At 51.0% G+C, this 271,986-nt stretch overlaps 3 protein-coding genes, 1 long non-coding RNA gene, 1 other non-coding gene and 1 pseudogene across 16 annotated transcripts; 3 read left to right on the top strand and 3 right to left on the bottom strand.

Moving 5' to 3' along the window:
• Positions 1-4,168: 4,168 nt before the first annotated feature.
• On the bottom strand, positions 4,169-4,873 carry LOC103242470 (actin, cytoplasmic 2-like; annotated as a pseudogene).
• Positions 4,874-9,339: 4,466 nt separating this feature from the next.
• FLCN (folliculin) lies at positions 9,340-35,717 on the top strand. Of its 7 annotated transcripts, XM_008010510.3 has the most exons (14): positions 9,340-9,787; positions 13,849-13,962; positions 14,869-14,959; positions 18,507-18,779; positions 20,342-20,488; positions 22,820-23,041; positions 24,299-24,459; positions 25,342-25,433; positions 27,723-27,913; positions 30,724-30,837; positions 31,403-31,526; positions 32,594-32,725; positions 32,820-32,925; positions 34,079-35,717. In XM_008010510.3, the coding sequence occupies exons 4-14, from the start codon at positions 18,531-18,533 to the stop codon at positions 34,278-34,280; spliced, it is 1,740 nt and encodes a 579-aa protein (XP_008008701.1). In that variant the 5' UTR covers positions 9,340-9,787; positions 13,849-13,962; positions 14,869-14,959; positions 18,507-18,530; the 3' UTR covers positions 34,281-35,717. The 7 variants fall into 7 exon arrangements, with proteins under 7 accessions (XP_008008701.1, XP_008008704.1, XP_008008702.1 ...); XM_008010513.3 differs by lacking the exon at positions 14,869-14,959 and having other exon boundaries at positions 9,340-9,552; XM_008010511.3 differs by lacking the exon at positions 14,869-14,959 and having other exon boundaries at positions 9,340-9,757.
• A 4,735-nt stretch (positions 35,718-40,452) lies between these two features.
• On the top strand, positions 40,453-44,383 carry PLD6 (phospholipase D family member 6). The gene is made up of 2 exons (XM_008010508.3): positions 40,453-41,093; positions 43,842-44,383. The coding sequence occupies exons 1-2, from the start codon at positions 40,520-40,522 to the stop codon at positions 44,087-44,089; spliced, it is 822 nt and encodes a 273-aa protein (XP_008008699.3). The 5' UTR covers positions 40,453-40,519; the 3' UTR covers positions 44,090-44,383.
• An 11,346-nt stretch (positions 44,384-55,729) lies between these two features.
• On the bottom strand, positions 55,730-206,692 carry MPRIP (myosin phosphatase Rho interacting protein). Of its 6 annotated transcripts, XM_008010502.3 has the most exons (25): positions 206,178-206,653; positions 173,133-173,210; positions 170,769-170,834; positions 122,009-122,160; positions 117,129-117,213; positions 112,521-112,761; positions 110,907-111,066; positions 106,246-106,384; positions 105,338-105,451; positions 102,951-103,007; positions 101,658-101,726; positions 98,566-98,655; positions 94,138-94,247; positions 89,548-90,118; positions 87,201-87,317; positions 80,650-84,456; positions 76,117-76,264; positions 75,172-75,289; positions 73,901-74,060; positions 72,530-72,649; positions 71,430-71,516; positions 70,529-70,691; positions 68,001-68,086; positions 67,423-67,485; positions 55,730-63,562 (listed from the first exon to the last, which is right to left on the bottom strand). In XM_008010502.3, exons 1-24 carry the CDS (start codon positions 206,298-206,300, stop codon positions 67,453-67,455), a joined length of 6,894 nt encoding a protein of 2,297 aa, XP_008008693.3. In that variant the 5' UTR covers positions 206,301-206,653; the 3' UTR covers positions 55,730-63,562; positions 67,423-67,452. The 6 variants fall into 6 exon arrangements, with proteins under 6 accessions (XP_008008693.3, XP_037843214.2, XP_008008697.2 ...); XM_037987286.2 differs by lacking the exon at positions 67,423-67,485 and having other exon boundaries at positions 110,553-111,066; positions 206,178-206,692; XM_008010506.3 differs by lacking the exon at positions 80,650-84,456 and having other exon boundaries at positions 206,178-206,692.
• On the bottom strand, positions 78,073-78,179 carry LOC119620400 (U6 spliceosomal RNA). Its single transcript, XR_005236928.1, has one exon. It is a non-coding gene; the product is annotated as a U6 spliceosomal RNA (small nuclear RNA).
• Positions 206,693-234,636: 27,944 nt separating the features above from the next.
• Positions 234,637-237,296, top strand: LOC119620234 (uncharacterized). The gene is made up of 2 exons (XR_005236706.2): positions 234,637-234,725; positions 235,659-237,296. It is a non-coding gene; the product is annotated as an uncharacterized lncRNA (long non-coding RNA).
• The last annotated feature ends 34,690 nt before the right edge of the window (positions 237,297-271,986 follow it).

Genomic DNA, 271,986 nt, shown 5'->3' with positions numbered 1-271,986 from the left:
CCACCTTGGTGAACATAGTGAGACCCTGTCTCTATTTACGGAAAAAAAAAAGAGGATAGCGTCCCTGAGGCATAAGTTAATTTTTAAAATTAAAATTAACATGCATATTAGTAAGAGTATGAGTTGTGGATTATGAGATGCCATTGGTGCTTCACTTTTTTTTTTTTTTTTTTTTGGAGACAGGGTCTCTTGTCACTGAGGCTGCAGTGCAATGGTGCCATCACGGCTTACCTCAACTTCCCAGGCTTAGGTGATTCTGCCACTTCAGCTTCCAAAGTAGCTGGGACTACAGGCAAGCACCACCACAGCCAGCTAATTTTTTTTTTTTGTAGAGATGGGGTTTTGCCATGTTGCCCAGGTGGTATCAAAGGTGCTTTCCAACCTTTAGTGTGCACTATGATTTTGTAGTCTTGAAAATGGCTTTTTTCCCCCTCGTGACTTAGAGTTTTTAAGAGACAAATGGCAGGCTTTCCTACTTTTTCTTCTCGAAGCATTTCAGGTAAACTGATCGTTTCATTTTGATTATATTCAGGGCCTCTCCTATAACAGGAATTTGGACTAGGATTTACTGATTTAGCCCTGGAATCGTGTGGAGCAGAATAGAATGTGGTCAGGTTAAAACACATCAAATTTGGTCCTTAAAAAACATTTCTCTCAGCTGGGCGCGGTGGCTCACGCCTGTAATCCCAGCACTTTGGGAGGCCGAGGCAGGTGGAACATGAGGTCAGGAGATCAAGACCATCCTGGCTAACACGGTGAAACCCTGTCTCTACTAAAAAATACAAAAAATTAGCCAGGTGTGGTGGTGGGCGCCTGTAGTCCAGCTACTCTGCTCTGGAGGCTGAGGCAGGAGAATGGCGCAAACCCAGGAGGCGGAGCTTGCAGTGAGCCGAGATTGTGTGACTGCCCTCCAGCCTAGGCGACACAGCAAGACTCCGTCTCAAAAAAAAAAAAATTACTACAAACATTCAATTCTTAAATGTTTCAAGTTGTCTGGTAAGGCACATTTTCATTATTTAAAAAAGAAACCTCAGCTGGGTGTGGTGGAATGCCTGTAATCCCGGCACTTTGGGAGGCTGAGGCAGGTGATCACCTGAGGTCAGTAGTTTGAGACCAGCATGGGCAACGTGGTGAAACCCTGTCTACTAAAAATACAAAAAAATTAGCCAGGCATGGTGGTGGGTGCCTGTAATTTCAGCTACTCAGGAGGCTGAGACAGGAGAATCGCTTGAACCCAGAAAGCGGAGGTTGCAGTGAGCCAAGATTGTGCCATTGCATTCCAGCCTGGGTGACAAGAACAAGACTCTGTATTTAAAAAAAAAAAAAAAAAAAAGAAACCTCATGAGTCACAAAACGTTACCCTAGAAGAGTCCACACTTAGGCTTTGGAGGTCATATGGCCTATTGTAACTCCTGTGTTGCTGCAGGGAAGTGTAAAGCTGTACATGAGCGACTGTGGCTATGTTACTAGTAAAACTATAAAGAGTAGGCAGTGGCCGAGTATGGTGGCTCACGCCTGTAATCCCAGCACTTTGGGAGGCCAAGGTGGGCAGATCATCTGAGGTCAAGAGTTCGAGACCAGCCTGACCGACTAAAAATACAAAAATTAGCTGGGCGTGGTGGCAAGCACCTGTAATCCCAGCTACCCAGGAGGCTGAGGCAGGAGAATTGCTTGAACCCGGGAGATGGAGGTTGCAGTGAGCCAAGATCACGCCATTGCACTCTAGCAAGGGCGACGAGCAAAACTCCCTCTCAAAAAAAAAAAAAAAAAAAAAAAAACCAAAGTAGGCAGCATGCTAGGTCTGACCTGAAGCCTGTAGTTTTCTGACCCATCAACTAAACTGTCAAATTCTCCAGCACTTGAATTAGGACTATTTGTGGGTTGCATCACTTTCACTTGTTTACATATACCTGCACTTAGGAAACAAAATATTTAATGGCAAATGATCTTTTACCTGTGTAATGAATTACAGACCCTGTTTTTTAAAAAAACGAAATTAGCTTCTCATCTGAATCTGAAATCAAAATCACTTAAAATGTGTCTGCCAACTGCTAGTACTTGTCAGTCGTGACTATGTAAATGAAAAGTAACTCTCTTGTGAGCTGCTAATGATGTGGACGCTATTATAATTTTTTTCCCAAGGTAGATTCATTAAAATACTGCATTTTTTTTTTTTTTTTTTGGAAACTTTGAACTGAAAAGGGAGATATTATTTAGAACCTTGTCCTAGTACCTGCAAACCCTGAGTCAGTGTTTGAGGGGAGTGCTGGTCACAATCGTCTCAGCTTTGAATCCCCTGTTCTGTGTTCTGCTTTGTGATTCTTGGGCTAGACTTCTGCAAACCAGCAGGAGGGGGATTACAGCTTGGAGGAGAAAGCGACAGGCTCCCTGCATCTGCCTCTGTTGAGCAGTATTGTCCAGGCAAGTCTGCTTCCATTGTGCAGTTTCCCCCATGCTCCTAGAATCAGCCTCAGCACAGTCCCTTAGAGATACAGGGGCCGGAGGCAGGCCTCCCCCATCTTCCCACTGTGCCCTCCTTCAGAATTCTAAATTCTATTCATCCCAATCTTTTCCCTTTGTTCCCCAACCCCTAAGGGATGGTATCTGCTCACTGTAGCTACTACCTCAGTGAGACTCCTGATTTTTTTTTTTTTTTGAGATGGGAGTCTTGCTCTGTTGCCCAGGGTAGAGTGAAGTGGTGTGATCTCAGCTCACTGCAACCTCCACCTCCTGGGTTCAAGCAATTCTCCCACCTCAGCCTCCCTAGTAGCTGGGATTACAGGCACCTGCCACCACACCTATCTAACCTTTGCATTTTACTAGAGACAGGGTTTCACCATGTTGGCCAGGCTAGGCTGAAACTCCTGACTTCAAGCAATCCACCCACCTTGGCCTCCCAAAGTGCTGGGATTACAGGCGTGAGCCACCGTGCCCAGCCAATTTTTTTGTTTCTTTTATAGCAGCACTTTCATTTTTCCTTACACAATGACATGTTGCCGGGGACTGATGTTCTCACATAACAGTAAAAAAACAAAATGTGTTGTCATCTCAAAGAATCGAGAATTGCGTACAAGAAAACCTTACATAAATTAAAAGGATGAATACATTTACAGGTGGAAATGCAAACTCCTTCCAACTCAAGACAAGTAGCAGCTCATGGTGTTCTGGCAGGAAAACATCAGCTAAGAAAGAAAACTGGGTCCTACAGCTTGGACTTTTCTAACCCAGATAGACCGGCAAGATAGAAACAATTGGTTCAGGAGCCCTTACCAGGCTCTACAGAAATCCCAGAACACTCAGCCCTGACACATTAATACACTGCACAGATCGGAGACTGCTGGCCACACAGACTCACCAAGCCACCGACCTGTCCTCCACAAGCCAGTTCTTACCTCGGCCACGAAGTCACCAAGCCACATGTACTAAGGGTTGAAATCAAAGATATGTATAGGGTATTAAACAAATACCAAGGAGAACAGTTAACTTGAATACAAGGTCAAAATCAGCAATAAGTTTTACAATCCAGTGCTAATATTGGATACAAACCTTAAGGACAAATTTCTTTTCGAAGGCTTATTCCAGTTTCGTGAGGCTAGTATGAGGTGTGTGCATTTGCCAGGGACACGTTTTTGTTTTTGTTTTTCTTTTGAGATGGAGTTTCGCTCTGTTGCCCAGGCTGGAGTGCAGTGGCACGATCTTGGCTCACTGCAAGCTCCACCTCTTGGGTTCACACCATTCTTCTGCCTTAGCCTCCCAAGTAGCTGGGACTACAGGCGCCCACCACCATGCCCGGCTAATTTTTTTGTATTTTTAGTAGAGAGGGGGTTTCACCATGCTAGCCAGGATGGTCTTGATCTCCTGACCTTGTGATCCGCCCACCTCAGCCTCCGAAAGTGCAGGGATTACAGGCCTGAGCCACTGCGCCCGGCCTCAGGGGCAAATTTATACTTCAGAATTAACCTATGCAGCAAAGGCTACGCATTGGCTCACAGTCCGTTTAGAAGCATTTGTGGTAGACGATGGAGGGGCCCGACTCGTCTTACTCCTGCTTGCTGATCCACATCTGCTGGAAGGTAGACAGGCCAGGATGGAACTGCCGATCCAACCGAGTACTTGCGCTTGGGGCGGGGCACAATGATCTTGATCTTCATGGGTGCTGCGTGCCAGGGCAGTGATCTTCTGCATCCTGTGGGGATGCCCTGGTATATGGTGATGCTGCCAGACAGCACGTGTTGGCATACTGGTCTTTGCAGATGTCCACGTCACATTTCATGATGAGTTCAAGGTGGTCTTGTGGATGCTGCAAGATTCCATGCCCAGGAAGGAAGGCTGGAACAGTGCCTCCAGACACTGGAACTGCTCGTTGCCAATGGCGATGACCTGGCCATGGGGCACCTCACAGCTATTCTCCAGGGAGGAGGAGGATGTGGTGGTGGCCATCTCCTGCTCAAAGGGCAACACAACTTCTCCTTTTCACGCACGATCTCTTGCTCGCCCGTGGTGATGAAGCTGTAGCCGAGCTCGGTGAGGATCTTCGTGAGGTAGTCAGGTCCTGGCCAGCCAGGTCCAGACACAGGATGCCATGGGGGAGGGCATAGCCCTTGTAGATGGGCACCATGTGGGTGACCCCATCTCCAGAGTCCAGGACGTCAGTGGTGTGCCCAGAGGTGCAGAGGGACAGCATGGCCTGGATGGCCACATACATGGCCCGGGTGTTAAAGGTCTCAAACGTGATCCGAGTCATCTTCTCTCCGTTGGCCTGGGAGTTCAGGGGGGCCTTGGTCAGCAGCACTGGGTGCTCACCAAGTGAGGCCACATGCAGCTCACTGCAGAAGGTGTGATGCCAGATCTTCTCCATGTCATCTGTATTAGTCTAGTTTTGTGCTGCTGATAAAGACATACCTGAGACTGGACAATTTACAAAAGAGGCTTAATGGACTTACAGTTCCTGGTGGTTGGGGAGGCCTCATAGTCATGGTAGGAGGCAAGTCACGTCTTACATGAATGGCAGCAGGCAAACAGAGAGCTTGTGCAGGGAAACTCCCATTTTAAAAACCATCAGATCGGCCAGGCACAGTGGCTCACGCCTGTAATCCCAGCACTTTGTTTGGGAGGCCAAGGTGGGCAGATCATGAGGTCAGGAGATCGAGACCATCCTGGCTAACATGGTAAAACCCCATCTCTACTAAAAATATGAAAACTTAGCCGGGCGTGGTGGCATGTGCCTGTAGTCCCAGCTACTCAGGAGGCTGAGGCAGAAGAATCGCTTGAATCCGGGAGGCAGAGGTTGCAGTGAGCCGAGATCACACCACTGCACTCCAGCCTGGGCAACAGAGCAAGACTCCGTCTCAAAAAACACAAAAATCACAAAACAAAAATGAAGTTTTGAGTTTGTAAGTCCTAAGTTTCTGGGTTCCAACCTGAATTAGTACCCACTTTGTGGAAGGTGATGTTATTTGCACCAAAGTCTGAGCAGTTGCAAAGGGGCCAGAGAAAATGACTAGGTAAATCAGGTATCTGTGAATAAGAAAATGTGATGGCTTTTTAAGTAAATTGAATTACTTAACGATAGTGAACAAAGACAAAATCCTATCTGTATCCTTTCCTGACATCAAAGGCTGAAATCAGAGAACTTTAATTGCAAAAACATTTATTAAGTCTGAATCCATAGACTGGCTCTATAGTTGACTGTTAAACTTTCTACACTTGGTATTTAATAGGAACCTAGCAGTAGATTAAAACACAAAAGGCATAGCAGATGAAATCTAATTGGTGGAGAGAGGTTAATTTTTAAAAGCTTACAGAAATTGCTATGGTAAGAAATATTAAATTAATACTAATCGCCTTTATTGGACCACTAATAATTCATACCTCGCAACTGACCGGATGCCTTATGTGCAGAGTTGATTGTCTAATTACCTAAAACCTGAATTTAGAAATTGTGCATGGGCTGGGTGCAGTGGCTCACGCCTGTTATCCTAGCACTTTGGGAGGGCAGATTATGAGGTCAGGAGTTCGAGACCAGTCTGACCAACATGGTGAAACCCCCATCTCTACTAAAAATACAAAAATTAGCTGAGCCTGGTGGCATGTGCCTGTAGTCCCAGCTATCTGGGAGGCTGAGGAAGGAGAACTGCTTGAACCCAGGAGGCGGAGGTTGCAGTGAGTTGAGATCATGCCACTGCACTCCAGCCTGGCAACAGAGCAAGACTCCGTCTCAAAAATATATATATATAAAAAAGAAATTGTGGCCGGGCGCGGTGGCTCACGCCTGTAATCCCAGCACTTTGGGAGCCCGAGGCGGGCGAATCACGAGGTCAGGCGATCCAGACCATCCTGGCTAACATAGCGAAACCCCATCTCTACTAAAAATACAAAAAGAAATTAGCCGGGCGCGGTGGCGGGCGCCTGTAGTCCCAGCTACTCGGGAGGCGGAGGCAGGAGAATGGCTTGAACCCGGGAGGTGGAGCTTGCAGTGAGTGGAGATGGCGCCACTGCACTCCAGCATGGGTGACAGAGCGAGACTCCCATCGCAAAAAAAAAAAAAAAAAAAAAAAAAAAATTGTGCATGAATCTCACCTTCTGAGATGTTACTCATTGCTTGCTTCTTTTCAGCAGCTGGCCAGACTCCTAAACTGTTCAAAACATCTAAAAACGGAATGTTTTCTCAGTCGCTGGAAGAAACAAAAGCTTAGATCACAATTTTTGTAACAGGGAATCAATTATAGTCACTTTAAAATGATGAGATGTCATTAAAAATATTAAATTGAAATGCTTATAAATGAAATACACTCTTTCTTTCTGAAACTGGAAACTAAGAGTCATTGACATGTGGTTTGACTGAAAGATAAAGCCCAGGTCTATCCTACAGCTACATCAGAGCTACTGTGGCTAAGGGTACATATAAAAAACTCTAGAAGAAATTTCTGAATGAGATGTGACTTTTTCCCACCACTTGGCTCTGTGGTACTGGCAACTGATGGCTTGGAAGTGATTGATCAGTTTGGATACTTAGCTGTAATGAAGCCTCTTGGTTTAGCAGTAGTAAGAAGACAGAAAAGCATCAAGAAATCTTAATTCTGATTGAGCCTACTTCAGTGGTGGAAAAAACACGTTCTGGATTCTATGTATGCCAGGCAGTAACATATCCAGAGCTTCTGGAATCATTTCATACAATTTCCACTATGGGATAGAAGCTTTGAGATTAGCATTGCATTTCATTTGGTTGTGAATGGTTGAACATTATTGATATCTGTGCTTTCTGACCATTACTGCTGAGTTTCGATTCTTTCCCATGAGAATGGGTACATTTTCCTAATTCTAAGATGTCCCTTTTGTTGCATGTCCTTGAAAGTTTATACCCCATGAGAGCCCAATTTAACTAACCTTTGGTGCAATTCACTGAGGCAAAGATTTGGCAGTTGTTAATTGTTTTTTAAGATTTATAGGTTTGAGAAAGTACCTCCAAAAGAGGTAGGTGGCTGAAGCCAGTGGTGTTGGGAAAGATGTTAATGGCCTAAATTGAGCCCAGCTGTGGTGAATGCACATTGCCTTTTACTGAAAATGCAGTGGTTGAATAAACTTACTCCAGTAGCCTATCACCATGGAAATAAGGATAATCTGAGCAAGGTGGTGACCTCCACTAACAAACTGAAAATAAAATTAAAAAAAAAATACAATACAATACAATAAAGTAAAATAAAATAAAATAAAATCACCCTGTAGTAACTTACTACCTCCACACAAATTAAGTTTACGCTGTCCAACAACGGGAGGAATTCACTTGGTAAGAATAATTAAACACATAAAGGCAATGCCTAACCTCGTAACGCCACCCCATATTCCTTAATCTTTACCAGGCTACTATAAGACGGCAGAAAACACAAACTGTAATTTCGTTCTTTTCTCGTGTCCCTTTTTCAACAGAACATGGAATTTTTTTTTTTTTTTTTTTTTTTTTTTTTTTTTTTTTTGACGGAGTCTCGCTCTGTACCAGGCTGGAGTGCAGAGACGTGATCTCGGCTCACTGCAACCTCTGCCTCCCGGGTTCAACCAATTCTCCTAACTCAGCCACCCGAGCAGCTGCGACTACAAGCGTGCGCCACCACGCCCAGGTAATTTTTTTTGTATTCTTAGCAGAGACGGAGTTTCACCTGTTGGCCAGGACGGTCTCGATTTCTTGACCTCGTGTTGACCGCGTGACCCGCACACCTCGGCCTCCCAAAGTGTTGGGATTACAGGCGTGAGTCACCGCGCCCGGCCAAAACAAGGAAATTTAAAAGGAAAAAAAAAGTGACTTCTGTGATTTCAAAAACACAACCACCATTTTTCTATTGTATTCCTGGTGAGCACATTCTGGAGACCTTGCGACAACCACAGCCTCTGCCGCGGCGGAAGGCTCCCAGGGGGCCGCACCCCAGGGGGCAGCGCGCGCAGGCGGGTCAGGCTCCGATTCCCATCTCCCTCCGGTCTTCGCTGGAACGACCCACACTACATCACGAACTAATGTCTTTCCAATTAACTTCTAAGTAGATAAATTTAGTAATAGGCGCTCAAGTTTTAAAAAATATTATTCAGGCCGGGCGTGGTGGCTCAAGCCAGCAATCCCAGCACTTTGGGAGGCCGAGGCGGGTAGATCACCTGAGGTGAGGGGTTCAAGACCAGCCTGGCCAAAAGGGTGAAACCTCGTCTCTGCAAAAAATACAAAAAAATTAGCTGGGCGTGGTGGCGGACGCCTGTAACGCCAGCTACTCGGGAGGCTGAGGCAGGAGAATCGCTTGAACCCGGGAGGCGGAGGTTGCAGTGAGACGAGGTCGCCCCGCTGCACTCCAGCCTAGGCAACAAGAGCGAAACTCCGTCTCAAAAGAAGAATATTATTCAATAACTGATTTTCACATTTTTAAGAAAGACGTACTGAGGGAGGAAGACCGAATACCAAACATGCGCGCGCACACCGATCCCGAGTTCCGTAACCAACCTCCCCCGGGCGCCGCGCCTTCCCCGCATCACGTGACGGCTGTCGCCCGCACCTTCCATACTCTCAATATAGGGAGAGGACGGGTTCCATCAGCAATGTAATAAAAACCATTGGTGAAGCAAAAAAAAAAAAAAAAAGCCTGACAACCCCTTATAACGTTTTTTCTTTATTTTTCTCTTTTATGTGGACAGGGAGCCTTACGTTGATTATATTTACCCTCAAATCTCTTTTCGAAATGCTTTTTAAGTTTCAGCATACTCCCGCGCTTAATGAAATGGTTTCCCCCAGCATCCACAGCCGGTGCGGTCTGAACCATTGGGAACTTCCCCGAGGGGGGCACCAGAATAGGGGCGGCGGAAAAGGGTAGTTGTCGGGCAGCGGCCCCTGCTTCCCCGTCAGACCTCGGAGTTGCGGTACTCGGACTGTGTTTCTGGACTTGCGAAGCTGGCGAGGCTCCGCTCTCCTCGCGGTGCAGGACGCGCTCGGACGGCGCCTGCACCCCCACCGCAGGGCTGGGTGGTGTTACGGCCCAGAGAGTCACGCGCCTGGGTCTCGGCGGGGATGTGGGGCCGCGAGTGAGTGTGGTAACTCCTGGTTCTGCCAGCTCCCCGAGAGCCCGAACTGGGGCTTGAGAGCCTCGCCACCCCGGCTGACGTTCCGGCCGTGGGCTCGGGGGCTCTGTGTGTGATCCCGCCTGTCCGGGACCCGCAGCGACCACCTACCCAGCGCAGTCAGGGGCGGGGCTGAGACCCGGAGCGGGACCCCGGCTGCCGATTCCAGGTGTCCCGCGGGCCTCGATTCGGGGAGCAGGTCGGCGGGGGTCTGAGGGTTTGGCGGAGGGGCATGTCCGAGTTTGCGTTGGTCCCAGGTGGACCAGTAATGGGGGAGAGTTTAGGGCCAGAGTCCAGGGCGTCGCCGAGACCCTGAGATTTGAAGATAGGTTGGGGGCACGCCCATTAACCAAGTCTCTGGGGATGAGGACTGTGACCTGGGTTCAAACCCCGGGTTAGGGTCGTTGATTTAGTCTCATTTGATCTTGCCATGAAACGGGACTGTTTCCCTTTCCTTCTCCCAGGTTTTGTCTTCGTTCTGGAGGAGAGGGTGTGTGTCATCCTCTTCTCTCAGTTTGGCGTTCAGGAGGGTCCTCTGATGAGCCAATAGGGTAGCACCGTGTCCTCCAGGGAGGGTGGAAGACCGCGCTTCTCTCCAGTGGAGAGTACTGTCAGACGCGTCCTTGTCACCTGGAAAGAATGGATTGGCTTGTGGATTGAGGTCCAAGGTGTGGTCAGCAGCAGTCTCTTCAAATGGGGACACAGGGCAAGGAGGAACTTGCTGGAAGTAGGTTCTGGCTCTCCAGGCTTTGGCCACAACCAGTTTAGTGCCAGATTATCACCGTGGTCATCAAGTAATTGAGTAATAGTGGCAGGTGACACTGTGTTTGCCCTTCTAGTGTCCTATGTCAGGGAACTCTGTGAATGGAAATCCAGGGAAACGGTGGAAATAGAGCCACAGTGAGAGTGGGTCTGAGCTGGCAGTCATCCCCTGCAGAACTTTTCACCCTGGGCTTGTTGGGATCCCAGCTGCTGACTTAATGAGGCTCCCCAGTGGGAGACTAGTTCTAGAAGCTGTGTGTCCACTGCTGGTTAAGATCCGTTATAGTGCCTTGTTTATCTACAGTGCCCTTACTTAGTGGCCTCTAATTCTCCGCAGTGCTATGAGAAGAGCATAGGAAGTAGGGGTGAAATGGGCCAGGGTCAGGGCGCACCACGAGTGGTGGTGAGGTCACTGTCCAGGTCTGGGACTCAGCTATTGTGGGAGGAGGACATGGACAGACACTCTACCACATCAGGGAACTTGAATACTGTCTTTGGGTGTGATGATGAAGAGACTGTCACCCAGGGGATTTCGGCTTCCTCTGTGGGTTCTGGAAAGCTTGCTGGAAACAGACTCGTGAGACATATTCAAATCAGTTTGTTTTCTTAAGCAAACACCTCCTAGAGATTGGGATTGACCAGTGAGTAAAGAATGACCTCACACTGCCCAGAATTCTGAGTCCATGTGTAATGCGAATCTTGAGAGGCGTCTGTTTCTCAGCTCTTGGGTGGTATTCAGAGAGGTCTAGTAACATTTGGTGTCACCTGGCTGGTGAGGGCAGGCTCCAGTGACCGCAAAGCTAAATGTTCTCTAGGGCACCTCCCTGTCTTTCAGGGGCTCCCTAGGTCTCTGGCGTGCATGATCCATGGAGTCAGAGTCGGAGCTCTTGTCTGACAAGTGCTTTTTTCTTTCTTTCTTTCTTTTTTTGAGACAGAATCTCACTCTGTCACGCAGGCTGGAGTGCAGTGGTGCGATCTTGGCTCACTGCCACCTCTGCTTCCAAGTTCAAGCGATTCTCCTGCCTCAGCCTCCTGAGTAACTGGCACTATAGGCACGCGCCACAAGGCCTGGCTAATTTTTATATTTTGTATTTTTGTATTTTTTGAAATGGAGTTTTGCTCTTGTTGCCCAGGCTGGAGTGCAATGGTGCGATCTTGGCTCACTACAACCTCCATCTCCCAGGTTCAAGCAGTTCTCCTACCTCAGCCTCCCAAGTAGCTGGGATTACAGGCACCCACCACCATGCCTGGCAAATTTCTGTATTTCTAGTAGAGATGGGGTTTCAGCATGTTGGCCAGGCTGGTCTCGAACTCCTGACCTCATGGTCTGCCTGCCTTGGCCTCCCAAAATGCTGGGTTTAGAAGCATGAGCCGCCGCGCCCGGCAATTTTTGTGTTTTTAGTAGATACAGGGTTTCACCATGTTGACCTGGCTGGTCACAAACTCCTGACCTCAGGTGATCCCCCCCTCGGCCTCCCAAAGTGCTGGAATTACAGGCTTAAACCACCGAGCCTAGTGAGTACTTTTCATTAAAAGGAAAAATGAATAAGAGTAGCCCATGTTTTGACCTGACATGGTGGCTCCCACCTGTAATCCCAGCACTTTGGGAGGCTGAGGCGGGAGAATTACCTGAGGTCAGGAGTTCAAGACCAGCCTGGCCAACATGGCGAAACCCCATCTCTACTAAAAATACAAAAATTGGCTGGGCCTGGTGGCGCGTGGCTCCAATTCCAGCTACTCGGGAAGCTGAGGCAGGAGAATCGCTTGAACCTGGGAGGCGGAGGTGGCAGTGATCCGAGATTACAGCACTGCACTGTAGCCTGGGCAACAGAATGAGACCCTGCCACAAAAATAAAAAAGAATAGCCCATGTTGGTGCTGAATGCTGGGAAGTGGCTTGTCATCATTGCCTCTGGTTTCCCTCTCCTGCTTGAGAAGGAAACTGACAGGCCTATGGCCTGAAAGGTAAGTTGGTGTGATATAGATGCTGCCAGAGCACACCCTTATAACCAAGAGTAAGAAAGATGGGGGCCGGGCGCGGTGGCTCACACCTGTAATCCCAGCACTTTGGGAGGCCGAGATGGGCGGATCACGAGGTGAGGAGATCGAGACCATCCTGACTAACACGGTGAAACCCCGTCTCTACTAAAAATACAAAAATTAGCCGGGCGCGGTGGCGGGCGTCTGTAGTCCCAGCCACACGGGAGGCTGAGGCAGGAGAATGGCGTGAACCCGGGAGGCGGAGCTTGCAGTGAGTGGAGATTGCGCCACCGCACTCCAGCCTGGGCGACAGAGCGAGACTCCGTCTCAAAAAAAAAAAAAAAAAAAAAGAAAGATGGGGACTTGGCTGGGTGCAATGGCTCACACCTGTAATCCTAGCACTTAGGAAGGCCAAGGTGGGTGGATCACCTGAAGTCGGGAGTTTGAGACCAGCCTGGCCAACATGGTGAAACCCTGTCTCTACTAAAATACAAAATTAGCTAGGCATGGTGGCAGGCACCTGTAATCTCACCTATTCGGGACGCTGAGACAGGAGAATCACTTAAACCCAGGAGGCAGAGGTTGCAGTGAGCTGAGATCGCGCCATTGCACTCCAGCCTGGGCGACAAGAGTGAAACTTGGTCTTGAAAAAGAGAAAAAAAAGAAAGATGGGGACTTGCTCGGTCATCCAGGCTGGAGTGATAAAAGTCACGGCTCACTGCAGCCTTGACCTCCCAGGCTCAAGTGACCCTCCCAACTTAGTCCCCCAAGTAGCTTGGACTAGAGGCATGCCCGGCTAATTTTTTTTTTTTTTTTTTTTTTTTTTTGAGATGGAGTCTTGCTCTGTAGCCTGGGCTGGAGTGCAGTGGCCGGATCTCAGCTCACTGCAAGCTCCGCCTCCCGGGTTCACGCCATTCTCCTGCCTCAGCCTCCGGAGTAGCTGGGACTACAGGCGCCCGCCACCTCGCCCGGCTAGTTTTTTGTATTTTTAGTAGAGACGGGGTTTCACCATGTTAGCCAGGATGGTCTCGATCTCCTGACCTCGTGATCCGCCCGTCTCGGCCTCCCTAAGTGCTGGGATTACAGGCTTGAGCCACCGCGCCCGGCCCGGCTAATTTTTTAAAAAATTTTTTTGCAGAGACAGGGTCTCACTTTGTTACCCAGGCTGATCTCAAACTCATGGGCTGAAGCAATCCTCCTGCCTTGGCCTCCCAAAGTATTGGGATTACAAGCATGAGCCACTGAGCTGGCCTCAAGACCCTATCTCTGAAAAAATAAATACAGAGATCCTTGATCAAATACTGGGTTAGAGTGCTTCAGAGGTGCAAGAGTCATCTAAAATATCAGCTCCTGCTCAGAAGGTGAGAGGCCTGCTAAGCCATTCAGAACCCTGGGGAGTGTCTACATCCTCATCGGAGATATACTTATTTGAGACTGGCTGTAAACTACTCTCGTTATTTTTCATGCTACGAAGGCCTCTAATCTTAGAATTAGCTCTATTTTTTTTTCTCTTACCTAGAAAACGCCAGGTCTTCAAGGATGTCTGCCGCCACCATGCCTGACCCATTTGGCAGCAGCCTCGTGTGTGCGGGTCTGGTGTGGACAGTGGAAGTGTGATTCTGCTGAATGTCAGGTTAGTGTGGGTGCTCTGCAGGTGGGCTGAGACTTGGCCCAGGCTTGCTGTCCTGTGCATGTCTTGCTAGAAGGAACCTTGTTTCTCTTCCCCGATGCCTCTCAGAGGAAGGCGTGGCCTCCTTTTTCGGGATTTAATGCCTTTACCTTTCCTTTGGGTCCTGCTACCCCTTATTCCATCAGTGGTCGCCCCATCTCCTCTTGAGCAGTAGATTGTTAAGCCACTCACCATAGTGAGCCCCGTGGGCCCTTTATTGAAACTCTGTCTGTTTGGTTCCTGTGCCACTAGACTCGGGCTCCGGCCTACCCCACAACTGTGGCTTCTGAACCTCTGCCGCCTCTAGATTCTGTCCCTTTCTTGGCAACAGCTCTCATCTTTCCGAGGGCAACTTCTCAGTCCTCTCATTTAACATGTGAATTTGGTGCCTCCTGTGTGTCAGGAAGGTACTTTGGAGGCGCAGTTCTGCGATGAGGAGCACTACGACTCAAAGCAGGGCCGGGGAGGGTGGAGGGGTAGAGGGGAACTCTTCTGGTGAGCTGGCAGGGGGTCCTCTGAGCAGGGGACCTGCAAGTGGAGGCCGAGTGGTGAGGAGTGAGCCAGGTGAAGGTGTGTGGAGCGTTCCTGACCTTTGTCCCCAGCCCTGCCCTCTCCTGTCCTGCAGCCTGCATCTTTGCTGAGTCCTCAGGGCCTTCCAGCTAGAAGTTCTGCTGTCTGTTGAATGCTGTACATCTCCTCTCCCGCTGCCTGCCTGCCTCCCTCTCAGAGTGCACCTACAGAGCACCAGCCCTCCATTCCCTGCCAGCCATACCCAGGGTCTCTCTCTCTGACTCCCACACCTGCCTCACTGCCAGCCCAGCTAAGGTTCTCTTCAAATGTCTGTTTTCTGTCTGCCTCTGCCGTTCCCAGTGTGACTGCTCGTGCTCAGCTGTAGCTCAGGGAGGAGGACAGGTGCTGGAGCAGCTCGTGCCAGCTGAGCAGCCAACTGCAGAAACGCCAGGTGGGTGGCAGCATTCATGGGCACGCTGGAGAAACAGTTCCAGGCATGGGCCACTGGCAGGGAGGCTGATTGCAGAGCCCCCCTGCCCCCCACACCGTGCACATTCTGACTTTGCTTCTTCCTAGAGTTAGCAGTTTTGGCAGGCCATGTCTTGTTTGTGTCCACAGCCTGCCTGTCACGAGTGAAGACAGAACATCTGACTTTTGGATCCGTAATGGGGGTGGGGGCTCCCCGGAAGAGAAGAGGCTTTGAGTCCTGGCCAGTGTCCACTACTCAGTCAAACATTCAGAAACTTACATGATTCTTCATCATCCCAAGCAAGTCTGACTGACCAATGGGGCTTTCTGTGAAGGCAGAAATATTCTGTGACCTGGGCTGTTCAGAGGGGTGACATGAGTTGCGTGTGCCTAGCAAACACTCAGGACATGGCCAGTGAGACAGAAGGGCTGAACTTTTGTCCTATGAATGTATTTATTTATTTTATTTTATTTATTTATTTATTTTGAGATGGAGTCTCGCTGTCGCCCAGGCTGGAGTGCAGTTGCACAGTCTTGTCTCACTGCAACCTTCACCCCCTGGGTTCAAGCAATTCACCTGCCTCAGCCTCTTGAGTAGCTGGGACTACAGGTGTGCGCTACCATGCCTGGCTACTTTTTTTGTACTTTTAGTAGAAATGGGGTTTTGCCATGTTGGCCAGGCTGGTCTCGAACTCCTGACCTCAAGTGATCTGCCCACCTCGGCCTCCCAAAGTGTGGGATTACAGGCGTGAACAACCACACCCGGCCTATTTATTTAATTTTTTTGAGATGAAGTCTCATTCGCTCTGTTACCCAGACTGGAGTGTAGTAGTACAATCTCAGCTCACTGCAACCTCCACCTCCCAGGTTCAAGCGATTCTCCTGCCTTGGCCTCCCGAGTAGTTGGGACTACAAGCGTGTGCCTCCACTCCAGGCTACATTTTTTTTTTTTTTTTTTTTTTTGAGACGGAGTCTCGCTCTGTCATAAAGCCTGGAGTGCAGTGATGTGATCTTGGCTCACTGCAACCTCCACCTCCCAGGTTGGAGCAATTCTCCTCCCTCAGCCTCCCAAGTAGCTGGGTTTATAGGTGCCCGCCAACATGCCCAGCTAAGTTTTTTGTTTTAATTTGTTTTGTTTTTGTTGTTTTGGGGGTTTTTTTGAGACCGAGTCTCAGTTTGTTGCCCAGGCTCCAGTTCAGTGATGCGATCTCGGCTCACTGCAACTTTGCCTCCTGGGTTCAAGTGATTCTCGTGCCTCAGCCTCCTGAATAGCTGGGACTACCAGTGCACACCACCACGCCTGGCTAATTTTTGTATTCTTAGTAGAGACAGGGTTTCACCGCGTCGGCCAGGCTGGTCTCAAACTCCTGACCTCAAGTGATCCACCCGCCTCGGCCTCCCAAAGTGCTGGGATTACAGGCGTGAGCCACTGTGCCGGCCTCTCCTAGCTAATTTACATTTTAAATTTAAGTTGTCACACATGGCTGTGGCCACCATATGGACAGTGTGGGTCTGGCTGCATGTGTCAGGCTGTGTCACGTGTTAGGCTGTTGGCTGTGGCTGTCCCCACTGTGCACCTTTGCTTCTGCGGTCTCGTTTCCCGAACTTCTCTGCCTGTCAGAACCCCATGACACACCCCCATTGTAAAGCCTTCTCTGGCTTTCCTGCATCCATTAGGAAGGTATATGGATGCCGCTGCGGCCAGCCCTCTGCAGTGTGTGTGTGGTGCCCCTCAGACTTTGTGCCTGTAGCTGCCCTTGGCCTTTGCATGGCTCCGCCGGCATCCCAGCCATACTGTGGCCAAGCTTGGGGCTTCCCTTGACTCCATGTCCGCACCAGGTGTCCCGTTGCTGGCTCTGCCACAGAAACTCTCCAAAGGGCTCTTTCTACCCACTCCCGTGAGCTTTTTCTCCACCGGAAACTGTGTTAAGGTCACCTTTGACCTCATCATTGTTCTGCAGGTTACCATTCCCCCTTTTTAAAAGATTGTGGTGAAATAATACATGACCTAAAATGTGCCATTTGAACCACTGTTGGGCGTGCAGTGCCGTGGCATGAAGTATGTTCACAGTGCTGTGCAGCCATCGCCACCTTCCATCTCCAGAACTGAGCCCCGCTCTTCCCTCTCCACCCCTGGCAGCCGCCATTCCCCTCTCTGTCTCTGTGGCTTTGAGTGCTCTAGGTACCTGATATTTAAGTGGAATCCTACAGTGTTTATCTGTTTGTGACCAGTGTAGATCACTTGGCGTAATGTCCTCCAGGTTCAACCGTGCCGTAGCTGTGGCAGGGTTTCCTTCCTTTTTAAGGCCATGTGACATTCTAGTCCCACCTTGCTAAAGTAGTTTGTTCACCTGGTCACTGGGGTGACCCTGGAGCTCCCCTCTGGCCTCACTGCCTGTGCTTGGTCACCTTGGCTAGCTGTCCTCCCTTCTTCACCTCTGAGCCTGCAAGAGCTGCACTCCACAGAGGTCCCACGTGCGATCCCTGATCGCAGCGCTTGGCTCTGCTGCAGTGGCCCATCCCCACGAAGGCTTGGCAGGCACTCACTGAGTCTCCTCCCCTGCTCACTCCTCCTCTGCACTCTGCACCCCCACCCGCACTGTGCCGCTTCACCATCTGCCACCCTGGCCCGGGCCACTGTCCCTTCCTGTTCAGATCAGTCAGCAAGGTGCCTCAGCTTGTTCCCCACCTCCACCTTGGCCCCCTGCCATCTTTTCTGCACGTGGGCATGACTGAACCTTTTCAAGTGAAATTCACATTCTCTCTTGTCTCATCAGAACCCCCAAAGCCTCCCCAGTCTCTGATAACATATCCAGGGTCTTTCGGTGGCCTGGAGAAGCTGTAAGATCTGCTTCCTAAAGCCTCCACCCTGTCTGCTGCTCCTCTCCAAACACCGGACCCTACACACCCCTCCAGCAGTACAGCACCCACCCTGCCCTTCATCTCTTGCTTGGCCCATAAGCCAGTCCTTCCAGGCTCCTGCCTCCTCTGGTCATTCCCCACGCGGGCCTCTCACAGGAAGCAGTTTTCCTGTGTCCGCCCCCCACCCCCTGCAGGAGGTAAGCTGCGGAGGGAAGCATTGTGTCACCTAGCGCCTCGCCTCACACGGAGCAGGTGCCCAGCAGATATGTATTGTGTGGAGGACCCTCTCCCTGTGGCCTTTTATCTGTTTGTTCCCACGGGGTTTGCCATGTTTGGCTGCAGTTCATGTCACTCGAGGACATTCCTTCCCTGTGCCATTGGCTTTTCGGCTCTGGCTCTGTCACAACTCCAGCTGTGCTATCACTGGTCCACATCGTCCCCTCCCCTGTTTCCTGTGACTCCGGTGGGAAGATCCTGTCTCTCTTCCTCTCCTCTCTCCTGCGTCCAGTGCAGCACTGGGGCAAAGCAAGGGGATGGGGAACTGGCGGGTGGCCTCTCCTGGGCAGGCAACCATGGCACCCAGGTGCTCCCTGTGCTCCAGAGGGGCTGGGGAGGTTTCATGGGGTGAATAGGCATTGGTGAGCTGACATGTCCCCTGTCCTCCGCAGGCCTCTTGCAGTCTCTAAGGCACCATGAATGCCATCGTGGCTCTCTGCCACTTCTGTGAGCTCCACGGCCCCCGCACTCTCTTCTGCACGGAGGTCCTGCACGCCCCACTTCCCCAAGGGGCTGGGAATGAGGACAGTCCTGGCCAGGGCGAGCAGGCGGAGGAAGAGGAAGGCGGCATTCAGATGAGCAGTCGGATGCGTGCACACAGCCCCGCAGAGGGGGCCAGTGTTGAGTCCAGCAGCCCAGGGCCCAAAAAGTCGGACATGTGCGAGGCAAGTGTCTTTGGGGTCTTCGTTTTGCGATCCTTGCAGTAGGTGTGGGATGGACAGGAGGACCTGAGAGCAGTGGATGGAGCCTCCCGGGGTGACACAGACTGCCTCTCAGGGGCCCTTCAGTTCCTTCTGCTCGTCCTGACTGTAGCTTTTTTTTTTTTTTGAGACAGAATGTTGCTCTTGTTGCCCAGGCTGGAGTGCCATGGTGTGATCATGGCTCACTGCAACCTCTGCCTCCCAGGTTCAAGTGATTCTCCTGCCTCAGCCTCCTGAGTACTGGGATTACACGTGGCTGCCACCGTGCCCGGCTAATTTTGTGTTTTTAGTAGAGATGGGGTTTCACCATGTTGGGCAGGCTGGTCTTGAACTCCTGACCTCAGGTGATCCACCTGCCTTGGCCTCCCAAAGTGCTGGGATTACAGGCGTGAGCCATCACGCCCAGCCTGTGTTAACTTCTTTAACCCACTCTGCCTCCCTGCCGTGGCCTTCATGTTTGTATTCACACACTCCAGCCTGTCCTGGAGGCAGGTCCCCAAAGACCCCTGCTCCCAGCAGAGTTTCCTGCTCCCGGGACCCCCAGTGTTCTTGGCGGGTCACTCCATCAGCTCTTGAGCTCTTGGGAATGAGTGTGAGTTTTCCCCAGTGGGCCACTTGTCTGTGTGGAGGACCTGGGTCAGGGCCCGAAATCAGGGCTGGGTGTAGGACCTGTCACTGCAGTGCAAACAGGAACCCAAGCTTGTTCTTTTGGTTCCGCTGCAGAAGCAGAGGACGTGTGAGAGCTGCATCCATTGCTGGAAACGCCTGTGAGGAATGGGGGGTGGGGAGCACCTCAGACCTGGGAAGGAGGGCACTGCCAGGCCGCTGGGGTGTCCTTGAGCTGGTGTTGGGGTTGCCCTTGGCGGAATCCTGCGACATTGTGGGGAGGGGCTTACCTGACGCACTGCCGCGCAGTCTTGGGTCGGGGCAGCTCCAGGGCGTGCAGCCTCAGCACCGGAGTGACGGTGGCTGCAGCGGGGCAGCGAGGCAGTGGGGCTGCCGGGGTGAGCTGCCACACCAACGTTCTGGAGCTTGGTGCCCGGCCTGTTCTTTATTAGGCCTCTCGCCTGTGCTGAGGCCCCTTCCAGGTGTTATTTCAGAGCCAATGACAGAGGCTGGGGGGCAGTGGGTAATGCTACCACCACAGAGCCCCTCACCCTCCGGCCAGCTGCTTCTCACCTCAGCCTCAGTTTTGTCTTCTGTAGAATGGGGCTTCTCACAGACGTTATCTCAGAGGGTGGCACTTGGGATTGAATGAGATGGAGCATGCAGGGCCCTTTTCATGTTGTCTGCTTCGTAAGCGCTCAGCAAATATCTGTTGGGAACAGCCTCTGGCAATCTCTGTGATCTCTGTGTTCTGTTTTCCTCTTTAGGAAACATTTAAATCTTCAGATAAGTATAAATCTGGAAGCCAATTATTTTTATACAAAAATAGCTTGAGTTTTCCGAGCTCAGATTTGCATAAACCTAAGAGTTTGTTGCCCTGCTTTCCAACTAACAGATTTACTTTTCCTTTTCATGGACAGGGCTGCCGGTCACTTGCTGCAGGGCACCCGGGGTATATCAGCCACGATAAAGAGACCTCCATTAAATATGTCAGCCACCAGCACCCCAGCCACCCCCAGCTCTTCAGCATTGTCCGCCAGGCCTGTGTCCGGAGCCTGAGCTGTGAGGTGAGCCTCGCGATCACAGAACCTGTCTCTGTGGGAGCCCACATGCTCCCAGGTGCTCTGGATGGGCTCGGAGTCAGCACTGCACAGGGAGGCAGGCACTGGTCCTCTCTAAGGGCAGACCCGCAGATCAGCACAGCACAGGGTACAGGATGCCTCCGTTGTCCAAAATTGCAGAAGAAGTCATGTTGGACTTGCCGAGCATTTTCTGAATGGGTGCTAGGTTTTGCACTTTAAGCACCAAACTTTTATTATTTGTCCTTTTATTATTATTGTTTTCTTTTTTCCTTCTTTTGTGGCAGGGTCTCGCCCTGTCGTCCAGGCTGGAGTGCAGTGGTGCTGTCATGGTTCACTGCAACCTCAAACTCCTGGGTTCAAGCGATCCTCCAGCCTTAGCCTCCCAGGTGGCTGGAACCACTGGTGTTTTCCACCCATGCTCAGCTGGGGTTTTTTTGTTGTTTCTGTTAAGACAGAGTCTCACTCTGTCGCCCAGGCTGGAGTGCAGTGGTGCAATCTCACTGCAACCTCCACTCCAGGTTCAAGCGATTCTTCTGCCTCAGCCTCCTGAATAGCTGGGACTACAGGCGTGCGCCACTATGCCCGGCTAATTTTTTGTATTTTTGGTAGAGACGAGGTTTCACCGTATTGGCCAAGCTGGTCTCGAACTCCTGACCTTGTGATTCGCCTGCCTCGGCCTCCCAAAATGCTGGGATTACAGATGGGAGCCACTGTGCCCAGCCTTTTAAAAATTTTTTTGTAGAGATGAGGTCTCACTATGTTGCCCAGTTTGGTCGCAAACTCAAGCAATCCTCTGGCTCATCCTCCCAAAACACTGGGATTACAGGTGTGAGCCGCCACGCCGAGCCCTGTGTGTCCATTCTCGATGGATGTATTCCTAAGATAGGAAGCATTTTTGGTTAGGTGGTTCATTGCATCAACATCACCTTTTTTTATTATCTCAGTCCTCATTCCAAGTCTCGGTGATCGTCCCCTGCTGCTCTCAGCCTGCTGAGGTGTAGATGATTTGTTCCTAAATTACATCACTGCTGCTGTTGCTCTTGACCCTTAGCTCTTAGATCTTTGTCTGTTACAAAGAATTCATCGGCCGGGTGTGGTGGCTCACTCCTGTAACCTCAGCACTTTGGGAGGCCGAGGCGGGCGGATCACAAGGTCAGGAGATCAAGACCATCCTGGCTAACATGGTGAAACCCCGTCTCTACTAAAAATACAAAAAATCAGCTGGGCGTGGTGGCAGGCACCTGTAGTCCCAGCTACTCTGAAGACTGAGGCAGAAGAATGGTGTGAACCCAGGACGTGGGGCTTGCAGTGAGCCGAGATTGCGCCACTGCACTGCAGCCTGGGCAACAGAGCAAAACTCCATCTCAAAAAAAAAAAAAGAATTCGTCGTTCAGTTACTAAACTTCCTTGTTATCGGTGTCCACCCAGTCAGACACACCGAGCTCCCTTGCTGTTCTCATTCAGTGTGGCTATGTGCCTGCCCTCAGCTGTCCTCTCCTTTTAATTTGCTACCTCTGGTCTGCTAGCAGGCAGCTCAGCATGTCTTAGAATTGTGTGTTAAGGAAGAGTAAGTATGTTGTGAGGAGGGACCGAAGTCCTCTTAGAAGAAGAAAGTATGTGGGGCCGGGCGTGGTGGCCCACTCCTGTAATCCCAGCACTTTGGGAGACTGAGGTGGGCAGATCGCCTGAGGTCAGGAGTTCAAGACCAGCCTGGCCAACATGGTGAAACCCCCTGTCTCATAAAAATACCAAAAAATTAGCCAGGCGTGGTGGCACACACTTGGAATCCCAGCTACTCTTGAAGCTGAGGCAGGAGAATTACTTGAACCCAGGAGACGGAGGTTGCAATGGGCCGAGATCACACCACTGCACTCTAGCCTAGGCGACAAGCGAGACTCCATACTGCCTCCCTCCCCCACAAAAAAAAGAATAAAATGTGCAGATTTCAGTGCAGGGAGAGTGCAGTGGCTGCTTTGACCTGCTGGTTCTTCTGCATGCTCCGGGTGAGTAAGCTGGTACATTTGAGTCTGGGAGAGGTGTGACATATGCATGGGAGTTATTTATGGCTCAAGGTGGAAAAAAAACAGTGAACCTTGTTGCTGGCCCTTGCAGTCCACGATGACAAGTGGTGTTGGCAGCCTGACCACAGGAGCAGAAGAGGACAGTCTTTAGCTCTCATGGTCCCCACCGTGCCACTCTCCCCTGTTATTAATGCTGGCTGATTTGTGCCAGCTGACTGAAAAGTCTGAAGAAGAGGCTTTGATTTGGTACAACTAAGCGAGGAAAGGGCTATCTGAGTCGCTGGTGTCCCTCCAGGTCTGCCCTGGCCGCGAAGGCCCCATCTTCTTCGGAGATGAGCAGCACGGTTTTGTGTTCAGCCACACCTTTTTCATCAAGGACAGCCTGGCCAGGGGCTTCCAGCGCTGGTACAGCATCATCACCATCATGATGGACCGGATCTACCTCATCAACTCCTGGCCCTTCCTGCTGGGGAAGGTCCGGGGAATCATCGATGAGCTCCAGGGCAAGGCGCTCAAGGTGAATGCAGAGGCGAGATGCCAGGGGGGCAGGGGCCCCTGCACTGCAGGAGTCGCTCTGTGCTGAGGTTAAAGCCTGGAGCCCGGGTGGCGTCTTCCCCTCTGCTTGCAGCCGCTGCACTGTGTGAATTGTAGTCTCTTGGCTTCAGGGCTGGAGGTCGTGGTGGAGAGCCTCCCAGGCCATCCTGCCTGCTTTACTGGTCTCTCCTGCCCCCGCTGTCCTGGTTCTAGCTGAGCTCTGGTTTCTTTGCTGCAGTCAGACCTCTGGTATCTTTGTTTCCTCTGGCCTTTGTCTCAGGGATGTCTGTTAATCCCATTGAGTTGCACCACCGAATGTAGGCCTCCAGCTGTGGAGCTGTGGCTCAGGCCAGGCCAGGTCATGCTCTGGTAACAAACAGCCTCCGGATCTCAGCACCTTCAAGCCACAGGGCCCGTTTCTTGCTCATGCTGTGTGCTTTGCAGGAGAGCAGGGCTCTGCTTCCTGTGATTGTCCTGGCAGGCAGAGTGGTAGCTGTATGAAAATGTCACCCCTATGCTGGGCGCGGTGGCTTACGCCTGTAATCCCAGCACTTTGGGAGGCTGAGGTGGGCAGATCACCTGAGGTCAGGAGTTTGAGACCAGCTTGACCAACATAGAGAAACCCCTCTCTTCTAAAAATACAAAATTAGCCGGGCATGGTGGCAACATGCCTGTAATCCCAGCTACTTGGGCGGCTGAGGCAGGAGAAACGCTTGAACCCGAGAGGCGGAGGTTGCAGTGAGCTGAGATCGCACCACTGCACTCCAGCCTGGGTGACAGAGTGAGACTCCATCTCAAAAAAAAAAAAAGAAAAAAGAAAAACAAAAAATGTTTCTCCTTCTGCCCTCCAGAAGCATGGACAGTGCTAGGAGCCTTCTTTCTCTCAGCTTGTTGGCCAGAGCCAGTCACGTGTGCGTTAGCCAAGTAGTGCACCCAGAAGGGGAGGCGGAGACAGGTGGGGAGCAGCGCAGATGGCCACTCACGAGAATCCCCCCGGGTGCTTTGGGTCGCTCATTAGGAAGGGGACAGGAGAAGCTCAACCGATTCCTGTGCTCAGGTGGCTCCTGATCTAGCCGGGGGTGGAGCTATGCTCTTGGGAACGATTGGACTGGTGGCTGGAGAGAGTGCAGTGGGACTGAGCCTCCAGGAGTCAGGTCCTGGAGGTGGCTGTGAACGAGTGGGGATCCGGGCTGCCGGCAGCTTTGGCTAAAAGAGGCCGTCCCTTCCCTTTGCATTTCAGGTGTTTGAGGCAGAGCAGTTTGGATGCCCACAGCGTGCTCAGAGGATGAACACAGCCTTCACGCCATTCCTACACCAGAGGAACGGCAATGCCGCCCGCTCGCTGACATCGCTGACAAGTGATGACAACTTGTGGGCGTGCCTGCACACCTCCTTTGCCTGGTAACGGGCGCCTCCGCTTTTGGCATATCCGTTAGTGTAGAGCAGTCACGAGACGTTGGTTGGCTTGTATCTGTTCTGCCACAGATTTGGGAGAACAGTGCTTAGCCGAGTTTTCTTGCTGCCTCTGCGAGGAGCGCTGGCCTGTGGGCACTTGTCAGTGAGCACAGATCTGGGCCGAGAGTCCTTGTTCTCTGGGCCTCTTCCCCTGAGTGTGCAGAAAACTTATTGAGGTGGAACTCGCTTCTTCTTGGGTTCAAGTTATTCTCCTGCCTCAGCCTCCCAAGTAGGTGGGACTACAGGCGCCTGCCACCACATCCAGCTAATTTTTGTATTTTTGGTAGAGACGGGGTTTTACCATGTTGGCCAGGCTGGTTGCAAACTCCTGATCTCATGTGATCCATCCGCCTCAGCCTTCCAGAGTGCTGAGATTACAGGCGTGAGCCACCGCGCCTGGCCCACTTTTTTTTTTCTTTTTAAAGCAAATCTGAGTTGTATCGTTCCAGCCATAAATACGATCATAATACCATGATCCTGTCCAAGAAAATGGACAGACTCCTGAGTGTTCTCCAGGCTGCAGGCCCTTGTGCAGTTTCCCTTTTGTCTCACAAGTGACTGTGCATCAGAGCAGCACCCCTAGTCTCTCTGGTTTAGAACAGCTCCCCCTTGCATCCCCTCCTGTCCAAGTTCCTCCCATCCGTCTATCGAAACACTTTGGTCATTGGCTTATGGAACTGCCTGCATGCGGGATCTGGCTGCTTGTGCCCTGGTGGTGTTCTTTTATACCCATGTTTTCCTTAAACTGGTAGGATCAGGGGCTGGGTGAGCGTCAGGTTTGCTTTGTCCTTTGGCGAGAAGGCTCATAGCTGGTGCTGTGTTCTCCAGGCTCCTGAAGGCGTGTGGCAGCCGGCTGACTGAGAAGCTCCTGGAAGGTGCTCCGACCGAGGACACCTTGGTCCAGATGGAGAAGCTCGCTGGTGAGGCGGGGTGCTGTTGCTGGGGCCTTGGCCCAGATGGCCGTGGGGCGGTACCAGCTCTCTGCTCTCCTGGCAGGAAGAGCTGAGGGAGGGAAATGCGGCTCTGAATCAGCCCAGGAGGAGCCTTCGGGAAGCTCACCCTCTGATCTCGGTGTGATGGTTGTGATTTCCTGTCTCATTTGCCTTGACCGCCGTGTGAAAGAATCTGTTCCCCAGCTAGGTGGGGAAAATTCACAGGTGGGCTGTCCCTAGAGAGAACTGGCTGATTGAAGGCTTCTCGTCCCAATTTTGTGATAGCCAGGTGCTTGGCCTGGTTGACAGTCTTTGTTCCTTTACAAATAAAGTGTTCTGTTTCAGTTGGACCCAAGTTTTCCATGAAGGGCAGTGGTTCCCTGACCTCCCAGGTGCCTGGGCTTCCCCAGGTTCCTGATCTGGGGCTCGGGGCCCTGTGTCTGGGGATCCTGGCACTGTGTCGCCAGCCCAGAGGCACTGGGCCAGTCTTGGCCAAGCTTTCCATCAGGGATGATTTGATCTTGGTGCTACAGGTCTGTGGTTATGACCATTGTTCCACACCGTGAGTCATTAATAATGCTTCCCATGCTTCTGCTTGCAAATGACCAGCCTTCCAAACAGCTGGAGCTGTTTCGAGGTGTTTCTGCAGGCAAGTGCAGGCGTGCCCTCAAATAAGCTTTGCCAGTGGACTCTTAGCAAGAGTGGAACATGGTCAGGAAAGACAAAGCCTGGGAATCCACCCCCATGCCCTGTGGGTTGGCTGGCCCTGGAGCCATTTATTATACTGCCAATCATGTTTCTAGGCAGGTGCAGATGGCAAGGGCAGTGTCTTAGTGAGCTTTTTAGCACCAAGAGCTGGGTCTGTTGAAGCCTTTGTGAGAGCTGGAAACGCAGGTGTGCTGGGCATGAGAAGTGTGGGGTTTCGGGCTCAGGGCTTGCTCTTTGGCCTCAGACAGACCTGGCTTCACATCCTGGCTCTGCTTCTCACATGCACCCTTCCCTTTGGGTCTCGTGATATGAAATGGAGATGTCGTCATTTGTGAGGGCTCCATGAAGATTCATTGAAATGACAAATACTCATTTCTTCATCTGCGAAGTGGAGATAATAGTGCTGACATCAGAACAGCTGAGAGGATTAAATGAAATGATGTTGGATATAGCCATAAAGAAGAGTGAAGTCGGGCACTGGTGCATGCCTGGAATCCCAGCGCTTGGGAGATCGAGACAGGCGGATTGCTTGAGCTCAGGAGTTTGAGACCAGCCTGAGCAACACAAGGAGGCCCAGCTTCCACAAAAAATATGAAAAGTAGCTGGGCGTGGTGGCGCATGCCTGTAGTCCCAGCTACTTGGAAGGCTTCGTTGGGAGGATCACTTGATCCCAGAAGATTGAGGCTGCAGTGAGCCGCGATCGTGCCACTGCATTCCAGCCTGGGCAACAGAGCCAGACCCTGTCTCAAATAAAGAAGATGGGAATAGTAGACACCGGGGACTCCAGAAGGAGGGAGGGAGGGAGGTAGGGAGGGGAGCAAGGGCTGAAATACTTTCTATTGGATACTATCTGGGCATATTGCTTCCTGTGGTTCACGGTCTGGGTGACAGGAGTCATAGAAGCCCAAACTTTAGCACCACGCAGCATACCCTTGTAACAGCCGCACACGTACGCCCTCAATCTAAAAGAAAAGTAGATTGGGAGGCCGAGGCGGGCGGATCATGAGGTCAGGAGTTCGAGACCAGCCTGGCAGATATGGTGAAACCCTGTCTCTACTAAAAATACAAAAATTAGCTAGTTGTGGTGGCAAGCATCTATAGTCCCAGCTACTCAGGAGGCTGAGGCAGAAGAATCACTTGAACCCAGAGGTCGCAGTGAGCCGAGATGGTGCCATTGCATTCCAGCCTGGGCGACAGAGCAAGATTCTGTCTCAAAAAAAAAAAAAGTGGAAAAAAAAGAAACAATGTGTAGATCCTCAAGAACTGTGGCCGACTGGGTGTGCTCCGTAAACACACTGTTGGCGTTTTTCTCACTGGTTTGAGTTTTCTCACCAGCAAAGAACAGCTGACGGTCTTTCTGTAGGTGCTTCTAAGAGAGGTGTGTAGTGCCCTGGGCTAAGTAGACAGCATCTGAGCCCTCCCTCCCACCCCAGGGCTCCCAGAGCAATAGGGAGCATGGGACCTGGCTGCAGCCAGGCATCTACACTGACTGGCTCAGCCCACGATGTGCCTTGGGCTGAAGTCAGGGGACAAGACTGTTTGTAACTGTCCGTGTTGTCTGTCTTGCAGATTTAGAAGAGGAATCAGAAAGCTGGGACAACTCTGAGGCTGAAGAGGAAGAGAAAGCCCCTGTGTTGACGGAGGGTGTAGAAGGGCGGGAGCTGACCCAGGGCCCAGCAGAGTCCTCCTCTCTCTCAGGCTGTGGGAGCTGGCAGCCCCGGAAGCTGCCAGTCTTCAAGTCTCTCCGGCACATGAGGCAGGTAGGCAGCAGGGGCAAAGCACATCAGGAACTCGAGAGGAGAGCCCAGCCGTCCCTGCCCACCGGCCTTGCCTCTGGACCCTGCGTCTTCAAAACCCTGCGGGAAGTGACTGACAGCCTCCTCGGTGGGTGGCTGGGGGCACGGGGCGTCGGCGGTATTAGCCCTAGGATCAGTGCTCACCTTTCAGTGATGACCTAAGTATCTTCAAAGAAAAGCCCACATAGTTGGCATCCCATGGTCCTCTAATCCTCTTAAGAACCTCCTAAAGGCATTGAACAGCACCATAATTGGTTTGGATGCAGCCTGGACCCTGCCCATTGAAAGTAATGGTCATTCTTGGCTAGGTGCGGTGGCTCACGCTTGTAATCCCAGCACTTTGTGAGGCCGAGAGGGGCGGATCACGAGGTCAGGAGATTGAGACCAGCCTGGCCAACATGGTGAAACCCCATCTCTACTAAAATATAAAAATTAGCTGGCCATGGTGGCGTGCACCTGTAGTCCCAGCTACTCGGGAGGCTGAGGCAGGAGAATCACTTGAACCTGGGAGGCAAAGGTTGCAGTGAGCCGAGATTGCGCCACTGTACTCCAGCCTGGGTGACAGAGTGAGATTCCATCTCAAAAAAAAAAAAAGAGAACCTGCATACAAACCATAGTAGTAAACAGCAGCCAAACCATGGAATATGATTAATTAGAAGAAATAGGCAGTGTGTGTTTAGGGTGATGTATGTACATGTGTGCCTGCCAGACATGACAAAATCTAACAGCGTTGCCTCCAGGTATATCGAGTCAGATGCCGGGAGAGAGGGGTGTGGGTTGCTGGATTACAAGGGCAGGCTGCCTTCTTATAAGATTCTTCTGTATGTGTTTTTCCAATGAGCACTGATTCATCAGAAGAGAGTTACTTGTTTTGGAAAATGGAGTGAGACTGATTTCATGGCAGATGTCCTTGGGGCTTCTGGATGAAAACACTCATTCCATCAAAATCCTGTATTCGGCTGAAACCTTCCTTGTCCATTGCTTATGTTGATGAAGGTTGGAAGGGGTCTGGAATTCCTCTGGAGGTGGGATTGCGTTGAGGCTGTTGGGGTTTGGTGAAACGTGGTATTGTGGTGTCTCTCTTATACTGTGTTTCAAAGCTGTGTTTGTCTTCTTAGAAGCCATGAGACAGCAGGCTGGACTTTCCTCAGGTGTCAGTGTCACGGAAGTTAATAATGGGGTATGGGGAGAGGCTGTTCTAGGTTAAAGAGTAAGCACAGGCCGGGTGTGGTGGCTCATGCCTGTAAGCCCAGCACTTTGGGAGGCTGAGGCGGGTGGATCATGAGGTCAGGAGGTCGAGACTATTCTGGCTAACACGGTGAAACCCCATCTATACTAAAAATACAAAAATTTATCTGGGTGTGGTGGCAGGTGCCTGTAGTCCCAGTTACTCTGGAGATTGAGGCAGGAGAATGGCGTAAACCCGGGAGGTGGAGCTTGCAGTGAGCTGAGATCACACCACTGCACTCCAGCCTGGGTGACAGAGCAAGACTCCATCTCAAAAAAACAGAAAGAAAAAGAGGCTGGGCGTGGTGGCTCACTCCTGTAATCCCAGCACTTTGGGAGGCCGAGGCGGGCGGATCACAAGGTCAGGAGATGGAGACTATCCTGGCTAACACAGTGAAACTCTGTCTCTACTAAAAATACAAAAACAAAATTAGCTGGGCATGGTGGCGGGTGCCTGTAGTCCCAGCTACTCGGGAGGCTGAGGCCAGAGAATGACGTGAACCCAGGAGGCAGAGCTTGCAGTGAGCGGAGATTGCACCACTGCACTCCAGCCTGGGCGACAGAGCGAGACTCCGTCTCAAAAAAAATAAAAAGAAGGAAGGAAGGAGAGAGAAAGAACAGGAAGGAAGGAAAGGAAAAGGAAGGAAAGAGAAAGAAAAAGAAAGAAAAAGGACATGGCAAAGAAAAGCAATCATGGTCCTGGAGTAGCTCCTGGATCCAAAGAACAGCAGCCGTCAAGCAGGCAGGTGCCCCGGGCTTGAGCACGTGGCTGGATATCAGATGCATCCGTCCGGGCACTCCTGGCTGCAGTCATGGTCTCAGCTGTGGAGATGCCCTTGTTCTCCTGGGTGCTGCCATGTCGAGGGCCCTATGGCTTGCTTTCAAATGGTTCAGCAGAAAGTGTCTGTAGAGAGAAGGTGAATATTGCAGAAGATTAACATTTTTTTGCTGCAAATTTTTAAAAACAAAATTGGGAGAAAGATCTTGGAGCCAGAGCTTTGAAATCGAGTTTCAGTGCAAACCTGGAGCTTCTGTCTCTGCCCCTTTAACCCTGGGCTGGGCATCCTGGGCTGGGGATCCTGGCACTGTGTCACCACCCCGGAAGCACTGGGCCAGTCTTGGCCAAGCTTTCCATCAAGGATGATTTGATCTTGGTGCTACAGGTCTGTGGTTATGACCATTGTTCCACACCGTGAGTCATTAATAATGCTTCCCATGCTTCTGCTTGCAAATGACCAGCCTTCCAAACAGCTGGAGCTGTTTCGAGGTGTTTCTGCAGGCAAGTGCAGGCGTGCCCTCAAATAAGCTTTGCCGGTGGACTCTTAGCAAGAGTGGAACGTGGTCAGGAAAGACAAAGCCTGGGAATCCACCCCCATGCCCTGTGGGTTGGCTGGGCACTTGCCTCCCTGAGAAGATGAGTGGCTTTTTCCCGAGCCCTGTCTTTGCTCTACAAAGTTTTATGAACACACAAATAAATAACTTAATGGGAAGGGAGAGAAAAACCATTTCTGCTAGTCACGCCGAAAGCCCTGCACTCTCTTGTTTAGGTCCTGGGTGCCCCGTCTTTCCGCATGCTGGCCTGGCACGTTCTCATGGGGAACCAGGTGATCTGGAAAAGCGGAGACGTGGACCTCGTCCAGTCAGCTTTTGAAGTGCTTCGGGTGAGAACGTCTTTTCCTTAGGTGTGCGGTGCAGGGCAGTACTGGCCTGGTGCCTGGTATCGGGTGGGGATGCTAAGCTGCACCGACCGTCCAGCGCAGAACCACGTGCACCACGCTGTCTCCACCTGGAGCGCAGTGGGCGTGGAGACCCGGGTCTGGTCTGATGAAGTTTAAATCATCAGAAGGATGAGTGTGCCTGCTGACTGCCTAGGCCTGAGAGGGAACAAAAATGCACATGACACAGTCTTGGAAAAAGCTTCTTTGTGGGATGTAGTAAGAGACAAACATCCGTGCAGGCAAAGATTAATATAAGAGTTAACACCACAGAGCCAGGGGCGGTGCAAGCTGGTGTGTGACTGGCGGTCCAGACAAGAGTTAGGGACCTGGTGGTGGAGGACCACCCCCCTCCGCCCTCTAGTGGGCTGAGAGTCTGGGGACTCCTCTGGCAGGAGGGAGGGCTTGAACCGGGCTGCAGGAGGCGTGTGGGGTTTGGGTAACGGAGCATGGACGGCTGGGGTTGAGGGCTTCCTCGCATCCTTGGTCTGAGTCCTGTTGTCCTCCTCAGACTATGCTGCCCGTGGGCTGCGTCCGCATCATCCCGTACAGCAGCCAGTACGAGGAGGCCTATCGGTGCAACTTCCTGGGGCTCAGCCCGCACGTGCAGATCCCCCCCCACGTGCTCTCCTCAGGTGCGTGCCACCGCGGGCTGTGGGGCCATGCCCTGCGCTGAGGGTCCCCATGCCTCAGGCCCAGAGTGGAACCAGATCTCTGTCATGGGTTGTGGAGAGGAGGCCTCATTGCAGGGCCAGCTTCCCCCATGGCTCTGGGCCTCCGTGTTTTGTCTTCACACAGGCAGCAGTGGGTGAGTGGACCTGATGGGAAGGGTGGCTGGCAGGGACTGTCGTCAGTGGGCTGCAGGTCACCATCCTGGGGTGGGAGGATGTGTCCCTGGCTGGAGGATCCTGGTCGTCCTGGTGAATGGGTGCCCATGAGACAGAGGCCTGCTGAACGCTGGGCGTGAGCCACCTGCTTCTGTGGGCCCCACCGTCCTCTCCTTACTCTTCTACTGTTCCCCTGTCCAGCCTTCTGCTCTCTTCCAGCCTTTTTCTTCCTCTATGTGCCCGAAGTCTTCCCGGCCTTCACTGGTGCGGCCAGGGCTCAGCAAACCCCTGGTCTTTTGGTTTGGGGATATCCAGGGGTCAGCCCCCAGGGGCTCATCAGTGACTTCCTCCAGCACAGCTGTGCGCAGCAACTGCTGACTCACGCGTGGTCTGAGTGGAGCTGCCCTGAGCCCCCGATCAGCACCCAGGCTGGGTCCTGACTCCCTGCAAGACAATGTCTTTTTTCCGGGTAGCATTAGAAACACAGGCTCTGGTTTCAAACAGACTTGAAATTCTTACCACTACCAGTAGGTTATTTAACATCTCCAGGCCTGTTTCCCCATCTGTAGAATAGGGTCATGGTGAGACCACCCTCGTAGGGCTGCCTAGTAAGAGGTAAATTGATGTATATAAAGTACTTTGTGATTATTGTAATATAATAAATTATTAGTTTAACTGAGGCAAACGTTAACCCTTAACTATTCACAAGTAACCTGAAAGGTTTTAAATACCAAAGTGTTGATCTGGGCCAGCCTTTTCACCGGCAGCCTTTCCCACCGACCTGAGATGAGCCGAGTGGGGCCCGTGGTGGGCGAGCGCAGGGGAGGTGAGGAGCGCGGGGGAGGTGAGGAGCCATGGACCTTGTGTTGTTACAGAGTTTGCCGTCATCGTGGAGGTCCATGCAGCCGCACGTTCCACCCTCCACCCTGTGGGGTGTGAGGATGACCAGTCTCTCAGCAAGTACGAGTTTGTGGTGACCAGCGGGAGCCCTGTAGCTGCAGACCGAGGTGGGTGCCCCCAGGCAGAGTGTCCTTTTCGTGAGAAGATGCTCCCGCCCCGCGCTGACGCTTGCCCTTGCTCTGTCCCTGTCCTTCTCCCCAGTCGGCCCCACCATCCTGAATAAGATTGAAGCGGCTCTGACCAACCAAAACCTGTCTGTGGATGTGGTGGACCAGTGCCTCGTGTGCCTCAAGGAGGAGTGGATGAAGTAAGCGACAGTGTGGGTGAGGCCCCTTTGCTTGTGACCCTGGAGAAAACCTGGAGCTGTTTCCAAAAGAGGAGCTGGGCCATGGCCACTGAGGGAGGAGCTGAGAGAAGAGGTTGGGGGCGGGGTTCCAACTCCAGGTCCGCCCGCCACTTCACGGTGGCCTCGGGAAGTGGTGGCCTCGGGAAGTGGTTGTCATCTCTGCCCCTGGCTCCTGAATGGGGAGGCGGGGGTGTCGCCTGCCTCAGAGAGCGGTTGAGTCTTGGGCAAGGGCTCCGAGCTCACAGGAGGGTTCGTAATGGAAGCTGTCATCTGCTGTGCAATTAACTTCAAAACCCGAAAGCCCAGTAACCCATGCCCCGCTGGGTTTTTTTGGGGTTTTTTTTTGTTTTTTTTTTTGAGTCAGAGTTTCACTCTTATTGCCCAGGCTAGAGTGCAATGGCATGATCTTGGCTCATCACAATCTCTGCCTCCCAGGTTCAAGCGATCAAGCGATTCTCCTGCCTCAGCCTCCTGAGTAGCTGGGATTACAGGCATCCACCACCACGCCTGGCTAATTTTTGTATTTTTAGTAGAGACAGGGTTTCAGCATGTTGACCAGGCTGGTCTTGAACTCCTGACTTTGTGATCTGCCCACCTTGGCCTCCCAAAGTGCTGGGATTACAGGCGTGAGCCACTGCACCTGGCCCCACCGCTTCTTTTTTTTTTTTTTTTTTTTTTAAAGCAAATTTATTTCCTCCTGCCTCGATTCTTGGTAATTTTTTTGGTCAAATTTATTAATCAAACATTGTCTTGATTTAAAATCAGGCAGTGAAGCTTAGGAGCAACCAGTGTCTTCCTTGAGTTTAAGGAAGGTTTTTCTTTCTTTCTTGGCATCTTGACAACAGCTTGAGGGAGGGTGTGGGAAGCGCACAGACCCCATACCCGACAGAGGGCCAAGGGCCGAGCCCAGCCCCGACAGCTTCCCTTCCTTGCTGGGACACAGCTCCTTTCAGCAGTTCAGGGGCCGAGCCCACTGCCCCAAGTGTGTAGATTCCAGCTCTGCCTGCACAGCTCCTGCTGGTGCCGAAGCCGCGTCGCCCCCAGTGGGCCCCCGTGACCAGGGCTCGGGGGATTGGGCTGTGGCATCTGAGTGTTTTGTTTTCGTTCTCTTCAGCAAAGTGAAGGTGCTTTTTAAGTTCACCAAGGTGGACAGTCGACCCAAAGAGGACACACAGAAACTGCTGAGCATCCTGGGTGCGTCCGAGGAGGACAACGTCAAGCTGCTGAAGTTCTGGATGACTGGCCTGAGCAAGACCTACAAGTCACACCTCATGTCCACGGTCCGCAGCCCTACGGCTTCGGAGTCTCGGAACTGACCCGCCCCACACACCTGCCCGAAGACGGGGATGGCTGTCCACAGACTCCTCCAGCCCCGTGAGAGGAACTGTCCCTTGAGTTTCTGAACTGCTGGGAGGAGCTGTGTCCCAGCAAGGAAGGGAAACTGTCGGGGCTTGGCTCGGCCCTCTGTCAGGTTTGGGGCCTGTGTGCTTCGCACACCCTCCCTCAAGCCGTTGGAATCGCTGAAGATGGCAGTGAAAGGCGGAGGGATGGTGGACTCTGTGTTCAAACCCCTTGGAGAGATGCTTAGGAGGACAGCTTGTGTCTCAGGCCCCTTGTGGACTTAGATCTCAAAACCCACAGGAGAAACAGGTCCAACTCGGCATGCAGTCGCAATAACATATCCCCTCCCGAGGTTAACATTCAAGCGTTTCTATTTTGAAATTCAGCAAGAGTTTCTGGGCCTCATGTTTGGGTGTACATTTTGCTGCATTGTGAATATTCAATACATTGCCAGCTCTTGGTCACTGAGTGATTGAGTTAGGGCTCCGCGGGAGACTTTGGGGAGTGAAGTGGACCTGTTCCGCATCTTCCGGTCCTCTGAAATGTGTGTTCTGAAGCCATGGGCTCATCTTCTGGGGTGTTCCCCTGCAGGTACTGGTGAAGGTAACCTGGGGCTTAACAGTGGAGCCCCTGATGGTTTATTTTGCTCAACATAGGTTGCTGAGGGGTCAGAGCAAGCATCTGACTTGCCCAGTCCCCTGGATATGGTGAGGCCCACCATGCTTTTATTCTGTATCGCTTTTGTCTTTATTGTGGCTTTCAGCATTTACATTTGGCTACCAATAACTATTTTCAGAGGGTGGTGATTGAAAACAATTTCATCATCCCACTGTACTTTTTTGTTTTTGAGATGGAGTTTCACTCTTATTGCCCAGGCTGGAGTGCAATGGCGCAATCTTGGCTCACTGCAACCTCCACCTCCTGGGTTCAAGCGATTCTCCTGCCTCTGCCTACAGAGTAGCTGGGATTACAGGTACCCACCAACACGCCCAGCTAATTTTTATATTTTTAGTAGAGACAGGGTTTCACCATGTTGGCCGGGCCGGTTTCAAACTCCTGACCTCAAGTGATCCACCCACCTCAGCCTCCCAAAGTGCTGGGATTATAGGCGTGAGCCCCTGTGCCTGGCCCTTTTTTTTTTTTTTTTTAAAGAGATGGTATCTTGCTGTATCATCCAGGCTGGTCTTGAACTCCTGAGTTCAAGCAGTCCTGCTTTAACCTACAGCTACAGGTACCCCAACTATACATTTTTAATGAGGATTCATGGCTCAGAGGGATTTTCTGGTGGTTTTCCTGATTTGTTTCTAGTTTTTTGTGTTTAATTTATATTTAACATGAAGACCAAGTTTATATAACTAGGTATCTGTATAACGCAACAACATTGGAACACAATAAAGATGTATTTTTGTAAATTGTTGACTACATGGTTTATTGGTTTGATGCCTAATATTTATTTATTTATTTGTGCTCAGGCACAGGAAATACTATGGTTAAAAAATACCAGTGAGTGGACCGGGCACAATGGCTCACACCTGTAATCCCAGCACTTTGGGAGGCCGAGGCAGGCGGATCACGAGGTCAGGAAGTTTAGACCATTCTGGCTAATACGGTGAAACCCTGTCTCTACTAAAAATACAAAAAATTAGCTGGCCATGGTGGCGGGTGCCTGTTATCCCAGCTACTCAGGAAGCTGAGGCAGGAGAATCACTTGAACCTGGGAAGCAGAAGTTGCAGTGAGCCAAGATTGTACCACTGCACTCCAGCCTGGGCGACAGAGCAAGACTCCGTCTCAAAAAACAGAACAAAACAAAATACCAGTGAGTGGCCAATTCACACGTTTAAGCTGCTATAATGATCATAGACAATCTTTTCCAAGTTAGTCGTTAGAGTTGGTGTTGGAGAGAAGCAAACACTCATTTATCCCAAGGGCCTCTGTGGAGCGTCCATGCCCATGTGCTTGGCATTTTGTTCAGCTTTAGGAAATGGCTCATCCCTTAATAATGATATTTAAAGACATGTCCATCTGAGAGGAAGATGGCTGGAATCACCCTGGGTGACCATGACAATCCCTAAGACTGCAGGGTTCCCTATGGTTTAGTCATCTACCCGAGTGGGAGGGGACCCCCTGGCCTGTGGGGGTCAAGGGAAAACTAAGGGAGAGATGACCACCCACTGTCCTCCCCAACTTCGGGTACAGATTCCTCTTGTTTCTCATGTGCATGGCATTCCTGGGAACGCGGTTCTGTGCTCAGTCTTTGCCAGTTGTCTGCCAGTCTAGTGGCTGAATCCACTTGGCAAGTAGGAGCCCAGTGTAAGTTAGCTCTGCATTCATGTCAGGGGCGTGTATGACCTGGATTCTCCATGTCTAATAAAGCTCGCTGGCGAGGGGGCAAGCAGGGCCCTACGCCGACTGGTATTTCTAGGCAGCTGTGGGCTTTTTCTCCCCACAAGCATGCAGTTCTGGAAGATTTTTCCTATTGGTCATGAGTGCAGAAGAGCAGGAGGCTAAGCGGAATCTATGCCAGCCCAAGACCAGGCCAGACTCGGCTGCCCTTGTGAAGGAATAGGGGTTCCTGATTTTGTAGCTTCTCACACCAAGTGGAAGAGACAAAACAAATTCCAGATCCTGAACCTTCCCCGTGTGTTTGAAGGCAGTCAAGGGTTTCCTGATTTTACATTCAAGATACTTAACACTCAGGGCTGGGCACTGTGGCTCACGCCTGTAATCCCAGCACTTTGGGAGGCTGAGGCAGGAGGATCACCTGAGGCCAGGAGTTTGATACCAGCCTAGCCAACATGCTGAAACCCCATCTCTACTAAAAATACAAAAAAATATTGGTCAGGCTGGTGGTGTACACCTGTAGTCCCAGCTACTCAGTAGACTGAGGCAGGAGAATCACTTGAGCTCTTATATATTTTGGAAATTAACCCCTTATCTGATAATATACTTTGTATAACCTTTTAACCTTTTAAAAAATAAATTGTATTGTGTATATTTAAGGTACACAACATGATGTTATGAGTTACATACACACACATATATTAAAATGGTTATTATAGCGGGTACGGTGGCTCACATCTGTGATCCCAGCACTCTGGGAGGCCGAGGTGGGTGGATCACCTGAGGTCAGGTGTTCGAGACCAGCCTGGCCAACATGGTGAAACCCCATCTCTACTAAAAGTACAAAAGTTAGCTGGGCGTGGGGGCAGGCACCTGTAATCCCAGCTGCTCGGGAGGCTGAGGCAGGAGAATTGCTTAAACCAGGGAGGTGGAGGTTGCAGTGAGCTGAGATGGCACCACTGTACTCCTGTCTGGGCAGCAAAGTGAGACTCCGTCTCAAAAAATAAAAAATAAACACAAACGGCCAGGCACGGTGGCTCATACCTGTAATCCCAACACTCTGGGAGGCCGAGGTGGGTGGATCACCTGAGGCCAGGAGTTTGAGACCAGCCTGGCCAACATGGTGAAACCCCATCTCCACTAAACATACAAAAATTAGCCGGGCATGGTGGTGGGTGCCTGTAATCCCAGCTATTCTGGAGGCTGAGGCAGAAGAATCGCTTGAATCCGGGAGATGGAGGTTGCAGTGAGCCGAGATCATGCCACTGCACTCCAACCTGGGTGACAGAGCAAGACTACATCTGAAAAAAAATAAATAAATAAAAAAATAAAAAACTAGTAACTAAATGTTGCAACACAAAGAAAGGATAAATGCTTAAGGGGATGGATATCCCATTTACCCTTATGTGATTATTACAAATTCCATGTCTGTACCAAAATATCTCATGTACCCAATAAATACATATAACTTCTATATACCCACAAAATTAAAAATAGAAACTGAAAGACAAAAAATAAATAAAAATCAAATAAAGCTTCTCATGTTGTTGTCTGCCTTTGGTAGATTTCCAGCCATGAAGTGGCTGTTTTTGACCATTTCCCCCCGTTTTATTTTTGCTTATCCCGCTTTGGAGGGATTTGAGTCCCTCTTTATACTTCCATAACTACAAGTCCCTCCTCTCATTATCGTTTTAGATGAGGAAAGTGAAGTTCAAAGAGATGAATCAACTTGCCCTAGACCATGCAACTAGGAAGCCTGGGAGCCAGCACTAAACTCAAGTGCTCGTTTGCTTTGTTAAGAATTTTATTGGCAGGGCGCGGTGGCTCACGCCTGTAATCCCAGCATTTTGGGAGGCCGTGGCGGGCGGATCACGAAGTCAGGAGATTGAGACCAGCCTGGCTAACACAATGAAACCCCGTCTCTACTAAAAATACAAAAAAAAAATTTAGCCGGGTGTGATAGTGTGCATTTGTAGTCCCAGCTACTCCGGAGGCTGAGGCAGGAGAATTGCTTGAACCCGGGAGGTGAAGGTTACAGTGAGCCGAGATTGTGCCACTGCACTCCAGCCTGGGCAACAGAGTGAGACTTCACCTCAAAAAAAAAAAAAAAAAAAAATTTATTGACGTAATCACTGACATACATTTTACTTATTTAAACCATACAATTTGACACATGTGTACACCCGTGAAACCACCACAGTCACACACATCCATCAGTCCACTTCCTTGTGGCTTTGTTGGCCCCTCCAGGCTACACTGGTCTGCTTTCCCTCTGTCTAGTTTGCGTTTTCTAGAATGTTATGTAAATGGAATAACACAGTATGTACTCTTTTTGTCTGGCTTTTCCCACTCAGTATTAATGAAATTCATCCACGTTGTAGCATATATGAGTACTTTTTTTTTTTTTGAGGGGGGGGACAGGGTCTTGCTGTGTCACCCAGGCTAGAGTGCAATAATGGCATGATCTTGGCTCACTGCAAGCGATTCTCCCACCTCAGCCTCCTGAGCAGCTGGGATTACAGGCACATGCCCCCGCACCCAGCTAATTTTTGTATTTTTTGGTAGAGACAGTGTTTCACCATGTTGGCCAGGCTGGTTTCAAATTCCTGAACTCAAGCTATCCTCCCGCCTCAGACTCCCAAAGTTCTGGGATTACAGGTGTGAGCCACTGTGCCAGGCCACTTCATTCTATTTTACTGCTAAATAGCATTCCCTTGTATAGATATACAAAAGCTTATTTACCTATTTACCTGCTGATGCGCGTTTGGGTTGTTCTAGGCACATAAGCCTGCCAGGAACACTGGTGGACATGTGCTTGTGTTAATGGATCCCATCCTTTCTCCTAGGAGTGGGATAGCTGGATTATATATGAAAGGTGCAAGTTGAATATTTTAATAAACTTTTAATTTAGAGTAACTTGATTTACAGAAAAGTTTCGTAGAACAGACAGTTCCATTTACCCCCACCCAGCTTCCTTTGTTAGCCTTTTACATTCCTTTCATATATTTGTCAAAGCTAAGAAACTGACATTGGTACAATGCGATTAAGCTCCAGACTTTATTTGGCTCTCACCAGTTTTTCCGTGAATGCCTTCTTTCTGTTCCAGGATCCAGCCCAGAACAACACATTGCCCATTTCCCTATGCCCCCGGGCCAGTGCCGTCGGCCGCCTTTGTCTCTTCCTCTGTTTATGCTTAAAGCAGGGCAGGCCTTCCAACAACGTCGGAGATCCCGTTGGGCTGGGAAAAAACCTTTAGGGGCCTAGCTCTGCCCTTGGGCATCCCCACTCTGCCACGGCCTCCAGTACGCTGGGTTCCAATGCTGCCTCCAGCCGTGCTGATTCCCTGATATCTGTGTTCCCAGGTCCTTCCCCAGCCTAGCCTAACTGCTTGGGAGAAGACAGTGAAGGTGTGACCCCACATTTCCGGAGCAGCTCTGCTGTGCTCCAAGCGAGGAGAGCCGGGGTTGCTCAGGTTTATAGGGCGGAGGGCAGTCTCTGGCCTGGGCAGGTGACGGGTGCGCTAGGGCCCGTGGCCCGCAGGTGTGCAGGTGCTGCCTGGTGGCGCGGGCTTGGGGGCGCGGCTTGGCACGTGGTGGCAGGTGGGACCAGGTGGGCAGGGACGGGCGCCAGGCTGGAAGGAAAATGGAGGTCGCGGCCTGGCTTTAGGGGCCTGTGGCGGGGGGCGTGGCCTGGTGCGTGGAGGGAGGCGTGGTCACCCGTTGAGGGCTGGGGGCGGGCTAGTGGGAGGGGTGGGTTCAGCTTGGTGAGTGGCAGTTGTGGGGGCATGGCGTGGCCTAGCGCGTGGCCCTCGGGGACTGGGGGCGTGACTTTGCCCGTGGCCGTTGGCGGGGTGTGACGGGGGCGTGGCATGGCATGTGGCCATGGAGGGCTGGGAGTGGCCTGGCACGTGGCCGTTGGCGGCGCGTGACGGGGGCGTGGCCTGGCGCGTGGCGGTCCGGGGCTGGGGGCGCGCAGACTCGGGTGCGGCGGCGTGCCCCTGGGGCCCCGGTCAGCAGCGGCATGGGGCGGTTGCGGTGGCAGGTGGCGGCCGCGGCGGCTATGGGCCTGGCTCTGGCCCTGGAGGCGCTGCCCGGGGTGCTGCGCTGGCTGCGGTCCAGGCGGCGGCGGCCGCGGCGCGAGGTGCTGTTCTTCCCGTCGCAGGTGACCTGTACCGAGGCTCTGCTGCGGGCTCCGGGCGCGGCGCTGGCCGGGCTCCCCGAGGGCTGCCCGTGCGGCCTCCCCCACGGCGAGAGCGCGCTGAGCCGCCTGCTGCGTGCCCTGTTGGCCGCCCGCGCCAGCCTGGAGCTTTGCCTGTTCGCCTTCTCCAGTCCGCAGCTGGGCCGCGCTGTGCAGTTGCTGCACCAGCGCGGGGTGCGAGTGCGGGTAGTCACCGACTGCGACTACATGGCCCTCAACGGCTCGCAAATCGGCCTGCTGCGCAAGGCAGGTAGGCCCGGCGGGGTCCAGGGGGAGAAGGCCGGCCTGAGCCACGCGGGGTCCTAGGCAAAGGTGGACGCTTAGGGGAGGGGGTTTGGGAACGGGCTAAGGCCTCATTTACTTTCCTCGTGGCGTTGTGGAGTAGGGGTGGTGTAACGCGGAGAGAGCAGAGCCCCCACGAAAGGTCTAGCAGGCTGCGCGGGCATAAGCGAGCCGGGCCCTCGGTGCCTCCGCGGTGGGGGCAGTTTTCTAAGTGACCTGTCCTGGCATGCTGGAAGCGGCTGGGCCTGCGTGTGCCGGGTTAGAGGCAGAGCAGCCTCCCCTAGCAACTCCCCGGGCGCCGCCAGCGAAAAACTTTTTCGGGACTGCTGCAGCCCGGGCCCGCCCTCCTGCCGGCTGCCGGAGACCCCCGGACGGCCTGTGGTGACCTGGATCCTGCTGGCCGGGGACCTGGACGCCAGGGTTGTGTTTGGACTTCCAGACTGAAGGGCTCTGGGGAGAGGCGGCCACCTGCTGCCGAGTGAACTTCAGGCCACCGGGCTCTGGGAGACCTAAACATATGTTCCAGAAAGCAGCGCCAGGACGTTCGTTTTCCCAGCTGCAAAAGGAGTGGAACACATATCTCTCTGGCGGGGGCACCTCTCTCATGGGGTGGGGACAGAAGGGACCAGGAAGTGTGAATATTTGGGGTCCTTGTCCCGCCTGAGGATTCTCAGTCCATCCTGGCCCAGTTCCGCGGCCCAGCCGGCTCTTGCCTTTTGTGCACCCACAGACTCTTGGGCCTCTCTCTGTCTCCATCACTCAGGCACCCAGAGAGTCACGCCTGCGTGTGCTCCCGCTGGAGCTGATCATTCTGGTGGTCACAGTGACTGAGAGATGTGTGGAGCCTGGCAACTATCCAAGCTGGGCAGTGGTCACTGCCGCCCGTTCCTTCTGCACAGCCATGGCCTCTCGTTGACTTGGGCCGCAGAGCAGCCTCTCCAGAGTCAGCCAGGGTCCCTCCCTGCCCTGGGTGGTGTGGGGCATGTTGCACGCCACGTGGAAGCAGAGTGGGGCACGTGGTTTTTGTGTTGAGGATGTCTCCTCCTCTTTGGGGCAGCCTCAAGAGCTGTCGTCCAATGCGTTGGTGATTTTAACGGGAGGGTTTGGGACCTCCAGGCGTGCACAGTACAGTTCTGTTTGAGTTACTTTTCGAGTCGTAGAAGCTGAGGTTGGTGAAGACCCTTCAAGGGCCCCTAGACCAAGGTCCCATCGGATTCCCTCTGGGATGGCCTCCCAGCATCCTCGCTGACTTCGAGGCTGTCCGGTGGCATTCATCTGTTCAAGGAATGTCCCCTGCGTGCCAGTATTTGTGAGGAGCTGGAACATCCTAGGGCACAAGGCCAGGTTCCCACGGAAATGCCAACTAAGTCGCGAATATTTCATTTAGGGCACTAAGAAGGGTCAAGAAAATTTCATAAAGCAGGGTAAGGAGGCAGTGGTGTGGGAGGAAGTGGCGTGGGCCAGGTCAGCTGCCCAGGGGCAGTGACACTCAGGGCAGGGGCCTTGCAGACACGCGTGGGCTGTCCGGAGGGAGAGGCATGCAACTGGAAGGGGTAGCAGCACAGACGCCTTGGGTCACATACTGACTTCCTTGTGAGGAACGGCAGGGAGTCCTCTGTGGCCAGAGGTGGTGGGCTGCGGGGAGGGGACGGGGAGGTGGGCAGTGGATCCCAGCGGAGGCAGGAGGTGTCGGCAATGGTGGGGCTTCAGATTGCCTACCATGTAGAGGAATGTGTTTGGAGGGCCGTGCCGACAAGACGTGCGGGCGGAGTGGCCAGAGTGTAAGAAGGACTGGATCCCCGAGGTCAGGAAGCCACCGCGTCCCCATCCTGCCAGGCCCAATTCGGGAGGCACAATTAAATGTGAGTTCCATGCACAGGGAGTGATTTTTAAGTTATGTTCCCAGTACTCCGTGGGACACGCTTCCCTTCAAAGATGACTCTCTATCTGAAGTTCCATTTAACTTGGATGTCCTGTATTTTGATTTGGAAAATCTGGCAGCTGTGTTCCATGGCAGCCTGTTTAAAACTTCTTCTAACCCCCATTTCTGACGGCCTCATTCCTTGAGCAGGTCATGAGTGAGGCAGGTCGTGAGTGATTCCAGGGGAGACAGACACAGGCCCTTCCCAGGAGGAGTTTGAAAGCTGGGAAGAGCAGAGGCGGGGATGCCTGGTTCTTTGGTGAAGGAAACGGGGGTGCAAAAGAGGAGAATTCATTTGTGCGTTGTTAGTTAGGGCCCTTCCTGCCTTGGTGGCTGAGGTTGTGCCAGCAAATTGGGCTCTGTTGCCAGACACCGGGGCCTCTCTGGGCAGAGTGGGCACGGCTCTCAGCCTTAGCTGTGGAAGAGTCAGAACCTGAAGGCTCACACTCTGTCTTTGCCCTGGTCACTTCTGACCGGGTTAGTGACAGCTTCGACAGCAAGCAGTAACCCCGGAGGGACATACTGGCTGCCATAGACTCGGAGGTGTGGTCTCACCCAGACCACGGCCCGCCCAGTCCCCCATGGCCTGTGTGTGATGCTCTGGCCCCATGTGTGATGTCCTGTCTGTGGTTCTCAAGTGTCCCTCCTGGGAGCTTAGCTGCCACCACTCTGTGAAAGCGTGGCGGGCTTTCCTGACCCACCAAACTGGAAGCATAAAGCCAGTAGCCCCCAGGAACAGTCCACACTGGAGGCGGGACTCCTGCGTGGAATGAAATCACCTTGTCCTTTCTGCAGGGATCCAGGTCCGGCACGATCAGGACCTGGGCTACATGCATCACAAGTTTGCCATCGTGGACAAGCGGGTGCTCATCACTGGCTCGCTCAACTGGACCACGCAAGCCATCCAGAACAACAGGGAGAACGTTCTCATCATGGAGGACGATGAGTACGTGCGACTTTTTCTGGAAGAATTTGAGCGCATCTGGGAAGAGTTTAACCCTACAAAGTACACCTTTTTCCCACAAAAAAAGAAGAGTCACTGAAGCTGTGCCCCACCTGTCTCCAGAGCTGGAGGGAAATCGCTTCCATGGCACAGAACTTGCGGCACCTCCAGCCAAAACCAAACCTAACCAAGAATGGGGCTGAGCCCTCCCTGCGGGCTGCTGTGCCTTCTGAGGGAGGGAGGCCTCACGTTAAACCAAATTCTCATCTATTGGAATACTAAGTTGAACGAAAGAAGGTTAGGAAAGGGAAATTTCTGTTATTTCAGGTCAGTTATTTTGGGCCAGACCTTTTCTTTGGCCCTTTGCCAAAATAACTTCCGTCACGACCTGCCATGGGTGCTTTCAGGAGTGTGGTCCGTATCTCGGTTTGGAATCGAAGCTTCTGCCACAGCACAGAAAAGGCACAGTGCCTTTTCCGGGTCGGTCCCATTCCCTTTCCTGATTCTAGAAAAGCCCCTTCTGCTTTGGCTGACGTGGTCCCTTTCAGCATCTTCCTGAGAGTTCTTCCCTCTCTCCATGTGGCACGACTGGAGTTGGTTGGGGCCAACAGTCTCCTTGTCCCTCACAGTCTGTCCCTGTCAGGGCTCGATCCTCAGAGCAGGGAGAGGAAATGGAAGTCAGGAGGAAGGGAAGATGTGAGTGTGCGGTGCGGGTGGCAGAAGCAGCCTTCTGGGCAACCCCGTGAGCGCCATTGCCACCAAAGGCTGGCTGTTCCCTTGCTTCCTTGCATAATTCCTCTTTAAAACCAGTGTGCACGCCAGTGCCAAGGTCTGAAGCAGCCTGTCCGTGGGTAGTAAGTGCCGTGGTCTGTCAGGACTGATGGCCAGCAGCTGTTTCTTTTTTTTTGAGATGGAGTCTCACTCTGTGGCCCAGGCTGGAGTGTAGTGGCGCAACCTCGGGTCACTGCAACCTCTGCCTCCTAGGTTCAAACGATTCTCCTGCCTAAGCCTTCTGAGTAGCTGGGATTACAGGCGCCTGCCACAACATCTGGCTAATTTTTTTTTTTTTTTTTTTTTTTTTTGGTATTTTTAGTGGAGACAGGATTTCACCATGTTGATCAGGCTGGTCTCGAACTCCTGACCTCAAGTGATCCACTCACCTCAGCCTCCCAAAGTGCTGGGATTATAGGTGTGAGCCACCACGCCTGGCTGGGGTTTTAACTTTTAACGTCCTAATGTTTAAGGTAATTTTGTTGTATGTTTAGAAGTGACCTTACCTTTAACACCTGTGGAGTTAGTGCATGCACATTGCTGGCTCAGCGTAACCCATCACGGGACTGGAGGAGAGGAGAGGAGGGAAGGAGGAGAGCAACTTCAGGCTGTGGTGTCTCCCACATCTGTGTTCTTATTTTCAGCTCAGGGTTTGCATTCCCAGGTAGAACAGGTGTCATATGTTGTGAAATGTTCCAGGTTATTTGTTTATAATGTGTGTGTCATATATAGATAACTCCAATGACATCTGAAGTTGTGACTTCACTATCTTGTCATATGTCTGTATGATGAGCCCCAGGGCCCGTCCTGCGGTCTGCTGGCCATGTGCTTGGTCTCACCTCCCCAGCCCACGCTGACATTACCACCCAGAGACCCTTCAGTGCTGTGTGTCTTTGCTTTTTAGGGTTACTTTTGACTCACAGTGTGAGGCAGGCCAGCTTGGAAGTTAAGTTTTAAAAAAATTCAATTGAAGCTATAAAGCATAATGTACAGATGGGAAGTCACCAGAAATTTGTTTTAGTTTGTGAATTCCCACAGTGTATGTTCTGAAAAGAAAATGGAAGAGTGTGTAAAGCATCTCCTGCAGGCGAAGCCGCGTGACCCTGGACTTCTGGCTCATCTGGATAAATGTGTTCTTATTCTGGAATGTGAGCACTGTGTGTCTTTGCCTTAGCTTGCTGCTAAATCATTCAAATAGGGGCTGCTCCTTGTTAAATACAACTTTTTTGGGGGGCAGTATACAGCTATTTAGAAACTGTTGGTCAAAGAACAGGTGACTCAAAGTAAAACTTTAAGCTGTTACTTGGGTGAAGGAAATAAGGTATACAGTGGTTCATTTTTAAGACAAAGTGCCTTGAATTGGCTTAGGTCAGCAAACTACGGAAGAAACGGGATGTGTTAGGCCCTTCAGGCTAGCCGATGCCTTCTTGTCGGCTCCCCCCTCTGCCCCCTCCCCACTTTCTTAGTTGCCCTCACCCGAACCAAAAACGTTGAGTCTAAAAGGAAAGTTTACTGGCCTGCAAAATAGCTTACTTTGTCTGTTCCTACCAGCCAGCCTAGCTACTTAGGTCATAAGTCAAATACTTGAAGAGCTCCTAAGTGGACTAAGATTGCAATGCACTGTAGGCTGTAACAAAATGCAGCAAGACAATCCTAAAGAAAATGCCTAAAGCCCCCAGCTAACAACCAGTAAGCACCATCTGGGAAGATTGTGACCCCATGGTACTCAGCCTGTAAGGAAGGAGGAGCCTGCACACTAGGGGATACATTGCTTGTTGAACTCTGCCGGGTATGCCTGCTCATTAGACACGCGATCTTATTAAAAGCCTCTTTCACTGTTCTCCGTGTCTCTGAGTCCATTCTTTGGGTCTGGACGGGTGAGTTTGTTCCTCACATTGGGTGCCTCCTAGATTAAAATATGTTCCAAATGTCCAGACTTTGGGGTGGTCTCTCTAGACCAAAAGTTGGAGCGAAGCTCAGTCCCCGCTGTTGTCCTGACTTGGGTGGCATGCACCCTGCCACCTGGGGACCTGCGCCACTCCCAGCACAGGTGGAAGGCATTCCAGTGCCATCCGTGGTTGGATGCATAAAAGTAACCTGGCCAAGCTGCCTACAGGAATATTTTAAGAAATGTGAAATTATTTTGTTTCGTATATGTAATACTTTCTTATTTTTATCTTAGCAGCAGAAGGAAATTGAATCTCACAAAAAGTTTCAGATGCCAGTTAGCCTTTCTTTTTTCCTGAGACTGGGTCTCACTCTGTTGCCTAAGCTGGAGTGGGGATGCACGATCATGGCTCACTGCAGCCTCAACCTCCCCGGGTCAAGGGATTCTCCTGCTTCAGCCTCCTAAGCAGCTGAGACTATAGGTGCAAGCCACCACACCTGACTAATTTTTTAATTTTTTTGTAGAGACAGGGGTCTCATGCCCAGTCTGATCTTGAATCCCTGGGCTCAAGTGATCTTCCTGCCTCAGCCTCCCAAAGTATCGGGATTACAGGCCAGTCCCTGCACCCAGCCCAGTGGGCCTTTCTGAAAAGAACTGAAGTGAGATGTCCCTTGAGGGAACGGGGTCTGAGGACACGCAGTGCTAAAATCTCCCTCAAAAGTGGAGGCTGTTTTCTGCCCTGCTGCCCCAGCCATGGGTATAGAAGATCCTTGGGCCACACACAAAGATTGCTGTGCCAGTAACAGGCAGGCATGCCCAGGAGACCCTAGAACTGCAGGCCCGCCTCTGCTCCAACACCTGAGGCGAGTGATGCTGGAAGGCAGGGGTTCACTGAAGGTGAGGGCTGGGCAGGGGGTTGTGCAATGTCTGTGTGTCACCTGAAGCCTCTTTTTGCCTGTAAGATTATCTTGGCTCCTCCCAGAGGGAAACTTCAAAAGAAGCAATACATTCCCGAAGTAGGCTCAACAGTCACAAAAGAGGCTCTAGGAAGATTCCCCTCTAACTGCCTTATTCTCCTGGGATGGCCTCTCATGAGTTAGTGGTTTGGATTCAATGTTGTTAACTATGTGGGCAGTGATACAGCTTGAGAACAAAACATGATGTACATGTTAAATATTAGCACAATTAAATTTAAAATACTTTAAACTCTTGCCACACTTGTGATTTTAAAAATGGTGATAGTAGCTGGCCAGGCGCAGCATCTCACGCCTGTAATCCCAGCACTTTGGGAGGTCGAGGTGGGTGTCAGGAGTTCAAGATCAGCCTGGGAAACATGGCAAAACTTCATCTCTACTAAAAATACAAAAATTAGCTGGGTGTGGTGGTGCATACCTGTAATCCCAGCTACTCGGGAGGCTGAGAAAGGAGAATTGCTTGAACCCTGGGAGGTGGAGGCTGCAGTGAGCCAAGCTCATGCCACTGCACTCCAGCCTGGGTGACAGAGCGAGACTCTGTCTCAAAACAAACAAAAAATTGTGATAGTACCATATGCCCTTAACAGTCTGCCCACACTGTTGAATATACCTAGGTTGTTGGAATGAACTAGTGCAATGATGCCATATTTTAAAGCACTACGTTGGTTCTATAGGGTTTTTGTTTGTTTGTTTGTTTTTGAGACGGAGTTTTGCTCTTGTCCCCCAGGCTGGAGTGCAATGGTACAATCTTGGCTCACTGCAACCTCCGCCTCCTGGGTTCAAGCGATTCTCCTGCCTCGGCCTCCTGCTTACAGGCATGTGCCACCACCAAGCCCAGCTAATTTATTTTTTTTATTTTTATTTTTAGTAGAGACGGGGTTTCGCCATGTTGGCCAGGCTCGTCTCGAACTCCTGACCTCAGGTGATCCACCAGCCTCGGTCTCCCAAAGTGCTGGGATTACAGGGGTGAGCCACCACACCCAGCCAGTTCTATAGGTTTTTAAAGCAACCCACAATTTTTTTTTTTTTTTTTTTCTGAGACAGTTTCTCTGTCGCCCAGGCTGGAGTGCAGTGGCACGATCTCGGCTCATGGCAACCTCTGCCTCCTGGGTTCAAGTGATTATCCTGCCTCAGCCTCCTGAGTAGCCGGGATTACAGGCGCCTGCCACCACGCCTGGCTAATTTTTTGTATTCTTAATAGAGATGGGGTTTCACCAGGTTGGCCAGGCTGGTCTCGAACTCCTAACCTCATAATCTGCCCGCCTCGGCCTCCCAAAGTGCTGGAATTGCAGGTGTGAACCATCGCACCCGGCCCAATTTTTTTTTTTTTTTTTTAGTCTGATCTAACAGAGTATATTCATGTCCATTTCAGTTTACCATCCTTGTAGTCCCCTCAGTTTGCGAGATGATGCTCAGGTCATCCACACTGGAGGTCTGAAAATGTTCTTAGTTGTACTCTAGTTTCGCTAGCTGCAAGGTTTTCTGGGATAGTCTCAGTCACTTGAATCCTTTAAAGATGAAGCCCAAAGAACCGTGGAAATGACTTTTGAGGCATTAATAATGAGCAGCAGAGGCAGCCCCGTGCGGATCCCCTCTGGCGTCGCTGGGAGCGACATGCATGAGAGACATCCTGCTTTGGGTCCAAGTGGAGGTCCTGACTCAGGGCAGCTGCTACAATGTGGCTTCTAGAGGATCCTCCTCCAGCCTCAGGAACTGAAGCTGAGACTGAACCATTTTCAGAAATTTCATTGTGAAGATCCTTACACTCAAAATCTTAAGGTGTTGGGTTTCCATATGACTCTTTTCAAGACCACAGCCAACGCCTTTAAAATCATAGCTGGTTTACGTGTCGACATGTGTTCTCACACTCGAATTTCAGAATAAGGCATGAGGTGGAAGTATGTGATGGCACCAACTCCGCTTTCTCTTTTCTGGTGACCACTCAGGACCTGCCTGCACCCATTCTTACTCATTTTAGGGCTCCGTCCATTACTCTGAGCCTTCAGCCTGCAGCTCTGCTTTTTGCTGTCTGCAGTTGCTAAAGAAAGGTGTCACTAAAGGCCTCGGGCTGCTGGCTGCGCTCAGCACCAATGGGAGCCGCCATAATCCAATCCAGTTTTTAAAAACACACTTGATCAAGATTCACATACCATAAAATCCACACATTAAAAGCATATGAGGCCGGGCGCGGTGGCTCATGCCTGTAATCCCAGCACTTTGAGAGGCCGAGACGGGCGGATCACGAGGTCAGGAGATCAAGACCATCCTGGCTAACACGGTGAAACGCCGTCTCTACTAAAAAATACAAAAAACTAGCTGGGCGAGGTGGCGGGCATTTGTAGTCCCAGCTACTCGGGAGGCTGAGACAGGAGAATGGCGTAAACCCGGAAGGCGGAGCTTGCAGTGAGCTGAGATCCGGCCACTGCACTCCAGCCTGGGCTACAGAGCGAGACTCCGTCTCCAAAAAAAAAAAAGTACAAAAACAAAAATAGCCGGGTGTGGTGGCGGATGCCTGTAGTCCCAGCTACTCAGGAGGCTGAGGCAGGAGAATGGCATGAACCCGGGAGGCGGAGCTTGCAGTGAGCCGAGATACTGCCACTGCACTCCAGCCTGGGCGACAGAGTGAGACTCTGTCTCAAAAAAAAAAAAAAAAAAAAAAGCATATGATTCAGTAGTGGGTTTTAGTGGTTTTAATACAAAGTTGTGTAACCATCACCTCAAAAAGAAACACTGTCCCAGTAGCAGTCACTCCCCATTCCCTACTACCCTCCAGCTCCTGGCAATCACTGGTCTACTCTGTCTTATAGATTTGCCTACTCTGGGCATTTCATAGAAATGGAATCCTCTGTGCAGACTTTTGTCTCTGCCTTCTTCACCTCGTGTCATGCTTCAAGGGAATCTCTGCTGCAGCATGTGTCAGCACCTCATTTCTTAGTTTGTCTGAATAACATTCCACTGTATGGATAACACATTTTGTCTGCCCATTCATTCGTTGGTGGGAATTTGGATTATTTCCACCTTTTGGCTGTTATGAATAATGCTGCTATAAACATTTGTGTACAAGTGTTTGCACAGACATGTTTTCATTTCTTTAGTATACACCTAGCAGTGAAATTATTGGGTCATATAACACTGTTTAACCATTTGAGAAACTGCTAGACTTTTTCCAAAATTGAAGTATCATTTTATATTCCCACCAGCAGGGAATGAGGGTTCCTTTTCCTCCACATCCTTGCCAACATGTGGCATGATCTAACTTTCTGATCAGAGCCCTTCTAGTGGGTGTGGTGTCTCATTGTGGTTTTGACTAACATTTCTTTCATTCCTTTTTTTTTTTTTGAGATGGAGGCTCGCTCTGTTGCCCAGGCTGGAGTGCAGTGGTGCGATCTTGGCTCACTGCAACCTCCGCCTTCCTGGTTCACGCCATTCTCCCGCCTCAGCCTCCCAAGTAGCTGGGACTACAGGTGTCTGCCACCACACCTGGCTAATTTTTTGTATTTTTAGTAGAGACAGGGTTTCACTGTGTTAGCCAGGATGGTCTCAGTCTCCTGACCTTGTGATCTGCCCGCCTCGGCCTCCCAAAGTGCTGGGATTACAGGCATGAGCCACCGCGCCCAGCCTTGACTTGCATTTCTAAAGACTAAAGATGATGAATGTCTTGCTTTGTCGGCCAGGCTGGAGTGCAGTGGCTGGATCTCAGCTCACTGCAAGCTCCGCCTACCAGGTTTACGCCATTCTCCTGCCTCAGCCTCCCGAGTAGCTGGGACTACAGGTGTCCACCACCTTGCCCGGCTAGTTTTTTGTATTTTTAGTAGAGACGGGGTTTCACTGTATTAGCCAGGATGGTCTTGATATCCTGACCTCGTGATCCGCCCGTCTTGGCCTCCCAAAGTGCTGGGATTACAGGCTTGAGCCACCGCGCCCAGCCTATTGTTGAGTTTTAAGAGTTCTTTGTATATGTTCTGGATATAAGAATCCCTTAACAGATACATGATTTGCAAGCTGGGGACAGTGGCCAACGCCTGTAATCCCAACACTTTGGGAGGTCGAGGCAGGAGGATTGCTTGACCTCAGGAGTTCGAGACTAGCTTGGACAACATAGCAAGATCTTGTCTCTACCAAAAATAAAAATAAAAAAATAAAATGTGCTGGGCATAGTGGCACACTCCTGTAGTCTGAGTTACTCAGGAGGCTGAGGTGGGAGGATCACTTGAGCCTGGGAAATTGAGGCTGCACTCCAGCCTGGGCAACAGAGCAAGACCCTATCTCAAAGAAAAAAAGAAGTGATTTGCAAATGTTTCCCTTCTTTGGGTAATAGGCCTTGATGGAGTTGTTTGCAGCATGTAGGTTTTTGCTTTTGGTATAGTTTAATCTATTAATATTTTTACAGTTGTTGCTTGTGCTTTGGTGTCATATCTAAGAAACCATTGCCCAACCCCAGGTCACAGAGATTTGCTCCTATGTTTTTTTCTGTCATATACATATATATATACACACACACACATACACACATATATATATACACACATATATATACATACATATATATATATATTTTTTTTTTTTTTTTTTTTGAGACAGTCTCACTCTGTTGCCCAGGCTGGAGTGTAGTGGTATGATCTCAACCCTCTGCAACCTCCGCCTTCCAGGTTCAAGCGATTCTCCTGCCTCAACCTCCTGAGTTACTGGGACTACAGGCACCCACCACCACGCCCAGCTAATTTTTGTATTTTTAGTACAGATGGGGTTTTGCTATGTTGGCCAGCCTTGGTTTTGAACTCCTGACCTCAAGTAATCTGCCTGCCTTGGCCTCCCAAAGTGCTGGGATTACAGGTGTGAGCCACCGCACCCGGCCATTCTTGTATATTATATTCCTGTCACTCACACTTAGGTCTGTGATCCTTTTTGAGTTAATTTTTGTGTATGGTGCAAGGTAGGAGGCTCAATTTCATTTTCTTTGGCATGTGGATATCTAGTTGTCCCAGTACCATTTGTTGAAAAGGTTATTGTTTCCTCACTGAATGGTTTGGCCATTATTGTTGAAAATCAATTGACCATAAATGTAAGAACCCTTTTTCTGAACTCTCAGTTCTGTTCCACTGATTTATCAATGTCTATCCTTATGCCAAGACCACACTGTTTTTTGTTTTTGTTTTGAGACAGAGTCCAGCTCTATAGCCCAGGCTAGAGTGCATTAACGAAATCTTGGTTCACTGGAACCTCTGCCTACTGGGTTCAAGAGATTCTTGTGCCTCAGCCTCCAGTAGCTGGGACTACAGGCATGTGCCACCACTCCTGGCTAATTTTTGTATTTTATTAGCGGGGGCAGAGACGAGGTTTTGCCATGTTGGCCAGGCTGGTCTCGAGCTCCTGGCCATCTCGGCTTCCCAAAGCACTCACAGCTGTGAGCCACTGCACCTAGCCTACCACACTGTCTTAATTACTGAAGCTTTGTAATAAATTTTGAAACCTGGTGATGTGAGTCCTCTTTATTCTTCTTTTCCAACATTGTTTTGGATATTATGGGTCCTTTATATCTCCATATGAATCTTAGGTCTAGACAATTTCTGAGGGAAAAAAAAAATCCCAGCTAGGATTTTGATAGGGATTGTGTTGAATCTGTCATGAAGTTGGGGAATATTGCCATTTTAACAATATTAAATGTTCCAATCCATGAACATGGGATGCCTTTCCATTTTATTCAATTTCTTTCAACAAGGTTTGTAGCTTTCAGTGTACAAGTCTTACACACAGCATTTTTTAGATGTTACTGTAAATGTAATTGCCTTCTTAATTTGTTTATACTTAAGAGTATAGAAGAAATACAACTGACTTTTGTAAACTGATCTTGTATCCTGCAAACTGCTGAACTCAGTTCTAACAGCTTTTCTGCTAGATTCCTTAGGATTTCCCATGTACAAGATCATTTCATTTGCAGAGACAGTTGTAACTTTTTCAATCTGGATGCCGTTTCGTTTTCTTGCCTAATTGCTCTGGGTAGACCCTTCAGTAAAATGCTGAATAGAAGTGGTGAGAGCAGACGCTGGGCGCGGTGGCTCACACCTGTAATCCCAGCACTTTGGAAGGCCAAGGAGGGTGGATCACCTGTGGTTGGGAGTTCAAAACCAGCCTGACCAACATGGAGAAACCCCGTCTCTACTACAAACACAAAATTAGCTGGGCGTGGTGGCGCATGCCTGTAGTTCTAGCTACTCGGGAGGCTGAGGCAGGAGAATCGCTTGAACCCGGGAGGTAGAGGTTGTGGTGAACCGAGATCATGCAATTGCACTCCAGCCTGGACAACAAGAGTGAAACTCCATCTCAAAAAAAAAAAAAAAAAAAAAAAAAAAAGTGGTGAGAGCAGATATCCTTGTCTTGCTACTGATGTGAGGGGGGAAAGTGTTCAGTCTTTTACTATTGTGTATGATGTTGTCTGTGGGTTTTTTATGTATAGTCTTTATCATCATATTGAGAAGTTCTCTTCTATGCAAAGCTGTTAAGGTGTTTTTTTTGTTTTTTTTTTAAGATTGAGTCTTGCTCTGTCGCTCAGGCTGGAGTGCAGTGGCACGATCTCGGCTCACTGCAACATCCACCTCCTGAGTTCAAGTGATTCTTCTGCCTCAGCCTCCCAAGTAGCTGGGACTATAGGCGCATACCACCAAGCCTGCTTAATTTTTGTAGTTTTTGTAAAGACAGGGTTTCACCATATTGGCCAGGCTGGTCTCAAATTCCTGACCTCGTGATCTGCCTGCCTCAGCCTCCCAAAGTGCTAAGATTACAGGCGTGAACCACTGTGCCCAGCCATCTTTTTTTTCTTTTTTGAGACAGATTCTCGCTCTGTCACCAGGCTGTCATGAATCAGTGCTGGATTTTCAAATGCCAACTGTTTTTAAAAACTGCATTTACGGCCGGGCGCAGTGGCTCAAGCCTGTAATCCCAGCACTTTGGGAGGCCGAGACGGGTGGATCACGAGGTCAGGAGATCGAGACCATCCTGGCTAACACGGTGAAACCCCATCTCTACTAAAAAATACAAAAAAAAAAAAAAAAAAAAAAAAAAAAAAAACTAGCCAGGCGAGGTGGCAGGCGCCCGTAGTCCCAGCTGCTCGGGAGGCTGAGGCAGGAGAATGGCATAAACCCAGGAGGTGGAGCTTGCAGTGAGCTGAGATCCGGCCACTGCACTCCAGCCTGGGCGACAGAGCGAGACTCCGTCTCAAAAAAAAAGAAAAAAAAATTGCATTTACATAGCTTTACAAAAATAGCATATGTTAAAACCAGAGGAGGCCGGGAGCAGTGGTGCGTGTGTGTAATCTCAGCACTTTGGGAGGGCGAGGCGGGTAGATCACTTGAAATCAGGAGTTTGAGACTAGCTTGACCAACATGGTGAAACCTCATCTCTACTAAAAATAGAAAAAATTTAGCCGGGTATAGTAGCGTGCTCCTGTAGCCCCAGCTACTCAGGAGGTTGAGGTGGGAGAATCACTTAAACCCAGGGGGTGGGTGGTGGCAGAGATTGCGGTGAGCTGAGATCGCACCACTGCACTCCAGCCTGGGGGACAGAGCAAGACTCTCTCTCTCGCAAACAAACAAACAAAACAAAAAACCAACCAAACAGAAACCATAGGACACGATCTGACTACAATAATATTTTTAAATGGGCAAAAAATTATTGAAAAATCATTAAATGGCCTGGTGCAGTGGCTCACACCTGTAATCCCAGCACTTTGGGAGGCCGAGGCGGGCAGCATGAGGTCAGGAGATTGAGACCATCCTGGTTAACACAGTACCCCGTCTCTACTAAAAAAATACAAAAAATTAGCCGGGCACGGTGGTGGGCGCCTGTAGTCCCAGCTACTCGGGAGGCTGAGGCAGGAGAATTGCTTGAACTCCGGAGGCGGAGGTTGCAGTGAGCCAAGATTGCGCCAGTGCACTCCAGCCTGGGCCACAGAGCGAGACTGTCTCAAAAAAAAAAAAAAAAAAAAAAAAGGAAGTAATGAACTGAAATCAACCCACTCTAGAACTGGAGGCTACTTCTCAGTTTGACTTTTGACCTGCATGCTTATTTTGCAGATGTCTCTCAACTAAACAAAATCTCATTACACAGCATGCAAAGGGTGATGCAAAAATAGTTTATTATGATATAGTTTATGTAAAGTTAGGTAATATTTACAAAATAAAAATGATCAGCTACATCCAGGGAATCTAGCATGTCACACAAAGGAATAAATATTCTGACAAAGTAACACTTCAATTGTAGTGAATAGTTGATCACAAACTTTGTAAAAAAAAAAAAAAAAAGCCTCAAAAGTCCCCCCCCCCCCAAAAAAAAAGAGAGCAGCAGCTCAGCTAGTCAGGCTTTCTTGAGACACTGGCCTGACAGTGGATGGCTCACCCGACTCCAGGCCTCTACTTCTCAGAGCCGAGCGCTGCGCTAGAACCTGGGGAGGCGGTACTCATTCAGCCCTTTCTTCTGCACATGGCTTTTAGTCTGTTAAGCGTTACCATTTAGCATTAGGACAGAAATGAAATGCCAGTTGGAATTATACGAGCTGCTTCTTTTTATCATGTGATAGAACGTTTATCAGAACTGCTGGAATCACAAGCTGCGGCAGAGGTGACTGAAGCATTTCCACTCCGTTCACATACAGTGCCCCAGCTTGGCACAGTATGTTTTGTCTTTGATAATGAATTGAGACATTGACCCTGACAGAAGGGCACAGTTGTGAGAAAAATCATTAAGAATTGTAATTACTGAGGAGCCACTTGGATGCTTTCTACCTTTTATAAATATCACCCTAGGAAAACCACATGAAGTAATTCTTACACTTAACTGGTTTTGAATCCTAACAGTATGTCAGTAGATAAGTTGTTAATACTAAAAGTAAATCCTAAAATCCTCTAAAATCCATTTTAATTGAAGCTTGTGATATAAACATAACACAGTAGTGAACTGAGTGTTCTTCACAATCTATTCCTAGCTGTCTATAAAACTAAGTATGTGACACCACTAACTTCTCAAGGGGGGTGGGGGGCGGGGAGTGACGGGCGTGACTGTGAGGCTGCAAGCGCCGTGTGTGTGTGTGTGTGTGTGTGTGGCTGCGCCTCCGAAACACCCTTTCCTCAGGTGACCAAGCTGTGCCTGGGGAAGGCCCCCACTGAGGCCGTGCCCGAGGAACATGCCGTGTCCACCCCTTGGGACTTGGGCATCCTCCCAGGCCATCCTACAGTACTGGAGTCTCCAATTCTTAAGTATTCTGTGACTCAGTGTTTCCTTACCAATCTGACAAAAATACGTGTTGTAAAAAACAGCTGCATCGAAGTTCCGCAGCCTCCATGGAATTCTAGGATATGACCAAAGGGCTGGGGAATCCAAACAGCTCCGGTGCTCCACACAGAGCCCTGCCCAGTGAGTGGTCTTGAAGGTTCTCAGAAACTTCACATTTAGGCCCCGATCCCAGAACTGTGCCTTGAACCAAGTCTCCCTATGATAGCCTTAAATTACTGTGCAGAAGTCTGGTCAAGATGGCGCCATCATTTTCTTCATTTTCCTGATTTTCCTTGAGGACTCTGGCTCTACCAAGAACAGGCAATATAGAATTATTTCAATGAAACAATGTATGGATACAGGGCTATCGTTATTTTAGATATTATATACTTTAAAACCATCTGTTAGATGACCAAACGTTTACAAAGATGCAGCAGTCATTAAAAACATTTCCTTATAATGCTGGGCGGGGTTCAACGGTGCAGTCAACCCTGTTCTCCCCATCTTAAAAAGGGGTGTCTAAGATTTTTTTAAAAACCCATACAAACTTTGTCACAAAAATCCCTGCAGTAACTTCTTAGTAATATTTACATTGCTTGCTCTGAATAATATACAGGTTATTTTGAAGAAAATAAACACAGTGCTTTTAAATACAGAGAAATTGCAAGCTACACCAAGCATGCAGTAGCTTCAGTATTCACAAAGTATTGCATCCAAACACCTAAGGACTTGGACCCAAGACGTGTTCAGACGGAAACTTGTCCCATCTCTAGGGACGTCTAGTGTTGAGCTACTGACTCCCCTACCCTGCCAAGAGTCTTTTCTTTTGTTGAAGGATTTCAGAGAAGGGAGATGTCTTCTCTTTACAGAGAAGCAAGAATACTTGAAGCTCACAGTTCTGAAAAGAGCAAGAGAATGAACGGGTCAACATTTGAGAGAACTGGTAATGTTCCTTTCCATACTGGGTTTATGCCAGGCTTTCCTTTTAAAGAGCCTACAGCACCATGTTACTAGCCTTCAGCTCAGGGTGGTTCTTACTGCCATCGGTTGTGGACACACGCCCTTGCTGAAAATTGTTCGGCCCAAGTGTGTGAACATAAGAACTGTACAAGGGTACAATGAACAGCCCCCTCTAAGGGGTGGCTGCAGAACCACCTGCCATAGCTGCTGTACAAGGAAGAACGCCCATCTCAGAACGCTGTTCCTTGGCATTGAGAACAGTGGTGGCCTTCACCTTTCGATGTGAAGATGACCTTTCATGGGATGAGAAATCTACTGAGTTTATATCTTTAAAGCGGGTGGTGGCATGGAGAGGCCCGGGGAGGGAAGGAGTGTGCTTGTACATGGCCAACCTCCAAGCCTGAAGTGCGTGGAAAACCCACGTTCAGCTGCTGAGTACCACTGAAGACGCTTGCGCTGAGTGGGTTAGGAACCTCTCTTCAGAAGAATGCTGGAGGGCAGGAAAGCCCAGGAAGGTGAAAGGTGGGAAAACAGTGTGTAGATGCCTTAATTCTAAGGAACTTTTTAATAAGCAAGTTACCAGCAGCTTTCCTCCCAAATCCTTTCAGAAATGGGGCTGTTTTGCCCGCACTGAGAACCTTCGCTCATTTCAGCTGAAAGGAGAAAACACAGGGCTGATGCCAGCTTACAGGAAAGGGGAAACGAAATGTCTCTGGCCTGTGTCACCTCTTAGTGCTCCAACATGGACCTTCGGGCAAGTTACAACCTGTTTAGAACGCAAATTCCTTGTACATCAGACCTGTGACTCGCCTAGCCAGGATTTTCATCTCACACTCTAAAATGAATGACGCTCCCAGGAAAGTGAAGCTTTCTCATCAACATGACAAATTTTCTTTAAAATTTCAACATCAAATTCCTTCGAAGTATAATATCATACGTTTCCATTCTTTGTAAAACTTTGGCAATACTTGATTTCTTTCTCCCTTAGTGACAATGGGGTCACAGGTTTTTTTAAAAACACTCTTATCTTATACGCCAGGCACAGTGGCTCACACCTGCAATCCCAGCAGCACTTTGGGAGGCTGAGGCGGGCAGATCACGAGGTCAGGAGATCGAGCCCATCCTGGCCAACATGGTGAAACCCCATCTCTATTAAAAATACAAAAAAAATTAGCCAGGCGTGGTGGTGGGCGCCTGTAGTCCCAGCTACTCGGGAGGCTGAGGCAGGAGAATGGCGTGAACCCAGGAGGCAGAGGTTGCAGTGAGCCGAGATTGCGCCACCACACTCCAGCCTGGGCAACAGAGCAAGACTCTGTCTCAAAACAAAAAACAAACCAACCAAAAAAAAAGCAAAAAACAAACAACAACTCCCCAAAAAACACTGTATTTTATAAAGGAAGGTCTTATAAATTCCAAGCTTCTTTAGGACCATGTTGAGCAAACTCTTTTTTTTCAGGAACAGTAAATGTTGATATGTCGCATTCTTTTCTAAGTGTGACTGTCTTAGAACTTAGGCAAGTCCATGAATGAGTAGCTGGGAGAAAGGGGTATGTGGCCAGCCATTAAAGTCACCCAACATACAAAGGAGCAGGGGACAGCAGAGCTTCCCCTACACCCCAAATTAGGGTGTAGGTCATGTTCAAAGCCAAGTAGGCCGAACAGGATTACTTGTTTGTGTGGGGACCTGGCTGCTGACAGGGACCCCACGCAGAGTGGCCTTGGCCTCCAGGGCCCTGCAAACACCTAGTGGGCTCTGGTGTGTTCCAGCTCCGTGGCACCCGGCAGCCTCCCAGGAGACGGCCAGGCAGGAGTGATGATCAAGATTGTGTTTAATTCTCAGCATGTTTCCATGTACCCAAAAGTTAAGAGTCCCATCTACCTCTGTAGTAAAACAAATGGTAGTAAACACATTCGATAAAAATGTTTTTCAAGCCATCAGTTTTGTTTCCGGCCTTATCTGTCAGTACTCCTTTCAGGCACATTCTGAGATTCACAACTGTGTTCTTTAAACAGCCAAAATTCCCTCTTCTCCCTGTATGGCTGCATGAGCTGGAGGGTCAGAGAGTGACGGAAGCTGGTGGCTGCTGCAGAAACAGGTTTTTGCTGGGCCTTCCACATCACTAAGCAGGCTGTGGGGCCTTGGTCTCCATGCTCTTCTGCCTTCATACTTGCTGAATCTGAAGGCAAGATCCTTTCTGATGTTACCTCTTGTTCAATAAACCCACAAGTTCGCGATGTTGCTCTCCCTAATCACCCTGGGATGTTCACCGCATCACCCACTTAGCACAGGCCCATTATGACTCCCTGAAGCACAGGCCTCCAGCTCACAGGGCAGCGCACTGTCCGCCTCCACCCCTGCCCCACGATCCACTCGGACCCAGGAGGCTGTGGACAGTGTGTCCTCTGAAACGCTGGTCTCCACACCTGCTTGGGGCTGGGGCACCATGTGTGGATAAAGAAACTGACCAGCAGAAAGTGACTATTCTGCACGTGCAGGTGTGCACACAAGGTAATTACGCACATGCCCACAAAAACTCACACAAGCCTCACTTTCCCGTTCATATGTGGGGCACAGCTTACCGGCTGGTGCTAGCATACTACACATAAATACATGTATCGGAAAATAATTAAAATGCTGAAGTCTTATCTATTTGAACATCTTCCTCATTGGTAAAGCTGGGAAAGCTCACTATTGTGTGGGTGGTGCCAAGGAGCAGCCTGAGACCCCGCCCGCAGCTGCCCCTAAGACTTTCCTCTCCCCACACAGAAACCAGTTCTACTTCTTCACTGTTCTTCTTTCTTCTCTCTGGAATTCTGGGGCTAAATCCTTTCCAGGGTATTTGGATGCCTGCAGGAAGGAAACTGGAGAGAGGGCCCAGCCCTGTGCAGCACAGTGCTCCCTGCTCAGTGTGGCACCAGTTGGGCAGCCGTCAACATCTGTGCCAGTGTTGCCATCTGGGCAAGTCTCTGTTCCTGGGGCATGTCTAGGTGGAACACGAAGAACATCGTCATCCTTTCTCGCCTGGTTCACTCCATCGCAGGATGGAGCCCACCAGCAGGGAACCCAGACTTCCTTGACCCACATGGTGGCTGTCCCTTGTGAGGGCTCTTCAGAAATGCCAGGGCAGGCCCAGGGCATTTTCAGGAGCTCTTAGCAAAGCAGCCTCAGTCCGTTTCCTGGCAATACCCTACACTAAATCAGCCCTGGGGAAGAGGCCTGTGGCAGGGAGGAATACAGATGCCCAGCTGCCCAGCTGGCCTGTCTCTGACCCCTTACATGCTGCACTCATATTAATTTTCTAGGATTCCTGAAGTCCAGCCTCAAGGGATACGTGATGGAAAAAAGTGAATCAAACGCTCTTTTGACCTATGGGCAAACTTGCTTTAATTTAAAGCACTGTGAGGGCTGAAGGCAGAGAGATCCTGTCTCCAAGCATGGACTCTGCCCAGAACCCCCTGGAGGGCAGAAGGCAGGAAGCTGTCTGCAGAAGGGCCAGTGGGTCTGTCCCCAGGGGCAGCAGGGATGATCACGAAGGAAACCACGCCATGTAAGGCAGGTGGTGGACCTCAGAGAATGGCACAAAATCGTAGCACCCAGGTAACAGGCAAAAACTCCTGTCTGGTCAGATCCTGACGCACACCAGGTCCCTGTCTGTCCTGGAGTATTCGTGTGTCCCAGCAGTGTGCTGGAGACAACAATGGGGCTGTGGGGGACAGTGGGGTCCCAAACGTTCCTTCTGTATATTCCCATTGACACAGAAAGGTCATAGTGCATTTCTCAAAGCACTGCTAATCTAAATGGTCAGGAGGGTCTGATAAGTGTATCTGTATTTGATATGGGGCCTTGCTCTGTTGCCCAGGCTGGAGTGCAGTGACATGATCATGGCTAACTGCAGCTTCAACCTTCTGGACTGAAGCGATCCTCCTACCTCAGCCTCCTGAGTAGCTGGGACTACAGCTGCGCAACTGTGCCACCTCAGAGAAGTAGATTTTAAAACAAACCCAATTTTCTCTTGCTGTTAACAACACTGAAGACTAGTAGCAGAGGAGTGCAAGTGTGGGTTAAGAGCCTTAAAAACTTGTGGAAAGGGCTCGATGCCAGTGGAGAGCACTTAGCTATTCCAGTGAGAAGAGAGCACCTAAACCTGGGTCTTAAAACACATGAAAACTCCAGGCCTTTCTCCCACCCTTTCTGCACATTGGGGGCGGGGCCAGAGCTCCACAGATGGCCATGCTCATGACTTCGTCTAGAAACTGAGCAACAGGATTTCTAGATTTCTACTCCCAAAGCATCCGCGCACCCACAGAGACCATCACACCAACTCAAGCATGAATACAAAGTGAAAGCACGTTCTTGACATGAAAACCATCTGCTCACACCCCACCTTGCTCCTAAAGTAGCAGAACCTATTCCACCAGCCAGGGGTTTATACTCCTTATCTTAATGGAATTAATGCTTTTCATGGGGCCATAATAGAGACTCCAATTTAGGAGATTTTCAAGAATTGTTGTAGAATGTTTTGTGGTAGTTAAAAAGGTCTTCCTCAAACTGTCAGAAAAAGCAAAACTGGTAGTATAGGTTTACTTTAACCAGGCTCTTTTAAAAGTAAATGTTGCAAGATAGGTTTCCAGAGCGCAGATTAATTAAATGAGAGTTAAGATCAGAGTCTGAATACACACTAATGTGCTGTTCTCATCAGATTCTGACATCCTCTGTACTTTCTTCTTGACTTAACAGGGGTCTCCTCTCAACCTTTTCCAAAGCAATGTGACGGTTTCTTCTCCAAAAGGTTAAAAAAACCCAAACCCCCCAAACCTTCCCCCGCTTTGAATGATTCCTGGAGGGAATTCACTTTTTGCAATCAGAGTCTGAAACCTGGGCTGCAGGTCAACAATCTTGAGTAGTTATGAAAAGACCAGGGTTACTGGAGACCAAGAAAGGAACGAGCAGAGGAAGGAAGGAAGGAAGGAGAGGGGCCGGGGGTTTTGTGCAAGATTTAATAAAAAACAAACAAAAATAGGAATGGTTGCTTTCAACATTTTCCAGGTTGTGAAAGGTTTGCCACGATTCTCAGGGGTGTGGTTCTAAGCTGCATCAGTGGAACAGATACAAAATGCTGTCTTCCTCCCAGGCCGGAAGGCAGCGCACCTTCTCCTCTTAACAGCCAGACTAGCGGGTGAGGAGTCAGTGCTGTGACCCAGGCCAAAAGCTGGAGTGTCCGCATGGCTTTTTCTCTGACCAGTGGGGATTCCATCTACCTTGAGGCGTGCTGGCTGGGCCCTGTTTCCACACCAGCGCGTGGTGAGACAGGGTAGCTTATCAACAGGCTGCTGGGCCTTAATACTGACAGTGAGTGCAGCGGGTCACAGCCAGGAAGGGACTAACACAGATGCCCTCCCAGCCCCCACTGCTGGCCTAATTTTAGAATACCACGGAAAAGAGCTTTGATGAAGACAATAGGAAGTCAACACAGCAGAGTGGTGTGGACAACCCAGAAGCCAGCCTCACACATTCCATGCCCACAGTTAACGATGACAACAACAGCAATAATAATAATAAAACAAAGGTACAGGTGAAAAGCAGCGCTTGGGGTGTGCTGCTGCAAGCTGGGGAAGGCGCGTGCTCAACTTGGATGGGACACAGCTAGTCTTTCTTCAAGTCCCTGGATTCAAAGAGCTTCAACCGTTCTTGCACCGTCAGGCCTTCCTTCAGACTCTGGGTAGAGACAAAGCAGGAGGAGAAAATAAACACACCGTTAGACCCCCTGCACTGGACCGGACCGGACCGGACCAGACCAGACCGCTGGTGGAGCCGGCATCAGTCAGAGAGCCGGGTGCAGGTGCGGTTAGTGGGCATGCCAGGAGGAGAGGCCCCGGGAAATGCTGTTATTGGTGGAGGATGTTTTCCCCTTCAGAAAATTACTTGGATGAAAAAGGAAAAAAAAAAATCAGAGAGACAAGACCATGTGTTTAAGCAGCTAAATTCTGAGCTGAGGGCTCTTTAGACAAGCAGTGATCAGACGAATCCAGCCAGGGAAAACAGTGCAATGAGCGAGGAGACTGCCCATCCCCGTGTCTTGTCTTGTGTGTGGATTTGTCCGCATCCAGCTCCGGAGAGACTCTTCACCTGACAGCCTCCGCTGAGGAGGGCCAGAGGCTCCAGGGCATCCCCAGCAGGATGGGTGTGCCGGGACAGGGCCTCGCTCCCACAGCACCTCTGCAGCGCCCGCTGCGCTCAGACCCATTTCTGGCATTCCCTGATCAGAGGCCTGTGTTATGGGGATTTGGGAACACGCCAACATAGATAGTAAGATTTTCAAAACGTAAAACCAATACTCTGTTCACATGGGATCTTGCTAAAGCTTAAATCTGTATGTCCAGAGATGAATGAGATCTTACTAACTGGGGGACAGAATATTTTCCATCTCATTCTTACAGACTTTTCTCAATGATTCAATTTCTGAGTAAGAAAAGGAAGAGCACTTTTCAGAGAATGACTGGAAATGAAGGGCATTCCAGTACTGACTGGAAAGTGCCGTGGCTCCTCACTCATCTCCCTCTTCACACTAAGTGTCGCCGTCAGACAGCCCTGCCGACTCCCCATGGCTTACCCTTGCCAGAGCTGGTGCAGGTACAGGCTTTACTGAGAAATCAGAAGCTGAAGGGATGGCCTCTAGCTCAGGGTCTGCATGATTCCACCAGTTTCAACCAAAAACCTGAGCAACGTGAAACTGCAGGCTATACCCCCATCTACTGGGGAGTCTCTAGCTTAGGCTCAGGCACACTCTGACACCGTCCTGGAGGCCCTGGTGTGATGGACTGGGGACTGAGCATGGGCTGGCCAGCTTGAGGCTCCCTCCAAAGCTCAAGGGAAGGGGGAGCTCCAGGGTCCCCCACCCCACCCAGCTCTACCCAGAACAGACCTGCTTGCTTGTTATATTCTGGAGCTGTGTGTCTGTGTAAATAATGTTATTTTTAAATAAAGGGTTCTGCTGCTAAGCATTTTAAAACTCACTGGTCCAGGTGAGCCTCACCTCAAGCAATTGTTACAGCTTGATAATTGTGTGTGTCTGAGAGGGTTTCTTTGGAAGCTTGCCACAGAGAGTGGGTAGGGGAATGGGGAGAAAATCCATCTCCCATTCTGAGCCCAGATGTGCTTCAACACCCATGGCTGCTCCTAGGTGCCCTTGGGGTCCCTCCCCACAGGGTGCAGGGTTCTCACAGCAGTCAGTCTTGCAGAGGACCTGCGTAGACATCTGGTCATCACTAAAGGGGCTGGGGCCAAGCCAGGCAGCCAGCCCGAAGCCTAAGTGCTACTCAGAGGCATGCCCCGGAGCATGGCTGGGGGATGTCACTGTCATATCCCGGTTCCTGCTTGCTGGGGACTTTCTGTCAGGACTGTAGTGAGTTTGGACACTCCTAAGGCCTTGGTTTGCTCCTTGCAGGCACTGCATGAGAAGCCCCAGAATTCTGCTACAGCAGGCCCAGGGGAGGGGAGCGCCCTGACAGCCATAGCACCCAGCATGCTCGCTGCTGGCTCCTGCCCCAGTGACAAGGGCAGAGCTCAGGCTCGGGTGATGCTGGGTTTGCTACAATTCCAAGGGTGGGAAGTAAGCGAAACCCCTTACGCTATTCCCAAACTGGCTCCGGGAGGCTTTCTCTCTCTACGTCCTCTGGATTCTCTCCTGGTGGCTGCTCAGCCCAAGGACCCCTGCACAGGTTCGGCTGCTGTGCCTGGCCCTCGGGGCTCAGTCAGCTCCCTCTGGGGTTCATCTCCCCTAGGCTGGTCTCTCCACTGAGTGCCTCCTGCAGCCCCGCATACTGAGCTGAACACTAACACGGGGGCCCCTTAAGAACCCCGAGGGAAGCAGTCTCTGGTCTCAAACCCAGAAGAGGCTATGCTGCTCTTAAGCAACTTGCTGGCTTTGATTTTTTAGTAGCTGAAACTTGTGGTCCTTTTCAGTGAGACAGGACAGAACAACAGAATAGAACGAAAGACACAGATCAGTGCACATCAGATGCCATATCAAAAACACCAATGAGAAGTACGGTTTCTGGGCAACTTCATTCCTGTCTTCTTAAAGGGTTGGGTGGAGTTTTCAGATACAGTTGAGGAAAAGGATGATACCCACCCATGCCTGTGCCTCCTAATGTCTCCTGGGAGCGCCAACACGGCCCCATCCTGCCCCGTTGCACCGCAGACATCTGTGAAGTCCTTGGACTGGCCCTGCACTCCAAGGACTTTATTACAGAAACCCAGCCAAGCCAAACATCAACTTAAAAACACATCAGGAGGACCCCATCCTGGGGTTTCTCTCTATCCTTTTCAGTCCTCCCTGGGGCCCAGACAGTCTGCTCCCTCATCCCTGCTCTGGCTGGTTCCCAGCCACAGTGAGAGGCCCCCACCCACTCACTGCACAGAGTTACTATCAGGGGCCCGTGGGTGTCACACAGCCTCCCTGGAAGGGTCCTGTCAGTGACAGCTGGTCCCTTCCCCTGACTGTCACTTATAGGCATGGTCCAAAAGCCCAAATCACTAATAGTAAACTTCAAACTCCTTCAAGAAAAGCTCAAAGATACTAGCTAGAGTTTAGCCTCAAATAAGTAGTAGAATCTTCAGTAAGAAAACCATGAACCAAAAAACAAGTTTCCTTTTGCTAAACAAAATATTCTTTATGTTTAAAGAAAAACGCCCAAGCTCAGTTTTCAATCAACCCTAAACCATATTTGGGTATAGGTGACTTAGGACTGTAGAAAAATAAAACCAAACTGACCAGGCTTAAAACCCTCAACTCTTTAGCCAAGCCTCAGGCTGAAGTCCCTCGGCCGGCAGGGTGCTGTGGGTACGCTTGAGAAAGGGCCAGCATGAGGAGGAAGACGTGGTTCTTGCTTTCCTCCACGTTCTCATTCCGAATGTATGAGATCAAGCCACTGAGCCAGCAACTACTCATTCTCAGGGTATCTCCCACCATGGGTCCGCCCCCACCTCCTCTCTGGGATAGAGCCTTTAGAGGCACCTAGTGAGAAGCTTTTGTTTTATTAAAAAAGAAAAAAAACAAAACAAAACTGGTAAATATTTTGCCCTTATTGCTTATAGTTATCATGCTCTTCTGAACCATCTTCACCAAGCTCTAGTCCTGGTTTATCCATTCCTAGAACCAGCCTGTTAGCCTTGACAGAGGCCACTAAGTGGGTCACTAGGTGGGCGAGCCCCTTGGTGATGGCAGACTTCCCTTGCCAGTGTGGACATCTGCAAACTACCTCGTGACAGAGGGCAAGACAGGTGTCCCCTGAGAGGGTGGAGTGAGTTCAGCCGTTGTGCACAGATTATCCAACATGCATATGCTGATGGGCGCCTGGCTCTCTGCCTGCCCACCAGGCTACAGGAGTGCCTCACCGCCAGGGTCATCTCTATTAAGAGGTTAGAGTGCCAATTAACTCCCCAGAGCAGGTTAAAGAAACCTCACTTGGATTTGGTATGTTGGAGCAGGATGAATTGAAATAAAGTAACCATGACGCAGGCGTTTGCCATGGGGGTGTGAGCAGTGCATGCAGGCAGTGGGAGAGGCGGTTTACCTCCTGCATGGGCCGGGAAGCGGGTGCATTTCAGGTATCCCACGAGACCTGCTCAATTACGGACTGTCAGAGGAGAGAGCAGACATGAGACACACAACCAATCCCTCACACACGCGGTGCCGCTCCCACCTCTGCCCGCCCTCCTGTGCATGACTGGCTCTGGACAGCACACAGAAGATATGCTGCTTCCTGGCTGGGGAAGAAGAGCAGGCAGCATCGTCTCCTGGAGGCGGCACCAGTGTCACAACAGTGACATGCAAGGAACACCACAGGCATGGCTGACAGCAGGCCAACACGAGTGGGGCTGGGTGAAACCTGGCCTCGAGGCAGGAGCCGATCATGCCAAGCACTGCTCTTCACAGCCCTGGCCTCTCAATGTCACTGCCAGGAGGTGGCTCTAAGACAGACAGAACTCAAAGCCACCAGAACCAGCCCAGCAGGGTGAGCTTGGCCTGGCTGAGTGCTGGGCCCTGGGCTTTCGCAGCTGCGGCCCACAGGAGCACCCTTACTTCAGTTTGGGCTCCTCTCCCCAGTGTCCCTCAAGCCCTTCCCACCAGGGGGCTGGACCCCAGTCTCACCTTGGACCTGATATTTCTGAGTTGCCGGGTGACACAGGATCTGTCTTTCTTCAAGAAGTCAGGGTTGCTTTTAGATTTCATTATATCTGAAGTATATAATGAAAACAAACAGACCTGTTATCTTTGCTTTCTAAAACCCTATGGAACCAGACTGAATCCTGAAACATTTCCCAAGCTTCCTACTGCAGCATACTTAGGACACTTCCTTAAACAACTCTAAGGGAATTAAAAGCCAATAACCATAAAACATGCTAGATCTTTTCAGACCACCACAAAACACCAGCACAATGGGAGAATGTGTATGTGGGGCCCTGCCAGGGCTTCCTGCACTGTGACTGTAGCACAGAACAGCATTCCCTCCAAAGCGACTTGGTCCTCTCACTCCACTGTGGGACCTCAATGCTGAGCAAACCCCTACCCCCATTATCCATGATTCTCCACCTTCCTCCTGGTAGCACAGGACTGTCTAAAGCACGATGGTAAGGCCAAGGCCTTATCATCATCCACCCACCCAGACAACAGTTCTTTAGGCTTCTTACAAATGTCTACTTAAATACCTGTAACACAAACATATATTGAGTCATATCACACATCCTGTGCGTGTGTGAGGTTTTTTGTTTTGTTTTCTTTTTTTTTTTTGATTCGGAGTCTCTATCGCCAGGCTGCAGTGTAGTGGTGCGATTTCAGCTCACTGCAACCTTTACCTCCAGGGTTCAAGCGATTCTCCTGCCTCAGCCTCCTGAGTAGCTGGGACTACAGGTACGTGCCACCGTGGAGAGCTAATTTTTGCATTTTTGGTAGAGATAGGGTTTCACCATGTTGGCCAGGCTGGTCTCGAACTCCTGACTTCGCGATCCACCCACCTCGACCCCCCAAAGAGCTGGGATTACAGGCGTGAGCCACCGCGCCCGGCCCTCTTATTTCTTTTAAGAGACAGATTATTGCTGTGTTGCCCAGGCTAGAATGTAGTGCCTATTCACACGTGTGATTCCACTACAACTCACCACAGGCTTTTTTTTTTTTTTTCTTTTTTTTGAGGCAGGGTCTCATTCTGTCACCCAGGCTGGAGTGCAGCAGTGCAATCATGGCTTACTGCCACTTCCACCTGCTGGGCTCAAGTGACCCTCCCACCTCAGCCTCCTAAGTAGCGCTGGGACTACAGGTGTATAAATGCCAGCAGTCCCAGCTAGTTTTTTTGTACTTTTTGTACAGACAGGGTTTTGTCATGTTGCCCAGGCTGGTCTTGAACTCTTGAGATCAAGTGATTTGCCCACCTCAGCTTTCCAAAGTGCTGGGATTACAGGTGTGAGCCACTGTGCCTGGCCAGCACAGGAGTTTTGACCTGTTTCATTTTGACCTGAGCCAGTTCACCCCTTCTTAGGCAACCTGGTGATCCCCTACTCCCAAGAGGTCACCATATTGATACCAAACTTAGTGTGGACACCTGATTGACTTAGCTTTGTGCGTGACTGCCCAGAACTCCTGAGCTCAAGTGATCCTCCCACCTCAGCTTCCTGGGTAGCCAGGCCTACCACCAAGTCTGACTACTCAAGGTATTTATGGAAAAATGGAGTCTTCCTCCCAGCATCTGTCAGTACCACCATAATCACTATTCCTTGCCTAACAGAAAAAAAGTTGATTTTTTTTGGGGGGGTATTAGTGAGCTAGCACATCTTTTCCTGTTTGTGGGTCTTTATCAAGATGAAGGTCAAATGAAATTATGTATAATCTGGCCAGGTGCAGTGACTCACACCTGTAATCTCAGCACTTTGGGAGGTCAAGGTGGCTGGATCGCCTGAGCCCAGGAGTTTGAGATCAGTCTGGGCAACATGGTAAAATCCTGTCTCTACTAAAAATATAAAAATTAGCCAGGTGTTGTGGTACACGCCTGTAGTCCCAGCTACTGGGGAGGCTAAGGTGAAAGAATCCTTGAGCCCAGGAGGCAGAGGCTGCAGTGAAATCACGCCATTGCATTCCAACCTGGGCAACAGAGGAAGACCCAGTCTCAAAAAAAAAATTACGTATGAGCTGAAAGTGCTTGATAAAATGTTAACTCTTTCATCCTCCCTGCCATCTACTTTTCACAGGGTACCTAAATGTTTTTAGCCAAGAAAAAAAGTCAGTCCTGCTGTTCATTTCAGAAAGCAGGGGGCTCCCTCCCATTCTCCACTCTATGGCCTTTTACAGATATTATAGTCAAATCCTAGGATCAAGCAGCTAGTGAGAGCTACTTCGGCCCAGTGGTTGAATTCTTTAGAAAAACAAGACTTGTTATTACTTCGAAAATATTATGCTGATATTATGGGTTCTCCCTAGAGCAATCAGCACAGCATCCACTGCTGCGCTGGGGAGAGCAAGGCCTGTCTGGGGCAGCTGTGTGAGGCTGGTGCTCCTGCTCCACTGGGATGCCTGGGTCTACAAGCATCACTGGGACTCTTCTGCTTCGAGTCAAGCACCGGGAAACCTCTATGACCAAACCCCCAGAAGCCCCCCAGCAATAGCCCAGAGGGCATGACCCAAGGACACACCGTATCCGGACACCGTGGCACTGTCAGGGGACTTTTCCCCCAGCGCTTCCGTTGCAGCCTTGAGCTGCTCCTTCAACCTGCTGATGTCACAGTCAGCCTTAGCCTTCGCGATGCTGAGCTCTGTGTAGATGTCTTTGTACTTGTCACTTGCGTACTTCTTGTCCTTGGGAGTGAAATGACAGAGAATGGTAGTTACATCCAGGAAAGAGGAGCACGCACAACGTGGCCTGTCTCCCTGGGGACTGAATATGGTGGGGAGGCTTGCTTTGGGCGGGAGAGGAGGCTTGTTCACTTCTGTCTTCTAGAGGCAGAAAGTGGACAGAGAGGAAAAACCACGGGGCCTGAGGACACGGGCACAGCCATCAGGACGTGGAAGGATAATCTCCAGGCCCCGTGAGTGCAGGAGGCAGTTCCGGGATTACTCAACCAGCCTGGTGTGGCTCTGAGTGCCCAGGCCCCTCCCTTGTGGGCTTTAGCCCAGAAAACCCTCTCTGTGTCCTCGATTCCCTAGGTGACTGAGTGACCACCAATGATTCTGTCGTCTCCCCTGATTCCAGGTGTCCCTGGAGGAGGCTGGTGAAAGCCAGGAGGTGGCTCAAATGGAAGTCAAGCCTTGCCTCACTTCACGGGCCTTTTCTCTGGAACATTCCTCCCAAAGGACACAAAAAGCACATACACACAGATGCTGGAGCCAGGCCAGGCAGGTTGCTCATGTCCACGTACCCATAGCACCTGCCTGCAGGCTGGACTTTCAAGAGAACTTGATTTTGGAAAGTGCCTTCCTCACAAGAGTAAAAGCTGCTTCAGAAGAACCCACGCTGAGCCCCAGCCTGAGTTCAGGAGGCGCATGTCACCTAGAGCCTGTTCCTGTACCCGCCCTCCTGCGGTGCGGTGGCCTTACCCGTAGTGCCGTCTGCAGCTCATCCTTGAGGGAGCTAATTTCCTGTTTCAGGTACTGTATTTCCGATTCCTTTACCCGCAATAAGACCTAAAATGACAGAGAGATTAGGGACCAATATTCACGAGTAAATGAACCACCAGAGTCTCCAGAGCAGACTGAAGCGTGCAGAGGGCTCTCCAATCACCAGTGAGCAGGGCAGCCCCGCAGTGCCCAATGCGGGGAAGCATCGTTTAAACACCGCTCACAGCTTCAGCCTCACATACAGAAACAGGAAGAGGAAAGAAACGGCCGTGATTCCTCCCAGTGCCAAGGACTCCCTCCTCAGCCTGGGGTGCTGTGAGCTAGACCTGCTTGTCTCCGGGGACCAAGCCCGCGAGAATCAGGAAATGTTACCACTGACACTTGTGTCAGATTCACTCAGCCTCTCCTGCCCGCCTTTTTGGTAAAGCACTCATTTAGTACAAGGCACAGGCACAGCAGACAGAGGCCCCACACCTGGACTTGTGGCAGGAGCTGATCACACCAAGCACTGCTCCCTCCCAGCCTTGGCCTCTCAGTGTCGCTGCCAGGAGGTGGCTCCACTACAGAGACGAAGCTCGAAGCCACCAGAACCGGCCCAGCCGGATGAGCTCTGACTGGCTGAGTGCTGAAATTTTAGCACATTTTAGGGTGAAATTTTAACTGAACGTGGAGAAATCTAAGTGCCTTCCTAAAAGGACACCCTATACTCCAGAATCTATCATTCTGACATAAAGCGAGCCTCCCTGACCTGAGCTGCAGCAGCCACATGGCTACAGAACGTGTCCTCTGGAGTGGTCAGTGTTGGCGGCATGGCAGAAATGGAGAGGAGTGGGCGGGGAGAGTGAGATGGGGTCAGGATCCCCACAGCCTCTCGAGGGCCCCACTCGGCTAGTGGCTCTCACGCCACTTGGCAGCTCACTGCTCCTCACCACCTCCAGGTGACTTGGATCTTCTTGGACCCCGCGACTCCTGCTGTCTCAGGTCTGTCCCTCCCACAACCCTGTAAGGGGCCATGCCGCACTCCCCTGGGGCTCCTGGGTGCAGAGCTAAGTCAGACAGAGCCTGGCTCCTGATGGTACCTCTAGTTCATAGGCATCCTTGCCCTGTGCAAGGGGTGACCCAGTGGCCTCCCCACCGCCGTCCCCAGTCAGCAGCGTCCGTAACCGTGTGATCTCTGCAGCCAGGCGGTTGTTCAGCTCCTGGGGGACAGCAACACAACAGTGACACTCCAGAGCTGCCTGGGGCCAAGTCGCATGACACAACCCGGGAAGGCCATTTCCCTGGGTTGTTTGTGTATCTGTGGAACTGTGTAGGTGTGATCCAATCGATAATCCTTAATTCCTTTCTGTCACAATAACTAGTGTCAATCTGTTCCATGGCTGGTCCCATCTGAGCTCCTGTGGGGTCATCTTTAAGCCACAGCAGTAATGAGTGGACCCAGTCCTGCCTGAGTAGCCTCATACACAGCCTTGTGCAGCAGCCATACCCCTTGGGAAGGCCTCAGGTGAGGACGAGACTATGTGCCCAGTCCCAGGGGCTGTTTGTGCAGGGCGGGGTCATAGAGGGCTGTTTAGTTTGGTGCCCACAGAAAAGCCAATATTGAACGAATCCTGACTCGAACCTTTCAATTAGCCAGGATTTAAATGCGCCCCAATTAACTAAGGAGCAAGCAAATTTTAATTTTTATTATTTTTTTTGAGACAGAGTCTCACTCTGTCGCCTAGGCTGGAGTGCAGTGGCACAATCTTGGCTCACTGCAAGCTCCGCCTCCCGAGTTCACGCCATTCTCCTGCCTCAGCCTCCCGAGTAGCTGGGACTACAGGAGCCTGCTACCACGCCCGGCTAATTTTTTGTATTTTTAGTAGAGACAGGGTTTCACCGTATTAGCCAGGATGGTCTTGATCTCCTGACCTCGTGATCTGCCTGCCTTGGCCTCCCAAAGTGCTGGGATTACAGGCGTGGGCCACCACACCCAGCCAGAGCAAGCAAATCTTAAGAAAAAAATCTGACAAAAATAAATGTGAGCAGTAAGCCTGACCCTGAACAGTGTCAGCTCAGTCCCTGAGGGACAGGATCCTGGAGGACTGGGATGACCCTGCCAGGCCCTGCCCAGAAACAGTGAGCCAGAGGTTCAGAGGAGCAGAGAGAAGACACCAAGACACCAGAGAGTCTCGGAAAGGGTCAAAGCAAGAGTGACGTCATGTGTATGCAGGTGGTGCACGTGGCAGTACAGCCTTGCTCTAGCTATCCGCAGTAACGATTCTGACAACACAGATGGCCACGCTGGATGGCGGGGAGAAGCCTTGGGGCAGGTGACCACTCTGTGGCTCAGGGACCTTCATGCCACTTTGAGGGTGAGGCCTGGCTCTAGCACTGGCTCACCTAACTATGGGTCTACCTGACCTTGAGTGCCCGTGACTAACCTTGGGCTCACCTGGCTGCAGACTCACCTGGTTGTGGGCATTGAGCTCTTGGTTCTCACGCTGGCACTGCCGCAGGGCCTGCCGCTCGGCCTCCAGCGCCTGGGCCAGGTGGGCATTCTCCAGGCACTTCTGCGAGTACTGCTCCGAGAGGACCTCCAGTTCCCGCTGTACCGACTGCAGCTCCTCCCTGGGGAGAGGGCAGCACTCACTCCTCTGCCTGCTTCAGGAACAGGCCTCTCAGAGGCCGGTGTCCCTCCTTGACACCAGACACAGCCAAGCACAGGTCAAGCCTGCACAGCCTGTTGTCTTAATCAGCCTGGGTCATATAGAGCAAGGGATCCCTTACAGAGATGACCTCACCCTCACACCCCTCCCTGGTCCCTTCTCACAGTCTGACAGTCCTACAGCTAGCACTTCTCTGGAATGCCAGTCAGGACAGAATCCAGTCTGCGGCCACACAGACCTCCCATTTCTAGACTCTCTTCTGACTCAGAATTTGTTTTCAGTAAACCCACTTTCGAAGCCATCTGTGTCTGACAGCCAGGACCAGGATCTACACAAGACTCAAAAAACCAAGCTTCCTGAGGTCGTTCTGCCACCCTGGATCCAGGAGGGCCATCTCTCATGCAGGTGAACCAGGGATGAGGGGCTTCCAGGTGAGCCACCCTGCTCTGACCGAGGTCAGCGCGAGCCTCTACAGGGTGCCACTGACCGCTGCCAGCTCCTGAGGCAGGACCCCTAGCTTCAGCTATACTATAAAGGCTCCTGGTAGAGCCTGAGTGCCGTGACGTTCTTGGTGGCCAATCTGTGGGCTCTTGGCTGTGTCAATTCTACCAAGTGAAAAAAGTCTACAGCAGTTACTCTGGTATTGTTCTATCCTTCTGCCTGTGCAGAGGGAATCAGCACATGTGTGGTTTTAAACCACAGTGCTAGTTCTCACTTCTGCCCGGTACGACTCAGTCCAGCTGCCTGGCTCCTGGTGGGCTAGCGGGGCAGCTGTTGAGGAACTTATCTGGGTGGTCGCTGGGATCAGCCCTGGACAAGAGGGGAGTTTAAAATTTCGTTTGTTGCATCTCGTTCTTGGCATTTCAAGAAACAGTCTCTCTGAATAGAGGCGGCCCCACTTGGGCCACATCCTGCACTGGACAGGAGGGCATCTGAGTTGCTCTCAGCACCCATGGGCCCAGGCCCCAACTTTTGGAGGCCTCTGCAAAGACACAGGAAGGGCCCAGCTGTGGCCTGGCCAGCCACCTTCCAGAGGCCCTCCCAAAGGCAGATGGGCAGGCCCAGCCACTTACAGGTACTGGCGCCGCAGGGCCTCAACGTCTGAGTTGACGCTGCTGATCTGGGACCGCTGGCTCTTCTCCAGCTCCCGCTCCATCTCCTCCCGGTGGGCATTCTTCATGGCTTCGATGGCTGCAGGCAAGGACATGGCCTCAGCACCAAGGGGTCATGCCCTTCCTGCTGGCAGGGGTGGGGGTGGGGAGCTCCATACAATGGAGTGGCACTTGCCACTGCTGATGCTTGCTTACTCAATCAGCAGTCGGATTTTGCATGACAGTTGGCCCCTCATGAACCAATTCTCTGAGGTGGGCGCGGGCTGGGAGAATTCTCCATGAACTCCCCCTGGAAGGAATGCACGTTTGGCTTTTTTTTTTTTGGTGTTAGAAGAAAACCAAACTGATTAAATAAATGTCAATATTAAATGCCAATGTGAGTTTATAAAACAAGCAAGCTTTTGTGCTAGTGTATTTTATTCCTTGGAACTAAATTAACAAACCACTGAGGTGGCGATTACATAAAGAGAAGGCAGCGCAAGGCACAGGGGACGTGCTTGTTTAGGGCCACCTGCCGGTGAGGCTACATATCCTCACGCTGAGGGCAGGGGCACTCTGGCCAGAGGTGGTCCCACATTGACAGGAGTCTGTCAGGGGGAAAGTCACTGGCTGGACTGACACTAGTCAGTCTACTTGTTGGGATGGGAAAGTCACAGGTTGGGACAGCTCCTTGTGTGCAGCTGGCCACGACGGGGCTGTCGGGTTGAAGTGTGCGCTCTCAGCTCACAAACTCTCAAAAGGGACCTAAAATTGGCCTTTGCCTCAGAGTAAATAGTCAAAGAACCCTTCAACAATGAAGCTTACATCTCAGCCAAAAGGCAATTCAAAAGCGGCCATTCCTCTGAGTTGTGTGTCTGGCTCAAGAAAAGCTGGTCACCCTGCCCTCAGAGTTACCCCACCCCCCACCTGAGATGGTGGCCGCTGTCTCCTCGGCCAGGAGGCGGTCTTTCTCCTCCCGAAGTTTCTCTAGCTCCCGCTGGTGCTGCCTCTGCAGATCTTCAATCTTCTTCTGGTGCGTTTCTTCCATTGCTGCAAACCCCCGCTCGCACGTGGCCTGCAAAATGCAAAAGGGGCTTCATTGACTTCTTTACCTCTAAGTTGGGGCCCTTTTTAGTAAATGAGCCAGGAATCCCACCCCGTCCAGGCCCAGCTGTGACTGGGCACTCACTGAGTGTGCTTCACCATGGGCCTCCTGAGCAGGATCCCTGGGGCTGTCTGGGGATTCTCAGTGATGCCATCAGAGCCTTCAAAAAAGGGTGTTTCTAGTCAACTCTACATCTTATTTCTGTGATTGTGCTGTGCCCCATTTCTTCCTGGAAGAAGCTGGTATGGTGGGTTGGGAGAGGCTGCTATGAAATGGAAACCAGCCAATCCCGGACCTTCCTGCGTTGCTGCCAGGTGGGTCCCATAGGAAGGAGGGACAAGAGCGCACGTGTGCAGGGGCTGGCTGCGTCTGGTATGGAGGGACACAGTGAAAGGCCCGTAAAACGGGGATGAGGGACTTGTCTGCTGGAGGGAACCAAGGCCATTCCACATATAGGGAGTGGCCTGGTGGGCACCAGGCTGGGAACCTCTCAACCCACAGTGGGTTGGGGGCACACACAGTCCACTTCTGGGAGCTGGGGGTTGGGCTCTGCCACTAGCCAGCTGACAACCTCCAGCTGGTCACTTAATGCTCAGGTGTTGACTGAGGGAATAAGATGAGGCTACAGGATCTCCTTCCTTCTAGCCTGTGTCTTCTTTCTTACTTTTTTTTTTTTTTGAGACGGAGTCTCGCTCTATCGCCCAGGCTGGAGTGCAGTGGCGCAATCTCGGCTCACTGCAAACTCCGCCTCCCAGGTTCACACCATTCTCCTGCCTCAGCCTCCAGAGTAGCTGGGACCAGGCGTCTGCTAAAAAACCACGTCTGGCTAATTTTTTGTATTTTTAGTACAGACAGGGTTTCAACGTGTTCGACAGGATGGTCTCGATCTGCCTCGTGATCTGCCCACCTCGGCCTCCCAAAGTGCTGGGATTACAGGCGTGAGCCACTGCACCCAGCCCTTTCTTACTCTTTTCTTAAAGGAGAAGGGCACCAATGACTTAGTACCTCTGCTAACTCCAACAAGACAGGAGACCTGCTTTCCAAGCTCTCCTGTACTTCACTAGAGCGACACATGCATGCCCCAGGATGGGAGCAAGTCACACTAGGAAGCCCAGGCCTGGTTATCAGAGCTGCGCTCACTAACAAAGCAGGTGAGCGTGCTGCACAGCTGCTGGGAGGTGTGCGTGTGCAGCTATTTTGAGCACGGAGGCACAAACTTTCTGTCTAAATCCTTCACATGGTCTGCTTCAGAGAAAGGACTGGGCCTCTCGCTGAGTTTTAAAAACTGGAAGAATGTGGCCACATTCCATTCGAAATTCAAGTGTGGGGGCTTCCCCACTCTGGGCTCACAGCCTGCATCACTTGGTTAATCTTCTTGCATGTGGATTCAAGAAAGGATACCAAGAGATCCTATCAGCATGCCTGGGCATCTTTCTCTGGGCCCACTTTTAGCGATGGCCATCTCTGAGAGCCTCAGGCAGTATTTCCAAACTCGTGGTCAGTCTGGACTTGACTGTAACCTATGTGCTGCTCTGGGCGAACAGCTCAGCTACTGCCACTATAACTGGGCATCCCACCCCCTCTCCCACTGGCTCCACCTGGAAGCAGCCGTCTCTTCCTGCCACCCTCACACCTCAGGACGGCTGCAGGAGCTCGGAGCTCTGGAGCTCCTGGTCTTCAGACCCCACGTTTGAGCTCTTCTTTCTCCCTCCCACTTGCTTTGGTTCGTATGTGGCTTCTCAGTTAACACATTTAACTAATAGGTCTTTTTTAATTAAAAAAATATGGAATACTTCACGAATGTGTGTGTCATCCTTGTGCAGCGGCCATGCTAATCTTCTGTGTATCATTCCAATTTTAGTAGAGGTGCTGCTAAAGCGAGCACAACTAGTATTAATAGATCTTTTAGGTCTTTTTTTTTTTTGAGTGTACTTGCTGGGAAAAGCCTTATTTTGATCTGAGTGCTTTGGAATACTAAGCAGGTAAGAGTCAAAAATCTAACAGAAGCACTGGGACATCTTTAAAGACCCAGTTGCTTCTTTGGAGAGAAACTATATGCTAAAAAATAACTGATCTTGCAAACAAATGTTAATTTAAGCCAATCATTCCTGGGACCAGAAGTTGTTCCTCGATGACTACAATTGTGGTGTGGTGGAAGCCTGTGGACGTTAGAGGACGGCTGTTAGGCCAAGACCCTGTCCCCAACGACCCAAGTAGAAATCTGCATAAAGTGATGAAATCTCAAGGTGCTGTCTATTTACAAGTTCTGTATGTCTGCAGGGGTGGGTGAGAACCCCACACCTGGGCTAGAAGCTCCCAGGCACAGGAGGGGACACTATGCAATGGCAGCTAAGGCAGCAGGGAGTGGACAGTGTCCAAGTCCTTGGGAGGGGCCTCATCCTGACCTGCATCATCTGTTTCTCCCTGCTGGTGACACTGGCCCAGCACAATCTCTGGTCAGTTCTCAACATGAGGCAGTCCTCTCCCTTCTGATTTCTTGCTCACTGGTGGTATAATGGCACCTCCATGGGGCCTCGCCTGCACCTGGTTGGCAAACCTAAAGCAGCCTCGGTGTGGAGGGGGCTCTTACAGATGCAGACAGGAAGCAGGGCATTGCTGTGCCCAGGCCCTGCCCCTGTGGACCCTGCTGATTGTCTGGGATGCTGCAGGGAAGGACACTAGCAAGTATGTTTGGGGTCAAAGCAAAGGTTTGTGCAATTAACTTTTCAAGGTACACCTGGCCCCATCTGGGTGCTGCTTTTGGTGAACTGACCACAGTGTCATCACATATACACACTTTCAAAAGATAGCTGTTGAAACCTTCTCACAACTCATAATGGTTTTTAAAAGGTTTTGACTGATTTGGGGAAAGAATGGTGAAAAAGAGCTTCTCTGGCTAACACCTGTAATCCCTGTACTTTGGGAGACCGAGGCGGGTGGATCACCTGTGGTCAGGAGTTCGAGACCAGTCTGATTAACACGATGAAACCCCGTCTCTAGTAAAAATACAAAAAAAATTAGCCGGGTGTAGCGGTGAGTGCCTGTAATCCCAGCTACTTGGGAGGCTGAGGCAGAAGAATCGCTTGAACCTGGGAGGTGGAGGTTGCTATGAGTTGAGATCACGCCATTGCACTCCAATTTGGGCAAGAGAGCCAGACTGTATCAAAAAAAAAAAAAAAAAAAAAAAAAAAAAAAAAAAAAAAGAAGCTTCTCAGCTCTCCAGAGATGCTTGCTGACAACCTGTGTGTCTTGGTGGGGCCGAGTCCGTCACACAGACGTGACGTGTGAGCTGCTGTTTCTATTCAGAGCTACAGGAGTTAGGGGCTGGGAAAAACAGGTGTCCTGCTGGACAGTGGCCATGGGAATGTGCGGATAAGAGCAGTGGCAGCTGCATGGGAGTCAGAAGCTTGCTGCACAATGGTGCTGGTTGTGTGTGCACCCGGCTCTGCCACATGAGCGTGGGAGGCGCCACCTGAACATGGCTTTTGAGGGGCCTAGTCATCCTAGTCATTTACTGGGGCAGCTTCCTGAGTGGGAGGAACATAAGGGCACAGGTATCATGGTAAACTTTTGAGTCTAAGGGATGACGCTTGGCAGCCACACATGGTGACTGTGGTCTGTAGCTACAAAGAGTGGGGCCAGAGAGTTGGACCTCCACTCAGCCCACCCCCACCCCCAGGGCCTGGCATGTCGCCTTTGTGCTCCAGGACCTCAGGGGCGGGGGTGCAGGGCAGTTCTGGGGAAAAGCTACTTGTAAAGGTCCTGGGGAAGGGGACAGGAATGGCAGGAGGCTGTGCTCAGTGGGAAAGCTCTTCTCACCAGAGCACACATCAAATGCCAGTTCCAGAGAGGGACCCTCTGCCCAACCGTGCTCTCCTAGGGCAATCGGGGGAGATTGCCCTCCAACCGGGCCCTGGCTCTCCAGGGTGTTGTTGTGACTGCAAGGCTGTCCTCAGGCAGCTGCTTCAGATTTGGGCTGGGACTGGGCCAGGTGAGGTTCTGGGGGCGGGGGCAGGAAGGAGGCAAGGCTGGCAAGGGGATTGGGGACTACTCTCAGGAATACGGAGAGGCCACATTAGGAAGGCAGAGAAATGCTGGGAAGACTACATGCTCCTCTCCCACCAGGGACCCTGGCGGCCCTCCTGCTAGTTCTCCTGGTGGAGGACGCCGGGGGATGCCAAACAAGAGGCTAAGCCCACGGCCCAGGCCCTGCTGAGACCACACCATGGTCAGCAAGCAGAGGGACAGCAGCACATCCCCTCAATTCTGCTTGCACAGTAGCTGAGCCAGACATCCCCACACCCACCCCGTTATCAAGGAGGATCTGCTTTGCAAACTGAATGGGGCGTTAAGACCTTAAGGCTCTCCAAGTCCCTCTGGTACTTCTCGCGCAGTGTGGCCGCATCGCCCTCCAGGTCCTTGTGTCCCAGCTCCTCCCGCATGACGTCCATCTGGGCCTCCAGCTCCTGGATGCGCTCTCTCAGCCCAGTCATGGAGTCAGCCTCTCCCTGGGTGGCCTGCCAGTCGGGGGCAGGGGCCGGCAGGGCCTTGGGGTGCGGCCCCTGGTGGAGGCAGAGGGTGTCCTGAAGGCACCTCAGGCTCTGCGAGTAGTGCTCCTGCAGGGTCCTCAGCTCCTCCTCATGGATTGTCTGCAGCTCCCGGACCTTGAGCTGGAACCTGTCCTCCAGGGTCTGTATCTGCTCGCCATGATGCCTCTCCATGTCCTGCCTATCTCTGACCGAGGCATCCAGCTGGCTCAGGACCCGGCTGCGCTCAGCCTGCAGTGTGCTCTCAGTCCTGGTCAGCTGCTCCACCACGCACCGGATCTCCTCCTCATACCTGCCCCGCAGGGTGAACATGCTCATGCTGTGCTTGCTCTCCGCATCCTCCAGACACTGCTGCTGATGGTCTAGCTGGGCGGCCTTGGCCTTGAGCTCTGCATTCTCCCTTTCAACGATGGCGATCACATCCAGGTACTCGCTCTTCTGCTTGCGGAGAAGCTCCTCGTACTCCTCCCTCAGGGCCTGGGCTGCCTGTGCCTGCTCTGAGCAGGAGGACTCCCGGGTCTGCCAGGACTCCTTGCAGAGCTGGAGCTCCTTCTCATATTCTAGCCGGATTCTGCAGGCCGCATAGCACACCTGGGCCTGGATAATGGCATCCTGAACCAACAATGAAGAATACTGACCGAGGCCTCCAAAACAAGTGCTATACGAGAGAGACTGTGATGCCTGGAGAAGCTTCTGGCAATCTCTCAGCGATTCCACAGGTGGCAGAGATGGTAAGGCAGCAGCTATCTCCTCTAAGAGGCTGGCCTTTTCCTTCAGCTGCTGGGCAAGCTCCTCCTGAATAGCAACAAAGGCCCCAGGGCTCTGGTCAGACACATGGAAGGGCTCCTGAGAGCCGTCTGAGTCTCGGCCCAGGACTTCTCCTAAGGGTCTCAGGTCCCAGGACAGCTGCACACCATCTTCATGGCCCGCTGGAAGCCTGAGGGCTTCCAAGACCTGCTGCATCACTCTCTCAAAGTCTGGGGTTTGGTAGGCTCCCAAGATTTCCCCCAGCAGGCACTTGTGCTGCCGCAGGGCTGTCTGAGTGCCCTGCAGGGTCTCCTGGATGCTCTGCAGCCTGCGGTGGAATGACTCCCTCACTGACTGGGTGGCAAAGCTGAGCTCTGCCCTGACCCACGTGGCACTGGCCAGGATGGGGGCCAGGCCCTGTGGGATGCTCTGCTGCCCGTCTCCTGAGGCACCGACTGCCTCTCCTCCCAGCGTCCCCAAGTGCTTCCTCAGAGACTCAACCTGGCTCCAGAACTCACCGTCCACCAGCACCTTCTGGGCCCAGGTGTCTACAGGGGCCCCAGCAGATTCCATCAGTGGCTGTCCTGACCAAGAAATCTCATGGAGCATTCTGGAGACATCTGATGTTGTGTTCTTTAGGGAGTCTGCTATCTGGCTGATCAGCGAGGCCTCCAGAGCAATCTGGTCAGAAAGAAGCCTCACCCGCTCCTGCTCTGTTAGCTCAGGCTGGGGGCACTGCTGCAGGGAGGCAGGCTTCCCGTTCTCCTCGGTGCCACCTGTCTCCAGTTGTGCATGGGCCCCGCCAACGGCTGGGGCCGGCCAGTGCCGTAGGGCTTGGATGGCGCTGACTAGCGCACTCTCCACACTGGCCAGGGAGGCAGCACGTGCATCCTGCTCATCCTCCTGGCTGGCCCTAGGCAGAGATCTCAGTTGTTCTCGGCAATTTTCCAGGCACATCAGGGCCTGACTGTTCTTGACCTGGAAGTCCCCAAGCTCTCCAACATGCCCTTCAACCCTCCTGGCCCTCTCCTGCCTCTCCTGCTCCAGCTGGGAGGCCAGCGCACCAACCTGGAGCAGGCTGGCACGGAGCTGCTCACGCAGCTGGGCCTCGGTGCCTGCCCACTGATGGTGCAGTGCGAGCAGTGCCTCACGGCTCTGACCCTGCTGGCTCTCCAGCCTCACGGTCACGTCTTTGAGCTTTTCCTCTGTGACGTAGAGCTTGGTCTCCAGGGAGTGGATGATAGAGAGGTACGTGTCAGAGTCGCCAGGTGCAGGCAGTACACTGGGTGCAGGCTCTGAGGACATGCTTTCTTCTGAGGGTGACCGGTCCTGGCTGGTGTCAGAAGATGTGCTGCTGGTCCAGGTCTTCTCGGACCCTTCGGGGTGAATGTATCTTTGGCACTGGATTGTGGAGAACCGGATTCTTTGCCTTTTAACACCAGGTGCCCCCTGGTCAAGTTTGGCTGTGCCCTGCTGATGGCCCTCCCTGTCAAGAACTTCCACTGACTTTGGGGGCACCATGCTCTCTTCCCTACTGGGGCTGCCGTCACCGTACTCCTCCCCCGGTGGAGCCCCCAGGTCCTCGTCCTCATCCTCGAGCCTTGTGTGTGGGAGGCCCAGAGGGGCCCTAGTGACTTGGACTGGTTGGCCTGGGAGCAAAGTGCCATCCCTTTCTGTCTCTTCAGGGGTACTCTGTGGCTCTTCCATGTCCTTTGGAGATTCACTTGCAAATTTCCTTAAAATCTCTTCTTTTGCCTGGAGCTTAATTTCTGTTTCCTCTAAGCTGCTCCCCAAGGCAACCATTTTAACCAAAGCCTCATTGAGGTCCTGCTCCTTCTTCTCCAGAACCTTCTCATGTGCTTCCTTAATGCGCTCCAGCTCTTCCTCCTTCTCTCTCAGCAGAGTGTGCATGCTCTGCAGCTGGCTGGAGACCCTCTGGTAGGAGTGCTCCAGGCTCTGGTTGTCGGCCTCTCTTCTCCTCAGCTTTTCCCGGAGCTCAGCCACATCCCCATCGGATGTGGCCACGCGCTCTGTCAGCTCCTGGAACCGCTGCCTGAGGAGGTCCCGCTCATCGCAGAGGCTCTGCACGTGCTCTGCGAGCCTGCGCACACTGGCCTCTCGCGCCTCCAGCTGCTCCTCCAGCTGGTGCACCTGCTCACTGCCCTCGAAAGTGGCGCTCAGCTTCTCCTTCTGCAGGGTCTCCACCTGCTGTGCCTGGCCCTGCAGCTGGTCCTCATAGGCGCTGGCCTTGTCTTCCACCTCCTTCAGGTTCTGCAGCAATGCCTGCTTCTCCTTCTCACAGCTCTCCAGCAGCAGCTCGTAGTTTCTCTGCAGCTTCTCCTCCATCAGCCGCTGGGCCTGCTCACTGGCGCCCAGTTGCTGGCTGAGGTCAGCAATGCGCTCCTGCAGCCTCTGGACCTCCTTTTGCCGGTCCCGCTGCAGCGCCTGCTGTGTCTCCAGGCCCCGTAGCTCCTGCGTCTTCTCCAGGAGCAGGGCCTCAGCACTCTTAAGCTTCTGCTCGCTAGCCCTCAGCTGGCTGCTCAGCGCTGCCTCGCTGTGTTGCCGCTCCTCCAGCTGCTCGCGGACCCGGCCCTGCTCCCGCTTCAGGTCGCCCTTGAGCTTGGCCAGCGCCTGCTCCTTGATGGCTAGCTCGGCGGCTGCATTGCTGAGCCGTGCCTGGAGGCTCCGGATCTCAGCCTCGTGGTGCCGGATCGTGTCCTTGGCCTCCCCATAGCTACGCTTCAGGGTCTGAATCTGGTGTGTAATCAGCTCCTGGCGCTGGCACTGGGCTTCAAGCTCACTTTGAAGGTCTTGGTTGACTCTATGGAGCCTCTGCCAGGCACCCGATGGGGAGGCGGCCACTTCAGTCTTAAAAAAACCGATTAAATACTGGTTAGTAACACTCGGGCCTCCCAGTTCTGAGTGTCACACCTCTGGCCAGGAACAACCACAGAAAGCTCCTTGATGGCTTTGGCTTTTATCCTTTGCACAACTTTATCTTTTTTCCCATTAAAAAAATCCAACAAATTATCTTTTTTCTTTTTTTTTTTTTAGTAAGTAGCTGCTTCCAGGTAAACAGAAAACATGGACAACAACATCAGAAAACAGCTTTAACCAAACAGCTTCTAGGAGAAATAAACCAAACAAAACTGAATAATGGAACACACTGAGAAGCAAAACAAAGACTAAAGGATAAGAGAGCGCCAGGAAGAGGGACAGGCGGGAGGAGCAGAGCACCTGCAGCTGTTGTTTCACAAAACAAAAAGTATGCAGTCTTGACAACAAATCCTAAACAAGCGCAGGACGTAAGGTGTAGGTAAATGATGCCACTTCCTTCTAAGACAGGAGGAGAAGGAAGGAAGGTAACGCTCGGGAGATGTCAGCAAGGTGACATCCAAACATTATCCTGTGGAAAGTGTAGTCAGTCCTCTAGAGTAACAGGAAGAACTAATCTCTACCTGTAAGAAGACAAAACGAGGGGGGAACGGAAACCATGGAGTAAAATACAATAATCAACAAAACAAACAAACCTTTGTGGAGTTCAAAATGAAAAAAAGTGAAGCATGCAAAAACAAAACACAACGTAAATGAAACAAAACTCCCCACACTGAAAGGCATGCAGAGACAGAACTCATTAATGTAGGGAAAAACAACACAAACAAGAGTGAGTTGAGCCCAGCCTAAGAATCTGGCCTGCCTGTGGCTCCCTCTCGGTCTGCTGGCCGGGGAAGCCACAGATGTGACACTCAGTTATGTTAAGTTCAAGTTACACTTCACGCTCAATGTCCAAACCATGCAAGCTCCTCCCAGCAGTTAGTGTAGCACCCACCCCAGCAGCTGGCTCCTGACCCTTAACCCCACAGACCCCCTGTGCATTCTGAATCGTGATTAAAAGCATTTCCAAAGCATAAAGGGTGGTGAAAAGTCACAGGTTATTAGACTTAGGGAAAAGGTATTAAAGACCAGCTTTGCCCAGTGCTGACCAACAGGGGCTTCAGTGTAGGCTCATGCAATTATCCAAGTTAGACAAAGAGGCAGGTTCCTAGGTTAGCAATGTGCAACGTCCACTGCTAGTACAAGCTGAGTATCCCTTATCCAAAATACTTGGGACAAGAACTATTTTGGATTTTAAAATATTTGCATTCTACTTACTGGTTGAGCATCCCCAATCCAAAAATCCAAAACCTGAAATGCTCCAGTAAACGCTTCCTTTGAGCATAATGTCAGCGTTCAGTTTTGGATTTTGGAGCATTTCAGATTTTCGAATTTGGCATGCTGAACTTGTATCTTTACCACCTGATTTGAAGTCAATTCTTACAGGTTGAGGCCCAATCAAGAATTAAAAAGATGCTCCTCAAACCTGGAGGGCAAGTGCAAATGACCTTGGCGGGGAGGCCCACCGTCACCAGGTCTGAACTGGGCATGGCAATGACTATGGCGGAAGAGGCTGGAGAGGAGAGTCTAGGGAACGTGGGGCAGAGAGGAACAGAAGGCCCAAGGAGCACGCATGAGAAGAAACTGCAGAGTCTGCAAAGAGGCAGACTATGGTCAGAGGCCAGTCGAGTGCCCGTTTCACCTGCTGCCTGGGACGACTCAGACCAAGGTCAGCACACTACGGTCTGGAAATGTAGATACTCAATACATGACAGAGACTCGGGGTCTAAGAGCTGGAAGGGCCCTCAGGGATCCCTGGGTCTAAGTCTACACAGGCAGCAGGCTGCCGCTGTAGAGGAGGGGACACATGCACTTGCTTTGGGGGTCAGTAGCAGGGCCAAGTCTTGAACCGAGGACCCTGATTCTAATGTTATACCCTCAGCCATTGCTGAGAACTCAGGCTCCCTGTTCTGGTACTCCATTTCACTTCTCCTGCAGTATTTATGTATCAATCTTCCTATCACAATCTCCCCTACCGCTCAATGGGGACAGGAGTATATCTGTTTCATGCCCGATACTTGGCACAGGGCCTGGCACGCTGCAAGAAAGTCAGCAGACACAGGCCTGCCCTTGGACCAGGTTAGCTCCAGCCTTGTGACACCCCTATACCAGGGCTCTGTGGTACAGGATCTCAGAGGAGGTATCCCGGGGTTAGACTAGTAGTAGTAAGAGCCCCAGGTCTGCCTGCAGATGTGGTATAAACACAGATGGGAATGGGGTCCAGTGCTAGCTTTGTCACTGACTTGCTGTTGGTTGTAAGCAGGCACCGGACTTGCTGTGTGATTCAATGTCTTCAATCTGTACAACAGGCCCAATATTACTATAGTGAAAACCATGAGAAATCACATGCAAATGTATGGTATTCATAATAAATGTACATTGGCTACTTTCAGAGTCAAAGGGAAAGGGCACCACAATGATTTTATTACCAAAAAAAGTCCTTAGATACAGAGGTTTCAGGGAGATTCCCCAAAATGTCATACCAGGAGGGAAAACCACCCCCCGGGCCCCAGCACATTGAGAGTCCAGCCCTGTGGCAGAAGAGCCCAGGGGTGTGAGCTCCCAGGAGGCGGCCCCTGCTGAGCCAAGTTTTGCACACTCCTAGCCTGCCTGAGCATGAACCCTTCACACTGAAGCTCCTGAGCGCACCATGGGCCACAGCAGCCCCTCCACCCTACCTGCAGCACGTAGCCCTCACGGGCGCTCTGCTCCCGGCCCAGGGCCACCCTCAGCTGGTCCTGCAGGAGCCGGTTCTGCTCCAGAAGGTCTGAGGTCTCCTTCTGGCTCTGCTCCAGCTGTTGGCAAAAAGACATACACTTTTATGCAAAATGACAACGATAAACAAAGCAGCTGCCCAGCACAGACTCTTTCACTGGTCTTCCATGTGGCCCAAGAGTTTTGGAGTCTCCACATTTCAGCAGATGTGCTGATATGGCCTTTACCAGCAGCATTTGGAAGTGAAGGTTCCAATGCAAGCCATCAGTAACAATGGCAGACTTGGTACCCTCTGGGGACCAAGGAACTACCTTATCCTTCTTACTCCAGGCAGCCCTGGGTGTCCACATAATTCCCACATCTGCTCAAGGTTCCAACGTGCACGCCCTATACAGGCACCAAGGCCCATAGGGGGTGTTCATTTCTGAGAAGGGGGCTGTGTCCACTGGGGAACAAGGGTTTTGCATCTGCATCTAGAGGAAGACCACCCCATGGGGTCCTTTTGAGTGTCCTCAGCTGGTCACATAGGCCAGGTTAGGCTCTACATGGACCACTGCGAGTGGTGGCCTCAAGCAGGCCTCACTCCAGGGCCCACAATGGTCTCAACAGAAACCACTCCATTTGACCAGTTTTACATGATGGATTCCACAAAGTTCTGTTTGCAAAAACGGTTCCCGCCGTTCTCTCAAACAAGGTGTGGACACCCATGAGTAAGCTATTTTATACTCTTCTTGCTTTCAACAGCTTCAGCTACTCATTTATCCGTCCACCTCTTCCCCACACACCTCCCAGGTGCCTCCTGATGCCTGGCTGTGTGCAGGGCTACCCATCCTGCTTCCAGAGCTCGTGCTGAGTGGAGCTATGTGTGTAGTGGGCAGTCACGCCAGTGCCGCCCAGGTTGTTGCCAGGCTGTGCTGTGAGAGGCGGGGAGACCTCCTTTATTTTTTTGAGACGGACTCCCGCTCTGTTGCCAGGCTGGAGTGCGATGGCACAAATCTCAGGTCACTGCAACCTCTGCCTCCTGGGTTCAAGTGATTCTCCTGCCTCAGCCTTCCAAGTAGCTGGGACTACAGGCACATGCCACCACGCCCAGCTAATTTTTGTATTTTTAGTAGAGACGGGGTTTCACATGTTGGCCAGGATGGTCTTGATCTCCTGACCTCGTGATTCACCCACCTCAGCCTCCCAAAGTACCAGGATTACAGGCATGAGCCACCACGCCCAGCTGACCCCTGACTTTCAAACAGTGAAGACTGACCCCCTCAGATTGTTGAACCAGTGTGTCACCTGCTGGCTGGTCCATTTTGGTAGCTTGAAGTAATGTGAGTTTCAACTGTTACTTTATTTCATCTTGCCTTTGTTATTTGTTAATGGATGAGGAAAATGAAAAAGTACAAGTATTAGTGCTGGTGATAACTCAGCCTCATACAGTTAATAAAATACAAAAAAGATCAGAAGTATAAGGCATACCCAAGTGGCAAATCTTTAACAAACTACTTACTTAAGAGAACATATTTGAAACACAGTGTTGAAAACTGTCCCTAAATTGAGAGTGAAACAGGGAGTTCCACAAAAACCGTAATGCTATACGTCCCTGGTTACGAGACTCCCTGTCCAGACATGTAAATCCACCGCTGTAGTTCTGCAGACTGCATTTCTGGATACATTTCAATGAAATAACATCTTATTTTATAGTTTGGGGGCCGGCTTGTTCATCTCTGTACCCAGGTGCACTGAGGGCCTCATGGAGGAGTGACAGTCACAGGGCAGCCTTCATCCACGGCCTACCCCACCTCACCACTGCCTTCTGCTTCACATGACCTCATGACCTGGGACCCAGCTGTCATCTCCTGCTGGATGCCCCTGGCTTCAGATGTGATCAGCCATCCCCAAGCCACTGTAAGAGCACCTGGGGTTGATCTCTGCCTCCAGCTTTGACCTGTCCAAGCCAGGGCTGCCTAACGCAAAAGCCTCACCTTGCTTACGCCCCTCCTGCCATCGGGAGTCAGAGCGAGGAAACCACTGGGGACCTGCAACGCCGCCTGCCTCTCAATGGCAGTGGCCCGCACCATGGGATGAATTCCTCTGTGCCTGGAAGGCCCCCTTCACTGTCCTGCATGCACTGGCACGCTCCCACAGCTCTCAGGTCTGCCTCAACTATGAGGACTCATCTGTGCGTCTGTCTCCCCTAGGGGTCTGCAAGTCCCTCGAGGTTAGGACTGTGTAGATGAACCCCTAAGGCCACAGCTTACAGCTGATGCTCAAAAAGGCTGCTGGGAGCAGGGGGAGGATCTGGCCCCAGGCTATTACCTCCTTCTCCAGCAGAGAGGTCAGCTCATGTGTGGAGAGCCGGTCACCCCCATCTTCAGAAGACAGGTGGACGGGAGCGATGGGCACCTGCTTCTCTTCCCGGAGAGGCGTGGTCTCCACCTGATGCCACCGCTGCTCGATCTCCACATGGACGTTATGCGTCTTGAGGTCACTCACAGGCAGCCCTGGGCTCCGGTCCACCTCCATGCGCAGGGCTACATCCTCAGTGCCTGGCCCGTCTGTGGCGTCGAGCATCCCAAAGCGCTTGCGGCGCTCCTCCCGCCTCCGTGCACGCTCCCGCTCCAGCTCCCCAGGCTCCACCTCAGGGCGCAGGGGCTCATGGGTGTCAGTGGGCCCTGCGCCACCCACCCGCTCCTGAGCCAGGGCCTGCTGGATGGGACGGAACTCAGCCCAGTCAAAGGTCTTGGAGCGGCCCTCTCGCCTCCGCTCCCGTGCGCGGCTCCTCTTCTGCTCAGGGTCCGGCTCCCCCGGCTCTGCCTCTTGCTTCTCAGTAGGCCTCGGGCATGTCTCAAAAGAGGAGCTGCTCTTGTTTTTTTCCTCTGGCAACGAGCTGTGGAGCAGGAGGATGGACATAAGACTGTCAGGGGCGACTCTGGTGTGGCCTGCCAGGCAGAAGCTGGCAATGCTGAGCCACGACCCAGCTCCTGTGGGCACCACATCCTTTTCTATCCTAATCCCTGAAGAGGTGCTGTGAGGGGCTCACTGGGGTGGCTCCTTTGCCAGGGTATGGAACCAGGGGAGTCCCAGGACTCCCACAGCCTCACAGGCAGGACGGGCTAGCCCTGCCTTGCTCAGGGTCAAGAACTGCATCAGGCTGCACCTGGGCACAGCCACTGTACTCGCCTGGTGAGGCCTGGCCTCTGTGCATCCCTGGACTAGACAGTGGTAACAAAATGAGGGAAAACCAGCACTTCTCTAGAAGGGCTTACCTTTTAATAAGCAGGTAACGTGATCAGTTTTTTTTTTTTTGTTTTTTTTTTTGAGATGGAGTTTCACTCTTGTTGCCCAGGCTGGAGTGCAATGGCACGATCTAGCCTCACCACAACCTCTGCCTCCTGGGTTCAAGCGATTCTCCTGCCTCAGCCTCCCGAATAGCTGGGATTTCAGGCGTGCGCCACCATGCCTGGCTAATTTTATATTTTTAGTAGAAACGGAGTTTCTCCATGCTGGCCAGGCTGGTCTCAAACTCCCGACCTCAGGCGATCCGCCCGCCTTGGCTTCCCAAAGTGTTGGGATTACAGGCATGAGCCACTGTGCCCGGCCTAAATCTATGTTTTAAAAGCCCAATCCAGCTGCTGGTTACCTGCCACCTTGAGGAGGCAAGCAGCAGCCAGCAATGGGACATAAGCTGCACAGGTCGTGCTCATGGCAAAGCCAGGTCTGCCGAAGGAATCCACCATGCCTAGTCCCCATCTGCTAGAAGCAGAGATTCCTGGGGAGGCCTCGTCTGCAGCAGCGGAGGAACAGGGACATTGCCGATGGCAATTTGTCAAGGAGGCTGGGAGTGTCTGAGACAGAGGTTTGTAGACTCTAGGGATAGGCCCTAGAGACTGCCAGCTGGTCTGAGGCTGACTGAGTGGCCCTTAATCTCACCCAGGCCCTCAGAAGGCAGTTGCAAGCCCACCTGGGAACAGTGAGGGCCCAAGGAGGAGCTCCAGGGAGCACATGTGTTTTAATCAGGTCCAAAAGGAAAGGAGTCTTTAAAGAGAGAACCAACAAAAAGAGGAAATGGCTGCCATCACCACCTGGAGCAAGGGTCACCTGTCCAGGCAGCAATCGGGTGAGAGGCAAAGTGCTTCAGAGTAGGGGGATCTGCAGGTGTCCACTGTAAGAGTATGCTAACATCTGGAGGAAAATGACACAGGGCAGATCTCTGGCCATGGAGAGTGTCAGGATGACACACAGGGCAGGTTGTGCACGGAGGCCCCCAGCCGGGCCCTGACAGCTGCCAAAGTCACAGCCACACCAGAACCGGCCGCACTCCCCAGGAGAAACCTCCCCACAAGGCTCCTCCAGCACTAAAGGCAGGAAGCGCCCTGCAACTTCCCCACTCCCACATTTCAAGAAGGCGACGAGAGCAGGATGAGGACAGCAGCTTCTGAAACTGCAGTGTCTGTTTTCATGCCTCCTTGTGATTTTGCCTGGCAGCACTAAAAAACTCACATTTTTCCTCAAATAATAAAAGCCTACACAGAGGAAGAAGAAACACTGAAAACAAACTGGTAGAGGGTAAGCACTCTACCAGACTACACAGATATGCTAGATTATGAAGTAGTTATTAGGAGGCCAACTGCCAGGTCAGCTTTCATAGGAGAGCAAAACCCTTGTCTCCTCATTCATTTCCCTGGGCCCAAAGCCCTTGCATACAGGCAAGCAGGCACTCAAGTGTGGAGGCACCTCTCCTGAGCCGTGTGCAGGCACAGGCATGTGCACAGGTGCATTCCTGACACCTGCCCTGGGACATCCCAAAGCTGACTTCTTCCAGCCAGGATGGCCTATCTACAGCACCAAGACCAGGCCTGGCGGGGAAGAGGGGCAGCAGAGGACCTCAGGCCAGCCACCCACATGCACGCCCACCACTCCCCGTCCTGGACCCCTGTGATAAGCTCTGTTTGCTGCCAACAGCCTGGGCAAAGAAGCTGGGGCCTTTCTCACTTTGCTCTGGGGGCTTCCTAAAGGTGCTTGGAAAAGAGTTCTTAGCTTGCCAAGCTTGGGTGTCTGCTCCTGATGGGAGAACCATGGAGGCAGTAGCTGAGGCCACCACAGGATGTGGCCACTGGAGGGCGGGGGAAAGCCTGCGGCAGCCCTGGGTGCCTCCTACTGGCTGTGCATGCACAGGACTTGTCCCTAACCAACAAGCCAGCTCTCTGAACAGGATCCTGAGAGACAGAGGGCAACCTGTCCTGGCCACGGCCTCTTGGCCTTACTAGACAGTGTTTGTTTAATAAATGAAGTCATGAGGCCGGGCGCGGTGGCTCAAGCCTGTAATCCCAGCACTTTGGGAGGCCGAGACGGGTGGATCACGAGGTCAGGAGATCGAGACCATCCTGGCTAACACGGTGAAACCCCGTCTCTACTAAAAAAATACAAAAAATAGCCGGGCGAGGTGGCGGGCGCCTGTAGTCCCAGCTACTCGGGAGGCCGAGGCAGGAGAATGGCGTGAACCCGGGAGGCAGAGCTTGCAGTGAGCTGAGATCCGGCCACTGCACTCCAGCCTGGGCGACAGAGCGAGACTCCGTCTCAAAAAAAAAAAAAAAAAAAAACTAATAATAATAAATAAATAAATAAATGAATAAATGAAGTCATGAACAAATGACAGACACAGAAAAGAGGACTAAAAAGAAAATAATCAATTTAGGTGTTCTTTTCTTCTTAGGCAAAGAGGTATGGAGTCGGCAAGAAGAAGGCAAAGGTTTGGATACAGAACGTGTCTTTAGGCCAGCCACAGTGGCTCATGCCTGTAATTCCAGCACTTTGGGAGGCCAAGGCGAGTGGATCACCCGAGGTCACAAGTTCAAGACCAGCCTGGCCAACATGATGAAATTCCGTCTCTACTAAAAACACAAAACTTAGCTGGGCATGGTGGTGGGCGCCCGTAATTCCAGCTACTTGGGAGGCTGAGGCAGGAGAATTGCTTGAACCCAGGAGGTGGAGGTTGCAGTGAGCCGAGATCACATTACTGCACTCCAGACTGGGTGACAGAACAAGACTCCATCTCAAAAAAAAAGAACGTGCCTTTAGGTCAAAGCTTCCAAGGACAGCCCCTGCTGTGACACTGTCATACCCAAGCAGCCTAACCCACAGCACAAGAAATACATTTGAGATGTAATCTACATCACATGCCCTGAGAAATGGCACCAGAGGTGCTCAGATGCATGGAGGCTCTGAAGCCTTGAGGTGGGGACAGCAGAGTTCTGGCCCTCAAAGGACCAGCCCCCACTCTGGAATCTTCCCTGCTTTTTTTTTTGGAGACGTCTGAGTCTTCTGATTCTCCACTTTCTTTTAAAATGAGAGCTAGGTCTTTAACCTTCAGGGCAGAAGAAAGAAAGTCCAAAGCAAAATCTGAGGCGCATGAACCACAGAATGCTAACACAGGAGAGAGTTTTTCAACTTGGCTGCACAGAAATCAAATAGATGTAGGAGTGAGGTGAGAAGAAGGCCAAGGCAAAGAAGTGCTGGGTGGCCTATGGATGCTGCACACAGGGCCATCCTCATGCCAGCAGAGCTCAAGACCTGAGAGCACCGACTGTGGGGCTCAGGCTGGTTTGGCTAAGTGCCTGCTGACACAGATGGAAGATTCTCCACCAAAGCCCAGTTCTAATGACCAGCACACACACTACCTGCAAGATGAAAACGCCTGGGCTTAAAAGAGGAAAAGAACCAGAAATGTTTGTTCTGATGTGCTTGGGACAGGAACCTGAGCAACAGAAGGACACAGGAAGGAAGGAGCAGCAGACTGGGATGCACTGAGCTCAGGTCTCAGACTTCAGACCTGAGTCTGATACTGCCATGGAGGGAGTGGCACCCACAGGATGCACAAGGGGCTCCCTGGCATCTTCACCATCCTACCTTGTGACATCCGGGGCAGTGGTCGGGTGCACGTGTTTCATGATGGTCTGGATCCAGTTCCGCCGAATCCCGGACGTCATGGCCGACAGGGTAAACTCGCCCTCCTTTGTCTATAGAGAAAAGATGAGGCACCATCAGTGACTGTCCCCTAGGGTACCTGCTGCCCTCCATCTCCAAAGAAGCTTCCTGCACTGGATACAAAGTCCCACAGGGAGAAAGCCTGTGACTTTCTAGGAGCTCCTTCTAGGAGCGCCACATGTGCCCACTACTGGGACAAGAGGGAGCTGGAGAGCAGGAGACGGCAAAGCCCTGGGAGGGACGTGCATCTGTGGCAATGGTAAATCGGGTATCTTCTCTCAGTAAGGTCAGCTCACAGTTACCGAGCACCCACTACGCACCAGCAGCCTGCCCATCCAGATAGAGGAGGATGCTGCACACCTCTCTCTCTTTTTTTTTCTTGGAGACAGAGTCTTGCTCTGTCGCCCAGGCTAGAGTGTAGTGGCGCAATCTCAGCTCACTGCAAGCTCCGCCTCCTTCACGCCATTCTCCTGCCTCAGCCTCCCAAGTACTGGGACTACAGGTGCCCACCACCACGCTCAGCTAATTTTTTGTATTTTTAGAGGAGCCAGGATGGTCTCGATCTCCTGACCTCGTGATCCACCCGCCTCGGCCTCCCAAAGTGCTGGGATTATAGGCGTGAGCCACCGTGCCCAGCCACTGCACCCCTCTTTAAGGAGTTCCCAGCCTTGGGGGAAGGGCAGAATCAGCAAGTGCTGAGCAGCAGTGGAGGTGGGGAATGGGGAAGGGCGTGCTTCTTAGGTGTCGGGAGTGGCGCCTGCAGTCTGAACCCACACAGGCACATGGCATGATGGGGCCCAGGGAGTGGTTAAGAACAAGGGGTATCAGGGTCTTGTTGGTGACACTGAGAAAAGGCAGGGATACCTGCTGGATGGTTACTGCAGCTGTCCAAGTGATGAGAATTAAGGTGATGGCAGGGGATAGGGCAGCTCAGAAGTAACAAAAGGGGTATGGACAGTGTCTGGCTGGCTGGGTTGGGGAGCACCTAGGACAAGCCCTAGACTCCTGCTTGGATGAGGTGGAGTCTAGGGCTTGTCCTAGGTGCTTGTCCAAGGCAGCAGGGGAGGAGCCTGTTTTAGGTGGGGAACGGGGCAGCAGGTAGGACAAAGAAGCAAAGAGCACATGGCTCTGGGACATGACTGCTGCGCCCCTGAACAGACCTGCCTGGGTACCTTTGGAAAGGGGAGGGCCAGTGGCCTGCATGGAGCTGGAGGCCTGCTTCTGCACCTACAGGCACCTGCCCAATAGAAGCGAGGGCTGCAGCCCTGAACTGAGAGCTGCTCACAAGCAGACTCAGCAGCCAGGTCAGTAGTGAAGCTGACGGCAGGATGCAATCATGAGGATGGTTTTCAGATGGGCACTAGTGGCCTGGCCAGAAGTCAAAACAGGAGATCATGCGCCGGCCTGATGTGTCACAAAGCACACTGGGGAGGGACCTGACCTGCCCCTCCACCTGCCCGATCAAGACACCGCCACTGCTCAGCTAGGTCCTCCTTCATCAGTTCTCACGTCCACATGAGCTGAGTTGGGGGCCCCACCTTCTCCACCCCCATGTGAGGGCATTGCTGGAGTTTGGCCTCAGTGCTCCACATAGAGCCGTTTTCTCCAGCTGAATTTTCTTTCCCAGCGGCTACCTAATGTTCTCTGAGAGCCCATCATGCCTCAAATGGATCACAGCTGGAATTCCAGGGGATTCCCCTGCTTTTGTGACGTCAGCTCTTCTGCTGGCTTCTAAGCGGGCGGGGCCTTGCCATGCTCTGGGTCCTGGCCCTGCCCTCAACTCTTACTCCCGGGTGCCGCTCCTACCTTTCTTGCCCAGCCTTACTGTGCCAGCCTGTTTGGCTCCTTTCTAATGGACCTGCATATCCTGCCAGACATGTATCATGAACGCATAACTGTCTGGCATCTTCTAACACCCTTCAGTGCGCTCCACAAAAACTGGACCAGTGCCAACCTGACCCTCCACCCAGCACTCTAGCCCCAGACTGGCTCTGTGCTCTCTGTGCCACCAGGTCTGGAGTCCAGTCTGGGACATGTTTTCACACTCAGCCCTCCTGCTGAGCCTCGAGGGATTCTCCTCCAGGAAGCCTCCCCCAGGAAGCCTTCTCCACACTGGAAGGACCTCCTCATTCCTTAGAACTCTCAGTAGTTCAGGTTCACAGAAAGTTATCAGGATAAGCCCTACCAGGGTGAAGTGAGGAGGGGTTGATCAGTGGGTGAGATTGGTTGGTGCCCTCATTTGTCACTAGGAGAGTGGGGTGAGTTCTCAGACTTCAGGTGTGCCCTGCCTGGAGGAAGCTGCTCATGAAGATGTGAGGTGGATGGCAGGAGAGGAGGCACCCCTCCCACAGGGGCTGAGGACAGAGGAGCCTCGAAACTTGGGCAGTGCAGGCCACTAAGAGCAGGCAACTCACACCTAGCCCTGGTGCCAGGCTGTCAGTGCAGCCTCCAACTGTGACTCAGCTCCTTTCGCAGATGCCGGCATGCAGGAAGCCACAGCCAGCAGCCCAGTGGGCTGGCAGCCAGGATTTTCTTAGTAAATGAACACACTGGCCTTTGGGTCTATACTTCAGTCTCCCCTAAGTTGGGTCAATCTGAGTCAGCCCCAAATACTGGATCAACTCTCAAAACAGCAATACAATTGAGTTTCTGGGCCCCAAAATGTGAAGGTATGACCCTGCTACAGGTGAGCCCACCAGAGTCTAGCCTTCTGTGAGAAACCAAGTCCCAGTGCCAGGGTCTGGCCCCACAGGGGCAGCTCTCTACTCATCACACTCTCCACCCATCTTAAAGCTCTTGCAAGTGACGAACTAACTTTACCCAAAGAGAGGCCTGGCTTCTGTCCTGGCTCCTGGGAGGGAACTTCCAAACCTTGCAATTTCCTAGATGACTAGAGTCTTTATTACTCATGGTGGTCCCCTGGGACCCCACCTAACACTTCATGCTGACAAGACAACTCAGGGTGGAGGCTGGCCTGGCCAGAAGCAGGAAATCAGAGGAAACCCATTAAATCAGAGGATTGGGGTTTGGGCCATGTGAAAGCAGCCGACCATGGCGGGAAGGGCTTTAGGTGGAGTTCAACCATGAGGACAATAACTCCATCAACCACAGCAGCTACAGAGCCTCCTAAAGCTCAACACCAGGGCTCAGGTGGGCTTCCTGGCAATGCTCTGCATGCTGCCCCACATCAGGGCTAAGAGGACACTGTGTCCCCAAGGATGCAGAAACTTTTGGCATCTGCGACTCCCCCAGTCCCAGATCTACTCCACATGGCTCTCCTTTGGCTGGTTCTGACTTGTATACTTTTTCTACAATAAAACTCATTGTAAAGATACTATTTTCCTGAATTCTGTGAGTCATTCTAGTGAATTTTTGAAACTGAAGGTGGTTCTGGAAACCTCCAGACTCACAACTGGTGTCAGAAGTGGGGGCAGGACTGGGCATAGTGATTCATGCCTATAATCCCAGCACTTTGAGAAGCCAACGCAAGTGGATCGCTGGAGCCCAGCGGTTCAAAATCAGCCTGGGCAACATGGTGAAACCCTGTCTCTCCAAAAACCAAATAATAATAATAAAAATTAGCTGGGCATGGTGGCATGCACCTGGTCCCAGTTACTCTGGAGGCTGAAGTAGGAGGATCGTTTGAGTCTAGGATTTCGAGGCTGCAGTGAGCCATGAGTGTGCCACTACACTCCAGCCTGGACAGCAGAGTGAGACCCTGTCTTGGGGGAAAAAAAAAAGAAACGGGGGCAGATGTGGCAGTCTGGAGGATTGTGCCCTTAACCTGGAGTCTGGCTGACTGCAGGCAGCCCTTAATCCACATAGTTTTGAAGAAACAGCCAATGAGAACCATTTTGTCCTACCAATAAGATTTTTTTCTTTTTTTGAGAACAGGGCAATGCCTTGTTCATCTGAGTACCTCACAAGATTTTGGGAAAAAATAGCCTTGTAAGTAAATGAATGAACAACCACATGAATAAGTGAGTAAAAAACCGATGTAAATAATTGACTGACACTTTCATTCTTATTCTCCATACCCTACATCCTTCCAACTGCCCCAACTCTAGCATTACAAAAAACAAAAGAAAAAAAGAACCTTCAGAAACAAAAAATCTTTAAGCAGTCTTCAGAAAAAAGATACTAACATCTAACGTACTGTTCAGATCATGAACTGGGGAAGAGGGTCAGGTGCCACAGGACAGAGGTGTCAAGGGTAGTGGGAAACACTAAGTGCTGACCACACACACTGCATCAGGCCTGTCCAGAAATGCCCCCAGCCCAGATATCAGGCACTCTGACACGTGTCCCTGCCTGTCAAGCCTGTGGCCCCACGTCCATCCCTGGGCTCACATGGATCTGGAAGCCATAGTTTCTCTGAACTGGATACTCCGTGACATCGTAACATGTAGACAAGTCAATTTCCCCATCCAAGTCAGCTGCCTGCAGAGAGAAATAAGAATGTCTTAAGATTTTTAGGAAGCAGAATCAACGCCTAGGTGAGCAAATTTCCGTAAGTGATTTCCTACACTGACTTTATTTTTAATAGTATACATATTGACAAGTGAGGATACTGTCTATCCAGGCCCCTCCCTGGGTGCAACCACACCACCATTTGTCCCCGTATCCAGCCAAAGATAGTCCACGCCAGTGGTCCTCAAACATGCTGCTGTTGAAATCCTTTCACACTCTTAAAAACTGGGGACCCTAGAAGAGTTTCTGTTACGTGGATTTCATCTATTGATGGTATTTACCATGTTAGAAATTAAAATGTAAATATCTTACTATTCTTAAATTAAAAATATTTAAATATATTTTTAATGTATTTAAATATATAAAATGCATATTTTATATATTTAATGTATTTAATGTATTTTAATGTACTTTTTATATCCTCTGGACTGCCACATCTGCCCCCATTTCTTTTTTTTTTCCCCCAAGACAGGGTCTCACTCTGCTGTCCAGGCTGGAGTGTAGTGGCACACTCATGGCTCACTGCAGCCTCGAAATCCTAGACTCAAAGGTATATATTTAATGTATTTAAATATATAAAATATGTATTTAAATACATATGAAAAAATATACTAATAGAAATGAAAAATTCAAATATATTTGTTCATTTGAGAATAAACTCATTTTAAAGTAAAAATTTGATTAATCAGTGATTAAGAGTCACACGGCTTTGAACTTTTGCAAATCTCTCTAACATCTGTCTTCAGAAAGGACAGCTGGATTCTTATTTCTTCATTCCATCTGTTCAATACAGGAAGGTTTTTTCTTTTTTGAGATGGGGTCTTGCTCTGTCACTCAGGCTGAAGTGCAGTGACATGATTTCGGCTCACTGCAACCTCTGCCTCCTGGGTTCAAGTGATTCTCTTGCCTCAGTCTCCCAAGTAGCTGGGACTACAGATGACCACCACCACGCCTGGCTAATTTTTGTATTTTTAGTAGAGACAGGGTTTCACCATGTTGGCTAGGCTGGTCTCAAACATCTGACCTCAGGTGATCCGCCTGCCTCAGCCTCCAAAGTGCTGGGATTACAGGTGTGAGCCACTGTAAGAAGGTGAAGGAGCAGCAGAAGTTACTAATTTTATGAAGCCTCAATCTTTAAATGCCCTTCACCAGACAATAAAGGAAGTATTTTAATAGCTTTCTCAAGTAGTTGTGGCTGTTCTTTGACTAGTAGGCTCTTAACGGTTAACTGCAATGTGGTATCTGAGTTCATGCCAATGAACTCTCTGTTCTGTGTTACATTAAAACCCATGCATGCTTTTGTAACATGTGGTATTGGTCACATGGAAAATATTAAGTTATGCATAGCTTCCAATTGTCTACACATTTCATTATGCAAGATCAAAATATCGCCTTTGCTAATACCACCACCTATTTCATCAGGAGAGTGTAAGTAAAGGGAAGTTCACGATGGTGAATACAAATTTCCCAAGTTCTAATTTTTGGTTAGAAGCTCAAATTATATCACCAGCAACAAACTCTGTCAGTTGTTCTCCTTAGAGGAACGAGCTAACTTGGTTCATTTTCATGAAAATATATGCCAAACACACAAAATGAATGACTACAGTTTTGCCTACTAGTTGTTTTTCAAGTAAACATGGTGCTCCACAAAGAAGCTGCTAGTTCAGCTGGCAACTCAAACAATCACGAGTCCTTTCCATGAGAAAGCCTGCATACTCTGGTATGCAGCCAGGTGGTGCTTACTTTCCATTTCAAATCACAGAATATTAAAAAGATGGGCATTTAAAGATTGCGGCTTCATAAAATTAGTAACTTCTGCTGCTCCTTCAAGGACCTTTATTTATTTTAAAACCATTATTTATTTAAAATGTATGGCAGTGAAGAATCCAGTGACCACTGGTCCAGCCTGTTGTTGCAGCTGGGGCTGTGCCAAGTACTAGTGGCTTTACCTCCCGTTGCTTTTGCACTATCAGTGCAGATGGCCACATGCAAAAAAAAAGTCAATGATATCTTAATATTATAAATTATTTTAACCATCACTGCTCTCCTGAAAGGGCCTCAGGGACCCCCAGAGGTCTACAGATCACACTCAGAAGTGCTCTTCTATGCACACACAACCAAACACTTACACAGGCTCCTTACTTCCCCAACGCTGGACACCACCAGAGGCCCACCGCCCACACTCTCCTACCCCTACTTCTTATCACTACCGCTTTTCCCCTTCAGTCTGTAAAGACTGGCTCAGAGTATTTAATACATACTCTAGCCCTTAATGATGGGTATTTAGGCTCTTTCCAATCATCTGGCTATTAAAAACGTGTAGGAATGACTAACCTGAAACACAGATGTTTTTCCACATGTGTGAGTATATCTGAGGGCTTCCTGGAGTGGAACTACTGGGGAAAAGGCGAAAGAGACTTGCCAAACTGTTTAGAAGAGGTTATTTTTATTTGTAGGTGAAGCCTCTTCTAGTTGGTCTTTGACTACAGAATCAGGACTGTCAAGGGGCCCAACAAAGCTCATCTATCATATCCTGTCTTTGTCCAGAAGGCCGGGCACAAGACGTAGTTCAATTCTTCCAACTCCATTTACCATGAAACCTCTTCGTGGAAAAAACAAAAGTTTTCATCCTGAGTTTTCAAATTTCAGTGTTTTTCAAAGAACAGAGAAAACAAAAGCTGCCTGAATCTACTCACTGGGCGCTTAATTCAGGGCCTTGACGAAGCCTGGCATCACAGCCAGAAAAATGATCACAAGGACAAAGGCTGGTCTTGTGCTCACCTTCCCACCAGGTCAGGACTGGGAAACCCAAGAGGGCAACATGGATACACCTACGGCAAGGGAACACTACCGAAGGGCGTTGTCCTTAGAAGTGGGGACATTAGCCCGAGGGGAAGCAGATCTACTAGCCCCAGATGCCGCCTGGACCCCTACAGCTGTCTCCACAGCAGAGGCAAAGCCCAGACACTCACCTCCTCAGCCACCGAATCCCTGTAGTATCTCAGGCTTTGATCGGCCAGGACAAACCAGTGTTTCTTCCACTAAGGGGGAAGAAAAGAAAAATGACTCAATTACCAACTCCTATAACAGCACACTTGCCACTCCATGGCAATGCGCAGCCAGAGCCTGTGGGACCCACCCAGAGCACAGGGAAAGCAGGGGACAGGCTGGCGCCTCCCTGACAGCACATAGAGGACTCCGCTGGGACTGCAGGCAGCCATGCGCTCACTCCCTCAGGATGCTCACTAAGCTGCGACCCTCCAGTGAAGAGGCAGCACAGATAGCTGAGCAGGCCTTGGCTGTGGGCTCTACGACCAGTGGTGTGGCTGGTGGCCAGGCTGTGAGGTCCTCAATAACTACAGAGGCTGCAGACAACAGGCTGGGCCCATCAGAACAGAAAGGTGGCTGTGAAATGGCATCTCCACCTGCAGGTGGCAACCCACAAGCCAAGGCCATGTGGCCCCCTAACCAGCAGGGGTAACTAACCAGCTAGAGACCAAGTCTTCACTGTGAGCAGTAAGGAGGGGAACTTGAGTCCTCATGCCAGGCCAAGGGTATTTGATATGGAGAAGAAAGAAAGACAATGTCTTGGGATAGCAGCTCAGGAAGCAGGAAGGGAGTGCGGATGGGCTGGGCATCAGGGCCTCTTAGGTAAGGACCCAGCAGACTTCATGCCTCCTTGGGAGGCCTGGCCTTCCAGCCCATGGCACAGGGTCAAGGTAGGCTGGGAGGTCAAGCCTCAGATGGCTCTTCCTGCTTGAGTCTGATGGCAAGAATGTACCATGTTTGCTCCTTCCAGGGCTAACACTGCCACTGCAGCTGAGGGGTCTCGGGCATGAGAGTCCTGCAGTGCTAGGCTATTGTCTACTTGGGTGGCTTGCATGGAAACACAAGCCAATCTCACAGCCAGAGACTTTCTTTGCCCCTGGGGAAGCCAGGCCTCTGAAGAACTTTCAGGAAAGATTACCAGGTAGGGGCTAGTGTTACAAGGCATCCCTAAGGCCTGAGGCCAAGATTCCCTTGCCGTCAGCAGACAGGCCTACCGAGTGCCCCCTCCACAGCACCTCCGACTGCAGAACTGAAGGCTGCGTGCCTGCACTTCTAGGAGCAGATGGGAGTCTCAGCCACAGCCCTGGTCCGTGAGACAAGGGGCATGGAGGAGGAAGGCATGGAGCCAGCACTCGCGGACTGGCTGGGGACAAGGCCAGCTCCCCCTCACCCTGCCCCCAGACCCCTCAGGGGCCACGGCAACTCTGTACACTCACCTGGCCGTCCTCATACTGCTTAGTCAGCCAGCCTTTCTTGAAGTTCAGCAGGTCGGGCTGAGAAAGGGAGAAAAAAGAACAGCTCAGAGGAAACTCCTCTAGTGTCATGAGTGTCTGATGGGGCCAGTATTTCTGTCCAGATGAGGCGGGTACCAGGAAAGGGGTTTCTCCACCTGCCAGACAAGCCTGTGCAGCCCCCTCACCCTGGTAGGTGCTGCCCGCAACCCGCCTTCTGTAGGTGCGCGCGACCTTGAGGAAGGAGATGCTGGGCTTGGCAGGCTGGCAGGAGAGAAGGTATGGTCTCATTGCCCTGTGAGCGGTGTGGGCTCCGGCCTGTACAGGGCCCACTGCACAGGGCCTTATCTGGGGGGCAGAAAACAAGCCCAGATGAAGAGTTACAGAACATTTTATTTGAAGGGAAACATCTGCAGGGAAGGCTGAAAGGAGAATTGATTCAAAAGTTCTTGCAGAAGCCACAGGAAGCCTGGGAAACAGAGATGTGCGGTGTTGAGGAAGCAGCAGCTGCAGCCCCGCTGAGACCCTCAGGCCATTTCTCCACCAGGAACAGGCTTGACCTGTATTCCCCACAAGAAGCAGGATGGCAGACGGGGACAGCGCCCAGGCACAGGGCTCTGTCCTTCCTCCACCTGTGCCACCCAGACACACCTGGGCCCTGAGGAACAGTCTGAGAGAGCCCTGCCACCTACAGCCCACCTGGCTGGCCCCACAGAGACATCGGTCACTCCACCTCTGGTCCCAGGTGCTGTCTTTTCTACAGCCATCTGAGCGGAAACCAGCTTTGGTGTCTTTTTGTATTATTCCAAGGAGTGACAGTGAGAATAGGCAAGAATTGTCACAACAGCTACCAGGACAAAGTATTCTGGGAGCCTCTGCTCAGAACCCTGTCTCTGAGGAGTGAGGGAGGAACCACAGTTGGCTGCTGCCTAGGTCTGGCTAAGGCTGACCCAGATAGATAAGAAGTTCCTCTACAGAGCCCTGTTTCAACCCCAACGTCCTGCCAAGCTGTGCAACTGTCCTTGCCGCCAGAGTCAGTTGGGGTACCCAATCAAAAGCAACACTATGAAATTAGGACACCCTACCCCAAGTGACCCTTAAATAGGGAGGTCCTCTCCTGCATGTTTGTAGTTGCCACTGTGGCACAAGACCTGAGACGTGGGACTGCCACCTGCCCCTCTCTGACAGCCTGCTTAACTTGAAGATCTTTCTTTTTTTTGAGATGAAGCCTGGCTCTGTTGCCAGGCTGGAGTGCAGTGGCGCGATCTTGGCTCACTGCAACCTCCGCCTCCCAGGTTCAAGCGATTCTCCTGCCTCAGCCTCTCGAATAGCTGGGACTACAGGCACACGACACCATGCCCAGCTAATTTTTGTATTTTTAGTAGAGACAGGGTTACACCACGTTGGCCAGGATGGTCTCGATCTCCTGACCTCATGATCTGACCGCCTTGGCCTCCCGAAGTACTGGGATTACAGGTGTGAGCCACCGCACTTGGCCTAGCTTGCGGATCTTTAACAAAAACTTGTAACTTCCATATCATGGTTGTGCCATTGAAGTCAAGTCTGCAATCTGACCCCGATGGCAAGGCCTATGCAGGTGAGTTCCCTGGTGGTGCTTTCTCCTGGGGACAGGAACTCCCAGATAAGTTAACAGAGAAATAACGGGTTTTGTTTGAGACACCTGAAGCAAAACCTAGACTGAAGGAGAAACCCAAACCTTACTCCTCTTCACACTCCATGTTACACATCAATCTGCGGTTGGGAGCCCCCAAGCCCTGGGGCAGGCAGCAAGGAGACAAGAGGCAGTGAGCAGGCCCCAGGCTCCCCTGGAGGCTGAAGACAGAACGGGGAAGAGCTGGGTCAGCATGCTGAGCTGGCCTTGCTCCTGTACCCTGACCACTCCTTCCACACCTCTGCTGTCACAGCTCTGAGGCCCATGGAAGACCCGGTGCAAGGTCTGCTCTTCCACTTGAGGCATGACGCAGAGAACGAGACAAGCTCCAGCAAGACGTAGCCTCTGCCTCCGAAGTGCCACAGAAAGCAATGCCCAATGCCAGAGGAGCAGAGGGTCCCCATTGCAGCCCTGCCTCCTAGAGTCAGGAGTCTGCCTGGCCAAGGTGGCCTCCTCCGCAGGGCCTCCTCCCAGAGCTCAGGATGCCATGGAGCTCTTGGTTCTGCTGGGACCAGAAAAGGGAAGAAACACAGAATCTGCGTTCGACGGCCTGTGGGTTGGTGGGTGGGGGTGCTCACGGACACGAGGGCCTATGCACAGAGGGACAGCTGGCGTGGACGCATAGACAGAAACAGACAGTGCCTCAGAGTGACAGAAGCAGAGGAGCACGGCCTCCGGAGGACATGGCGCCTGGGCTCACCGTCACGGAGGGCTCCGTGGACCTCCTGTCCAGTGACTTGGCTCTTCGGTGTGGAGACAGGGGGGAAGCCGAGGCGTCTGGGAGAGGAGCTGGGGGGGCTTCATTGGTGAAGTCCTGTGGCAGAGAGCAGCCGCCAGTCAGCGCAGCCCAGGGCAACACGGGCAGGTGAGGGACAAGCTGGTGCTGTCCACCCCTCCAAGAGCCGCCAGGGCCTTGCTCCTGGCAAGGGGCAGTGATCTGCCTAGCCCCCACAGCAAGTCTGCAGCAGGGCCAGGACAGGACCCGGGTCCTGAGATGTCCTCATTGACTGAGCAGCCTTTTCTTTTGGATTCCCAGTCACTGTCACTTTCCTGGCCCCACCCCGTCCCCCAGCTTCTCTGAGCCACAGAAGGAAGAGCCCTGGGCTCTGTGGCAGCAGGTGGCAAGCCATGGGCCAGGCAGTGGGCACTAGGCACCTTGTGAACAAGAGAGAAGCCAGGAGATGATGAGCTTGGACTTGGCCGGCTACAAAAGCAGCAGGCGGGTGCCCAGGAGGATTTCAGAAGCCGAGTCTACCTTGGGCTGAGTAGAGAAACGAGGGGTGCAGCTGTACTGAAAGAAAGAGTTAGGAAGGTATGACATTCAGCCTTGTTGCTGGGCTGCCTCAGAGAGGAAGACAGTGATCCTAATTAAATCTGGGATCTAAAACGTGTGAGAATATCCTTCAGCAGAGACGGAGAACGCTCTGATATGAAGCTGCAGGAGACAGGCCTGCCCTCGAGAAGGTCACTATGCAGAGGAGGCAGTCAGAGAGCAGAAGCCTGGCAGGAGCACAACCCAGGCCTGTGTGGAGGGGACTCGGCGCATGGGGTGCATGCTGACCCGCCTCCGAGCCACCCCTGAGGTGCTGCCTGGCCCCAGGAACTCACCCGCTTCCTAGGGAACGCCCTCTTCTCGCTGCGGCCCTGGCGTGTGTCGCTGGATGGCGAGGGCCCCACTGCATTGGTCTCCATGTGCTCTGCCTTCTCAATGTCCAAGGCCTCAAACTTTTCAATCACCTGGGACCTCCTGCAAGAGAAGACACAAGGCCCTGAGGTGGCAGTGAGGTGAGTTGTGAGGTGGCAGGCAGTGAGCCGACTCCTCCCATGCCCAGCCTGGCCTGGGCCTGATTTCGCTCAGGCTTGCACAGCACCGAGGTTGTCTAGACACGTGCTCAGCCAACCCAAGCTCCGCCTGCGCCCCTCCACGGCCCTCCCTCCCACCAGGCCTGCGCTTGCCCCTGCCCTCTGCCCCCGCGCTGGAGGCCCCGCAGGCTCTGTGGTGTTGACCCACTCGGCATTCACACAGCTTGGCACCCAGCAGCCTCTCCTGAGCCACAGACATGATCAAAAGGCAACCACCACCTCCGAGGGCGGCCTCCATTCTCATTGCATCCCTCATGATCACAGTGCAGCCCCCACCCCAAAATTTAGCAAGAAAGAGGCCCAGGAATTAACATTGTTTCTGCCAACAGTAAAAGGAATCAAAGACCAAATTAAAACAAAAAGAAAGCAGGCTGATTTCATGTGAGAGGGCTGGCGGCCTCCTCAGGCTGTCTACGGCCGGAGACGGAGCTGAGATGGGGGCGAAGCGGGTGGAGGAGGCGCAGCGCCACCCAGCGGCACAGCAGGAGAGCGCAGAGGCAAGACCTGAAAGAAAACAAGGCTGGGAAATGAATACACGGAAAAGCACTGCTTTTTCAAATCAAATAATGGTGAACCAAAATTATTCAAAGAATTAAAGAAGCAAAAACCCAACGTAATCACTGAAGAGGGAGAGAGACCATGATTGTCTTCCAGCTGCAAGAAGTCACCCTGGTGGGGTCAGAGGTGGGGGACATGCCCGCTGAGGCTCAGCTCACGGCGCCGGGCCTGTTCTCCCAGGGACACCTAAGTTACCTGGCGGGGAGGGTGTCACTAGTGCTCTGGACAAGAGGATAAGAACCCAGAGGAAGTGGGTGAAGGGCTTCCAAGCCTGGAAGCCTAATTATCTCCACAAGGAAGAGAGGAAACTAGATCAATTCCTGAGACCCCCCCTCCCCCAAGAGGCCAGGTGCTTCTCAGGGAGGACGAGGGAAAACCAGCTGCCTAAGATGTCTTCACGTCGGAGAGGAGGACCCAGGGCTGGACTCTGAGGGCCCCAGGCTCCGCTTCCTCCCTGTGCTTAGACACAAAGTGTCCTCCTCAGGAAAGACGCCTGTGCCGTGCCAGCCTGCCAGAACCGGCAGCAGAGGCAGGCGCTGGGGTAGGGGAGCAGGAGAGGCCACGGCATTGTGAGAGCAGGAAGCTAAGGAAGCTGCTGGAGTTCCCGGGCACCCAGGGAAAGCTTGGTAAGTGCAGGCCAGGCGTCCACCACACTTGAGCCATTGTGGTGGGATGTTGGTGAGATTCAAGGCTCACCAACAGGTTTCAGTGCCGCCACTTCCAGGATGAGGGCTCTTCTGCCCAACACTGGGGCCTAAGAAAGCCCCAGGAAAGCAGTGAGGAGCTGCTGGGCTTGAACCCCATGCAAATCACATGCCGTGGTATTGTGGGGATCCAGACAGAGGAGTCATGGTGGAGAAGAGGAAAGGCACTTGCTACAGTTGCACTCCATGGGGGCCTGGGGAGATCCTGTAAGACCACAGGCTCAGGCACCGGCTGCCTTGATCTACTGGGTGAGGCGGAAAGTTATTACTTGGTGCCCTAGAAGCACTGGAGGTGGGACAGCAAGCACCTTACTGGTCAGCAGAGAAAACGGGGCCTGCACCCTGCAGCTCCAGGATTCCCAGGACACTATGTGCTGTGCTGAGGGTAGAGGGGTTAGGGCTGCATGGGGAGCTGGCCTTGCTGCCAGTCACCAGCAGGCCAACCAGGACCACAGCTTCCCCCACTCAGCAGCCAGAGGTGACGATCCAAGAAACACTCTGGAAGTCTGAGGAATAGACACATCGAAGCCCAGAGCCAGTCAGGTTCAGATAGGCCTGCCTAGATGACTGTGGCTTGTCAAAAAACCAACCCCATAGTCCCAGCAGTCTGGCTCCTGGGCACACCTGTTGTGGCTGCCATTCCAGGAAGGTGTGGCCAATCTCTTGCCAATTTGGAGATTCTGCTCTAATCAACTAGGGGACAGGAATCCAACCAAGCACAGGGTGGGCTACTAGGGATCTAGTGAGCAGGCCTCGGAAAGCGACAGCAGCCAATCAGATGTCACCAGGGTCAGGAGAAAGGGATGCTGCAGTATTAGTATGCAGAACTGGCGGAGGGTGGGGCCAGCACCAGGTGAAAACCCATCCGTGTGGCAGTGCATGCAGAGTACAAAGCCCCCAAGAGTGCACCTGTCCCAGGCGACAGGAGACAAGAACGAGTTCAAAAGGAGTCTCTCTGAGAAGAAGCCAAGCCAAGCAGGTGTGCTGAATGCTAATTCTGTGGTCTGGCGCTAAACCAGGACGTGGCCGATCCTGCTCTGGAGCCACCACGACACACAGCCTGCTTGCCAGCCAGCATGAAGCCTCCCCTGCCCACCCACTGGCCTCCTCCTCTCTCTAGCAAAACCCTTTACTTATATATTTTCTTAATTGCTTAGAAGCGCACCCTTGGCATCAGTCCTGGGTCACAGGATGGGAACAGGGACTTCCCGGCTAAGGCCCCACTGGGATCTGCACCAGCTATCCACTGTGAGAAGATACCTACTCCCGAGCCTCAGTTTTCACGTCTATAACCAGGGGTGGTAGTAACAGGTCCTCATCAGGCTACTATGAAATGTTAAGGCAGCCAAGTGCTTAGCAGAGCACCCCAGGGCACTAGGCAGGGGCTGGGAACCACTTGGCTGCCCTTCCTTTCCCTAGAAAGTCAACGTGTCATTTTCCTCTCAAGAGCAGCATCTCTGGGAGACACTTCCTTATCCTGGAGACTAACCTGTAGGCTCACAGGTCCTTTTCATCTGGGACGTTTGGAAGAGTGGGTGGGCTGTCAGCAATGGTGGGTGTTCGGAAGAAAAGGGGGCAGAAGGTAAAAAACACTTCCCTCCACCTGCCCTTCAAGGCACGGGAGCTCATGGCTGCCTTCACCTGTCCCTTCCAGTAGTGTCTCTAACTCTGAGCTCGAGGTTGTGGTTCGGGAAGGGAGGACACTCTGAGAAGACTTCCAGAACTATGGTTTGAACCTCTTTTCTGGACAGTGAACCTTGGGAACCTAATGAAAACTACGGGTTTTCTTCCCAGAAGAGTGCCTAACCTTAACCCTCTTCTGGGAAGAATACTCTGAAAATGTTTTATTGAGAGGGCAGGTCATCATGGACCTCCAGAAGTCTATCCATAAACCAGGCTGAGGAACCCTGGTGTCAAGGCAAAGCCTCAGTTTATAGATGCAGCGGTGCAAGCCTGATTGAAGGCGTGCTTGGGCACTTGGGTCTGGATCTGGGCTTCGAGGCCTCAAATGGCATCCAGCTCTTTCTCTAGTTCTCCAGGAAACTCTGGAGAAGAAGGGCAGGGCAGGGCATGGGCCCGCCTCTTCTTAGGCAGCAGTCAAGTTCTGTACCTGTGCCCCTTGGTCCCTGCCCTAGGTCCAGATGTCCAAACTCTGTCTCTCTCCAGCCAATCAGTCTTACAGGACAAAAAGCAATGCTCCCCTGGAGGGCAAAAGCAATGCTGTTGGGTGCTCGGCTGCTTCACAGGTTGCCTCAGGCTTCCTGGGTGAGCAGGAAGCTCCCCAGGGAGCATGTCCTTGAGAGATGAACCAGTGCTGCCCCCATCTTCCTGGGCACAACTGTCTGCATCTGAACCTCTCTCAATGCCCTTTGCCCACCCTGGGACCGACAGGGTGAGGAGTGCCTCTGTCACCACATGTAGCTAGAGTCTCCCTGCCTCCATGCCACTTCAGAGAACAGAAATGGCCCAGGAGGATAAGATCCAGCCCTACAAGAACCAGGCAGCTGAGAACCCACCAGGGAACCTTAAGGCCCCAGTCCTAGGAGGCACTGATGTGAAAACTGCTATTCTTGGCCTCGACCTCTGATGGTCAGAAATTCTGCATTTGGCTACAAGAGCTGAGTTCTGGGCCCAGAGGGAAAATCCCCCTATGCTCTGAGCAGAAAGCACGCTCCCCCCCAAGGGAGGCTTGGGGACTGTATGTGAGAGAAACAGAGTGTGAGTGTATGTGCGTGGGTGGAGGTGCATGTGTGTGGGCCTGGGTGTTCAGCCCTCTAACCTGCTCCTTACCTCCGCTCGTTGCCAAACAGACGGGCCACCTCCTCCCTGCCAGGGCTCCGGGCCCGAGTTCTACGCTCCAGCCGCCTTCTCTCCACCTGGAAGGCTTCTCGGTGGCTGATCCTGATGGCCTTAGGGACGTCGGCCAGGGTGGCATACTGCCTGCTGGCTTTAAAGGCAAAGGTGCTCCCCAGTCTCTCTGTCCCCCGCCCCCTAGTGCTGCCAGAGTCCACGTAGGCAGGTGGCTGGCTGGCCACATCCAGGGAGCTGAGGGAGATGCTGCAGACCATTCGGTGGGGGAGTCGAGGACCTGGGGAAGGAAGAGGACCACCGAGTTCCCGGGAGGGCGACTCGGGGCAACTGTACCTGTGGTTGGGGGTGCTGGGGCTGGGAGGGGAGAGCGGCGGGGGCAGCTGTTGCTCCTCGGCCTTCAAGTCCTGTTTGGTCTTCTCCAGGGAGAAGTAGCCGCTCTCCACCCGGACTTTGCGGCCACAGTCCATGCGGTCACTACTCATGGCGCTCTCCTCTGGAAGACAGTGGGAGGGAGGGGACGCACTCAGCCTGCTGGCAGCTTTGCTTTGAGGACTTTTTTAAAAAGTCCATGTAGGATCCAAGCAGGGGCCTTCTCTACTTTCTATCTCTAACGTCCAGCACAGCCCACTCAAGGGCACAGTCAGATGGAAAGAACCATGGATGGGAATGAAATATTCCGTGAATGCTTTTTTCTCTCATCCATCTCTCCCCTGCAGCTGGCTGCCTCTCAGCCAGACTGGCAGGCAGGCCCTGCACTTCTGGTCTGGAGGCTTAGTTGGAAGAGCAAAACTGTACCTCAGGACACAAGACAACCACCACCAACTGCTTCTCACCAACATCAAGGGGAAAGCTGACAGTCAACAAGCCCTTTAGTCTTTTTTTTTTTTTTGAGACGGAATCTCGCTCTGTCGCCAGACTGGAGTGCAGTGGTGCGATCTCAGCTCACTGTAATCTCTGCCTCCTGGGCTCAAGTGATTCTCCTGCCTTAGCCTCCCAAGTAGCTAAGACTACAAGCATGCACCACCACGCCTGGCTAATTTTTGTATTTTTAGCAGAGATGGGATTTCAATATGTTGGCCAGGCTGGTCTCAAACTCCTGACCTCAGGTGGTCCACCTGCCTCAGCCTCCCAAAGTGCTGGGATTACAGGCGTGAGCCACCACGCCCAACCCCTTCAGTCTTTTAGTGTATTCTGGGGGTGAGAAGGGGCAGGGGACTTCTACAGAAGTGAGACAGAGTGAACAGATTTTTGACATGGATGGGCCTGAGAGGAAGACTGAGACACCTTCTACCCAGAGTGCATGTAAAACATGCAGCCAGAGTGAGCTGGGCTGGCCCCAGCTGCTCACTTACTTTTAACAATCTAGACAAAATACAGATGGGAAAACCCAGCCTGTGTCTTACAAAGCCCTCTAGAGCCTGGGAACCAGAGAGGCAAAGATGGAAGCCCTACTCCTGCTCAGGCAATTCCAAAGTGCTAAAAGATAGGGCACGAGGATGCCAACTGCTGCCTCCCCAGCACCCCTTCCCCTCCTTCCGCCAGGGGCCCAGGCAGAATGCGGATGGTGAGGGATGAAACTGACTGCTGCTTCCTGGGGCAGGATGCACACAGAAACACGATGGTGCAGTGACAGAGGCCTTCCCATCCACAGACCCTGCTGCAAAACGTTTTTGATTCTCCTGACAAGCAACTGGGGCTGAGAGAACAGGAGCTGTCTTCCTCCTTTAAAGATGGGATTTAAGAGCTAGAAGGGGCAAGGCCAAGACTGGAGCCCAGGAATCTCAGTCCATACCAGGCTAGATGCTCCCCACAGGGCTGATGGACAAAGGGAATGGAGGTCCAGGGCTTGTGACTGGGCGCTACAGGCCTTGGCTGAATCCCCAGGGCCAGCTCTGATGGGAGGAAGGGCCATTCCAGTGCATACAGGCCAGCCTGGCCCCCGCTCACCTTCTTTGCTCTCCAGCCCAGGTTCCCGCAGGGAGCTGGCAGCAGTAGGCTGGCTCTGGCTGGGACTCTGAGCTGGACTCAGGCTGCTGCCATCTGGCTGGTCCTTAGCCCTCATTTCTTCCTGCCAGAGTGTGGACTTGGTGGTGGGGACTTTCTCAGCACTGGGGATGCTGCTGCTGCTGCTGCTGTTGCTGCTGCTGCTGCTGCTGCTGGTGACAGCCACCTTGGCAGGCCCAGGCTCCTAGAGGAGGAGAAAGTGGTGTCTGTGCAGGTGCAGGAGCACACAGCTCAGGATGGGTCACATGTCCTGGCTGCCCAGCTATAGGGAACACCAGGACCAACTAACTATACAATGTCAGGGGCCTGGAATCTTCAGACAGTGCCCCGTAACAGTGGGTCAGGCATTAACAGTGAGACCACAGTAGTAGATATGGAGTCTGTCATTCCTAGACATTCAAGACTTGAATAAGGCGAGACAGAACAGAGTGTGGAAAGAGAGCACGCCCTTAAGACAGGTCCAGCATCATCTGTAGCTCCTTACGGTGAACGCAAGAACAAGTTCACAGCACCCAAGTCTGGGCCAGCCCTGAGGCCTTACCCACCATCTGCTTTTTGCTCCTAAGAGGCTAAAATGGAGTGTCCAGATGCTACGTGAAGGAAAGAGTTGTCAGATGCAAACTAAATGCTACGGTTTCCATATATGTGTCTCCCCACAACTCATGTGTTGAAATCCTAACCCCCAAGGTGATGGTATCAGGAGGTGGGGCCTTTAGGAGGTGATTAGGTCATGAGAATGGAGCCCTCATGTACAGGTTTAGTGCCTTCATAGAAGAGGCCTCAGAGAGCTGCCTTGCCCCTTCTAACATGTGAGGACCAGCAAGGGGGCCCTCACCAGACACCCAAAGTACTAGCACTTGGACTAACCAGCCTGCTGTGAGAAAAATTTCTATTATTTATAAGCTGACGAGTCTGTGGTATTTTATTATAGCAGACAGAACACACAAAGACACCAAATACCCCACTTGAATCTGCATACAGGCACACACTCACAAATGCATATACACATTCATGTGCACATGCTCGCTCTCTCACACTCACAAGCTCACACATGCACAAGCCAGTAGCCCAGATGGAAAAGGTGTCAAACCCCAATCTCTCCAGGTTGTGAAAGTGGTATTGCTCCGAGGGAGAAGTATCTGTGGGGTAGGCATTTAGGCAGATGCAGAGTCCAGTCCCTGGGCAGAGAACCTTAACTCGACTCTGCAAACATAGAATCCAGACAACAGCAGGGCTGTGATCCCCAGCTGCTCTGCAGTGCCAAGTCACATCCTGAGCCCCAACAACCCTGCCCAGAGGGCTGCCAACAGGATGGCTTTGGCCCCTCTCCAAAAGTGAAGCACATCTCAGCTCTCTCGCAAAAGAGCATGATATACAAGTGCCCATCTCCCACTCCCATCCTGATGGCCAAGCCTCATTTTTAGAAACCCACCTTAGTCCCTCTCTGGCTTAGGCCCTTGGAGAGGGTTGCAGATGACACAGGTTCTTTATTGCATGTGTGCACACTTGCAGATGCAGCATCACCACCAGACTATTAATAGCCTGGCTGGGCTCCATACATCCAGTCTCACCCACTGGTGGGGCACTGTCTTGGGTGGGGCTCTGGGTCCAAAGCTGTTGGTACTTTTGCAAGGATTCCAGGCCTCACAGACAGGATAAAGGCAGGGAGGCTGTTCCCACAGACCCAGGACGCACACCTGACCACCTACTCAGCTTAGGGCTGCCAGCAGACAGACTCCCAGGCTGAAGGCTCCCCTCAGAAGAAGCCAGCTTCTCGGAAGCAAATAGTGAAGGTTTCTCCTGAGAAGTTTCCCAGTGGCTCCAATGACCCAAGGGTATGCCACCCCAGGACCGCCTGTCCCTGTAGCAAGCACCGCGCCCTGGGATGCTTACCCATGGGAAACCAGCAGCTGTACTGGATGCAGAACCACCCTAACTGCCCACCATGGCAGTAGCGCTTCCCCAAAACAAAGTTGCTCTACAGTCTTGCTTGCCAAGCAGGGCCTCTCTCTGCAGGGGTTTCAGAAGGCTCCCCACTTCCCTAGCAGGAACACGGAGCACGGCTACCAACACGAAGGAAGAATTCTAACTTGGAGTGGTGGTGGTGGCAGTAGACACCCCAGTAAAAAACAGGATTCTTAAAGAAGGAGACACACATGTGGGCCCGGTGGTGCTGGCTGGGCTCACACTGAACTCAGAAGAAAGCTGGAGAAAAGCAGAACCTTGTGGGCTGGGAGATGGAGCAGCGGGCCTCCTTCAGCTCCACCAGAGGAGTGGAGACCCGGGGCCTGCAGACCTGGCTGGAAACATAGCTCTGGGCTTCCCATCCATCTCCATCCTTCCTGCCCTTCACACTTACATGGGTCATCACTTCCTTCTGCTCCAGGCTTTCTCCTTTATTGCCTGGAGCCCATGCCTCTCAGACTGCAGGCTTTGGAAACACTGGTCAGGGCCAAGCCCTTCTCCTCCCCCAGCCCTAGACTCTGTTGAGACTCCCACCCTCAGCTGAAAGGCTGTCTGCTGCTCCCGCAGTGTGATCCTTGGCCCCAACTTCTGCAAGCAGAACCTTCCAGAAGGTCCCACCTGAGTTCCTCAAGGGCAGAAGCTGATTCTTATTGGGCACAATGGACAGCCACCACTTCAAGCCCTCCACTGGTCCAATGTGAAACTCTCCTGGACCTACACTGGGCCATGGAGAAAGAAGTATAGAGTCTCGGGCTTTCGCCTCTCCAGGTGCTCTGCAGGTGTGAGGTTTACCCCTAGCCCCACCCTAGGCCATGAGAATGCCTTTAGCATCAGGCTGCATGCAGAGGGGAGGCCTGCCCAAAGACCCCATCTCAACCATGGTCCCTGCTGCTCCGCTGCAGGGTCCCTACGTCACCCCACAAGACTGACTTGACAAAGAGATGGCCCTTGATTAAAGTTCAAAGCTTCTGGAAACAAGCAGCCTCAAATGGGATGCTCTAGGGACCAAGGGGTACAAAGGAGAGACCCCACAAGGTTGTCCCAGGAGGGGGCTGAGTGCAGGCTAGGAACCCTGTGCTCCAGACTCTAAGAGACCCTCAGGGAACCTACCTGAGGGTAACCTACCCACCCTGGGATCATGTGGCTCCTTCTACCAACAAAAAAGTTGACACTTGGTCATGGGTAGCTGTTTTGGGGAGCTGGGTGTCATGAGGGAGGGAGAGCAAGCAAGTTCCCTGGCCTGGGCTGATAGTGGCCTCTGCACTTGGAGTTACCTTATTGAAGGCAGGAGCTCTGCTTCTGTACTGTTTCCAAGGCATCACCATGGAAACGCGGCGTAACCCTAAACGCTGTTATTCTGCCTGTGATTTTTTTGTTTCTCTCAAACCGGGTAGCTTTGGGGGATTTACGTATCAACTACTGTTCCCCAGCAGGAAGCTCCATTTTCAGTCCCAGGAACCACTCTGTATTTTTTGCCAGCTTCTTGCTAGCGACATCTCCTTTCCAGCGGACGTTGGCTTGGGTGTCCCCCACCCTCAACCCCAGAATGGAGGGTGGATGACCATGGGCTGAGAGTGGCCCAGGCTGACTCCATCAGCAGGAGGGCCAATACAGCAGCCCAGGGCAGGTACATCCAAGGGCAGCCCAAGGGGCTGAGGGGAGAAAGGGACCCAGGCTAGTGCATGCCCCCTGACCTCTGCAGCCTGTGGGCTGGTTCTCTTAACTTCTGTGGGCCTCTGGCCTTGTAATGCCCAAGGGACTCCCATCCCCACCCTGCTCCCTCTCAGGGTGACTAGGAGGCTCAGGACAAGGCAAAGTACTTGGGAACAGTAGCATATGGTACAGAGGCAAAGGAATTACATTTACTGAGAACCCATAATAGGTCCAAAACTTCCTTTCATGCTCACAACAATCTTGGCGATTAGGCAGCAACAGGCCCGCTTTGCAAGTTGATTAACTGAGGCTCAAAAAGGTTACCCCATTCCCCCATGGACCCAGGAACGTGGGGAGTGTGGTAAGGCAATGTAGGACCCTTCTATGCCCTGAGCCTTGCACACTGGCCAGGGAGAAAAGGAGGATCATGGACTGTGGGGAAGGACTGGGCCTTGAGGGACCACCCCAGCCTGCCACACCCTGCTCAGGTCACATGGGAACTGGAGCAAGGGCCCCTGTGAGCTCCTCAGGGGCCATGCCACTCCAGGACTCTCCTCCCCATCCGGCTGCCTGCAGGGCCATCTGTGGGTGCAGAGTCCTTTTGCCTGTGGCTGCAGGCTGCCCGTGCTGCCCCTCCCCAGCTGCCAGCAGGATAGCGAGGGGAGGTGTCACAGCTGTGTACTGCAGGCTGACTGGAAACTTCCCTTGGGCAGCCCCAGAGCACACTAGCAGGCCATCCTGTCCCTGTTGTGGTTCCCCTGTGGCTCAGTGAGGATCTTGCAGACTGCAGCCCACAGCAAGGATGTGCAGAGGTGGTGACCGCCTCAGCCCTGGCCTGACTGCGTCCTCACCCTCTAACCTCCAGAGAGCCCTCACTTCTTCCCAAGCCCTGGCTCCACTGAGGGGATGTCACCTGGCAAACCCACTGCCTACCTGTGGTGTGGGGGGCTCCACTTTCCGTTTCTTCTTCTGGTTCTGCTTGTTGGTCCGGGGATAGACCATGAGCATCTCCAGCCACCTGGGAAGGGAAAAGGAGATAAGTACCAGGTAAGATCCTGGCACTCGGGAACTAGGAGCCTCGGCCCTTGATGGGGTGGTCCAGGTCTCTGGGCACCAAGGAGAGCAGGGCATCGTCCCCAGAGACAGACTGCTATGCTGGGGCTAGAAGCGCCCACAGAGCAAGTCTGGACGATGACCCTGCCACAACCACAGCAGGCTCAGGACATGACACAGACTCCATGCTGGCAGAGAGGCCAGGCCTGGCCATGGCCTCAGAGCACAGGACATGTAACTTCCATTACTGACCCTGTTTCCAGGGCCTGGACTTGCCCTAACACTGCTCTCCCAGAGTGGGCTTGGCGAGAACACAGATGAGCTGTGACTGGGAGCCATTTAGGGCAACAGAGGCAGGTGCTGGCCCTGAGGCGAGAATCTAGGAGCTATGCTGGCCAAGTTCCCACAACGGGTCCTCTTGAGGGACTAGAGTGGGGGGAGAGCTGAACTCCCACAGTCCCTGCAGAGGGAGGGTGCTGGGCACCCTGGCTTTGAGGAAGGCTGGGCAGAGCTGCCCAGGGACCCCGTCAGGGCTTATATGTGGGAAGTTCACTCTGGACAGACACCAGGGGTACAGCAAGAGCAGGCACTGCCAGCAGGAGGACTCTGGATCTGGCTCTGCCTCCATCCCACCATAATCTTGGGTAGCTCCTGGCCCCTTAGGAGCTTTAATCTTCTCATGTCTGAAATCAGAAGCTAGATCGGATAATGGCACGACGACTACTTCCACCATATAGAATTTTACAACAGACAAAGGAACTAACAGCAGTCGCCTTGCCAGAGCTGCCTGCGAGTCCTGTGGGGGCTGGAGGACGGGGGTGGGAGGAGCGGAAGGCAGTGTAGGTCCTGCCTCTGAAGCCCCAGCTCCAGCCCTGGGCCTGGTTGTGCAAGGATAGCCCTAGTGTCCTCTCCAGAGTGGAAGGAGCCTCAGAAGACACTGCTCCAGGTCTTCCAGCACCAGGGTCCATGCTGGTCCTGCTGGAAGCCTGGGCCCAGGATTGGGGATGGGGGCGGTCTGTACTGCTGCACCCTGCTAGAGATCACACGGGTGCAGCATCCAGCAGCACACTGAGCCTGGGGCAGAAGAAGGGCTCGAATCTTCTGTGCCCAGAGGTGTTTCTTTATTTTGAGGTGTAGGGGAAAGGAGGAGAAGGAAAAAAGGGATAGAGGAGGGAAGAGAGGAAGAGGATGGGGAGGAGGAGGGAGGGGAGGAGGGAAGAAGCAGGAAAGGAAGAGAGGGAAGGAGAAAATGAAGAAAGGAGGGAAGGACAGACGAACAGACAAAAGGAGGGTCAGTCAGAGTCACTGGCTTCTGAGACAGTCTCAGGATGGGTGTGCGGTTGACATCTGGTGGCAGCAGAGGCCAGGCTTAATGCAGGGAACCACAGCAACAGAGCTGAAGGGCCACCCTCAGCCTAGCTCAGCACACAGCCAGTGACGCTCGATTTGCTAAGAGAATGAATAAACAACTGCATTGCCAGAGACCCAAGCCACAGGTCCTGTGGGTCATTCATCCACGGCCCCAAAACAAGAAAGGAGGCTGTGACTATCTGCAAAGCCAGCAGACAGGCAGGCCTTCTGAGGGTCCTGAGCCCCTCTCCTCCCTGGTCACACTTCTCATTAAGGCTAGCTGGGAGCAGAGGTCCCAGGAGAGGGCCTCGCTCATACAACCTGGGGTGTTCACAAGGCATATGGGGTTAAACATGTTTGCCCTTCCAGTCTGCCATGGCAGCGGCCACTTCTCCTGACCACTCTAAGGGACTGTGCCTGCAGAAGGCTGCACTTAAAACTTCCCCGAGGTGTGGAGCATGCTGGAGCTGCAGAACCCTGCCAGGTACCCCAAGCCCCTGCAGACTGGCCCAGGTTCCATCAGTCAGCAATGACTAATGGCCTTGCAGGATGGAACCTGGAGGGGAGGGGAGAAGGCTGCACCACAGGTGTTCTGCTGACTACGTGGAGCTGCTCAGCTCTCCTGGGCTGGCTCCAGCAAGCCCAGGACTCGGGAGGAGCCAGGACAGCAGGTGTCCCATGTGGCCTCAGTCCCATTACACACCTTAATCTCTGTTCAGACTGGAGTCTGTGACTGGAGTCACAGAGATGCAGGGTCCAGGAACAGATGATGAACTGTGTCCTCTGCACTTGGATTTCTCAAGGAAGTCCAATAGGAAGCATCTAACATCATCCAGATGTGTTATAAATGTTAACAAAACAAACCCCAAGAAGAGAGGAGCGGGGTGAGTGTGAATATGGGACTGGTAGGTGCTGGGGCTCTCCAGATGGGGACGGCAGAGTCCAGATGAGTGAGAACAGGGGAATGGGTAAGGTTAAAAGGCAGGGCAGGGAGAAGGGAAGCCCAGACTTCACCCAGCTGAGAGCACAGAAGAGCTCCCTTGCCAACTCCTACCCAAATCCCACCTCGTCTAAAAAAGCTGTGTAAAGTGTGGTCCAGCATCCTGAAAGTGGGAATTGGAAAGAGCTGCCAACTTCCTCTACCCAGGCCCAGGAGAGACCTGGCAGCCCACGCAGCTGTCAGGGCTATGCAGAGAAGACCTGGGAAGAAGTCTGGGTGGGACTGTCCCCAATCCACCCTGTTCCCAGCTGCCTGGCGGAAGTGTCTGCACCTCCTTAGGGATCAGCTTTGATGTGATCAGAGAGCTCAGATGCAGAGTGGCGCTCCAGAGCCTAGGGATGAGGTTACTGGGAAGAGGAGTTATAATGGGCAACAGAGGGAGCAGAGGAAGGGGGCTGTCAGCGAGGGCAGGAGACAGAGCAACGGGAGAAGGAGGCAAAAGTACTTGTCCCCAGGGTGCACAGGCCATGCCTGACTCCCTCACACAGCTCAGCATCCCAGCTTGTGGGAAGGTGAGGAAGTGGCTGCCCACTTTCATGAGAGGGGTTGCAGAGGCCCAGGATAGGCTGCTACGTGAGAACCTGCCTGTTGGACACAAACTAACATGGCTCACAACCAGGGCGAGGGGAAGTGGAAGAGCCTCAGGTAGCTTATCCTGGCTTTGGATATGCCACTGAGCCACCACACGTGGGGCCCCAATGGCGTGTGCACCTGGTACCTTGGTCCATTAACGATCTTGTCTATGTAAGCTGCATGGGTATGGCAAGCCTGAACATGCAACAGAAGAGAGTAGAAATAGGAGAGGGGCTTGGGATGGAGTGAGGACCTCTGGCAGGACTTAGGCTGCCTGCTGGAGGCAGTCCAAATGCTAAACATCATCCTCTCCTAATACCACATGGTACAATACATACCTCTCTGGGCTGGTCCTAGAACCAACCCTGCTCCAGACACTCCCAGCCTGCTCTGGAGACCTAGAACTCCCATCCATCCCACCTGTTACCCACACCCTCCCTGGGACCCAGCTCCTGTGGAAAGGGTGAGGGTTTCCTAGGGAAGCCACCTGGGCAGAGGGAGCCTCGGCTGTGTCCCACCCGGCCAATAGCAGCAACAGGTGTTAGCCAGGAAGTGCAGAAGGTGCCCTTGGCCAGGCTCCCGTCTCCAGGCCCTGGGTCTCCTCGACTGTACCATGAGGGTTCTTCAGAAGCCCTTGCCATTCTTGATCATATGGTTCTGGATTAAGATCGGGGGAGACACAAGTTCTCCTCCAGCTCAGCTCCAGGTGCTCAGAAATGCAAACCTGCCTCTCTCCAGAGGAGGACTCTAGGGGAGAGCACACATCCGCAGAGTTCCCCCCGGGGCCCAGCACTGGCTCCCGGATGCCTTGCCACATGACCCTGGACTTATGGCCGTGCTCACTCACCAGGCTTGGCCAGGCTGCAGCTGAGAGGCTAAAGCAAGGCTGGTGCTCCAAGTCATCTGTGTGTTCAAACCCAAGGGCTTCATATTCCTGATTCCCTCTACTCTGTACTGCTACAGTCAGCCTGGCCCAGCAAGCCTCAGGTTTACTTTCTCCCAGAGCTTCTTAGACTCATGTGCCTCCTTCTCAGCCTTAAGCAAGACAGGGATTCTTGGAGATCCAGTTTGTGAGCTCCTGTCAGGCCCAACGAACCTGTCACCTGCACGGACCACATACAGCTTTTCACCACGGCCCAGGCCATGCGGGTAGCAAAGAATCCCCTGCTAGATTGGGAGCTCTGGGAAGGCAGATGCTGCCCTGGGCTCAGGAGCACTGTGCTCAGGCCCCTGGACTGTGGGCTCTCTCATGAGCCAGTCTGCCACTTTTGGGGGACCTGGGTAAGCGAAAGACTTACTCATTCTCTCCACTCACAGAAACTAATCCGTGCAGTGACAGCAGAGTGGCACGGGTGTGAGGTGCTGGGGATGTGACTGAGACACCTCCCACCCCCACCATCACTGAGGGAGAAACACGTGGACACAGCAGTAACCTGGTGCTTTCATAGGTGGTGGAGCCCACACCCTCTCTGGAAGGAGGAGCAGCCACCCCAGACTGGGGGAAGGCGTGACCAGGTCATGCGCTTCAGGGACTGATCCCCTTCCAGGTGGAGGGGCAGGTGAGTTGGGGGTGTGGTGAGTGCAAAGGTGGGGAGGCCCGAGGAGGGTAAGGTGGCCAGAGCAAAGAGGGGTCCCCAGAGGCTGCAGGTGGAATGGCGGATGTCCTGATTTCTGCTTTGCTCAGCACATGGCAGTGCGGAGAACAGAGACACAGCCCAAGAATAGAGACACGTGGGGAAGGAGACAACGTCGACATCACCACAGGGGCAGGCGGCCCATTTGGTGTTGGCCCCGCAGCAGGTGGTGGCGCCTTGTTCCACAGCACCAGCATACTTACCCACTGACGATCTCCTTGGTCTCTGCCCGGATGAAATGCTCCTTCTCAGGCGTCAGAATACACAGGGAGAACTTCTGGCCCGTGCGGCCCTCCCCATCCACCACATCTGTGCACTGGTTCATGTTGATGGTGCCCTGAGGCAGAGTCGTGGGCTGCAAGAAGGCGGCAGAGAGTCACCCAGAGGCCAGCCAATGGGGCCACAGACGTCCCACAGCTCTAGGCCATTCCTGACCCTTACAGCCTGTGGGGCCTCCAGGCGTGCTCTCCCTCGCCCCAGCCCCAGATCCTCTTCCTTTGCGCCCATCCCAGGGAGAACAGGGACAGGTCTGGCCTTCTCCAGCGGACACCCAGCTAAATACCCCTCCTACTTGGAGAGCAACATCCCACTTGCACTGGAGGGGATGTGCAGGGGAGGACAGGATGGGGACAGCTGGGGTGACAGGGGCAGCTGAGATCCTGGTCTCAGAAGGGCTGCTGATCCCACAGAGAAGCAAGAAAAAGCTCCAGAGGAGGCAGTTTCAAAATAGCAGGGTTATTTTTAGAGGCAACAAGGGGGCCAGAGAGAAGCCACATCCTTGAGAGCAGGCTGTGGGGTGGGTGCACTGTGTGTTCTTTAGAGGCGGCCAAGGAGCACACCCGGCAGCCTGGCCCACGGCACCTTCCCAGGGCCAGAGCAGAGCCCAGCAAAGGCTGCCACGCCAGTTCTGGCATGGCAAACGGTAACTGTTTTTCTTACAGCAAAAGCTGTTAGACACTGAAATTAGGGACAGAAAACCAAAAGCAGGAAAGGAAGCCTTTAAGAAGTCCCTACCGAAGCGAAGGGCTAGGCAAGAGGACCTTTATGGAGATGACTTGTTTAGCCCTGTGCCCTCTGGCCTCTTTCTTACTCTCCCAACATAAGGATGCTTTGGGAGAGCAGATAGGTCGCCATGGCTACCACTACACCAGGGGTGCCCCTGTCCTTAACACACTCCACACTGACTCCACTCCACTAATGGGCAGCTGCTGGCCTTTCCACTGAGCACCCCCAACAGCCCACCATTTCCTTGTTCTCTTTCTTAAAGAAGCAGAAGATGCTTCTGATCCATCTGAGGGGTGGCCTGCAGTTGGGCTGCCTTCCACCCAGAGGTCGAGAAGGTTCCTACCACTATCCAGCCTCAAGCTCCTCGCTGACAGTCAATGGGGGCTTGGTCTGAAGAGCAGGATGCTGGGTCTGGTGCCCACGTTGAACTCAGACCAATCACTCTCCACACCCCCGACTTTCTTTCTTTCAGATACGAGTTAGATGCAACCTCCTCGTCCCTCCAGCTCAAGCTCCTGTGATCTTCCTGTGATCTTCCTGTTACTTCCTCTGACCTACTTGCCACCTCTTTCTACACCCCTTGATGCCTGCCTGCAGGAGTCAGACCCTAGGACTGCTGACTTTGCAAAGCCCTTGCCTACATGGCTGTGGGCTCTTTTCTCCATGGTTAAATGCCCAGGTCCAAGAAGCCTTTCCTTGTGGGGTCTCTGGACTCAGCCATCCCCCGTGGGTCCAGCTCAGAATGGAGGTGGCACAGTAGGTGGAATGGAGGCTGGGCTCACAGGGAAGCCTCTTTCAGTGGTTTCACCCTTTTAGCACACACCGTTGGCATCCTGCCTCAGCAATGACCCTGGGGGCACACAAGGAGGAGCCACATTCAAGCCCAGCTCAGTGCTCTCCAACAGTGGAGTGGGTGTTTCTTGAGGAGGAGAGGGTAGAGGAGGCAGCCTCAGACCCCATCTTTAAGTTAGTCCAGGAGGGCTGGATCCAAGCCCCTGCCACCTTCTGGTTGGGGAGGCCCACACTGAGTGCTATGGTCACAGCCACAGGACAGGTGGGCCTTCCTGCCCAAGGCAGGGATCCTGGCTTTTCCAATCCCCTCTCTCCAGCTCCAGCCCCTTTACTCTATTTGACAGAAGTTCTCATCCTGGGCATCCTGGCATGGTGGAGATGCCTGTCTGAACCCTCTGGACAAATGAAGGGTTGCTCTGACTTCCCTCTTGAGCCCAACACCACCATGTAAAAGCACACCCCACCCCCACCTCCTTAGACAAGGCAGCTTGTCTCTCTGAGGTGGACTCTCTTGTTTGCTAACTGAGGAAACTCCATGGACCACAGTGAGGACTGGATGACATGAAATGGTAACCTGGCCAGTGCACTCGTTACCAGAGTGAGCCAGAAGCCATCATGGAGGAACAACCGTGGAGACAGAGGGGCTTTCCTAAGGCGGCCCTTCCTCTCTGGTCTTTGACTCCCACCCTGGTCCTTGGGACCGTGGTCTCAAAATGCTGACAGTGCCAGCCCTGAATGAGCTGTGTATCCATACATAGGTGCCAGTCTACTATGAGGGTGCATGCGTGTACACACACACACACACACACAGAGACATACGTTAGACGGAACATAACGAAATTCCAAAGTTTTCTTCTCAAGGGATCATCCACTGACCTCCTGGAGGCACAGTTCCCACTCTGAGGCCACGGTTCCAGGGTTCAGTGTCAGCAAATTGCTCACTGTCCCTGAAGCCCACTCCTCCCTCTTACACAGTAACTGTTTGGCCACTTGGCCCCCAGCCCAACGAAACCCCTGCTCTGTTGCTGAACGTGGTTGTGTCTCAGCTTCACCAACTCAGTATGAAGCAATGCCTACCACCTCTCCACCTCTCTGGGCCTCAGTTTCCTCATGTGCAAAGTGAGGGTTCTACCTCCTTCCAAAAAGGATTTCAGAAGCATTAATAAAAGGCAAAAACATAGCAAGCTGGGCCAGAACTGAAGGAAATTAGCATATATTAACTACCTGTGTGTCAAAATCTCACAGTTACACTCTCTTCTATGCCCTTTAAATATTACTTACTGTGAGGCAGGCATCACTGAACCCTATCACGCACAGAGAAAGGAGAGTAAATGGGGGTAAATAACAGTTATCAAAGAGGGGAAAATTTTAACACCAGAGTCCAATCTATTTCCCTGGAGGAGGGAAAAAAAACTTCCTGCTCTTAATCAGATGATCTCATTTTTATTTAATCCTGGTATTAATTTTTTTTTTTTTTTTTTTTTGAGACAGTCTCGCTCTGTTGCCCTGGTTGGAGTGCAGTGGTGTGATCTCGGCTCACTGCAACCTCCACCCGCTGGGTTCAAGTGATTCTCCTGCCTCAGCCTCCCGAGTAGCTGGGACTACAGGTGGCTGCCACCAAGCCCAGCTAATTTTTGTATTTTTAGTATTGTATTTTATAGTAATTTCTTTAGTAGAGAAGGGGTTTCACCAAGTTGGCCAGGCTGGTCTCGAACTCCTGACATCAACTGATCCGCCTGCTTCAGCCTCCCACAGTGCTGGCATTACAGGCGTGAAGCCACCACCCCTGGCCTAGCTTTTCTTTTTAACAACAGCTTTATTGAGATATAATTTACATACAATTTACCTGACGTGTACAGTTCAATGGCTTTTAGCATCATGTTCACAGAGCTGTACAGCAGTTAAGTGCAGAACATTTCCATCTCCCCTTGAAAAGCCTTGGAGCATTCGCAATCACTTCCCTTTGACACCTGCCCCCACCTCAACAACTGCTAACCTGCTTCCTGCCTCTGCAGATGCATCTCTTCTGGACACCTTGCATACATGGAAAAATCTGGTTTCCATTTAGCATATTTTCAAGGATTTAGCATATTTTCAAGGTTCCTCTGCATTGCAGCATGTGTCAGTCTTTCAATCCTTTTTACAGCTGAAAAACGTTCCATTGTGTGGCTATATTGCATTTTGTTTATCCATTCATCTGTTGATGGACGTTTGGACTGTTTCCATTTTTTGGCTACTGTGTATAGTGCTGCTATGCACATTCCTGTACAGTGTTCGTGTGCTCTCATTTCTCTTGGGTGTGTACCCACGAGCAGAAGTGCCGGGTCAGACTATTTCCCAAAGTGGCTGTACCATTTCACATTCCCACCAGCACTGTGTGAAGGTCTGGGACTAACTTTTCAAATTGTATTTATGTACTGCTTCTAACCAGCACTCTTGGAAGACAGGTCCAGGTCCGAGGACCTGCTATGAAAATAGCTCCCTTCGATTGTGGAGAGAAAGGAACGCTTATGCATTGTCGTGGGAGTATAAATTAGTTCAGCCACTATGGAAGATTGTGTGGCAATTCCTCAAAGACCTAAAAACAGAAATACCATTTGACCCAGCAATCTCATTACTGGGTATATACCCAAAGGAATATAAGTCATTCTATTATAAAGACACATTCCTATGTATGCTCATTGTAGCACTATTCACAATAGCAAAGACATGGAATCAACCTAAATGCCCATCAATGATACAGACCAGAGAAAGAAAATGTGATATATACATACACACCATGGAATACTACGTAGCCATAAAAAAGAAGATAATATCCTTTGCAGGGACATGGATGGAGCTGGAGGCCACTATCTTTAGCAAACGAACACAGGAACAGAAAACCACATAGCACATGCTGTCACTTATAAGTGGGAGCTAAATGATGAGAACACATAGACACATGGAGGGAAACAACATACACTGGGGACTTTCAGAGGGTTGAGGGTGGGAAGAGGGAGAAGATCAGGAAAAGTAACTAATGGCTATTAGGCTTAATATCTGGGTGACAAAATAATCTGTACAACAAACTTCCATGACACAAGTTTACCTATGTAACAAACCTGCACTTGTACCCCTGAACTTAAAAAAAGAAAAGAAAAGGAAAAAGAAAACAGCTCCCTCCAAGTCTCAGTAGCGCAGCGTTTCCCCTCTCCCTGCTGCCGATGGGGGAAGCAGCAATGACAGCACCAGCACAGGCGCAGGGCACAATGCTGCTCATGTTTGCGCCCATGCCCTTGAATACCAGGCACTGCTGCAAACTCTTCCCCTGCGTCCTCTCACTGATCATTCCGAACACACTATGAGGCAGGCAATACTGTCACCCCCCATCCAACAGACAAGGAAGCACACTGCTAAGAAGCTAAGTGCAGTCATGCACTGCACAATGGTGTTAGTCAACAGGGCCCTCTATGTTTTGCTAGGTTTGGATACATAAATACTTGCCACTGTGTTATAACTGCCTGTGATATTACAGTACATGCGTACAGGTTTATGGCTTCGAAGCAATAGGCTCTACCACAAAGCCTAGTTGTGCAGTAAGCTGTACTGTCTAACTTTGTGTTAGCGCACTCTAGAATATTTACACAAGGACCAAACTGCCTAAGGATGCATTTCTCAGGATGTGTGCCTGTCATTAAACAATGCAGAGCTGTAATTTAGATCTAAGGTCACAATGCTAGGAAGTAGCCATGCTGGGATTCAAACCCAGGCACTCTGGTTCCAGAGCTGGTCCCCTTGCTGCTCTACACTCAGCAGCATTTCCAGGGCTTACAAGACTGGAGCAGACTCAACCAATGGCTCCTGGGAGCCCCTCAGCCAGCACCTCTCCCTTCCCCTGCCTCTGCCTAGGGAGCAGGACACAACCATCTATGTCTGGGTAGGCCTGAACCTTGTGCTGTGAGAGTAAGGGCAAATATCTAGGCTGTAACCCAAATCCAGCCAGAAGGGACGCCTCAGCTCTAACGCTGTCAGCAAAGCAGCTCTGATGAGCTCCCTGCCCTAATTCTATAACTCCAGAGGTCAGGAATCCAGGTTTCCTAGGAGGCTGAGCTTCACCTAGTTTTGCTTGATTTATTTTCCGAAAAAGAGATGGCCCTCTGTAGGTCATTGACTCTGCTATGTCACCAAGTTATGGGTTCAGCCCCCACATAGCCCTCCAGCTATCAGGAGCCTCTGGTCCTCTTCGAGGCTCCATCCTACCCCAGCCAAGAGGGCAGAGGTGCTACAGGCTGCAGATTGTTTAGGCAGGAGGACACAGGAGAAAGGCTTCTCTCCAAAGAGATGAGCACACCGTGCTCCTCCTGCCTGTCCTCTGTCCACAGGCCCACAGGAGACTGGAAGCTCTGTGCACTGCAGCCAGGGCATCTGTCAGAGGCCAGAGCAACCTTCCTGGGTTAGGATAATACTGCTACAGCAGCCTCTCCAACCGGGGACCCTCCACCACATCCCTGGCCCAAACAGGTGCACTTTTGGGAAAACCGGTCTTTGCTTCTTGTTGACCCCATGAGTGTGGGAAGGCAAGCTTCTAAGTCAGAGGGAAACAAGAGGAAAGTAAGCAGAAACACGGTGAGGGGCTGTTTGGCGTTATCGTCGGGAGGCCTTTCCTTCCAGGCAGCTGCTGTTACAGAACCAGTTACACGTGAGACCTGGGTGGGAGTCTTCCCTTTATCCCTTAATCCCTCATTCAGACTGGAAAACAGAGACTCAAGAAACAAAGGTTCTCCACCAGGGCAAAGAATTACTCCCAAAATCTCAAGGTCAGAAAGGGGATTTCAAGGTGAAACCTGACTCCCCCCACACCTGAGGTCCTGAGACAGCATGTTTCACAAACTCATCCAACCAAGGCTCACAAGGAATACCGCATTCATACCATGATGAGCACACACACAAGTGCACACACGCACACGACATGGACAACGGTATTTCTACCACGTGCACTGTATTTATTATTTTTTCATATGCACTGTGACCCATTTAAGGAGTATGAAAAGCTTTGCCTGCAAACTTTGGTGCTGAGTGGTCAACTCGCTCATCTGCACTCTGGCAGGGACAGGTGGCTTAGCACATTCCAGGGAGGACATGGGGAATTGCCTGGCAGCAGAAGTCGGAAGTGCATCCACCACTTCCCGGGTGCTCACTGTGGCCGGGCCCTGAGTAGCTACAGGTACTGATGACAGCTTCAGGAGGCAGGGATATCACTGTTCTGACTTTCAGATGTACAAGCTGGGGCTCCAAGTGGTTACAGGACATGGCGCTCCATGGCGCCACCCAGAACAAGTCTGGTCCTCTCTGACTGGCACCCTTGCACCTCTCTCCTTGGCATCTTTCCTCCCTGGACTTTGCAATTGTTTGCACAAGGTCATGCCTAAGTTTATCGGAGAAACTGTAGGCAGGGCCACCCAGCCTGGACCACGTGGAGACTTGCCCAGCACGGCCCCTGCCTTCAGCCTGGCCCTTCACTGAGCTATGGCCTGATAAGGCAGCGTGCAGGCAGGAACACCAACTCCCTCTTCCCTTGGGCTGGTGGGCTGTGCTGCATACTTGGTCTGGCTGCTCAAGCCAGGTTTAAGGAGAAGTCCCTGGTTTCTTTGGAATCAGGAGGTTGGCTCCATAGTTTTCTCAGGAAGGAACACAGCCCTTGGGGAGCACCAGCTGAGTTCCTAGGTGCCCCCGGAACCCACATCCTGGGAGGCACAACACAGGAGCGGGGCTCATGGGGGTTGCGTAGCTGGTCCAGGTCAAAGGTGGTCTCTCGGCTCTTCTTGCTGCAGCCAAACTGCTTCTAGGAGCCCGATCTAACAAATCTCTCTTTTGAGAAGGTACAGGTGACCACCCCAAAGGCCATCAGGTGTAGAAGGGGCACTTAACTCTTGATCCAAAGTCCCTCCGGAGCTGCAGACCTCTCCAGTGCGCAGCACTCTCCACAGAGAGATATCCCCAAAGCCCAAGTCCTCTGAGGAAACTGGACAGAGCCGCAGAAAAGGGGTCATGATCCCACGCAGACTCGGAGTAAGCAAAGCCTCTGCCTGGCCTCTGTGCCACAACTCGGAGAAGCATTAGGCCAATCACGCCTAGGGACTCACAAAGGGCCGTAGTAGGTACCTGCTGGGCAGAACTCCCTTCCCCCTTCCCAGTCACCACCGCCAGTCCTGGTGTATTCCACAGTCCTCATGGTTCAAAGGGCAGTTCCACAATCATCCTCCACATTGTAGCCTCCTGGGGCTGCATGGAACAGCCCCTAGGCTGGGCTGAGCCCTCATCCCAACATCCCAGTGTCCTCAGGTGTCAGGTCTGATTCCCGGTCATATCATCTCCTTGGGAAGGCAGCCATGATTCTGCACCCTTCCCTACCCTTCAGGTGACTCACATGAAACCTGCATGCTACAACCTGGCAGACCCCAGAGAGGGTCCTGCAGCCCCAGAGGGACTCTGGGCCAAGAGTTGGATGCCCATTCTACACCTGTGGCCTTTGGGGTGGTCACCAGCACCTCCTCAAAAGACAGGCTTGTGATTTGTTAGATCAGGCCCCTAGAAGCAGTTTGGCTACAGCAAGAAGGGCAGGGAGACAACTCCATGACCTGGGCCAGCCACACAGCCCCCGTGAGACTCCCAGGACCCTAGGCAGCTTTGGCCAGCCAGGGCTACCTACGTTGGACCTACGGCACAGGCGAGGGAGACCAGCTCATGGGGCTTCCATCAGTCCAGGACAGGAGGGAGAGCTGGAGCCACAAACCACTGCTCTCCCAGCTGTTTCCCTCCGTAGAAGTTCTGAGATCTAAGGTAGACTCTGAGCTCTCTGTTTTCAGAGTTCTCTAGCCAAGAAGAGCCTACCCTCGGAGTCAAGTCCTAGCTCCACACTCACTAGCTCTGTAATTCTGGGCAAGTCACAAACTGTGAGCCTCAGTTTCCCTAACGTAAAATGGTGGTAAATATAGGTCTCATTTTGATTGTAAAATGGTGTAGCTATTGTGGAAAACTTCAGTAGTTCCTCAAAAATTTACAAAGCGTTTCCATATGACCCAACAAGTTGATTACTGGATATATACTCAAAAGAACAGAAGACAGGTACTCGAACGTATACACAAATCATATTGTAGCAGCATAATTCGCGATAGCCAAAAGGTGGAAACAGCCCAAATGTCCATCAGTGGACGAACGGACATACAACATGCAATATTCATATAATGGAATATTATTTTATTCAGCCATAAAAAGAATGAAATCCTGACACATGCTCCAACATGAGCAAACCTTGGAAACATCACAGTAAGTGAATGAATCCAGTCACAAAAGTACACATACTGTGTGATTCCATCTTGGTGAAATGCTCAGAAAAGGCCAACCCATAGAGAAAAAGCAGAGGAGTGGTTGCCAGGGACTAGGGGAGGGGAATGAGGAGTGGCCTAATGTTTTGGCCTAGAGATTTCCCTTTGAGGTGATAATCTACCCCCTTCTGTCACAAGACTACAAACGATACTGCACAGCTGAAGCAGGACTCGGACTCGAGCTCGGGCTCAGGCTCAGGCTGGCATACCCGTGCTGTCCCCCGTTGCTTCTCAGTGCACATCACCACTCTCCTACCAGGCAAGGGTGGTGGTCAGAAGACGATGTATTCAACAACTTTCCCTGAATGCTTGGGAAGGAGGGAGAACAGTGTCAGGCATGTTCCGTCTCCTACCCTGGGGCAAGAGAGGCAGGGCTCAGTGGACTGAGGAGCTCTGGGCATCATGGGCCACCATCTCCTGCAAGGGGAGGGGGCACATCCTCTACTCAAAGACCACGGCCAGCTACTTGTGTTAAGATGGATGATGAGGGCTCCTGAAAACAATGGACCAAGCCGAGGGGTCAATCCAAAGGCAGTTGAGTACCTCACAGATTCTCCCTGTGCCTCTCTGGCTCTTGCCTTGGAGCCCTGGGGAGCACCAGATGCCGGTTTCCCAGGCCACATTCCAGGGTAGAGCAGGGTCTGCCCCTCTGCTGAGCCCCAGGCCGACAGCACCTGGCCCCAGATGCTACCTGCAAAACATTTCTGACCCCTCTCCCCAGCTGCAGATGCACGCAGGGCAGGCCCTTTCCCACTGCCCACCAATACAGACTGGGGACTGGCAGGAGGGAGGCCTCAGACCTGTGATTCTGGGAGTTCCATGGGAGGCTTGGCCAGATGCGGCCAGCTGGGAACACCTAGTACACAGTGAAGAGGCCCACGGGTTCTACCCTCCTAGGCATAGCAGCACTCGGAGCCTCAGAATAGTTCAATAGGAACAGCCCCAGAACCATTCTTCAGGAACCCAGATCTGGCCAGGCCATCCCCAGACTCGACTGCTCCAACAGCTCCCAGCCCAAGCTCTGCTCCCTGCACCAATTGCCCCACCTTGCCTACTGGACCTGCTTGCTGACCTGGGAGACCCACGGTTACCCACTGCACAGGACAGCCTCCTTTATCACTGCCCTGCCGGAGAGGCCTGCCTGACACATCTCCCCTCCTGGATCGTTGTTCTGTGCTCCCTGAAGGGAGCCCCTGTGCAGAGGCCATGGCCCATTCACAGGTCTGCCCAACTGCTCTGTACACTAAGCTGTAAGGTGCTTGATAAAACTCCTTGTATTTATTTACTCTATACACCTAGGTCAGCACCTTCCAATATGTGCTTCAGTAAACATTTCTGAACAATGAAACAAGCCAACCCTGCTAGATTTATATTATAGATGTACTTATACCTGTAATAGATATGTTTTATTTATAAAACAGAAACCATTGCTGGGCGCGGTGGCTCACACCTGTAATCCCAGCACTTTGGGAGGCTGAGGTGGGCGGATCATGAGGTCAAGAGATCGAGACTATCCTGGTTAACACCGTGAAACCCCGTCTCTACTAAAAAAATACAAAAAAATTAGCCTGGCATGGTGGCGGGCGCCTGTAGTCCCAGCTACTCGGGAGGCTGAGGCAGGAGAATGGTGTGAACCCAGGAGGTGGAGCTTGCAGTGAGCCGAGATTGCGCCACTGCACTCCAGCCTGGGCGACAGAGCGAGACTCTATCTCACTAAACTAAACTAAACTAAACTAAACTAAACTAAACTAAACGACACGACACGACACTACACTACACTACTCAACTAAACTAAACTAAAACTAAAATAAAATAAAATAGAAACCATCAACTTTACCAAAATCCCATATTCATTAAGGGTTAACAGGATGATATGTGTGCAAAGACCAGACAGTGACAGGCTCTGCAGGGCATGAGGTGGACAAGCTGTCTGGAAAGAGATGCAGGCCCCTGAGGAATGGCCTTCCCATGAACAACACCTAGGCCACCAAGGCCATGGTGTTGGTCTGAAGCCACCACTCCAGCCTTGGGCCAAGGACTCTGCTGCAATCAGCAGATGGTAAAGTTGTGGAGACGATGCTGCATGACTCCATTTACATGAAACATCCACGACAGGCCAACAGATAAAGATGGGAAGCAGGAGGGGAGGAGTGGAGGTGGCAGCTAAGGGATGCAGGGCTTCTTTGGGGGTTGATGAAAAATGCTCTGAAATCAGATTGTGTTGGTGGTTGTATAACCATGTGAATATCCTAAAAGACAATGACTTGTACACTTCAAACAAAACAAAACAGAACACTGCACAGACAACAGGGAGAAACCATGGGCTCAGCACCAAGCAGGCCAGGCCTTTCAATAGGCCTTCAAGGCTCCATGAGGAGAGAGAGCTCGCCTCCCTACCAACACAGGCCTGGAAGGTTCTCTACACCCCTTCTCTTCCCCAATGTCTGGACATGGAAACTGAGGCCCAGGTTTCCTAACTCCTAGCCCACCACAGCATGCCGCCTCCACCACAGAAGAAGCAGGAACCATGCAGCCAGGGCCAAAATCCCGAGGCCCTACCTTTCTTTCCCTCTACTGGGATGTGACAGTGGGTGTCACCGCAGAGGCAGAGCTACTGCTCCCATCCCAAGTAGGCCCTCTTTTAAGATTCAGCTCTGGCCCTAGAGACACTGTGGGCTTTCTGAGGCATTCATGGATTAGCAGGAGAGGGCCTCCAAGATGCGCAGCATCTCCTAATGCCAGCAGCAACAGTGTAGTGTGGGCCTCGCCCCAGCCTTGATGCTGCAGAGCGCGGGCTGGGCCTTCTGCTAGAAGGGACTTTGTGGGATGCTGAGGAAATGACCTATTCAGGGCTTTCCCAGGGGCGCAGTTAGAACCACTAAACTACTTTTTTTTTTAAGGCAGAAAATAAGAAAACAAGGACCCTTTTCACTTGCTGCCAAGACCAGGAAGTTTCTCCTCACACCTGCTGTGCCAGGCTGGCCTGCTGGCTCCGGCCGCTGCCTGGGCAGCAAGATACCAGGGCCCCCGCCAAGTGGTCAAGGGCCCTCTGCCAAAGGAGCTTCCCTTGGGAGCCCTCACCCAGCTAAGGCCCACCTTCCTCCTAAAACTGGTGTGGGGGTAGATGGGAAGAGGGTGGGAGAGGCATGGGAACTGGGGAAAAACAGCTTTTCAACCCCCTCACTCACCACAATGGTCAGCTAGCAGGATCCACCAACCAAGGGTGACGCTACACCATATGCAACAATGAACCTGAAATGGAGCAGATACCTCAATGCAAGAACAAAAGCTATAAAATGCATAGAAGACCAAGGAAAAAAAGCCCAGTAACACTGCATTTAGCAACCATTTCTTGGATATGACGCCAAAAGCATAAGCAACAAAAGAAAAAAAAAAGATAAACTAGACTTCATCAAAATTAAAAACCTTTGTATATCTAAGGACACTATCAAAAGAGTGAAAAGGCAACCTAGGGAAGAAAAGGGAATACTTGCAAATCATGTATCTGATAAAGTATTAGTATCTAGAATAAAGAGCTCCTAAAACTCAACAACGAAAGACAATTAAAAATAGACAAAGGATGTGAATACACAGTTCTCCAAAGAAGATACACAAATGGCCAAGACACACATAAAAAGGTGCCTGACATCGTTAGTCTTTAGAAAATGAAAGTCACCTAGCACTTCAGAAGGCCAAAGCAGGAGGATTGCTTGGGGCCAGAAGTTCAAGCCCAACCTGGCCAAGATAGTGAGACCTCATCTCTAAAAATAAAAATTAAAAAATAGCCAGGTGTGGTGGTATACTCCTGTAGTCCCAGCTACTCGGGAGCAGGGAGGATCCCTTGAGCCCAGGAGTTCAAGGCTGCAGCGAGCTGTGATGGCATCACTGCACTCCAGCCTGGGCAACAGAGTGAGACCCTGTCTCTTAAGAAAAAAAGAAAACAAAAGAAAATGCAAACCAAATCAGCCACAATAAGATGCTAGTTCACACTCACTAGGGTAGAGATAAGTTAAAAAACAGAAAACTGTCAGAGTTGGTGAGGTCATGGAGTAACTGGAACTGTGGCGCAGCCACTCTGGAAAGCAGTATGGAGCTTCTTCAAAAAATTAAACTGGACTTTATAGATTTGCTGTTTCATCCAGCAATTCCACTTGTAGGTATATACAGAGGAACTGAACACAGGGAATCGAACAGATATTTGTACACTCACATTTCATGGTAGCATTATTCACAATAGCCAAGAGGCGGAAGCAACTCCAGTGTCCACTAATAGATAGATGAATAAACAAAATGTAGTATGTACATACACTGCCATTTAAATCAGTCATAAAAAGGAATGAAATTCTGGTATGTGCTATACTACGGATGAATCTCAAAAACATGCTAAGTGCAACAAGCCAGTCACAAAAGGACATACTGTATGATTCCACTTATGTGAGGCACCCAAAGTAGTCAAATTCGTACAGAGTAGAATGGTGGTTGCCAGGATGAGAATAGGTACTGGCAAATTTCTTTTAAAAAATTCTGTACCTGACCTATACCCCAGCTACCTTTCTCTGGCACTTCTGTCCCTGTCTTCATAGAAAACAAACTCTTTAGGGCTATACCGCTAGTGATGGACTCAGATGGGGAGGGCAGGCAGGGATACCAATCAGTGGAAGAAACTGCAGGACAGGGCCAGGAGCCGTCTGCAAGGGCAGCCCCAAGTTGCCACCCCCCAGGGCATGAAACAGTTCCAGCCCCAACCCTGGGGAGTCCCCAAGTGGACAGCTCCCAAAGCTCATGGGAGCTAGTGAGACCCCAAGTTCCATCCCAGGTGTCTGAGCTGGGAGGGCTGCTGGGAGACAGCCCAGGGCTGAGGACACCTCACTGGCCTCCTGTGGCCAGGAAGAAAGGACAGCATGAGTTGGCTGTGTCACCAGCAGAAATGCCTAGCCTCTCCCGAGGCCCGTGTGCCTCTTAGTGGGGAATGCAGTACATGCACAGCCTGAGGGCCGCCTCATCCTCCCTCCCTCTCCCTCAATGCCACCGGCTGCCCTGAAACACCTTTATCCAGTGGCACCAACCCACAGCCCAGTCGCAGCCCTGTCCTCAGGAGGCCGTCCTCCTCCCGCAGAGCTGGGCTCCCCTTAAAGGGGCAGAGGGGAGGAGACTGGGAATAAGTGGAACTCAGTTCATGGGAGCGATGAACCATGCAGATGAGGGTCCTGAGTGAGCCCTGCAGGAGCAGATGGCAGGAGACAGGGCTGTTTCACGTACAGAGGACAGGGGCAGCTGGGGAGGGGCTGGGGCTACAGGGCAGGGCCACCGTCCCCCAAATCCTTTAACTCCATGGCATCTACTGGACATCAGGCTTGGGGTCACAGTGATGAGGCAGACATGGTGCCTGCCTCAGACTTCATGATCCCAGGGGAAGAGAGGGCACACATAGCCGCTTTGAGATGAACACCTGTGGGATGCAGAGGCAAGGAGGCCGGGTTCGGAGGATTCAGATGTCTTAAAGGCAGCTCCAGGCACAAGGCTCGAGACTTGACCTGGGAGATCCCGACAGAAAGAGCTAGGCCCAAGGAGCGGGAGGGCAGAGACAGAGTTCAGCTGGAGATAAGAAAGGGCAGTTACCCAGGCCTTTCACACAGGCATGTTCTGTCCCGCCAAGCGTGAGGTGCATCACTGCCATCGCCTACACAGGGATACCAGTTGGAAAAGCGCAGCAGCTTGCCCAAGGTGGATCACACTGCCCACAGAACCCGCACATCTCGTAACTATTAATATTTACCCAGCACCTGCTCTGTGCGGTGCCGATGACCGTCATGTGACAATGAACAGAACTGATGAAACCTGGCCTGGACAACTGCCCTTCCAGAGCAGTCAGGCAAGCTAAACAAATACCGGGGTGGGTGTAGCATGCCACAGTGTGGCGAAGGACCTTGGTAAGAAGCCAGCAGATACGGTGGGAAAGGCCTCCTGGGGACAGAGAGTGAGCGCACAGTGCTGGGGAAGGCGGCCCGCTCGAGGGAGCCTGCACACAGGTCTGACCAGACATCACACTTAGAAAGGTCACACTTAGAAAGGTAGGAGACTGCCTGCTGCTGGCACCGCTCATGACGGCCGAGTCAGTCCGCAGTTACCACTTGGTCCTGTTGCCTCAGTTTAACAGGCAGAAGAGTCTGAATAAGTCCTGCAACAACGGAACGTATGGTCCCAAGAGGGACGCTAGTTTCAGCCTCCACAGCTGTTCCCCAGCACGGTCTCTCAGGGACCACCCATTGCCAGGTCTCCCTCCTCAGCAGAAGCAGAAAACAGAGACCCCCTGGACACACAGGCCAGCAGGCAGGTGTCCAGGCTGCAGGGGAGATGGGAGAAAGCCCCTGGTGAGGCTCCCATCATGACCTGAGCCCCACTTCCCAGCTTTCCTCTCATGACCTGGGGCCCCAGTCCTGCCTCAGGACACCTGCTGGGATCTTCATGGCCAGGCTGCTGGTCTTCCCTGTCCTTCAAGGGCAAGGCCACTGGCACCCCCTTTCCAGGTCCTTCCTAGCAGCTTGACCTAGAGTGGCAGTGGCTTCCTCTCTCTTTGAGTCTCTATGGTACTTTTTTTTTTTTTTTGGTACTACTCCATGTGGAACAGGGCTCCCCCACAGACGCTGTGCCTAGAGGGTTTTTTTTTTTTTAACTTTTTAAATAACGTTTTAATTTCATAATAGATTTAGATTTACAGAAGAGTTGACAGAGCGTGTGAAGAGTTCTCCTACACCTCTCACCCAGTTTACCCTGTTATTAATACCTTACACATCAGTGCAGTGCATTTGCTACAATGAATAAACCAATACTGACCTGTTATTAACTAAAGCTCACACCTCATTCAGCACAACTTGATTCAGGTGGCCTCAGCTTGCATCTACTGTCCTCCTCCTGCTCCAGGATCCCACCCAAGACCCCACATCACATTAAGTGTCCTGTCCCCTGAGGCTCCTTTTGGCTGCAACAGTTTATCAGACCTTCTGTGAAACCTGACCTGACCAGTTTCTCAGACCTGACAAGGTGTGCTGTAGACTGCACCTCAATTTGGGTTTGTCTGATGTTGTTCTCATGACTAGACTGTGGTTATGTGTTCAAGGAAAGACAACCATAGAGGTGATGTCTCCTTCTCTTCCCATCCTTTCAGGGCTTCACGACTGATCACTGTTGATGATGACCTTGAGTGGCTGGTGTCGTGCCTGTCAGCTTCTCTGCTGCAGAGCTGCTCCCTACCCGTGTTCTCCGGAAAGAAGTCACCACTCAACACGGAATGGGAAGCTATGGCCGTCTCCTTAAGTAGCTGCATAAATTACCTGAAATTCTGCACAGGACATTTTGTTTCTTCTCTCTCATTTATTTATTTCTTTACTAAATCATTTCCTTATGCCAAGATGGACTTGTGGATTTTATACTTTGGATTATAATTTGTCTTAGTCTGTTTTGTTCTGCTACAAGGGAATACCTGAAGCTGGGTCATCTATAAAGAAAAAGACGGTTATTTGGCTCACAATTCTGGATAGCTGGAAAGTTCAAGGGTGGACATCTCATCTCGGGAGGGCCTTGTGCTGCTTTACTCAGGGTGGAAGGCAAATGGGTGCTGGTGTGTGCAGCGATCATATGGTGAGAGAGGAGGGGGGGAGTGAGAAGGAAGTTGCCTGGCACTCTTTAACAACCAGGTCTCCAGGAAACTAACAGAGCAAGAACCCACTTGCTGCCCCCATCTAGGGCAGGGCATTGATCCACTCATGAGAGATCTGCCCTCATGACCCAAACACCTCCCAATTAGGCCCCACTTCCAACACTGGGGAACAAATTTCAACATGAGGTTTGGAGGGGACAAACATCCATACTACACCATAATCCAACACTACAGTATTTATTTTGTTGCTCAAAGTGTTCCAGCTTTGGCCCCTGGGAGCTTTTCAGCCGGCTCCCATGTGCCCCTGACACACTCACATTCACACGTGCACCTGTGCAGCCTCAAAGCACTTCCTGGCACTGCAAGGTGCTTCATGGACCTTTGGGGTATATTTCCCGCCCCAGCCCTAGAATCGATCTCTTCCTTCAGAAGCCCTGCTTCACTTTTATTGGAAAGTGCCATTAAAAATCAAGATCTGGGTGGCAGGTGTGCTCATTGCTCTGCGGGTCTCACAGATTCTAGGCCCTCTCTGCTAAAGGAACAAGGAAACAGAGGTGTATATAACCTGGGCATACCACATATCTATAAACACTTCTCTCTGTATCCTTATGTATCTTTATTAAAGTCTCTATCAACTAAATACACTAATACCTCCGTGGATCACTCTAGCCTCCTTCCCTTGCCTGCCTGTTCCTTGTCACTGTGTGCAATAGTGGCTCCTGCCACCTTGCACACAGAGCCTATGCATGGCTCCTCTGGCCTCTAGGCTTGCAGACTCTATTCCACTGCAAAAGTGCACATTCCTTTTTACACCACTGTCTGGAAGTCCCTCTGGTGAATTCTCAGAGAAGAACCTGCAACAGTGCCCTATATACCCACGAGCTCAGCAGTGGGCAGAACAGATATCGATTGAATATTTTATACCTTTGGCAAGAGTTTTTGAGATCTTTCCAAGGCATGTTTGGATAAGAAGGGAGGGGAACAAAGTGGCAAGGGTAAGGAGACAACACAGAAGGAAAGGGAGAGAAGGGGGCTCCTTAGCCTGTCTAATGGCTTTCAGAAATTTGCGCACCAGGGCCAGCGGGAGAAGTTGCGCTGGGGAAGAGGCAGCGCTGGCACACAGGCAGGTGGAGTGCTGCCGCTGGTGGCCTCGGATGGAGCTCCCTGTGTCCCAGCTCGCCTGGTCTCCAAGTCTGCCTGAGCCTGAGAGGGAGAGGGCGCTGCCATGCCACATGGTATAACTGCCTTTTCTGCCCAAAGGCCTGCCACGCAGATCTAAAGAAAACAAACTGCTGTTTGCTGCAGTGAAACTGAAAGCAACGCAGCTGTGAGGTCCACAACATTAACCCAGCCCCATCCCCAGCACCCTCCCAGTTACCCCTAAGGGAACTAAAGCAGGGAGAAGCAGCTTCAGGGAGTCCAGACCTCTCTAGAGGCTAGAAAAGAAGGCCAGCTGGCTTAAAATGGAAGGTTTTAGAGCCTAAAGCAATGGTTCCAAACTTTTGCTGAATAATGGAATCACCTGGGAAGATTTCAAAATAGACGTTCTATGCCCAGAGACTAGGATTTAAATTCTCAGACGTAAGGCTGGGGCATAAGAATTCTTAAAAGCTTCTCTAGTGATTTTAATGTTCAGCCAAGGCTGGGAACCACTGCCTCAAAGTGAGACCTTGATCTGTATTTGATGCCAGAGGCTTGGCTCCAATGGCTGTCTGTCTGTCCCAGGCTGGTCACCCAGCTGTATTAAGTCACTTACAGCTTTTTGCTGGGCCAAAGAGAGCCTGATGAAGGCAAAGATAGACAGAGGAGTGTGGAGACAAAACGCAGCTGTAAAGAGCGTGCTGGCAGTGGGGGTGAATGGACGCAATGGAGCTGTGATTATGATTCATAAAGTGCTTGGGGGCAGTACCCTGAAAGGCCATGCCAGTCACAAGGAAAGAAAACGAAAACCTCAGGCAGCCTGAGGGACCAGGCAGGAGGGAGGGCCATCCTTCTCCAGCAGGCCTGGGAAAAAGGGAGAGGTGGTGGCTGTGTCAAGCAACTGCTCTGTCTACAGGGAAATGGCCCTTGCAGGTATGTGAGGCGGGAGATGTGGCCAGGGCTCTGGGCAGGCCCTTGAGTAGCCAGCAACCTCTGTAGCCCTGGCCTTAAGTTGGCACACCATGGATTCTCACACATGCACCTTCCTGCCAACCACTTACAGACCCAGAGGGCAGCAGGCAGGCACAGAGGAACCTGTGCAAGTTGGAAGCCCAAAGGACTTCAAATCACCTGCTTGGGAGAAACTCAAGATTCCAAATCAGCTAGAGAGATGGGAACTCAAGAATGAGCTCCAGACACAATAGGAATTGCTGGGTTTCCCCGCCATCAGGGTCTCAGACATGAAGAGGACAAAGGAGGGTAGGGATTTCCCTCTAGCAGGGGATGTGCAGGACCAGCCTGGGCCTGCGTGCCAAATCCACCTGAATACAGGCCAGGTCACAGCCCTCCCTGCTGCCTCCCTAGACACTGAACTCCAGAGGAAGCTGCTGTGTGTGATGATGCAGGTGTCTCCCTGCACCAACAGTGTCAGGCTCACAAGGCATCTGCCAGCCCCAAACCTTCTAAGGACAGGTCTTGTGCCCAAATGCCAGATGCCAGAGCAACCTGAATAGCACCCAGCCTCTGTCTGGCTCCTGCTCCCCACATCTACCCAAACCTGGCAGCAGCCTCGAAGACCCCGCCCTGCCCAGGCGCTGAGGCTCCTTCCTGAAGACTCTTGGGGTTTATCACTGGGAGGAATTGGGCCTCCTGACTGTAAGTCCAGAACCCCGAAAGAAGCACCCTGGTGTTCTCAGAAGTGATTCACAGAGAAAACCCACAAACACCAACCCACCTCCTCACTCTAAAGGGAGGGGCAGGGGGCTAGAGCCCATTAAATCCCGACACCCTCTAGGCTATGTTTCCAAAGGACAGGAGCAGAAACTAAGAATCAACCAAATATGTTGTAGATAAAACTTTCCTTGAGAAGGGGGTATGACATTAAGTTCCTCTTTGGTTTATTTTCTGTTTCCAAAGACTTCCCCACCCAATAAAATAATTATTAAGAACTGAGATCCTCTGCCAGCATTCCAGGAAGGCCAGCATCTGGGAAAGAAGTCCTTATCTTGGATGCTCTCATCTGCCTCTCTCCCACTGGGAATTTCCAATCTGCTTCTCAGAAATCCAACTTGTTATGGGAGCTCTGCATCAACAGTGATGTTTGAAGACCCATCCTTCTAGCCTGCCACTCCCACCTTGTCCTTCCAAGGTTGGGAAAATGTACAGTTGGTCAGTTATGATGGCATAGTGGTGATTTCCTTCCATGTGTGGCGTCTTTTTTCCTTGTGTTCAGCCCTGACCCACCCATCCCCTGGGACTGATCTGCCTCCCAGACTAAACAGTTCTCCATTCTGGATCTCTCCAGTGGGCCTGGCCAGCCTTCACCAGTCAAAGCCACTGAGGGACTCAGGAAGATCCAGTTCTGGAAGGAGGAGAGGAAACACTCTGTGGATTCTGTCTGGTGGGCACCGTTCAGGTCTCAAAGCACCAAGCTCTGCGGAGGGCGGGCTCCGGAGCGCTCTTGCCACCCTCTCTCAGAAGTGGTGGAGGCTCAACTCTTTCAACATCACGGGTTCTGCCCACGCCAGGCATGGCGTGTTCCTGCTGCTGCCTGCCCAGAATCAAGTCCTCTGGGCAGAGGGGCTTCTACAAGTCGACCACAAAGGGTGAAGAAGCAGAAACACCAAGACACGGCCACAGACTCCCTGGAAAAGACCAAGAGTACAGGAATCCAGTTTCCCTTCACCCGTTCCGTCACTCAGTGGACAATGGGGTACTGAGCACCCCTGCTGTGTTGGACACAGGCAGGGCTGAGAGAGACATGGTGGTGAGGACACACCATGCCTCACTGCAACACTCTGCAGACGCTTCGCCCTGGACAAGCTCCCACGCCCACCTGGAGATGCCGTGCTTTGAGATCCCTCAAAGCCACTGAGGGACTCAGGAAGATCCTGATCATGGTACTGGCTACACAGGTGTGCTCAGTCTGTGAAAGTTCATCAAGCTGAACCTGTGATGCACTTGTTTTTCTGTCTTATGGCTTACTGCAATAAAAGGTTTCTTTAATATGCCTCCCTTTGTGTAGCAGATGTCCTATACGGGGTGGGAACAACTATTTTAAAGATCAAAACCTTAACCTTACCCTAACCCTAAATAAAGATCAAAACTAGTATAAAGATCAAATCCTTGAAAGGAAGGCCCTGCCTAGGCCACCGGGCTGGTAATGGCTGAGCTGGAAGTAGGACCCAAATCAGACCCCCTTCACATAGTCCTGGAGTCACACTGTTTCCAGGGAACAGCCCTCACTGAAAAGCATCTCATTACAGGATAATCAGAGAGCGCACCTCTCACAGCACCACCAGTGAGTGACTGCCTGCCCTCCTCTGCCTCAGTGGCTGACTCAGTGGCCAAGGGACCCATCCATCTCTGAGGTGAGAGCTTTCCTACCCGCTTCTTAGGGGGCGAGAGCAGTCCTGCCCCAGTCAAGAGGAACATGGGGGAATGGAAGGGTCCCTACCCGGTTTCAAGACCGACTCCGCCTCCCTAGGAGTATGGATGTAAAAATATGTGTGACCCCACAATAGCAATGGGCAACCCTGGACTCTTAGGAGACTGTTGGCCAGAGAGCAGCAATAGGGGCTGCCTGGGGGTGCTGGCCGAGGCCTGCAGTGAAAAAGCCCAACAGCAGCCCTGTTGGGCCCTCGACCTGCCCCACCACGAGGGTGGGTGAGACATGCTGTGGGACAGCAGGCAGTGCTCCCTGCCCTGGGAGGAAGCGATGCCCATCCGAGGTTCCATCGAATGGAATTAGTGTCTACTGGAGGATGAACGACAAAAGTCTATTTGTAGGCTTCTGTGTGCAGTTTATATAACCCTAAAGTGGACAGGAGAAAGCAGCAAACACGCCCAGTGGATACCTGGGACCACTCTACCAAAGCACCTGGAAGCAACAAGGCCCCTCTCAACTCTACCACATGCCAACCACCCTTCCTAAACCAAGAAGAACACCAACAGAAGAACACCACACTGGGCCCCAGAGTGGGCTCAGGGAAATAATGAAGAGGCGGCTTAAGGACAAAGCTGGTGGCCCCTACCACTGAGCCACAGGCCCATGCTTTTGTGAAAGAGGGAAGGGAGACTGGAAGGGTGGGTGCTCCGAAGGGAGGCAGCGGCTCCCTCCAGCAAGCTAGCTGGCACGGCACTGAGACCTCGTGGGTGGCTAAGGGGGAGGCAAGGAGCAGACGCAGCAGAAAGAAAACAATCGGGGCTCTGTCTGTCTGTGACGCAGGACAGGTACTCTGCTAGCAGCCAGGGGAAGGTGACAGGGACAAAAGGAGGATGGAGAAACGGTTCTGCCTTCATGGCTCCCCACCGGGCTTGAACGCTGCTGCCGTGGACTGGTCAGGAGGAAGGAAGGATGAAAGACACCGCCACCCAGCCAGCAGAAACAATCCCTGCCCACCTTTCATGCCACATCTCCTCTACTGGCAGGACACAGAAGCAATTCTCTACCAGGAAGGGGGCAATGAATTCTGTTAGTTCACCAATAACTCACTCACGGCCAAAGGCTCTACACGGCAGCACCCCACGGTCATGTGGCCTGGCACACTGCTGTATGCACATCCAGAAAACAGTTGCTCACATCCATGCGCCAGGAGCGCTGGCACCATGTTAGATGGTGCAGGAACATGGTCACATAGCAGTGGGATGACTCAGACTCTCTAGGCCTCAGTTTTCCTCATCTGTATAATGGAGGTAAGCATGAGGCCTATTCCATAAAGGCCGTCACGAGGATTAATTGAGAATGTTTACGAGCACTTAGTGTCTGTGTCACGTGAATATCTGACATAAATAAGACAGACATTATTCATTATCATCTTAGTTTTACTTCTGAGGAAACGGGCTCACACGCCATTCCCAGAGCCACCAGGGACACACAGAGTTCCTTTCCTTTGGGAAAAAGCTAAATGATGACTGTTCCGAGAAAACACTTGGTCTCCCATCCTAGGAGATATCTCATTGCTAAAAAGGAACAAAGAGGCTTTACTCGAAGGTTTGGTTCTTTCAGCTTAAAATAAAGTGAGGGCATCAAAAGTGAGAGAAATCATGTGCGAAGGGCCATCATCTGAGGCAGGATGTAGGACAGCATTTTTGAAACCAATCTGTTTTCCTGCAGAGAGTTATGCTTCCATCTTTTTCAATACTCTTTCAGCCCCCACCCCTGATGTCCTGATATAGCAGATAAGAGAGGGAGATCTTATCAGGAAGGAACCAACATCAATGCTGACAACCCACTGGAAATTACTTAAGAGACAGAGCAGGGGCCCGGGAGGGGCAGTTTTTTAATAGCAAAAGCGTCTGTCTCTTGCAAAAACAAATCTGCTTTGGTCAGTGCATGAACTTCAACTCTTTCCATGTAAAAAGAGAAGGCCAAACAGAAGGATCAAAGCACAAGGTGAGCTGGTTAAGCTCCACCAGGGCCTCCAATTAGGCAGCTTACTAAAAATAGCAGCTGCTGCTCCCAAAGTGCCACTGCAAGATATCCTCACGGCCGCTGGCCCTGGGGTCTGAGCTGCTTTCCCAGCAGTGCTGATGGGGACACAGGGCTCGGGACAGGGCCAGCTCCTGGTGACAAGCCTGATCTCCGTAGCTCCACACATCACCAATGCTTTTTTTCCATACTTTCACCAAAATGCATCTGACACAACCTCCTCATCCTACTAAGACCCCAAGGGCAGACAGTGGAAGTGATTTAATCTGTGGCTGCCTGAACTGCCTGGGCCTTCTGACTTGGTCCAGTACTCACTTCACCACTCACCACTCTGCCTCAAGGGAGATAATGCCTTGGCATGGAGGAAACAGGCCAGCTGTACCTGGAGGCTGGCACACGAGTCTTTCAACCCGAGCACACTCACACTTGTGTCAAAGTACATGAGGTCTGCATGCAGCATCAACTCTTGGAGCCCATGCCAGACAGAAGTGGTTACAAACGGGATAAACAGAGGTCCACCCCCAGATGGGTGCAGGTTTGGCTGCGTAAGGGCAGGAAGAAGAATTACATGGAGCTGCCTGTCCACAGTGTTGACATCAATGTTGTCAAGCAGGACCCTAACCTTTGAGATGTTTCCTTCAGAGACCTCTGTGGACAGGTGTCCACTAGCTGGGCTGGAAGTGCAGAAGACAGGGAGGGCAGGTGTGCTGACAGTACATGCCCCCTGGCCACAGAGGGAGGGGTACCTGTGTCAGGCCAAGCCTGGCCTCTCTTGGGGGTGTGCATACCAAGCACATGGGACATGAGACATGGCCATCTCACTGACTTCTTAATGACCCTGAGGAGGGGGCTGTCACCAGTGCACAGCTGAGAAAGTGGCTTAGTCAAGGCTGCTCCACTAGTGACAGGTGGACCTGCTCGCACACTCCACATATGTCCTGACCATCACCTGCCCCATCACAAGGACCTGGCAGAGAGGAAAGCCTGACAGCCCCTCACTGCACCAGCCCTCTGGAGGCCCAGATGTCTCAGCACTGAAGGGGTAGCAGAGGGATTGGCTTTCTTGGCATCTCCCACAATGCCTGGCACAACATAGAGCACAAATCAGGTGCTCGTGTAGGTCAAAAGAGAGGCAAGGGCCTTGTACACTTGGGGAGCTGATGGCACAGCCCCCTTCCTGGCCCAAGGCCTGGCCTTGACTATGGGCAATGCAGACAGGAGTGGCCCGTAAAGACAGGAAGGGAGGCCGGGTGCGGAGGCTCATGCCTGCAATCCCAGTGCTTTGGGAGGCTGAGGCGGGAGGATTGCTCGAGTCCAAGAGTTTGGGACCAGCCTGGGCAACACAGAGAGATCCTGTTTCTATTTTTAAAAAATAAAAACAATAAAAAATACATACATATATAGGAAAGGAAAGCCTAGAAGCCAGAGGACTACACCCACCTGGACATTTCCTCTTCCTCAGCCCCCAGCTCCCTGCAGGTGACATTTGAGCCAAGGGTAAGCCAGCCCTCCTTTAGGCGAAGCTTGACCTCCTGGACATCAGGATGGGGAGCCAAGGCAGGCAGGCTTTCTGAGCATGGCTTCAAGGGAAACCATGGCCTGGAAAGGGCATTTGAACTGCAGCTGTCCGAGCAGTCTGCAAACCTGCCACAGGAGCCACAGCAGTACCTACAGCTATTGGCCTTTTCCGTTCTATTTCTAGAACTCCATCCTCAGGAAACAATTCCCCAGGAAGGAAAATATATACACAACTGAAGTCCTCACTGCTGTCTACACTACTGTTTAATGTTGCTGAAGGTTTTTCTTTGATAACTATATATATATATATATATATATGTTTTTTCTTTCTTTTCAAAAATTTTTTTTTAGAGATGGAGTTTCACTCCTGTTGCCCAGGCTAGAATGCAGTAGTGTGATCTTGGCTCACTGCAACCTCTGCCTCCCGAGTTCAAGTGATTCTCCTGCCTCAGCCTCAGCCCGAGTGGCTGGGATTACAGGCGCCCGCCACCATGTCCGGCTAATTTTTGTATTTTTTAGTAGGGATGGGGTTTCACCCTGTTGGCCAGGCTGGTTTCGAACTCCTGACCTCAGGTGATCCACCTGCCTTGGCCTCCCAAAGTGCTGGGATTAAAGGCGTAGGCCACCGCGCCCGGCCTTTTCTTTCTTAATATCCGGATATAATATTACTGAAATGTTAAACTCCGCTTCTTAACCAGTTGGCAGGTGTCACTGGGCCTGAGACCAGGAAGATACTTTCTTGAGGGTGAAGCGAAGCTGTCCCTTGCTTAGAGGGTCACACAAGCACAGCAGGACTTGGCAAAAGGTTCCCCTGCCTTCTCCCCAACTTTTAAGATAAATTCTGAGTGAAGAAGAAGGGTGGCAGAGAAGATAGAATATAGTGCTCCACTGAGTTCTGGTTTAAATCCATAGTCATCCTAAAAAACTGTTCTTATTCTCCCCATCCTACAGATGAGGAAATTTAGGTTTAGTGAGATTGCAAAACTGCTCAAGGTTAGCTAATACAGTGGTCCCCAAACTTTTTGGCACCAAGGACCACTTTTGTTGAAGGCAGCTTTTCCAGGGCCGGAGGGAATGGATGGATGGTTTCAGGATGATTCAAGCGCATAACATTTACTGTGCACTTTATTTCTATTATTATTGCATACTCACCATAATGTAGAATCAATCAGTGGCAGCCCTGAGCTTGTTTTCCTGCAACTAGATGGTGCTATCTGGGGGTGATGGGAGACAGTAACAGATCACTAGGCATTAGATGCTCATAAGGAGCACACGACCTAGATCCCTCGCATGCGAAGTTCAGAGTAGGCTTCACGCTCCTATGAGAATCTAATGCTGAAAGAGGTGGAGTTCAGGCAGTAATGCTCGCTCGCCTGCCGCTCACCTCCTGCTGTGCAGCCTGGTTACTAATAAGCCATGTACCCACCTGGGCCCTGGGGACCCCTGAGCCAACAGATGGCAGAACTGAAATACACACACACACACACCAATTTATGTATTTTCTGACAAACTGCTTGAAGACAGACTAATCCAATTTCATTTGACTGGTTCGACAAGGGGGAAAAAGCCCAGCTTGAAATGAGCTGTGAGTATGGCCTCTGTACCCTGGACTCACTGGGTCAGCCGTGCCATGTTCTCCAAGCCAGACTGAACGTGGTGATTCAGGAGGGGCATTTAGGCACTCTGGAAACCTTGGATCTCAAGTCAGAATCTCTTTGGGATGGTGAAGGTAGGCTTCCAAATTAATGTGTTTCCAAGTCAACTCTAAACCTGTACCCTTCTATTCAACCCTCCATCCAGGACAGCTATAGTGCAGGGGTGGAGCCTGGTCAGAGCCACTGAAGGACCTCCAAAAGGTAGGCCTCCCCACCCAGCACCATCCCAGGAGAAGACCACCACACAAGGATAAGTGTCCCCTCGCCTGCCGCGAGTGACATCAGGTGGAGATGTCCCACCTGGAAGGATTCTTCCTGGAGAACATCTTTTCATCTTTGTGCTTACCTATTTTCACAAAATTTGTACAAGACATACGTTAGTTTTATAATTGGGAAAAACACTTGGGAGAGCAGACCATTTTCATGGCATTTGCTCTCTTGCATCTAACCACTCCTCCTGACTTGAGATCAAATCCAATCTTTATATATTTTTTATTACCTACTTTTTTTTAGAAAAGAGACAGGGTCGGCGGGGCGCGGTGGCTCAAGCCTGTAATCCCAGCACTTTGGGAGGCTGAGACAGGTGGATCACGAGGTCAGGAGATCGAGACCATCCTGGCTAACACGGTGAAACCCCATCTCTACTGAAAAATACAAAAAAAACTAGCCGGGCGAGGCGGCGCGTGCCTGTAGTCCCAGCTACTAGGGAGGCTGAGGCAGGAGAACGACGTGGACCTGGGAGGCGGAGCTTGCAGTGAGCTGAGATCCGGCCACTGCACTCCAGCCTGGGCTACAGAGCGAGACTCCGTCTCAAAAAAAAAAAAAAAAAAGGGGGGGGGGCCGGGTCTCCCTCTCTGTCTCCCAGGCTAGACTGCAGTGGTGCAATCAAGGCTCACTGCAGCCTCCAACTCCCAGGCTCAAGTGATCCTCTGGCCTCAGCCTCCCGAGTACCTGGGACCACAGGTATGCACCACCACATCCAGCTAATTTTTAAAATTTTTGTAGAGACAGCGGTCTTGCTATGTTGCCCAGGCTGGTCTTGAACTCCTGGCCTCAACTGACTCTCCCACTCTGGCCTCCCGAGTCACTGTGCCTGGCTCTTGTCTTCATTTTGGCTACAGGTTTGCTTTACTTTAAAGACTCTTAGTAGGAAAATTCAAACTTGCAAGAAAAGTAAACCAAAGGAGGACTTTTCACATTTCCTCATGGGTTTTCACAAAAAGTTGTGACCGCCGGTTAAGTGAATTTAGATGCAACTCAGTTACCCTATAGGGAGGTGCTGGACCCTGTAAGGCTGCAGGACTTGTTGACCCAGCAAGAGCATGGAAAGAAGGGGACTGCAGAGGAAGGGGAGTGTGTCCAGGGAGGAGGGAGGGAAAAGCAAATGGCTTTCAGCTGGCTCTTCTCGGCTGCTATTTGCAATATATGTGCCTTTGACATGGCTATTTTTGGGTTTCTGAGTGGGGGAAAATGAAAGAAAAGAAGACTTTTGCACAGCCACCCTTCGCCCTAACCCCCCCCCACCCCCCTGCCGCCGCCTCCAAAGCCCCTCTAGGGGATGGTGGAAGCAGATCCTTGCGTATTCTTCATCCCCCACCCCACCCCCCTGCTTTTGGAATATCTGTAGGCCTCACCCACGTGCTTGTCTCTTTATACAGAGCTGGGAAAATGTGGAGATAAATAAAGCCTCTATTAGGCAGGCATCCAATGCTGGGGGGTGGGGCAGGGAGGGGTCTGAGGCTCTGTCCCAATCTAGGAATGCCTGAGAAAGCTCCAGGGGCCTCAGGCAGCCTGGAGGTTGGAGGCTTCCCACAGACTCCTTTCGCCTGTGCTGACCAGGCGTGGCTGGGGCTTGGGAGCCCTGGGAGCCAGCTTCTTTCCCACCGGGGACCCACAGCAGGGCCTGGCTTCTCTTGGCCATCCATATGCAGAGGGGAGAAAGGGGTTCTTGCTCTTTTCCCCTTCCTTTTTTCTCCTGGATTCCCTCCTCCGAGGGTGGGCCTGCACTGATGCCACGCCAGTCCTCCAGACCCAACAAAGGCAGCCCTACCCTTTCAACTCTGGAAACTCAGCCTTTCTTATTTATTCCATTCTAAGCCTGTGAGGAGGGGGGATCTTATTTCCTCCCCCAGCCGAGGGTCGGGGGAGAGAAGTGGACTCTGTGGGGACAGGCCTGGGTGGGAAGAGGCTTGCAGATATTTTTAGAGACATGGGAATTAGGCAGGCAGGGGCCTTCTGGAACCAGAAACTATTCCAGTCCCAATTCCAAAAGGCCAAATGGGTGCTGGAGAGTGAGGGGCTTTTGGAGGTGGAGCGGGCAGGCACAGGTTCTGGGGAAAGAGGTTGAGGCTGAGTGCTAAGCTCCCTGCAGCTGCTTTACCCTTTTTTCCTGCTGCCTAGTGGTTTCCTTGCTTATCAAAAGCTGGGTGAATGCCACTACTTGGCATTGGGACTCTGGTGCCTGGCCCCAGCAGAACACCCCCAGTGGCCCACCCTTGGCAGAAGCAGCACAGGGATGTAACATGGCAGGTGGATGAAGGCCCATCACCCCCGGCTTCCTTTGCTGCTGGCTCTGGTTTGATAGTGGAAGAACGAAACAGGATCTAAAATAAGATTTTTCAATTATCTGTAGGCTTCCAATGGGTCAGGCTACCTCAGTTCTCAAAGACCACAAACCTAGTCTTAAACATCTGTGTGCTGCCTCACTCCAAAAGCCTCTCTCAATAGCCTCTGGAAAAGTCAGACAAATCTGGGGGTAGGATGTGGAGAAAGGAAAATGGAAAGGAAAGTGAGAGACCCCGGGTGCCTCCTGCTGCTGTTGGGAGTGGGCCAGTTCGGGAGAGAGGTAACTACCAGCTGTCTCAAACATGCTTGCATCTCTGCACTGGCAACTTTACTTCCAGGAATGTTCTCTGAAGCACTATATTAAAAAAGTAAAAATTTGAAAACAACTTGGATGTCCAAAAGTACATAATAAAGAAATCAAATACAGCCACCCAATGGAATGCTATTGGGTGTAGCTATTAAAGATCATGCATAGAAGGATAGGAAAGGAACTGTGAGACAGAATTTGTTCTGTTTTTTTTTTAACAGACAGGGTCTCCCTCCATCACTCAGGCTGGAGTGCAGTAGTGCGATCCTAGCTCACTGCAGCTTGGAACCCCTGGCTTCAAGCGGTCCGCCCACCTTGGCCTACTACAGTGTTGGGATTACAGGCAGGAACCACCATGCCTGGCCAGAATATTCTTATTAAAAATAACTGGTTTACTTAAAAATTCTTGTTTTTAGTTCTTACATAAGCACATAAATACACATCATAAGAGAATAGATACACAACCACAATATGAACTGATTTTTACCTCCGGGTGGGGTTTAACGGGCAATTATGCTGCATGATTTTGTTTCCCCAAATTTTCACCATGAACCTATTTTACTTCTGACATTAGGGGGGGAATCACTGCTTCTCCAGCCCCATTACTTTGCCTGATCCTGCCTTTTGCATGGGGCACTCCCTCCCTACTCCACACTCCAGAATGTTCCTAGATTGTTCTTCCCCAGGGAGTTGCAAGGCTGCCAGCCTGGCTACGATAGCCGGGCAGGCACATGTGCCTGTCTCAGCGCTTATGCTCCCTGCGATGGCTGGCCCCTTGGTCTTCCCAGCCAGCCAACGAGATTCTAGAAGACAAGGACGCTTTTTCGTATTTATTTTCCACCTTCAAGCCTCTCTGAGGCACACAGCAAGACAGCAATGGGTGAATGAATCCAAGCTCCCTTGTGGTTTCCCTAGGCCCCAAGGAGAGTCACTGAGAAGACATCTGGAGTGAGGAAAAGGAAAACATATTAGTGCTCTGTGGCCCTGGGTAAGGACAGGGCTGAGCCCCAGATATGCCTGATATTATTGCTCAAGGCAGCCAGAGTACCAGCTGTGGAACCTGCCCAGTCAACAACAAGGGCCTTATTGTTAGTCCCAGGTAGGTGACCGGGCCCCATCAGTAAATGGCCTTATTCACCAGAGGGAAATGAGATAAACTGTCTCTTCTCCCTCCAACCTTTCTGGAACAACAGTCATCATTAACCCTTGGGATTCCAACCAGAAGAATCTGGCATTTCAAGTATTTATGAAAGTACCTTTTCCTCATAAAATTTGCTCCAAGGTACTGGAGCAAATTATAGATGGTACATTTAATGCAGGATGCCAACACACACAGGTCCCCTGGCAGGCCCCTGGCATTGACATTGACACTGACACACAAACACACACACCCCGCCAAGCACACAAAAAGAGCTATACAGGCCCAGACCAACAATATGACCCACACAGGGGACAGTGTGGGAAAGGACAGGGAACAGTGGCACAGAAACGGGTAGATGTGAGGCAGGCATGATGTGCCCATGGTGGACACCAACATGTGTCGACAGGCTGCGGGCCAGTTCCTGACACACAGAGGGGCCTCCAGTTAAACACAGGTGACTTAACACACCAGAATGTTCAATTTCCTGCTAAAACCCTAATTAATACGACCATAAAGTGTGTGTGTGTGTGCAGGGGAGGTATAAACTCTCAAGGGTAAAAAGCTGGAGAGGAGACGAGCAGATATGAGATATCAAGTAAACTTTGAGTGGGAAGTGGCTGGATAACATGGAAAGTGGCCTGGTGGCACAGATGAAGCTTCCTGAGGACAGCCAGGAGGAGGGAGGCTGGCACTGCTGCAGACACCAGAAAGCTCAGGGCCTGGGGGCAGAGGGGACTCAAACAGCAGGTGCAGGGCTGAGAGCAGGACTGATCAGCACCCGTACAAGGGCAGGCAGATCCCAGGACTTGGCTCTGGCCAGAGAATCCTACCTACTGACCAGCACAGAGGGTTGCCCTAAGAGGGCCCTAGAATCAGGGGCAGCAGGCACAGCTGAGGGGGCAGGCGAGGCAGGGGTGAAGGACTCACAGCAGGAAAAGTCCAAGTAAATCTGCATCCTAAAAGTTGAGTCCCTCATCCCAAGTCCTTCTGCTGCCCATAGGTCTCCCTAGACTGGAGATGAGAGAACTATCAGGGGAAACCAACTAGCCCAAGAGAAAGACCTCCTAAAACTGTCATTCTCCATGTAATGGAGATGAGAGGGCTTGCACCTGGGGACATTCTAGGGTCTCTCCCAAAACAAACCAGTGCCCTGCCTGCCTGTACTTCTAAGGCAAGGCCTACCAGTCGATATTCCTACACGCACCCCATATACACACACAGCCTCCTTCTGAAGGTCACCACTCATGTGAGAAAGCTCAAGACCAAAACAAACAGAAAGGGAACTAGGAGAATGAAAGACCAGAGACAGAATACAACTTCAAAATAACTGTAATGATAACAGAAAGTACTGCACCCATGAAACACAAACAGGATGCTACAAAAGAGGACACATGGAAACAAAAAACAAGCTCTAAGAAATTAAGAATTCAATAGCTGGAATCAGACCCCAACAGAAGGGTAAGAAGGCAAGGTTAATGCGCTCTCAGGCACAACAAAGCCACACAAAAAGACAATAAACTTCGAGAATCGAGTCAGAAGGACTAATAGCCAAATAACAGGAGTTTCAGAAGTAAAGACCAGGAAAAATAAAAAGAAATTACCAGGATGGGCACAGCGGCTCAGGCCTGTAATCACAGCACTTTGGGAGGCCAAGGGGGGCAGACTGGTTGAGTCCAGGAGTTTGAGGCCAGCCTGGGAAACATGGTGATACCCCCATCTCTACCAAAAATACCAAAATTAACCAGGCGTGGTGGCACATACCTGTAGTCCCAGCTACATGGGAGGCTGAGAAGGGAGGATTATTTGAGCCCAGGAGGTTGAGGCTACAGAGCAGTGATAGCGCCACTGCACTCCAGCCTGGTGGACAGAGCAAGACCCTGTCTCAAAAAAACTGGCTGGTGCAGTGGCTCACGCCTGCAATCCCAGCACTTTGGGAGGCTGAGGTGGGCGGATCTCCTGAGGTCAGGAGTTCCAGACCAACCTGGCCAACATGGCAAAACCCTGTCTCTACTAAAAATACAAAAAATTAGCCGGGCGTGGTGGCAGGCACCTGTAATCCCAGTTACTCAGGAGGCTGAGGCAGGAGAATCATTTGAACCCGGGAGGCGGAGGTTGCAGTGAATCAACATTGCACTACTGTACCTGGGTGACAAAGCGAGACTCCATCTTAAAAAAAAAAAAGACTAGAGAAGAGAGAGATGATGAGTTTAAAAAAAGAAAAGAAAAGAAATAAATTACCAGAGAAAGAAAATACAAGACACATTCTGGACTAGAAGGTCAGAACTTCCCACACTGAAATATACACAAGCCTCTAGCTTAATAAAATAAAACAGATCCACACCAAGGCATATCTTCATGAAAAGGGATAAAGAGAAGCTCCTAAAAGTTTTCGGAAAGAAGATTCGGTTTATTTGCAAAGGATCAGGAATCAGACCCTTGCACATGAACTTCTCAATAGCAATGATAAAGTCAAAAATGAAAAGGGAAAATTAGGTCCCATCTAACATCCTATAGCCAGTCCAGTTGCTGGTCAAGAGTGTGTGCAGGACAGGCATCCTGAGACAGGCAAGGCCACAAAACCTTTCCTCCCCGTGCATTTCTCAAGAGGTTTCACCAAATGAAGTAAACCAAAAAACAAAAAACAACACAAAAACAAACAAACAAAATGGGTGGGGGAGGAGCGGGGGGAGAGAGAGGCTTCCCAAGATGATGGGGAAGGTCAAGCCCAGATGGAGTGCTATGCAGCAGGTCCAGAGGACCAGAGCCAGTCTGGAACACGAGGACGGCCAGCTCTGTGAGCAACATTACCAGGAAAAACAAGGGTAGTGGGGTAGGAGCAAGGAGCCAGGCTGATGAAAAAGCTATGGTGTATAAAACCAATAGATAATATCTTCTAAAACTCAAGAAGTATCAGTAAAAACCAGTTATTTACAAACACAGAGGTAGGCACTGGAGTATTCTGGCTAGAAGAGCCGAAATGGCTTCCTCTGGGAACAGGACTCAGGAGTAAGAAGAAATGGAGCAGTAAACTCTTTTAGTATAAGTTTTGTGGTTACATATCTGACTTTTTGAACTACTGCACGCATACTATTTTGAAAAAAAAATTAAAGCCCCTCAATGCCTTTAAATTTCCCATCTGGCCCATTTTCAGCCTTCACATATATCAGGGAGGACAGTAAGATCCAGGGGTAACTACTGAATGATAGGGAGAGAAATGGGTACATCTTATGTAATCCCCCTGCCCCGGAAAAAATAACAACAAACTACCGCCCCACTATCACACCAATAAGAATACAGAATAAGTTTTAAAGGTCCGAGAGACTGCTCGCAAGGTCCTCAGGTCAAGCAGTTTGCACTTCTCTTTCAGTGTGCTTATACATTAAATTCTTCACTGGAAATAAAGATTGTTTCCCTAAGTCCTAAGTCAAACTCCTCAGAGAGGGCATCCACTCAGGAGAGTTCATGCAGGAACCATATGGAGATCCTTTCCAAGCCTCCAAGGTTGTTACAATTCAAACACTTGACTTTGGGGGAAATATGATGTTTCAACCAAATGACCGATGTGTTCTAAAATTAGGCAAAGGCTTTTCTCCCAGCCAGGAAAAGGCTAACAATATACGAAGGAAACCAGCATGGCCAAAATGGCCACCTGTTTATTCAAAATTCAAATGTGTTACTCTAAGGCTAAACTTCTATACAACAGCCCTCTTACCCCTCCCCACCCTTCAAACTACTGCACAGGCCACCTCACAGCACCCAGGACTTCTCAAATGGCTGGTGAGTGACAGAACAAACAGTAAATGCACACTTGCATGTCTATTCCTTTCCATCGACAACTGACCCCTGGTGGGGCCAGGGCGCTCTCCTCACCCAGTGGGGGCCACGGCAGAAGGGCGAGGCTATGGTCCTAGAACACAAGCTGGATGTCCTTTGACATTACCTACACCTGTCTTTCCCTGCAGAGTCTCTGTAGGAGAGAGAGAAAACAAACGTGAAATGACCCCAGGAGGAAAACTTTACTCCCCTTTCCTGCTCTGGAAAGGACAGGGCTTGCGTTTACTTCAACAACAGACGCACAGTGAAGGAGCTCAGCGCAAGGTCTGATTCCATGGGCTGAGGGAGACAGAAACGTGAACAGAAGCAAGCTACGAGAAAGAAAAGGGTGAGGGAAGCCTTTGGGAATTCCCACCAACTGTGCTCTAGCCTCTCCGTCCCCCACTCCCACTCTGCTAAGAAGGGAGGGACTAAAGATTAGAAGTGTCCACCTTCCTAAGCCGACCCTCGAGGATGCAGCTGTCACACTGACATATCCTGCACAGCACAGTGCCTAGCACAAGTCAAGCAGATGACCAACCAGTGTGCACCTGACATATATTCACAGCCACTCTCCTTCCCTAAGATTCTAGCGCTGGGCATTTAACACGACTATAACACGCCTCAGACCATGAGAAAGAGGAAGCTGAAGTCTGGCCACATGGATGATGTGAATGACTCTGACACCTGTGGCTCTAGCCATCTGCCCCACTTTGTAGCGCTTACACCACCCATCTTTGTGGGGGTAGAGGATGCCATGGGGAATATGGTGGAAGAAGCAACAAGACGCTACAGACAGTCAAACAAAGCAAGCCAGGCAGGGCCCAGGGAGGTAAGGGGTTTTTCCCACAGAGGGCCCTGGCCTGACGCTGGGCTCCACCTCCTCTAGTATGAGTCGCCATAGCACCACCTGAAAACAGCACAAGTCCGTTTGCAACAATATTCAACTGGACCTCTCTCCCAGATGTCGATGTTTATATAGAATGCTGCCAGGTCCACTGGAGTGGGGCTGTTTTCCTAACCTTTTCTTGTGGAGCACAAATAGTATTCTCTTTTCCATCTTGGAATGGAGGCCTCAAGAAACAAGAAATCCAAGGCGTTCTTGCAACACACATCCCACCTCTCCCACTGCAAGTCCACGTCTCTCATTACAGCCTCTCGCCCTCCCCCTTCTTTGCATCCTCGGCTTTTCCTGGGGGAGAGTCGCACCAACTCTGCCTCTTTAAACAGGGCTGGGAGGACCACAAGGGATATGGTGTAGTGAAAAGGGCTCTGGACGAGGGTCGGCTGTCCAGCCATAGTTCTGGGACAACGAGCCGCATGACCCTGGACAACACATTCCATTCAGCCCCCAGTCACCGAGCACCTGCTACACACGCGAGCATCTGCTGGGCTGGGCCTTGAGGAGTGTCTTAGTTGCTCACTGCTCACTGACAACTGCCCTGTTCACACCAACCCAGGCAGGGAGGGCTGCTGCACAGAGGCAAGCGGCATCTGTCCCTGAAAACCTACTGGGAGTGACAGTGGGGACCCTGCCTGCCCTCTGGGTCTCAGTTTCCTCATCTGTCAAAGGTGAGGGCTGGACTAGATGATGTCCCCAAAGACCCTCCTTCCCAGACCACCCCACACCTACTGTTCTCATGGCCCCTTCAGATACGGCTAGAATGGCCTCTGGGTCCGCTGCTGGGACCAGAATATAAGGTCGTCCTGGGTGGGTCTCTTGCTGAAAACCCACTGGAAGTCAGGGCCAGGCAAGCATGCCCTCCATATCCAAGTGCAAGTCAAACCCCCTGCCACCACTGCCCCCGAGATCTTCAAACCTCAGCTGTCTTGGGGCATGAAGTCAAGAGGACTCCTGGCCCTGTGCTCTCCCGTGGCCAGCACGCTCCACAAGTGTTGGCCACCTGACAGCATTAGTGCCCATCACCTGGCAGAGGTGTAAAGACCTGCTCCAGTTTATCCTGGCATAGCTGAGATCTTCAAACATTAACCAGGTAAGGCTCCAAAACCTTAGGCCAGGGGGTGTCTGGGCCCCAGCTCACAGAATGGGAATGGAGCCAGAGCAGCTCCACCCACCAGGTCTCCAACCTGTGGCTCAACACAAGACCCCCAGCTCTCCCAGAAAAACCCTGACTTTGGGCAAGTTACTGCTCTCCTCATGCCACCGCTTTAAGGATTAAATGCAAACACAGTGAGGATGCTAGCACTGTGGTTTGTGTGTGATTACTTTTTACCTCTACACTGATCACAGAGGCTTGCTGGTTCCAAAAACTGTACTCAGTATCTGGAGGAAGTGAGCCTCGGACTTTTGCCCCGTGATAGCCACCGCACCCTGCAGACAGATGGCCAACACCACTGATGAACCCTAGCACCACTGCTTCTCAGCTGGGGCCTGGGTATCACAAAGCATTCCTCTGTCACCAGGTGCAACCATGGTGGGCTCAGAGGAAGACAATGACTCACTGCTTATTAGACTTTGTGGAGCAGCCTGTCTACCACCCTTCCATCAAGGCAGAGGAACAGACAGAAGCCCAAAAGCAAGCATTAGCTACCTGAGGAGGGACTGAGAGTGGGGGACGGGTTGGGGCCGTAAGACCCTTCTGCCCCCGCAGGACAAGCCTGCCTTAGTGTAGCTGGTTGGAGGTGGGTCACAGCTGGGACAGCACAGTCCCTTAGAGCCTGTTGCTCCAGGGAGTCTCTCTCCTCCTCCATCTGCTCTGTCCCTGTTCCTTCACCTTCGTGTCCCACGGTCTTGGTCTGCAACACCATGCCTGTCTGCACCTCACAAGTGAGAAATAAACACAAAACCAGTCTCACCACAAGACGACACTGCTCAAGGACAAGGAGTCTTTTCTGTCTCCCCACCCCCTCCTTGGGCCGAATCAGTGAAGAGGAGGCCAGGCGAGGTGTCTGCTGCACTCTACACATTGAGGGGCTCAGCTTCCGCGCTGACTTGAGTCAGGGAAGCCTTCAAAGCTCCACAGTGCCAGGTTCCATGCTGCCCCAACCAGGGCAAAAGCCACTTCTCCATTGCCCCCAACTGTGGACAGGGCTGGCTTTTCCAGGTCCTTTCCTACAATGACATTCCCTGATCCTGCTTCACACTGAAAACACAAATGCTCTGGAAGGGGGGTGATGCTGATACCCAGGTGGGGAATATGCCGTCCATCAGGGCAGTTTCTGGTGGCCCCATCTTCCTTTCCCCGTTTCTCGTGCCTATACCTCACACCTAGCAGCAGACCCCACTAGTCCTGCTGAACTCCCCAGAGCCTAACACTGGAGCATTGGTAATCCCAGTTACTTGAAAGGCTCAGGTAGGAAGATCACTTGGGCCCAGGAGTTCAAGGCTGCAGTGAGCTATGACTGTGCCACTGTACTCCAGGATAGGTGACAAAACAAAACCCAATCTTTAAAAAATAAAAAATGAAAGAAAAAGGCATCCAGATTCTGATCTAAGAGGGAAGCAGAGGAAAATGTGACAAAGAGGATAAGGAAATGTGATGGCAGGAGCAAGAGACTGTAGTTGTGACAGGAAGAGGCCACGAGCCAAGGAAGGCAGGTGACCACTGGAGTCTGCAAGCAGTGGAGAGAGGATTCTCCCCCAGGACCTCAGGAGGACGCTGCCCCGCCCACACCTGGACCTTAGCCAAGTGGTACTCTTTTTGGACTCTAAACCTCTAGAGCCATCAGAGAACAAAGATGTGTTGTTACAAGCCACTAAGTTTGTGGCAACTTGTTACAGTGGCCACAGGAAACAAACACACCTGCCATGTTGTGTGCTGTGACCGGCACCTCCAACGAAGGAAGTCACCCTGGAGTTCGAGTCTGACACACTGCTGGCAGATGTTTGCCGTACCTGTGTGTGGCTGGACCAGCCCTCAGGCTAGTACATGGCACAAGGTGAAGGACACTTCCTTCCTAAGGTCCCTGTGCTGCTGACCTGCATCTCTGAGATCCCACCAGTGCAACGGCTCCGGGTTCAGAGAGTTTTCCCCACCATAAAGGACATTTCCTTCCTGGCCAAAGAAAAGATTTTTCTGAAAAACAGTCTTGCAGAGGCCAGGAGAGGTTAAGACACTGACATATTACATTGCCTGCCACAAGTGGTGCCCTACGTGGATCAGCTCATCAGACTGTTTTCGGACATGACATATTTCCCAGAAATGCCCCAGGCAAAAGACATGGCCAGGCAGGTGGGGATCTGAGTAGGGGGCAGAGCAAGGGGACACCTAAAAGGTGAGAGTGGAGGGGATATGCCCCTGGGGGACTTTACAGTCTGGCACCACACTGCCAGCCCTGTTTGTGCAAGTGTGTGAGCACTGTGCAAACACGTGAACACACTAGCACCAGCCACGTGGCTTTGTTTTTTCAACTCTAAATGTTTTCTGTTGCAACTCCCATGAAATGACTTTTTTCTGACAGTTCTTTCCCCACTGCTGCTTAATTAGTTTCCTAACCAACTATTCCAAGCTTTTCACTTTCTTAATACCTAAAGTCATTTCTCTCTGTGTGGGAGGGAGACGCCCAGTGCATTATCACGAGCCTTCACGCTGCAGGGCACCGTCACAGCTGCTGCAGAGAAGTCCACCCACAGCTCTGAAGATAGCCCAGCAAGGGTGCCAATCACAGCCCATCTTCCCGGCTGCCTCCCCAGTGCGGGGCGTGGGCCACAGAAACCCCTTCACCCTCACGACAGCTCTCGCCACTCCCATTACCTCCTCCCACCACTGAAAGAGCTGTGCATATGGCAAAAGTCTGGAGAGAGAGCACCTAAGTGGACAACTAGGTAGAACCCCTCTTCAGCCCCTTGATAATTAATTGTGGGTGGCCAGCAGTCGCTCCACTCAGGCAACACAGGGAAGGCAGAGAGAGAATGTGGGTATCTCATTATAGCCCTGAACACAGGCGGGCAGCTAATTCCTATTTTGCTGTCCCTGACTCACCACTTATGTAACAGGAAGGTAAGCGCACGGGACAGTCCTGATGAGACAGAAAGGCACTCACTGGGCACCTGAGGTCACTAAACCCTCTCAGTGCGGCCTGAGATTCAAAGAAGGGGGGCTTTTGGGAGTGGCCTACCTGAAATCTTTACATTAAAAATTAAAGCAGGAAAGAGTTGGGGAGGACAGCTGCCCAATTCACCAGCCAGCCAACATGCGCCCTGTCTAGGTAGGCAGACACCAGTGCTGCCTAGAGGCGCTCACCGTCCTGTAGAGGAAGATCCTCGTGGAAGTAAGTACACGGTGTTCCCCATGCTCTGACAGGTGTCCTGGGGTTGGGAACACAGGGAGGACTCGCATCTGGCCAGGGCCAACCTGTGTCTTCTCATGGCTCTCCAGAATGACCCAGGGTGACCTGCAGAGAGGTCCCTTCCTCTGATCCTCTTTGCCTGCTCACTCTGGCACGTTCTTCTCCAACTTATTCCCTCTACAGGGCTCAGCCATCCATGTACGACTCTAATACTGGAGGTGCAGAACATCCAATACTGGAGACACAGAACATCCAAACTGCCCCACACAGGGCCAGTCCCTTCCCTCTCACTCTTCCCCAAAGGGCAACTCCCAGGCTCTAAGTCGGGACAGGAGATTCAGGGACCCGGCTGCTTGTCCACATCTGTGGTTCAGTCACTCATGACCCCTCCCCGTGGCTGAGCTTCCTCACCACAAAATGGAAGGTCTGGATCAGGTCACAGCGGGAACTCCCGACTGTCACCCTCAGGAGTTGGCTGTTTTTGGTCCACACAGCCCCATGATTAACCATTGCTGGCTTCCATTCCCTGATTCTTTCAGTGTGGGAAATGCCACTTTGGGCAGAGATGCAAACAACAAGAAAGCTCCCGAAGGCAGAACCTGCCGCTGCCTAACAGATCTGGGTCCAAGAGTCTTACAAGACTGGGTCCCAAGCCCTTCCCAGACCTGTCATTAGCTCTCCTCCCCCAACCTCCCAACTATGATAAAAGGAAGGGAGGGGGCTTAAAGTTCAGCCGCCAGTTTCCTGAGAACAACATCCATCTCGAAGGTCCCACAGAGGTACAGAGAATGCTCGGACCTCTATGTGCTCCATTCTAATGGGTGAATTTTCATGAGTCACCGTAAATTACACTTTAGGGGAAAAAAGTGAGTGTCACTTGTCAGCAAATGGCTCTGAGCTTCCCTTATGACCCCTACCCTCCACTTTCACAGCACTTAGGAAGTGTTTCCATCCCACCTGGGTTCAGCTGCACCCAGACCTGGCTCACTCACCTTTAGTGTTTCAAAATAAAATCTGGCCACAGATGTTCTAAGGCAAAGTGGCCTACAGGAAGCTCAGTCCAGCAGGGCCCTCCCTGTCCCACTTATTATACCACCAACTCCCTGCTGCTGAAAGAGCATCACACAGATTCCACTGGACTGGTTCCGACCTCACCTTCCAGTCAAGAATCTATCTTTCTTCATTTAGGAATTCATTGTTACAAATAGGCAACATCCCAATTGTCATGACCAAATCAAGACGGGATGGGGACTCATCTAAGGCTCTGTGCCCAGAAAAGTCAAGTGGGGTGGGATGCAGGGGTTAAAAAAAAAAAACCTCAACACTCTGGAAGAACCTTCTCAACACCCTGGCTTGTCCTCAATTTCTGGCATCTCGTGGCTATGCAGCCCTGAAAGCCAGTGGACTGTGCCCCGGGCTCGGACACTTCTTGTGAACACAAGCCCCTGTGTGCCTGAGAGTTCACCTATAAACATGGGCGTTGCTCACTCACCAGTCACCATTGGCAAAGAGCTTGAAGACACTGACTGCTGTGGGAAATCTTTTAAAAATAAATGTATTCATTTGGAAAAATAATCAAATGACTGCATAAGAAGAGGTGCCTTTCCTGAACAAGCCTGTGATCTGGGCCTCTGGGCACCTGGATAATTCCGCAGAGGAGGAGGTTGGTCCGGTCTGGTCAGTGTGTGTGTGTTTTTTTTTTTTTTTTTTTTTTTGATAAGGAGTCTCGCTCTGTCACCCAGGCTGGAGTGCAGTGGCTCGATCTCGGCTCACTGCAAGCTCCGCCTCCTGGGTTCACGCCATTCTCCTGCCTCAGCCTCCTGAGTAGCTGGGACTACAGGCGCCCGCCACCGCACCCTGCTAATTTTTTTGTATTTTTAGTAGAGACGGGGTTTCACCATGTTAGCCAGATGGCCTCGATCTCCTGACCACATCGTGATCTGTCTGCCTCGGCCTCCCAAAGAGCTGGAGTTACGGGCGTGAGCCACTGCGCCTGGCCGTCAGTATGTATTCTTTTCTGCAGCTGCCAGAGGCAGGGGTTGTTGATAAGGGAGAGGTCAGAAATATTCCAAAACTTCGAATAAAGCAGCATATCTAACTGTATACATTTTAAAACTTGTATTAAGACTCCGTGCAGAATTCCACTTAAAGACCGAAGTCTCTCAACCAGAAGTCTGAAAGCACCTAGGGACCCCGGGGGAATGCGATGCATGAGAGGAGCTGGAGGGCTGCCTCCCCCATTAACAGCCCCTCATACCTTGCTCATGGGGCTCGTGTAAAGATGAAAACACACCTGAGTCCAAAGTTGTTTTTTAAAATGATCTGATTCTGAAAACACACAGCACAGAACTGAGTGAGGAGCAGAGCAGAGGAGAAAAGAACACAGGGCTTCCTGTGGTCCGAATAGCCTAGGAGGTGCCTACACAGGGAGAGAGGGCCTGGGTGACCCCACAGTCACTGACCCCACCCCAACAAGCCCTCCCTAACGTACTCAGGCTCCATATGCCACACAGCAGGACCTGCCTCCTTCCCCTTGCGACCAGGACCTCATGGGAAAGCACAAAGGCCAGGGCAAGGCTGAAACATGACAGATTTAAAGTTAAATCTGAAAGTACAAGACTGACCCATAAAACACATTCCTTGGTTCCCTGTTTTGCCCCTTCCTGTCCTTTAAACATGAAGGGTCTCCAGGCCTGAGGAAGCTTCTCTGCCTCTCAGACAGTTACAGGCTCTACGTTCTTATTGTTCTGATTTCTACAAATCTCTCTGAATATATATTCATATGCCCATGTTGTAAAAAAGGCAGGTGGACCCTACAAGGTTGCAGGCCTGCTGCTAGCTTGGTTCAATCCCATTAATAAAGACACAGGTCAACTACTGTAGTTGGGTCAGTCTGCAGCAACAGACAAGCCAGAGGGTTAGGAAGGATGCTGAGAGCCCTGCCTGGCCTCCAGCAAGCCCTATTTCCCGCCCGCATGAGGCAACAGGTGCTGATGGAGCGGCCTCTCTGAATGTCAAGGACAAGATCACTTGGGGAAGGAAAGACACCATCCCTCTCTCAGCAGGAGTCTGCCTTGCCTACACATCAAGGTCTGTCACTCACTAGTTCAGACACCTCACAGTCTCTGTGGGCTGAGCTCAGTCTTTGCCACTGTGAAATGGACATAGTATCTACCATTGTGAGGAGTAGGACAGAAATGGGCAGAAAGTGCCAGCAAGGAGCCCCAGCTGGGCACATGGCTCCTCACGAATCTCTGTGATGAGTGGGAAGGCAGACAAGTGCCACCTTTCTCCTCCCAGAAGACTTCTCTGCCTCCCCAACCACTCACCGCCTTTAAGAGCCTACACATCATGGTTCTGCTAGGGATTTAGTCTGCATGTGCTTATATGGGTACTGAAAGGTATGAGCTTCACCACAGAAGGGGCCTTCTATGGCCTAGTGTCCTCTCAACTGTTCTGTTACGGACACAGCAGCCACTATGGTTCCCAAAGAATCAGATACCCGGGTGGTGCCTCAGCACCAAGGAGGAGCAGATGGTTCCTCTCGCCTGCCTGGGAAAGCTCTGAACTAGAGGAAACAAAGTCAGAGCTTGAAGTAGCGGTTATCAAATGGAGTGGTTAGAAATCACATGGACTTTGGGAGGCCGAGGCGGGTGGATCACCAGGTCAGGAGATCGAGACCATCCTGGCTAACACAATGAAATCCTGTCTCTACTAAAAATACAAAAAATTAGCCGGGCGTAGTGGCATGCACCTGCAGTTTCAGCTACTCGGGAGTCTGAGGCAGAACAATCACTTGAACCTGGGAGACGGAGGTTGCAGTGAGCCAAGATCACGCCCCTGTCTCTCTGGTGACAGAGTGAGAGTCCGTCTCAAAAACAAAAAACAAAAACAAACAAAAAAACATGTGGAGTGGTTATTTAAACTGGTTTCCCAGCCTCGCCCCGCAGATTCTGATGCAGGGCAACATCTGCAAAAAAAAATGGCTTGGGGAGCAATGGGAACTGGGCGATTAGCTGCAGAAAAGGGAGAAACCTCAAATGACAGATCCTAAAGACAGCAGGGCTCAGTGGTAATGCCCCTCCTCCTAGGCTCTCACAGGCCCAGGCAACTTTGGGCTGCTCATGGCTTTAACACTACCAAAAGTAGCAGAAATTTGTCAAGAGCGAGGTGAGCAGAGGTCCCAAGAACAAGGCAACCTCCTGGACCTCTCCTATAGGAAGCAAACTCAAAAGAAGCCAGAATCCTAACCTGTCTGCACTTGGAATGCTCTGAAGGTCCTTTGGACCAAGCCTATTTACTTTATACACAAGTACACAGGCACCCCAAATTAATTTATCAGGCTGGATCTTCACATCTTATGGAACTGACAAACTCCCAGGTTGTCCCTGAAAAAGGCACATATCCAAGAGCTAAAAGTGTTTTCTCTACTATGTCTGAGGATATGAGCTATATGAGTCCTTAGCATGGCCCCTACAGTCAGGCAGCTCTCATCTCTCGCGACGCTCAAGGACTCTCCAGGCTAGGACGGAGCAGAGCTCCACACCATGGAGGCCGGCCCTCAGCACCATGCCTGCCACAGAAGGTGGCCTCAGTCTCTCTATGGCTTCCATGTGTGAGAGGTTCGGGGTCAGCAGACACGGTCCAAAAGCATTAGACCTACCATAATCAGGAGGAAGGAAATTCTGACACCAACCCAGATGATCTTTCAGGACCTTATGCTGAGTTAAATACGCCAGTCACAAAGGACAAACACTGCACGATCCCATTTATGTGAGGTGCTGGAGGAGTCAAATTCATAGAGCCAGAGAGTAGCATGGGGGTTTCCAGGGGCTGGGGAAGGGAGTTATAGTCCAATGGGTGCACAGTTCAGTTAGCAAGTCAAAAAGGGTCCTGGAGAGGGACGGTGGTGGTGGTTGTGCAACAATGTGAATGTACTTAATGCCACTGAACTGCACACTTAAAAACGATTAAGATGGTGAACTTCCTGTGTACTTACCACAGTTAAAAACATTCTAACAAAGCATTTGATGAGCTTTTTGCCTTGGAGAGCAGGCCTGTGAGAATCCCAAAGCCTCATGGCCTGGCCTGCTCCACACCAAGCTCCCGGAGCTCCCATTCTCCTTCTAGACCTGGAGCTTTTCCCAAGAGCCTTCTAGTGACATCTGGTGACATCCACACCTCAGCTTGACATCAGTCCCCAAAAACTCAGTGGCAGAATTAGGTAAAATCATGGGCAGCATTTTATAGGCAGAGAAACAAAGGCAGAGAACAGAGGCAGCAATCCAGGTTTCTAGATTGTTGCTTCATCCACTCCTGAAAAAACAGGGGCCCAGCCAAATCTCTCAGGCTCTTACTTGTCTGTGAGGCAGCCTGGACCCCACCTCACCTCAGCCTGCATTTGAAAAATTTCTTTTCCTTTTTCGGGAAATTTGCCTCTCTTCCACACCCACCAGTTACAGGGTACGTGGGTGTATCGAGAAAGAAATTTCCCAAAAAAGGAAAAGCGATTCCCCAAAGTAAGTCCCATCTCAGGGCTGCCTGGAGAGGCAATGGTCAGCCTCCGGAACTGGATGAGGTCCAGCAGCCCCAGCCCCTGCAGAAGTCCCCGAGCAGAAAGGGCTTCCTGAAGCCACTGTCTCCAGATCCAGGGACTGCTGCCTTCCTCCTCTTCCTGCACGCTGTGACCTCCTGATGTACATCTTCCTCTCCAGGTCCCAACACAGTGGGGCTGAGGTAACTGAATTTTCCCCATCCCGGTTCTCTGGAGCTCTTGGGAGGTTTTCTCCCTTCTGCTGAGTAATCCCTAAGGGTCACTACATCCGTAATCTCCCTCCGAGGAACACCCCTTATCCTATCTTCTCTCTCTTCCTACCTACCCTCTGTCTTAAGGTTTTCAAGCTGGGAGCAGAAATTATGCAGCAAGGCATTTACAAAGTTGGTAGTTCAACTCCACAAACATTTACCAAACACCTGGCTAGATTTGTGCCGCCCAAACCCCATGCTAGACAATGGGGAGAAACACCAAGGATTATCAGGGGCCCATCAACAACAACAACAACAACAACAACAACAAGAAGTCAGTCTAGTTGGCATGATAACACTCAAATGAAATCAAACGGTAACATTGTATAAATGTCAGCAACAATTCGAAACAGACAGTGACTGAGTGCGGAGGGCACAGACCAGCCATAAAATGCTACAGTATATTATGTGAGCCTGGGAGGGTCAGAGGTAGCCAGGGGCTGCTCAGAGCTGCTGCTTTTGAAGACAAATGCTGAGGTAGGCCTTGCTTTGCAACATCGTGGTCTGAGGGCACCATGCAGGGAGTGCCACCTATGTGTTCCCTGGTATACACACACACACACACACACACACACACACACACACACACACAAAGCAGTTCTGCAGGCCCTGTGGTTTGCCTGGTGTGCAGGAGCACCCCACAGACCTCTCCAGATCAGAAACAGGCCCACCCCATTCCACAACTGGCACTGCACCATCAGCAAGCTGACTCTGCGCCATCATCCCCCTCACTCCCAGGAAATCTGACAGGTGAGCCCTGCGCTGTTTAAGAGCAGAGCTAATAGCAAATCACATTTACATTTTCATTTTTAAAAATAAGTAAGAATTTAAATAAACCCTTGTCAAAATTGCTCAGTTTCTGGGCCTTGACACTGTGGACATTTTGGGCTGGAGCCTTCTTTGTTCTGGGGGCTGTTTAGTGGAGGAGATTCAGCAGCATCCCTGGCCTCCACCCACTAGATGCCAGCAGCAGCCCTGCCCCAGTTGTGACAATCAAGGATGACTCCAGACATGGCCAGTGGCCCTGGGAGGCACGACGCTGAGGACCACTGGTCTATTTCCAGGCACTCACAAAGGAAGCTTCCAGCTTGGCTTGAGTTCACCCACACATGAGCCTGCGTGAAATGGAGTTTTCCTGCTCCAGGTCTCAGGATCCTGCCAGTCTGTTTTGGGTGGGACTCTCAGCTCAGGGTGGCTGACCGTTAAATTGGAGCTCCTGGGCCACGGGCTGTCTGCTCACCCTAGGGAGTGGCTCTGAGGGACAAACCCTGATGCAGAGCACTGGGTGCTGGAGAAATCCTTCCAGCCTCTGCCTCCTCCCACCTGGCTTCTACCCAACTGCCTCCTTGCAACCTTCTCCTGTGAACTTCCAGATACAACAGGGAAACCCCTCCATGGCCTCGGCCCAGATACAACAGGGAAACCCCTCCATGGCCTTGACTAGGCAGAGCAGTATTTACTAATGGGCTCACTGGGTCAGTCTCTCCAGCTCCCAGGTCATCTGCCAGAAAGCAGCCCATGGCCCAAAACTCCCAGCTCTGGGCCTGACCCCATGCCCTTGCTCAGTCCAAGTTTTCCCTGGGGCTTCTTTCTTTCCCCACATCCCTGGCACAGTCCCACCTCTGCCTGAGCACTCCATGAAATAATACGCAACTCATATCCAGGTTGCTGGGAAACCAGTGTCGGTGCTCCTGGCTAGGCCGCCTCAATTATCCAGAAGCCACGCCTGGGAGGCAGCATGTGCTCTGCACTTGTGCCAGCACCAAGGCGTCCCCAGGAGCTACTCTCTTTGTGCTTGTGCAACTGAGCCAGAGGGAATAACGGATTTTGCTTGACTTTAGTTAGACCTAAAGAAAGATTTCCTGACCGAAATGATCAGTCCCCAAGGAATCAGTGCAGGGAGCTCTGTTTTTTTGGGATGGTTCATGACCCAGCCCAGCCTGAATGTAATCCAGTGACCTCTTGAGGCTCCTCTGATACTGTTGAGTCAACTGCACGACTTCGCCAGTCAGCCAGCCACAGGGAGGCAAGGTAAACCTCACAGCTGCAGGAGCCCAGCTCTGACTCCAGGGCTACTCCCTGTGTAAGGGCTAAGCCAGGAGAACAAGAAGTGTGAAGTCTATCCTCCAGGTCTGCTTTCTTGCCTCAAAGGAATGGAGTGTCCAAATGCATTGTCTCCCTGCTCCTACTTCCAGCCAAGTCCACCATCGGTGCTCACCTCTAATCCACTACCCTGGAGCACAGATGTTCCCACAGCAAAAACCCCCTATGCTCTAATCATGATGTACAAATATGCTCACCAGAAAGAGTGAAAAGGAAGACAACTCTTTTTAAGAAGGAACCAGTGAGGTGACAGTTGATACAGGATTACAGTATCATCCTCTTAATTCACCCCAGAAACAAAAGTAGAAAAAGTATCACATCACAAAGGTTAGGACTGGAGTACAAACACGCCCACTTCTGGTCTTTGCACATGTGAGCTGTAATGACTACCCCAAAATCCCAGGCGCCCCCGCCACCCCCTCCCGCAGTCTGGAAGGTCCCTAGAGGGCACAGTTATCTCCACTCATACTTCCAGCGTCTGTCTCGCCCCTACAGCAAAGAAACAAACTCTGGGTAGGATAGGCAGGGGCTGCCTATTTCATAGTGAGACCACACTTTCCAGGACAGTCCCAATTTTACAATGCTGCACATATGTGCATACAAACATTCAGCCACCAAGTGGAAATGGAAAAGGCATCAAATCTCCCATCTTCAACCCTTTACAAAGTTTGGAATGCAGTCCTGCTTTAGATTAATTAAGAGAGACTAATCTCCTTTACAGAAAAAGTCAGGAGATAAAATGGGTAGAAAAAGAAAAGCCAGAAATTCCACCTAGTTGATTTTCAGGTTTGGCCTCTGGGGCAACAGCAGCAAACACTCATCCAGCCCAGTTAGTAGCTGGAAAACCAGGGAGGTGGGGAGCAGGAAGGAGCCTGTCTGCCTGGTTTAGTGACCAGAAGAACGCTGACCCTGTGACCAGGAGGCCTCTGAAGTCAGCTCAGAAAACTATGCCAAGCTCAAATGAGACAAGCAAAACCAATTACAGTCTCAGAACTGATAGGCAGCCCCAGGACTAGGCACGTGAGGACATGTGCCAGCCCCAGGGCCAGCCCCCACCCCACACCCACAGGTCCACAGCCTGCAAACATCCTCACTGTGACCCAGGACTTTGCCCCCGCTTTCCCCTAACCAGGAGTGCTCCAGCCAAGTCCACACTATTAGCCTTGAACAGAAATGACTTCCTCCCTCACTTCTTCCTCTCACTCAAGACGACAGAAGATGATGCTTCAAACCAAAGGTCTGGGTTTTTAAAGCTGTCTCCAGCAGGTGCCACAAATTCTTCAAAACATTCCACACTCCCAAACAGACACAAGTGAGAGCACACAGCTGCTGTGCTCTCACACAACAACGCAAGGGCACTGTAAAGGAGGGACTTGGTGAAGGCTGGGGACAGGGAGTAGGCAAAGATAACACTTACCATCTCATCCAGGGCGTAGCGCAAGAGGCCATGCTCGTAAAGGATGAAGAACCGTCGCTGCCATTTCTGCAACGGAGCACAAGGAGGGTGGTTAGGAGGATCTGGATCCTGGCCCCAGAGCTTGGCTTCTGGAGTTCCCGTGTCTGACAAGCCCGTATCTAAGGAAGGTGGCTCCACAGATTCCACTTCTGGGGCAGGTGGCAGGAAAAGAGGGACCCGAGGTATAAGAATGTTGATTCATCAGCCAGGACTGGGCTGGGAGAAAGGCCCAAATCACATGAGTGATTGAGGCTTAACAAGAAGCTTTTTTTTTTTTTTTTTTTTTTTTTTTTTAAACATTTGGAAGCTCCTCAGGAGCAGAAACAATGTGTGGTTACCTTTTTGTATTCCTGATGGTGCCCAGCACAGAATGCATCACATGATATGTGTCAATATTTATTTGATGAATGATCTGACATGACATAGAATAATCCAGGAATGCCAAGGCACGGATTCACCACTTCTGAAAAAAATCTGGGAAACTGCTACGAAAGGGGTTGTTCTGATGATCCACTGGCAAAGAGGAGGCACGAAAACAGCCAGGCTCCAGAATTCACTGAGGTGAAATGAGCTAATGAAAATCAAAACAGAGGAGCAGCAAGACCAGTGGAAATAACTCCAATATCCAAGGAGTGATCAAATGGCACAGAGCATCCCCCGCTCTACTCTCCCTCCAAAAGCCAGACTACTGGGAAATGCCCACAGTGGTCAGATGCCACCAGGAGCTGAAATGAAAAGGACTATGAGGTGTATGTCTTCCTCTGTGTGGGGAGAAGGGCTTTGTCCATAATGCGAGTCTGCTGGCCCAGGTCGTGAATGACAGGCACAGCTCCCAGCCCCAAATCATCACAAGGGTCCATGACCTATTTTCAACGTTTCAACATGCCCAATCCAGCCTGGGCAGCATGCTGAAAGCCTGTCTCCACAAAAAACACAAAAATTAGCTAGGCATGGTGATGCATGCCTGTAGTCCCAGCTACTCAGGAGGCTGAGGTAAGAGGATCACACAAACCTGGGAGGTCGAGACTGCACTGAATCAAGATCACACCACTGCACTCCAGCCTGGGCGACAGAGCAAGACTCTGTCTCCAAAAAAGGAAAGGGAAAGGGAAAGGGAAGGAAAGGAGCGGTAGCACTGTAAGAAAGTTTGTGAGGAAGGAGAGTTTTGTAACAGGAGGGGAGGGGAGGGCCCAACAATACTCAAAGTTTAACTGGCAGTAAGGCCACAAGAACTGACTATAAAAGCACATCTCTCTGCTTTGGGTCAGGGTTCTCATTTATAATAATGACTCCTGTCAGAGGCTGGAAATGGCAATTGTGTACAACCTCAATATAAAATAGGAAAGGGAACTACTCCCTGGAAACTGCAGTCCAGCTGGACCAGTTATTCCTGAGTCCTCCTGTCTGGGTGGCATGAACAGGGACTCAAAGGGCCTTGTAAAGAGGCCCTGTAGAGGGCTGGTCTATGCTGGGTGTGTAGTGGAGGCCACCTGAACATGTCTCCTAGGAACATTTCCAAGGGCCTTATGTGCTGCCTTTGAAATCAAAACCCATTATAGAAGAAATCTCAAAGACCAGAGACACAATGCAAGGCCTGTGGGACCAGAATACACAGCCCAAGGTCCCTACTCCAAAGTGTAATATTCAGGGTGGGGAAGGGGTGGGCAGCAGAAACTAAGAAGAGGAAAAGGACCTCCCAGGGACAGAGGGGGCTGAGTAGAAGCAATTTATAGGGTGCGAGCAGCAGCACTTTAGTTTGTGAGGAGAGAGAGTTTTGTAACTGGAGTCAAATCCAGAGGGGCTTCCTGGCAGAGAAACAAACCACAGGTCAGGCCAATGGTGGTACCAGCTCTAGCGGGGCCCCGCCCTGGGCAATGTACATTTTAGTAAGAGGTAAGCCAAGGCCTCTGGGCCCCCAACCCTTCACTAGTGCTAGTGTGTTGAACCCCTGGCTCACAAGGAAGAGAGGTACTAGAGGGGCGGGCCTTGGCATGGAAGGAACTGGGAGCTGCTCGGCATAACGCAAACCTTTAACCACTCTTTTGCCTCTTCCATTTGACTGTTCCTACAGTCAAGCTGACCCATAAAACAGGCAACACCCACATGAGAGCTCCTCATTCTGAAGGGAGCACTACACATAACTACGAAAACTGAGACCTTTTCTGTACAACATACAAGTGCGCCAAATGGGGAAGCCCTGCTGATTCTGCCATCCCAGGATCCACTGTTCAACTCTCCATCTCCCTCTTCCACTCTCCAGTTCACCCTTAGATGGGTCCCTTCTCTGGTTCGTCCCACCCCGAGAGTTGGCTCTGATGCGCTTACCCGAGACCGGTGCACCGGGTTGTCAAAGTCAGTCCCATCTGGAGCCAGGAGCAGCCAACCGCCATAAATGGGCTTTGCCTAGAGGAGAAAAAGAGGGCAGGTCACCAGCGGCCTTCAACCCAGAAGAGAGAACAGGTCAGGTTAACAGCAAGCACTCACTGGAAACAGACGGGGGTTGCCTCTGCTCTGCAGAAGTCATAACGCTATTCCCACTGCAGTGCATCTGTGGCTGCTTGAGAGTTAGAGGCTGGTGGGGATTCTGCAGCATCCAGGGTGGAGAGCACACAGGCCTGGCAGGAGTGTGAGAACCTGGAGAGTACAGGATCCCCTAAGACATGCTGTCTCCTGCAAGCTACTGATCAAGCCACCAAGATCAGGAAAAAATGACATTTTATTCAACAAATATGTAAGCGTCAATGTGTGCAAGGAGCCAGGAAATAGGACGTGAACAACACAGTCAAAAAGCCTCATGCTGAAGACACAAAACAGGGCCTGAGAAGAGACTGCTTTCGTGATCAAAGCCAGCTCTGGCCAAAGAATGATCAACTGACTGGCTGTGTGGCTGCGTGCAGAAACCCTCTGAGTTCAAACTCTCCGATTAGAAAAGTGAGAGTGATGACAATTCTACCTAAACCTCATGACTCTGATGTGAGGCCTGATGAGATAATGCAATCAGTAAAACCCAGCACAGGGATGTAAAACAGTGCTGCCACCTTGGAAAAGTCTGGCAATTCCTCAGAAAGTTAAAGGCAGAGTTACCAGAGCCCAGCAATTTCACCCCTATGTATACACACCCAAGAAAATGGAAAACAGGGGCTCAAAAACTTGCACATGAATGTTCATAGCAGTATTATTCACACTTGCCAAAAGGTGGTTAACAGCCCAAATATCCACGGACAGACGAATGGATGAACAAAGTTTGATGGATCCACACAAGGGAACATTATTCAGCCAGAAAAAGGAATGAAGCACTAACATACAACACGGAGGAACCCCGAAAACATGATGCTAAGTCAAAGAAGCCAGACACAAAAGCCCACATATTACAGAATTCCACTTACACAAATGGTCTAGAATAGGCAAATCCACAGCACAGAAAGCAGATTAGCGGTTGCTAGGGACTGGAGGAAAGGAAATAAGGAGAGACAGCTAGCAGGTATGGGGTTTCTTTCGTGGGTGACTAAAATGTTCTAGAATTAGACAGTGGAGATGGTTGCACAACATTGTAAATATGCTAAAACTCACCGAACTGTATACTTTAAGAGAGTGAATCCTAAGATAGGTGAACTATATCTCAATTTAAAAAGCTGCATGAGCACAAAGAACACTGAGCAGTGTCTGGCCTATGAGGTCTCAACAAATGTGAGGCATTGCTTTATTTTACCATCCAGAGTCCCCACTCCCCAAACCACAGGTAAGAGCTCAACACGGGGATCTAGACAGACACTCTGGCTCCATCTCCTTCCTCAGCCACACCCAGCTGGCGAGAATGCACTGGAAAAGGTACAACCAGGCCCATTTATCCAGTCCCTTTCGGAGGGAGGTAACACAAATTAAAACCCAAGTTCTCTGACTGCTGCTTACACACGCAGGACCCCTCATGGGCCCTGCTGATGGGCTTTTTATTCAGTGCTCTCCAAACTAGGAGGCCCCACCACACTACCTCATTTGGTAGCTGCAGACTGTGAGTCAGAGAGGGCAGGCCACATGCCAGAGGCCACACAGCCTCCAGGCTGAACCAAGAACCCTTCTTTTCTTGGCTTCTCCTGCAGGGTCCTCAAGGTCCCCAGGAGCACTGGCTTTCCTCATGAATGGTGCAAGTGGAGCTGTGTGCCTGGGGTCGGGGGAAAGCTGCAAGGACAGGAGAGGCTTGCTTTGATACAACAGGGGATGGGTGTTGGCTGCAGACATAGTGCAGGAGGGCTAAAGGGTGTGTGGTGGAGATCCCACCTGGGAAGGCAGAAGCAAAGGCAAGGAGAGATCTGTGCTCTCTACAAACTCCAGCTGTGCCCAGCAAGCCTCTAGGTGGGCACACACGTTTGGCGTCTCCACACCCCATCCAGAAGCACACATCCTAAGCAGACCCCACCCAGAGGCCTTGCACGGGAAAGCCAGAGTTGGACAACTCCCTGTGTGTAGCCGGACTCTGTGACTCCCAGTTGGGCCTCTTGCCGGCCACAAGTGCCCACCTGTGAGGTCAGAGGCTAGCCTGCCAAGCCATTCCTCCATCTCCATCTTGACTGTGCACCACCACCCTCACCTCTGGAGGCAGGGTTTGGGGTGTTGTCACATAATCAGCTACATTTACCCGACCTTTCTCTAGGAGGAACTGTGGGGAGCCGAGGGATCAGCATCTGTTCTCTCAGAACCCAAGCCCTGGTCTCAACCCAGACATCCTCAGCAAACCTCTGCTCAGGACCCCCGTGTGCATGGCCCTGGGTGCTGCACACCAGGGAGCCTGCAGCAGCCACCTTGCTGGGCTGTGACTTCCTGATATGAATCACCACAGAGGGGACTGATCCAGGTGGGCAGGCGGGGCGGACACAGAGCAGAGGGAGAGGTGCAGGGTCTCCGGGTGGAGGAGCAGGCTGAGACACAGGTGACACCTCATCCAGCGTTCATCAAAGCAATTCCAGAGTGATGGAGAGCAGAGGAGTGGCTGCCTGGGGCTGGGGGGGGGGGGGGGGCGCGGAAGGATGGGGGTGACAGCCAAGGGGTGCAGGGTTTCTTTTGGGGATGATGAAATGTTCTAAAAGTGACTGTGATGATGGCTGCACATTTGTGGGAATATCCTAAAAATCATAGAACTGTATCATTTAAGTGGGTTAAATGCATGATGTGTGAATTTCATCTTAACAAAACTGTTTAAAAAAGCCCTGAAGAAGGTAAGGACTCCATAGATACACGGGGAGGCCTGGGGTAGAGAGGACTCTCCGGGCAGGGGCGCAGCTGACACACAGGTGCAGAGGCAGGAATGACGGAGCCATGGGGTCACAAGGAGCCATCTGTAATTACTGAGAACTCACTCCTCAGGCCCAGGGAGCCAGGGACAGGACCTGGCCAGCTATACCACCGCCATTCTTCCCTCTCACAGCCAGCCACATGGGCTGTGCAGCCTCTCCCAGCCTCCTCAGCTTCCCAAAACCTGGCCTTCTCTACCATCCCTCAGGGCTTCCTTGAAATGTCCTTTCCTCAAGGGGACAGTCCTGACCCTCCCCCTCAGTCTCTAATGACTCACTTCTGCCATTACCGTCATTGCATATCACAGAACTAATTTCTACCTACCATTCCATTATGTATGTAATTACATTGCTATGACATGACTTGCCCCCCACCCCTACCCCAGAACCTTCACTCCAGGAAGGCAGGAATGGGGTCTGCCTAGCCCTGGCTGTGTCCTTGATCCTGAGGTAGGTGTGCAGAGAGAGTGGAGGTGAGTGCCCGCTGGCCTAAGCCAGCAGTGGGTGCGTGGTGCCCTCTCTGAGCTTCCTTCTCCTTACATAACCTAGGTCCTGACTCAGACAACCTGTTCTCATCCCCCAGGCGTGGGAAAGGCCTCCCAGGAAGAGCTGCTGCTCCTCTATGTCTCAGACTATCTAAAAATGCTGCATCCTCCCCCACACAGCAGACCACAGTGTCTGCAAGTGCAGAAGCGCCCACGGGCAGAGGCTCCCACGCACGCCCACCTGCTCCTGGGGCAGCGCCTCTAAAAGGCCCTAAGATATTCTCTTCCAGAGAGCCCTGTAATAATCTGAAACTGGGACACTAAAACAAAACAGACAGCCGAAAAGGCAGCAGGCGGGAGGGAGTGTGCTCTGGAAACACTGAGTGGGTAGGCTTAGCTTTGCTGCTTTCTGGTTGAGCTGGTGGGCCCTTTGGAGGGAGGCAGGAGAAGCAGGTATCTGTTGTTGACATGGGGGATCTGAGCTGGGCTGTAAGGACCCGAAGGATGGGGCCCGAGTCCTGTTTCAAGCAGCTCTGCACACAGGGCCCCTTTCTATGCAGGTCTTCCCAGAGGATGCATGTGGCTCTGGATCCCATATAAAAGTGACCACATGAGAGACTCCCCCGAGCTACCTCCTCTCCAATTAAACTCGGCCTTCACTCATGACCCACACAAGTTGGAGGCTCCACTTCTGGTTGGCCTCTAGGAAGAGACTGCTGGTGGTCTGGGTGTGCCTTCAACCTGAAGCTCTTTCAAAAACAGTGCCTTGAAACTTCTGTTTCCTGGACGATGGGGCAGATGTAGATTTCCCTATTCCTCCTGCTAAGTACAACCAAAAACCTGGGGCCATCATGTACAAGACAAACACAAGAAGACTCTGAAAGGTGGAGAAAAAAAGGCAGGTGGGCCAAGGACCCAGGACCCAAGGAGGGACACTGTGGCGACTCTCCCAGACTTTCCTTTTGTCTCACTATCCCAGAGTGGGTAGTGGAGAACTGGCAACCTGAAAATGCCAATGGGCACACAACCAAAAGAACCAACAAAAAGCTACTTTCCATAGCTGAAGAAACCAGAAAGGAGCAGCCCAGCAAGACAGAAAACTCTTAGACAAGAATTGCCCTACTATGGCCAAAAGCTACAGGAAAGCCAGCACGCCACCCCCAAGTGAGCAAAGGTTGGACTTCCACCCTTACGAGGTGCCCCACATCCCAGCCAGGGTGGCGCGAGAAGACACAAGGGCCTTACATCCCACCAACAGCAATGAGGACTCTTCCTGCTCCGTGCTAGTGTGTGTCAGAGGGTGCCCAGTAGAGGGTCAGGGTTTTTTACCACTGCCCAGTGGGAAGGCAACCCATGACGAGGAGCCTCCCAGTTCAGGCATCAGTGGAGGCCGAGGGGTGGACTTCTGTCTCCATCTGAGTAACTAGGTGGTCATGGTGACTCCCTTCCCCCATGGAAGCACTGTCAGAAAAATCCACTGAAATAGAAAGTTCAAATGAGACCCAGAGTCACCCAACAGAATACAAAAACACTTCATTTCCACCAAAAATTATCATCATACCAAGAACCAGGAAGGTCACAAACTGAATTAACAAAGACAACCAAGAAATGCCAACACCAAGATGACAGCCATGCTAGAATTATCCCACATTTAAAGATTTTAAAGCACCCATGATAAAATGCTTCAACAAGAAATTATGAGCACACTTGAATTAAAGGGAAAGACAGCAAAGAAATACAAGCTGTAAGAACCAAACAAAAATCCTGTACTTGAAAAATATGGTAACTGAAATAAAAGCTCCTGGGTGGGCTCGAGAGCAGAAGGATTGGGGGCAAGGAAAAAATCAGTGAACTGGAACACAGAACAACAGAAATCATCCCATCTAACAACAGAGGAAAAACAGACAGGAAAAAATGAATAAATAAAAGGGAACTGTGGAACTGTAACAAGAAGTCTAACATTCATGTCATCAGAGTCCGCAGGATAGAACGGAGGGTGAAGCAGAAAAAGGGCTCAAAGAATGGCTAGAAACCTCCCAAATTTGGCAAAAGTGGCAACCTACACCTTCAAGAAGTTTAGTGAACATCAAAGGATAAACCCAAAGAAATCCAGACCAAGACATATAATTAAACTAAAGAAAAACCTAAAAGACAAAGAAAGACAAAGAAAAAAATCTCAAAAGCAGCCAGAAAAAATAAGACCTTATAGTTTTGAGAAAACTAAGCAGAATGACAACAGATTTCTTATCAGGAACCATGGAGACCAGAAGGAAGTGGCACACTACTTTTCTGATGCTGAAAGAAAACGACTGTCAACCTAGAATCCTATAACCAGTAAAAATATCCTTCAGGAATGAAAGGGAAATCCAGACCTTCTCAGATGAAGGAAAACTAAGAATTTCTTTGCTGACTTACCCCTAGCAAAATGGCCAAAGGAAGTTCTCTAAACAAAAAAGGAATCATAGAAGAAGGAATCCTGGAACATCTGAAAGGAAGCAAGAACACAATAAAAAAGCAGGGGAGGGGGTAAGTAATTAGGTTTTCCTTCTCTTGAGTTCTCTAATTGTTTCATGACTAAAGCAAAAACTGTCTAATGTGGTTCTAAACGTATCTAAGGGAAACACTTAAGACAATTATACAAGGAAAAGGTAAAGGAGTGGACAGATAGGTACTCTCTCAAACTGGTAAAACGACACCACCAAGAGATTGTGACAAGTTATGCCTATATAAAGTCATATCTTACTATAACCACTAAAAAATATATACAAAGAGATATACTTAAAAACTATTTATATTTTGATATATAAATCAAAATACAATTCTAAAGAAAATGTTCAAGTAACCCAAAGGAAGCAGGAAAAAACAAAACAGAAATAATAACCAGAGACACATTAACTATGCTCTAAGTTATCGTAAATATTTTAAATGTATATGATCTAAATACACCAATTAAAAGATTGACAGAGTAGATTTTTTAAATAATTCAACTGTACACTGTCTACAAAAAACTCACTGCAAATATAATGATGACAGGCAGGTTGAAAAGAAAAAACTAAAAATGATACATCCTGAAAATACTAATCTAAGGAGAGCAAAGTTGTTATATTATCAGATAAATTATATTTCAGCACAAAGAAAATGACTAGAAACCAAGAATATTACATAATGATAAAAGGGTCAATTCACTGAGACATAGTGAACCTAAATGTTCATGCACCTTTAAACATCAGAGTGCAAAATAACGTGAAGCTAAAACTAATAGAACTAAAAGGAAAAATAAATCCACAAATATTGTTGGAGACTTCAACATTCCTCTTAATAACACAACTAAAGCAGTCCTAGGAGGGAACTAATGTAACCACGATGCCACATTAGGAAAGAGGAAAGGTCTCAAATCAATAATCTAAGCTTCTATCTCAAGAACCTAGAAAAATAAGTACAAAATATACCAAAACCAAGAAAAAGAAGGAAATAATAAAGATAAAAGTAGAAATCAGGCTGGGCGCAGTGGCTCACGCCTGTAATCCCAGCACTATGGGAGGCCAAGGCGGGCGGATCACGAGGTCAGGAGTTCAAGACCAGCCTGACCAACACAGTGAAACGCCATCTCTACTAAAAATACAAAAATTAGCTGGGTGTGGTGGCGTGCGCCTGTAGTCCCAGCTACTCGGGAGGCTGAGACAGGAGAATTGCTTGAACCTGGGAGGTGGAGGTTGCAGTGAGCTAAGATTGCAACACTGCACTCCAGCTTGGACAACACAGCGAGACATTTCAAAAAAAAAAAAAAAAGATAAAAGTAGAAATCAATGAAATTGAAACAAAAAAATCAGTGAAACAAAGAGCTGGTTCTTTGAACAGACTGATAAAATTCATCAACTTCAGCCAAGCATGGTGGCTCACACCTGTAATTCCAGCACTTTAGGAGACTCAGGTGGGCGGATTACCTGAGGTCGGGAGTTCGAGACCAGCCTGACCAACATGGAGAAACCCTATCTCTACTAAAAATACAAAATTAGTTGGGCGTGGTGGCGCATGCCTGTAATCCCAGCTACTCGGGAGGCTGAGGCAGTAGAATCGCTTGAACCTGGGAGGCAGAGGTTGCAGTGAGCCGAGATCGCTCCATTGCACTCCAGCCTGGGCAACAAGAGCGAAATTCTGTCTCAAAAAAAAAAAAAAAAAAGACTAATTCCAAGACCAAAAAAGAAAAAAAAACACATAAACACACAATGGCACAAATTATTATCAGAAATAAAACAGGGATAGCATTACAGATTCTGCAGACATCAAAAGGATAATGAAGAATACTAACAATTCTACAAACATTAATTTGACAACATATAGGAAATGGACCCATTTCTCTAAAAAACACATAATTTAAATGATCGTGTAACTATTAAGGAAACTGAATATGTAATCCCATAACTCACAAAAAAGAAATCTCCGAGCCCAGATGATTTTACTGGAGATTTCTACCAAGTGTTTAAGGAACTAACAGTAATTCTATATAATCTTTTAAAAAAAAAAAACCACACACACATACAAAAAAAACCAGAAGAAACACTTTCCAATTCATTTTATGAAGCTAGTGTTACCCTGACACCAAAACCAAACAAACTACATGACAAAACCCCAACATTTTTTAAAAATGAAAGAACGAACTATGGACTAATATCCCTCATTAATATATAGTAGTTCACCCCTACTCTATCCACAGTTCCACGGTTTCCCTTACTCACAGTCAACCGCAGCCTGAAAACATAAAATGGAAAATTACTGAAATAATTTGCAGGTTTTAAACTGCATGCTATTCTGAGTAGTGTGATGAAATCTTGCATCGTCCTGCTCCATCCTCCTGGGATGTGGATCCTCCCCTTTGTCCAGCGCATCCATGCTGTATACTCTACCTGCCTCTTAGTCACCTAGAAGCCGTCAGTTATCAGATGGACTGTGGTGGTGTTGCAGTGCTTGTGCATCCAGCTAGCATTATACCTAATGCCCCCAAAGCACAAGAGTAGTCACGACAGCAATTTAGATATCCCAAAGAGAAGCCAAAAAGTGCTTCCCTTAAGTGAAATGGTAAAAGTTTTCAATTTAAGAAAAAAAAAAATCATATGCTGAGGTTATTAAGATGCACAGTAAGAATAAATCTTCCATCGTTGAAATTGAGAAGGAAAAGGAAATTCATGCTAGTTTTTCCATCACACCTCGAACTGCAAATGTTACGGCCCTTGTGTGTGATAAAGTACCTAGTTAAGATAGAAAAAGTATTTATGGCTGGGTGTGGTGGCTCACACCTGTAATTCCAGCATTTGGGAGGCTGAAGCAGGAGCATGGTATGAAGCCAGGAGTTTGAGGCCAGCCTGGGAATTGCAAGACCCTGTTTCTACAAAAAAAAAAATAATAATTATATATATATATATACACACACACACACATAGCTAGGCGTGGTGGTAAGTGCTGGCAGAGGCCCAGCTACTTGGGAGGCTGAGGCATGAGGATCACTTGAGCCCAGGAATTTGAGGCTGCAGTGAGCTATGCTTGCACCACTACACTCTGGCCTGGGCAACAGGGCAAGACCCTGTTTCAAAAAAAAAAAAGATGAAAAAACTACTTGTGGGTTTGATACGAAGGGGTATCTAGGTTGTTTCCAATCAGAAATGTGTTGCGACTGAGAGCAATCAGGTTCAGTACCATCTGTGGTTTGAGGAATCCACTGGGGCTGTTGGAATGTGTCTCTTGCAGATAAAGGGGGACTGCTATAGATGCAGAAATCAACAAAATATTAGCAAACAGAATTCAGCAATATATTTAAAGAATTATACACCATGACCAAGGGGGTTTATTCCAGTGAAGCTGGTTTAATATTCAAACACCAACCAATGTAATCCAATCCACCAAATTAATGCTCTACAGAAGAAAAGCCACATGGTCCTATCAACTGATGCAGAAAAAACATTTGACAAAATCCAACATCTATTCATAATTATTTTTAAAAACCTCTCAGAAAGGAGGAATAGAGGGGAACTTGCTCAACTTCATAAAGGCATCTCTAAAAAAACCTCCAGCTAGCATTATACATAATGGGGAAATGCTCATTGCTTTCTCTCTAATATCAGGAACTAGGCAATGATGGCCATCTCAGAATTCTTATTCAACATAGTGCGGGAATTTCTAGCTAGTGCAATAAGGCAGGAAAAGGAAATAAAAGGCATACAGATTAAAATTGAAGGAATAAAATCTTCACAGATGACATAGCTGTCTGTATAGAAAATCTCAGATTCTACAAAAAACTCCTAGAACTAGTGAGTTCAACAAAGTTGCAGGATACAAGATCAGCATACAAAAATCAACTGTATCTCTATATGCTAGCAATGTACACACGGACACTGAAATTAAAATGCAATACCACGTAAAATTGCTTTAGAAAAGAAAGAAATACTTAGGTGTATATATAACACAATATGTACAGGAACTGCTGAACACTATACAACACTGATGAGAGAAATCAAAGAAGACCTAAATAAGAGAGACATAATGTATTCATGGACTGGAAGATTTTAAGATATCAATTCTCACCCAATTGATATTCAGTTTAACACAATTCCCATCAAAATCCCAGCAAGATTTTTTGTAGATATGGACAAGATTATTCTAAAATTTACATGTAAAGGCAAATGAACTAGAATATTTTTTATTAAAACAAATAAAGAGGGTATAATCTATTTACCCAATTACAAGACTTACTATATATCCACAGCAATGAAGACTGTATGGTATTAGTGGAAAGTCAGACACATGGATCAATGGAACAGAAGCTAGCAATAAACCAACACAAATATGCCCAATTTTGACAAAGGTGCAGAAAGAATTCAATGGAGGAAAGACAGTCTTTCAACAAATGGTGCTAGAGTGACCGATCATCCACAGGGAAAAAAAAAAAAAAAAAAGAAAAGAAAATTACCTCAAGCTAATACAGAAAGTAATGTTATAAAAAATAAAAAAAAAAAGACAAAATGAAATAAATTTAAATGGATAAACTAGACTTCATTAAAATTAAAAACTTTTGCTCTGCACAAAGTCCTGCTAAGGAAGATGAAAAGATAAGCCACAAAGTAGGATAAAATATTTTGCAAGCGTCCTTTTGCAAAGGACTAGTATCTAGACTGTATACTAGTATTTAGACTACATAAAGACCCTCAAACTCAATAGTGAAAACACAAAACAATCCAATTAGAGTAAGAGCAAAAGACACGAGAAGACTTTCTACAGAAGATAAACAGCATGAAGAGGTAGGTGTTCAATACCAAAAGCTACAGGGGAAATGCAAATTAAAACCACATGAGATGTTACCATACTCCTATCAGAACGGCTAGAAAAACAAATAGTGACAACATCAAATGCTGGCAAGGTCACAAAGTAAGTATATCTATCACTCATACACTGCTGGTGTGAATCAGTTTGGCAGTTTTTTAAAAAACTAAACATGCAACTACCATACAACCTAGGAACTGCACTCCTGGATATTCATTCCAGAGAATGAAAACATACACTCACACACAAACTGCATGTGAATGGTGACAGCAGCTTTGTTCATAACAGCCCAAAACTGGAAACAACCTAGGTGTCCCCTCATACCACGGAATGTAAGTCAGCAATGAAAAGCAAACTACTGATCCAAACAACAACCTGGATGAATCACCAGAGAATTCTGGGTGAAAAAAGCCAATCTCAAAGGTTAGGGTTAGGGTTGTATGATTCTCTTCACATAACATTCTTGAAATGTCAGATTTATGGAAATGGAGAAGGATTCCTGGGTGGCTGGGCTTGGGTTGATGGGAGAAGGAGAAGGCGATGGAGACACTGGGTACTTTCTGCATTGTAGTCAGTATCCCAGCTGTGATGCCGTACCAAAGTGTTGCAGAAGGTCACCATCGGAGGACCTGAGCAAAGGGGTACATGGGATCTCTGTTATTTCTTACAACCACAGGAGAAACACGATTATCTCAACATAAGTAGTTTAATAAAAAAGGAAAAATAGTGGCAGGCACCTGTAGTCCCAGCTACTTGGGAGGCTGAGGCAGGAGAATCGCTTCAACCCAGGAGGCGGAGGTTGCAGTGAGCTGAGATCGTGCCACTGCACTCCAGCCTGGGCAACAGACCTAGACTCCGTCTCAAAAAAAAAAAAAAAGAAAAAGAAAAACAAAACTCAGCCACTGTGGCCTCTGCAGTCAGTCCTCAGGGGTCTATGGTGGATGGCCACAGGCCTCTTCCAGTGACGTCTGTCTGCCATGGCCCTGAGCTGCACCGCGTATGCTCTACTGGCCTCTCCAGCTACTTCCCTGGAGGTCACGCACATCCCCTCTCTCAGGGGTTCTTCTGTCCCTTCCCCTCACAACCCTCCCCAGGCAAATCTGGGATGCATGCCAGGATGAACCCAACTGTCTCAACTCTGGGTTGCCCAACTGCCCCAAGCAGGCAGCCAGGAGCAAGGGATGGAGAAACATCTCAGCCTGCTATACCTGGTGTTGTCAAGCTGCCAACACTGACACTTCCCAGACGTGCACAGGTCTCTGAACACAGCTACCCCATCACAACCAGCTCACACAACATGCTTGGCTCTCACTCCACATGGCCTGTCTGTGGCTCCAAGAGGAGGAGGGAACAGTCGGTGACAAGATCTCTAACGGTGGTTAACCCAGGTTTCCTGTCCCCTTGGACTCACCTGCCCTTACACTGCAGTGGGCGAGGAGAAAGGTAGTCAGACACGTTGAACAATCTGGCACCAAAGAGGGCAGGCCTCAAACAGTCGATGCAGACAGGTGGGTCTCACCCTTCTCACCCCATCACGTCCTGCCATCCAGAAGGCCTCGATGGTCCCACGCCCCCTCACCTCCCATACACAAACATCTTCTACTCCATGGAATAAGGATACACTGCCCCATACACAGACCCCTCAAAATCCCACACCTCCTTCAAGAACACTAACCGGCCCCAAGGGCACACGTATTTCTTCTCTCTCACACCACCACATCTCCTCGCTGGGGACAAGAATCCTGCCTCATCCAGTGAAGCACCCAGTACAAAGTTGGGCTCCAATGACCAAATAAATAAAACACGTGAACAAGTCTATGGGTATACTTATTAGTCCTGGGCGAGCCAGGCTGCAGCTCTGCCTCCCACACCCCAGCTCCCAGGTCACGAGGACAACGCTGGTCAGCACCCAGCAGTGATGGACCATCAGCACTGAGACACAAGTAGACACGAGCCAGGGCCTGCCCCCCAACACAGCTAAATCCAACTTGTACTTCTCCTTTCTTGAGTCCAAGTCTCCAGTTGTGCCACTGTGTGCACTATGCCACCAAGGATAAGAGACAGGGTGTGGACAAAGCTGGCACTCAGACAGCAGCACACGGCCCCATGCAAGAGCCACGGTGCTTCCACACTCCTGATACAGTGAGCCCACATCCAGAGCCTGGGCCTGAAGAACTCACACAAGAGAGAAGTAGTCTCATTCCTGATGTGGGAAGAGCTCAACACCCAATAGAGAAACAGTTTTGAGAGTGACAATACATCCACTCCCTAACACACTACCTGGCCATTAATTACCAGCGAGGACGAGGATTCAAGATGCCCTCCAGGGCACCACCCACACTATCGAACGCAGCCAGCCTGTCCTGCACAGGCCTTCATGGCTCTGTTGCTCTGTCCGCTGGTGAACAGCACCCCCTGGAAGTGTGCAACAGAATTTCTCCAGCAGCTGCCCTGAAGCTGGTACCACTCAAGACTCTGCAGACAAAAACATGAAGCACACACGCCTCCCAAGGGGCTCATGGTTGGTTCTGTTTATAACACATGTAAGGATGGACAAAGATTGAGAGTTGATGAGAAAACAGCTATTGTGCAGACTGCTGGGATCAGCAGCAGGTTTGGGGGCTTCTGCTTGATTTTACCATTTTTGTAATGTAAATGCCACTACACAGCACTTATCAATTATTATTTAGGGGAGGGGAAGATGTCTGCCTGACTGAGCATGCAGGACTTCTGATATAACCCTGGCCGAGTGGTTTCAATAGGGCAGGTCTTGGTCACTCCTGGCAGAACAAGAAGTAGGTGCAGTTAGGGAACCCCTACACTCTGGGCTCCACCAACAGGACCTCACAGCTCCAGGTATTTAATGTCCACTGGCCTGGAACGAGAAGGCCAATTCAAGTCTTGGCTCCACGACCTACTTGATGTGTGGCCCAGGGCAAGGCAGTATCTCTGTGATTCTCAGTTTCATCATCTACAATAGAAAAATACACATATTCCTTCCATACCATTTTTTATTAACAAAAAAAAATTACGTCAGACACAAGTACACCCTGGGTAACTGCACAATCAAGAATGCCTCAAGGTCAGAAAGATACACCCAGCACTTACACCGGTACTCAAACCAAAGCAGTGTTCACGGGAGTGCTCCACAGTGGAAGCAGCCAGTGGGAGCCCCAGAACAGTTAGTCCAAAGGTAGCCGGGCTCCTGCTTCTGAGGGTGGGGCAGGCACCCAAACCCCACACTGGCTCCCTCACACCTCACACCACGCTCTACCCTAGACTCCAAGCAGAGCGGTCATCCCCAGGAAAGCTCTTCAAGAGGAAAAATTCCACACAGTCCTGAAGAAGGACCCACACCTGTGGGGGCCTGATGCCCCAACTCTGGGCAGATTCTTGGGGCAAAAACTTCTCTGGACCAAAGGTGGGGGTGGGGGCTGCACACAGGCACTGGGTGGGACAGATGGCCACTCACTGGAGTCACTGAAAGATCCATAAACAGAATGTGTGCAAACTGTGGCTAATATATCCACTGTAGTTTTCAGGTTGATTCTTGCCCTTTTCTTTTTACCAAAAGGGTGTCTGTGGAAACACTTCCATACTCACAGCAAATAGGCTGTTTAATAATGTTTTCTGCATTTCAATTCCAAAGAGAAAGGATACCTGGGTAGCAGCCGTCTGGCCCTCTTTCTAAGCTTGTAAATCATGGGAGACTTCAAGGTTGCCTGTCTTTTCTGGGACATTCTGATGTAAGTCAGTAAAAGTCAGGGGTGAGCACACATCAAAGTCCCGTCTCAAGCCTCACCCCTGACAAGACTTTGTGTGTCCTGTGGCCACCCAGATGGACTGTGAGAGGATCAGTGGCTCTGAATCCAAGCACCTGGGGAGGGAAGCTTCTTGGCAGAGCTGTGCCCAGCTGCCTCACCCACAGTGAGGTTAGCACACACCTCTGACCATGCTCAGAATGGGGGCTTCTCTTTCAGAACAAGCCTGCCAGGGCCGACGAACACTGGTCACCACTGCAGACCCCTCAAGAGGCCATAGGCTGGTCCCGGGTTGACCAAACTATGCTAGAACTACTAAAAGTTATCCATGGGGCCTTGAGCCCTGGAGAATACTGTTCTGTTGCTCTACAGCCACAGTTGTGGACCCAAACTACCGTCCTCAATACAGGCTTCAGGACAGGCTTCCACGAACAGCCAGCCACCGTGCAGGTATTGAAGATGGAGCTACAGCCCCTGCAAGTGTTTCAACATCATCAGGATCCAGAGCCGTGCCTGGGGAGGAAGCCCAGCCTCTGAGGGAGAACGCCTGCTCACCAGCTGGCAGGAAAGCGTTCTGCGGGGAGGACACACATCCCAGCTATGGGAGCCCAAGGGCAGGTCTGCACTCCTCCCTGCTGGCACTGGAGCTGACCCCAGGACTTAAGGCATGTGAGCTCTCATGACCTCCATTTTATACCCCAGGAAACTGTGGCACACGGAGACTCAGTGGTCTGTCCAAGGCCACAGAGCCAGGAAGTGGTAGAAGCAAAACAGGTGCCAAGGCTCCCTGGCTCCACACTGGCCCTGGCCCATGGGACACTTCTTCCCAGTTTAGCAGGCCACTCCAGAAGGTAAAGGGTGACACAGGTGACGGGCATGTTCCCCAGTGAGACGTGCTCCCAGGGGTAGGGGTCTGGTCCTCACCAGCACAGCACTCAGTTCTGCCCCACATCCATGCAGCTGGGGCCACAGCCCTGGGAGGCTGCGAGTGGGGGCTTAGGGACCCAGTGGGGTCCCAAAGCACATTGCCCATGAGGCACACATGGAAGGAAGAGCCCTACAGCCTTTACTTCTGGATGAGCCAGCCACAGACCACCCTTCCGCAGCACACAGCCTGGTCAGCCGCGCAGGAGTTCAGGAAGCTGGCAGAGATTGGGAGCTGTCCTCCAGAAGGACTCTTTCCTACCTGTGCAAAGACATCAAACCTGGGTGCAGGCTACCACCTCCACCCACCCCAGGAAAAGCTGGGCCAATAAGCCACCTACTTCAGAACCTCATCAGTAAGGTGCTCAGGGTAATTTATTGTCTTAATTGGGGTAGCTGGGGAAGGAAAACGGATTCTGCTAATTATGCCAGGACTGCTGGTCCCAGAACTCAGAACAGCCGTGCCCACCCCAGCCCCTGCAGACTGCAATTGGCTCACCTCCCAACTGGGCCACTCCCGCCCCCGCATTCTGCTGCTCTCTATGGAGGCAGGTCAGGGATGCCCCTGATGTCTACCAGCCTCCGCAAGGCCACTGATGCAAAGATCGCAAAGCCTCTGGGAACACCAACAAGGAGACAAAGGCACGAAAGGTGGTGCAAAGGGAAAGGAACTCAGCATCATGCTGGGGAGCAAAGGGGAGGAGTTTGGGAGACTTCCCTGGGAGTGGGCAAATGACAGACTTCAGAAATGGAAGTCAGGGGACACCACCTATGGGAAGCTGACACAGCCACAGCCAAGCAGGCCCCCAGACAGCAGCGCAGCCTGGAACAATGAACTGCACTGCCCTCCTATCGAGGCCAGCAAGTTCCTCAGGCCCATGGCCCAACTTAAGCTCAACCAGTGTTCTGCAAAGGTGGGAGTCCCGGAGGCCCTTTTTGAGGTCCCTGAGTCAAAACCATTTTAATAAAAATACTAAGACATCCTTTGACTCCTCTCTCACTCTTTCATGAGTGTACAGTAGAGCTGCCCAAAGGCTACACAGGACATGCTATGGCCACTGACTGTAGAAGTTCTGAGAACCCAGCCGTTTTTCACTATGACAGACAGTAAAGAGCTCTGCAAAGAGTTAAAAATGTGGGGCTTTTCAGCAAATTTTTTGTTTTAGAAAAGTTATTTTTCAGAATATATGTTACTTATGTGACTACATAATAGGCTTATTGTTACTTTTAAGTGAATTCATGAATGGTTTAAACTTTTTCAGTTTTAACTTCTAATACAAGAAATACCAACGGACATAATCCAGGTAAACTAAAGCATTCTGAGGGCCTCAATAATCAAGAGCATAAAGGGGTCTGGAACCCAGAAAGTTTGAGAACTGTTGGCCTAGCCAGCCACTCCCCTAGCACATCCCCACCCCTTCTGCACCTTTGTTGGGGAGCAGCCCTGCTGATCCCACTTCTCAGTTGCCATGTGCCCAAACACAAACATGTGTTTAAGTCTATCTCCTGGTTTTTCTACTCAAGAGTCCTTTCTATCCAACAGCACTGCCTTAAAAGGCGACATCTAACCCCAGACTTGCTCCTGGTGGCTGTGTTACATACGGTCCATCTGGAAATGAAACAGACTCCAAGGCACAGGCAGACAGGAAAACCTTTCTCTCAACAATGTGGACCTCTGCCTTGGTGAGGAGAACAGGAGGAGGGGCTGCGACAGAGGCAACACCTGTTTCCCAGTGGACCTGGAGCCCTCCCTGGGTCCCCACTCCCCACAGCCGCTGAAGCTCTCCTCCCTGGGTCCCCACTCTCCACGGCCCCTGGGGCTGTCTTCCCCAGGTCCCCACTCCCCACAGCACTGGAGCTCCACTCCCCGGGTCCCCATTCTCCACAGCCCTGGAGCTCTCCTCCCCGGGTCCCCACTCCCCACAGCTCAGGAGCTCTCCTCCCTGTGTCCCCACTCCTCACAGCTCTGGAGCTCCCCTCCCGGGGTCCCTATTCCTAATAGTCCTGGGTCCCCATTCCCCATGGTCTTAGATCTCCTCCCTGGGTCCCTGCTCCCCATGGCCCCTGGAGTCCTCTCCCTGGGTCCCTGCTTGCAAAGAGGGGCTTGATGGACCACAAACATAAACACCTTTACTGTTACATAGGAATAATGTCCCTGAGCCTGTGGAGGAGTCAGAAAAGCAGGGGACTCCATTGCAATGTGCTTCTGTCCGTGATCCCTAGAACAGCTCAACCAGCACTGTCGTGAAAGGCAATGCCTGAGCTACCCACCTGGGCCTCAGCTCCCACCCCTAAATCATCCCAGGTCACCTCTGTGAAAGGGATACCACTCGGGAGGGGCGTGAAGGATGCTTTGACTGGATGTCAGTGTTCTCTTTCTTTTTTCTTTTTTTTTTTTTTTTTTTTTTTTTTTTTTTGAGACGGAGTCTTGCTCTGTCACCCGGGCTGGAGTGCAGTGGCCGGATCTCAGCTCACTGCAAGCTCCGCCTCCCGGCTTTACGCCATTCTCCTGCCTCAGCCTCCTGAGTAGCTGGGACTACAGGCGCCCGCCACCTCGCCCGGCTAATTTTTTTTTGTATTTTTAGTAGAGACGGGGTTTCACCGTGTTAGCCAGGATGGTCTCGATCTCCTGACCTTGTGATCCGCCCATCTCGGCCTCCCAAAGTGCTGGGATTACAGGCTTGAGCCACCGCGCCCGGCCAGTGTTCTCTTTCTTAAGTCAGGTGGCAGGTTCATGAGCATTCATTTTTATTATTCAGATGTATACTGTAAATGTATGCTGCTTGTATCCTTTTGTGTACATCCAATATTGCATTCTATTAAAAAAATATTACTGCAAGTATTAGAGTACATCAGTGGTTCTTCAAACTGTGAAGATCCCCGGAGGTCATGCTTCAGGGGCCACCTCAGGTGTAGGATGGGAAAGTGCGTGGGGGTCAGGTTGGTCTCACAGCTGGTGCCATTTCTCTTCCTGGGCTTCAACATGAGAACATTCATGCATCATATACATGAGCTCCATGTTGCATTTCAAGGGGGTGGGTGTTCTGCTGCCAAAGAAATAAAGCTTGAAAACTGGTAACAGTGATGAACAGCGCAGCAAAGGCCTTTTCCCTCTAGCTGGGCCCAAGGTCCTCTGGGGACCACTGTGGGTCTCTGTGTGCCCTCTGCCAGCAGCTCCCAGCACCTAGCACTGGGAAGGCACCACATCTCCCTGGGGTCGCCAGCCTTCAACTCCCATGCCCCACAGCCCCTCTTCCAACAATGTTTAAGGATTAACTTGCCTCTTTCTTGGCAGCTCAGCTGATCTTCAGGTCAGAAAAAAAGGGAAGAAAGAAGGCATGAACCTCCGAGTAGCTGAGCCACCCCTGCACCTGCATGGCCCCCTGTGCCACTGCCTCATAGTGGCACTCGTGTGTGCGACTCTTGAGGGATGTTCTTGGAACCCAGTTTCCATCCCAGACTCCTCTGTGAAGAGCATCAGGCACTATTTGGGACCCACCCATAGCCCTCCCACCCAGTAGTCTGCAGGGCTGACATCTGGCTCCAGGTGCTGATGCCAAACAGCTCACTGACAGAACGGTCACAGGCCAGCAAGTCCTCTCCTGGGGTCCACTCAAAAGAGCTGAAAAGAGGTGTTCAGACAAATGCCCGCACACCTGTGTTCACAGCAGCACTATCCACAACAGCCAAAAGGGTGAAGTAATCCCAGTGTCCACCATCCATACAAGGAATGAATTCTGACCTGTGCTACAAGGTGGATGAACCTTGAAAGCATTAGGCCAAATGCAAGACACCACAGACAAAAGGGCACATATGGTATGGTATGATTCTGTTCTGATGAAATTTCCAGAATAAGTAACTCCATAGAGGCACAAAGCAGATTTGTAGTTGCTGGGGACTAAAGGTGGGGGAACTGCTTAATAGTTAAGGTTGGGAGGGTTCTTTTGGAGCAATGTTTCCAACTGAAGAGGGGTGGAAGTTGTACGATACTGTGAATGTGCTAAATGCAATGGAATTGTACATGTTAAAATGGTTAATTTTATGTTGCGTGAATTTCACCTCAAAAAAAAAAAAACCCTCAAAACCAAGAAACCACACACACAGTTCACCCCATCATAGCAGGGGACAGCAGGGCCCACAGCTGCTGGCCGGCTGTAAACTCTCCCTTGACTCCCACTGGGCTCCTGGGCCCCCTCTGCCCATACACGTCCTGCAAGCCCAGCCCCAGCTCCCCACTGTACTCCAGCTGGAGGGGGAAAGTGACATTTTAAAAGCCTCTTCCCTGTTCGGTCTTAACAAACAGCTCATGGCCACAGGATTTTTGGAATATGACGCCATTCATGGCAAAGGGAAGAGAGCTGGAGAATGCGTGGGGACAAATTTCTGGGGCAACATCTTTGCAGGGAAGAGTCACACCCTGTTCCTCAAAAAGCCGTCCTTCCCATTCAGAAACAGGTAGGACAGAAGCATGGTGGAAGGAGGAGCAAAAAAGAGACAGGAAAGCTAAACGAGGTCAGCCCCACCCTTCCCCGCACACACCAAGGTGGTCAGCGCCGCTCCTGGACACTAGGAGTCAAGGGGGGCACACACAGCCAGAGAATGATGGTCTCAAGGCCGAGCTCAGTCCTCTCGGGTCATGTGGAGACCGGGAAGGCCCAGAGTCCCACAGCTGGGTTTCCTCCTGGCTTTGCCAACAGAGGAGCTGCTCTAGGCGTATTATACTACCTCTCTCTACCCTTCTCTTATCTCCGCCTTCTGATGCTGCTGGAAACATAAATGAGCTAATAGTGGCCTGGCACAGGGCAATTCCTGTCAGCTATGAATACTACCAACAGCGCAACAAAACAATGCCAGGGCAGGCCACCCTTTAGCAATTTCCGTATAGGAAAACCTCCACACCATAGAAGGCCAGGTGCTAGCTGGCCGGGCCCCCAGGAAGAGGACTCCTAAGCTACCAGGCTCACGGGGTTTCCAGGTGGGAAGGGAGACGTGGAATTGAGAAGTAGTGGGCTGTCTGCCGAGGTGACATCTGTCTGTTAGAAGAGCTCGTTCTCGGGTTCAAAAGAAGAGACTCCTCTTGTTTAGATCTCACAGAAGGGTCCCCTCAGCAGAGGCTCCCTTCCCTGCAAGGGTGAGTAACTTGTAAAGGCTGGGGGTGGGGTGGACAGAGAGGCTGGAAGGACCTGCCTGCCAGCTGAGGGGACCCACTCAACACTGGTGACCAGGAGGCCATGAAACGTCCTGGCCAGATCTCCCAGCCACCCAGTGATTTGGGACTAGACCTGGCTCCCCAGCTCTGGGCTCCTCTCTACCTTCCTTGGGCATTTCAACCAGGCCCAGCACAAGGATTTTCCTTCCCAGACAACTGCAAGGCAGTTGCTCCACAGATATGAGTGGGATATGCATGGCTTCTCTTAATCTTCTCCCACACTGCCCATGGCAACTTATATTCCCTTCAAAGAAATTCCTAAAATTAGGATCTGCTCTGCCCTTCATGGGACCTGCATGACTTCTCTGGGCTTGACAGGGGCACAGAAGTGGCCTCTAATGTTAAATCCTAAGCTGATGACGCCTGGCCCCTTCACTTCCTACCCTCTAAAAAAATTTTTTTTTGTTTTTTTTTTGATACAGGGTCTTGCTCTGTCACCCGGGTTGGAGTGCACTGGCGTGATCTCAGCTCACTGCAACCTCCACCTCCTGTCTCAGGCGATCCTTCTACCTCAGCCTCCCAAGTAGCTGGGACCACAGGCATGTGCCACCATGCTTGGCTATGTTTTTTACTTTTTTGTAGAGACACGGTTTCCTGTCTTGCCCAGGCTGATCTCGAACTCCTGGGCTCAAGCAATCTGCCCACTTTGGCCTCTCAAAGTTCTGGGATAACAGGTGTGAGCCGCAGTACCTGACCTAAAAATTCTTAAAATCAGTTCAGTCCTTACACAGCAGGTCCTCAAATAATGTCATTTCATTCAACATTGATTTGTTATAACAATGTTAAGAAAAAAAAAAAAAGAATTCCTGCACCCACTGTCTGTGTGGAGTTTGTGTGCTCTCACAACTCTGTAGGTTTTCTCTGTGTACTCTGCTTTCTTTCACATCTCAGAGATGTGCACATTCAGTAAACTGGACATCTAAGTGGTCCCAGTCTGAGCAGGTGTGGGTACCAGTGTGTCCTGTGATAGAACAGCATCCTGTCCAGGCTTTATGCCCTGGGAGAGGCTCCAGCCACTGATGACACTGAACTGGAATAAGTGAACTGGAAAATGAATGAATGAATATAGGTAACTGCCAACTAAAAAGTCATCAAGTCTACGATGATCACACAAATACATGACAATAAACTATGCAGTAAGAAGCACTCAGCGAGCCCGTCACTTTTGTTCTTGATTTTGAACTTCCTGGTGGTAGGAGGTGTGCCTTACAACTTTCACTTTGCAGACATTTATTCCTTGATTTAACCACCACCATGACTGTCATCACTCACTGATTCACCAAAACTTGGATAAATAATGATCTTATTTTTATTCATCTTCCTGAAATGTATGTAATAGCTCACATATATTTCCATGTTTAATATTAGAAATATTTTGGATCTTTATTTAGAAGTTTGGTTATTTTTTTGTAACCTGAAATATGCCATAGAAACTTAAATCTTGTTTATATCAATTAGCTTATGATAAAATTGGTTTGGTTATGTGTTGTTTTGCTTACAGTAGCAGTTTCCAAAAGCCTACCAACAATGGTGAGGACTTACTGTACTTATTCATTCTGAAAAATCAAACACACAGAAGGCAAACTGACTACTTCCTTCCAGTCTTCAAGGGGCTGACATGAGGAAGCTGCTAGGGTGGTGCAGAGCAGCTCAGTGGGAGAGGAGACAGCCTGAGTGTCTGTTAAAGGGGCATGGGCCTGAGTTTCTGTTTAATGGGCATGGGACACACAGAAACAGGTTTGAGGGCTCGCTCGCCCACAAAATCATAGTGGAAGGTCCCCTTCCTGGGCTGTTTTCTCAGCAGGAACCTAAGAGGGATGGGGACCTGGCGCTCCCTGCACTGCCCCTGTCCCATCTCGTCCATGGCCTGGCCCATGGTGGACATTCAAGAGCGGATGGGCCCGCACGCTAAGTGAGAGCTTCCCAAGGGCAAGATCCGTGTCCCACACAAGGCTCCATACTGCATGGTTTATTGCTGATAAAACGGACCCCATTTACTAAGCACCCACCAGTATTTCCAAACTCTGCCCTTGCCACAGATCCTGCGGTTGCTGAGGACTTTGCAAGCATCTTCCAGCATCCTTATCAGGACTCAAAGCCATGGGCACTATTATTATAATCCCCCAGTTTTCAGATGAGGGGCACAGATGCCTCAGTTCTAAGTAACTTGCTCCATCAGCATGGAAAATGGAGCTAGAATGGAAACTCAAATCTAGGCTCGCCACCATTCCAATTCCCTTGCCTGGGCACACTGAAATGAAAAGTGGGACTGTGTCAGATTTCTAGGTCAGAGCAGGTCCCCAAGCAGAAGCCATACAAATGCCCTGAACCACCCCTCCTGGGGCCCTGAGGCTCCTGAGCCCCAAGTGGCTCACCCAGTCCTGATAGTGAGGCTCTGGGTATGGCATCAGGAGACCCAGGAGACATGGCCCCTTTCTCTGGCTCAGCTGGGGCTCCCTGCAGCTGCTCCCCCTTCCCTTGGCCCCTTTATCTATGGGCAGGACCATGAGGAGGTCAGAAATCTTGTGTGGAAAGTACACCATGGTTGCTTATGGGTCTGTTAAAACCAGTGCCTCAGAAACTACAGAGATCAAGGACAAAGCTATTTCCTGATTCTGAATTCCTCTTTCAGGGGAAAAAATTGTGCTTCCTGTTCAGAGCTTTGCCAAAGGTGTGGTTGCTGCCTAGGCCAGTAGCCCATGTTGGGGACGTGGGGCACCCCGAGGCGGAGGAGAGAAGACCTAGGCAATGCCCTGCACAACAGCCTGCGCCATTCCCACACACACCCCACCACACACTCAATAACTAAGGAGTCCAAGTTGGGGCAAGGCCCTGTTCCTGATAGCAAAGGTTAACACTTATCAGAGACAAGGTGGCCAAACAGGACTTTGGAAAAAACCATGCTGGCCTTCCTGTGACCTAGGCAGGTGGCTGAACCTCTTCTGCTGAACCTCTCCAGGTCTTGGAGGCTCCATCTGCTAACTGAAGACAATTCCTCACCTGCATAATGTGGGGGAAAGGTGGGGAGGGCAGGTACAGACAGCCCCAGCAGGTCCCTCTTTCCAGGGCTAGGAACTAGAGAAGTCCAGGAAACAGCTGTGATTTACTCTGCAGCATTGCAATATACCAGTCTCCCTACCACCCATCTGCCCCGAGACAAACAAAAACACTAAGGAGTTTACAAAGCAAAGTGGCCTTCCCAAGGACAGGGAGGATGAGTCTGGAGCCAGGGTGGACTCTGGCACGGGAGCCTCATGGAACTGAGCTCTGTATCACGGCCCCATCGCTGAGCAGCTCAGTGACCTTGAGCAGGTCACTCGAGCGCTCTGAAAACTCAGTGTCCCCTCCTCCGAGGGAGGCCTTGCTGCCACCAGCCCTGCTGGCAATGCCTGCCTGCTGAGGTATGTGTGAAATCACGGGCTATGATACGATATAGTAAGTAGAGATTCAAAGGATCCAGCAAGACCATTCACTCAGAGTCTTGCTGCAAGGCAGCTCTGACACCAGGGCCACCTCTGGCACAGCATGCAACCGCCAAGTTGCGCCCAAGGGGAAGCAGCCAGATGGGTTACAGGCTCCAGGCAAAAACCAGGCTGCGGTTTCATGTGAACTAGGATGACCCTGACTGAGAAAACCAGTGAGTGGTTTGGAAGATTCCAGTTCCAGCTTCCAGAGACAAAATGTCAGTGAATCAACCCCCCAGGTGCTCCTGCCCCCAATGGAAGTGACAATGCCTTGAGAGTGGTGGGTAGGGCATGGGGTTTCCAACCCAGAGTAGCTATGAGACTGCCTCAATTGCTAAAACTGGAAAAAGCACAAAATCTAGGGCAGAGTTTTTGAAACTGCCCCAAGTGGCCCCAGAGATGACCAGAGGCCCTCCCCCTCCCGCCCACCCGCCCCCCCAGGATGGGAGGCCAAGCTCCAGGCTTTGGCTGCATTGCCCGGAGCCGCGCTGCTTTTGGTGAAAGCTTGAAAACCATCCACCTCGTCCAACTGTGTCATTCAGCTGGGAAAGAGTGGCTGGGGGAATGAGTTTCCCAGGATAAAAGAAGAGCCCCTTTTCTTAGGTCAGATGCTTCCAAATTAGCACCCAATGATCATCCATGTCCAGTAGTTGCTTGTCTTTCCCTGCGCCTCGCTACCACGCTCTCTCCCTCTTTCAAGACTAAGTGGCAGCTTGGAACAATTTAAACATTTTGAGTTGAATTTCTTTATTTCTGCTAAAGAGCATGAGATTGCCCAAAGAAAGGCTACTTCCCCCAGAGGCGGCAGCCAACGTGCTTTCTGGAACATCCCTCACCACATGGCAGGTTCAGGAACTCCTCCATTCCATCAGCACACTATTCCTTCCCTGCAAAGAGAAGGCAGGCACCCGCTTTACAGGTGGGAGACATAAGTCACCTTCCAGGGTCACCCTGCACATTTGTGTCAGGAAGAGAACACAGGCCTTGGACTACAGTCCTTCTGCGTGGCAAGGGAAACAGAACTCAGAGGAAAAGGTCAGGTAACAGGCTAGAACCCAGGGAAAAAAGCTAGGGTGCAACTACATAATACTGGAACATCGCATGTCCAGTCTAGAGGGGGATACGGCAGCCTGCCCCCCAAGGTCCTCACCTGCTCCCCCACGGGACAGACGTGAGGCCCTGGCCAGGACCCTTCTCCCTTCTCCCCATAAACTCTGCCTGTGGGCAGGGAGTGGGGATCACAGCCCAGAATAGAACTTCTAACACACCAAAAGATGCCATCAAAGACGTGAGAGTCAAAGAAAGAAACTTCAAAAGTTGGCAATAGACACCAAGGGCCAAGGAGGAGTGGGGACACAAAAAGGAGTAAGAAGTCCCAGAGAAGTAGCACTCCAGAAACCTTCCAACTCAGGGCCCAAGGGAGGGAGGAGGAAACTCACCACCAGCTGTGGCACCCCAGGGCTGCCGCCAGGACTGTAGGCAGCAGCCACACCACTGGGTTACTAAGCAGTGGGAAAGTGGCTGGTCTGAGCTGAAATGTGCTGTAAGGTAAAATGCGCACGTCATAACTTTTTTACATGGTGAAATGACAGTATTTTGGATATGTCTGGTTAAATAAAATACAATTAAAATTAATTTCACCTCTTTTTTTTTTTTTTGAGATGGAGTCTCGCTCTGTCACCCAGGCTGGAGTGCAGTGGCGGGATCTCGGCTCACTGCAAGCTCCACCTCCCAGGTTCACACCATTCTCCTGCCTAAGCCTCCCTAGTAGCTGCGACTACAGATGCCCGACACCACGCCCGGCTAATATTTTTGTATTTTTTTTTTTAGTAGAGACGGGATTTCACTGTGTTAGCCAGGATGGTCTTGATTTCCTGACCTCATGATCCACCCATCCCGGCCTCCCAAAGTGCTGAGATTACAGGCATGAGCCACTGCACCTGGCCCCTCTTTTTACTTTTTTAATGTGGCTGCTAGAAAATTTAAAATTTCCTATGTGGCTTCCATTAGAGCTCTAAATGACAGGGCTGGTCTGAGGGGTGGCACACTGTGCCCCTGTGCCAAATCGGCCCATCACCTGCTTTTCTAAGACCCCAAAACCAAGACTGGCTTCTACGTTTTTAAATGGCTATATCCTACACAACCTCCTCGATTTTTGCCTACTGGCCTGCTAAACCTAAAATATACAAGATTCCTTTGAGTAAAAGGCTCCGGGATTTGATGAAAGCTTGAAAACCACTGACCTGGTCCAACTGTGTCGTTCAGGTGGCAAAGAGTGGCTTGGGGAAGGAGTTCCCCAGGATAAAAGAAGAGTCCTTTAAAAAAAAAAAAAAAATTGCTGGCCAGGCGCAGTGGCTCAAGCCTATAATCCCAGCACTTTGGGAGGCCGAGACAGGCGGATCACGAGGTCAGGAGATCGAGACCATCCTGGCTAACACGGTGAAACCACATCTCTACTAAAAAACACAAAAAACTAGCCAGGCGAAGTGGCGGGCGCCTGTAGTCCCAGCTATTCGGGAGGCTGAGGCAGGAAAATTGCATAAACTCGGGAGGCGGAGCTTGCAGTGAGCTGAGATCTGGCCACTGCACTCCAGCCCGGGGGACACACAGAGCGAGACTCCATCTTAAAAAAAAAAAAAAAAAAAAAAGCCAAGCCCTGGTCTAGACTCTAGAAACAATCAGATATTCACTCCGGGTGACACAAGGAGCAGAAGACAGGTGTGTGTGTGTGAGAGCGATTCTTGTACAGACAGTCCCTGACTTACAATTTTGACTTTGTGATAGGTCTGATGGGTTTACCTGGATGTACCCCCACCATAAGTCCCATCATAAGTCAAGGAGCACTTGGAAGTGAACAATTCAGTGGCATTTAATACATTTCACAATGTTGTGCAACCAGCACTTTTATCTAATTCCAAAACATTTCATCACCCCAAAATAAAACCCCAGTCTCATCAGAAGTCATTCCACATCACCCACCCAACCCTCAGGCTCTGGCAACAACCCATCTGCTTTCTGTTTCTACAGATTTACCTGTTTTGGACATTTTACACAAATGGAATCATACAGTATGTGACACATGACCTTTCATGTCTGCTTCCTAGCACAATGTTTTCTAGGTTCGTCCATGCTGTAGCACGTCTCAGTACTTCGCTCCTTAGAACTGAATGATATTCCATGGTATGGATACACTATGATTTGCTTATCTACTTATTAGTGAATGGACTCTTGGATTGTTGCCACCTTTTGGCTATTGTGAGTAGTGCTGTTATGAACATTTGCATGCAAGTATTTGTTTGAAGACACCTGTCCTCAATTCTCCTGGGCACATACCTAGGAGTAGGAATGTTGGCTCATGTGGTAGGTATGCTAAACTTTTTGAGAAACCCCCAAACTGTTTCCACAGCAGCTACACCATTTCACTCCCACCAGCAACGCGTAAAGGTTATAACTTCTTCACGTCCTCGCCAACATGTTATATCCTTTTTTTTTTTTTTTTTTTAATTCTAGCCATCCTGACAGGTATAAAGTGATATCTCACTGTGGTTTCCATTTGGGTTTCACTGATGACAACGCTGAGCATTTCTCATGGTGCTTGGCCGTTTGAAAAGGGACTTTGTGTGTCTGAGATTTCTGACACACTCCCTGCCAAGCAACACACCGACTCCTGTTACAGATCTTCCACAAGGGGGGATGCGAAATCTCCCCATTGTTTCTGAGATACACATTAAGTCAAATCAGTAAGTCCTATGCCTTAGAACTTCTATGAATGTTTACAGAAACAAAGGGAAATCTGATGAAATGCTTCCCTAAGACCTTGTCCTGGCCCACACCCTCTATGTCTGAAATTTCCACCCGAGGCCCCCACAGCCTTGGCAGTGTGGGGTATGGGCACAGCGAAGGCAGAATCATACCAGGAAGACTAAGAACTCTGGGAGAGATCAAAAACAAGCTCATTCCCAGGTGGGAAAACAGAGGCCTGAGCAATGAAATGACCCAGCCAAGGTCCCACCAAAAAAACAGGGCTAGACAAAGAACTAGAAAGAAGCTTGCAGGCTCCTTCCACAGAGGCAATGCCTGAAGTTACACAGTCAGCAGGAGAATGAGACGTCACCCCCAGATCAACACCTGCTGGGAGCCCACATGGATGTAGAAGCTGAGCACCCTGGGTTCCAGACCTGCTTCTCCCACTAACACCCACCCCTCTGATTCACCTCCTGGCCTCTGTACCTGCTCCCCTTCTGCCTGCCCACTACATGGGGGCTCCCTAGGTTGGTTCCTCTCCTTTCACTCTATGCAGCCTCCTGAGTGCTCACACTCACTCCCATGGTTTCAGCAACCACCTCCACATCCAAGACTTAAGAATTCCAACCCAGCCTCCCTCTGGTCAAACTTACCACATTATTTTTTACCCCTCCCCATCCCCCCATTTACTCCAAATCTGTTCTTCTCAATCTCTGTTAAAGGTACTTCTAAGTACCTTTAAAGGTACCCCAGGTTCCTCAACACCCACCTCTGATCAACCAACAACATCCTGTCCCTAGAGTCTGATTTCTTCCATCCTCATCAGCACTGATCTGGAGAGAAGGCACTGATTGTAATTTACCTACTTTAATAGCCTCCAGTAGATCTTCTGCCTTTAGCCAGAATTATTTTCCTAAAAAACAAGTCTGATAGATTAAAAAGCTAAGCATAAAAATAGCTATAAAAGAATATGAGAAATTATTTTACGAATCTTGGAAAGTAGGCCTTAAACATGACATTAAAACTACAAACTATAAAAAAAAAACAAAAAAAAACAACAAAAAAAAAACAGACAACTGCATTCATATTATGAAAAAGAAAAACGACCACACATAAAAGACAAGTGACATTCTGGGAAAAAATACCTGCAATACACGGCAAGCATCGGACTAGTATCTAGTGCAGGGTCAGCAAACTATGGCTCGCAGGCCACACATCACGCCAGCTGCCTGTTTTTGTAAATAAAGTTTTTAAAATTTTTTATTATTATTACTTTTTTGAGAAAGAGTCTCACTTTGTTGCCCAGGCTGTAGTGCACTGGCGCCATCTCGGCTCACTGCAACCTCTGCCTTCTGGGTTCAAGCAATTCTCATGCCTCAGCCTCCCAAGGAGTAGCTGGGATTACAGGCATGTGCCACTGTCACACCCAGCTAATTTTTGTACTTTTAGTAGAGACAGGGTTTCACCATGTTGGCCAGGCTGCTCTTGAACTCCTGACCTCAGGTCATCTGCCCACCTCAGCCTCCCTAAGTGCTGGGATTACAGGCGTGAGCCACTGCACCCTGCCGGTAAATAAAGTTTTACTGGAACACAGTAACTCATTCAAACTCATAACTCATAACAAACTCATTCGTTAATGTGTTGTCTACAGCTGCCTTTGTGATGAGACGGCAAAGTCTGCACAGTTGTCACAGAGACCATATACTCCACAGAGACTAAATTATATTTGCTATTTGGCCTTTTACCAAAAAAGTTTGCAGACCCCTGACCTAAAGCACTTATAGAAAGCCCCTACAAATCAACTGGGGGAAAAACTAACCTGACAGAAAAATGGGCAAGCAATACGAACAGACAATCCACAAAAGAAACAAAAATACTCAGTAAACAGTATTAAAAAAGGCTCAACCTCGCCAGTAATCAGGAAAATTATTAGAGAATTAAATCATTTGATAATATCCAGTCCTGGAAACGTTATGACACAGCCTTTTTTGGAAGGCAACTTCGTGGTATCTGAAAAAAAATTAATGCGCTTGATGTCAACCCAGCCATTCTATTTATAGGTATCTGCCCCCAGAGAAATACTTGCATTCATGCGTGCACGCACACACACCCAAAAGTATTTATAAGGCTGTTTGCCGAAACATTCACTGTATATAACAGCAAAACCCTAAGCAACCTTGCTGTCCATCAATAAGGAAACAGGTTAAATTATAGTACACTCCTAAAGGCCCAAAATGCAAAATGGTTCTGACATCTTTATATGCAACACCATGAAAAGAACGCTAAGACATGCTGTTAAGCAGAAAACAAAAAGCATGTCGCAGAGCAAATACATGCACACAGTTTAGGATAAAAATGTTTAACTGTATATCTGAGTCCATATTTCGCTGAGAAACGCACAGGAGAACTGGAGGATAAATGACACTCTGTGAACAGGGGCCTGGAACAAGTAATAAAGGACAGTCACTTATCACTTATCCCAGACTACTCCGAATTCCCGTGAGGAGGAAAAGGCAAAGAACTCCTCTGCTCCAAGCCAGCATTCTCAAGGCACCTCCTGCAACATAACCATCCCTGACATTATTGTCCTCATCACGTGCTCATGGCGTGGCCACTGTAGACTCTGAACAGGAGTAGGGAAACTAACATTGGCTTCAGAATCCTGGCTCCATCCCTGAACTGGGCAAGTAGCTTCCCTTCTCTGGGTTTCAATCTTCCCACCGGTAAAAGGAAGTGGTTACATTAGCCGATCTCCAAGTCCCTTCCAGGTCTGATGCCATAATACAGTCCCTGCAAGAGGTTTCTGTGCCTCTCTAGGGGAAAAACAAACAAAACCTACAGCTGAGGAAATAAACCTCAAACCAAAAGGCTCAGACAAATGTCTGCTCCTGCGAAGATGACATCTCAAGAGCAAAAGCCAGCTGCCCACCACCTCTCTGGGCCCAGTATCTTCTCCTCTTAAAGAGGAGGTGGCCTCGATGGTGGCTGATGTATCTTCCAGCTTTGACGGTCTAAAATAAGCTCGAGGCTGGGAGGGGCAGCAGGAAGCAGGGGCTTGGGGGAGACTGATGGGAACCGATTGGTTGAGGTTTTCTAATGGAGCCATAAGGATGAGAGTGAGAGGCTGGGGGAGGGCCGGATGCAGCAGCAGAGAAGGCTGTTGGCAACAGCCCTGAGTCTCCCTCCTCTCTTTTCAAGAGCAGTTTCTTCCTGAAAGATCCCAGGAGGTAGAAGGCTGGGCTAATCTCTCCCAGCACAAATAACCCCACTCATTATTTCAGAAACTACCATTCCAGTTGTGCCCTGAAGGTCTCAGGCCTGTTTCAAAACCCACAATTCAACTTTGAATACAGTGAGAGTACAGTATTTTAAGTTTGCCTCTCCCCGTGAATCCAATTAATAATCAACAGATTTTTAAAAATCTTAGCAGACTGGACTCGAACATGCAGATTCCATCCTAGTTTATCCAAGCTTAAGAATTCGCAAATAGCCCCTATGAGGTGTAAATTTACCAATTTTGGCAGTTGCTTATAATAACCAGGAAACTTACAATCCTCTCTCAGAACAACCCTTGCCCAGAAACTTCTTAAAGTGACAGGTTTTTTTGGTTTGTTAAATTGTAAAAGAAAAAAGTTTCATAAAATATCGTTTCTTGCTTTTCACAAATGCTCAGTGAAGGAGGTAAGCCGGGGACCAGGATTGCTAATTTACAGATAAGGAAATTAAGATACAGAGGTAAAGGGATTTGTTCAAGGTCACACAGCTGGAAGTGACAACCAAGACTTGAAGCAAAGTCTCCTAACAACTCCTCATCGAATAAACTGTTCCCCCCAAAAAAGCATCCAGATGAGAAGGAGGAATCAAGTTCTCCTTTATACTCCAGAACACCCTCCGAGGTAAACGAGTTCAACCCATCCCAAGCTGACCGTCCTTAAAGCTCTTGGTATCTTAACCATCTACGACTTTGCAGCCTTGAGTGTTTGGTTAAGCTTTTGAGGTTTAGATGAAAAGAATCTTTTCCTGGCAGTTGGAAACCTGACCTCAGAGAAAGGCCCCATGCCCCAAGCCATAACCCATGCCCCACCACCCTACTCCAGTCGGCCATGTAAACTAGTCAAACTCTGGGTGCACTGAAGTGGCATTAAAACAACCAGGCCCGTTCACTCGTTTTCAGTCTAAGGGGTTCCTCTGCGACAGCAGTGGCTACAACTAGGTCACACTGGACTGGAATGTGAAGGGACTTCCCCTGGCTTCATTCAGGAGGCTGAGAGAAAGCTCTGAAGAGGATGGAGATGGTGGCTGTGGGGAGGGTACCCAGGCACATCCAAAGGAGGTGTACACAAGGCTCGGAATCCTGGAACACCAGGAGTTCAAAGAGCAATCACTGCAGGGGTTCCCAAGGGCCACGGTGACCGCAGCCAAGCCTCTTGGAGCCTTTCATCAATACGAATTCCCCATCTCCCAAATCACTCCAGAGCGGGGGCCCCAGAACTCTGTGTTTAATGGCTGTGACTCTAATGCACGTTTGGAAGCTGCAAGTAGTTCAAAGCCCTGTTTGACAGATAAGGCTGGGAGACAGAAACCAACTTTACCGAGGACCCACAGGTCTCCTCACCCCTCGGCCAGTGACCAGGGAACTGGTCCCAGTTCCCTACTCAACTATGGCCTGCCAGCCTAAGTTCAAGAACAAGACCCTCCTCGCCAGACTTGGACACCCTTCACCTCTCTCCAGTCCCTGACAGTGACTTTGATTCAGAATCCGGGCAGGCTGCGTCCCACTAGACGGAAGCCCACAGTCCTTCCCAACAATCCGACCCCTAGGCCACTCTGGCTGGACAAGTCCAAGACCAGTCCCAAGCCGGACTCTGAAGGGGGTCCCGTCAAGCGGCATGCAATCACTAAGCGCTTTGTTCCTACTAAGCGAAACCAGGCACTTTTGAGTCACCCAAAAAGCATGAATCACACAGCCGGGCAATGGGAACGGGAAAGGATGTTATTTTTCGGCATACTCTAGGATTTTCCCTTTGTCCCAGCTCTGTCAATGCACTTCCCGTCCCCGTCCCCATGCCCCAGGACTCGCGCATTTCCCTGCTCCATTTTTATTTTCCCTGCAGCCCTTGGCGGCGCCCCTGCCCCCGGTCCGCGGTTCCCAGAACAGAGGTGTCCCGGCCGGCCCCGGTCGCTCACCTGCGTCAGGTCCTCGTCGTTGAGCAGATGCGACTCGCGGGGCTTGAAGCAGTTCTGACACTTGCTCTTGTTGAAGATGTTGGCCTGGAATTTCCTGCACGGGTTCTCCTTGGCTGCCGACATGGTCGGCGCGGCGGCGGCGGCGGCGGCGGAGGCGCAGGCCCGGCCGGCCTGGCGCTCCCGGCGGGCTCGGGGCTCAGCGCGGCCGCCGCCGCATCCCTCGCTGGCCCCGCCGCAGGCCCGTCCCGGCCTCCTCCCCGGCCGGCGGCTCGCTGCACGCGCCGAGGCTCCTGCGCCGCCCGGGCCTCACAGCGCGCGCGACGCCCCGCTCCCGCCCGCACCGCCGCCGCCCGGCCGCCGCGGGCCCATGGACGCGGCCTCGGGCCCGCTGCTTCCCGCTGCGGCCCGCCTCTCAGGCGCCGGTCGCCCGCCGGCCCGGCTAGTCCGCGCCGCCGCCGCTGCCCTCGGCGCCCGGCGGCCGCTGCAAATGGGAGCGGAGCGCCTCACGCACTACGGGCGGGGCGGGCGGGCGGCCGGGCGCGGGGAGGCGCCGGGGCGTACGGGGCGGGGCCGCGCCCGACGCGATCGGCAGCCCCACTGGCCAATGGCGGTGGCGCGCTCTCGCTAACAAAGGAATCTCTGGGCCAATAGCAGTTGGGGGCGGGACCGAGGGCCGCCGAGCGCAAGGTAAGTTGTGCAGGCCGCGAAGGTGGGGGCGCCGGCATGGGACGTTCAGGTTTGGTGGACTGGCGCTGTGGCCGGCCGGGCTGACAGCTGCAGGGTCCGGGAGGGGGCTGCGGGGGAAGGCGGAGCCGACCTCAGGCTGCCTCTCGGCAACCCCTTTGCTCCCAGGCTCGCCTTCCCGCGCCCATGCTGTACACCCAACGGAGGCATCTTCCCCAAGCCCAGCTCGGAGAGGATTAGTTTAGCACCTACTGTGTGTACCAGGCCCACTCGTAGGAGTCATAGTTAGCGTAGGGAACGGCTGGATACTGCTCCAAGGGCTCGCTCATTAAAGTTTCACAATCTCTCCATTCTCATCCCCATTTTACACAGGAGGAGACTGAGGAGCAGAGAAGTAACAGCGGGTAATGTTTCAAGGGATGACTAAGAGAAGATGTCAGCGGACTTGAAGAGCTGTCAGCTCCATTAGGAGAGATGAGCGAAGGCTGACTCTCTGCCAGGTACTGAGCTAGGCATTCTTTCCCCCATGATGTGCTTGAGGAAATGAAGGTTCAGACACCTGGAATAATTTGTGTAGGATCACTCTGTTAGGAAGGGGCCGAGCTGTCACTCCCATCCTCCGTTGTCCAGCCTCCTGGCCAAAAGACAACCTGGAAAAGGCTGTCAAAGGCTCAGGCAGAAGGTTGCAGGAGCCCGGAGAGGGGAGAAATGCGCTCTTTAGAAAAATTCAGGTGGCCTCAAGGAGGAGGGGGAGGTTTAAGTGGACAGTGAGAGGGTCGAGTGTGGCTGTAGGTGGAGATAGGGGAAGGAGCAAGAGGGATTGGGAGAGGGCTCTATCACCCAGGCCTTGTATTCCAAGCCCAGGCGTGCACATGTCATCCCACTGGCAGTTGGGAGTCATGGTGAGTCTTTAAACAGGGGAGTGAGCTAACCCAGCCTTCACAGAGGAGGTGACATTGGAGCATGTGGTAGTGGCAGCCACAGCAGCTGTTGCTCAGGGAATGGGGAGGTTTTAGGAAGAGAAGTAGCAGATGCTTCCAGAGCTGTGTACTTTTCCACGGATCTTCTGGTAAATATCCCAGGGAGGTGGATTTCAACTTAGTGTAAGAAAATGCTTTTCCTCCAAAGGGAGCTGTGGGAAAGCAGATCAAAGTCTTTGGCAGCCTAAGGGGGAAAGCCCAGCTCCACCTGGCAGGACCTCTGTGGCCTTGGGCAAGTCCCTTAACCTGCCTGGTGCCTCAGTGACCTCATCTACAAAATTGGCATTAATTAATTAATGTGAACATTAAATGATACAATGCTTGTTAAGTAACATAATGTTAATTGGTGAATCTAGGCAAAAGGTGTTTATTATATTATTCTTACAACTTTTCCGTTGCTTTAAATTTTTGCAAAATTAAAAGGGGGCGGAGGACTGATAATTCTGCCCTGCAGAGAATACTCAGAAACTGATAGGAGAGGTGGCCACTGGGGAGGAGAGCTGGGTGTTTGAGAGGTGACCTACTTTTAATTTTCATTGCAATCCCTTTTGTTTCTGCTGAATTTAGTATCGTGTGCATGTACAACTTGTTTTTTATATATATATATAATTTTTTTGACGTCCTACCCATGCCTCAAGGCCACCTCCCTTAAAGTGCTCAGCATGTTCTTCTCCGGTCAGTAGGCACATCCAGCACCTGAACTGGACTGGAGGGGTCCACAGTAGGGGTGCAAAGAAGAGTTTCATTCAGTGACTCAGAGGCTGCCTGCCCAGCAGGAGCCCACACTCCAGTAAGTGGAGATAAACAGAAACAGGAGACAGACAAGTTCAATCCAGGGTGTTGTGGGGGCCCACACAGGGCACCCAGCCCTGTAGGCAGCTTCAGGGAAGGCTCCTGGAGGAGACAATGTCTAGGCTGAGTCTGGAGCTGAGTAAAACCCAGCCAGAGACGGTGAAAGCAAAGACACCTCAAACTGGGGCACCAATTACAGAGTCTCAGGCCTTGAAACCAAAGGGTGTGTTCGTGAACAGAAGCAGCTTTCTATCACTGGATAGTTCAGAGAGGCGGGAGTGACCAGCACTGAGAGGCACTGGGAGGAGTAGCGGATGATGCAAGCCTAGCCTCTTCAGGGAGACAGATGTGGTTTTTGTTGTTAAACAACAAGGCTCAGGACATATCAGGAACTTGCCTGTGGTCACAATTATAGATCTACAGGTGAAGATTTGAGCCCACACAGGCCAACACCGGAGCTGCCTGGGCCAGGGGCAGTCATCAATTTTCAATTTTTTCGGCTGAGCACTTAAGTAGGGGCTGCTGATCTGGAGAATGAATCAGAGGTGAGGACTGAGAGAGCTGCAGAGGAGAGAGGGTAGCAGCCTGACTAGGATAGGGTCGGTGGGAGGCAAGGGAATGAATTTGGAAAATGTTCAGGAGGTAGAATCAGTTAGTTGTCCTCCTCTCCAAAACCCTCAGGGTAGGGTGGCGTCTTGGTTGCTACTCCATTTCCCCTGTCTAGTTCAGTGCCTGGCATACAGCAGGGGCTCTAAAACACTCCATGGGGGCCGGGCGCGGTGGCTCACGCCTGTAGCCCCAGCACTTTGGGAGGCCAAGGAGGGCAGATCACGAGATAAGGAGATTGAGACCATCCTGGCTAACACAGTGAAACCCCATCTCTACTAAATATACAAAAATTAGCCGGATATGGTGGCGGGCGCCTGTAGTCCCAGCTACTCCAGAGGCTGAGGCGGGAGAATGATGTGAACCCGGGAGGTGGAGCTTGCAGTGAGCCAAGATCATGGCCCTGCACTCCAGTCTGGGCGACAGAGTGAGACTCCGTGTCCAAAAAAAAAAAAAAAAAAAGAGCGAACTGAAAACATTCCATGGGCGAATGGTTGAAAAGCCATCGTTCCACCTTGTATTGTAATATCTCCTCCAGCAGATTATGGAATCCATACCGACAGGGTCTGTGTCTTATAACCTTGAGTTCACTTTCCAGGGGCCTAGAATAGCCCCTGGAACTTCACTTGTCGTGAAGTTCAATACTCAGTGTAAACATGTAAAGATTCACTGGGCTGTACGCTTTTTTCACTGCATTGTGTACACCTCAATGTATAGTGGTTATCTCAAACAAACAAGCAAGCAAGCAAGAAAAGGCCGCTCAGGTGAGCCCCAAATGCAGCTAAGTCTTGGTTTGTGGCTCTGACTGCCATCCTGGGAAGTTTTCCCTGTGTCCTGTTAGGGAGCAGAATTTACACACACATAACCTGAGGTAACCACTATTTTGATCTCCATCACCATAGATGAGTGGAATCCGCTACGAGCTGTGCCTGGCTCCTCTCATTCAACAGTATGTCTGTGAAATTCATCAATCCACACGGCTACTGTATGTATCAGTACTTCATTCTTTTTCATTGCTGCCTGGTAGTCCCTTGTGTGGAAATATTACAATTTATCTGTCCATGCTCCCGTGGATAGACATTCAGGATGTTTCCAGTTTGGGGCCATTATGAATAATGCTGCAAATATCTTTGTGCTTGTCTTTGGTGTACATAAGCACTTATTTCTTTCTTTCTTTCTTTCTTTTTTCTTTGATAGAGTCTCGCTCTGTCACCCAGGCTGGAGTGCAGTGGCAGGATCTTGGCTCACTGCAAGCTCTGCCTCCTGAGTTCAGGCCATTCTTCTGCCTCAGCCTCCTGAGTAACTGGAACTACAGGTGCCCACCACCACACCTGGCTAATTTTTTTTGTATTTTTTTTTTAGTAGAGACAGGGTTTCACCGTGTTAGCTGGGGTGGTCTCGATCTCCTGGTCTCGTGATCCGCCTGCCTCAGCCTCCCAAAGTGCTGGGATTACAGGCGTGAGCCACCGCACCTGGCCAAGCATTTATTTCTATTGGGAATACCCAAGAGTGGGGATGGCTAGGTTTTGGGAAGTGAATGTTTAATGTGATGGGAAACTGCCGAACAGTTCTCCACACCTGAGAGCTGGGCTCTCATCTCGCCCTTTTTCTGCTAATCATTGATAATACACTTCATCTGGAGGAATGTGTGACTGCTACAGGTTTCTAGGGCCTCCCATGGAATTGTGTGTCTGTTGGAGTGCACGAATCTGTTTTGTCGTTGTTGAGACAGGGTCTTACTTTGTCGCCCAAGAGTGCAGTGGTATGATCTGGGCTCACTGCAGCTTCGACCTCCCAGGCCCAAGTGATCCTCCCACCTCAGCCTCCCAAGTAGCTGGGACTACAGCAGTGTGCCACCTTGCTTGTTAATTTTCCCGTAGAGACAGGGTCTCACTATGTTGCCCAGGCTGGTCTCAAACTCCTGGGCTCAAGAGATCCTCCTGCTTCAGCCTCCCGAAGTGCTGGGATTACAGATATGAGTCACTGCACCCAGCCGAAGAATCTGTTTTTAAAATATTTCTGCTAAGCAAGTTTTGGAAATAGTGGGTGGAGCTGTGGTTCTCAAATCCTGGGGGATTAAAAAAATTGCTACTCTGGAGGCCAGGCGCAGTGGCTCATGTCTGTAATCCCAGCACTTTGGGAGGCCGAGGCAGGTGGATCACTTGAGGCCAGGAGTTCGAGACCAGCTTGGCCAACATGTCAAAACTCATCTCTACTAAAAATACAAAAATTAGCTGGGCATCATGGTGCAGGCCTGTAATCCCAGCTACTTGGGTGGCTTGAACCTGGGAGGCAGAGGTTGCAGTGAGCCAAGATTGTGCCACAGTACTATTACAGCCTGGGTGACAGAGATAGACCCTGTCTCAAAAACAAACAAACAAACAAACAAAAAAGACTCCTATTCTGGTCCATTCTCAGATATTCTGATTTAACTGGTGTTGATAAAGCCTCCTCGGGGGCTTCTCATAGCCACACAGGAGTTTGAACCACTGGATAAAGAAGGGTGGAAAGGTGATGACTCTGGTGTGGTGTGTCTCAGCCAGCTATTGCTGCAGAAAACCACCCCACTCCACAAAGCAGAGTGGCTTGAGCACCGTTTTCTTCTCTCTCTGGTTCTGAGAGTTGACTGGGCTCTGCCCAGCAGTACTGCTGGTCTTGCTTGCTGTAAGTGTGGCTGCATGGTAGCTGGGTGAGGTCACTGGAGGCTGGACTGAGACAGGGCTGGCTGAACCTTCGTCCTTTCTTTGCAGCCTTAGAGCCTCTCCTTTTCCCATGGCCTCCCCTTCTGCTCTGCGTGCAGCACCTCAGTGTTCCCCAGAGCAAGGAAGCAGAAGTGCCCGTCCTAAACGCCAGGCCTGGCACTCGACCGCATGCCATTAGTCAGCACGCGGCACAGGATGTCCCAGACTCAAGGTGGGGGGCCCACAGGGGCATGAGCCTCAGGAGACGTGGTTCACTGGGGCCACCGTTGAGACTAGCTACCATAAATAGTAGCCATGTCATAGGAGTATTGTGAGGACTAAAGAAATGAATATATGTGATGTGCGTAGAACAGTTCCTGAAACACAGCGTGAGCTCAAGAACTGTCAGCATGTATTAGTATGCCTATAACCCCTATGCCAGGGGTTGGCAGATTTTTTCTGTAAAGGGTCAGATAGTAAATATTCTAGCCTTTTCAGGCCATATGGGCTCTGTCGAAACTACTAAGCTTTGATATTGTCACGTGCAAGCATCCATAGACAATACATAATGAAGGGGCGCAGCTGTGTTGCGATCAAACTTTATTTACAGTAGTAAGTGGCAGGCCAGACTAGGCTGTTTCTTGGGTCCCCTCTTTTCCTGTTGCTCGGGCCTCCCTCTCCTGACAGTCTCTCTGAAATGTTGGTCTCCCTGTCCCAGCCAGCACCTGTCAGCACTAAAGAAGTCATGACCATCGAGCACTGACGGTGTGCCAGGCTATGTGCCGTCTGCTGGGCATCCATCACGTCTCACTAAGTCCAGCTGTCCTCATTTGAAATTAGCTCTGGCAGCACTGGTGGTGCCTGATGGGAGTCCTTAATGCCCGCCCCCCATCTTCCATCAATCCCCTGAAAGCCACCCCAAATAAATATATACTTTGTAAATGGAGCTTCGAGAAAAATCTCCTAGCCCCTTTCCAGTTGCCACCCCAGAATTAGTATTATCCCCAACTCATAGATAAGGAAACTGAGGCATGGACCGGGCAAGTATTCAAGGTCATATAACAGTAAATGGTAAGACTAGGATTCAGACATGGGCAGTATCTTCGTGAGCACTGCTCTACACAAGCTCCAGCCCAGGGAGCTGCACGCAGCCCTGACTGCATTGGGGGCTGGGCCCCAGCCTTCCCTGGAGGCAAGACCACAAGATCTCCCAGGCCCTTTCCAGCTGTGACTCCATGAGGCTTTTCTACAGCAGTCATCAAATGACCATAGTCTCCAGATGTGCACTAGGAAAGAATGTAGTGCACTGGACACAGAAAGTCCACCGGAAGGGCAAGTTGGACATGTTATTTAAATTTTAAGTCTGTGACCACTTTGACATAGTGATTCCACTCTAGAAAGAGGGATTGTAAAATCGCTTACACAGGTACACAGATGTTATGTACAAGGACGTTCATTCCATCATTGTTCTTAATAGCAAACATTGGAGATACTCCAATTGTCTATCATTAGAGAATCGGATGAATAAATTATGGTTCTTTGACGTAAGGGAGTACCATGGAGCTAGCTGTTAAAGACTGAGATAGTGTTGTTGTGGCCAACCATCTCAAAACATGGTGAAGTGAAAAGCTGTTGGAGAAATGGTATGCATTGTAGTAGCTCATCCTTTTTTTAAGAGCATGTGTGTTAGCAATATTCACAGTTAGTGTTTGCATGGATAAGGTCAGGGACACATACACCTAACTGTTTATTGCAGTTAACCCTGGGAGGTGAAAGAATGGGGACTCACATCTAAGCTGGAGATTTATATCATGTTTAAAATTTTTAATACAAGCTTTTGTTTTCTTACTAAGATAGAGAAAATCATATAATGAAGGTGGATGTATCCATTACCCTCTTCCATATCAATTCAGGACAAGTCTTATTTCAACCATACTCCCTTATCCACTGTGTGTGTCTGTAAAAGATAAGAACTATTTTCGAAGAGTAGCCACAATACCATTATCACACCTAAAAAACAATAATTCTTTAATATCATTAAATGCCCAGTAAGTGATTTCCAGTTATCTCCTAAAAACAGAAATTATTTTTGTAATAAGAAAAAAAGGCTGAAAATGATAAAATTGTCAATCCAGAGAGTAGATTAGTACAAATTTCCTGGAGCTTTGTTTAGTGATACTTATCAAGAGCCTTAACAATGTGTTTACCTTTTGCCCTAGTAATCCCAACCTGTGAGTTTATTCTAAGAAAAAAAAAAAATTGAAGAGGTATACAAACATTGTTCACTAGAGTGTGCAGTGTCTGTTACAGAGAAGTTGTTTGAAAACTATTTGTTGAGGCCAGATGTGGTGGCTTACATCTGTAATACTAGTACTTTGGGAGGCCAAGGCAGGAAGATTGCTTGAGGCCAGAAGTTCCAGACCAGCAATACCCTATCTCTACAAAAACATTTTTTAAAAATTAGCCAGGCATGGTAGCTCATGCCCATAATTCTTTTTTTTTTTTTTTTTAGACGGAGTCTCGCTCTGTCACCCAGGCTGGAGTGCAGTCGCATGATCTCGGCTCGCTGCAAGCTCCATCTCCTGGTTTCATGCCGTTCTCCTACTTCAGCCTCCCGAGTTGCTGGGACTTCAGGCGCCCACCACCATGCCCAGCTAATTTTTTTGTATTTTTAGTAGAGACAGGGTTTCACTGTGTTTGCCAGGATGGTCTCAATCTCCTGACTTCGTGATCCGCCCGCCTCGGCCTCCCAAAGTGCTGGAATTACAGGTGTGAGCCACTGTGCCTGGCTGGCTCATGCCCATAATTCTAACTACTTGGGAGGCCAAGACAGGAGGATTGCTTGAACCTAGGATTTCGAGGCTATAGTGAGCTGTGATCGTATCGCTAAAACTCCAGCCTGGGTGACAGAGCAAGACCCTATCTCAAAAGAAAAAAAAAACAAAAACACAATTTTTGTTGAATTTGAAGTTGAGCTCCTGCTGTGGTTTGCAGCTTTGTTTGTCAAAGAAACGCTGAAAGTCATGGAAATGTGTGACATGAGGGTACTGGCTGAATGAATGAGGTCAGATCCACAAAATGAAACATTGTTCTGTCATATCAAATCAGATCATAATAATACACATAGATAACCACCCCTTCCAAGAGGCGGAGCTTCATCCTCATCCTCTAATGGACTATGGAAAGAAGAAAAACAGTCCTTTTATAGTGAAGAAACTCAGCAGACGCTTCCTCAACATCGCTGGCAGTGAATCTTGTGGCTATTGGGTACCCCCTGACACAATGACAGGGGCGCCTCACCTCTGTGGTCTTTTACCCAAAAACTGGTAACCTCAGTCTCATGAGAAAAATATCAGACAAACCCAAATGAGGGGCATTCTACAAAATACCTGAGCAGCACTCTTCGAAAGTGTCAAGGTCGTGAAATACAAGAAAAGACTCAGAACTGTTAGGGACCAGAGGAGCCTCAGGAGATGACGGAGGCTGAATGCCACGTGGGATGCCCGATGAGATCTTGGAACAGAAAAAGGGCATTAGTGGGAAACTGGCGAAATCCTGATAAACTCTGTCGTCCAGCTAATAATGTTTTACTATTGTTAGCTTTTTAATTTTGACAAATGTAGCATGGTTATGTAAGACATTCACATTAGGGGAAGGTGGGGGAAGAGTATGGGAACTTTGTGGAACTTTGCTGTAAATCTAAAATCACTAAACAAAAATTATTCAAAAAATCAGGATGTAGATATTTATTAGCATAAAATTCACAGCATATGAAGGGGAAAGTATTTATAGCCTCACATAGTTTTTGCTGAATGAGGCTGTATTTGTAAAAACACTAATAACAAGATGTATGTCTACATGAATGTGTATATATGTACATGTAGGCTGGGCACGGTGGCTCATGCCGGTAATCCCAGCACTTTGGGAGGCCAGGGTGGACGGATCACCTGAGGTCAGGAGTTCGAGACCAGTCTGGCCAACATGGTGAAGCCCGGTCTCTACTAAAGATACAAAAAAATTAGCCAGGCATGGTGGTGCGTGCCTGTAATCCCAGCTACTCGGGAGGCTGAGGTAGGACAATCTCTTGAACCCAGGAAGTAGAGGTTTCTGTGAGCTGTATATATATATGTGTATATGTATATGTATATGTGTATATGCACATGTACATACAAGCAGGGACACGAGGCTGCATATGTATGTGTATGTGCATATCTAACCATTCATGAAGAATGTTTGTGTACTTTAATTTTTTTTTCTTAGAATAAATTCATGGGTTGGGATTGCTAGGGCAAAAGATAAACACATTGTTAAGGCTCTTGATACGTATCACTAAACAAAGCGCCAGGAAAGTTGTAGTAACCTACTCTCTGGATTGACATGTTTTTCTTTTTCAAGACACGCAGGGAAGCATGTAGTTCCAGGGTTGCACACTCAGAAGCCTCCAGGGCCAGGCAGGTGACGGCAGTGGCCTCAGTGAGCTGGGGTGTCCGTGCTCCATGGCCTCGGTCGTAGCCGTCTGTCCTACAGGATTTTGGCCTAGTCGTGACGGATCTTTTAATTTTCCAAAATAAACCGGAAATCAAGGTTGTTACACAAATTTTCAGTGCCCACTCAGCTGTGGGGAGGGAGCCTTCAGGGTCACATAGCCAAGAAGAAGAGGCCTGGGATCCAAGAGGCAGACAACACAGGCCTCAGGCTGGGCTGTCCCGGCCCTGGCCCCACCATCTGCACCAAGCCTGGAGGACGGCCAGCTGGCCGGGGCAAGGGGAGGCGGCAGCCCTTCCGGCCTGCGTGCCTGTGTGCAGCCAGGCTGGGGAGTGGAGGTTTGCTCAGAGTCCACAGGAATGGGGGCTGACACTTCTAGTTCACCAGATCACTTCAGGGGCTGTGACTCGTGTGTGTGTGTGTGTGTGTGTGTGTGTGTGTGTGTGTGTGTGTAAGAGTCATGAATATATCATCTTCTTATGTGTCTGTGGGGTGGTCTGGCTATCTCTGAGGGTGTCTCTAAAAATGACCATGTTATGTGTCTACATGCATGTTGGCTTGTTTATCTGGGGGTCTGTGCCACATCTCTGACTTATGAATATGCATGTGAATTATACAGATGAATCCATCTTTGCATGTCTGTTATATGATCTGTGAGATGATGGTACCTATTTATGTGTGTTTGTGGGCAACTGGGCTATCTGGCTGTACCCATTGCATATATATCTGGGCTTCTATGTGATTGTCTGAGTGTCATTGTGTGTGTATATCTGTTCTGTCTGATTGAGCTGTGTATGTTTGCATGTCTGTTATATATATGCGGGTCCATGTGTCCATATCTATGTGCATGATTGGGCTTGGCAAGTTGCTCATACCTATAATCCCAACACTTTGGGAGGCTGAGGCAGGAGGATTGCTTGAGGCCAGGAGTTTGAGACCAGCCCGGACAGCATGGTGAGACCTCATCTCTACAAAAAAAAATTAAAAATTAGAGGCCAGGCGTGGTGGCTTATGCCTGTAATCCCAGCACTTTGGGAGGCTGAGGTGGGCAGATCACAAGCTCAGGAGATCGAGACCATCCTGGCTAACACGGTGAAACCCCGTCTCTACTAAAAATACAAAAAATTAGCCGGGCGTGGTGGCGGGCGCCTGTAGTCCCAGCTACTCGGGAGGCCGAGGCAGGAGAATGGCGTGAACCCAGGAGGCGGAGCTTGCAATGAGCCGAGATCGTGCCACTGCACTCCAGCCTGGGCAACAAAGCGAGACTCCGTCTCAAAAAAAAAAAAAAAATTAGCTGGGCATGGTGGCACACACCTGTAGTCCCAGCTACTTGAGAGGCTGAGGCAGGAGGATCGCTTGAGCCCAAGAGATTAAGGGTGCAGTGAGCTAGGATGGCGTGACTGCACTTCAGGCTGGGCAACAGAGTAAGAACTTGTCTCTAAAACTAAAAGTAATAAAATAATAAATAAAATAAGATAAGCGCATGTCTGTGCCCATGCCTCTGCACGAGTGTGTGTCAGTGTGGATAGCTGTGTGTTGTGTCTGTCTGAGTAGGCACATGTGCATATGTGTGAGCATTGGATGCTGGGGTAGTCAGGGTTCAAGTCAGTCACAGTCAGCACCCACTCCTCACTTCCTCATGCCTGGTTCCTACAGGTCCCCACAAGAAGCATGTCGGGCCCAAGCACCCCGTGCCCCCTCTGAACCCCAAGCACAGGCACGAGAGGGTGAGAGTGGTCGACTGCAGGGCCCAGGCTTGGAGGACCCTGGAACCGACTCCTGGTGCACGTGCCACAACCACCAGCCTGCCCTGGCCTGGCTCCTGGGAAACACTTGCCCTTGGCCAGCTGGAGAGCTGTTGATTTGGGACACAGCCCCACAGCAATCACCACTTTATCCCGCCCCCAAATACTTCCGAAGGCCATTTGTTGCTAGGAGACAGGTACAGGCAGCCTGCTTTGATGGCTCTCTAGACACAGACTCCGGGGACAGGAAGCCCGTCTGGCCCCCTTCCTATGAGATGGCTGGGGGTGGGCATCAGGGATGAAGAATAGATGGGGGCAGCTTAGGCAGAGTAAGCAGCAGGAAGTCTCAGAGCCTTAGGACCAGAGGGGCCCTGGTACCCCTTGGTCAGGATGCTGAGCCCAGAGAGGGCAAGATCCTGCCTTGAGGTCACACAGCAGCAATCCCTGGCAGAGCTAACATTCCTTTTGGAGAAATTCAGAGTTCATGGCCCTAGGAGTCATTCATTTACTCATGCATTCATTCATTCATTCATTCATTCAGCAATTATATTGAGCACCTACTGTATGCCAGGCCCACTTCTAAACCCGAGCATACAGCAGTGGACAAGACAGAGGTGATCCTCACCTCACAGAGCTGATGCTTTGGTTAGAGAGACAGAAAACAAGTGAAGTAAGATCATGTCACTTTGTGTTAAGGGCTAGTAAATAAAATTACACCACGTGGAACATTGGAGTCGCTCTGTCCAAATGGTGGCCACTAGCCCCATGTGGCTATTTGAGTTTCAAGTAATTCGAGTAATTGAAAATTAAGAGTCTAGTTCCTCCATTGCACTAGCCACATTTTAGGGGTTCGTTGGCCACATGGGGCTGGTAACTTCTGACAGAGGCTGGTGACAGTGGACAAAGAACACTTCCATCGCAGAAGGAGCTGCAGACAGGGCTGGTGTGGGGAATGGACAGAAGGCTGGGGGCTGGGCGGCCAAGGACAGCGACATCTGGGCTGTCCCACTGAGAAGGGGTAGCCACATGGCGATGCACTGGGAGGAGGGACAGCAGGTGCAATGTTGGCCAGGTGGGGATGTGCTTGGTGTGTTGAAGAGACAGAAAGGACAGAGGCATCGAGGAGAGAGGAGAGCGAGGTGGGGTTGGGGAGGTCAGCGGGGGCCTCTGGGGCCTGGGTAAGGAGTTTCCGCTTTATGTGGAGGGCGTCAGGAAGCCATGGGGAGTGGGGTTAAGCAGTGGAGTGGCATGGTTTTAACAATATATGGAGAATAGATTTGTGGCAAGTGGAAGGAGGGAGCCCTAGGGAGGAGGCTGTGAGGCTATTATGTCACAGAGAGGAAGGTGACTGAGACCTGGGTGATATGGGGGCAGGGGATGGGCAGCAGCCATCATAGCCCAAGCCTCAGAGTTGTGGATCCAGCTGTGCCTGAAGCTACGGCTTGCTTGATCCCCCCTCTCCCTCCTTCCTCCTCTTGGTTACTGGGCACCAACTTGAACACCCCTCATTACTACCACCCACCTATCCCCTCCCTTACAAAACCCCCGACTGTCTCTCCTCCTGTCCCTGTGCAGAGCACTCAGATGGGACCTAGGCTTCCCTCAGTGCCCTGGGTCCAGTTTCTTTTGCAGGGCTTTGCCCCTTTCATTGCATCCCAGGGTTGATAAGATAGCCCCATCTAGTCACCTTGGGGTCCTGGGAAGATATCTTAGGCCACCTGGTGTTTCACTGACTTTCCGCACCAGGATGCTTTCCCGGAGCTGTGAGCAGGAGGCAGGAGGAACCAGCTGTCTCTGGGTCTGGGAGGTGGGAGCAACCAAAAGAGAAGGCTCAGCTTCAGTTGCAAAGTTCCCTGGAGGGACGTTAGTTTGTTTGTGGGAAGAACTTCCGCTCTGTAAAAGGGCCGATGTCATCTTCATGCATTCCTGTATTCACAGTGGAGGGGATCCCCTAGGGCCCTAAGAATGAGGTGGAAAATCTGCTCCCTAGGGTGGGCACTAAGAGGCCGGCTCTGCTCCTCAAACGCTGGGCACTCAATTCTCCTCAGTACCTTTGCAGCTGCAGTTCCCTCTGCCTGGAATGCTGTTCCCCCAAGACCCCAGGTGGCTCCTTCTCCATCTTGCTCCAAAGTCTTCTCCTGAGCGGTGAGGCAGATTTCCTGATGAGCACGGCTCCCTTCGCGGAAGCACCTTGTCTGTCTCCTGTACTAGAATTGCCAGCTCCACAAGGGCAAGGCGGTTGTTGATCTTATTTCTCTCTGTCCCCTCCTATCTGACACTGTGCCTGGCACATGGTGGATGTTCCCAGGAGGTTTCTGGAATGAGTGGATGTCTGGGGTGAGTGTGGGCAGGTAGATGCCACGCATACGGAGCCTGCCAGGCCCCAGTGGGCTCAGACTCACCCTCTCACTGCACCCTCCCAATGGGGATCCGGACTTTGAGGCTTGGAGAGGTGAGGTCACTCACCCGAGGTTGCACAGGCAGTATGTGGTAGGCCTGGTCTGGAGAGGCCTGGAGGGGGCTCTGGAGGGGTGGAGGCTGGGCCAGGGCCTGGGGACAGACTGCCTTTCTACATGACAGCTCTCCATCCATCCACAGGCCCTGCTTCCCTTGCCAAGTCCCACCTGGGGCTTCCCCGGCCACCTAGGGTCCTCAGGTACAGTCACCAATGCAGGGGACTAGCCTGTGGCGCACAGCAGCAGACCCTGTAGCCCAGATTCACACAGCAAGTGAATGAGGCATAGCTGAAAAACGTGCGCATGGTGGCCTCAGTCCACACTGGGTGGACCCAGCCCCGGACAGGCATGTGGCTCCACCCATCACTGGGCAGGCAGCCCTGCCTCCTGAGTGCACCTGCCACGCCCGGGGCTTACGTCAGCTGGGGGGACTGGGGCAGCCTCTCTGAAGAATGCAGCTCATTGTCAGCAATGGGGCAGGATTCCTTCACCATGGCCACACCCAGAGGCAAGTCTGTCCAGGCGGACAAGGGCAGCTGAGTGAGGTGCCCAAGGAAGGCTGACCCCCTCTGCCCTGTGATGGTCCAGCAGCTCCAGGAAAAAGGACCAGAGTATCCATTGCCACCTGACTTTGCAACCACACACGTGTGACTTTTATAATGAGAGAAAAAAAAAAAAACACATGTTATAAAAACAACTTCTATATGACTTGCCCAATGCCAGAATTATTCTAAGCATGGACTCTTCTTTCTTTAATTTAAAAAAATGTTTGAGATAAGATCTTGTTCTCTCACCCAAGCTGGAGGGCAGTGGCGTGATCATAGCTCATAGTCTCTTGGAACATCCAGACTCAAGTGATCCTCCTGCCTCAGCCTCCTAAAGTTCTGGGATTACAGGTCTGAGCCACTGCACCTGGTTTAAGCACCATATCTTGATCCTCACAACAACTGTCTGAAGAGGAAGTGTTATCCTTACTCACATTTTGCAGATGGGGAAACTGAGGTTTGGGTGACTGGAAGCCAGGAAGCAGGGTACCAGGATTCACACCCACTGTGGTTTAGTGTCCTCCTGGCTTCTGAGCAGCACCACACACAGCCCTCAGAATCGTGCACACAGCCCTCACTCTGGAACCATAGGGTAGGGCTGAGAAAACTGGGCGTGAGGGTTGAATTCCACCTACCCCTCCACAGGGCCTGGGCAGAATTTGCTCAAGATCTTTATTGAACAAACAACACAGCGTACCATGATGGCAAAAAGGCCAGGCTCTGGTTGAATTTCAAGAACAGGCAAAGGCGGGTGTGGCAGCTCATGCTGGTAATGCCAGCACTTTGAGAGGCTGAGGTGAAAGGATCTCTTGAGCCCAGGAGAACAGCCTGGGCAACGTGGAAAAACCCTGCCTCTACAAAAAATACAAAGATTAGGTAGGTGTGATTGTGTGCCCTTTGTAGTCCTAGCTACTTGGGAGGCTGAGGTGGGAGGATCACTTGAGCCTGGGAGGTTGAGGCTGCAGTGAACAATGACTGCAGCACTGCACTCTAGCCTCGGCAACAGAGTGAGACCCCATCTCAAAAAATAAATACATGTATGCATATATATATATAAATAAATACATTTTGGCTGGGTGTAGTGGCTCATACCTGTAATCCCAGCACTTTGGGAGGCCAAGGTGGGTGGATCACAAGGTCTGGAGTTCAAGGCCAGCCTGGCCAACATGGTGAAACCCCGTCTTTACTAAAAATACAAAAATTAGCTGGGCGTGGTGGCACACACCTGTAATCCCAGCTGCTCGGGAGGTTGAGGCAGGAGAATCGCTTGAACCCGGGAGGTGGAGGTTGCAGTAAGCTGAGATCACGCCACTGCACTTCAGCCTGGGAGACTGAGAGAGACTCCATCTCAAAAAAATAAATTAATTAAAAATAAATAAATAAATAAATAAATAAATGTTATTGTGTATATTTACGGTACAAAGGCTATATTATATATAAAGATAGTAAAAGTATAACTATAATGAAACAAATGAACAGATCCATCATCTGAGATACTAATAGTGGCCCGTAGTTTCTGCTTTTGTGGCAGGAATAGCTAAAATCTACTTAACATTAATCCCACACACTGTGCAACTTTCTTACCTGTGATTCCCAACCTGTACATTAGATCTCTAGGCTTGTTTTGTTCTTTGTGTGTATTTGACTTTTTTTCTTCGATTCCACACATAATTTCTTCTTCTTCTTTTTTTTTTTTTTTTTTTTTTGAGACAAAGCCTCGTTCTGTGGCCCAGGTTTAGTGCAGTGGCGCAATCTCGGCTCACTGCAACCTCCGTTTCCCTGGTTCAAGTGATTCTCCTGTCTCAGTTTCTGGGTAACTAGGACTACAGGCATGTGCTACCACACCTGGCTAAGTTTTTTATTTTTAGTGGAGATGGAGTTTCACCATGTTGGCCAGGCTGGTCTCAAACGCCTGACCTCAACGGACCCTCCCACCTTGGCCTCCCAAAGTGCTGGGCTTACAGGTGTGAGCCACTGTGCCTGGCCTAATTTTTTTCAATGAATAAGAAATGCAGGCTCTGGAACCTGGCTTAAATCTCTGCTACTTTTGGCGGGGCGACCTTGGTTTCTCTGCTCCCGTTTCGTCACGTGTCCGTTTGGGGGTGATCCTACTACTGTAACAACAATGGATTATCCAGAGCAGAAATGAGGCGCCAAGCACCCAGCGCCGTGCCTGGCACATAGGAAGTGTCTATGAATTGGTAGCAATGATTGATAATGAGATTTACACCATGAGCCACGAGACATTTACCTACAAATATTAGCCAAGCACTGCGTGTGCCAGACCCTGGGCTGGGCTCTGGGGATAAAGCAGGAAACAGAACAGACCCAGCCCCTCCGCTCAGGGAGCTGACATTCTAGTGCCTTTGCTGTCAGCCACAGCTCACTGTGACTTACCCACAGCTGCACAACTAGAAGTGCTTCAGGGGACCCAAGCCCGGCCCCTCTGCGGGGGAAGCATATGCTTTTGCTGCCTGTGCTTGGGGCATTCCCGAGGTCCTGATGGACAGTCCCTGCCCAGCCCAGGGCTCCTGTGCCTGTCACCTCCAGCGAGGTGGGACAGAAATCCTGGAAGCTCAGAGCAATGAGGTCTGTGAGTTAGTGAGTGACACCCACTGCTGGGCTCCAGGAGGGACAGCCTCTCTGCAGGGTCTCCAGGGGAGCCAGGCCCACAGCGAGACCCCACTCATTAACGCAGGTCACTTTGGCCTCCCTCCCTCACGTCTACCTCCTCCCTCCTCTACCGGTGTTTCCTGGGATCATATGTCCCCCAAAACAACTTGTCCCCAGCCCTTATTTCAGAGCCTGCTTTTGAGGGTGCCCCTTAACAGAACCGGCCACGGGCCATGTGGGGTGGCATATCAGAGGGGGCAGGGATGCCCCGGTTGGGGATGTGGGCCCGACTAGATAGGAGCCCTGCTCTTTCTCAGGAAGGTTCTACAGAGAGCAAGGGGTCTGGCTCTGCTCTTGGTCAGGTCCTGGCTTTTGGAGGTGCTCCTGGCTGCTCTCCCAACCCTGAGTCCCTCGGGAGGCCGTGCCACATAAGGGAGGGGGCTGGCTTTCAGCAGGACCATGTGGTTGGCCCTGACCCAAGGGAGAGGGGCCTACACATGTGGGGCATGGGGGATGGAGTCAGGTACTTCCCAGCAAGCCTGGCTGGGGCCCTGCTCGAGGAATGGGTGCCTCAGGGTCTCCTGCTGCCGCCTGCCCTGAACTCTGGCCCCAGGCTCTGTTCTTGCTAATAGCCTCTGGACAGCAGGCAGAAGCCCAGAGCTGTGTGGCCTTCCCTGAGCTCTCTGAGGCCTGCCCTGGCTCCCCCTGCCCCTACACTTTCTGCCGTGCTTTATACTTGGGGTCTTGGGGGCTTCGTGGGCAATAAGGGCCTACAAGCCTTTTCGGGAATTTAGCACTGGGGACCACAGGGCATAGGGAGGGTAGGGTCAGGCACCCAGGGAGGGAACAGAGCCATCTCGGATGGTGAGGGACATGCTGCCAGCCTGGATCCCAATGTCACGGACGCTCTCAGTTCATCCTTCTTCCCACGAATCCCCCAAATGTTATCAATAGCCACAGCAACAGGAGCAATAATGATCTCTCTTTTTGTGGAGATGGGCTCTTCACAGAGGTCATCAAGTTAAACTGAGGTCAGTAGCGTGGGCCCTTATCCAGCATGACCCATGTCCTTATAAAAAGGAGACATTTGGGACTGGGTGTGGTGGCTTATGCCTATAATCCCAGCACTTTGGGAGGCCAAGGTGAGCGAATCACAAGGTCAGGAGTTCCAGACGAGCCTGGCCAATATGGTGAAACCCCATCTCTACTAAAAATACAAAAATTATCTGGGTGTGGTGGCGTGCGCCTGTAGTCCCAGCTACTCGGGAGGCTGAGACAGGAGAATTGCTTGAACCTGGGAGATGGAGGTTGCAGTGAAACTGAGATTGTGCCACTGCACTCCAACCTGGGTGAAAGAACGAGACTCCATCTCAAAGAAAAAAAGGGGGGAAAAAAGGGTGGGGGGGAATTTGCACCCAGAGATGTGCATAGAGGGAAGACGAGGTGAAGAGACATGGGGAGAAGACAGCACTGCCATGCCGAGGAGAGCGGCCCAGAACAGAGCCTTCCTGCACAGCCATCGGAAGGGCCCTGCCCACGGACACCTTGATCTGGGATTTACGGCCTCCAGAACTCTAAGAAAATCGCTTGTTTCGGTCACCCAGTCCGTGGTACTTTGCCACAGCAGCCCCAGTAGACTAATGCACATTTTTATTGCGATACAATCCATTTACCAGGCACAGTGGCTCATGCCTGTAATCCCAGCACTTTGGGAGGTCAAGGCGGTGGATCACTTGAGGTCAGGAGTTTGAGACCAGCCTGGCCAACATGGTGAAACCCAATCTCTACTAAAAATACAAAATTAACTCTGGTGTGGTAGTGGGTACGTGTAGTCCCAGTTACTCAGGGGGCAGAGGTGAGAGAATCACTTGAACCCAGGAGGCAGAGGTTGCAGTGAGCCTAGATTGTACCATCGCACTCCAACCTGGGTGACAGAGAGAGACTCTGTCTTAAAAAAAAAAAAGAGAGAGAGAGATGCAATCCGCATACCAGAAAATTCGTTCATTTAAAGTGTACAATTCAGTGATTTTTATTCTAGTAAAAGAGTTGTCCAACCATCACCATGACCTAAGTTTAAAAGATTTTCCTCACCCCAAAAGGAAGCCCCGTACCCACAAGCGGTCACTCCCCATCCCCTCCCGGCAGTCCCTGGTAGCCACTCGCCTGCTTTCTGTCTCCATGGATTTGCCTGAGCTGGACATTTCAAAACATGGGATCAGACAGTCTGCGGCCTTTTGTGTCTGATTCCTTTACTCAGAATCATATCTTCGAGGCTCATGCACACCGTGGCAAGTCCACACATCATTCCTCTCTGTGACTGAAAAACAGTTCATTGTATTGATGATCCATTCATCGTTTGCTATGTTATACAATTTTGTTTTAAAAGGAGGATCTGAAGCATGGCAAATGTTCACATTTGTTAAATTCAAGTGGTGAGAACATGGATATTTGGTATGTTTCTTTATATTTTTCTGGACGTTTGAAAGGTTTTATAGTTTTTATGTTAATAAATATAATTTTAAAATATGTATTGAAGGAGAAAGGGGAGTCTCCAGGCACAGAAGGGAGGGGAGTTGCTGACATGCTAAAGAAAAAGATGGGTCTGGTGTTAGGAAAACAGCAAAGGATTCCTGAACCTTCTTTCCCGACTTCCTCTTCCCAGTGTCACAGGGACAGGGATGTTACTTAGTAGCCTCAGCCTGTGAGGCTGGGGGCCTGTCTGTGGTATTCTCAGCTCCCTTCCCAGCAGGGCCAGGCCCAGAGGCAGCGCTCAGGGAAGGCGTGGGATATTCCCTGAGAGTGGGAAGGGGCCGCCAGGCTGCTGGGTTGGACCTGGCTCCCCAGCCACTGCAGCCTTCCCCTCTCCCCACCAGCAGGCTCAGCCCCAGCCCCACTTCAGTAACCGCCACGTACATTGATGGGGAACTCACTGCTTTAGGAAGTGGTCACCCCGCTGCTGACCACCAGGGAGGGGTGCCCATGGCCCCTCCTACTTGAGAGACAGTCTAGTGGCGTGCCCAAGGTGAAAGGCTCAGAGGACAGATGTGTCTGGGGATATGGCGTGATCTCACCTGTCGCCACTGACCTGTGCCTGGTACTGGCCCTGGGCCAGTGTTTCATTCTCCCAACAGCTGCAAGAGAAGGACTCTAATGACCCCATGGAAAGATGGGCTCTGAGGGTCACAGTGCTGGCCAGAGGTCCCATAGCCAGGACCTGAGCTCATTCTGCACATGATGCGCTCCTTATTAACTCATCACACCCAGCAGCAGACCCAAGGCCCTGGGACCGTGAGAACTGCCTCTGCCCAGGGACTCTCCCAAGCTCACCTGGTCTTCAAGCCCCCACTGCCCTAGCCCGGGGTCGGTTACCTGCACGGCACCCCTGGACAAGGAAGCTCTGGGTCTACCGGCTGAGCTAGATCTGTCAGCCCTTTTGTTTTTAGGAGCTTCTGGGGGGCCTTGTGGCCAGGCATTGAAACAAAGGTGTCTGTGTTTCCCTAAGTCCATTTGGATTTCATCCTACTTGCGTTTCACAGGAGAGAAAATCTACATTTTTCATCCAAGATGATGCCTTATCTGACAAGCACTGTGCTGTGATGGGACTGTAGGTGCTGTGGCTGAAAGGCACCCCCAGGTCTAGAGGAGAGGTTGTTTCAGATTCCCCTGTGAGCTGGAAGTGGTGGGAGGAGAGCAGGCTTCCTTATCCCAGTGTCATGACCAGGCCAAGCCAGCCCTGCACCCTCTTCACCAAGGCCCTGCCTAGCTCTGCTCCCAGGGTGGGCTGGGCTGGGAAACAAGTCAGGGGGTCCATAGTACAGCTGGGGGCCCCTCCTTCAGGGGAAAGGCACAATCGTGCTTCTCAGAAACCAGCTTCAGATGGAGCCCAGAGGGGCGGGAGGGAGGGGACTGGTCTTCCCTCCTACCACACTGGCATTCTTTCCTCGAAACCTTGCAAAATATGGCTGTGCGGCTCCCTGCTATGGCCCAGCACTTGTGGCATCATTGAAATGCCAGTAGGGGCTGGCACTGGGCCGCCCACGGCCCCAGCAGGCACTGTCCCTGCTGCCCTGGGCTATGAGGAGCTGAGCGGGTGGGCCCCTCCCACTTCGTCTGAGGCTCAAGAATGCTGTCTTCTGGCCACCCACAGCTTTATCAGTGTGGCCTTTCTCAGGATCACTGGGACAAAGGGCGTGGGCGTCTTCAGGACTCTGGGGGATTCTGGGAATGTCTCCGCCTTCCCAAATCGCCAGTTCCCGGAGCAGGACAGGACCCTCACCCACCCCCTTACTAAAGGAGAAACTGAGGCCCAGAGCGGGGTAGGGACTTGTCTGAGGTCATGCCTGCTTTGTTGGTGAGAATTGGACCTTACTTACCATTTCTGGGTCACAGGCTCCTTTGACAATGTGAAGGAAATTCTAGACCATTACTCCGATGCCCAAGGGCCAGGTCTGCAGTGTCGATGGCTGGTGTGGCCTGCTGAGCATGGGCTTTGTCTGGAGCCCATGTCCCCCACCTCTGGCTCACTGTGGCCCTGCAGGGCACCCAGTCGTCCAATGTTTCAGAAAAGCCAATGAGCCATCTTTCTGTGCGAAAACTACTCATGTTTAAATGTTGGCAATGCATTAAAAATGTAAAACTAGGCAGGGTGCGGTGGCTCATGCCTGTAATCCCAGCACTTTGGGAGGCCAAGGCGGGCGGATCACGAGGTGAGGAGATTGAGACCATCCTGGTTAACACAATAAAACCCTGTCTCTACTAAAAACACAAAAAAATTAGCTGGGCGTGGTGGCGGGTGCCTGTAGTCCCAGCTACTTGGGAGGCTGAGGCAGAAGAATGGCGGGAACCCGGGAAGCGAAGCTTGCAGTGAGCCGAGATGGCGCCACTGCACTCCAGCCTGGGTGACAGAGGGAGACTCTGTCTCAAAATAAATAAATAAATAAATAAATAAATAAATAAATAAATAAATAAAACTATTGTGTCAGCCCAAGTAAACATCTGTGGGCCAGTTGTGGGCTGAGGACCACCAGGATGGGACCCTTGCTCTTGACTGTCTTCCTAGGAGAAAGTACACACCATAGCATGGGCCTGGGAAGCTCATCACCTAGGCAAGAGGCCTGTCACCTGAAGCTGGTGGCCATGTGGTTTCCGTGACAGGCACTGGTGGAGTTGACAGAGTTCTGGGCAAGGAGTCGCAGGCTGGCCGTCAGGCTGGCTTGTCCAGACTTGCCAGGAGGAACTCCAAGGATCATCTCCTTCCAGTTGAGGAGCCTGGAACCCAGAGTGGTTGAACAGGCTGGCCAGGCCCCTCGCCGAAGGAGCCAGGAAGTTGGCAGGAGGTGAGGTCAGAGTGGAGGTGGCTCCTCACTCCAGGCTGTGGCTTGAGGAAGCAGAAGAGGGTGGGATCCAACCTTGTTCCTGCACTTGACACTCAATTCGTTGAAGCTCAGTGGTCAGTTCACGTCAGAGCTCAGAGTGACTCTGGGGTGTGAGATGACTAAGTACCCACAGGGCCCAGGCTGGGGGCACGGCCTCCCCGGGGAGTCAGACACAGCCGATTCTCACTCCTGGACAGGGAGGTGAGCACAACATACCAATAACAAGCTTTGGGGACCCTGGAAGTGGGGGCTGGGCCTCCTGGCCTTTCGCCTGCTTCCCGGTTGTGCATGAGAGGCCCTAATCACCTCCTTGTTCAATTTCCTTCTCCCTTCCCCCACAAAGTTTCTTACCTGACAGACTGGGGGCAGTGTGGGGTGGTGAGAAGAGAGCAGTCTGGGGACCAGGTGCACCTGTCTAGGTACAATTCCGGGCCACAGGACCTCGGGCCATTCCCTTCCCCTCTCTGAACCTGTTTCCTGAAGTGTTAAGTGGGAAGGGGCAGCGGAGAGTGGGGCACGAGGTAACCAATGGAAAGCCACATCAGGGCCGCTTCACGCCCTCTCCCCTTCCCAGGTTCCTTGCAGTGAAAATGGTCACAGCCCAGATGTCGCTCTCCCTTCCTCTGGTCCAGATCCCAAGTCCTGACTGCAGGGGTCTGCTAAAAACACAAATGGAGTCTGGCCACCTTCCACCTCACCCTCTCCTCTTGGCTCCTCCGTGCCCCCAGAACCACACTTGGTTGCCCCCATGGCTACCTGGCCCTGAGGCCTGCCCCTCCACCCCCGTCTCCTGCCTCCTTTCTCCCCACTGCCAGCCTGTACTCAGGGCCTCAAAATCCTCATTCTTTCCTGCCTCAGGACCTTTGCATTCACCATGCCCCAACCCAAGCTAGTCTTTGTAGTCCACCCGCTCCAAGTCACCTTCCCCAATCCCCCAAACAGTCTCCTCTGTCCTTAGCCCACAGAACTGCCACTGTCAACCCAGCCTTGAGTTCCCATCTCCCTGTGTGTCCACTTGGTTCTTATCTGCCCCTTGCCCGACCAGGATGGAAGATCCATCAGACCAGGCAGCAGACCCCTCCTGCCCATCCCGTGTCCCCAGCCCCAGGCCTGGAGTCTGGCATTGGAATGTTCAGCAACCGTGAATGAATTCTGGAATCTATATTGGTCCTTAGACGCGCCAAACACTCTGTCCTGGGCTGTGGCCCTGGGCAAGTCTGGTGTGAGCCCTGTCTAGGGAGGGGCCCTGGAGGGGGAAAGCTGCCCAATGGTCCTCGCCTGACGACACCTGCCCCTCAGCGTGGACGTGGGCCCTGCAGCTCTGTACCCGGCCAGACAGGTTCGACAGGATTGCTGTGGACAGGACTCAGCCTCTGCTCAGCACAGCCCGTCCCTCACCTGCAGCCGGTTACCTGGTGCAAGGTCTGAGGGCTTCTGGCCCAGGAGGTCTGGCTGAGCCTCTCTCTCCCTGGCCTGGGGGCTGTTCCTCAGCCTCTCTGGCCTTCGGGGCCCGCCTCACCATCCCTCCAACAACACCCACCGGGCGTCTATGATGCGTAGGGGCTCTCCCTGGAGTTGGGGGTTCAGTGGTGAGCGGGAAGGATGGATCCTAGCCTTTTGGGGGAGTCATAGTTCAGGAACGTCAGGTGATAGCGAGTGGCTGGGGCCTGAGAGTGGGGACACATGTCTCTGGGAAGAGCCCTGGCTACGGTGGGCTCCCTCAGCCTGAGAGGAGGATCTCAGCTTATGTGGAGAGCTCCAGAAAACACCAGTTGCTGAATCAGGAAATGAGGCAGGAAGTGAGGCAGGCAAGAGAAGGAGCCAAGACAGGCTGTGCCAGGGAGCGCTCTGGGCACCTGAACCTCCATCCCTGGGGGAGGATTCCTTCCCAGCGGGGTGGAGGGGGTGACAGGGAGCACTGCGGGTACATGGAGCTCCCTGCCTGGGGGAGCAGAACATACCTCAGAAGCTCCCCAGCCCAGCCAGCCAGCTGGGGTGTTGAACCCAGTTCTCACTGGGCATTGGCTGCCAGCTGTTCTGGGTTGACGGTGCTGGAGTTGGTTCTGTGGTTCCTCGTAGGGTGCAGTGTGTCGCAGAGAAAGCCCCAGGCAGCCAGAAGCGTGGCCCATATCCCTGTGGCCGGGCCTGGGGTATGGGTGCTGGGACAGCTTCTGCCATAATCTCTAAGGCCCTTTTCATGGCCATGGAAGGAGCGCTCACTCCCACATGGTGCCACGGCCTGCCCGCTAGAAACACCAGGGCCACCGCAGTGTTCCCAGGTGCACTTGGAATAAAAGCCTGCCAGACCAACGAGTGGGATCCCGCCTGTGTCCACCCCATCCTGTCTGACTGCTCCGGCTCACATTCTCTGTCCCCGCCAGTCTGGAGCCACACTTCCTCACAGCGCTGCAGCTCCTTCCAGCTGCACGGACATCCCTGGCCACTTCCCCTGCCTAGAAAGCTCTTTGCCCGTTGTTTCCATTTCTGCCAGGTCTTGGTTACGGTTTTGGTTGGAGGACAGTCTCTCCAACTGACATCCCAGCACTTGGGACTCTCTCCCTGTGGCCTCCATGCTCAAAATGCTCATTCTGGGCCGGGCGCGGTGGCTCACGCCTGTAATCCCAGCACTTTGGGAGGCCGAGGCGGGCGGATCACAAGGTCAGGAGATCGAGACCATGGTGAAACCCCATCTCTACTAAAAAATAGAAAAAAATTAGCCGGACGCAGTGGCGGGCGCCTGTAGTCCCAGCTACTGGGGAGGCTGAGGTAGGAGAATGGCGTGAACCCGGGAGGCGGAGCTTGCAGTGAGCCGAGATTGTGCCACTGCACTCCAGCCTGGGCGACAGAGCGAGACTCCGTCTCAAAAAAAAAAAAAAAAAAATGCTCATTCTCTCCTGCCTCAGGGTCTTTGCACTTGCCATGCCCCAACACAAGCTAGTCTTTCCAGGCCACCCCCTCTGAGCCACCTCCCCACTTCTCCAAACAGGCTCTTCTGTCCCTGGCCTGCAGGGCAGTTACGGTTGCCTTTGCATGTGGAGTCGGTTCTCACTATGGCACGGCCCTGCCTCTAAGCTGGGGAATCCAGCCATTGAGGAGTGCTTGCCAAGAGAATGAACGAGCCCTCAACAGTGATTCAGATAAGGGTCCTGGGTCCACAGGTGTCCCCCAACACAGTGTGTGGCCTGCACCAGCTCCCCCTCTGCACTGCATCTCCTTTGTCCACTGTGGTGGTTGGTCCCCAAGATCCCCAGGGGCCCCGCTGGCCCTCACCTTTGAAGCTCTGGGACACAATTATCAAGGGAGACCCGCTGCCTACACTCCCAGAGCTGAGAGCCCAAACAAGCTCTTAAATCAATCAGTGACATCATCTTCCAAGTGAAGAAAACAAGACCCCTGGCCTAGACACGAGGACAGGGCAGAGGCGACTGCAAACGCCCCTGAGCGAGCTGGTTAGGAAGGTCACTAGTTGTCTGGACCTGGAAGTTGAGGAACCCTCAGCAGGAAGATGGGAACGACATCAACTCAGACCCTCCTCTTTGGAAACTCAACCTGGTGAGGGAGAGTGGATACATCAAGACTCCTTACACCACCAAAATCAACTCTGGCTAAGTCCAGTCAAGGTAAAGCAAGCAAGGAATGTGCCAGGAAGTTATAGGTTAGCTCACAGAACCAAAAGAAGAAGTAAAAATTCACATACTGGAAATAACTGGTTTGGATATGATATTTAGGTAGCAGAACCAATGGGAAGCCCTTGGATGAATGAATTCTCTCTGCTTTCATCCTCAAGTCACTCTACACAAGATCCAAATTTCCTTAATATATAAAGAGTTCCTACCAATCAATAAGACAAATAAAACTGCAATAGAAAAAATAAAACAGAAAAAAAGTCCACAAGTGTGGACATGAAGAGGTAGTTCACAGAACAGGAAGTAGAAATGGCCTTGGAGCTTATAAACAATGTTTAGCCTTATTTATAATCAGAGAAGTGTGAATGGAAACTATAGTTCAAGACCATTTTTCACCTATCGGATTGGCAATCATCCAAAACTATGATAACACTGTGTTGGTGTGGGTGTGGGAGACACGCTCTCTCGTACATTACTGGTGGGAGTATAAACTGGTAAAGCCACTATCAACATTTTTTTTTAATGCACATGCCTTTTGATCTGAAAACTTACTCCTAGAAATTTACAGGGACACTTGCAAATGTGCTGATGGCCCTAGTACAAGGATATTTATTGTGGTATGTTTTTCTTGTAATAGCAAGATTGGAAAGAATCTAAATAGCCATCAATAGAGGATGGTGAGCTCTATAATAATGTAGCCACTCAGTGAACTCTGCAACTGTGAAAAAGAAGAATGACATAGCTTTACATACTGCAGCCTGGAATGATCTTCCAGATAGACTATCCCATGAAAAATCATGGTGCATGCATATTTGTGAAAGCCTCCATTTCTGGTCTCTGAATTCAGAACGCTCACCTTTGTCTTGTGTGGTTACTGTTCACTCTCCACCAGTAGGTCACAGAAGTGTGACCCCTCACACCTTCCCATGTGCCCCTTTCCTGGCCTGAATGGCCTTGGTTTCCAACTGTACACCTATGACTCTTTGCAGCAAGACTGTCATCAGGCTATTGGAGTCCCTTGGCCCTTTCTGCAGAGAGGAAGTGTCCCCCTGCCACAGGATGGCCCTTCACTAATGACTGACACGTGTATCCTTAGCTCTGGCTGGGAAACAGAGATGTGACTCCACTCCACAGTCTGCCGAGGGACCTGCTTCTGTGGGATTTTGCCTGGGGTCACAGCCTTGCATGGCTTCTCCCCTCTCCGTCAGTGACCCCCATTCCCTTACCGCTCTCCTTGGGTGCCTGTCCTTCATCAATCACTGCCATACAAATCAGGCTCTGCTTCTGGGGAACGTGACCAAGATAGCTGCTCCCTTACCCTGCACCTTGCTTTTTGCAAGCAGGTTGTGCCTGCGTATGCAAGTGTATGATGCAATGTGGGCACCGTGGTTCTTCCCGTTTCACAGGTGAGGGACCTAGAGCTCCACGGCTTACACTTAGGAAGTGGCAAGCGGCTTTGAAGCCAGGTAGTCTGGCTCCAGGGCCAAACTCACATCCACTGTTATATTGAAAATAGCCTAGAGAAGGAAAGCTCCAAGTGCAAGGAAAATCTGTATTGTCAAAGCAGGCCAAGAGGGAGGATCATTTATTTTCCCAAAAAATTCTTTTCTGTGGTCTTCCCTTCATAAACACAGATCCCACTGTCAGATGCAAATCCTAGAGCTAGAAATGGGACATTCAAGGTAGGCAGAGCTCTTGGGAACAGCACGTTTGCAGAGATGGGAAGGGAACCTCCCACTGGTTTGGTTTCTCCATGGCTACGGGCAAAGCCTGCCTGCTCTGCATCCGGGAATCTTGGTCAGGTGTTGGAATCGGTGGGTGGATTTCCGGTACATTTGCACTGTGTCCTAGAGAGCCTCTATGCATTTCAACTCGGATTTGCCTTCACCACCCACGTGCAGCCCACAACCGCAGGACCCCGCCCCTGGTCCTCAATCTCCCGTGTCCTGGTGCCAAGCAGGTGAGTCAGCCCAGGAGGAGGAAGGGCTCCTGGAAGCCAAGCCCATGCTGGGGTGCCGAGGAACAACTTTCCTATGCAAGAGGTGCCTGAACACCCCCTGCTGACCAAGCCTGAGCCCCCTCACCTCCCCGAAGTGTGGTGGAGGAAAGACAGGCTGGAAAGAGGTGGCAGTCTTCGCCCACTGTGATTGAGTTTCTCACTCATGCCACATTTTACATAAGCTGGGGACCAGAGGACCACAGGCCAGAGATCTCGGTGGGCCCAGGGCCTTGGAGGGCCTGGATGACCAAAGGGTCCAAGGCTTAGGCCCTGGCTCTGCATGGGGAATCTTGGGAAGGATGGAGGCCCACAGCCCCTACCAAGGAAGGAGCCACAGGCCAGATCTTTTGCACAAATCCTGCCTGTGCTCCTTGACTATCCCTCCCCACCAGGGCCCCAGTGACAAGACAGGCAGGAGCCTGTGTCCGTTCACGGAACCAGCATCTTGAGGGGGGCCCTGGCCTGAGCGTGCTGCTGCAGGAGACCCTCATGCTGGATGGCTGGCCACTCAGCAACCTTTTCTCTGTGGGGAAGGGATGACATTTGAGAGCCATCAAAGACGGTCAGGAAAAACAAAGCCCGCCACGGAGGAAGCTGAAGGCAGAAAGAGATACAGAGAAAATGGGATAAGCTCAGCTGTGCTTTGTCAGGGCCCTGCAGGGACATTGGCTCCTGAAGGGGTGAGAGACAGGGTTCCCTGAACTTTGACACTCTGTTCTTCTTGAGGCCTGGTTGGCCCTGTGGCTCCTCAGAGGAGTCTGGGTGCCTCCTGTCCCTAGTACCTGACAAGCCCCAGGTAAGAAGACCTGAGTTCACCTGTGCTGCCACTTATAACCTGATGGCCCTGGCACTCTTGCAGGGTCCGAATAGTTGCCCTTTCCGTCTGTTTCCTAGATTTTCCACACTAACCAGAAGCTCATATTCAACCCTACAGCCTACAAGTCAGCCAGGGGCCTTTGGCCACATGTACTGATGATGAGAATCACTAGACTGTAAGCTGCAAAAGGGCAAGGACGGTGTTTTGTTCCCCGCTACCCCCTGCACCTGAGGCCCAGCGAGGATTGCTGCTCGGATGAAGGAGAGCGAGTGTTCGTGGAACTCTTTGCAGAAGCCACGGGAAGCCCTTCCTGCGCCTTCTCAAGTTTAGTTCTCAGACAGCCCCCCTTTCCAGATGAGGAAACAGAGGCTCAGAAAGGAGAATAAACTTGTCCAGAATTGGTGGTGAGGCTGGGATTTGAACCCCAGCCTGTTGGACTCAACACTTCCTCTGAAAAGATGGGAAAAGGGAGCTGCCTACTTCTGGCTTCGGGAACTGGCAGAGAGGAGCAGAGCTGGGCCAGATGTGTCACCTCCCAAGCTCTGCTGCACCCAAGGGTTTCCAGGGTCCTTTTCCTCCATTTGGCTCTTTTCTTCTCTGGACTTTCCTACCTTCAAGGATTGGACTCCTTGCAGGGAGCACAGAGCAGAGAACAGAGGAGGCCCATCTGAGGAGAGTGTGCTGGAGCAGATGGGGTACACAGAGAGCCCCCAGACCTCAGCCTCACCTGGAGAGCGCCTCCCTGCAAGCTGAGCCTCTGTGTGCCCAGAAGTGACATAGGCATTCAGGAAAGGGACTGAGGGAGGAAAGAAGGAGCCATTCCTCTTCCCAGGGACGCCTGCCCTGGGTTCCTGAGGGAGGCTCCGTGTTTACATCTGCAAAGGCCAGTCCCAAACACGCCAGAGTGCAACGCCCTCCCTCAGACCCAGGGCCATCCTCAGAGCAGCTGGGAGGCAGCCTGTCCACCCCTACTGCAGGCAGGTCGCCCAGGCAACCTCCTCTTAGAGCTCCTGAATTCCAGAGCATCAAATAGAAAAGTGAAAAACAGGCTGGGTGTGGTGGCTCACACCTGTAATGCCAGCACTTTGGGAGGCTGAGGCAGGCAGACCACTTGAGATTAGGAGTTTGAGACCAACCTGGCCAACACAGTGAGACCCTGTCTCTACTAAAAATACAAAAAAATAAATAAGCCAACCATGGTGGTCCACACCTGCAGTCCCAGCTACCGGGGAGGCTGAGGCAGGAGGATCATTTGCATCCAGGAGATGAAAGTTGCAGTAAGCCAAGATCGCGCCGCTGCACTCTAGCCTGGGTGACAGAGTGAGACTCCGTCAAAAACAAACAAACAAACAAACAAAGAATGAGAGAGAAAAGAAATGCGATAAAATGTTAATAATGGGTGAATGTAGGTGAAGAGTATGTGGCAGGGTATTTTTTATTCTTGCAAATTTTGTGTAGGTTTGAAGTTATCTCAGAATAGCAAATGTAAGAATGATTCCTGCAGACACACGAGTGATTTCAGCTGTTCACAGGGCTCAGGCAGGAAGCAGATCTCTCATCCCCCTCTGATCTGGGTCACTTAGTCCAGTCCCTGAAAGCAGTGGATGGACAACCACGCCACCCTCTTTCTTCAAATACGCCTTGTTTTCTATCCTGCCCTTTTTGTGTAGCATTATATCATGAGCATTTTCCTGTGCTATAAATATCCTCTAAAACATGTCGTTTCTTGCGGCTCCCTAGTGTTCTACCCATGACTTCCTCGGTTGCTCCGCCTTGGTGGAATTCAGTGATTCTTCTGCCTTTTCACCATTGTAAATGATGCTTTCGTGAACAGCTTTGTAAGTTCATCTGTGCTGTACCTCTAACCAGTCTCTTCTGGAAGAGTCTAAGGAAGGAGACGGGGCATGGATCACCGACTTTTTTTTTTTTTTTTACACAGTCTTGCTCTGTCGCCCAGGCTGGAGTGCAGTGGTGCGATCTCAGCTCACTGCAAGCTCCGCCTCCCAGGTTCACACCATTTTCCTGCCTCAGCCTCCCGAATAGCTGGGACTACAGGCGCACGCCACCACGCCCAGCTAATTTTTTGTATTTTTAGTACAGACTGGGTTTCACTGTGTTGTGTTAGCCAGGATGGCGTTGATCTCCCAACCTCGTGATCTGCCCGCCTCGGCCTCCCAAAATGCTGGGATTACAGGCGTGAGCACTGCGCCCGGTTGACCACCGGCTTTTGAAGGCATTCTGTGGGTCCTGCCACACCGCCTTCCAGCATTCCAGAAAGGTGGTCCCAGTGAACAACCCACCAGCACGGGGCCCCGCTTCACGGTGCCTCAGCAAGGCCAGTGTCCCTATACAGCAAAATTAAACCATTTGCCAACTCAAGGCACTCCAGATGGATCTCTCTGTTCTCTTTGATGACTGATGTGTCCATTTTTGTTTCCTTCAGTGCACGAAGGCTGCGCATTTTCCCGGGACTGTCAGGGTGGTTTTCTTACCAATGTGTGATGGTTGTGAGGGTTCAATTGAGTCAATGCCTGCAAAGTGCTGGCCCAGCGCAGGAAAAGCACCCAGTGCTTGCTGGCTGTTTGCCATGCCACTGCCCGGGTCACAGGCTGGGTCTGCTGCTCGCTGGCAGTGCCACTGTAGCCAGGCTGCTCACCTCACTGAACCTCAGTTTCCTTCTCTGTGAAAGGGGAGCACCTTCCTCACAGGGCTGTGGCGGAGTGAAGGCAGGTAAAGCACTTAGGAGGGTGCCCTCCCAAGCCTGGGGCACTGCAAATGCTACTGGGATTTGCATAGGAAGGAAATTGACCCTTTGTCCTATTTATTGCCCATAGTTTCCTTCCGGAATCTGAAAGTGGAGTGTGGTGTGGCTGGCAGAGCAGACTGCCCATGGGAGCCAGGAGGATGGGAGGAGGGAAGGGGTGGGGCGGTCTCCTCCAAGGCTGCTGTAATGCTGACCTAGAGACCTCCAGACTGGGGCAAGTCCCACACTCAGCTGGCCCTGCTCCTGCCACTAGGCCTGGCACACATCGGGTGTTCCCTGAGCCACGTCGAGGAAGGAATGTCTAACTCTTGAAAACAGTCTAGAGCCATAAAGATAGTCCTAGTTGGACCCAGACCAAACCTCAAATTGGTCCCAAGGAAGATTTCACAACTTCCTTTGAGAGATGCCTCTTAGTGTCGCCCAGCACAGGTCAGGAAGTCCTTCTTGAGAACTAACCTAAATCCTTCCTGCTCGCCCTCCTCATGCTCGGAAGAGGAGGCAGCAAGGAGGGAGGGACAGGTGGGCCTCTTACCTCAGAGCCCAGATGAGGTCCTGAGAAGGTGAGGCTGGGCCCTGACTCAGCTTCAGCCCACACTATTTCCATTCCCTTCCGGTGACTCAACAGGGGAGGGGCCCTGGGGCCACTCACCTCTGTCTTCTCAACCTGCAACTCCCCCCACCGCTTCCTGGATTCCTGTGACGCAGGAATCCCTCTGGTGTGTGTGGAGGAACCCAGAGCAACTTGAGCCAGAAGTGGATGTCCAAGCCGGCATGAGTCACCCCTCAAAATCAGGACCAGTGAGGGCTTGAAGAGGCCACACTGTCTCCGGCAGCCTGGCCACTTCTCACTTCTCTGGGAAAGTGGCCTGGAGCTCGCATGGCATCTGGGCCCAGCCTCTGCCTCTGACCTGCACTGCCCCCTGTGTCACCCGCCTCCAGGGTGACCCTCGTCCTGGCATTCAGACAGCTCCACCCACTGCTTCAAACAAACCTCTTCCACCCTGGTTCAAACATTAACCAGCTGTGTGACTTTTTAGAAGCCCTTCCCATGTTTAAAAACCAAGCTGGGAGGATGCTGCACCACTGCCATCATGGCTCTCACTGAACCGTCACAGGAAAAAGCATTTCTTGAGCCATGGCTGTGTGCAGAACAGGCTTCCCACGGTTGAGTCCCCCAGCCCCCCAGAGACACTGCCAGTGAAATGCCATCAGCCTCAAGCATGGTTCTTGGTACCCAGCCCTGGTAAAACCACGTGTCTCAGGCCTTCTGAACCACAGTGCCCAGAGCTCTGGCTGGGTTTTGTCCCAGGGGACAAGACTGGCCAACCCCTGGCTGAACTGGAAGAATAGCTCCCTCAGCTGGCAGGGACCTGCCCCTGTTGCAATTTGGACTGAGTAAGTGCTGGCCAGGATGGACAGAGGCAAACTCTGTACCCTCAGAGAGCTTAGAAGCTAGGGTGGGAAAGCATGGGAAAGGGTCAGACACTCAAGAGAAACAAGTGCTGTTGTCCATCAAAAGTAAACTTACTGCATTCTATAAACTAAAAACAAACAAATGTTCTCCTGCATTGCATAGCAAAGGAAAAGACCAAATGACTCTGCCATGCAACAACTTAGATCAATCTCGCAGATAAAGTTGGACGAAAGAATCCAGACGCAAAAGAGCATGCACAGTATGGAATTCAAAAACAGGCAAAAGTCATCTATGGAGACAGAAGTCAGGGTGGTGGTTTCCTGGTGGGGCTGGTGGAGGATGGGGTTATTGACAGGAAGGAGGCACCAGGGAGCTTTCTGGGGTCCTGGAAATGTTCCGTGTCTTCATCTGGGGTGTGATGACGGGGTGGACACATTTGTTAAAAGGCATTGAGTTGCACACCAACATTTGTGTGCTTTGCTGTAAATTTTACTTCCACTTTAAGAAGAAGAGGAGGGAAGAAGAACCCATGGGGAGACCAGCTGGGATCCCCTGCTGCTGACTTGTGGGCATTGCCTTCATGCCCCATGATTGTTGGGCCATTAAGGCCTCCTGGCAGCCTGGTAGACCTAGAACTATCTATGCCAATAAGACACAGATTGTTGGCTCCACCCCCAGTTTTGGAGTCAGGAGGTCTAGTGGGGGGCCCTGGAATTAGCATTTCCAACAAGCCTGCAGGCCATGCTGAAGCTCTGGCCCAGGAAGAGAAGAGACAGTAGAATGTGGTACTGGCTACAGCATGTGTTGTGAGATCCCTCCAAACCGGGAAGGACCCAGGTAAGTTCACAGAGGAGGTGCCCTTGAAAGATCAGTAAGATCTGAAAATGCCCAGACAAGCAGGAACTGCTGGTTCCAGGGAAGGAAGTTAGTGTGAGGCAAAGCAGAGAAGCTGGGAAGTGCGGCGAACAGCATTCCAGGCCTCAGGAGGGCAGGGCTGGCAGACAGATGTCTGAGTCCATTTTGTGCTGCTATAACAGAATACCTGAGACTGGGTCATTTATAATAATCAGACATTTATGTGGCTCATAGTTCTGGAGGCTGGGAAGCCCAAGGGCATGGTGCCAGCCTGAGCCCAGCATTTGGTGAGGGCCTTCTGGCTGCCTCATCCCATGGTAGAAATCAGGAGGGTGAGAGACCAAACTCACAGTCCCAAGGCCTTTTATAATCAGCCTTAATCCATGCGTGACGGTGGGCACCTCATAACCTAAACACCTCCTATTAGGCCCCAGCTCCCAATACCATTGCACTGGGGGTTAAGTGTTGAATACATGCCTTTTGGGGGACACATTCAATCCACAGAAAGAGGACATCGAGGCTTCTGCTTAGGAGGTGTTGTTCTGCAAGATAAAGCTTGAAAATAGGAGGAAGCTCCAGAAAAATGGCCCTCCCCCACCCCCACTGTGGGGTTATGTTCCAAAATCAGAAAGTGAGGCACGAACCACGTGTGGTCATTTACCTGTGACAGCCTGTGATTGGCCTATGAAGGTAGATAGCCTAGCTCAGGGCTAAAGGGCCGGAGCAGATGCTGAGTTCACTGGCTGAGAGCCGGTAAAGCCATCCGTGTGCATTAAGCGCTTATATTGGATGACAAACCTGGACAAAGAGCCCTCCAGCCCTTCCCTATAACAAGCAGGAGCCGGGCAGAAGGGCAGAGGTGCAGCACAGCCGGGTCCAATGTGGGGAGCAATGTGGGGCAGAGCCAGGAAAGGGGCCTGCAGCCGTCGGTAGGCAAGCGGGTAAACAAACCCATTACAGTGGAGGTGTGCTGCTGACTGCCTTTCCTGCAAGCTCATGGGCCGCCTTCACAGCACTTTCCCCGCTGTTTTTTTCAGTGTAATCTTACAGCTATTCTGTCAAAACACCATGTTAAACACTAGTTGAAAAGTCACTGTGCAGAATTACCATATAATCTAGTAATTCCACTTTTGGGTACATACCAAAAAATATCCCAAAATACCCCCAAAATAATTAAGATCAGGGTCTCCAACAGATATTTGTTCACCCATGTTTATAGCAGCATTCTTTACAACAACCAAAAGGTGGAAGGCACCGAAATGACCATCAATAAACAAAATGTGGTCTATGCGCACAATGAAATATTATTCAGTCTTACAAAGGAATGAAATTCTGGCAGGTGCTACAATACGGAAGAACGTGAGGACGTAATATTCCGTGAAAAAAGCCAGCCACGAAAAGACAAACTCTATATGATTCCACTTACATGAGCTAAGGGGAGGGGAATAGGGAATTACTGTTCACTGGAGACAGAGTTTCAATTTGAGGAAGACGAAAAAGTTCTTGAGACGGACGGTGGTAATGGCTGCACAACAATGTGAGTGTGCTTAATGCCACTGAACTGTACACTTCATGATGGTCAAGATGGTAAGTTTTATGTGGACGAAAAGAACATGCTGTGTTTGGCCAGACGTGGTGGCTCATGCTTGTAATCCCAGCACTTTGGAGGCCGAGACGGGCGGATCACTTGAGGTCAGGAGTTCGAGAGCAGTCTGGCCAACATGGTGAAACCCTGTCTCTACTAAAGATACAAAAATTAGCCAGGCGTGGTGGCGTGTGCCTGTAGTCCCAGCTACTCGGGAGGCTGAGGTGGGAGAATTGCTTCAACCTGGGAGGCGGAGGTTGCAGTGAGCCAAGATTGCACCATTGCGCTCCAGCTTGGGTGAAGAACGAGACTCGGCCTCAGAATAAAAAAAAAAAAAAAAGAACATGCTACGTTGGTATTTAGGATCTAGTTTTAGCTACGTCTAGCAACAGTGGCTTTAACAAGATGGAGGTTCATTTCTACAGCACACGGTCTGGTGATGGCACAGCAGGGCTGCGGTGGCAACTCTGCTCCATGCAGTCATTCAGGGATCCACCCTCCTCTCTCCCATCCCTAAGGTGTTTCTCTCGTCCATGTAGCTCAAGACAGTGCACCATCACGTCCACATCCTAAACAGTAGGGTTAAGAAAGGATGGAAAAGGGCTTGCCCTCCCACTTAATAATTCTTTTTAGAGACTGGGTCTCACTTTGTCACCTAGGCTGCAGTGCAGTGGCACCATCATAGCTCACTGCAGCCTAGCCTGGGCTCTAGCAATCCTCCCACCTCAGCTTCCTGAGTAGCTGGGACTATAGACACATGCCACCATGTCCAGCTGAATTTTTTTTTTTTTTTTTTTTGTATTTTTCGTAGAGATGGGGTCTCATTATGTTGCCCAGGCAGGCCTTGAACTCCTGGCCTCAAGTGATCCTCCCACCTTGGCCTCCCATACCTTTGGGATTACAGGCATTAGCCACTGTGAGCAGCCAACTACCACCTCCCTTGAAGCACTGTCATTTGGGGCCTCTGTTCTAGAAGGGGGTGCTGTTGCTGCTTGGTGTGTTGTCCATCCCCTCCACAGGATGGCAGCTGCATTTAATCTCTGGTGGCCGCCATGGAGGTGCTCTTCTCATGTCAGCCTTCAAGAGAGAAGCCTCTCCAAGAAGTGCAGTCAGCTGACAGCCTCTAGCTACTTGGGGATCCTCTGCCACATTCAACTCGTCCTGCCCAACCTGGGACCCCACTACTGGCCATCTTTGCTCCAGAGACCCCTGGGGCCGGCTGAGGCTCCCCCGCCCAGCTCTTCAATGGCCCCTCTCCTTCACAAGCATTGTGCTTGGTGCGCTCCAGGCTCTCCCTGACTACTCTGCCCCTCGCCCCTTTCTCCTTTACAGCTCCTTCTCCTAACACAGTTCTTGCATTTCTAACTCCAATCTGTTGTCTACTTCCCAGGGGACCTGAACTGACACTTTTGCCCCAGGTCATACCCCCAGCACACAGACGAGTGCCTACCACATAGTAGGCGCTCAATAGAATTTCCAAGTGAGCACAAAAACCACAGTGGGCAGTCAATACGTGTATGTTGAACTCAGCAAATTGCAAAGCAGCTGGGAAATAGCCGTCGCCGGCTTCCCTGAGCGTGGCGCTCCCGCAGCCGTGTCAGCTGTGGTGCTTTGCCAATGCGAACAGGAGTGGAGAGTTAGACCCAGGCCCACTCCAGCTGCTGGGCCGCTTGCTCAATGCAGCCCCTTCCTGCCACCTGCAGAGTGGGGTCTTCCTGAGCCCACAGAGGGCACAGAAGGAAACATCTGCTCCCGGCCATACAGGTCTCGCTGGCATGGGTACCCTAAGAGTCCCGGTCCCGGGAGCCAGGAATAACAAAGAGGCTGCCAGGGCCAGGCCCCTGGGACTCTGGCTGAGGGCAGAGCATACCTCTTTGGTTTGCTGGGCAGGAGGCTGATTGGGCTAAATGGGCTTTGTTGATGCTGACCCTTTGTTCCTCCATGGCAGCTCTGTCTGAGGAGTGTTTTGGAGGCTGTTCATTCTCCCTGCTTCCCCTACTGCCGCCCCAGAGACAAGGAGAGCAGCCTCCCAGCAGGCTGCTGGTTTGTAAAAGAGTCAGGTGTGGGAGGTTGCATCACATGCTCCTCTGGACTCATGGTCTGCAAGGACGTGTGATAAGTGTGGCTGTAGGTCGATGAGCTGTGTGCGGCTGGTAACCAGCAGTTGATGAGCCAGCGGGAGCAGCAGGTGGCCCAGGCCCCAGGGATGAACATGGGGGAGCTGGGTCTGATGTAGGCACGAAGGAGACGTCAGCAGCAGCAGCCCCAGGGCATCGGGGTACGGGGTACGGGGGTGGGGGCAGAGACAAGCCAAAGATGCCTGGATGATGCATTCTGCAGAAATACCAATCTCAAATCCAGGACTGGGCCTGGCTGTGGCTTGGCCTGGCCAGGGCTGGTGAGCAGCAGGTGTGCTGACTGCAGTTGAGAAGCCATCGGTGTCAGACCAGAGTCCCCGGGCTCTGCACCTGAGGCTGCTGCAAGAGGAGAGTGATAGGGGCTCAGGCATGTCGAGGAGGTAGGTGGGCACGTGGAGGTGGGGCTCCAGGAAGGGGACATGAACACAGCAGGTCTTGGAGCTTTCTCCTTCAGGGGCAGGGGCAGGAGGACGGCCACCTGGCTTCACCATGAAGGGCCCGAGAGCATGGCATGGAGAGAGAGGCAGATCTGGAGAGAACACTGGCTGGTCTGCGTAGGGAGGTGGAGGAACGGGTTGAAGAGGGAAGAATTCCTGACACAAATCCCGAAATGACAAAGGGAAAGAATGACAAATCCAATTATACAAACATGAGCAACTTCCAAAGACCAATCACAAAAACAATCACAAAGTCCCCACCAACATGGCTGAAAGTAAAACGATTAGCTGAGAAGAAATATTTGTCACCTGCAGACCATGACAGACAGAGGATTTTATTTTAAAGCACCCTACAAATCACTAAGAAAAAACCCCAAAGAAATAGCAATCTGGAAAAGGACACAAAGAGGGAACGTGCAGAAGAAGTGCCAGCAGCTGCCAAACCCACAGTCCACAAAATCCTGGATCAAACGGGCAGGAGATGACATGACAAGGTGCCACTCTCTGCCCATCGGGTCAGCACAGATTTTAAAACAAGGTCCCAGTATTGCCAAGGGAAAAAGCCCTGTGGGTGAGGGCATCAATTGGGCAATGCCTGTCAACTTCTAGAATAATCATGTGTGCTTCCTTTTGATCCAAGAATACCGCTGGGGGGAGTTATTCCTGTAGAAATGTTTGCTCAGGTGTGCGAAGATACCTGCGTAGGACTTTTCATCTCAGCATTGTGTGTGATGCTGATGCCACAGTGTGGTGCCAAGACACCTTCTGGAGAGGACCCGGAAGGCCTGGCCAAGGGTGGGGGCCATGGTGCTGTAGTCCTTGTCCAGAGGATGCCTGGCTGGTGCAGGGCAAGAGGGAGGTGGTCCTGGAGGCAGCGTTGCCTTGATCTAATCACAGGAGCGCACTGGACAGGGGTCTTGTGTGTGTGGGATCGGGGTCCCCCAGGCCTCATCTGCCCCCTCATGCCTGGTGGCATCAAGCAGTTGTCTTAGCCACTCTGACCTCCACATCCTCCTCTGTGAAACGGGGTGTGACGGGACTCCCTCTTGGACTCCTGAGATCCTGGCATGTGTTGCTCTGTGTCAGGCACAGTTCTAGACCCCCTACCTTCACTGGGCTTAGGTAGCCTCCTACCAAAGGAGTATGAGAAGACACAGAGATGCCGAGCAATTGCCTGAGGTCACACAGCTGCCCAGTGGCCGCAGAGGACACAGCTGGTGTCCCATCCATCAGTCACCGACCCTCCCCATGCAGGATTCGCCTCTTCACGTCTAAGCCTGGGACACCTGAGCAGGATCCTTGGGCTGCTTCTCCCAGTTGCAAGGACAGGCAGGCTCCACAGCTGGAGGCCTGGAGAGTCCCTGCCCCAGGAGAGGGTCTCAGCCAACAGTGGCTGTGGGGGTGGTGGACAACTACTCCAGCCCCTTGCTTCTTAGTGGGGCAACCTCTGGGGACTGCTCCATGCTGCCTCCCAGGGCTCCCCGCAGCACAGAGCCTGGCGCTTCACTGGTAACTGCCTTGATAACACATACTTTACTGACTTCTTCCCTCCCCTGCCTCTTGTGCCCTCCCCTGGGGCTTCCTGCATCTCCCAAACCAAGCACTTGCTCTGGAATCCTTGTCCCTGGGGTCTGACCCTGAACCCCTGCCCGAGACAGTGGCAAAGCTGGAGTTGGATCAGACAGCTGGGCTCCAGAACTTACCTTTAAATTTTTTTTTTTTTTTCCCAGCTACTCTGGAGGCTGAAGCAGGAGAATGGCGTGAACCCGGGAGGCGCAGCTTGCAGTGAGCCCGAGATCATGCCTCTGCACTCCAGCCTGGGTAATGGAGGGAGACTCCGTCTAAAAAAAAAAAAAAAAAAAAAGCAGGCAGCCTCGAACTCCTGGGCTCAAGCCATCCTCCTGTTTCAGCCTCTTCAAGCACTGGGATTGCAGGTGTGACTCACCACATAATCTGTATTCAGTGGGGCGCCTGGACTAGTTTTGACCAACTGAACTGGTTTGCAAAACCCCCACCCGACACAGTCTCTGGACGTTTTCCTACATTGTGACAAGGGGCCGCTGCCAGGGGAGAGTGAGGGACCCTTTACCCTCTGTGACCCTCTGTCCCTGGGTCAGAGCCTGAAATTTATTGCACCCACCCGCCCCAGGGACAAAGTCCTCTGCACAGGGCGGGCAGCCAGCCCATCAACCAAGGCCTCAGGAAGGTAAAGAAGCCGGGTCCACCCGTGCCCACCACCAGACTTCAGTCCAGGGCAGGCGGCCCAGGACTCCTCTCCGCCCAAACTGGCTCCTCCCAGCACCACCCAGAACCGGGGGCGGGGGGTGGAGGGGGGTGGGGGTGTGGTGCAGAGGGGCCCAGCGCCTTGGTCAGCGGCGCCACCTGCTGGTGACCGCCTGGTTCTCTGCAACATTCGGGCTCCAGAACCTACTTAATATTTTTTTAAAATAAAGAGACAACAAGGTCTCACTTCGCTGTCATTCAGGTTGGGGTGCAGGGGTCAGGCAGCCTCGAACTCCCGGGCTCAAGCCATCCTCCTGTCTCAGCTTCCCCAAGCGCTGGGATTGCAGGTATGACCCACAGCAGAATCTGCATTCTTTTTTTTTTTTTTTTTTTGAGACGGAGTCTCTTTCTGCCGCCCAGGCTGGAGTGCAGTGGTGCGATCTCGGCTCACTGCAAGCTCCGCCTCCCGGGTTCACGCTATTCTCCTGCCTCAGCCTCCCGAGTTGCTGGGACTACAGGTGCCCTCTACCACACCCGGCTAAGTTTTTGTATTTTTAGTAGAGAAGTAGAGATAGGGTTTCACGGTATTAGCCAGGATGGTCTCGATCTCCTGACCTCGTGATCCACCCACCTCGGCCTCCCAAAGTGCTGGGATTACAGGCGTGAGCCACCGCGCCTGGCCAGAATCTGCATTCTTAACCATACTCTACAGAAGCCCTTCGTTGAGAGGATGCGGTAGGAAGGCCCTCCCTACAGTGCCCAGCACTGTGAGCACCTTCATACACGAAGCTGTTACTGCTGCTCCTGTCTCCCAAGATCTTATGTGGTCCTAGGCAGCCTGGAGGGCATCCCTCCCTCGGCGAGGACCAAGAGTTCCAAAAGGACACAGACACAAGAGGCCTGGGTCTCTGAGGTCCTCCAGGGGCCATCCTTCCAGTCCCAACCCCTGCTTGTCTCACAATATTCCTCACAAGTGGTCTTTTAGTCTCTACTTGCATACTTCCAGGGACAGGGAACTCATCAGCTCTCAAAACCACTTGAGCCAACATCTGTCTCTCACTGGCTTGGCTCTGCCATCTGGTGAACCTGGGAGGTGGAGCTTGCAGTGAGCCGAGATCATGCCTCCACACTCATGCCTGGGTAATGGAGGGAGACTCCAAGCCAGTGAAAATCCTGCTGGCTTGGGAGAGCAGGAGGCCCAGGTGCTGTAACACTGGAGCTGTCACTGTCAGTTCCTTGGCCCTTCCTGGGCTGCTGCCCTCCAGGTGGGCACAGGCAAATTCATTTTTTCCTCCTCCGTCTTTTTTTTGCAGAGAACAGATTTGAGCATGGAATATTTTTAGGAAGAAGAGTTTCTGTTTGAAAAACCTGCCTTCCATGGCTGCACAGCAAATCTGAGGAAACTCTGTTGGGCCCTGGGTTTCAAATTTACATTACAAGCAGAAGGTTCACATTGCTGTTGCTAGAGAGTGGGCTCATTCCATGATGGTGGTCACCCACGCTTGCAGCAGATGCTTAAGATCTGAGCACTGGACATACAGGCCCTGGGAAGACAGAGAGACTTCCTGTATGGAGCTTACTGTCTGGGGGAGCCGACCACCTGACCATCCCATGGGGAAACAGACCATCACAGCAGGACAATAGCCTGCAGGAGGGGTGCACAGAACCCTGGCAGCTCATCCTGGGGAAGGTGCTCTAGTCTGGGAAAAGTCTTCTCAGAGAAAGGGGTCTGTTTTATTTTTACTTTTTCATCGTAGGAAGAGTGCACAGTTTAAGTGTTCAGCTTGATGAACTTTTACCCATGGGTGCACTCAGGCTCAGCCCCCAGAGCAAACTGGACAAATGGCCTTTTTTGTAGAAATGGAAAAGCTGATTCCCAAATTGCTATGGAATTGCAAGGGACTGCAAACAGCCAAAACAATCTTGAAAAGAAAAAAGGACAAAGTTTTGACAGACTCACACTTCCTGATTTCCAAAACTTACTACAAAGCTACAGCAATCAAAAGCCTATGATACTGGCATAAAGACAGACTTATGTAATGGAATACAGACATATAGACAATGGAATGGATTGAGACAATGCAGACATATAGACAATAAAATAGATTAAGAGTCCAGAATTAAGCCCTGAGATATACGGTCTGTTGATTTTTGACAAGAATGCCAACATTGCTCAGTGGGGAAAGGCCAGCCTTTTCAAAGATGGTGCTGGGACTATTGGATATCCATAAAAACGAATGAAGTTGAATCCTTACCTCACACCATTTACAGAAATTAGCTTAAAATTGATTAAAATTGTAAATGTAAGAGCAGAAACTATGAAACTCTTAGAAGGAAACATGATGGTAAATCTTCATGACCTTGAATTTAGCAGTGGTTTTCTAGCTATGACAACAAAAGCTCAGGCAACAAAAGAAACAAATAACATGGACTTCACTAAAATTAAAAATCTATATACAGCAAAGAACACTATCAAGAGAGTGAAAAGGCAACCCACAGAATAGGAGAGAATATTTGCAAAGCATATAGCTGGTAAACATCTAGTATCCAGGATAGAGGAAGAACTCTCACAACTCAACAACGAAAATCCCAAATAACCCAACTTAAAAATGGGTGAAGGACTTAAATAGACATCCAAAGAAGATATTCAAGTGGCCAATAAGCACAGGAAAAGTTGTACAACATCATTAATCATTAAGGACACGAAATGAAAACCACAGTGAGTTACCTTTTCACGCCCACCAGGATGGCTATAATTTTGGGGCGGGGGGAATAACAGGTATTGGTGAAAATGTGGAAAACTTGGAAGCTTTGTACACTCCTGGTGGGTATGTAAGCTGGTGCAGTTGCTGTGGAAAATGATGTGGTGGTTCCCCAAAAAGTTTAACATAGAATTACCCTGCATTTCCACTCCTAGGTGTGTATCCCAAAGGAATTGATAACAAACACTTGTACACAAATGTTCTCAGCAGTACATTGTAATTGCTGTAATGGTCGAAAGATGGAAACACCCCAAATGTGCACAGTTGATGAATGGATACACAAAATGTGGTCTATCCATAATGGAATATTATTCAGACATAAAAAGTAAGGAAATACTGATACATGCTATGATGTGGATAAATCTATAAAAATATTATGCTAAGTGAAAGATGCTAGACATAAATTTCATATGGTATGATGCCATTTATGTGGAATGGCCAGAATAGGTAAATCCAGAAAGACAGAAAGAAGATTAATGGCTTTCAGGGAATGAGGGAAGGAGGAAATGGGGGGTGACTGCTTAATATGTACGGGTGTCCTTTTAATGTGATGAACATGTTCTAGAACGGGATACTGCTGATGGTAGCACAACATTGTGAGTGTATTAAGCACCACTGAATTGTACACTTTATAATACTTAAAATGATGAATTTTATGTTATGTGAGTTTTACCTCAAAATTTTTTCTTCTTTTTTTCTTTCTTTTTTTGTTAGACAGAGTCTTGCTCTCTCTTGCCCAGGCCGGAGTGCAGTGGTGAGATCTCGGCTCACTGCAACCTCCGCCTCCCAGGTTCAAGCAATTCTCCTGTCTCAGTCTCCCAAGTAGCTGGGACTATAGGCACACACCCATCATGCCCAGCTAATTTTTGTATTTTTGGTAAATAGGTTTTCACCATATTGGTCAGGCTAGTCTCGAACTGCTGATCTCAGGTGATCCACCCAGCTTGGCCTCCCAAAGTGCAGGGATTACAAGCATGAGCCACTGCACCTGGCCAATTTTTTTTCTTTAAAATCAGGCCAGGTGCAGTGGCTCAGGCCTGTAATCTCAGCACTGTGGGAGGCTGAGGTAGGAGGACTGCTTGAGACCAGGGGTTTGAGACCAGCCTGTGCAATAAGCAGACCTTATCTCTACAAAAGTTAAAAATTTAGCCGGGTATTGAGGTGCACATCTGTCGCTACTCGAGAGGCTGAGGCTGGAGGATCACTTGTGCCCAGGATGTCAAGGCTGCAGTGAGCTGAGATTGCACCACTGCAATCCAGTCTGGGCGACAGAGCAGGACCCTATCTCAAAAAAAAAAAAAAAAAAAAAAAAAAAATCAGAGCTGCCCTTGCCCTTATGCTAATGGGCTCTCCCTCTATTACATCACCTACCTGGCTCATAGGGGCACCTGAGTTTGAGACCCCTGCTCTAGATTCATGTTACCAAATCCCCTTCCAGAGAATGTGTAGTCAGTTATACCACCACTCAGGATCGGGGAGAGAAACATTTTCACCAAACCCTGCTCAACACGTTGACTCTCCCATTTCAGTGAGGAGGAGAGTGAGGTTCAGAGATGTTAAGTGACTTGCTCCAGGTCACACAGCTAGTCAGGACAGTGTCGGGACTGGAGCCCAGCTTGTCGGATCCTGAGTCCAGTGACCTGTCCTCCTGCCACACGGGTTTCCTACAGCTGGGGAAGCCAAAGCATAGGGCTGCGAGCCCTATTCGAGGGCTCTGACTCTCAGAAACCCATCACATCTCCTCCGAGGCCCTTGGCTGGCACGAATCCCAGTCAGGTAAGAAAAGAGGTGTTCGGGCCCCTGAGCCTGGGAGCGGCTGCTGAGTGCCAACTTCCTCCAGCACCGGTGGAGGGACAGCCGCCAGGGGGCGTCTGCTTAGGAAAATCACAGCCGGTTGCCGGCAGCATGGGCGTGCGGAGCCCGTGGAGCCTGTGGGCTGGGCCTGGGTGAGGGCGTGTGCGCAGGGTGTGTGTGTGTGTGTGTGTGTGTGTGTGTGAGATGTGCCTGTGGGGTGTGTATGTGGTGTGTGTGTGGAAGGTGTGCCTGTGGGGTGTGTGAGTGTGTGGAAGGTGTGCCTGTGGGGTGTGTGAGTGTGTGTGGGTTGTGCCTGTGGGGTGTGTGTGTGGTGTGTGTGGGGGGTGTGTGTGTGGTGTGTGTGGGGGGTGTGTGTGTGGAAGGTGTGCCTGTGGGGTGTGTGTGTGTGTGTTGGGTGTGCCTGTGGGGTGTGTGAGTGTGTGGGGTGTGTGTGTGGGGTGTGTGAGTGTGTGTGGAGTGTGCCTGTGGGGTGTGTGTGTGGTGTGTGTGGGGTGTGTGTGTGGGGTGTGTGAGTGTGTGTGGAGTGTGCCTGTGGGATGTGTGTGTGGGGTGTGTGTGTGGTGTGTGTGGGGTGTGTGTGTGGGGGGTGTGAGTGTGTGTGGAGTGTGCCTGTGGGGTGTGTGTGTGGTGTGTGTGGGGTGTGTGTGTGGGGTGTGTGAGTGTGTGTGGAGTGTGCCTGTGGGATGTGTGTGTGGGGTGTGTGTGTGGGGGGGTGTGAGTGTGTGTGGAGTGTGCCTGTGGGGTGTGTGTGTGGTGTGTGTGGGGTGTGTGTGTGGGGTGTGTGAGTGTGTGTGGAGTGTGCCTGTGGGATGTGTGTGTGGGGTGTGTGTGTGGGGGGGTGTGAGTGTGTGTGGAGTGTGCCTGTGGGGTGTGTGTGGTGTGTGTGGGGTGTGTGTGTGGGGTGTGTGAGTGTGTGTGGAGTGTGCCTGTGGGGTGTGTGTGTGGTGTGTGTGAGGTGTGTGTGTGGGGTGTGTGAGTGTGTGTGGAGTGTGCCTGTGGGATGTGTGTGTGGGGTGTGTGTGTGGGGGGTGTGCCTGCGGGATGTGTGTGGAGGGTGTGCCTGTGGGGTGTGTGTGTGATGTGTGAGCGTGTGTGGGGTGTGCCTGTGGGGTGCATGAGTGTGTGTGGGTTGTGCCTGTGGGGGGTGTGTGTGGCGGGTATGCCTCTGGGGTGTGTGATTGTGTGTGGGGTGTGTGGGGTGTGTAATTGTGTGTGGGTTGTGCCTGTGGGGTGTGTGAGTGTGTGGTGGGTGTGCCTCTGGGGTGTGTGATTGTGTGTGGGGTGTGTGGGGTGTGTAATTGTGTGTGGGTTGTTCCTGTGGGATGTGTGAGTGTGTGGAGGGTGCGCCTGTGGGATGTGAGTGTGTGTGGGTTGTGCCTGTGGGGTGTGTGTGTGTGGTGGGTGTGCCTCTGGGGTGTGTGATTGTGTGTGGGGTGTGTGGGGTGTGTAATTGTGTGTGGGTTGTGCCTGTGGGATATGTGACTGTGTGTGGGTTGTGCCTGTGGGGTGTGTGATTGTGTGTGGGGTGTGTGGGGTGTGTAATTGTGTGTGGGGTGTGTGGGATGTGTGACTGTGTGTGGGTTGTGCCTGTGGGGTGTGTGACTGTGTGTGGGTTGTGCCTGTGGGATGTGTGAGTGTGTGTGGGTTGTGCCTGTGGGATGTGTGAGTGTGTGTGGGTTGTGCCTGTGGGGTGTGTGAGTGTATGTGGGTTGTGCCTGGGGGTGTGTGAGTGTGGGGGTTGTGCCTGTGGGATGTGTGAGTGTGTGTGGGTTGTGCCTGTGGGGTGTGTGAGTGTGGGGGTTGTGCCTGTGGGGCGTGTGGAGTGTGCATGTAGGGTGTGTGAGTGTGAATGTGTGAGAGTGTGTGTGAGCATCAGAGTGTGTGAGAGTGTGTGTGCCTGTGTGAATGTGTGTGGGGGTGTGTGTGTGTGTGTGAGTGTGCATATACCTGAGTTCTTTTGGCTAGAATGGAAGGCTTTCTGATGAGGTGATATTTGAGAGATCTGACTGAAGCAGTGCGGGGCAGGAGGATGACTGGGGGCATTGGAGAAGGGCATTCTGAGCAGAGGGAACAGCAGCTGCAAAGGCCGCAAGCAGGCCCTGCCCGATGTGTTCGGGGAACCTGGGCTGGGGTGGAGAGAGCCGGGCGGAGGACAGAGAGTCAGCAGAGACAGGGCAGGCAGGGCCTCCAGGCCAACAAATGCTGGTGAGCTTTATTCTGAGCAATCCCTGTGCATTTCAACAGAGTTAACCCATAAACACATCCCAGAGACTCCAGGAGCTTAGAGGAAGGACACGTCTTCAGGCTTGGGGCAGAGTGGAGGAGAGGAGCCAAGACAGGATGGAGCATGATTGGGCTGGGAAGCAGGAGATGACATTGAGAGAGTGCCTGTGAGCAGGGAGGTTCCCTGAAGACCTTTCTGCCACTAGGCACCAGTCCCTGGGCACCTGTCCCTGGGTGTTGACATGTTGACCAAAGTGAGATTAGGCTTCACCCTCCTGGCAGCTCCATTATCAAGGCCAGTTTTGGCTCAGTGCCTGTGATGGAACTTTCTGGGATGGTTGGAGATGGTCTGCATCGGTGCTGTCCAGAAGGCAGCCACAAGGCACATGTGCACTGCTGAGCACCTGAAATGTACCTGGTGGGGCTGAGAAGCAAGATTTTAAATTTAAATCTCCACAAGAGACTAGCAGCCACTTGTAGCGTGCGAGCTGCATGAACGGATTAGCCAGGTAGCACCCATCAGGGCCTTGCCTCACTGGCTTCTGCCATGCTCAAAACCAGTTATTTGGTCTGGGCACACAGAGGCCCCGCTGGTGACTCACCACACCACTCATCCTGAGTGAGCGGACAGCAGATCTTTCCCTTCCACTGAGAACGTGAGTTTTGGCGTGCACAGGAGTCTTGGTCTTGGCTGCCCAGTTAGTCACGTGGCTGCCCTAAACATCTGCTCCTCTTGTGCCAGGAATGGAAGGAGCAGCTCAAAACCAAGCCCCACGCCACAGCAGATGGGCTCGCCAGAGATTAGCACCTCCCTTTCCGCAGGAGCTGAGAATACTCAGGTTGCTCATTTGAACCCATATGGTGAAGTTTCTCTCTCTCTTTCTCTTGCTCTCGCTCTCGCTCTTGCTCTTGCTCTCTCTCTCTCTCTCTCTCTCTCAGTATTTATTCTGTAATTTCGGTTTTCAAAAACAAAACCCTTCCATAGTGCAAAGTTCTCAGACTGGGTGCTGTCCCCAGTGAGTTTCTTGTAAAACAAATACGTGTTGTTTTTTGTTGTACAAGTTGCACAGCTACTCCAGGAGGGAGTAGACAGCTGTGAAGGAGCTGGGGCCACATCTGCTTTGCTGTGGGGCTGTCCCATGCATCCTAGGATGGTTGGCAACATCCCTGGCCTCTACTCCCTAGATGCCAGTAGCAATCCCTCCCACCTCCATTACTGAGACACCCCAGATGTCCCCAGGTACGGCCACATGTCTCCTGACACTGAGGGCAGAAGCACTTTGGTTGGGAACCGCTGGTGTAGAGACGGCCTGGTGAGAAGAGGTGAGGGATGAGAGGCTGAGGCCCCTGCAGTCTCCCCTCTGTGTGTCTCCAATCCACTTTTCTGTTTTACGTATGTAGGGAGGTGTTATGAACAATGTCTAGTGCTATGTTGGGGTCCATGTTTAAAATGGACTTACAGCAGCTGCGCTCTGCCCCGCCTGTCTGCACTCATCGATGTGTGGCTCATGTCTTTGACCTGCTCTGTGATGCTCCATTCATCCCTTTCGCTGTTACTGTATCAGGCAGGACCTGGGCAGGAAACAGGAAACAGTGGTGCGGTCAACATGAAAAAGAGCTGAATAGATGGACTTTAGCAAGGCGTGGGCAGGGCTGACGAAAGCAGCTCCACGTTGTCTTCCCGGGGTTCGTGGTTTCAGATGCTGCTGCGGGGACTGTCTCTGCTCATGGCTCCTGGTGTCCATGTGCAGAAGCATCTCCAAAGGCCCTTGCAAGGGGACTTACTGGGGCCAGGTTATCCACAAACAAACACTGTGATACTCAAAATTTAGTTTTACCCTAAGGAGGTAGGGGATGACTCTTTGGATCTAGAAGTGAATGTACCTCCTAACGGAGTTTATCCTGAGTCACCTCCTCCTGTCAACTCATCCAAGGACTCCCCATGGGGCTTCCTCACACAGAGATGTCTCCTACCATAGGAAAAAGACTCCTGGGTCCGGCCTCAGCTCCCTCTCATTGGCTGTGCCTGTGTTTCTCACTCAACTGGCCAACCCACAGAAGTGGGCAGAGCTGGGTCTGTGCCGGGCTCTGGGGAGCTTCTGACGAGTTCCTGCAGAAGCAGCACTTTCAGCAGGAAGAACAGAAGCGTTTGCCTGTCTCTCACTTCCTTTTTGGGGCCTGGGAGGGTTGGCCTGTGAGTGGCCAGGTGCTATTTATGGGGCTTGGCGGCTCTGTGTGAAACCCCAGTCTCTCTCGAGAGGGAAGAGTAGTGGGAAAGGGTGGTGCCAGGTGACATTGCCCCGGGTCTGGGGTACAATCAGCCCAGGTGCAGCGGTCACAACGTCAGAGTAGAGGGTGTAGCTCGGGGTAGAGCATTTGACTGCACAACGTCAGAGTGAAACCCATCTAGGTCAAGATGGGCCTGATGGGTTTCCTAACAAAGCGATTCTGTGTTCCTTGTGTTTATAGAAGCTCAGTGTATAGAGTGGGCTTTTTGTTGGGTGACCACATCCAACCCCCCTGATTTGGACAGAAGGGGAAACTGAGGTCCGTGGAGGCTAAGTACCTAGTCTGAGGTCACACAATGAGCTTGGGACATGAAGAGGACTAGAGTCGAGAGTCTGGACTCTCATTCTAGTGCTCTTCCTTATCATGGGGGTGGCAGGGTCGCCTGTTTGGAGCAAAAATCAGCTGAGTTTCAAGGGCCACTGAGCATCTTCCCCAGCCCCAGCCATTCCCAGGGTCCTGAGAGAAGGACAGCTGTCTCCTGTATTGTCTTGAACCCCTGGTGGATGGGTGGGGCAGGGGGTAGGAAGGGGCAGAGAAGGGGCTGGCCAGATGTGACACATCTGGAGTCTCCACATCTCCCCAGGGCTGATGAGCAGAGCTGCCCTCTCCTGCCCATTCATGGCGGCCTTTGGTCATCTTTAATTTTGTACCGCCCGGGTTGCTTTTGGGTGTTCCTTGTAACCCGTTTTCACTGGAATGAAATGGCCTGTGCATTCTTCCCTTCCTCCTCCTCCCTCTCCCCCTCCCTCCCTTCCTCCTCCCCCATACACGTGTACTGAGCCCACACTCTGTGCCCCTTGCCTTCGAGATGAATGGCCAGGGCTATCCTAACTGAGGAGGCAAGATCTGAGCAAGCTTCCTAGGCGGCGAGCAGTCACCCAAGCACACGTTGGGGCAGAGAGCATTCCAGGCAGCAGAACGGCACAGAGGGCAGTTGTCAGTCCTGGCCTGGTGTGAGCAGGGGAGAGCAGCAGATGGCTCAGGGAGAGAAGGCCCAGGTTCAAGGCCCAGGGCCATTATAAGGATCCAGTGCCCAGTCAGAGCAGCTGGGGAGTGGCAGAGGGTCCTGGGCAGTGGAGGGCTCAGCTGTAGCTCAGGTACTAACAAGCACCTGGGGGCGGGGGGCCACTGAGGAGGGGCCGGTGGGGGATGGCTTGAAGCAGGCATGAAGGTGGTGAGAAGTGCTCAGATGACTTTGGGCTTATTTGAAAGTAAAGCCAACGGTGTTTGCTAATGGATTGGTGGAAGGGAAGGAGACAGGGAGAGAAAGAGAAGTCAAGGATGACTCCAGGAATTTAGGGCCTGTCTTAGTCTTAGGCCCAGCTCCACAATTCTGGTGGGCATTGCCCTAATGGGAGCTATCCCTCTGTGGCATTCTTTGAATTCAGGTGGAGGCAGCGATACACCTAAAGCTCTTGCACTCTGTGTGCCTGCAGAATTAGCACCACACGCACGCTGCCAAGGCTCACAGCTTGCACCCTCTGGAGCAGCAGCCCAAGCCACACCTTGGCCCACCTGAGCCACAGCTGGGGTGGCCAAGGAGCATTGTGCCAAAACACAGGGAGTAGAGACCCAAGGCAGCCAACCCCTGGCCCATCCCCCCAAATCATTCTGCCCTCAAGCTCCAAGGGTTCTGGGCTTATGATGGGATGAGTCATCCAGATCTCTCAAATCCCTTCAGAGTCTTTCTCCCATTATCTTGATGAACAGCACCTGGCTTCTCTCTAGCCATACTAATTTCCTTATCACATGGGCACTTGACCGTACCCTTGGTATTTTCTCCTAAACACACCTTTTTATTCTTTACACGGCCAGGTTGAGAATTTTCCAAATCTTTGTATTCTGCTTCGTTTATGGTTATAAATTCCGTCTCTAAATCATTTGTTCTCTCGCATTTTACTATGAGCAGCTAAGAGAGGATGTATAGCATCCTGCACACTTTCTCGCTTAGAGATTTTTTCTGCCACATATCTAGTTCATTACTTTTTCAATTATTATTATTATTTTTTGAAACAGGGTCTCACTCTGTCACCCAGGCTGGAGTGCAGTGGTATGATCATAGTTCACTATAGCCTTGAACCCTTGGGTTCAAGTGATCCTCCTGCCTCAGCCTCCTTAGTAGCTGGGTCTACAGACATACTCCGTCACGCCAGCTAATTTTTAAAAAATTTCATAGAGACAGAATCTTGTTATGTTGTCCAGGTTGGCCTTGAACTCCTAGCTCAAATGATCCTCCTGTCTTGGCCTCCTAAAGAGCTGGGATTACAGGCATGAGCCACTGTGCCTAGTCATAGTTTATCACTCTTAAGTTCTGCCTTCCATGAAGTCCTAGCACATGGACATAATTCAGCCAAGTTCTTTTCCACTCTGGAACAAGTATCACTTTCCCTCCTGTTTTTAATACCCTATTCCTCATTTCCATCTGAGACTTCATCAGAATGGCCTGTACTGTCCATATTTCTACCAGCATTCTCTTCATGAACACTCAAGTAATCTCTAAGGAGATTCGGGCTTTTCCTACAGCTGTCCCCTTCTGAGCCCTCACTAGGATCACCCTCAATGGGCTGTTCATGGCAACACAGGCTTTTCCTGGCATGCACTTCCATCCTGTCCCAGACTTTGCCCATTACTCAGTTCCAAAGCTGCTTTCACACTTTTAGGCATTTGTTACAGCAGCCACATTCCTGGTACCGATATTTGCCTTGGTCCATTTTGTGCTGCTGTAACAGAATTCCTGAGATTGGATAATTTACATAGAATAGGAATTTATTTCTTACTGTTCTAGATGCTGGAAGTCCAAGATAAAGGTGCCAACATTTGGTGTGGACCGTCTTGCTGGATCCTCACATGACAGAAGGTGGAAGGACAAAAAGAGATGAACTGAGTCCTTACATGGTGGAAGAGCAGGAGAATGGAGAGCCCATTCCCACAAGACTCTTTATAGCAGCATTAGTCCATTCCTGAGGGTAGAGCCCTCGTGACATGACACCTCCCCAAAGACTCCACCTCCTAACACTTTTGCATTGGGGATTAGGTTTCCAACACATGGATTTCGGGGGACACATTCAGACCACAGCCGGGCCTGGGCCACTAGAAGGATGGTGCCAGCTCCTGAGACCAGGATGGCTGAGACACAGCAGGTCGTGGAGCTGAAGTCAGGCGCTCACTTTGGTGAAGCTGTGCTGAGACTGAGATGCCCGCTAGGAATCCTAGAGGAGACACAGAGGAGGCCAACGAATCCTCAGTTCTAAAGCCCAGAAGGAGGCCCAGACTGCAGATAGGATTTTGGGTGCTGTCACTGAACAGAGGCCAAGTGTATTAGGGTTCTCCTGAGAAACAGAACCAGGTGGGTGTGTGTGTGTCTGTGTGCATGTGTGTGTGATAGAGAGAGAGAGAGATTGATTTTAAGGAATTGGCTCAGGTGACTGTGGGGCTAGTGGATCTGAAATCTGCAGGACAGACCATCAGGCTGGACACCCAGGATAGAGCTGATATTGCAACTCGAGCCTGAAGGTGTTCTAGAGACAGAATTTCCTCTTCCCCAGGAGAACCATAGGCCTTTTCTTGTAAAACCTTTTAATGGCTGGATGAGGCCCACCCACATTTTGGGGCAATCTGCTTTTCTTTCTCTTTTCTTTTTCTTTCTTTTTTTTTTTTTTTTTTTTTTTTTTTTTTTTTTTTTTTTTGAGAGGGAGTTTCGCTCTTATTGCCCAGGCTGGAGTGCAATGGCATGATCTCGGCTCACCACAACCTCCCCTCCTGGGTTCAAGCAATTCTCCTGCCTCAGCCTCCTGAGTAGCTGGGATTACAGGCATGTGCCACCACGCCCAGCTAATTCTGTGTTTTTAGTAGAGATGGGTTTCTCCATGTTGGTCAGGCTGGTCTTGAACTCCCGACCTCGGCCTCCCAAAGTGCTCCATCCGCCTCGGCCTCCCAAAGTGCTGGGATTACAGGCATGAGCCACCACACCCACTCCAATCTGCTTTGCTTAAAGTTGACTGATTTAAATGTTAACCTCATCTAAAAAATACCTTCACTGGGATATTTAAACTGGTATTTAACCAAATACTTGGGTACTGTGGCCTAGCTGAGTTGACATATAAAATTAATAATCACATCAGGAGAGGCAAAGGGCAGAAACATGGCACCAGGGAAGTAGGGAGCCCAAAGATCAGAGATCCTGAGAAGAAGTAAAAGTAAAGAGGAAGATGACATAAATTATCTCAACCATTTTTCCTATTTAATGTCTATCATCACAAGAATACAATACCTGACCACAATTCAGAGGGAAAAACACAAACAAACAACAAAAACAGGTCCAAGGAGATCCAGATAGCGGAGTTATCAGACACAGACTTTGAAATAGCTGTGATTATGTGTGGAATATTTGTAAGTAAATGAAAGACATTGAACCATGGGTTTGAGAAGGACTGTGAACACTTAGCAGCATACATAGAAAGAAAATCACCCAGCTGGGCATGGTGGCTCACATCTGTAATCCCAGCACTTTGGGAGGCCGAGGTGGGTGGCTCATGAGGTCAGGAGATCGAGACCATCCTGGCTAACACAGTGAAACCCCGTCTCTACTAAAAATACAAAAAATTAGCCGGGCGTGGTGGCAGGCACTTGTAGTCCCAGTTACTCGGGAGGCTGAGGCAGGAGAATGGCGTGAACCCGGGAGGCGGAGCTTGCAGTGAGCCAAGATCATGCCACTGCGCTCCAGCCTGGGGGACAGAGTAAGACTCCGTCTCAAAAAAAACCCCCCAAAAAAAACAAAAAACAAAAAAAGAAAGAAAATCACCCCTAGGCACAGTGTAACATTACAGGAAATCAAAGACAAAGAAAAAAATCTTACAACTAGACAGAGAAAAAAATAAAGGCAATGAGAAGCCATTAGAAAGTTTTCAGTAAGAGCTGACATGGCATCTGACTTAGGTTTGAAAAAGATCACCTGCCACTGCTGGAGGAGAATGGGTGGTAGTCGTAGGGCAGTTAGTGGCTTAGCGGAGAGCAGATGGTGGGTACAGTGATGGTGACACCAGGGAGGAATGGAACAGCAATAGCCACGTTGAGGACATCCTGTGTTTTGGAAGATAGAACAGATAAATTGGTGATGGGTAAGATGTCGGGGTGAGGCAAGGAGAGAATCAAGGGTCACCCCCAGATTTCTGGTATGAGCAATTTAGTACAGTAAGGGGTGGTGTCATTTACTGAAACTGGAAAGACTCGGGAAGGAAGCGGTTTGGGATGCCTTACATTTAGTAGGTAATTTACTATCTCTGAGCCACATTTTCCTCATCTCTGGGTGGAGCCATACTTATACTCACCTCATAGCTTTATTAGGATGATTAGATGTTAGCTCCTGTTATTATATATATTTAAGTCAATGGTTCTGGCAGGCAGCTGGAAGCAGGATCTTACCATTCCCACCCCCGGGCTCCTGCATCCTTGGCCAGTTTGAATCCAGAGCTGAAGCAACTAGGCCAGTCCAGCCATTAGGGATCCCAAAGCTGGTTTAGTTCTTGTACCAGAGACAACTCCTCATTTATCTGCAAAAAGGGAAAAATAGATAAGCCTTCAATAGCAATGGGAGATTAAGCTCAAATCCTGCAACATAGAAGGTCTTAAGTGGGGCCAGGTGCAGTGGCTCACACCTGTAATCCCAGCACTTTGGGAGGCCAAGGCAGTGGATCACTTGAGGTCAAGAGTTTGAGACCAGTCTGGTCAACAGGATGAAACCCCATCTCTACTAAAAATACAAAAAAAAATTGGTTAGACACGATGGTAGGTACCTGTAATCCCAGCTACTTGGGAGGCTGAGGCAGGAGAATTGCTGGAACCCAGGAGGCAGAGATTGCAGATCATGCCACTGCACTCCAGCCTGGGTGACAGAATGAGACTCCATCTCAAAAAGAAAAAAAAAAAAAAAAGGAAAAAAAAGATCTTAAGTGGATTTTTGGTTTTTACCCAAAATGTTTAAATTCTGCCTCTGCAACCTGCAACCTGAGAATTGCTAATCTGCCTTATTCCATCTGAATTTATTGTTTTGGTTTGCGAAAACCGGAAGGTTCACCTTCATCCTCCTCCCTGAAGGAAATTTTTCTGTGAGACAGGCTGCACCAGAAATTGTTTTTTTGTGTTTTTGCCAAGTGGGGCACCGACCTGATCCAATTCCATTCATTGCAGACATTTCTGGAGGGGCTTCTCTGTGCCAGGCACTGGGGGAACCCAAGATGATATTTCAATATTCGTTAGCTCAGTAACTGTTTCCACCTTGCTCCCCACCCCTGCCCCCACGGGCCTTCTTTTCTTCTCCACTAGTGTGCTAGGTCCACTCTCTCCTAAGTGCACCGGCTGCTGGGCAGCCCCTCACCTGGGCTGCTGCAAGCTGGCTTCTCCTCCGCAGAGAGGCTGCCTGACTTCCCACACCAAGGTCCCCAGCCCCAGCTCTCCTGGTCCTGTCCCCTGACTGTCCCAGTTCAGACCAGTATCTGCTGCCCACTCCTTTGCCTACTTCTTTGTTATGCCCCCTGCAGACTGTGAGTTCCACCAGTGCGTGAGCTTTCACTTAAGCCCTGCTGGATCCCCGTACCCCTGCACACTGTAGGTGTTTAATTACATGTTTGTGGACTGAGTGAGTGGACACTCTGTTTCTGGGCCTGTCTTCTGCTCTGAGAGGGTAGGGGGTCCCTGGGCAGAAAGAACAGCAGGGTCAGCGGGAAGTTAAGCTGCTATTCAGGGCCTGATGAAAATCGGTAACAGCCTCAGCTATTCATTGCCCACTAGAAAGAACCTGGGCTCTGGGGTCAGGTGTTTGTGGGAGTACATCTCAGCTCCCCACACCCCAGGCTGGACGCAAAACGCTCAGCCTCTCTGGGCTTGGACTCCCTTGTCTGTGAGAAGGGGGTCACGGCAGCATCTGCCTTATTCTGAGGATAGGGTGAGTTAAAAATCAAGTTCGTGTCTGGCACATAGTAGGTGTTCAGCTAACTGTGGCCACTTATTGTTAGTCTAACACCTGCCGTGCACACACACGCATCATTATCATCACCTTCATCATGAGCCACGTGGCCTTTTCCAGCTGGGGCTCCTCACTGCTCAGAGATAAAGGTTGCCAGAGGTGTCAGCATGGCGCTCAGCCCCAGCCTCTTTTTCTTTCATTCTTGCACCAGCTGTCTGTTGAGTGCCTGCCACATGCCAGGCGCAGCCTCAGATGCCGGGGACATAGTGACATTCAGATGAGGGGAGCAGATAGCCCAACAGCGAGCACAGGAACGTGCCAGGTCAGTCTAAGCAGGAGCAAGTTCTCAGGGAATAAACCAGATGGGAGCAGTAGGGGGTGGTCAGGGTGGGGACTCTGGCCAGGATTTCCAGGAAGGCCTCTTTAAGGAGGTGCTGTTGGAACCAGGACTCAGTCCTTCAAAGAGCCATGGGCTGAGCACTCCTGGCAGGGCAGCAGCAGGGGCAAGGTCCCGGAGCGGAGAACGGGCCTGGCTTGTCTCAAGACCGAGATGGCTGCGGTTGCAGCAGAGTGAATGGGGAGAGGTGGGAGAGAAGAGCAGGAAGGCAGGGGCCAGGCAGCCTGGGGCCTCATCCAGACTCTCAGCTTCTGTACTTCTCCCCGGGGACATCTGTGAGTCGCTGAGCTGTGGACAGGGAGTGCTCACTGAGTCACCCAGGGCCTCACAGCAGGACCTGGCCCCATCTTCTCACGAAGGACCCGGTTCATTGATTCTCCTTCCTCAAATGGGTCCCCTCCACCCATCAGAACCCAAAGGAATCAAAAGCTTGGGGGTTTTGTGCAATTGTTTTAAGTTTCCAAACTTCTTGTCTTTTATTTATTTATTTATTTATTTATTTATTTATTTATTTGAGACAGATTTCGCTGTTGTCACCCAGGCTGGAGTGCAATGGTACAATCTCATGTCACGGCAACCTCCGCCTCCCAGGTTCAAGCAATTCTCCCGCCTCAGCCTCCCAAGTAGCTGGGACTACAGGTGCCTGCCACCACGCCCAGCTAATTTTTGTATCTTTAGTAGAGACGGGGGTTTCACTGTGTTGGCCAGGCTGATCTCGAACACCTGGCCTCAAGTGATCCGCCCACCTAGACTTCCCAAAGTGCTGGGATTACAGACGTGAGCCACTGCGTCTGGCCTTCTTGTCCATTTATTTATTCATTCAACAAATATTCATGAAATGTATGTTGTAAGCTGAATACTTTGCTAGGCTCTGAGGACCAGTCAGGCACTTTGATGTCCTTAAGCAGCCCAGGACCTAGAGGTTTCAATGCCTCTGCTTTCCTATTTATAAATGGTCAGACTGGACCTGAAGTCCTGAAGGCTCATCCACCTGGAAGCCACCGCTCCTCTGGAGTTCTGATGACGCCAGAGAAGCCTGTACATATCTCTACCCAATACCACAGGTACAACAGAGGACTTTAAAGCGAGTGAGAGAGAGATTCTTTTTTCCCAACGTAGGGTCTAAAAGTTTCTTGAATGTCCAGTTCTGTGGCTCCATTGCACACCCAGATCACCACCCGCCCCCCCCGCCGCCCCAGGCAACAACCAATCCAAAAACTAGAAGAGATTAAGAGTTTACCAACCCACTTTCCTTCCTAACCTGGAGTGAGAAAGAAGCACAGCTGTCCCTCAGTGTCCACAGGGGATCTGGTCCAGGTCCTTAAGAATATCAGAATATGCAGATGCTCAAGTCTCTGATATAAAATGGGTAGTATTTGCACATAACCTATGCACATCCTTCCATATAGCTTAAATAATCTCTAGATTACTTATAACACCTAATACAATGTAAACGCTATATAGATGGTTATACTGTATTATTTTCATTTGCATTATTTTCTGTTTCGTTTACTTTCTTTTCTTTTTTCTTTCTTTCTTTCTTTTTTTTTTTTTTTTTTTTTGAGATGGAGTCTTGCTCTGTCACCCAGGCTGGAGTGCAACGACGCAATCTCTGCTCACTGCAACCTCTGCCTCCTGGGTTCAAGCAGTTCTCGTGACTCAGTCTCCCGAGTAGCTGAGATTACAGGTGTCCGCCACCACGCCCGGCTAATTTTTGTATTTTTAGTAAAGAAAGGGTTTCACCATTTTAACCAGGCTGGTCTTGAACTCCTGACCTCAAGCAGTCCACCCACCTCAGTCTCCCAAAGTGCTGAGTTTACAGGCATGAGCCACCATGCCTGGCCATTATTTTCTATTTTCTACTTGTGGTTAGTGGTTGAATCTGTGGAGGCAGAAACTGCAGATATGAAGGGCCGGCTATACTATAACTGCCTGCTCTGCTTGTCTCCTACCCAGAAACCTGGGCAAATGGGCTGGGAGCTATTTGCAAGGCTATAATTTTTGGTTAACAAACAAATTCTCTGCTCATAGCCATAGGAACCAGGTAAGGAGACAAGAAAACCAGAACGAATCTTATTCTTTCAGTGCGAAACCATCTTTTATTCTCCCTGGGAACTGTCTGGGCATCTGGGAGGAGTGTGGAGGAGCAATACTATAGAGGGAAGGGTTTGGGCTCTGGAAGCAGATCGCTTACCAGCTCTATGACCTTAGGCAAGTCACTGTCCCTCTCTGACCCTCTGTCTCCTTTTCAGAAAAATAGAAATAATAAATCAATTCCTAGGCCTGGCATGGTGGCTCATGTGCATAATCCCAGCACTTTGGGAGGCCAAGCTGGGAGGATCACCTGAGCACAGGAGTTCGAATCCAGCCTCAGCAACAAGTGAGACTGTCCCTCTACTAAAAAGTAATTTAAAAGTTAGGCAGGCATGGTGGTTCACACCTGTCATCCCAGCTACTCAGAAGGCTGAGGTGGGAGGATTGTTTGAGCCCAGGAGGTTGAGGCTGCAGTGAGCTGTGATTGTGCCACTGCTCTCCAGCCTGGGTGGCAGAGTGAGACCCTATCTGAAAATAAATACATAAATTTCTGAGAGGATCAAATAAAGTGAGTAAAGTAATAAAGCCTGGCACATAGAAAGCAGGTGATAAGTACTAGGTGACAATATTATTCATACAAATATAAGGGCAATGACAATTGAGAATAATTTCATTCCCTTCATGATAGCCACCTGATTGTTAGTGCCTCGATTGGCTGAGAGTGGGCTCTCTAGGGGAGAGACCGAGTATTCAGTAGCAGCTTAGATCCACAGAGCAGAGCATCACCTCCTTCCTTCCTTCCTTCCTTCCTTCCTTCCTTCCTTCCTTCCTTCCTTCCTTCCTTCCTTCCTTCCTTCCTTTCTCCCTTTCTCTCTCTCTCTCTCTCTCTCTCTCTTTCTCTCTCTCTCTTTCTTTCTTTTTTTGAGACAGAGTCTTGTTCTGTCACCCAGGCTGGAGTGCAGTGGCCGGATCTCAACTCACTGCAAGCTCCGCCTCTCGGGTTTACGCCATTCTCCTGCCTCAGCCTCCCTGAGTAGCTGGGACTACAGGCGCCCGCCACCTCGCCCGGCTAGTTTTTTGTATTTTTTTAGTAGAGATGGGGTTTCACCGGGTTAGCCAGGATGGTCTCGATCTCCTGACCTCGTGATCCGCCTGTCTCGGCCTCCCAAAGTGCTGGGATTACAGGCTTGAGCCACCGCGCCCGGCCCTTTCTTATAAGAAAAAATGGAAGGTGAATATGCCAAAATTCTAACACAAATTCTGGGTGGTGAAAATACGGATGTTGGTTATATTTTTCATGGTTATTTTCTGTATATTTTTTTCAAAGGGGAAAATAAAAAGAAAGCTCTATTTACAGAAAAGCACCAGCTAAAAAATGTAGAAGGAATCTAAAAGGTTTAGAAAGTTACCATCAACAGAAGGGTCGTCCTTTCTGTTGGGAACCAGAACACTCACAAGGCATTGCCCACAGGGGACACTAATTGCAAAAGGGACAGTGTGCCTCCACAGGGGGCAGCCGGTGTCACCATCTTAACAAGGGATCTGACAGCATCACTGTTGGGAGAAAAACCCAACATCATGCACCTCCAGGAGCTCTCAGAGGATAGAGGAACACGTGAACCAACGCCAGGAGGACGCAGCCCAAGACATCAGTCGTGGGACATTTCACAAGACCACGGCCAAGTCTCTTCACAAAGTCAATGTCAAACACACCAAACAAAGGAAAAGAAGATAAAAGAGAAGAAAAAGAGCAAAAAGGAAGGGACTGCTCTAGCCAAAAAAGGACTACATAGATACAATGACCAAATGCAATATGTGACCCCCAGTGGGATTCCAATTCAAAAGATATAGCCATGGAAAACTTCTTATAACCACCAGGGCCATTTAAATGTGGACTAGACATCAGATGATCTTATTGAACTGTGATTGACTTTCTTAGATGTGATCATGACAGTCTATATGAGAGAATGTCCATTTTCTTAAGAAGTGTCTGTGGACACACTTAGGACTGCAGTGTCGGGATGTCTGCAAATTGCCTTTGGGGTCTCAGCAGGAAGGCAGGAAGGAAGAGACAGAGATGGATGGAGCCATGCAAACACCAAGGTGAAGAGCTGTTGAATCTCAGTGGAAGGTCCCTGAGTCTTCATTATATTTTTAACTTTCTTGAAGTTTTGAATTTTTCATAATAAAAAGTTAGGAAGGAAACATTTTAAAGTAGAGAAACTAGATCTTCCCACAGAACACTGGGGACCCTTATTATCATTTTTTAAACCCTGCTCTTTGCTTTTTCAAAGTGAGTTTTGCTAAAGTAATGGTATCTAGCATTTCTGAGAAATTAACCCAAAGGAACAGCTACATTAGCAACAGGAAATTCAGCACATCTGAGTCATCTATGTAAATGGCAATAATGAAAATGAGGGCTTTCGCTGCATGTCTAAGAAATGTTCTCTTTTGGAGACTCTTCCTTTTGTCTTACACCCAGAACTGTCTCAGAGGAGGTTCAACAGCAGGGCCTCAAGGGACCAGGAGTAGGTGGCAGACATGAGGGAGCTCAAAGAGACCACAGCACCTGCACATGCGTCTTTAGGGCCAAAATGCCACGGACATGCGAGTGCAGAGTGGAACCATCTCCCTGGGAAATATTGATCAACAGGACAGTGCTCCCTTTCGTCAAACAATTTCAGTTAAGGAGCTCATGCCCTTCAAGGTGACACAAAAACAGTAAAATGTGAATTAAATGAGCAGATGTTATGTGTTTAGAATAGTGCCCTAAGTTTTCCCTATTGTTACTCCCAATGACCACTGTAGGAGTTCATTTAAAAAGTTAAGAACTGTCTGGCAGGCTATACTAAATGGAAAAGGTAGCATGATAAACAGCGAGCTTAATCTGTATAAGCCAGCAGTTGCGTAAAAGAAAAAAAAAGGTATGAAGGGGGAAAGGGAGGGGAAATACATCCTCTAGCGACACACACGTGCTCAGAAATGCCTGGGCTTTGCTGATGGGCCTAGGATAACTAGATAGGAGAGAAATATACTTCTGCCACATTCTTTTACACTGCTTGAATTTTTTTCTTTACTATGTGTGCATTTTAACTCATTAATTATACATATATAAATGAACCAGATCCAAAACCTTAAGGTATATAAGTTAGCTCTACTCTGGGTTCTAAATCTCTTTTGTCACCTTGGCTGTGGGGCTTAAAATTAGAATCCTGCATCCTCTTGGGAGACAGCTCAAAAAAAGGCTGGTCTCAGAATGAGGTTTAGAAACCTCCAGCACCTGTTCAGTCTTCTGGGGGAGCCAGTGCAGAGGGGGAATCTATTTTTGTGTTTCATGAAATGATTCCATTTGTGTGTTTCCATTTATACAAAGTTCGGGGAACAAGCAAAATGAATCTGTGGTGGTGGGAGTCAGAATCGTGGCTCTTTTGGGGATGGAGTCAGGTGTGCTGGCTGGAAGAGGGCAGTGAGGGGCCTTCTGGGGACTGTGCATGCTCTAAGTCGTGATCTGGGTTGTGGTTGCCTGGGTGTGCATGTACGCGAACACTTACTGAACTTCCCATTTTAAAAGGGTGCATTTCACTGTCTGTAAATTACCCCATCTAATTAAAGAAAATAGAAAGCAAATTAAATCCGTTCTCTGTAAACTGCATTTGAGCAAAAGCATTAACAAGCTGTGATTGGCAATGAGACATTAGGGAACCCTGCCATTCAATTCTCAGCCACTCCCCAAATCAGGCTGGATTTTGTTTTTCATTTCATGCATAACAGGTATTGGCTTTAAAACTCCAAAGTGCTGTAGATTGACCAGGACAATGTGTGTGGCTGCAGAGAGCAGCAGTTAGTCCCATGGAAGCACAGTCTGGAAGCAGTCTGCTCACTGGACAAAGCTGAATTTGCTGTCTTTCCTTCTCCTTCCTTCTCCTCTTTCTCCTTCTCCTTCTTCCTCCTCCTCCTCTTTTTTTGCAACAGGGTCTCATTCTGTAGCTCAGGCTGGAGTGCAGTGGTGCGATCGTAGCTCACTGTGGCCTTGAACTCCTGAGCTCCAGCCCAGGGTTGCAATCCTCCAGCCTCCCAAGTTGCTAGGACTATGGGTGCACACCACCACACCCAGCTAATTAAAAAAAAATTAGGTCTAGTGCAGTGGCTAACGCCTGTAATTCCAGCACTTTGGGAGGCCAAGATGGGTGGATCACCGAGGTCAGGAGTTCGAGACCAGCCTGGCCAATATGGTGAAGCCCCATCTCTACTAAAAATGCAAAAATTAGCCATGAGTGGTGGCTCACACCTCTAGTCCCAGCTACTCAGGAGGCTGAGGCATGAGAATCGCTTGAACCCAGGAGGTGGAGGTTGCAGTGAGCTGAGATCACGCCATTGCACTCCAGCCTGGGCAACAGAGTGAGACTCGGTCTCAAAAAAAAAAAAGTAAATTATAAAGACAGGGTCGCTATGTTGCCCAGGCTAGAACTGAGCTTTCTAACCATCAAAGCTAACCCCCAGCGAGCCAGCTGCTCCATGAGGTGGTGAGAGCCCTGACCCTGGGGGTGTGCAAACAGGAGGTGAGGGGCGACACAATGAGGGCATCCTGTAGTGACTTTGAGCTTACTTATTTCAACAGGCAGAAAGTTCCTGGCAATAGGATCTCTTTCTTACCTCTCTCTTAGAAATCCACCTGCCAGAGCCCAGCTATGGTTTTGTTACTGTTCATTGACACAAGTAATTAAATGTAAAAGTTACAAATAGGGCTAAATTCCCCTTTGATGGTCACCCCCAGTCCTGGTTCCCTCTTGCCCCAACCGATGAGAGCCAGAGTCGTCATGCATGTCCTTGCAGACTTTTTATGCTTCACAGTTATGTGTGCGTGATCACGGACAACACGGTGCTGTACTGTGTATGTGTCTGTGTGTGTGTTGTTTGTTTTTGTTTTTGTTTTACTAAAGGCATCATGCTGTAAGGCTCATGCTATAAGCTACTTTTGTTTACTCAGCGTCTGTCCCGACAGCTTCGAGATGTCTCATTCTTTTAACTGTGGCATTGACTCCTGGCTCTGCCCTGTGCACCCTGCTTATTCAGGCATCCTCTGCTGTGTGGACATTTACATTGTTTCCAGTGTCTCATTGTCATTAGGGGGCTCACTGAGGAGGAGAATTTCTGGGCAGTGGGTAAGGTCTGTGTTCTGCATTTAACTGACCCTGGCCAGTTGCCCTCCAGAACGCTGCTGCCGGCTCCCTCCCTCCAGCGGGACTTGAGGTTATGTTCTGTAGTTCACCTCCTGCTCTTGAGGTTATCAAACATTAAAACTTCGCAACCTGGTGGGTGAAAGTTAGTTTTTCATTGTTCAGTTGTGTTTTTCTGATTTTTGGGAGACTGGACATTTTCTGTGTTTGCTGACCGTTTGCATCTCCTCTCCTGCTCTGTGCACCATTGCCCTGCTCCAGCTGCTTCCCGGAGCCTCCCTCTTTACTCTCCACCTGCCCGCATCCTCCTCGTCCTTCAGTTTCTTCCTAAGGGCCCATGGGCTTTCTTTGGTTTTTACGTTCCTCTCACTCTGCCTTTGGCTGTTTCTGGGCCTCCCATCTCCTGGGAGGTTTCAGAGGATGGGGAAGGCACAGGAGTACAGTCGCCATGCAGTGCAATACGGGCCAGTGTTCATCCTCCATGGCCTTTATTGAGGACTTACTGTGTGCCAAGAACCTGCTCTAAGAACGTAATTACCTAACTGTGCTCCCTCACTTCATGCTCATAACCTCTTGTGAGACGGGCAATGTTCTCAGCCTTTTTTTTTTTTTTTTTTTGGAGATGGAGTCTCTGTTGCCCAGGCTGGAGTGCAATGGCACGATCTCGGCTCATTGCAACCTCCGCCTTGCAGGTTCAAGCCATTCTCCTGCCTCAGCCTCCCAAATAGCTGGGACTACAGGCACAGACTGGGACTACAGGCCACCACACCCGGCTAATATTTTTTTTTTTTTTTTTTTTTTTTTAAGTAGAGATGGGATTTCATCATGTTGCCCAGAGTGGTCTCGAACTCCTGAGCTCAGACAATCCACTCACCTCGGCCTCCCAAAGTGCTAGGATTACAGGCGTGAGCCATCAGGCCCGACCTCATCCTTGTTTTACCTGGAGAACATGGAGGCACAGAGGAGTTCCATAAATTGCCACCAAGGCCTTCCACTGGTGTGCAGCAGAGTCAAGATTCAAACCCAGGCTGTCTGGCCCTGGGGTCCAGCCTCTCCAGTGCTCTGCTAGGTGCTGGACAGGGTCAACGAGACACAGAGAATGAGCACCACCTGATAGACTGGGACAGTCAGGGACGGCTTCCTGGAGGAGGTGACACCTCAATGGAGCCTTGAGGGAAGAGCAGGAGGGGCTGACCAGGCAATGAACAGAATAAGTATAACCAGGAAGAGGGAAAGGCCTGAGTGTTGCTGGGAGGCTGGAGAGCTGGCCTGGCTTGGGATGTGTGCCAGGGGGGCAGGCGATCAGGACCAAGGGATGGCCAGGGCCAGAT

Source organism: Chlorocebus sabaeus, chromosome 16 (genome assembly GCF_047675955.1).
Source record: "Chlorocebus sabaeus isolate Y175 chromosome 16, mChlSab1.0.hap1, whole genome shotgun sequence".
In the NCBI taxonomy this organism is placed as follows: Eukaryota; Metazoa; Chordata; class Mammalia; order Primates; family Cercopithecidae; genus Chlorocebus; species Chlorocebus sabaeus.
This window is presented reverse-complemented; position numbering and strand designations above follow the sequence as displayed.

Excerpts from the sequence above, each read along its gene's own strand:
- PLD6 (XM_008010508.3), top strand. The coding sequence starts at position 40,520 with ATGTGGCCATGGAGGGCTGGGAGTGGCCTGGCACGTGGCCGTTGGCGG. Across the intron at positions 41,094-43,841 it reads CGGCCTGCTGCGCAAGGCAG|GGATCCAGGTCCGGCACGAT; the intron begins GTAGGCCCGGCG and ends TCCTTTCTGCAG.
- MPRIP (XM_037987286.2), bottom strand. The coding sequence starts at position 206,300 with ATGTCGGCAGCCAAGGAGAACCCGTGCAGGAAATTCCAGGCCAACATC. Across the intron at positions 106,385-110,552 it reads CTGTTTGGCAACGAGCGGAG|GAGGTCCCAGGTGATTGAAA; the intron begins GTAAGGAGCAGG and ends CTTCTCTTGCAG. Across the intron at positions 74,061-75,171 it reads GCCCTGCGGCGCCAGTACCT|GGAGGAGCTGCAGTCGGTAC; the intron begins GTAAGTGGCTGG and ends CCCTCTCCCCAG.
- FLCN (XM_008010513.3), top strand. The coding sequence starts at position 18,531 with ATGAATGCCATCGTGGCTCTCTGCCACTTCTGTGAGCTCCACGGCCCC. Across the intron at positions 18,780-20,341 it reads AAAAGTCGGACATGTGCGAG|GGCTGCCGGTCACTTGCTGC; the intron begins GCAAGTGTCTTT and ends TTTCATGGACAG. Across the intron at positions 30,838-31,402 it reads CAGCTTTTGAAGTGCTTCGG|ACTATGCTGCCCGTGGGCTG; the intron begins GTGAGAACGTCT and ends TGTCCTCCTCAG.